The sequence below is a fragment of the Pteronotus mesoamericanus genome, unplaced genomic scaffold (assembly GCF_021234165.1).
Source record: "Pteronotus mesoamericanus isolate MK-2021 breed Mesoamerican mustached bat unplaced genomic scaffold, CSHL_Meso_final scaffold_582, whole genome shotgun sequence".
Classification (NCBI taxonomy): Eukaryota; Metazoa; Chordata; class Mammalia; order Chiroptera; family Mormoopidae; genus Pteronotus; species Pteronotus mesoamericanus.
Window position 1 is genome coordinate 4,461,207 of NW_026555323.1, and position 239,114 is coordinate 4,700,320.

Consider the following 239,114-nt stretch of genomic DNA (forward strand, 5'->3'; position numbering starts at 1 on the left):
GAGGAGCGTGCTTGCGACATCCTTTAGGGCGTTTGTGGTTGACTGTAAAGTAACCTCTCTTTCTGTGGGGAACGGGGCTCCTGCTATGCCAGATGACTTTATACAAATGCAGCTAACCCTGCCACCGGTGTCGCTGTAACGGTAATGACTTACAGTAAAACAAAGACAGGATCTAGCCGGCAGGGGGCCTGGGCAGACTCGGCACACGTTGCTTGGCTTCTGAGAGATCGTCAGCGGTCTCGCCTTAGTTGTGGAAACCACCTTCACGTCCTCTAGAAGCGCCCTGCCCCCAATCAGAGGGCACAGAGCCAAGTTAGGACGTTAGGGCCGTGGGCCTTGGGGAGCCAAGCACCCCAAGACAGGCGGTGGGTTGGTCTTGACGGAGGTGAGCCTCTTGGCTCTGTGTAGTGTAGACAGACAGACGCCCAGGGGCTGGAGCCTGCCCTGGGCCGCGGCCCCTGGGCCCTGGGGCACAAGCACTGCTGAGGCGCTAAGAAAGAGGGCTGATCCTAAAGGTGTTTTCTCAGCCACCTTTTCTGTACCAACCTTTCAAAGGTAGAGGAAGAAGTAGGGCCTAGATTGATGGTTCAGCTGGCTGGTCAGCAGAATCGCCTATGGAGCTTAAAGCACGCCTCGCCGTTTCTGTGCCCTGCTGCACGTTTTGATTCGGGACTTCTGGGGTGAGAAACAGAAACCTGCATTTTAACCAAGGCTGGTCCTTCTGAAGAGCAGCCAGGAGGCTGCGTGCCCCGCCCCCCGCTTCTGTTCCCACCAGCAGTGCCAGAGCAGACAGGTGGGGAAATGCCACGACATAGGCCATGGACCCCAAAATAAACCCGTCACGATAGATACAGATAAAGCAGACGTTGAACAGATAATAAGAGAATAGTATGAGCAACTTAAGTCAATATAGTTGAAGGTATAAATAAAATATGTAAGTTTCTAGAGAAATACAACCTGACAAAATGAGCACAGGGAGAAATAGCTATCTCAATAGTCTTCTATAGAAAATAAAATGAAATCTGAAATGATAAAATTGGCCTCCTCCCACAAAAAAAATCTTTAGGCTCAGATGGCTGACCCAGTGAATTCTTCCAATATTTAAGGGGGCACTAACACAAATATTACACAAACTTTTCCAGAGACAAAAGGAAGGAACACTTCCACACTTGTTTTATAAGACAAGTATAACCTTGGTACTAAAAAATATGAAAAGAATATTAAGAGGAAAAAGAAAAAACCAAGACAAAGGCTAACTCATTCATGAACATAGGTATAAAATCCCTAAACCAAAGCAAACTGAATTCAGCAATAAGTAAAGAAGATAGTGCATAGTAAAGAGTTGGGTTTATTTCAGGAACTTGTGTTTGATTCGCTATTTGAAAATCAATGTTATTTACCATTTAAGAAGAATAAATGAATAGTCTTACCTTCAAAAACCTTAGATAAAATTCAACATCAATTCATTAAAAAAACATAATCTTATGGATAAGTAGGAACTTTCTTAATCTGATAAACAGCATCTTCAGAAGGCGTAAAGCCGGCACCATGGAATGCTATAATAGCAAAACATTGAAAGCTTCTTCCCGGGGATTGTCACTGAGACAGAGATGTCCACGATCTGCAAGGACGCCCATCATCCTGAATATAGTCAACACTGAATTTCTCAAACTAGCCAATATAATATTTCAAGAAATAAAAATTACAAAACTCAAAAGGAATAAATGAAAACTGTTATTACAAATGTAAATGCAAGCCCCCCACACACACATTGCGTGCGTGCGTGTGTGTATGTGTGTGTGTGTGTGTAATTTATGCAGAAATGCCAAGGAACTAGACTGGCCAAGACGATCTTAAAAAGAACAAAATGGGAGAACTTATTCTACTAAATATCAGGACTAACCATAAAGAGGCAGACAGCAAAGCAGGGTGAAATTGGCATAAGAATAGAAAAATAGAAGAAAAAAAGATTGTATAACGTCCTGAAACAAACTCATGCACCTATGGACAGTTGAGTAGCTTTAAGAATAAAAATTAAACTTGACCCCTCTTTAACACCATACCCAAAATAAATGCCAGTTTTTTTGCACCTCTAAATGTGAAAGGTAAAAATATATAAGCTTCAAAGGGAAACATAAGAGGACATCCTCATGACCTTAAGATAGGCAAAGACTTCTTAAGCAAACCAAAATTTAAAGCAGTATCCAAATGGAAAATATTAATGAGTCAGATTAAACGATAATAAAAACCTCTCTTTCTCAACAGATACCATTTAGGGAGTGAAAAGGCAAGCACAGAGTAGGAGGAAATATTTGCAACATTTACAACTGACAAAGGGCTCATATCCACAACGTGTAAAGAACTCCTACCAGAAAAAGAAGAAATACTGACAACCCAATTTTAAAAAATGAGCAAGGCACTTAGACACTATAGAAAACACTGTATCTAAATGTCCAGTATGGAAAGTCGCTCAACATTAGAAGGACAGCTGGTTCCAAATGGCTGTCACATGGGACAATTGGAAGTCACACAGTGCCGTAGGAGTGCAGGTATAGTCACTTTGAAAAAGGGTTTGTCATCCTTCCCTAAAGTTGGACGTATGCGCACACTACAACCCCGCAGCTCCACTCCCAGGTACAGGCCGATAGGCATGCACAGGAATGTTTCTATCAGTGATGTTCCGAGTAGCCTGAACCGGACACTTCCCAAACATGCCTTGACAGTAGCACAGAGCAGCAAAACCTGTGGGGTGTTTATACCATGAAATACCACAAAAATGAACACGCTGGGACTTGCGACAACGCGGCTTCTTCTTGCGATCTCGATGTTTTGCATAAGAATCGAATGCAAAATGAATACATACTTAATGACTTCAGCGCTGTTGCGGTGAAAGTCTAGGTAGCAGCTGCCGAGGGGAGAAGGAGGCGCTGCGCCTGGATAGGCCCGAGGGCCTTCGGGGCACGAGGAGCGTTCTGCTTCTTGACCCGGTGGTGTTTACACGAGTGTGTTCCGTTTGTGATAAATCACCAAACCGTACCCTTACGATTTGGGTGCTTTTCTGTATGCATATTATAATTTTTCAAAGTTAAAATAAAAAAGAAAAAGCTGACGACTGTGAAGTCCTTCCCTTTCTGAGATAGCTGGTGTTACTGACCACGGCCTTTTCTTTGTTCATAAAACCTTGTAATACCAAAAATGTCTTTAAAGGAGCCTGCGATCTCACTATTGGACAATCCCTACTGGCATTTAAAATAATAGTAATAATAGCAACACACGTGCAGAGATAGAACATTCAAATAATGCAAAAAAAATTGCATTATTTGTAAAAGTATATCAGATGCACAGTGCAATGCTCTTTCTGAAGTCTTTCTCCCAAAGGGAAGCTCTCTTTTTAAAAAGAAAAATAAAGATTTTATTTATTTTTAGAGAGAGAGGAAGGGAGGGAGAAAAAGTGGGAAAGAAACATCGGTGCCCTCAAGTGGGAAACCTGGTCGGCAACCCAGGCGCGTGCCCTGACCGGGAATCGAACCGCTGACCTTTTGGTTTGCAGGATGACGCCCAATCCATGAATCTGTGCTGAATGCGGGCTCCCCAGATGTCCCGATCGCAGCCTGTGGCTCCAGCAGAGAACCTAGAGAGGGAGGCTTCAGCAGCGCTCAGGGGGACGAGGCCAGCGCCGGGCTGTAAGGAGAATTTGTGAGTTTGGCTCATGGGTCTTTCATTGCTCTGGCTTGGTCAGGATCCACTGGGGTCCTGATGGAACAGGGGAGGACTGGCTATAGCAGCAAGGCCCAGATTTCCAGGCGAGGGGCTCCAAGAGTCCCACATTTCTTAGGTAAACTGTCTGTGGATGCTCTCTGCTGGATGGGTCTCATGAGAAGGTCCAGAAATGACCAAGACAGTGTATCTGCCTGGCAAAAGCCTTGCGGAATAGCAAAGCTACGCTGCTGTGACAATGGAACAGTCAGGTCATGCTAATGAAGGCAGCGAGCTGTGCGGGGGTAAGTGCTTTGGGTTCTCAGTACATAATCGTGTTACCTGTATATCCCTGCCTTTATCTATATAAACCCTGCTCCCGCGCGCCCAGGTGCGGGGAGAGTGAAGGCGTGTAAGCCCTGGGACTGTGAACCCACAGAGGGGGACGCTTTTAACTGACCTGCACTAAGGCTCCAGGTAGGCTGTTGATACCTCTGAGTCACCACCTTCTTCTGTCCCTTGCTTTTTTTTTTTTTTTAACCCTCACCTGAAGATTTGTGTATTGATTTTAAAGAGAGAGGGAGAGAGAGAAACATCAATCGGTTGTCTCCCGTAAGCTCCCCGACACGGGACTGAACCAGCAGCCTAGGCACGTGCCCTGAGTGGGGATGGAACGCACCTCCTTTTGGGGTACGTCGGGACGATGCCCCCACCAGCGGGGCTACCTGCCAGGGCCCTTGCTTTTCCTTAATGAATGTGTTGGAGAGAGCTTTCCACCTCCGCACGCACAGGCCGCCTTCAGCCCTGTGAGAGCTGCCCAGTCACTCTGAGAAATGTATCAAGCGCTTAACGAGCCTCCTGTGGTCAGCCCGCCGGCTCCCGCCATCGCTGCGGAGTCAGAGCCGCCCTCTGCCCGCTGACTCTGGGGAAGGCGGGGCCGCTGTCCCCGCCAGCAAGAGGATTTTACTGTATTTAGGAAAACAGTAGGCCGCTGCTGAGGATCACTGGAGGGGCGGATTTTTCAATGAGAAACTGTCACAGTTGGTCCCATCTGGGCACTCTCTTCCGCCTTTTGGCAAAGGACTCAGCCTCTGGGGACAGCAGCGGGAGCCTGGCCTGGAGGACTGGGGCCTCAGCGAAGCGGCCGACGTTCTCCCACTTGAAATCTGCACAGGCTCCCCCACGCCCTCTCCTCGAGGCCTGGCTCCGAGTCCCCACACTGCGAGCAAGCTGCTTCCTTGGGCCCTCTGCCTGCCCCTCCCCCGGCCCAGGGACAGCCCCACCTGCTGGCATCTCCAGGTGCTCAGCCCAGGCCTGTGAGCGAGTGACACAGTCTGGGCTGTCATCTCTGCTGAGTCCCCACACACCACCTGTTGCTTTAAAGGGGCCAGACTCTTTGTCCTCACAAATAAAACTTTCCACCAGGTGGCCCTCCAGCTCCTGTGAAGGAGAGGAGGGGAAAGCAGGACCAAACCCGTGGGTGTATAAAGGGACAGAGGGGGAGAGTAGGTGACAGAGAGGCAGGGAGATAATAGAATCTCAGCCGGGGCTGCTCTGGGAAGACACTTGTACCCAGGCAGCTCCCGGGTGCTGGCCATTAGTCTGGGATTTGGAACAAAACAGCTGGGGACACTGGCTCGGGGCTGGGCATTGCCTCACACGTCCTGGTCCCACTGGTCAGCGTGGGTGGTGGCAGGAATACAAGGAACTCACTCCTAGCGGGTCGCCCTACCACCTGGGTTCACCAACAGGTCCCCCGTACCTGGGGCTGGCCTTTCATGAACACCCATTCACCTAGTGTTTACAAATGAAGTCGGCAAGAACGAGCGCGGAGAGGTGTGGACTCGGAAGAATCGATGCCCTGCTCCCTGTGGCCTGGGGCCTTGCCGAGTTCCTCCTCACTGCTCGAAGCTTTTTTGTTATAAACGGGGAATGATTGTAAATAGCGCTTAGCTGTCAAGTGCAAGCGGAGGCGGGGATGCTGACGTGGCAGCCGATGGCAGGAAGGATGGCAGGAACATTAGCCCCTTCTCCCTCTCGGCGATGGCACTCAGCTGAGAGGATGAATGATAGCTGGTTTTTGGGTCCCCGACTCTCTTCAGTGGGCCATGCCCGCAACCTCACTGTGCCCGTCTCTAAGAGGAAAACAAAACCGGGAACAACTTACTAAACCAAGTCAAACTGTGGGCTTTGGGGCCAGGAGGGACATCCCAGAACACAGCGGTCAGCGTGGTCCCTCTGATCGGAGCGGCTCAGGCACATGCCTGGCCGCTGCCCACTGCAGGGCGAGAGCCTGAGGCCTCCGGCAGGAGCCAGCTCGGCCCCTGCGGGCGCCCGCGATGGGACCTGCTGAGCTGCTCTTACCGCGCAAGCCTGGCAGTCGGAGAGCACGTGCGTGACCGAGGGACTGCAGGCATTCACGCATGACCCGAGGGAGGGAGAAGAGCAGAGCGAACCAAACAGAGTGTGAGAGAGAGAGGGGGCGCTGGAGGGTGACAAGGAGGTGGGACGGCGCGGGTGGCATGCGAAGGAGCCAGCAGAGAGGGAGAGCCCCCGAGAGCCAGCAGGTCTCTGAGCAGAGTGGGCAGAAGGTCCCCTTCCCCCCGACTCCGGCCGCCGCCTGGCTTTCCTGTCTCCCCCACCCCGCCCACGCCACCGCCCCTCCGTCCCCACCAGTTTCCAGCCTCCTTCTGGGTTTCCCCCTCCACCCCTCTTTTTTATCCCTACCCCCACCCCCAGACCCTTGCCCCCTCCTTCTTCCTAGGGATGTAATCTGACCGCAGCTCCGTGGTTGGGGGCTCCTTCCGTCAGTCCATCGGAAGAGTCCCACGTAAGTTTGGCCTCTTGCCCATTTGACCTTCGCATTGGTTCCCGGAACCTTGTTTTCTCATAATAAAATATTTCCAGACTGAAAAGGGTGGGGCCCACCCATGCCTCCTGGAGCCAGCACCAGCGCCAGCCAAGTTCAAGGCTGGCCCCCTGCTGCTTCCCATGCACACACACCCCTTCGCACTCCCCAACGCACCCCGCTCCCCCCGCGGCAACCCCGATAGCCTTGGCCCATGAAGGAAGCCGTGGGAATGCTCCTGGACCGGCCGCGTCAGGTGGGCCTGGGATGGGAGCTTCCGTCTCTTAGGACCTGGGGAAGCCCATGGGGCGAGTCAGGCAGGAGGGTGGCAGGGCGCTGAGCCAGGAGGAGGGACCTGGACAAATAGAGGGGGTGCAGGCAGAGCCCCCACCCCCGCACTCTTGGGTAGCCTGCTGGATGGGCTGGGACCCCGGGGAGGGGGCAGGACCACCCCAGCCTCTTCCTCTGGCTGGGTCAGCAAAGGGAAGAAAAGGACACGGGGGTTAAGGGACACCATGCACCTGGCCTGGCCTCTAACGCAGTGGCTCTGAGCAGGCGCTCGGGGTCCACCCCGGCCTTCAGAGCTCGTTTGCAGCTTTGCAGAACCCGAGCACTTGAACTCCCACGTCCCACCCCATCTGCAGCGGGGGCCCGAGGATCCCCCGAGAGGAATAAAGCGAGGAAACCGCAAAATCATGTCCAAGGGAAAAAAGAGAGAAAAATGGATGGATTTTCCCCCCTTCTGTTCTTGGCAACAACTTCCAGAGGCTCCAGGGAGGGGGAACTCGATAACCATGTAACTTCACCCTTAGATAGCCCAGGCCTTGCCTGGCCTTTAGCCAAGTGCATGTTTGCAGAGTGGAACTGGAGAGTCATTTCTGCAAAGTCCATTTATCATTCAGCTTGGGGTGTGTGTCTGTCCCTGCGCCCCCTTTGTTTCCCCTTTATTTTTCTTCCTCCCTCTCTTCAATGCTTTTTCCCTCTTTTCCTCCCTCCAGTTTTCTCTGGCACTCCTTCCCTGCCCTCCCCGGGGTGGATGTTCGCGGGACTTAGATTGGATCTAATCGCACTGCATGATACCATCCTAGGACCACCCAAAGCTCCTTTTGTTCTCTCCTATTATTTTCCTCCCAATTCCTCATCTCCCACTCCCCAAGAGAGGCAGCCAGTCTACATATATAATGTATGTCTTTCTAGCCCACTTTCTGGCTTCGAAATACGGTGTAGCTTCGAGCTTTCATGACATAAAAATATTGTTAAATTATTTACACGTTAAAATTGACATTGCTTTTGCAACCACTTTTTTGAGACATAGGTGACGTACAATATATGACAAGCTGCCCATATTTAAAGTGTACCATTGGGGAAGTGTTGAAATGCGTACACTTGCAATCAGTAGAGTGAATACATTCAGCATCTCCAAAAGTTGCCTCCTGACCCTTGGTAATCCCTTTAGCTTGTTAACATTGCGAGTCGCAGTGATTGATTTGAGCATATTAAATAAATACCTTGTCCTACCCACACCCTTTGGTGCTCACTCGAGCTTCGTGAACTTCTGATACTAGCAGCCAAGGCTTGGAACAAATATAATCTAGTTATGGAGATCTGACTATAGTTCCTCTGCCCAGCTTTGTATTTCAAAGCTTAATTAATCTTGCTAGGAAAGTTTTGGGTGACATATATAAGAAAGGAGAGCTATTCTTTTAAACAGTTGGTGACTTGGTGAATATTTATTGAGGACCTGCTGGGTGTTCGGCAGTGCCCTGCATGAGGGGCCAGGCCCAATCACCAGCCACGGATCATTGTGGAGACAGCCTAGTATTATTCAAGCCACAGAGGTCTTCCTCACGCTTTCCCTTTCTACCTAGCATGAGAAGCTTTTTGACACGGGGGCCTTAACGGTTTGAAATCACACCTACACGAACCTGGTAAATGAAAATTATTCTAGGGAAGAATGGCCATAAATGCATCCAGAGAGTGAGACGGATTTCATGCTTTGTGACCTCTGACCGCCGACCAGATCTTAAGAGTCTTCAGAAATCTCTGATTTTATCCAGCTGTTTTCTTTATTCCTTTATCCAATAAACATAACCCAGTACCTGTAACACACCGGGGCTCTCCCAGGCCCCTGTTTCCATTTCCAAGGGGTGTCTGAATGGCTGGGCTAAAATCAAGTTCAAGTTTGAAAGGGAGATGGCCTACATTGGAACAGTTGCAAATCATCTCTCAGTGTGTGCGTCACGATGGCTATGTAAACACAGTTCTCTGCAGAGACAAGCACATATTATAATTATGTTGGCTAACAGTTTGGGTATTTTTTTTTTTTTTAGCGTTTCTGCTTACCTTCTGGGTCTTGGGATTCTGAGTTTTCCCTTATGGTGCCAAACACACGCAGGCGTAGATCCAAGCATCCACACTCGCTGCTCCCCACGCAGCAGCCTCACCCCTGAGCCTGGGCCAAGTCTAGGCGGAGGGGCCATGCCCAGGGGCCAACCAGCTGTCTGGCTGCTCTTGTGGATGTAGTCACTGGACATAGCTACTCGGATCAGCCTGCAGGTGGCTTCTGGATGTACTGAGCTCCCAACAGCCCCCTCCTGCACGCTACCGCCAAATGAATGTGTTCATATCAACCTCGAATCTCTCTTGGAATTCATCTTAGCCTGTGTTAGGAATCTGTATTTGTTAGCCCTCGCGGCGTAACAATTACCCCCAAACTTCGTGGCTTCAAAACCTCATTATGATTTATATTCTCTTGGGTTTTGTGGCTCATGGATTCAGCCAGGGCACCGTGGGGATGGCTTGTCTCTGCTCAGGATGGGTGGGGTAGACTGTGGGGCTGAACTCTTCTGAAGGCTAGGCAGAGGCTGGGAGACCTGCTTCTAAAGTGGTTCGTGCACCTGCTGGTTAGTTGGTCACAGCAAGTTGGTTTCCTTTCCGTGAGGGACCCTCCACATACAGGGTTTTCTTCAGGGCTGGTTACGTGTCCTTGTGCCGTGGCTACTGGTTTCTACTAAAGTAAATGACGAGAGAGCGGGAGAGAGAGAGAGAGAGCGAGAGAGAGAGAGAGAGAAAGCCTGAGTGCTTTTAATGTCCTAACTTTAGGAATCACAGACCTCAGTGCTGATAAAACCTATTCATCAGAAGCAAGTCAGTGAGTCCAGCACACTTTCTAAGTAGGGAAATTAGTTTCTACTTATGGAAAGGAAGAGGGTCATCATTAGCAGACATATTTTAAAAACCATCAAGTTTATAGACAGTTGCCCAATACCACACACCGAACACTCTAGCCTTACTCTACCGATGTGAGCCGTCACCATTCGCATTTACTGAGATCAAATACAAATGTGGTTCGGTTCTGGTCTTCAGCCTGCACTTTCACTCCGTTCTAGCCTAGTTTATCAGACCAGCTCCTTTCCTTGAACAACAACAACAACAAAAACCAAACCAAAACCAAAACCGAACCAAACAAAACAGACAAAAAACCAAAACCTAGGAGAGAAAGAGGCCTCTGGAACACCAATGGGCAATGCTGAGATCGGGGAAATCTGTAAGAGAAGGACGACGTACGTTGCGGAGTGACAGGAAATGTATTTTCTCAGTTGTCCTTTCGGGAGAGGTGTTGGCTGGTTGGGATGAAGCTTGGAGCTCGTGCCAACTGAGGCAAGCGACCCTCACACTCTTGTGCTCGTCCTGCTAATTCAGCAGCATTGAAGCTGCGGGCTCCTCCTTGTCTAGCCCCCTGTAGCAGGGGCATGAAGATGGAGTTGTCTTTTCAACAACAGGGACACTGGAAAGCCACGGACACTCAGCTCCGAGGCAGGCCATGACCTCAGGGCTATAGTCTCTGGGGAGGGGGTGTGAGTTAAGATGTCAGGAAAGAGCAGGCCTAGGGCTACCTCAGTAGAAACCCCGACAGAAGAAGCGATAGCTCGCCAAAGAAAACCAGTGCGTGGGGGGATTGTAACTTGGACGTGATCTGCGATTTCACTGCAAGAGCCTGACTGGGAGAGCAGGGATTTCCAGGCCGTGGCTATTCCCAGAGGCAGGCAGGAGTGGCCTTGAGGCTACAGCACCCTTCACGGGGAAGAGGACCCTGCCAGCCGGCACCCTGGAAGGGGAGAGCTGCATGCAGACCCCACAGGGAGAGGTGGGTTGCCAAGATCCACCCAGGGGATTCGGGTGCTGGCGGAGTAACTGCATTTTGGGCCAGGCTCCAGGCTCAACAAGGAAAGGGTGAAATAAAAATCAGAAAGAGCAGGGCTTTGGAGCGAGCTGGTGCTTGCATTTCACACCAGCTCTGGTTCAGGAAGGCAGGACTGAGGCCGGACGCCCCCTGCTGGAGGGCATGTGACATGCCATGGGCTGCCTAGGAGGAGGGATGGGTGGCTCAAGGACCAAGTGCACGTAGCCTCCAGCAGGAGGTTGTCAGGTGGAATCCCCTCTCGTGCCCTCTCCCCTGTCCTCACCTCCCTCCCTGGCAAATGCTTAGTGATCTTCACAGCATGGTGCCTTCTACCTGCAAATGGGTCAAGTATGCACACGGGCCTAGGCACCTCACCCGCCAATCACCAGCCCAAGAAAGCCCTGAGTGTGGGGATCAAAGAGGATCAAGTTTGGCCTACAGGCCTTCAGTCCTCATTATACTGCCCCGTCTGTGCTGCGTTAGGGGCTATTTGCTTCCAGTCACAGCAACGGTGACAGTCGGAATGATGGCTAACAGCATCCGAACAGGACCCGCGGGCGTGAAGTATCTAAGAGAGGCATGGAGCCGACCCGCTGGGGTCCGTTCCGGCAACGTGGTGGGAGAGATCACAGCCCACCCGATGGGAGTTGTTGGCCAAGAGCAGGTGGACGAGCTGAAAAGCTGAGGAGCTTTGTCAACTGTGAGCACGAGGAATTGTTGGGACCCAGAGCCAACTGAGGCCAGCGGCCCTCACATCGCAGTCAGACCTCTGCTGCCACCTAGGGCTTCAGTCGGCCGGCGTATCCTGTTTCTCAGCTGCCCCTGAGCGCCCTCACCCCTCCACCTGAGAAATGGGTTTAAGCCCCGCCCTTCCAAAAAATTAAGGCAAGGCAGTTCGTGCGTGCTGCCACAAAATGAGATGAGAGCCCATCGGGATTTCTTTTGAAAGCATTTTTTTATGGTAGGAAAACACACATAACATAAAATGTGCTCTTTTCACCATTTTCTGTGTACAGCTCAATGGCATTACGTAAATTCGCTTCGCTGGGCAGGCATCGCCATCATCTCAGAAGTGTTTCACCTTCCCAACGTGAAACTCTGTCCCCGTTCCACACGAGCTCCCCGGCCCCTCCCCCGGCCCCTAGTAATCACCATCCTTCCCTCTGTCTCTGTGACAGATACCTCACGTAAGAGAAATCACTCTGCATTTGCCTTTTTGTGAGTGACTTATTTCACTTAACACAGTGTCTTCAGATATATCCCCAGAAGCGGGGTTGCTGGGTCGTGTGGTAGTTCTGTGTGTACTTTTTTTCAGGGTCCTCCGTACTATTTTCCATAGTGGCTGTGTCATTTCATATAGACCCTCCAACAGCGCACAGGCGTTCCCATTTCTCCCCGTCCTCACCAACACTTGTTATAGCTTGTCTTTTTGACGCTCGCCTTCCTAATAGGTGTGAGGTGGTATCTCATTGTAGTTTTGATGTACATTTCCCTGATGATTAGTGGTTGAGCACCTTTTCATGTACCTGTCAATCATTCATATACCTCCCTTTTTTTAAAAAAAAGTCTATTCATATCCTTTGCACATGTTTAAACTGGATTATTTGTGTCTGTGCCCATGTGTGTGTGTTTTCTAGTGAATTCTGTGAGTGCCCTATATTTTGGTATTCGCCACTTATCAGATGTGTCGATTGAAAATATTGTCTCCCACTCAGTAGGCTGCCTTTGGATTTTGTTGACTGTGCAGCTTTTGCTGTGCAGGAGCTTTTAGGTTTGATATTGTCCCACTTGCTCATTTTGCTTTGTGGCTTGTATTTCGGTGTCATATCCAATAAAATAATTGCCAAGGCCAATGTCGAGGAGCTTTTTCTCCTGCGTTTTCTTCTAGAAGTTTATGGTTTGAGGTCTCACATTTATGTCTTTAATCCATCTCAAGTTGATTTTTGTGTGTGCGAGTTCTGTAAGATAGGGGTCCAGTTTTATTATTTTGCATGTGGTTACCCAGTTTTCTCCCTATCATTTTTGAAGCAATGGTCCTGTCCCCTTCAGTATTTTGGTTCCCTGGTCAAATATTAGTTGACCATATAGGCATGGGTTTGTTTCTGGGCTCTCAGTTCTGTTCCATTGGTCTGTGTGTCTGTTTTCATGCCATGCCCTACTGTTCTGATCACTATAGCTTTGTAGTGTAGTTTGAAGTCAGAAAATGTGATGCTTCCATCTTTGTTCTTCTTTCTCAAGATTGCTTAGACTATTTGGGTTTCTTTTGTGGTTCCATATGAATTTTAGGGTTTTTTTCTATTTCTGTGAAAAACCCCAATGAACTAGTGATAGGGATTGCATTGAGTCAATAGATCACTTTGAGAGGGAAGCTTAAACTTTTAGTGGTGACCAATGATGAGACACAAAGAGAATTCAAACTCCTCTGAGCCAGATTAAGACCTCTACTTAGCGGGCCTGTGTCTTAGCCCCACACGCCCACTTTTACCTTCTGCATTTTATTGTTGAAACTGAAAGTCTGCAACCTACATGCTCTGACTCTATTACCTCTTCTCAGGCTTTCTGTTAGGTTCTGGCAAGAGAACAGGTGGCAAGGGAAGGAGATACGGGTCCAGGACAGCAGGTGTTGGAAGTGGCTGGTGCGACAGTTGGCATGGGGGCCCGGTCAAGGTCATACCTCGGGTGGATCCAGAACCAACTACACAGTAGCTGCAACAGTGCAGCGACAGGCACAGGCTCCTGGGGCGAAAATGCGCCCCAGGGACAGGGCAACATAGAGTCACTGAACTTACTCTTTTAGCCCATCCCAACCTTCATAATCAATTCCCTGTGTTCAATTCTCTCTGCTGGAAATGCTTACAGGGGTGGGCAAAAGTAGGTTTAAATCGCCAGCCATCGTGACCTAAACGATAACTCGAAAGTTAGGATATGGAATAATAACAAGACAAATAATACAAATAATACAATAATTCATAAATGAAGAATCATAGAAGAATCAACTCTGTTTCGCGGGCTCACACCTGTCGACCTACTTTGGCCCGCCCCTGTAAAATGGTATCGGCTGTCCTGGCTGGACCCTGACAAAGCATCGTTTCATGCAATTTCATATAGAAGAACACTATGCCTTAAAAATGTTTGGTTTGTACCCCTTCAGACTTTTCTCTGTGATCTTTATTGTACAACTTATTTAATATTGCGTGTTCACATAAGTATTATCATTGAATATTCACTATTTTGCAACTTGATTTTTTTAAAAACAATTGACCGCTAGCCTTGGAGGTCTCCCCATGTTGTTATAAATAGGGGAGTGCTACATTTCTTTTCATCGATGCCTGGCGTTCTGTTCGCCATTTATCTCATGATGGGCCTTCGGGTCTTTGCAAGTCTTTTTGCTCTGCATGGTGGGCTGTGGCGACCATTCTTGTACCTGTGCCAGTGTCTCTCCATGGCAGCAAACCAGCGGGGGAATTACAGAGTTGCTGGGTGTGCGCATTTTCAACTTTGCTACAGTTTGCCTAATTGCCCTTCCAAAAGACTGTGCCAATTTATACTCCACCCACGTACAGAAGGGTGTCCTCTCTAAGTTCTGCTATTCCTAAGCTCTTTCATTTTGTCCAGCTTAGGGGGCGAAATGCTATCTTGCTGTCGCTTGAGTTTGCATGCCCCTGCGGACCAACGCATCTGTTAAGTCAGTGAGTACCTCAGGCTGGCTCTGATGGCAGAAGTAATTGCTCTTGGGAGGCGGTGTGGCTGCTACTCCCTGGCTCTCCGCGGCAGGCCTTTGAGGTGGTGCTTTTGCCAACAAAGCTGCACCAAAAAGCTCACCATGATTTCTTGGGCCACCAGAAGGTGCTGCTGAGCCTTCATTTGGCTGAGGCTGCCGTCAAGCAGGAGGGAAGAAGCCCCAAGCTTACCCGTGAGCGGAGGTGTGTGGAGGTTTCCAGCAGCTGCAGGTGCCTTGCAGAGGCCAGCCCCTGTGGAGGACAGGGAAGGCTTCCACCAGCCTTACTGCTGGGGACACACGGAGCAGCTAATTTGCAGTAGTGAGGGTGGTGGGCTTGATGGGGAATCAGTGACACGGTCCCCTCCCTGAGCTATCTAAACGTCATGGAAGCTGGACAGTGTTCACCGCTTGATTCCTTCTGATGTGTAATTCTGTGATGAGCGCTGAGAGCCCGCAAGCAGCGTCCCGTACGAGTGGTGTGACCTCTTTGCTTTGAGAAAACAGAAAGCAGGCAGGACAGGGGAGGGAGGGGAGAGACCCAAGAACAGTTATGCTTCCCTCCCTCCCTCCCTCCCTGCCTCCCTCTCATCCCTCCCTTTCTACTTTCCTTCCATCCCCAGAAAGGTATAGGAATCACCTTTCCTGAAGACCTCAGTGATAGTCTGGTGCGGGGGTGGGGGGGGAATGAAGTCGTTCTGATGCTGGAAGACTTGGATTTTCTAGTTCAGGCTTTGCCATTTTGTGCCCCAGTTTCGTAACCAGTAGGACCCGGCTGATATTCCTGCCTGCCTGCCTTCAAGGGCTCCTGCTGCTGCTAGTGAGCAGCTCCGGGCTGGAAGTCAGGGCCACAAAGTCTAGCTCTTGTTCTAACGGTAGCTCGCTGGGTAACACAACAAGCTCCTTGAGCTCTCCCTCAGTTTCTCAGGCTGTAAGAGGCACGCCGGTTCCACTGGCTTCTGCGAGGATAAAGATGACAGGAGGTGTGAAGGGTTTGCACAAATACTGCTGTACTGGATGTAGCCATCGATCAGGTGCAAACACAGGTGTGCAGGCAAGTGCCCGGCTGCAAACAACCGAAACTTGTTTTACATTAGATGCAGAGAATATACTTTTATGGATGAAACGGTTGGCCAGGACGCTGTCCCGCCTTCTTGTGCAGCTGGGCAGCAGGCTCAGAGGATTTCAAAAACGAGTATAAGCTCTGAAGATCAGTCCGCCCGGTGTTCTCCTAAGGTGTTTTCCCAAGTGTCCTCCCGGGTCCTCCGGGATCGCGCGCCACCTGGTGTCGGGTTCCCGCCTCTGCGCAGAAACCACGTGTAAGAAAGTGCTTACAACCTAACTACGCACCCTGGTTTTGACCCGTTCTAGCCAATAGGGAAGGGGGAGGCGGGGCAGGGGAAAGCAGAAGCCCAATCACCTTCTGCTCTTCGAGGAGAAGGCGGGGCTTGGGATTTACCACGTTGGGTTTGTCCGCAGCGCTAATTACTTTTTCCAAAGGCAGGAGGAGGGTTTCACTCCGGCTGGCGCCGCCGCCTCGCGCGCTCTCCCTCCGCCGCGACTGTCCGGGGGGCTGCTCCTCCCAAGTACCATGTGTGACGGCGCCCTGCTGCCTCCTCTCGTCCTGCCTTTGCTGCTGCTGCTAGTTTGGGGACTGGACCCGGGCACAGGTAGCGCTCCCTCTCCCACCGTCCTTCTTCGCCGGTGCCTCTCGCGACCACCTTGCTGCTGCCCTCCCGAGGCATCCTCGGTCAGCCCGCGCAGCCGGGCTCCGGCGGCGGACGGCTGACAGCGCCCGGGGCCGAGGAGGCGCAGGCCGCAGCCGCGGGACGGGGCTCCGAGCCGGGCGGCCGCCCGGGGGAGCTTCCCCGGGTGGTCGGGCCCGGGCGGCGGCGCTGGCGGGCACGGAGGTGCCGGGACGAGGGAAGGGACGAGAGCGCCCGCTCGGGGCCGCGTTGTCCCGGTGCTGGCGCGGCGTGCCCAGCGCTGGACCTGCGCGCGGCGGGCGGCCGGCGGGAGGGCGGGCGGCCGGGCGGGCCCCGCCGCGCTGACGCGTCTCCTCTCTCCCCTCAGCTGTCGGCGACGCTGCGGCCGACGTGGAAGTGGTGCTCCCGCGGCGGGTGCGCCCCGACGACGTGCACCTGCCGTCGCTGCCCGGTGTCCCCGGGCCCCGAAGACGGCGGCGCCCTCGCGCGCCCCCCGCGCGCCCCCCGCCCGGCGAGCGCGCTCTGCTGCTGCACCTGCCGGCCTTCGGGCGCGACCTCTACCTGCAGCTGCGCCGCGACCTGCGCTTCCTGTCCCGCGGCTTCGAGGTGGAGGAGACAGGCGCGTCTGGGCGCCGCGGACGCCCCGCTGAGCTGTGCTTCTACTCGGGCAGTGTGCTCGGCCACCCAGGCTCCCTGGTCTCGATCAGCACCTGCGGCGCCGCCGGCGGCCTGGTACTGCCCGCGCCCCCTCCGGGTCTGCATGTCGGTCTGTCGCGGCGCATGGGGTGGTCCCCGAGGAGGGCTGGGAAGGGAGTGTGGGCACCTCGGTGGGAACGTCAGCCTTCAGGGCTGCTCTACCTGGGGAGTGCAGGTTTAGCCACCATACCTGTCAGGCGCCCAGGCTGAGAGGCGCGCTTCGCCCAGGGGAGAGAATACAGTATTTGCACCTGCACAGATGTGTAGGTGTGCATGTCTTGGAGAACACCTGTGTGTATATCTCACCTCTTCTTGGGTGTGGGGATGGGGTGGTGGGCATTCGACTTCCTTCTGCCCTTTTGAGCTTTTCTGTACCTGAAAAGGGGCTTTTGAAGGGTGCCCCTGACAGGCCACTAACCTGCCCCGATTAGTTGAACTGTGAGAATCAGGAGGGGGTGGGTGTTCGCATTCTTGTCCCCTTTCACTACATGTAGGCATTTGTGTGGCACCCACCCTGCGCCAGGCCTGAGGGGTGCTTACCTTGGTGCTAGGACTCTCTCTGTCCCCAGGAGCTCCCTCGCTATGGCAGTAGCTCTTCCTCTGTCCCCGAGACCCTGCCCTGCCGCATTTGAGGCATCTGTGACAGGTGCTTCAGGGGACAGGGGACGTTCATGTGCCCCCCTGCGCTGGCTGTGTTCACAGTGATCACTCGGATACACTGATGCCCAGCCAAAGGCTTCTCAGCTTCCCCGTGGTGCCTGGAGGAGCCCACATGGCTAGCAGATGGGCCTCCTCCGGCAAAGCCTGGTATAGGCTCCGGGCACGGAACGCACCCTTGTTTCTCTATCATCTGTCAGGATCTGCTGCCGGGGAAGCAGTTTCTGCTGTTCTTTTGTGCCTGCCTTTCCCAGGCACAAGACACTTCTTCCCCACCCTCCGCCTGACCTGGTGGCGCCATCTAGCATCCCCTAGCCCTTGCCCACATAGGCTGCCACAAGCCGCCTAGAGTCTGCAACAACGCCAGAAAGCCTGAGGGTGCAAGCTTTCACGGGAGACTTCTTCTTCTGAGCAGCGTAGGGGTCATGTCCTGGGCCTGGCCTTCACCAGTGTCCCTTTCAGGACTTTCCTGCGTCCCGATCAGACTGTGGTCTCCTTTTGCTCAGCGGGGAGACATTGGTTTCGTGGGTTCCGCGAGGATAATGGACCGCAGAGGGGGCAGAGAATGTGGGCTGTGGGCGAAGAGGCTTAAGTCGGAGTGAGAAAGGCTCAGATCACTGTAGGACTCGGGTCAAGGCTGTATCATGTTCTGGGAGGGACTGGAAGGCCCACATCATTTTTGCTGTTTTTGCCAAAGTGTTTAAAGTCTAGGTCACATCACTGTACTGTACATGGAAACATCTGAATCCCATTTGCTGCGGTTTAGTGAGTTTCTGTAGAGGTCAGAGTTTATACTTCTTGGTGTAAAGTTTCCAGCGAGCAGCTATCTGTGAAGGGGCCGGGGGTGGAAGTCTGGATAACATTGATTTAAATCCCCGCAGAGTGAGTGCTGGGCCCACTCACAGATGGCATGTGAGCAGGGAGGGTTCACGTCAGTCCTCCAGGCTCCGGGGGCTGCCCTTCCCTTCGGCACCATGTGAGGGCGCTGTGCTTTAGATAAAGGAACGCGGCCAAGAGGCTGAGTTTGGCTGTGCCAGCTGCGGGTGGACCTCTAAGACTAGAGATTCTAAATTCCTGCTGGAGCAGACACCTCTGTTGTTTAGTGTACCTTGTTCGCCCCGCTCGTGTGCGCCAGGTGCCGGACCCTCCTACGCAAGCACACTGGCTGAAGGCAGGAGGGAAGACACAGCCTGGTGACTTGGAGGGGACCTCGTAGGTGCAAGGTGGACCTGGAATGTACAGAGTACAGGAAGGACAGCAAAGTAGGCTAACCCAGTTTGCATCGCAGTCAACGCTGCTTTCATTCTTGATTCTCAGATGTGCTTGAGACAGTTCAGGTGGGTGGGCGTGTGTCAGTCACTCTTGTCAATGGCGGAAGCTCTGTGAGGTGGAGATGCCGGGGGCGGGTGTGTGTGTGTGTGTGTGTGTGTGTGTGTGTGGCGTGTGTCAGGGCAGGCTTGGCTACAGACCTGAGAGAGAGGCAATGTCATGTAGATAACTTTTGGTGGCCATATATGACGGCATCGCAAAGCCTCCTTGTAGCTAGAGAATCATGCAGAACAAACTTAGCCTGTAAAAGGCCAAATGGTAACTATTTCAGTCTTCAAGAGCCATCTGGTCTCTGTTGCCACTTCTCAACACTGCCCTTTTAGTGAGACAGCGGCCACAGACAGTAAATAAACAGAGACGTGAATGTGTTCAATAAAACTTTATTCTGATGTTGAGTATCAGTGAAACCCTGCCATGTCAAACATCCCCACAATGGCTCGGCGGAGCGTGTCGGGTGCAGGGGCTGGGAACGCAGGCTCTGCTCCCCACTGCAGCGACTCCACCGTGCCATGGGGCTCCAGGGATGTTTAAAGGAGGTGCGTGCTTAGAGCAGACCCTCACTTCATTGTTTCGGGGTGCGAAGAGTAAATCTCACACTCCATTTGCCCCGCATCCACTGCGTTTGCTGATGGGCCCAGGCATGAGCCCGCGGCGTTTCCTCCTTCTGTGTCTTATTTTGGAAATCTTGGCAAGCGGCGCTTTTTGTACCTACAGAGGACGCGGGCTCACGTCTTGTTTCCTGTTTATGCTGCTTCCTTTTATTTACATTTCAGAGAGTCCTTAGCTCTCCTGCAAGGTTTGGGAAGAGTGTCTGTAACTGTATAATTTCAAAGCAGTGACGTGCGGCCGTGTGAGCGTGGTATTTCCTGCCCCAAATAATTGCCGTAAGCCGGGACCGGCCGCCTCCTGAGAACAGGACCAGATCGTGGAATGCCAGCAGAACTGGAATCAGGTGGAGCTTCTCCCGAACTGGCAGCGGAGATGGAACTCCAAGGAGCGGAACGAGTGGCCGTCTCTAAACTGACTCTCTGTGCTGCTTGTCTGAAGAGATCGAATGAAGGGACTGTTCCCATCCCAGTGGAGGGCGGGGCCCACCAGCAGGTGTGGTCAGCTGAGCAGTGGCTCTTCTGCCTCCAGTGAATACCCCCGGACTCTGGGGAGGTCACATATCGGATCTGTCTACCCCTTTTCAGCCAAGGCCGTGCCCGCCAGGGGCGTGCTGTGTGAGATGTTGGGACCAGACCGGACCCCCAGGAGCTCTGGGCTGCGGGAGGCACAGCAGCTATGCCCATTTTGCAGGCCATCCTGGAGGGACAGAATGAAGCTCAGGGATGCTCCTAGCACGCCTTCTCTGCAGTCACAGTCAAGCCCATGCTTGCTTAGAGTCCCCTCATCCAGGCTGGCCATTGGGGTCGACCTGGTGGCCCAGCCCACCCGGCTCTGGCTGGTCACTTCGACTGTAGTGCAGGCATTTGTGCAGCAGTAGTTTTGCTTTTAGATTCATGGTTCTGATAGCTCCCTCCCAGGGAGTGCACTTGGGAGCTTTTGCCGGTGCTCACTCCCATTCCATGTGGAGCAAGTGTGGTCCAAATAAGAATAGCAGGGCACTGAGGTCAGCCAGCCGGTGAGCAGGTCTGGGATGCTGCCACTTGTCCCTTTAGAAGGGAATTTCCAGACTCTTGATTGATTATAACGTTGACCGCTTTTTTAATCTTTTTTAAGAGAAGAGAAGGGAGGGAGAAAGAGAGGGAGAGAACATCAGTGAGTGGTTGCCTCTTGTGCACCACCTACTGGAGACCTGGCCTGCAACCCAGGCATGTGCCCTGACTGGGAATTGAACCAGCGACCCTTTGGTTCACAGGCCGGCACTCAATCCACTGAGCCACACCAGCCAGGGCACCATTGACTGCTTTTTAATGCAACATCACTTTATCACATACAGCAGAGCAGGGGTTAGTCTTGGCAAAAATCATACGGCGTGGAGACCATTTGGAAGGGAGCAAAGAGACCAAACTACGTTGTCATACATCATCATATTGATACAGGTGTCGGGAAGGTGCGTAGTCCCAAGTGACTCATCAGTTAATGTTACTCATCATGTGCAGCGTAAATATATTTGGAAAGCGCAAAGCACATTTTCAAGCTTTGTAAAAAGGAACAATTGAGCGGAGGTTAAAGAAAGGAAGAAGGCGGCAAAGGACAGTTGTGAAATTTGCCGGCACGGAGGAGCACAAGGGAAGAACTTGGATCAGAGAATTCTAAGGCATCCAGCCTTCTCTGGAAAGACGTTCACACGGCCTCACGGTGACATTCTGTCAGGCTGCCCGTGACCGTCACCTAGGATACATAACGAGGTTTCCTCATTTGAACTTCTGCTTCGTTGGCAACATTTTTTTTTTTTAAAGAAGTTTGAGATGGGATGATGAACTGAAGACATGTTAGACTGATTGCATTCTTGGAGCCTATTTCCTGAACTCTGAAATGCTGCAGCTGCCTGACCTTGGACATGTCCGACGGGAGAGGTTTTTGCAGCCAGCGTATTGGAGGGAACCACGCAGAGCCACCGGTTAACCTTTCCCTGTGCACGCTTCTGCACAGGGACGCACGGTCACGCTCTCGTTCCTTAGGAAATGAGACTGCACAGCCGTTCGGGGCGGTGATCCTTGAGCAAGTCGCTCCGCTCCTTGGAGCCTCCCCACCTGCAGCCCTATGCGGGGTGGGGGGCGATGTGAATAACATCGGCCTTACATGGCTGTTGATGGACTGAAATAAAGGAAGTCTGTGAAATCATTAAATGAGAGCTGGCACGTTAAGGCATTGAAAAGACATCTCTTCTCTTGCCCCCCAGGTCTTTCCCAGACGTGCCAGTTATAAATCAACCAGTCAGTCAGCACTGTTGACTGAATGACCAGATCCTTGTCACACACCTGCCATGTGCAGAACAGTCTGGTAGGCTCCCATGAAGCCTCAAAGAGAAGTAAATGCAGGCCCTGCCTTGGGAACGGCGGGGGCGGGGGGGGCAGTCCAGATTTGCACGGGAGCAAAGGTGCAGTGGAGCCTGCAGGGCAGTGGGGGGGGGGGGTGTGACAGAAGGTCTTGGGTGCTGAGAGGGAGGGTGACAGGGGAGGCACCTTGGTCAGGTCCTTCCTGAGAGAAGGGCCCGTGAGTGGGCTGTGGGATAGCGGTGGGAGGTGAGCAGAAGGGACAGGTGGCAGATTAGGCGAGGCGGGGCCCAGGTGCCAGCCCGAGGCATTGAGAGCTTATCCTGTAGTCGAGGTTCCCTACCTACCGGGCACTGGCATTGGCATGGCCGGAGGGGAGTCATTGCACAGTGACAGGCCCCACTCCGGCCTGAGAGCTGGGATTTCTAGCAGGTTCCCAGGGGCTGCATTTGGAGGGTCCCTGACCTCGAGGCAACGAGGAGCCTGTCTGGCTATGGCCTGGGGTGTCTCTGGTTCCTGGAGGAGAAGAGCATTTGGAGGCTCAAGGTGGGGGTCCCTCCAAACAAGACCTAAAGCAACCCCCCGCGAGGGGCTAGACTGTGTTAGTAGGATTTCTCACCAAGGTGAGATTCTCCCATAATTGCATTCCATTAGAAGGACCTGCTACCTGGCCTTTCACACCCTTGCTTGTGACTGCAAACACTAGGCCGCTGGCTTTGAAAGTGCTAGACCCAAGGGGGCCTTTGGCCTCTGGCACCCTGAGCATTTCAGGAAGCCAGGCCCCTTGTCAGAGGTGAGCGCCTGCCTCCCCCAGGGCGCATGGGGCTCCTCGGGCCGAACCCACTTCTTCAGTCTCTCCGGAGTATCGGGAGTGAACGCAGTCAAGTTGTAACTTCAAGGGAGAGGGCGAAGGCCGCGCTTCCCTGCAGACCACACGGTGCCACTTTAAGAGTTTTATTAGGGTAGTAAAATCTCTGAGTTGTTGTTGGCAGACGTTCTAATGAATTGGAAACCTTGAAATCTGCTTAGAGCAGTAAGCATGGTCTCACCCTGTGTTTGAGGACTAAGCGTTGCCTGCGATCTCATTGGATGAGCTGATCACTTTCAGAGAGGCTTGGTGCGACGCATCCTTTTGAAAGGGGGAGGGGCCTGTATGGCTTGGCTTGAGTGAACTCTATACTAGGACCGCAGGGGTCGCTGTGTTGCGGGGACGGCAGCATCGCTGTCCCACGGGGACCTGTTAGAAGGGCACGCGCCTCCAGGTCATTTTGATGCGCGCTGGAGTTTGAGGACCCCTGGTTTAGGATGTCGCAGCTTTTAGAAGACAGTGGTGGGAAAGAAAAAGAACGGGTGTTTGTAACAGCCTAGGACTGATCCACCTGGTCTCCTGAATCTGCTAGCGAAGGCTGCCTTGACCATCGATCCGTGGTGTGGGGCATGGGTGTCCAGCCCAGCGTGCGAACACCGGTCCTCCTCCAGCCCTCGGGTTCCTTGTGGGGGGTTTACCTTGTCCTGTTGACCCCTACTCAGGAGGGGAAGTAACAGCAGGTATCCTGGGGAAGGAGCATTGGTTCCAAGTGAGGGGAATAATTCTCTGCGTCACGTGTACATATGTGTGTGTATATACATATACATGTGTATACATATATATATATATTTTAGAGTCAATATCCATTCCATGAAAGTGACTGACTACAAATCCTAGTTCTTAAATTTTTCATTCAATGGACAAATCACGTTCTATCTGTCAGCTAGCACGTTTTTGCAATCTCTTTTAAGGGGGCTTTGGATAATATTTGGCCCCCACTTAAAATTTGGTGATGAACCACTTTTAAACCCTCTCAACTGTGTTTAGAAACTTAACGTACTCACTTTCATGTTCACGTTCTTCCTTTGATTAAAAAAACACACTCTTTGCGAGTATATAAGTGATTCTTATAAACCGAATAAGTTAGTCTTATAAACGCGGGGAGTCTTTTATGTTCTCTTATACATTCTAGTGCTGCTTGTAAACCTAGGGAGGTTTGAAAATCACAAGTCTAAATCAGCGATGCACTTGAAATTAGAATTACAGATCTCTCCCATTGGATACTTTGCCAGCATCTCTTAAAGGCTGCAAGTTCTGGGAAAGCCATGCACGAATCCCTTAACACAAAACGAGTGACTGCGCAGGTTCTGACCGCCCCCATCCTCTGTTTACTTCTAAGTGTCCCCAGGGAGATGTCCACTTCTCATTAAGGATATAATTGTCATTCAGTCCCAACATGTTTGGGGTTGCCCCTTCACGTTAGACTTCTAGGAGGTGACTTAAAAAATCATTGTAAAAATCAGGATTGTTTTTACTAATCAATACATCTTTGAAAGCACAGCTGGAAAGTGCGGCTGGTGCATGTGTCGCTGTCCCCCTCTGTGCCTTGTGCCCGCCTCCCCCGTGCAGCTGCCAGTGGGGTGCTGCAAGCCACACCAAAGCGCCTTCCTGGGCTCGGTGCCTGGGGGCAGCCCGCACAGAAAAAGCCCAGATGTGGGAACCAGGCCATAGCCAGGTGGCCGTGCTGCCCGCGGGCCACCGGGGTCGTGGGAGGGTGGAGGGAAGGTGACCGACATCCCGTCTTCCTTCTTCCGGGCAGGTCGGCCTCATCCAGCTCGGGCGGGAGCAGGTGCTCATCCAGCCCCTCAACAGCTCCCAGGGCTCGCTCAGCGGACGGCAACACCTGGTCAGGCGCAAATGGTCCTTGACACCCAGCCCCGCCGCCGAGGCCCAGGCACCCGGGCAGCTCTGCCAGGTCCTAACAGGTGAGTCCAGAAAGCAGCACCACTGACTCACGGCGCATGCCCACCCGGCCCGACCGCACGTCCCCAGGACCCCCCCACGGGTGTGTCCCCAAACGCACATGACACCACATGAGCAGGAACTGCACCCCACCTCCCGCGGTTCAAAAGCTTTTTCTTAATTCCCTCCGTGGTCCCCGCCGCCTTCTTTCCATGTGGATTAGTGTCAGCCCCTCGCGTGGTGCAGCCCTTTGAGAAAAGGTATTTCTGGAAGGAGCTCAGGATCTCGGTAACGCAGTTTTTCTCAATCTTACGGAACAAGAGCGAGCTGAGGCCCGAAAACCTCGATGGCTCATGGTCAATAGGCCCCAGGTTGCTGCAGGGCTCGGGTGAAAATTCGTCTCCTTGGCACACTGGCCAGAGCTCGGTTTTCTAAGACAGCAGTCCTCCGTCCTGGCGGCAAGAATTAGAGTCACCCTGCGGTCCCATGAAGCAGCAGTTCTCCAAGGGTGGCCCCGGGGCCACCTGTCCTCAGTACAGCCCCCTCCCCCCATCAGAAACTAGGGGGGCAGGTTCCGTGCCCAGTGTCTTCCCAGGCTGTCCCAGTAAATCTGACCATGCTGAGGTGTGGGAACCACAGTTTTAAAAAATGCCATCCACTGGCCTGTCCCCTAGTGTCCTGGTCCCGGTTGGTCAGGGCTGGGACTGGTACGTCAGCGTTTTTAAAGGCGATTTGAAGGAAGAAGCATGTTGGGATGAGAGCCCAGCGTCCTTACATTCTGTGACGATAGGAGCAGCCTGTGGGTTCTCCGTTAGGTGCTTAGGGACATTTCACGGTGCCTCGTCACTGGCAGTCCGCGAGTGTCCCCTGTGAAGACGGACATCCCGCTGCTCACAGGGGGCGTTTCCTGCCTGGAGACCGTGGGACCCCGTGGCTGACCTTTGGGAGCTGTGCTTTCGTAGTTTCAAGACTTATATAAAAAACAGAGCGTGTCTCCGTTTCGTATGCCACAGCCCTCGGACGTAAATCAATGGTGTGGATCTCTTTTAGGACAACTTCGCTAGGTGGAAAGGAGCCTTTGCAGCTCAGCTCAGCTCAGCTCTTCTGTGCAGTTTTGTTGCTGTCCAGGGAGTCGCCCCCCTGAGCCTCGCGTGCGTCCATCAGGGAGGCGCGCGAGGTGGTTTTGCTGGATCGAGACCCTTTCTGCAGCCCCCAGAAGTGGTAGGCGAAGAGAACCTGCCACCGCGCACAGGGTTTTGCTCTGTTCCTTCCCGTCACCATACAGAAACAGGGAGGATAGTCCATGGCATAAAATTACTAGTGGCTAAAACACAGGTATGTTTTAACCTCACGCCCCCCCCCCCCCCCCCCGCCCCAGTTAAATCAGTGCCCGCGAGCTGCCAGTCAGCGGTCAGAAAGCAGGGTGCGCGCGGGTGACGTCACGGAATGTTTGTCCCGTCGCCAGCTGCCCTTCGCGTTGGGGGTGTGGTGGCAAGGACAGCTGACAAGATGATAAACTGTGCTTGTGTTTTCATTTCTGTCCCTGGGGTGGGTGTCGAAGCACCCGTCCGATAGAATGTTTAGCCTATGACGAAAGAAATGAAACTATAACAAAAGCAGGGTGGGAGGATGTGATAGAAACGAAATGAAAACAAGAGCCGTCCTGCAAAGAGGCCGAGACACATTTCTGGGGTTGCTTAGACAATAACCTCCCCTTCCCTGCCCCCAAATCTATGCGCTTTGCTGTGTGGGAGCAACGGGCATTTTTAAGGTGGTGCTCACTCAGGCTCTGTCTTGGGTAGGAACACAGTGACACTGGGGAAAGGTATATATTTTGCTTCTGGTCCTTCTTACTTTACAAGATGAACTTTGTGAGCTCTGTTGCTGTGTTGAGGATAATGGGCATCTTAATAGGTTTAGCGCATAAGCATCAAACACTGGGAGTTTAGAAAGTGGGAAAATTAATTTACGGGGACACCAGCAAAAGGCTTTTTTTTTTTAATTCTCACCTGAGGACATTTTTTCATTGCTTTTTGTGGGGCGGGGGGACAAAGAGAGGGCGGGGGAGAGACACAGAGAGAGAGATAGGCATTGATGTGAGAAACAGCAATTGGTTACTTTTTTGGACGCGTCCTAACCAGGCATCAAACCCACAACCTGGGTCTGTGCTCTGACTGGGAATCGAACTGGGAACCTTTTGGTCTATGGCATGATGCTCCAACGAACTGAGCCACACCGGCCAGGGTGCAAAAAACACTTTTGAGGTTTCCTGGAAAGATTAATCAGAGTAACCCAAGCTTCCCCATGGGAACATGTTCTTTATGGCTAGGCATGGTGGCTGTAGGTGTCATCGTGCCTTGTCCTTAAGCTCGTGTTACCCCAACCCAGGAGGTGGCCTGGGAGTAGCCAGCTGGCTCATGCCGCTGAGCAGGAATCTGATGACTCTCCCTCCTCCATGAAGCACTCAGTTTCCCTGTGAGCTGGGCCAGGTAGGGCGCCAGGCTCTCTAGCGGGTAGAGGTACCACCACAGAGAAGGCCACCTGGAGGGAACCTCTCTGCCTTCCCTTGGGTACAACGGACCTTGCATTTCTAGCAGCCTTTGGGGCTCCCAGAGAGGGGACAGGCTGATCCTATTTCTGTTATAGCTCCTTATTTTTAGGAGCTTATAAACTGATTCATAAAATATCACTCCAGTTTGGAAGGTTGGAACTTGGCATGAAAATATGGCGTCTGTGTGAGTCTTTTTTTTTTTTCTTTTGGTGAGAGCATGAGTTTTTGAAGGTTTTCTGGCCATTCTCAACAGCTAAAGTGGCACTTGGGATATTTTGAAATGTTTTTCAATTTTTAAGTGGTTGTTTTTACTTTAAAACTTTCTGTCTGTTTTCTGCGGTTATTTTAATTTCTCCTCTCGGGTTCTGTTTAGAATCTTCCACTAGCCTCTCTAGCAACAGTTTGAAACTACCTCCACTGCCGTGGTAGACGTGACAGGTCCTGGTAGAGGTAGTTGGTAAAATAATAAAATGGATTTGCCACGAGGCACTTTCCAAACAGGACTCCTACACGTCGTGAGTGGTGGAGGGCTTGTTCGAACACATCCAGCAAAGGGACCGCGAAGCATCACTGTCTACTTGGTAGTTCAAGTTCCGTGATGACTGTTTTTTTTTTTTAAATAACTGCAGTTATTCTGTAATAGTATATGGCTCATTTATAGCCTTAAAAAGTTCATTTTTAGTTAGTATTTAGAAGTTACCATGATTCTACAGAAATTGCATATTGCTAACTTATGCACAAATTTACCTGTGTAATCATATGTGGGTATGTGTGCATATACTCTGTAGTAAATAATTGGTTGCGGCCTGTGTTTTAAGATGCATTTGGTTGGAAATGACAGAAATCAGATAGGCTTAAACGCTGGCAGCCTCACCGCCATGGGTGTGGCTGGGGCTGGCTTCTTGGCAGTTCTTTCTCTATGTGACAGCTTTTTCCTCTGCAGGCTCCTCTCTGGTGACCAGGAAGAGGCCGCGGGGCCAAGGAGGTGACCTCTGTTTAATCAAGGGTCGAGGAGGGGCGGCCTGGATTGCGGCTCTCACTCCTTTCTGCCCGTCCCTGGTTTGTCTCAGTGTCTGGAGGCAGGATCTGCAGGGCACAGGTCTCAGGAGCTATCGCTCTGCTTTTATTCCTAGTCCCCCCTCCCTGCGAGCCCCCACGCCGTTGGTGAAGAGCTGGGGGAGTGGATCAGAGGGCCTTCAATCCGGCTCTCATCCATCATTACAGCCCACGTGGTTGTAAGACATGGGCTGGCTCCCTCTAAGTTCCATAAAGTTTCTCCTCGGAGCCTGGGCAGCTCCTTACCCCGCTGCGCCCCAGGGGTAAAAGTGGCTGCTGGGTTTTGCTCATATAGAAGAGGCTCAGTCCCCCCTGGCGTTGGTTCCTCTGAACTTCTTGGAGATCTCAGCTTTTCAGTGGATTGAAAAATGAAAAAGCTTTTGTGGTTTATTCGGTTTGTCTTGTGTCGGCGGTCGTGTTGGTCTCCCATGGGCTTCAACGTCTGGACTGGAAGCGAAACCCCCAAAGCATTTGTGTTTCTCCATGTTAGTATTTCAAGTATTTATTCACGGCTAAAAATAAGAAACCCTGAAATTAGACAGCACCATTTTAAGGACTATTACTCCCGGAGGAAGTAGAGTCACCCTAGAGGCTGTCTCTGGCTCCCAGAGTGACCCCAGAAGAGGCCCTTGACATTCCTGCGCCTTTGCACTGGTCCACTGCAGCGGCTGGAATGAGGTGCCACGGCTTACATGGCTTAAACGACACTTGTTTCTTCACAGTTCTAGAGGCTGGAAGTCCAAGCTCCAGGTGTTGGAAGTTCAAGGCCAAGGTGTTGGCAGGGTTGATTTCTTCTGAGGCCTCTCTCCTTGGCTTGTCGGTGGCTACCTTGTCTCGGTGACCTCATGGTTATGCCCTGCACACATCTGTCCCCTAATCTCCTGTCCTTACATGAACACCAGTCAGACTGGATTATGACCCCCGGCTAAGGACCTCATGGTTATTTCATTAGCGCAGGAAATAGCTGTCGCCAAACAGGGTCCCACGCAAAGGTGCTGCTGCCGATGAGGGCACACCTTTAACCACACCCACATTTGGATATGTAACATGTCCAGTATCCAGTTCTAAATGTTCCCCTGCTTCCAAAATAATCTTTTCTAGCCAGGTGGCAGTGCACTGCAATAGTTAAGAGTTCACGTTCAGACCAGCTGGGACTGACATCCGGACGTCACCACCTGCAGGCTTGAGGGACTCCTCTGTGTCTCAGTTTCTTTCTTGGTAACAATGGTGATGATTGCATGTACTTTATAGAATTATTAAGATGGTTATATAAGTTAATATGTGTAAAGCGCTTACAACAACGTGTGGCACAAAATATTGTATCGTAAGCCCTCACGTAACATGGTTGATGGGTTCTGTTACTTTAAGCGAAATGATGTATAATGAAACCAATTTTACCGCAGGCTCAGTGACATAAACAGTTACGTTTCTCTGATATTTGATTAGTGTTAGAACACAAGGATATTAACATTGAATGAAAGGATGATATTCAAGCATCCTTTCTTGATGCTGTATATCGTTAACTATTATTATTATACCTAGAAACAATTGGATTTTTATAATTTTTTTTATCATATGGCTTTTTTCCATCTTTCACAAATATTCTGTATATTGGAATTTGGAGACGGTGGCCTATGGGGGGGTTCCCATTGGTTCTTCATTTTTCACAGTTGCAATATCTCTGCTGAGATTTCCTGTCTTGTTCCTTCATGGAGCGTCCCGCGGCGACGCTCTCCAGGCTTTCTGCCCGAGTGTAAGCCTCTCTGACCAGCTCTGCCGCTGCCCCGTGCTGTTCCTTTTTTCCAAGTGCCGACTCGCCCGCCCAGCCCGCCCGTCTTCCTGCGCTGGCTCACCGTGTGTGCGAGCTGCCCCCCACAGCAGCAGCAGACGTCGGGGTGACGTGGGGTACTGCAGGGAGGGCACCGGCGAAGGGTCCTGCAGGTGGCTGGGCTGGGAGCCGGCGGCGGGGTGGTGGCGACCCCTGACCACCTACCCTTGCTAACAGTTTAAGACAGCTTGTCACCTTCTAAAAATGCCTGTGTATTCAGTTGCAAAAAATTCTTCCTGCATCAGCAGTCCATCGGTGCCATATTCCTCCCTGCCCTCCCCTGTCCTTCCTTCCTTTTGAAATGGAGTCATTCAGCAAACGGAGCCGCCTCAAAGGGACGCCCTCTTCCCTGGGGGGTCCCACCTGTGCTCCTGTGGATCGCCCGCCCTGCTCCCCCGGCCCCCCAGAGACTCTGTTTTCTGAACTGATCACTGGAGACTCAGGAAAAAGGGAAAAGCCAGGCCTGGGCGCAGCATTTGAGTGAATCTTTATGTAAATATTAATTACAGTCTCTACGCCTTTAAGCTTTTGAAACTTGGCGTGTGTGTGTGTGTGTGTGTGCGTGCATGCGCGCGCTTTAAATTGGCTTGAGTAGATTTTATTTTTGGGTCTCCATTTAAACCCTGTAATACGCTGTGGTCAAAGGCAGTAACGAGGTCACCGGGCTGATGTGTGTGCCGCTGACGGTGCCGGGCCCAGCCCTGGTCCCTGGGCCTCCTGCCGCGAACAAGAGCGTAGGTTCCGGCCCTCACGGAGCTGCCATTGCAGTGGGCTATTGCTGACACTTGCTTTGAAAGCTCTGATTAACAGTCTTATTCGGGATGTGCCCTGGGGAAGAGGGTCCCCAGTCACCACATCACCCTTCCCCCTGTGACCATCTAGGGGACGGGCAGGTGGGAAGGTCTTTCTGATTCCCAGTGGCGTTTGCTGGGCCTGTGGAGGGGGAAGAAAGAGGGGGTGAGGACCAGGCCACCAGATGGACAGCCGTGACTTTGCAACATGCCGCAGGGGCACCCAGCCACGAGGTGGGGTGTCCTCAGTGGCCCAGAGTTCGGGGGGCCCTGCTTCTCTCACTGCCTGCCCGCCTGCTCGCCCCCGCCTGCTTCCTGGGCCCCTTTCACCGTTCTCTGCTTTCCCTTCACGTGGGCACCTGACGGCTCCGTGAGGCTGAGGTGTCCCCGCTGACCCCGGCCCTGGTTCCTGCCCAGAGGGGCTGTGCTCTCTCTACGCCGTCTCCTGACACCAGCGCTTTCCAAGGCGCTGCTGCGGTCACCGCTGCTCTGTCCTTACCTCACTGCCTGGGGGTCCGTCTGCCTTTTCACCCTGGAGCTGGCCCCGCCTCGCTGTCTGGAGCCCCTCGTCTTCCGCGTCTGGAATCTCTACTTGCGTCCAGCACTTTGTGTTTCTGAACTGGATCGTTGTCTGGCCCAATGTTCTCACCCCATTCCATCTACTCACCCAGACTCAAAATTAACTGTTTGTTCTCCCTTCATGGTTCCCTTTACATGCGTCCCCCCATATTTTTTGTCAGCTTCTCATTTTGATATAACTGCAAGAGCTTTGGTACACTCCTTACCCAAATCCATCCATTGCTAACGTTTCCCCCGCGTGCTCCATAGTTAGCTTTCTCTGCCTCCCTCTGCCCTCCTCTCTCTCCCCTCTTCTTCACCCTCTCCTCCCTCTCCCTACCACTCACACTTTTTTTTTTCTGAACCCCCTGAGAGCAATTTGCAACCATCATACTCCTTTATCTATAAATACTTTTATTTACATTTCCTAAGAACTCTAACTAACCCTCCGTTATTTATCAAACTCAGAATAGGAAACGTGGACGCAGCCCTATTATCTAATACATCATTTGTATTTAAATTTTGTCCGTGGTCCTAGCGATGTCCTTCATAGCTTAGTTTGCGTGATGCAGAAGCCAGTCAAGAATCGCCCTGCACTTAGCTGTCACGGCTCCCTTCTCCTCTAGTCTGGGTCAGTTACTTAGTATTTGTCTTTCCCAACCTTCACATTCCTTCAAAAATACAAGTGCAGTCTGCTTCTTTTGCAGGTCTTTAAATTTGGTTTTGTCTGAGGTCTTTGCATGATTGGACTTCGCTGACACGTTTTCGGCAGGAACAGCGCGGAAGCTGGGCGTGCTTCTCAGGACATCTCAGTAGCTGCGGTACACGCTCCATCTGTCTGTTGTTGGGGATGTCGACTTGTATTACTTGGTTCAGTGTGTGTTCCTGGGTTGATCTGCTATAAAGCTATTACCTTTCCACATGTAATTAGCAAGTAAATTGTGGGATCTTGGTGACAAGGGAAATACCCTGTTCTTCATCAAACTCTCTCTCACTAGATTTAGCGCCTCCTCATTCTTGGCAGACTCAGTTATTATTGTGATGGTTTCAAAGTGGCTTTTCTAACTCCATCATTTCCTCCACTTTTTTTTTAAAGTTTTTTTTTTTTTGGAGAGATGGGAAGGGAGGGAGAATGAGGGAGAGAAACATCGCTGTGAGAGAGAATCATCCGTCCGTTGTCTCTCGCATGCCCCCAACAGGGAGCAGACCTGCAACCCAGGCATGTGCTCTGACCGGGAATCGAACCGGCGGCCTTTGGCTTTTCAGAAGGACGCCCAACTGAGACAACGCCAGTCAGGGCAATTTCCTCCACGTTTCAAATCCGTGTTCTCCTGCAAGAAGGGAATGTCCCCTTCTCCCCCATTTATTTATTTATATCTGTGTAGACTTGTAGGTTCTTATTGCACCCCATGGATGTGGATGAGTATGTATGTATGTATTTCCTCAGATGGTCTCAGATTGGGCCATTGTAAGGGTGATTTATACTATCAGACGTGGGTATTGGATTTCCGAAAGGCTTTTGCAGCATCGTGGAGACAAGCAAGCGACTGCTCTCCCTAGATCTATTGCCGTGGTACATGATATAAATAGATTTCCTAATATTACACCAACCTTGAACTCCTGCTATAAATCTCCTTTGGTTGTAATGTATTATTTCCTTAAAGGGATATTACATTCTACTTGCTAATGTTTTATGTAGGCTTTTTGCACCCATATTCATACATCATGTTGCTCTATAATTTTCTAGTTTCCGTGTGAGCAATCACTCTTAGTTTAGCTAGCGAAGTTGTACTAGTTTTAAAAAAAATTATGGAAGTTTTCCTTTGTTTTCAGTGCTCTGGAATAATTTATGAATCATTGAGGTCATCTGGTCCATGAAAGTTTGGTGGAATCCCCTTTGGGACCATCTCAGCCTGGTGTTTTTCTTGTGCCTGTAACTCTTTTTATAACTTCTTCTGTTGTTTCTTCTCTAAAACTTGGCCTGTTTAAGTTTTGTATTGCCAATGGGATCAATTTTGGTAAATTGTATATTCCTAGTAAATTCATTAAGTTTTCAAATTGAAAAAGTTCCCCTCTTACTTGATATATTAAATAATTATTATTTAACGTGGTTCAAACTAGATTGCAAATTTCTAGACCATTGGTATATTAAAGATATACCGTGGCTTAAGGAACTGTATCAAATGACCTTTTCATGTCTTTTTACTGCTCTTGAAATCCATCTTGTGTTTTGAGGGCCAACTTACATGCCACCTCTTCCAGGAAGTCCCCCCTGATTACCTCACTTAGTTTTCTAGAACCTTGAGGCACTTTGTCTACATTCTGAGTATTACACATATCTCTGTGTGCCATTCGTTGTCTTAGCTGTGTCTCATGTACGCTGACTGGAAGGCAAGACTCATGTATTTCTTTCCTATTGCCACTGTAAGAAATTACCACAAACTTAGTGGCTTAAAGCAACAGAAGTGTATTCTCTTACAGTTCTGGAAGTGGGCAGTCTGAAATCAGCTTCACCGGGCTAACGTCAAGATGTCAGCAGGCCTTCATTCCTTCCACAGGCGCTAGGGGAGAACCCACTTCCTTGACTCTTCCAGCTTCCAGAGGCCGCCCATGCTCCTTTGTTCTCAGCCTCTTCCTCCATCTGCAAGGCCAGCAAAGGGCCGTGGAGGCCGCGTGCATCATGGCGACAGTTTCCTCGGTCGTCTGCGCTCTCAGCCTCCCTCATATGAGAACACGTGTGATTACATTAGGCCTAACTGGATTATCTGGGATAATCTCCCCGTCTTGGGATCCTTAACTTAATCACATCTGCAAAGCCCCTTTTATTGTGTAAGTTCACACAGTCATACGTCCAGGGGATTAGGACCCGGACATCTTTGGGGGGCCTCTCGCGTTCATAAACCTCCTTCCCGGGCATCCTATTTCAGAAACGTTTCTGCCATCAGCCTAAGCCTACCCAGTCCCTGTGTAACAATTCCGTGTTCTTCCCCTTTCGCAGAGAGCTGTCTTTGGGACACACTCTCTGAGAGAACCCAGAAAACTCAGGACAGGGCAGGCTCTCAACGTTGTCCTCGTACACGGGTGCTCTCCTCGAATCTTCCCATCGCTTGATTGAGAAAGAAACTCTGAAACTCAGCACAGAGAGACAAAAAGGAAAGGAAAGGACACCCGGCCATGTGCCTGCGTGGTGTGTGTGCCCGAGGGCCTTTCCCACTGCCGTTCCCCCGAGCAGCGGCACTGGAAGACAAGTGTGTTGTCTTTTCCCAGTTCTCTCCTGTGCTCTTATGCAACGCATGCCCGCCCCCCTGGAGTAGCTCAAAGCAGAGGCGGCCTCCAGCTTAAATAGGAAAATCTGCCTCGAGCTGCAGACGGATCAAGAATGCACAGTTTATTATTTAAAGTGCACGCTGGCTTGGGACTGTCCAGGTGGCTCAAGGAAGCTCCTGGCAGCCGGTCCGGCCCTGAGGCGGGAGGAGGGACTGTGGTCCCCAGAAGGCACGGGCCGGGTGGCCGAGGTGCTGCCTTGGAGTTCCAGGGGCGGTGGGGGTGGAGCGGCGGCCGCTGCCAGTTCCCGCAGAAGTGTCTGATTTTTGAATCAGCAGCGGTTGAGCTCCTCCAAGGGGGAGAGCTGGAGGGGACACGGGCCTGAGCTCAGGAGCATGCTAGGCCTCCCTCCCAGCAGGAGGCCCCGAGCCAGAAAGTCGGACACAGAGAGGGAAGGGGGGCAGACCCCCCGTTTGGAGTGACTGTTTGGTCTTTTTCAGAAACGACTTTAGGGTCGTGTGGGTTTTTTGTTGGGTTTTTTTTTTTTTTTTTTTTTTGCCCCCTCTGCAGAAAGGCTTGGCTTTCTCAGTCCACTCGTTTCTCATGGAAAAGCCCAGCAAAAAAAAAAAAAAAAAGTCTCATCAGGACATCTGCTGCCCAGTTTTCTTGGGCGTTCTCCAGCCACGAATGCAGTGGCTTCATTTTGCAGAGCCTTCTTCCAGAGCAACGGGCAATTTCTTGTGCACGGCCAGACAGGGAATTCGCTCGCTGGGACCGGCGTTGGGTTGCACAGACTGCCTTCGGGCTGAAGGAGCGTGTACCTTTCTCAATCCATTAGCAAGTCATAGATCAAATTCCCTGTCACTGGGCTTGGACAGAGCTGGACAGTGCGCCATGGCGGGAAAGCCCAGTAAAGCTGGGAGTGTGCCCGCCCAGCTGAGCAGAAAATAGCGGGCGTCGCTGGTGGGTGGTCAGCTGTGGCAGGGGCACGGAATGGGACCTGGGACCAGCTGTAAAGGACCAGAGCCCCCAGGTGGGGACACAGAGAGACCACGCCCACGTCTGCCGCGGGTGATGATGCTGCAGCCGTGCTCAGGGACACTCAGAGCTTCGGGAGGGGAAAAGAGGCTTTTCTGCTCTCCCAGGAGGCAAGTGTCATTTAGAGACAGAACTTAAGGCCAGGGCCCATGCGCGGCCTTCTGAGCCCTCGCAAAGATAACCAGCGTGCTTTATATCAACATGTAAAGAACTACACCTTTCTCCTGGAAGATAAACTGTAAGCCATCCCTGCCAAGGCCAGTGGCTGCTTCTCTGACTCTTCTCCGGGGGCTTCTGATTTCCTTGCGCTGCCCCTGACCTCGCGACGTTGGCGCGGGGGTGGCCGTGGGCAGGGCTGGCCGAGCTGGCAGGCCTTGCGCCTGCTCCATCCTGGAGGGTATCATCTGAGTCACAGCTGGATGGCTTGTTCCCATGCGTGGAGCAGTTAATCATTTTTTTGATGGAGCGTGTTCGGAGCCGCGTTGGGGCCGAGGCCCTCAATTAATTTCTGTCAGGGGCCTCGTTGGCTTGCCTCTGAGTTTGCAAAACGGCCTCCTTCAGTATAAATAATGTGTTTCTTGGTGGCGAGGGTTGTCTTGGCCGTCACAGCGGTGTCAGCGGCTGCCCCCAGATCTACCCTGCTGCCCCTGCCTGATGTCCTTCCCCGCGGAGGGTCTTTGGGCTCCTGCTCATCCCATATGAAGATGGAGGTTTTTCACATGAAAGTCTGCAAAGGAATAGCCCAGTTATTATTATTTTTTATCGTCACCCAAGGACATTCCTTTGCTGCTTTTTTTTTGAGAGAGAAGAAGGGAGAGGGAGAAACATTGATTGGTTGCCTCCTGTACGTGCCCGGACTGAGGATCGAACCCTCAACCTAGGGATGTGCCCTGATTGGGAATCGAACCCAGGCCCTTTTGGCACACAGGATGATGCTCTAAGCCACTGGGCCGCCCGGCCAGGACAGCACAGTTGTGCTTTTCTCCAGCTGTAAATGACATGCACAGCCTTACAAAGCATCCTGGAAGTCCCTTCGAGAGCCCCTCTGAAGATGCTCCCTGTGCCTTCCCTGTCTCTCTGTGTCCACGTCACCTGGTGAGGACCAGGCCCTCCCTGGACACTGCGGGTAGGAGGGAGGGCCCGTGGAGAAGAGTTCCCAGAAATGGCTGAGCCACGCAGACTGCAGGCTCACTGACCCCAGGAGTGCCGGGCTGGGGCCGCGGGCTCTGAGTGGATGGGGCGGGGGCTTTGGGAGTGTCCCTGGGGAGGGAGGCCTGAGCTGGGTCCGACTACTGCTGGGCTTCCGCGGGGTCGGAGGGTAGGCCACGGCAGAGCAGGGGAGGCCGGTCGTGCTGTCTGTCTCTTTGTACACTGTCAGCGTGCCTGGCTCCTTCTAGGGCTGGAAGCCCCACTACTGGGGAGTATGGAGAGGGCTACCTACCAGCCAGGGCAGAGGGTGCAGAGAAGCACACGTCCTACGTGACCGTGACCGTGACCGAGCATAGCTCCTCCGGACCGCCGTCTCCTCCCGTGTTTGTGGTGAGGGCTCCGTCCCGGGCTGACCACGGGCTTGGTCACTGGCCGAGGCCACGAGCAGCATTGGAAGGAGGGACATGCATAGGATCGTGCGGTTAGAAACAGCTTTCTTTGGGACATCTCCGTTACGGTCCGTCACAGTGCTCCCCAGCAAAATGCCCTGCTTCTCTTTGGAGCCAGATTTGGGGACACGGTGACGTAGCAAGAAACCAAAACAAGGATTCATGGCCCTGGGTCTCGTGTGGCTTCCTGCCTTATCCGACCGGGCGTCCAGTGTCCAAGGTGCATGCCTATGCAGATGGTACTTGTCCCTGCGTCCCCTGGGGTGGCCTTTCCTATCGCCGGGTCAGGCACCCTGGGGTCGTCCGCAGGGATCATCCAGCAGAGAAAGCAAGTGGGAGGGGAAGCCGAGCAAACCTGGCTGGCCAGCCAGGGATTCTGTTTTCCTTTCCCATGACTTTTTGGGGTTTTTTTTCACGACTCTGACACGAACCGTATAGACTTCTTGATGAAATTCCAGGTTCAACCGTGTTAAAGAGCAGTTCCTTGGAGTTCTGATAGGCCAGGAACTACCTAAAAGGGAAAGCATGTAGAAACAGCAAAAAAAGAAGGAAACCGTCGACGTTGCAGTGAGAATATAACTCGTACCGCCAGTGTGAGTGCCGCGGGCATTGTCTTTAGGTGGCCCATGGCCGATGGCACTTGGCCACTCCCTTTTGTCTTTGGGGTTCGGAGACACACAACTGTCATCCTCTGCTTCTCCACTGGTTTGTGACAAGCATCTCTAGCAGCCTGGGCTCCAGGCAACGGAACATCATTTCTGGCTGCCAGATAAAATAAAATGCTTCATAATAACCTTCTGACAAGGTTCTACTCTAAAACATTTTGTGGGGGGTGTGCGCGTGAGAGAGAGTTGTCTTTGTGTGTGGGGGAAAGACTGGAGATTGTTCTCTTCCAGCAGTGTAATGTTTTCGGTAATAGATGTCACTGAACAGTTGTTTAAAAAGTGCGATTTTTGCCAAGCGAACCAGATTTTAAATTAAGTACATGAGCTTACCATTTTAAGGAAATTTGGAGGGAATCCCATAAAGGGGAGAAGTTTTTGGCAGGAGATGTACCAGCCTCTCAGCATGTACTTTTGGGTGGCTTCTTTTTTCTTTTTTTCTTTCCTTTTTTTTTCTCCCCCCCATAAAGTGTAATTGTCTAGATCAGATCTGCGGTGTTTTGGGGGGGGCTGTCAGTGAGGCAGCACTTCCGCGGTGGGCACGACTATTTCTCAGGTGAGGCCGTCGTAGGTGTGCACGGTGGGGGGCCAGGCTTAACCGGGAGCCCAGGCGGCAGCCCCGTGAGCAGAGGGTCCGCGGGAGCTCGCACTGCCACACTGTCCGCAGGACACACAGGACATCAGCCACACACCCGCGCCAGGCACATCATACCCAGTGTCTCCTGTTAGCCTTTCTGAAATGCTGGGCTCTTTGCGTTGACACGGATCCCACATCAGCTGAATAAACGTGAAACAACATTGTGGGACCAGAGGCAGGGGGGGACCCTGTATTGCTCTGGCTTCTCTCTCTCTCTTAAACTAAGCAAAATTAAAAAAAAAAAAAAAAGAAAAAGGAAAAAGGAATTTATTGGCTTATGTGAAAAGCCTTCCCGGTAATACGATCTTTAGCCTTGGCGGAGCCCGGGATCTTTGGTCGTGTGGTGAAACATCCTTGCTTTCTTTTGCCATCTCTTGCCTCTGTTGCCCTCCATGTTGAATTTGTTCTCAGGCAGGTCGTCCTTGACAGTAGCACAAGTGGCCCCCAGAAGCTGCATCTTAGGTCCTCAGGAACTCCGTGACTTCAGACTCCACCCAGATGTCCTGTACGGTGCTGCCTGGGACACAGGCCCACCCAGGGACCAGTCACGCCGTGCGAGCAGCAGAGCCCTTTGTTCTGTCCACATACCGTGGTCAGCACCCAGCAGCAGCGTGGTCCCAGGCGACAGAGCCACGCCGTTGTCAGGATGGGGCAAAGCTGCGCTTGCCCCCGTAGGTAGCAGAGATCATCTTGTTAATCTCCACCCCACCCCCACGGTGGCCTTTGCCCAGGGGTGTCTGTAAGATGCTGCTGAGTCTCCGGCACTGTCTGCTCTTAGCCTTCTTCTCCATTCTCCTGAGAGCAGTGGAGGGAGGAAGTCATGTGCGAGCCGCGGGCGGCACTTAGGTGAGGGGCCTTTCTGAGCGTGATGCTTCGGGCCTGTGTTCTTATAGGATGCCCAGGCGCGTAAGGCCAGAATGGCTCAGGGAATACAGGTGGGTGTTTGGGAAGCATAGCAGGGCCTGTGAGTTTCAATACTTAGCTCAGCAGGAGAGAAACCCCACAAATGGTTGCCTTGTGTATCAGTTACTATTGCTGTGTAACAAATTACTCCCAAGCTCGGTGGCTTGAAACTGCCACAGGAATGTTCATGATTCTGTGCGTCAGGAACTTAGACGGGACCTGGAGGAATTAGCTTGTCTCTGCTCCACGGTTCCTGAGCCTCCCCTGGAAAGACGTGAAGTTGGGGAAAGAGGGATGTGGAAGCCCCTTCCCTCGCCTGCCTGGCACTGGGAGGGACGACCTGAAGGTAGAAGTGCCAGTTGCAGCTCTACGCGTGGTCTCTGTGGCTGGGCCCCCTCTCACGGCAGCTCAGGGCTCCAAGTGCAAGAGCTCCGGGAACCGCAGAAGCTGCCCCACCTTTTAGGACCGGCCTCCAAAATCGCAGAGCACCACTTCCCCTGCTCGGTGTTCGTTGAAGCAGTCACAAGCCCACTCTGATTCTAGGGGAGGGGCGATAGACCCCGTTTTACAATGTCAAAGGATTTAGAAGCCTTATTCAGAGCCACCACAAGCCTAAGGGTAGGTGACGCCCTGATGGCGAGGGTCCCATTCCACTCCCCAGGGGGTCAAAGACAACACCAGGGGAGGCTTACCCACCCGCTTCTCTCTCTTTAGAAACTTTTGGGTCCATCAACCACTCGTGGTTGTCTTGGAGCAGATCTTTGTATTGTAAGTGCGTATTGTCACACCGAATATACTTAATCTATTAACCGATTATAGCTTTGTAGAGGTAAAATTAACACACCAACGTGGACATATTTAAAATCGACAATTTGATGCGTTTTAATGTGTAAATACCCCAATGGCGCCCCACTGTAATCAAGGTAATCAACGTGTCTATCACCCCCTAAGTTTCCTTGTGCCTCTTGGTGACCTGTCCTCTGTCCCTCTCTGCGTTTCCCCTCCTTAGGGAACCACTGACCTGCTTTGTCACTAGATTGGTGGGCATTTTTTAGAGTTTTATGTGTATGGAATCATATAGTATACAGTATGTACTCTTACTGGTCTGGCTCCTTTTGCTCTTGGTAATTATTTTGAGATTCATCCGTGTTCTTGTGTGTATCATAGTTCATTCCTTCTTATAGCTGCGTAGTGTTCTGTTGCACAGATAATCAATCCAGTTTGTTGGTCCGTTCACCTGTTAATTGACATTTGCGTTGTTTCCTGTTTCGGGCTATAACAAATAAAGCTACTATGAATAAAAATGTTGTGTACAAGTCTTTTTCTGGACCTTTGTAAACAAATTTGTGGATAAACGTGGAGTGGGGGGAGCGTAAAGTGTGCGTTTACCTTTTTAAGAACGGTGTTACAAAGTGCTTTTGTTTTTCTATTTTAGATCCTTTGAATTTCCATGATTTTAGGATCAGCTTTTCAATTTCTGTAAAGGAACCAGGTGGCATTTTGATAGAGGTTGCATTGACCCTGTCGATCAGCTTGGAAAGCTTTGCCATCTTAGCAATTTTGAATCTTCTGGTCCATGAACATGGGTGATTTAACATTTATTTAGGTCTTCTTTAATTTCTTTCAACAGTGTTTTGCAGTTTTCAGAGTATAAGATTTTCACTTCTATTTGTAAGCATTTTATTCTTTCTGATGCTCTTGTAAATGGAGTTGCTTCTTCAGCTCATTTGTGGTTTGTTCATTGTTACGCTTTAGAAATACAATTGATTTTGTTTATTGATCTTGCACCCTTCAATCGTGCTGAACTCATTTATTAATTCAAATGGCTCACAGTGGATTCCTTAGAGATTTTTATGTATGAAGTCATGCCATCTGTGAATAGTTTTATTTCTTCCTTTCCAATCTGGATGCCTTTTATTTCTTTTTCTTGCCCAATTGCCCTGGCTGGATCACAGTGTTGAAGAGAAATGGCAAGAAAGGACATCCTTTTCTTGTTCGTGATTTTAGGAAAAAAACATTCAATATTTCACCAGTCAGGATGATGTTAGTTTGTTTTTCGTAGATGCTGTTTTCAGTTTGAGGACATTTCATTTCTTTATTCTGAGTTTGTCAAGTTTTTTTTTTTTTTAATCAAGAACTGTTAATTCTGTCAAATGTGTTGCTAATATGACATTAGCGGTTGATGTTTTTTTCTTTCAGCCCTTGGAGTATGTCGCCCCACTGTCTCTGGCCTTCATTGTTTCTGATGAGAAGTCCGCTATTGATCTTACTGGAATCCCTTTGCATGTGATGAGTCATATTCCTTTGGCTGCTTTCAAGATTTTCTTTTTCTTTGACTTTCAGCATTTGCACTGCGATATGTCTGGGTGTGGGTCTCTTTGTGTTTATTATACTTGGAGTTTGTTAAGCTGCTTGGATGTGTGGATTGATGTTTTTCATTATACTTGGGAAGTTTTCAGCCCTTATTTAAAAAAAAAAATTCTTTTTCTCTTCTCTCTGTCCTCTACTTCAAACATTCACATTACATGCATGTTAGTGTGCTTAGTGGTGTCTCACATTTCTCTGAGTCTATTAGTTTCCCCCTGTTCTTTAGCTTGCATAATCTCTATCATTCTTAAGTTTGTTGAGTCTTTCTTCTAGTTTAAATCTGCTTTACAGCCCTTGTAGTGAAGTTTTCTGTTTGGTTATTGTACCTTTCTAATCCAGAATTTTAATTTGGTTCTTTTAAAATATTTTTACCTACTTATTGCTCTTCTCTATTTGATGACACACTGTCATGATAGCTTTCTTTCCTTCTTTAAGCCTTGTTTTCTTTAATTCTTTAAACATTTTTATTGTGGGTACTTTGAAGCCTTCGCCTGTTAAATATGACCTCTGGGCTTTCTCACAGGCAGTTTGTATTGCCTGCCTTTTTTTCTTAGGCATGGGCCACATTTTCCCACTTCACTGTATGTCTCATACTATTTTGTTGAAAAGTGGACTTTTGCAGTAATGCTTGTAGGAACTCAGGATACTGCTTCCCCACCCCCTCTTGAGGGATTCTTTTTGTCATTGTTTGTTTATTTCTTTAGTGACTCAGATCAATTATTTTTTTAATCCTCACCTGAGGATATTTTTATTGATTTTTAAGGAGAGAGAGGGAGAGAGGCATCAATGTGAGAGAGAAACATCAATCGATTGTCTCTTGCATGTGCCCCATCTGGGGATCGAACCTGCAACCTTTTGGTGTGTGGGAGTGCTCCAAGCAACCTCCCTGGCCAGGGCCAGACTATTTATATGGTGATGGCTTTTTCCTCCTTGCAGAATGAGGCCTTGGGTGTTGCTCCTTGGAAGGAGTAGCACTGGGCACGGGTGCAGTCACCCTCGGGGGATAGTGGTTAAGCAGAGCTGGTTTTAATTGTCCTTTCCCTTATCCCCCTGTGAAGCTGTCTGCATCATTTGGTGTAACATCCAGGTGCTAGGCTCCACTACCTGTTGGGACATACGTTGTTCCACCCTGCGATCCAACTAAGTTCAATTAGGGCGGTTTTTGTGACGTGACGTTTGGGGTGTGTTCTGACCCCACAGGCCTCTCCTTAGCTGTCATTGTTCCTGGTGGCCTCTGGCAATCTGGCTGGCTTACTATTGAGCTGAGTTTATTGCTGTTAATGGAGAGGCGAGGCTAGAGGCGCTGCCAGCCTCCGATTTGCTTCCATTGCGTCCCCATGTCCCCATTGTTTTCCAGAGTGGCCCGAGGCTTGCTCTTTCCCACACTCTTGTTTCAAAGAAACCTAGTTCCCAAGGAGAGAGCATAAGAGCTCTTTGTTCATCTGGGCTGCCTCTGTCCCTGGGGACACCCTCTCAGCCACCCCAGGGGGCGACAGGCAGGGTCAGTAGTCTCTGGTCTTTTTATCTTGCCTCTCCTGGCATGGAATAGCTTCCCTCTGAGCAAGCTGACATGAAGGTGGTTGGTGGCCCAGTGTTCTCCTGGGATACAGCCTCCTTCCTCTGCCTGAGAGCTGGGGGAGCCTCAAGTTTTTGGAGGTTCCTCATCAGGAATTTACATTCTACACTTGGACTTGGAGGGGATGAGAAATGCTGGTGGCCTGCCCCCTCCCCCCTCCCCCCTCCCACGGTGAAGTACACGTTCTTTGATTGGCAGCTGCAGGGAAGGGGAGCCCTGTCTTTGGTCACATCCTGCTGGAGTGGAGCTTCCACCAAGGAGAGCTGGGATGGAAGGGGAGGAGCCGTGGCTCTTGTTCTTCCTACCATACTTTAGCAGATTTTCTCGGATGACTGTTTCTTCATTTGCTATATGCCCTTAGGAAAATTTCCAGAGACCTTCCATGGCTGTCATTTTTAATTATCTTCACCACTGAGCTCCTCACATTCTCACCCAGCAGTAGAACGTTAATAGCTCTTTCTAGCAGTGGATGGACTGAAAGAGGAAAATGGCAAGGTTAGAAACCACCGTTGTCACGAACTTGGCTCTTCTCGGCTGGGGCAGGAGCTCCTAAGCGTCAGAAACCCGAGGACAGCTTGCCCGTGGCAGTTCGGTCATGAAGGTGATGATTCAACGTGGGCAGCCTTGAAGCATGTTTTCTGGAAGGACAATCTGTGATCTAAGATTCCTTGAAGATTTCTCAAAGCAAGAAAAGCCCACTGTTGCCCTTGACGGGGAGAGCAGGCTTTTACTCCCGGCACCCTGAGAGGGCGCCTTCCAGAAGGAGAACTCACTGGCGTGGGTCCCAGAGCTGGGAAGCAGCTTGGTTGTGGGAGTGAGCCGCTGGCCTCTAGATTCCCCTGGCTGGACTCAGGCAGCGCCCAGGCGAAGAGTGGGCTGAGCAGTGGCTCACGCGGTGGGTTCCTGGGGCCGCCGGTGCCCTGCCCTGGGCTCCTGCTGAGGACGGTAGGCAGGTGTGATCGCAGATCTAAGGCAAGTGCAGCAGCAGCCCCAGACCTCTGTGCTGACTGGCGACTCAGCCTGGTCACTGCCGCTCAGAGTGCTGCTGGGAGCGATCAGGACTCCACGGTGGCAGAATTTGTTCTGGAAGATTGGTTGCTGGGCCGGTGACGTTACATCGATCTGCCCTTAAAGGCTCCTCGAGCAGAAAATCAACGCAGCGGGGAGGGTTTCCAGGCATGCAGGTGACGTGAATCAAATCAGACAATGAAATGGACCCTGTCCCTCATGGAGGGGGGTGTCCTCTCGCAGCAGGATGGCCCTGGGGCCACGCGGCGTGCGCCAGTCTTGTGCGGTGGATCGTCGGCTTGGGTGTGCCAGGGTGAGAGCAGGCGTGACGTGGGCCTGGCTCAGGAGGGGCGGGCAAAAAACACGTGTGGAAAGGACATGATGGCGGGACAGGCAGGACATGAAGGGCTACCTGTCTCTAAAAGACAGGGCAGAACAGCACCGTAGGGAGGGAGCACGGGGCTGCTGGGAATGTCCCGCGGCCGCCCTGAGGCGTCTGGGCTCCCAGCCCGTGGTCAGTGTCCGGAGTTGCCCTGCGGGAGCGCCACCTCCCAGGGGCTGACCGCTAACGGCTGGTGGGCGCGCGGGTCACTGAGCCTCTCGTAAAGGCTCCGCAGAGCCCAGGACAGTCCGGACGGGTTTGCTACAGGCGTCCACGCAGTGGCAGCAGGTTCCAATAAATGGCCCCCGAGGTGATGGCACACTGGGAGTTAGAGGCCATGGGCGTGCTCGCTCGTTACTCTCTGGGCGACGAGGGAGTGGAGGGCGTGGAGGGCGTGATGAAGCGTGTTTGTCGCGTGGCCTCGGGTGTGGCACCGCACCTGGCAGGGGTCCATCCCCTGAAAACCCACACGGCGATAGGAAAAGAGAAACGTACATCTAGGAAAGGAGAGGAACCAGGTGATCTAACGTCAGAATTGGGGAGGACAGACAACTGAGTGTAAAGGACAGCGGGCCTGGATCGATAAGGACAGTCCGTGGCCTTTTCAGACTGACCGAATCCCGTCCGTCCGGAAAAGGGCAAGATGGACTACGTCCCCACCTCCACGTGCTTATCCTCAGCTCTGAGATGCAGAGCATTTGTTACACTTAGAAAACTGGTCTCCCATCCCGCCTGGTTTCACACTGCCATAGTCTCATGCCCATTCCACAGCCAACTCCAGGGCAGCCCTGTGGTACGGGGTGTGCCGCTGGCATTGCCCTGTGGACAGGAGCAGGCCCTTCGAGCCAGATCCAAGGGTTTCATCAGCTGAGGACATACGGTACCTGTCCCCCGGAGGTACGGTCCCAGCACAGCCTGGGCGAGCTGGGCGGGCAGATGCCACGTGGACGTCACATGTGTGCACCTGCCCGCCAGCGGCAGATGTGAGATGGGGCGGGCACTGGTGCCACTGGGGGAGGCCCATTCTCTCCAGGTCTTGGTGCTGCTTTAGGTAGATCCCCCCTGCGCCCCCCCCGGAGGGAAAGACGTGCAGGGAAAGACACCTTTGAAGAGGATTTTTTTGCAGGAACCAGAGTAAAATTTTAGGAAACGGCTGTCCTAAATAGGGTGCAAGAAGATTGGGCTTTGGAGAAGCAAAAGCCGAAGGACTCCAGGATGAGATGTAAAAACAGTAAGATTAACATAACAGGGATCTGGTGAGCCCTGGCTGGCGTGGCTCAGTGGACTGAGTGCCAGCCTGAGAACCAAAGGGTCGCCGGTTCAATTCCCTGTCAGGGCATATGCCTGGTTGTGGGCCAGGTCCCCAGTAGGGGGCGTGCGAGAAGCAACCACACATCCCTGTTTCTCTCCCTCTCTTTTTCCCTCTCACCCCCTTTCTCTAAAAAAATAAAATAAAATAAAGTCTTTAAAAAAAAGAAAAGCTCATAAATCGAGTTGGCTAGAGCAGAATTGAAATCCACGCAGGAGGCAGTCCTGAACCCAGGTGACGTCACAGTTGAATTCGTGATGTGGAAAATAAACGTGAGATGCTTCCTTAGAGGCAAAGGAAAGGAAGAAGAGAGTGGTGAGGAGTAAAGTGATAGAAATGGGCTATAGAAAATAGAAATCCAATTTAAGAACCTCTGGAGAAGGAACCCCTCCCCCCACATTAGAATAGGGGCATTGATCAAAGATTTATAATGAATGAGGACTTTCCGGAACATTAAAAAAAAAAAAAATCTCAGTTTACAGGATAAAAGGCTTACTGTGTTCTGGTCAAAATTAATACCCATAGACCCACAGTTATTTATTCTGGCAAAATTTGTGAATTACAAGAGTAGTGAAAAAAGTTATGCTAGAATTCGAGCAGACAAAACAGGTTACTTAAAAGAAACGCAAAGCTAGCAGGTCTCAGAGTTGTCGATGATACTGAGTCCCGGAAGGCAGGGGACCAGGGATGAGAAATGGTTGCGCTCAAAGAAACTGACATTGAGACAAACTGTTCAAGTGTGAAAGCAACTGGAAGTGTCCTTAGCTATGAAAGACCTGAGAAACTATACGCCCTGCTTGCCTTTCTTCGGGGAAGAATTTCTTTAAGACATACTTACAGTCGATTCTGAGCAGATGCAAAATTGAGAGATTAGATACAGGGAAGTTATGCTATCAAGAGTGGATCACGGAAACTGGTCTAACACAGAGTTCATTTAAGCTCAGTCGATGCCCATATAATGCTACCAATGGAATGCAGTCGTTGAAAAAATTAAGGGGAGGTCAAAGACCTAAATGTGAGAGCTAAAACTCTTGCACTCGTAGAAGAAAAGACAGGTATACATCTTTGTGACCTTGGATTAGGCAACGATTCCTTGGATACGACACCAGAAACACAAAAACCAAAAATAAATCTGTAAACTGGGTTTCATCAGCATTCAAAACTTCTGTGCATTTGGTTTTGTGTTGAAGCACCGAAGTAGAAAAGGTTGCGTTCTTAGTCCGTAGAACGGCCTGCCCTCCGTGCAAAGGTGGAGGAATTTCTGAGCTGTCTGAAGTTCCTTGTACTTCCTTGTCAAAGATGAAAGGCCATCTGTCAAAAGAAACAATACCTAGGGTCCCCATGGGGATTCCAGGTGCAGGAGACAAGTCAATTTCTTTTCAGGCTTTTGTTTGTCCTGTCTTGCTCTGGTTGAAACATGAGCAGGTTAATTAATTTCTTCCCCCAAGCTGTGTGTTTGGGGAATGTCTTTTTTTTTTCCCCCATCGGTTTAGAAGATCAAACTGTCAAGCTCCAGTAGGCTAGACTAATTGTTCAGCAACAGATTTCACTGAAAAGTGGCAGGGGAAAATGACGGATAATTCCAAGCGTTTGCATGTGTTTTCGTCCTATTTGTCCGATGCATCTCGATGCGCCTCAGCGGCCACCCTCCCGTCCAGGAATTGCCACGCTGTGCTGACCATGGGGTTATGCACATTCCACGTGTGCAAAGGTGACCTGAACCATCCACACTTCGGGGTTTGGTTTGTTTGTTTTGTTTTTTTTTTTTGAGAGTTTGTTTATTTATTTTTAGAGCGAGGGGAAGGGAGGGAGACAGAGAGGGAGAGAAACATCAATGTGAGAGAGAAACAGTGACTGGTTGCCTCCCACATGCACCCCGCCTGAGGACCAAACCTGCAACTCACGCATGTACTGGGACCCAGACTCGAACCCTCAACCCTTCGCTTTGCGGGGTGCTCAACCCACTGAGCCACACCGGTCAGGGCCCCTCTATATACTTCTCCAGGGAGGGGAGGAGACGGGTGACTCTTATCCCTCCCCCAATTCATATGTGGAAGCTCTAACCCCCAGCACCTCGGAATGTGACAGTATTTGGCAACAGAGTCTTTAAAGAGGTGATTCAGTGACATGAAGCCACTAAGATGGGCCCTAAGTCGATAGGACTGGTGGCCTTAGAAGAAGAAGAAACTAGCCCACGGACGAGGACTGAGGGAAGGCCTGTGAAGGTACAGAGGAAGAAGGCGGCTACCTCTCGGGAAGGGAAGAGTCCAGGACAGAGGCCTCGGAAGAAGCCCATCCAGCGCCACCTCCCTCCCAGACAGCCTGCCCCCAGAACTGCGAGGAAATAAATGTCTGTTGTTTAAGCCACCCAGTTCGGGGGACTTTGCAGTGCCAGCGCCCTGGCAGACTAACAAGAGTGTCTTTTACCAGCCCGCTTACTACGGGCTAGAAGTTGAGACAAAGGTTTTAGATTGATGTGAAACGAACCAGAAAGTGCAGCACCCTGCCCTCCCCTCGGGGCGCCCTGTGACTGTTAGGTTTTTACACGCCTCCCGCGGGGGGGGGGGGGGGGAGGGGCACCCAGCGCAGGGCCAGCCACAGAGCCTGGGCGTGACTGTGGGCGACTGTCGTGTCTCCTCAGTGGGTGTATTAGAAGTCTTGTCCTGCGTACAGAACCTGGATTTCCGTTCGCAGCGATGGCTGGACGGGGAGGGCAGGAGAAGCCGCGCGGTGGCAGTCCTCTCTGCACCTGGGTTTCCTCCGCAGACGCCCGGGTTTTTTCCTGTCAGGGAAATCGGCTCCCTGTTCCGGCACTTTCCGTCAACACCCCTGTTTCTCCCCTCCCCAGGCTTCTCCAGCGTCTGCACAGTTCTTCACCTCCTGCGTCATCGCCCCTCCCTCATCTTGTTTTGGACCCTCTGCCCCATAGGGCTCTCACTAGGACCCCCAGAGAACCCTCTTGTGTTCAGTCCAGTCCCCGCTTGACCTGGCCCGGGGCTGCAGTAGAGGTGCTGAGGAGCCGTGGTCCCAAGACATTACTTTCTCTTTGATGCTCTGCTCTCTCCCTGGGCCCCGCCTCCTCCGGCCCCCTCCTGCCCCGACGAGGGTTCCCTCTGTTCTATGGGTCCTGCAGTTTCCAGGGACCACCGGTTCCTGATGCCTGTCTCCAGTCTTGCCTTTGTTCCTGAGCTCCAAGTTCACACATCCAGCAGCCAACTTGACCTTGCCACTTGGGTACTTCAGAAGCGCCCCGAATCTTAATTAGGCCAAAACTCATAGTGCCTTTTTTTTTTTTGTTTTTTTTTGAAATATCTGGTCCTTTCTAGTGGTCTCTAATTCAGTGGTTAGCACAGCCATTAAAATCAGGAATTATCCTTGGTGGCCTTTCTTCTCTACTCACCCCCAAAATCCCAATATTGTTGCTTTCTCCAAAGTTCCTCCTGAATCTGTTGGCTTCCTTTCACCCGCATTTACCTCCCTTGTTCTGGTGTGGTCCCCATTCACCTGAGCTGCTATAGTAACTCATCTAACCAGGGACACTAACCAAGAAGTGTCCCTGCTTCTGTGCCAGCTCCTGGAATCTGTCCTACCCCCAGAAGCCAGGGGGACACATTCAAAACACAAGCCCTCGAGGGCTTCCCAGGGCTCCTGGGATAGAGAAGAAAACCCTCAGCATATTCCGCATGACCCTCCAGGGTGGCCCCTGCCTGTTGCTCAGAGCTTATTGCCAGCCGCAGTCTCTCTTGCTCCTGCCTTCCTGCAGCTTCTGGGCCGTGCCTCGCTTGCCCTGCCCTCGGGGGGCTGCTCCCGCCGCCTGGACTGCTCCCAGCTCCTCTCCCTGCCCCCACTGCTGAACGGGAACGTATCCTTCCCAGCTCGGCCCATGAGTCACTTCCTCTCGGAACCCAGTCTAAATGAAAATCCCTCCTTTCTGTCCTCACAGAACATGACCAGTTCTTTCTTGCAAGTATTTGTTACATTTACAAATTCATCTGTTCACGTGGTTGACGTCTAGCCCTTCTAGGTGGCCACCTACGTCGCGGCAGTGCCTATAGCACACGGTCGTTCTCGGTCAACGTTTGTGGGCTGTGTGACTCTCTTTCCACCTCACCCACAGGCAGCGGGGCGGGGCAGCTTGGGACCGAGGTGGCCCAGTCTGTGGGAGGGAAGGTCAGGTGGGGCCAGCCCAGCTTTGCTGCCCCCGGTCCTGCTGCGTCCCAGGGCAGGGTGTGGGTCACAGCTGCTGCCTAGTGCAGGCACTTTCGGACTCCAAAGCTGACCCAGTTCTTTGGGATCTTAACCAGAAAAAAAAAAAAAAAAACCCTCTTATTTTTCACCTTTCTTTGTAAGGAATTTACATGCAAAAGATGCCTTTTATAAAAATGACTTGGCCTGGCCTTGGGAGAAATTATTTAAAGAATTCATCCTTGGAGAGCAAAACTTTTTTTTTTTTTCCTTTTCAAAAAAAAGAAAATAGAAGGCCATTATTTTTCAAGGACGCAGGGTTTATGCAGCTGCCGAAGTGCTCACCTGGCTGGGAGCGGCTTCGTACACGTGGAAGCATCCTTTCCAGCGGAAGTGCTGATTTTCTGCAAACGGACTCTTCTCTTTGGCCGAAGAAAGAAAAGTCACCAGAAAATAATTTTGGAGGGCCTGAGAATTTTGTTGGCAAGCGTGGTGTTTGTAGGTCTTATGTGTGTGCGTGCGCGTGGACTGTAAAACCTGGAAACCCCCCGCTGACTCAGTGGTGGTTTGCGTTTCTTCCCCGACGTCGACTCAGAACCTGTAAGACCCCCAGGTCCTTGGATGTGGCAGCAACAGGCGGTAGAGGAATCTACGGCTTGCATTGCTTTCTGTATTTCCTCCATGGGGCACCCTGTTGACTGGCTTGTGTTAAATGGTGACTCAGAATGCAGGGCAGGGTTCCTGTCTGTGGCATTGTTCTGCCGCGTGGAAGTGCATATCCAGTATCGTAATACGTCCCTGGGGAAAAGACAAGCCCTTAGTTCCAGAACTGGCAAAAATCTTTGAGGCATGAGAGAAATACAGAACGTCGTGGAAGGACTGAGCTTCTCGTTTTAGGCTCTATCAGATTGTGTCTAGCCAGGGTTTCCATGCTGGGTGTTTCTAACGGAGGGAATTGGTTACATCGGTGTCAAAAGTCTGGGTGAACAAAAGGGGGAGCTGAGGTATCCCAGGAAACAGCTGTCCCCTGGGGGCTGGGGAGAAAAAAGGGAAGAGGCGCATGTCCAGGGCCAGAGAGCTTGGGGCAGGGGTCTGTGGGGTTGGGGCTTGGACCTTTGAGGGGGCATCACACCCCCAAGGGGTACAGCCAGAGCGGTGCCTTTGTGGATGTACCCCTGAGGGGGCAGGGAGGTTGGGCTGGGAGTCCCCCAAGAGCCAGAGGCTGGAGCCGTAGTTGTTCAGTTCTGGAATAGTGCCACCCGGGTCTGAAAACACAGGAACCCCCTTCTTCCCATCTCCTGCCTTCCTATCCCTCTCTAGTGCCTGCTGTTGGCAGAGCTGAACAGGACGCCTGCGGGCAAGGGAGTCTGGGAAATGTAGTTCACCGGCTCCCGATCCCCAGAGCCTGTGCAGGAGACAGGGCTGGGAGACAAAGGCCAATAACCAGGGCCCAGGGGGTGGAGACCCTTGTGTTCAGTGGCACCTTGTAGGAGGGACATCCAGATCAGGCCCAGGTGACAATCCGGAGTTCCCGGTTCCCAGCCTGAAGGTGTTTTCATTCCACCCAGGGCTGCTTATTGAAGGAAAGTTCATGGATAAAGACAGCGGGGCACTTGGACGGATAGTCGAAACCGTGCGTTGTTACTGCTTTTCATGTGGTGACAGCGGTGGCTTTGGTGCCCTGAAAAAGGGTTGGCGTGGCTGCGGTGGGTCTGTCCCCTAAGGAGGGGGACTCACGATCTGTTTTTCATCTTCATGAACGTTTGATTTCCATCCTTGCACCTGATGGGAAAGATCACTAATGCTGGGTGGTTTAAAGAGCTGATTTCGTGCACCGTCTTGTTTTATGTTCTGTCATGTTTCTGATGATTAAAGGAGTCCCCCGCCTCGGGAATGTTGGGCGGCCTGCTGGGATGTTGAGCAAGAGTTACAGGCGACTCCCCCGCTCCTCTTGAAAATGTTAGTTTTATATAATTTGGTGTTGCGTGATGGAGGATGGTCTTAGAGAAATTCTTGCATGCCCTCTGCCCAGGGAGAAATAGCAACGGCAACAAGTTGGATGGGGAAAGCCCAGGCAACAGGTTTTGAGCAGGTGGATAATGTGACTTCTCAGAATTCCGTAGGATTTATACCAGCACCCACGTTCACTATTTGGATCTGGGATCATACGAAACTTAAAAATTAGTATCTCGGCCCTAATAGTTAACAGCAATGATAGTAGTGCAATGCTAGGGATAGATCACTACCAGTGTAATTTGGGTGTGAGGTTATCTGCCTGACCCTGTGTTGCAGGCTGACCGTGCATCTCTTGGTTATTCCCCACGTCCACCCTAAGTGCGTGAAATAATTGTCACCTTGTTCTACACACAAGGAAATGCGTCCGTGGTCACCCTGGAAGTCTGTGGGTAGAGTCTAAGCAGAGCCAGGTTTCTGCCAAACAGCTCTGCCACCTCCTTTGTTGGAGGAAGCAACCTGTGAGGATTTCAAATCAGGCCATTCATGTTAAGTTCCCTCAAAATTAATCTAGTTATTAATTAGAGATTGCAAAGAATTTTTTAAAAATTCATTCAACTAAGGGTAATTCTTTTTGTTCAAAAAGATTTTATTTGTTTATTTTTAGAGACAGGGGAAGGGAAAGAGAGAGGGAAAGAAACATCAATGTGTGGCTATCTGTTGCACACCCCCTACTGGGGATCTGGCCTGCAACCCAGGCATGTACCCTGACTGGGAATTGAACCCGTGACCCTTTGGTTTACAGTCCAGCTCTCAATCCACTGAGCCACACCAGCCAGAGCTCAGCCAAGGGTAATTCTGCAGTCTCTCTTATGCACCAGGTAGAGCTAGACGCTGTGGTGGGTCCCGAGGCTGGCATTTGGGTTTTAAGCTCACAGACTCAGCCCAGAAGGCAAGTGTGGACCCATGGTAGACCACAAAGCAGACAGTCATGTCTACAGAGCTTGGAAAAGACCTGGGGAGCAGGGGAATTTGCGGGGGGTACTCCAAACTCCCGAGGTTGGCTGGCTGGATCTCCCCCTAGCAATGGGCGGCCTGGAGTCGGGGGTGGGTCTCAGGCGCTTGGAGTGGACCCAGAGCTCCAGTCTCCGGCTTAGTGAGCTCTGGGAGGCTTTGCCTTTCCCCCAGTGACTTCTGATTTGTAGGTTTCTAGGTTCGAGTTAGTTTTGATGTGGCGGATGCAGAGCGGGCAAGCGCCTCCAGGGTCCAGCAAGTCCAGAGCGGTGGGTCCATAGAGGCTTGGTGCCTCGGGCTCCCGTGTAAGTAAACGGGACTCGCGAGCACATCTGCCACAGCGCGTTGAGCACGCTCCCGCGTGCATCCCCAAGCAGGCCCCGTGTGCAGTCTTAGTTGGTATTTTAACTGTGGATGCTGGTGTTGCTTTTCCCCGAGGAATGGTATTTTTCCTCCTGTTGGAGGAGAGTGACAAAATGAACAATCTAGCATGTTTACCTTTAAGAGAAAATTGGCCCCAATTTCAGGAAACTCAGAAGCCAATTCTAAGGCAGAACAGACAGGGTGAGACCGCCAGGGCTGGATCCGCAGTCGGCTGGGCGAGCGGCCGGGAGCACGGTGTTCACAGACGTCTCTGTGCCTCGGTTTGCCCACCTGCAGGCGTGGATGACAACGGTCGTGACTCCTGGGCCCCAGGCTTCCCATCCCTCCACGGACTCTGTGCCCTTGAAGGGACACGTTTTCTCTCCTGTGATGTTCTGTCCTACCTGCTGCCTCTGCTGTGAGGATGGGCAGGCGTGAGCCTTCCGACGCCTGGGCTCCCTCAAGCTCTTGCTTCCGCTGCGCCAGCGGCTTGTCCAGGGAGCGAGCGCAGGCTCCCCGGGCCGGTGGCCGTCCCGCCACGTAGTGGCCCATGGAGACTGGCCGTTCTCCGGGGTGGGGGCGCTCCGTGGGGGACGCCCCTCCGTAAGTTGCAACGCTGAGGTCTGCACTCACGCCCCCCTTATTTTCTAGAAAAGAAGAAGCCGAGGAAGGGCAGGCCCTCCCGGGACTGGCGGGCGCGGAGGAATGCCATCCGGCTCACCAACGAGCACACGGTGGAGACCCTGGTGGTGGCCGACGCCGACATGGTGCAGTACCACGGGGCCGAGGCCGCGCAGAGGTTCATCCTCACCGTCATGAACATGGTGAGTCCGCGGGCGGGGCTGGCCCGAGCCGCCTGGTCACCTCCGGGCTGAGCGCCCTGGCCTTGGACCTGTCTTCTCCTCAGGGAAGGAGCAGGGGTGGGGGGTGGCAGCACCTGCAGCCTTGTGACCCCCCGGGCCTCGAGAACGGTGTGGGGCTACTGGGTGTCCGCGTGGTAGGGGGCCTGCCCGCTGACCTGCGACGGCGGTGCCGCGTTTTACTGCCTGGGTCCGCCCTGTCGGTGGGCCCTGCCGCCACCCCTTCGCAGGAGCCACCTCCCGGGACCCTGGCCGTGCGCGGGACCCCTCCTGCGGGCGTCACACCTGAGTGCGCCCTGTCCCTGCTCCAAAGGGTCCCATCCCGGAGGAGGATTCGAAATCAAACTTGAGCGTAAAACAGGGCTTGCCGAGTGCAGCGATGAGGCCTGGTGGGGAGTGGGGGGCTCGTATAAGGGGAGTCACGCAGTGTTTGTCCTTCGGCGACTGGCCCCCGTCCCTGAGTGCGATGCCTTCAAGGCTCATCCACGCCGTAGCAGCTGCCGGGCTCTCCCTTCTGTTGTGTATGTAGACCACACTGTGTGCATTCCTTTGTCCACCGGCGAGCGCTGCGGGGCTTCCATCTTTCGGCTGCTGTGGACAGCGCTGCCCAGCCGAATGCGTGGGTCCCCGCTTTGATGTTCTTTCAGGCATATACCCAGAAGTGGGTTTGCTTTTGTTAACTTTTAACGGTGCGTGGCCCTGGTTTCTGAGCAGGATTGCTGCTTCTGTGCCAAAACCCAGGTCCCCTGGTGGCTGGGTCACAGTGGGTTGCAGTCCCCTTGTCTGCCCAGCGGAAACCTGGGCGCCGGGCTGGGGGGCCTGGCTCCGCACCAGCCCCTTCCATCTGTGGATCATCTCATCCCAGTCTTCCATTTATTTTTACTTGTCCAGGGCACAAGTGCCGGGAATACACCTTCGTGACGACAGCTGAAGCAGTGATAAGGCAAAGCTCCTGTTCTGATGTTTCTTTTGTAATGTCTTCTCCGGGGCGGTGCAGGGAGGGGAGTCGGACCGGGGAACACAGCCCCCCATCCCTCCACGGGCGGTCGGGGTGAAGGCCAGGGGCTGAGTGGTTGCAATGCCCTCGGCTTGACTGCGACGCTCCCCGTTCCTCTTCAGCCACCTGTACTAGGACGTTGGGGGCTCTGGGTCCCGCCGCCCGGTCCAGGCAAACCCGGGGCCAACCGCACTCAGCCGGGGTTGAGGGGCCTCCTGACGAGGCTTACCTCGCAAGGGCAAGCCACTGCGGCCACGAGCCAGTGGCATGTGTGTCCTGACACTTAGCCCTCCAGTCACCTGTCCCCACGGTTTTGGCCAGAAAGCCAATGAACACAGAGTCACCCGAGCTGCTCACCCAGACTCACCCCCGGGAACCATTTCCATTGCTCTCGCCACCGCCGCCGCGGGTCGCTACTCAGCAAGTTTAAAAACAGGCCGCACTCACACCTTACGCCTTGTTTTAAATGAGACTGCCCACCACCTCCAAGTTCAATCCCTCGAACGCTGTTTGGGGAAATCCGAAGGATTCCGCCCTGCCTGTGGCTGTTGGAGGGTTTCCGTTAGTAGGTAAGACCCTCCCTAAGGCAGGAGGGTGGGCAGGCAGTGCGGCCGGGGCAAGGGGTGCTCTCTCATTCGACAATGCCCCCGGGGGCAGCGGGCAGTGGGGCGAGCCCGGCCGGCCCTTCTCTGCCCCCCAGGTCCGGAGGGAAGTCTGCTGGGCTGGGTGCCGCCGTCATACCAACGCATTTCTCTCCAGGCTGCGGGAAGCAGCGTCATGTGCACCGACATTCAGGCCACCACCTCCCCTCACCCCCCCACGTGGGTCTCTGTGGGCCGAGGCAGCTCGTCCACGTGTGCCGCTCTGACCCCCGAGCCTAAACCCAGAGAGGCCCCTGTCCCCAAGGCAAGCCAGGGAGCTGGTGAAGCCTTGGTGAGTGACTGTGTCCCAAACTGGGAGAATAAGGACTTCATCACCCAGAGGAGCTAAAGCCCCTGTGACTTCCCTTGTGGCTGATGGGGGATCCCTCTCTTGTGTGGCTCTCAGCCAGGGGACTGGGGTCTGCTTCTCCCGGGCTCCCTTCCCTTTTCCGCCTCCATGCTGACTCCTGCCACCCGAGCCACCGTTTCCCAGACACTCACGCTCCTCTCGGACTCACGGTCTCCCCACGAAGGTCCTTCTCCCCGCTTCCCATAGAGCCAGCTGCTTGCCGACCCCTCTGGGAAGCCCAGCCTGTTTTCTCTATCAGGGCAGTCTGCTTTTTCCTTGCTGGTCCTGATCTTAATTTATAATTCCATATCTGTTTGCTCTGTAAAAGCCAGCTTGTTGCAGTACTTTATATGCTATTGAATTTTAAGTGGGTATAAATTCAAATTAGAGTGTAATAACTTTAGGATGTTAAATGTGATCCCCATAGTAACCACAAAGAAAACAGCTATATAATACACACAAAAGGAAATGGGAAGGGGATGAAAAAGTTTCATTATAAAAAAATCAACCAAACACAAAAAAGTCAGTAATATAGGAATGAGGGTCCAAAAAATAAAAAACAACCAAAACCCATTAAAACCCAGCCCTACAGAGTATATAGGAAACAAATAGCAAAATGCAGAATTAAGAATTAAGTTCCCCCCATCGGTAATTGCCTTACGTGTGAATGGATTGAACTCTCCAATCAAAAGACGGATTGGCAGAATGGATTACAAACAAACAAATAGGACCCAAGGATACGGTGTCTGTAAGAGACTCGCCTCATATCCAAAGACAGAAATGACTTGGAGGCAAAAGGATGGAAAACGATATCCCGTGTCAGTAGTAACCATGGGAGAACAGGAGTGGCCGTACTACCAAATAGGCGTTACTCAGAAAAAGTTATGAGACAAAGAAGAATATTGTATGTAAATAAAAGGTTCAATACAGCAAAAGATATAACAGTTATAAGTATGTACACACCCAATAACAGACCATCAAAATACGGGAAGCAAAAATTGATGGAACTGAAGGGACAAATACATAGTTCTTGTAATAACGGAGACTTCACCCGCCGACTCTCAGTGGTGAATTGGACAACTACACAGAAGACAAGCAAGGAAACGGGATTTGGACAGCACTGGAAACCAACGAGATCTAACAGACGCGCAGAACACTCTGCCCTGTGACAACAAAATACGCCTTGTTTTCAAGTGAACATGGTAACAGGATACACCATGTTAGGCTACAAATTAATTTTCAACAGATTTAAAAGATATGCAAAGTATCTTCCCTGACCACAGGGGGATTAAGTGAGAAATCAGTAACAGCAAGAAAACTGGAAAATTCACAAATAGGTGGAAATTAAACAACACACGCTTAAACAACCAATGGGTCAAGGGATAAGTCCCAGGGAAAACGAGGAAATACGTGGTAGTGAATAAAAATGAACACACAACATACACAAACTGATAGGACCCAGCAAAAGCAGTGCTCAGAGAGAAATGTGTAGCTGTGAATGCAGAACTCACATTAAAGAAGAAGAAAGATTTCAAATCAACATTCTAACTTCACACCTGAAGGAACCAGAAGAACAAACTAAACTCAAAGCTAGCAGAAGGAAAGACATAAAGATTACCACAGAGATAAATAAAATAAAGAATAGAAAAAGAGGAGCAAAATTCCGACAACATTTTTCCTTGCAGAAACAGAGAACTCCACCCTCGAATGTTCATGGAATCCCAAACTTCATGCCCCGAAGAGCCAAGAAAAACCTTGAGAAAGAACAAAATTGGAGGACTCACCACTTTTTGATTTCAAAATTTACTACAAAGTTGTAGTAACCAAAACAGTGTGGTAGCGGCGTTAAGACAAACATATGGAGCAGTGGAATAGAGCAGAGATCCCAGAAATAAACCCTGACATATATGGTCAAGTGATTTTCGGCAAGGGTGCCAAGGCCACTCAAAGGGGAAGTGACCGTCTTTTCAACAAATGGCACTGGAAAAACTGAATGTCCACAAGCAAAAAAAAAATGAAGTTGGAAACTTGCCTAACACCATATACAAAACTTAACTCAAAATAGATCAAAGACCTGAACATACGAGCTAAAGCTATAAAACTCTTAGAAGAAAAAATAGGGTCCACTTCATGACATCGGGTTTGGCAGTGATTTCTTGGATAGGACACAGACAACAAAAATAGAACTAGACAAATTGGAATTAATCAGATTTTAAAACTTTTGTGCATAAAACGCCACAACCAGCAGAGTTAAAGGGGGGGAATACACTTGCAAACTACATGTCTGGTAATATCCAGAAGATATAGAGAACTCCTAAAGCTCAACAACAAGTAAACCCGATTTAAAAATGGATTTGAATAGCCATTTCCCCAAAGACGATATACAAACGGCCAATAATGTTTCATGTTACTAATCATTGGGGAAATGCAAGTCAAAACCACAGTGTGATATCACTTACACTCACTAGGATATTAATGTTTTAAAAAAGGAAAAACCAATGTTGGCGAAGATGTGCAAATTTTATAAACTGCTACAAAGATCCAGGTGAGGGCAAGTGACTAAGGCATTCTGGGGTACGCCATCCATTAAGGGGCCCGCTCGTGGGGGTCCCTCTGGCATTTGGGAGGCACCGGAAGAGGCGGTTCCTGGTGGGTGATGGGAAGGGTGGGGGTCGGGCGAGAGGCTCCTGTCCAGCGTCACAGGCAGGTGCACCAGGGCGCCAGGCGTGGGCTTCCCCGCATGCGCATTGCGCAGCTGCTGCCAGAGTTGAAGCAGGGATGGTGCGCGCACTGATTTCTGTTTCAGAAGATCCCTCCGCGTGGCTCTCATCCCGGGAAGCGGAATCCTGCTCGGGAATCCGTGTCCCCAGCAAACCACTAACCTGCCCAAGGACGTGGAGAGAGGTGCTGAGACAGCACATTTTGATGATTTTCCAAACGTCTTGGCGTGTCTGTTTCCATACATAACTTGATTTTCCTGTGGTTGGGGGTGGGGAGTGAGGGTGACACAGGAGCAGGGATCTTTTCAAGGGCTGGTCGTCGACGGGGACAGGTGGTGCTGACGCTCCGGGCCTGGGCCCGGCCAGCTCGGTTGGAAAATGGGGCCCCTCGACAGAGCTGTGGTTGTTTCTAGCTTCCTTAACAACCAGGGTGGAGTGAAACTGTGAGACGTTCCAGGCGAGCCCGGCGTGGAGGGAACATGACATCAGTTTTACTCAATTACCATGCGGAACAGACAGGCGGCCTCTCTCTGGTGACCAGAGAAAGCGGCCTCCACGGGAAGCCTCTGGGGGGCCTTGTTAAACACAGGTGGCCGGGCCCACCCCCAGGGCCTCTGATCGCTTGGGCCTGGCGTGGGTTCTGGAATGCGCATGGCTAAATCCCCAGGCAATGTGGGGCTGCTGCCCCTGCGGAGCATCCCGTCCTGTGCAGGGGGGCGCGGGCGGGGGGGCGCTGAATGGGCGCTCCCTGTGACTCCAGAGCGGCATTCGCAGTCCCCATCTGCCCCTGGGGAGGGTCTGAGTCCCGCAGGTAGGCTGCGCTCTTGCGAAAGCCCCTTCTGGCCTGTGGACGGCCTCTCCCCGGGTGGCCCGGTCCCCTGCTCCTCCTCTGCTCCCTGCCTGCCCCTCCCTGACCGTGTCCCCTAAGTCGCCCAGCCAGGAGAGCCGCAGCGTGCTGCTGGCAGTGGGTCTACCCAGCCCGGCCCCCGGGCTGCCAAGGAAATGTGACAGCTGCAGCCCGGGCTCTGAACACCTGCCAGGGCGCAGCCGGAGCTGGACGCCGGAGACCGAATTTCCAGACGATTGGCCGCGCTGTTCCCTGCCCAACCAGGTGTCTCCCTCAACATCAGATGGCCGTTGCCTCCCAGACTTCTCCTGAGCGTGAATTTCCATGGGAAAAATAAAGAGGCAGGGAGACTCGGTTACATGGCTCTGAGGCCGGCGGCTTCGTGTGCCGTGGCTGTGGTCCGATTTTCGTCTGGCTGACCTGGCGGGCGCTGGGCTCCCAGGGAGGTCCCGCCGGCGCCCGCCCTGCGCTCTGGGAGCCTGGCCCAGCTCGCGTCAGGTGAGGCGGCCCTAGAGCGGTGGCCGGGCTCCCGGACCTGCTCTCCTGGACGTGAGCACCCCGCTTACCCGTCCAGGGGACGTGCCTTGCCACAGGCTTCACACAGCGCTGTTTAGAGCATGCTTTTTTTTTCCCCCTCCCCTGATTGATGAAAACGTATTTGGTAAAATACACCCGCAATTTACATCTTAGTCATTTTTAAGTGTGCAGTTCACCAAATCCATTTTTAGAACTTTGTCATCTTGCAAAACACTCTACCCATTAATAGCAGCTCCCTATCCCTCCCAGTCCCTGGAGCATGATGCTTTTTCTCCCCATTCATTACACTTTTTTTTTTTTTTTTTTTTCCTTCTGGTGCCTTTGCTCCAGGGAAGCTACTGAGCCTTTCAAGGCGAGTAGATGGAGTATGCAGAGCCGGGACCAGCCCAGCTTGGGAAAAACAGGAAATTTCAAGAAGGGGAGTTTGTTCTTATACTTTGCCCTTCCTGGGACATGCATCATTCTATGTGGGTTCTTTATACTTCTCCGTGGCATGTCAGAATGCCACAGACAACTGCTTGCCTGAGTTCTTGAACGCTCTAACATTCCGCAATGTCTCTGGCCCCTGTCGGCAAGACAGGCAGGGGTCAGAGGGCACCGAAACCTCGTGCGCCTCAACTTTTCTGCCCCCGAACTTCAGGGTTTCATTCTTCCTAATGTTCCTGTTTTGAATTGAGGTTTTCCCGTCTGGGCCCAATCCTCATGCTGAATATTTCTGCAAAAATTTGAATTACGGCCATTGGGTGGTTCTCAAAATATCAAAACAAGGGAAAAGTTATATGGCTTTTTTGTTGTTGTTGTTTCCCCTTCTTCACCCAGGTTTAGGGATAGGTGATTAAGACATGACCTCAGAGTTGGCCCAGTATAAAAAATGACTGCTATTTTGTTATGGAGGAAAGGAAATTTGGGGGAGAGAAAAGTAAAAACAGAATAACTGAATGTGTTCTGTTTTTCCTTGTGGGAAAGAGTATTATATTACACAAAGTTTTGGGGTTTTTTGTTTTTTGTTTTTTTTGCTTTAATAGTAGTTTCAGAGAATGACATCAAGCAGTGATAACAGCTGATTCCTTTGTCACACAGATGCTCAAACACTGCATGTGCCTGCTTCGGACATGTGTGCTAGGTGCTGTGTCCAGTGCCCCGTGGCCTGAGCGAACTGTGGCCCCCCCAGCTGCTGTGGTCATGATTTTATGTTGCTGCGGTGTGCGGATGGTCACGGCATGGACTGGAGGAAGGTGTAATGCCCCTTCTGGAATGTTCTCTCTCAGGTTCTGTCTACCAGGAAAGAGAGAGTCGAATATTCAAAGCAAAGTGAAATAAGTCAGAGAAAAACAACTAGTGTATGGTATCACTTGTATGGGGAATCTAAAAAAAACTGAATTCCTAGAGGCAGAGAACAGATCGGCAGTTCTCAAGGGTGGGGGCGAGGACCAGGCAAAACGAGTGAAGGGGGTCAAAAATCCCAAGCTTCCAGTCATCAAATCCGTAAGGCCCGCAGATGTAACGTATGGCAGAGCAACTGTAGTTAATGATACGGTAACATGTATTTGGCAGTTACTTACAATGCAGATCTTAAAAGCTCTTATCCCAAGGGAAAAGGGGAATGCCTATGTGAGCTGAACTTATCGTGCATGTCACATTCTACATATAGCGAGTCACCCTGTTGTACACCTAGAACGAACACAGAGTTTTAAGTCAATTGTGTCTCATAAAACTGAAAAAAAAAAAAAAAAAAAAAAGACAACCAACAGCAAAACCCACAGGACATAATGAAAGAACTAAATGTATTTATGAGGTTCCCAGTCCTGTTCCCGCCCTCCTTACACCACCAGCTTTTTCATTTCCCCCGCTGTCCCCTCCCCCATCCCTGCTCCCGCACCTCCTGCTTTTTGCATATTATGGAAAGGGGACTCAGGAGGGTCACAGTGGCCTGGAGGGTCACAGTCGAGCTTTTTCCTAACCACGTCAGTTATTTGACATTTCCTCTGTCTTCCCTGGGAAACAGCTTTCCTTTGGCTTCTTGATATTGAAGTCCTTTTAAGGAGAAGTGCAAAATTAAGACCGACGTACCTTTTTCTATTACTCTTAACTTTACCTCACTGATGGCCTTTGGCTGGAAGGAGGACACCAGAGCATGTGGCCTGTTCGGCTGGACGAGTCCGGGTCTGAACCGGGGTCACCCCTGGCCAGCGGTGGGTCCTGAGCAGGCGTGTTGTCTCCGTGAGCCGCGGTGCCGGGACGCCTGCCGTGGGGAGCTGTGCTGAGGGTTACAGGGGGCGCAGGCTGGCACCTGGCCGGCGGCCCGGGCACGTGACGGTCCCCTCCAACCCCCTCATGAAAGCCCAGGGCCATCTAACACCCGTTTCTTTTTTCTTTTTTCCAAGATAACCTGTTCTACACGTTATTTTTAACATGCTGATTTCCAGCTTAGCTTTATGTATATACATCTGAATGCAAACGTGTGTGAGTGATTGCAGAGTTTTCTAGCGTATGCATGTTTCTTTGTGGTGGTTCATATGTATGGGAGGTTTTCGGTCTCAGAAGACATTTTAAATAAAATCCGGATTATATTTTTCACATATATACATTTTTTCCTCCAACAAGTCTTTACCTATATCATATAATTAGCTTTTCTTTAATTTTTTTTTTTTTTGTACTGGAGGAGCACAGCTATTTTTTAAACAGTTTTTCATTAATATAATTTTAGATGAATAGAGTTTATATTTTATGATTTATTTATAAGTAAACGAATTCATGTTTTGTTCATTTCTATTTAATGCTTTAGAGTTATAGAAAAATTGAACAGATAGACAGTTCTTACAGTTTCACCTACTATTAACATCTTACGTTAGTATCTTTGTTATAATAGATCGATAGTGATACGTTATTAACTAAAACCCATAGCTTTTTCAGATTCCCACAGTTTTCACCTGACATCTCTTCTCTGTTCCAGGAATCCCATCTAGGATACCACTGTATTTTTAAAAATTTTTAAATGTATATCTTTACTTCTTTTTTCCTCTCTCGGTAGGTATACAATATGTTTCAGCACCAGAGCCTGGGAATTAAAGTTAACATTCAAGTCACCAAGCTTGTCTTGCTGCGGCAGCGCCCTGTAAGTCCCCACCCTGCACGCGGAACGGGGACTGGCCTTGAACCTCCTAGTTGCCCTTGGCTGCTGAGGAGGAGCCCGGGGGGTTGTCTGTCTTCCCCACCCTCCCTGGCTTTGCAGGTGGCATCCTGGTCCAGGGACGGGGATGTCCGGTGCCAAGAGGACAGGTCCCATCACTGGGAGCTTAGGGTGCGTGCAGCCTGCTCAGAGTGTCCAGGGCACCCCGAGCCGTGGGCCCGTCGGCCTCCCCCGGTGCGCTGCGCACGTGCACCGCCGGATGACAGTGGGGTCTTCGGAACCGAGGCTTCCCTCTGGAGCGCTGCCTGAGCTCCGGCAAAAATTTGCATGCGCTGGAGCCTCGTTTTCTGGTCTTTTGATGGAGAGCCTTCCCACGGGACTGTGCTAGCTGCAGCGTCAAGCAACGAACTTGACAGTGAAGGACTGATGCTCTTTGGGGCGCCCTGTGTTCAGTTTGCCAATAAGAAGAACACTTTTCTTTGATAACAGAGTCTTCATTTGAACTTATGAGTAGTTCCGTGATGCCTGCCAGCGCTAGGTCTGTATTTGGGGAAGCGCATCATTGAACCATGATGGCCTCGCACGCGGCCGCCTCCCCCGCCACGCTGTAGTCTGAGCACAAACTCTGCCTTCCCCAGGCCTTTGCTTCTCTAAGTGCCCCCCTCCCCCCTGATTTCTTCCAGGCCAAGTTGTCCATCGGGCACCACGGGGAGCGGTCCCTGGAGAGCTTCTGTCACTGGCAGAATGAGGAATACGGAGGCGCACGGTACCTTGGCAACAACCAGGTCCCGGGAGGGAAGGACGACACGCCCCCCGTGGACGCCGCGGTGTTTGTGACCAGGTAAAGCGGGCCTCTGAAGGCGTGGGAGGGGGAAGCCGTTCCCCGGGGCACAGGAAAGAGGACATTTTGCCAGGGACTCAGGCTTGGGAATCAGACGTGTGCGAGCCTTGGCTTAGCCATCAGCACCAAGGGGAGAAATGATAGTACCTGCCTCTGAGGTGGGAAGTCCACCGAGCGTGGGAAGTACTTTTCAGAGCAAGGGCACAGTGAGTGAGAACAGCGTTGCTATTATCATCCATTTAAAAGGACTGAAATCTAGGAGTGTTGAAACTTCCAAGAAAATCCAGTATTCATAATAGCTAAATGCGGAAGCCCCCCAAGTTCCCGCAGTGGCTGAGTGGATGCACAAAATGCGGTCACATGCGCCGTGGACTGTTACTCTGCGTTAAAAGGCCGGGGAATCCTGACACTTTGCTTCACCACGGATGGACCTTGAGGACATGGTGCTGAGCGAAACCCGCCAGTCACAGCAAGACAAGTCATGGGGGATTCCACTTCTGTAAGATGCCTGGCGTATTCACATCCATAGCGACAGGAAGTCCAGCGATGGTGGCCAGAGGCCGGGGGCTGGAGGGGATGGGGAGCTGTGTTAGGGACAGAGTTTCAGTTTTGCAGGACGAAAGGCGCTCTGAGCTCTGGGTGCACAGCAGTGTACTGGGCACTTAAAAATGATGAACGCGGTACATTCTGTGTTAGTCAGAAAATGACCTTTTCTAACTAAGCACGTGGCTGAGGATGCTGATGGCACGTGGGTGGCTCTGAGGGTGAGTACGGGGTGGTCAGAAAACCAGGGTCTCTGCAGCTGCCAGCGGGGTCCCTGCCAAGGCCTCCTGGGTCGCCCTATGACCCCGGCCACCAGCCCAGGCACCGGCGTCTTCTTTCTTCACGTGGCGCTGCCGCCTCACAAGCGACCTGGGCAAACCCGATCCCCCTCACCTGCTTCTGTGGAGCTGCCGCACCCGCCGGATCGGTGCCCGTCGCTCCCCGGGCATCCTCGTGGACGCACGCTGCACGGACGACCGCCCACAAGCACGGGGAGGCAGCGTCAGGGCGGGGGCTGCGAGCCAACTTGGCCAAGAATCATTGTTTAATAATTAGAGCTTGAGAGCTGCAATTCCCTGGGTTGGGATAATAATGGGCTGATGTTTTCACACGGAAATTGGGTGTGAGGCAGCTGCTGCTCTGGAGAAGCCGTTGCTTCCTCCCCGAGGGATTCAAGCCGAGGGCCCCGGGGGCCGGCGCCCCTCTCGGGACAGACCCTCACCCGTGCGAGGGCTTCTTTTCTTTTGCTTCCCTGCCCCCACCCTCACGGGCTGTGGCGGAGCCCGAGGGATCGTGTTCTCCTGGACGCCCACCAACCCTGCAGATGGCCAGCCGCGGAGATGCGAACATGACCTCATGTCCAGCCCAGGCTGCCGGGCTAGGGGCGGTGGAAGCAGAATTTCCAGCAGCTGCGGCCACGTCCAGGGCTAGCAAGGGCCTCTGCGTGGACCAGGGACTCGGGGGCTCTGGCAGCTCGCATGGCTCAACCTGAGACTCTGTATCTCCCTCAGGAAGCCAGCAAGTGGGACTTCCCCCAGACCCTGTCCTGGGCCCTTGGGAGACGCCAGGAGCGAACACGCAGGGCAGGACCCCAGGGGACAACTCCAGCCCACTGTTTGCTAAGCCCCTTCCACGCTACTCCCTCCAGCCCCCGGGAGCGGCCTGCCTTCAGCCCTTCTGACCAAGGGGGCCTTATGCAGGCCGTACTCACGGCCAGGGCTCGGTGCCTACCTGCGGGCCATGTCATACGTTCTGCCAGGTTTCTAGACATGAAGGAGAGACGAGGCCACCTCCTCAGGGAGCTTACAGGGCGCGTTCAATGAAGGAGCCAGTATTTATTAAGCCCTAACTGTATACCAGGCAATAGGCCATGCCCAGGACTAGCCACATAACTTGCGGGATTCATGCAGAACGAAAACGCAGGACCCCATATTCGAAAGTTTTTAAGAATTTCAAGATGGCGACGGCAGAACATTAAGCCAGGTTGGGGGCCGGGGCTTCTGAGTGGGGTCCCGTGTGACCACGTGGGTCACACACGCATGAAGTCGGCCTCTCACATACGTCCGCACTGTCTTCTTTCTCTTGGGGAGCGAATGGTGGCATCTGAACGGACTTACAGGCTGGAGACCTGCATGGGGATCCTCTTTCTATGTTTTCATTCCCTGAGTGGACTCCGCGGCCTCCGTCGTGAGCTTGCTGTGGGCGCTGGAGTCCCCGGGGGTGACGCTGCCCCCGCAGGCACATGGCTTCCTTTTTATTCTCTGAGAAAGACCCTTGAACAGGATTGAGCGAGAAGATGCAAGCGGTGGCCGACTCTTTCAAGCCAGGCCTCCCACGGCGCTTGGTCCGCCGCGAGCCCACCGCGCCTCCTCCCCCTTCCTCCGGAAAAGGAGCAGGTGGCATCGCAGGGTCCCTGGCCTGAGACCAGCCGCCGCCCTTCCGCGAGGCCGTGGCGTGGGAGAGCGGGGCCCCGCCAGGCTGCAGAGCGGGCTTCTCCAACGCGGCACAGCCGACACCGCCTCCTGCCGTCTGTGGGACCAATGGCCGCACCCCTTTGGTCCTTTTACCCGGGCGAGGCAGCAGGACACGGCTTTCAACACATCCAGATGCTCACTCTGGGGAACCGTGAGCAAAGTTTTGGCCAGTGTGGCCTGTGTGTGTGTGTGTGTGTGTGTGTGTGTGTGTGTGTGTGTGTGTGTCCGTCCTCCGAAACATTCAAATAGGGTGTCAGATCAAGAATACGGGGTTTGGGGTCAGGTACAGGACCAGGGAACCTATTTTTATCCCTAATTTGGTTTTGCTCCCTCTCTGTGCTTCCTCCTCGCCACCCTCTGACCTGTTAATGGCCTTCGAAAAGGTCGCCCCAAAAAACCAGGTCACGAGGCGTTCTTCTTCATCTCAGGGCTCGGCCCGTGGGGGTTCCTTTGGTGTGGGAGTAGTAATGAAAAGGGCAGGGTCTGGAAGGCTTATTTTTCCCTTTGTGAAAAGAGTTTAAAAATGGATTCCTAAAAATATATGCTGTTAACGGAAAAATGAGAAACCCGCCTTAAGCAAAACCTCTGGGAGTTACGGACAGGACCGGCCCCAGCACCCCCTCGCCGCCTCCCTGCCCAGTTTTGGGGCGTCACCTTCTCAGCTGCCACGCACGCCCCGGCCGCTGGCGCTGCCCTCTCCTCTGGGTGGCAGGCTGCCCAGGGCCCCTGGTAGGACTTCGGTGGCCCGAGGCAGTGGGCCTGGACCCGGGAGTCTGTGCACCAGAACCTCAAAGGGACTCTTTCAAACCCGCTGTTCTGGGAGCAGTGGGTGGAGTGGGCGGGTGGAGTCTCCGACAGGTGAGTCTGAAGCAGAGCCCGGGCTGGCAGCCGGCCAGGAGCTTCTCTGAGAGACGTCCAGTGCGGGCCACGCAGCAGAACGTGCTGCGGATTGGAGTCAGGGGAAGGAGAGGTGACTACAAGAGCGTTGCGTTAGGAGAGTCACTCTTTGCCTTCACGTCGATGTTCCCCGTGTGGATGGTGCGTCTGAACACTTGCTCTGAGAATAGTTTCTGACAGAGGGGAGGAGCCGGGGACGTGAATGTGGGACAGGGCAGCCCCCCCAGGACCTGCCACTTGCTTTCTCCACTTTGCTTAGAGCCAGCCTTGTCAGGCTAGACCTATCGTCCATGCCAAAGGATTTTTAAACCGTGAACCAAGAAGACGTGGCTTCAGAGCACATCTTTTTAAGCGAGGAGCTGCGCCTGAGTGTGTTCAGACTATTACAGAAGAGGGGGTGCTTTCTCTGGGTCCCCCATGGGCCCCCGTGAGGAGGGGAGCCTGGGGCCCAGCCACTGCTCCCCAACTTGGGCCCAGACAGCGTGCCTGTCGGCTCCTGCCTGCGGGAACTTGTGGAAGGAATCGCGGGCAAGCTCTGGCTCTGGAAAGGAAGGGCGCAGAGTCCTCCTGACACCAGTGAGTGGCCAGAGGCCAGATTGAGTCCCTTGTACCTGCAGAGCGAGGCTGGGCCAGGCTTTGAGCATCTCTGCTCTCTCATTCCTCTCATTCTGCTCTCTCTGGTATGTCCACAGCCACCTACCTGGGGGATCCTCGGGGAGCTTTAAAGAAAATAATGGTTAGAAATTTTTTTTTTTGTCTTCTTTTTCCAGCATCTAAATTCAGTTGCTGCCCGAGGAGAGCAGCTTGGGGGAGTCACTGTAGGTTGATGATAGTGACTAGTAGTTGTTTCTGATCCGTGACTTGGCAAACACCTCCTTCCAAAATGTTTTCAGCTGTTGGAAGGAGTCCCTCCAGCAACCGAGTGTGACGTATGGAAGAGTTTAGCTATAAAAGGAGGGTCTTGCGTGGAGTAACTGGGCGCTCCGTTTGGAAATGTGGATGGGTTACTCTGGGCATGCGCAGCTGGTTGTTAGTCGTCGTCTTCGTAACCCGTTTCAACGAAAGCAATACCGTTGCTATGAGCAGAAGGACTAATGAAGATCAAGGGCCAGCATTTTCTCCTCCCACTCTTGGGGATACTGCATACCCCTGACTATTTTTTTTTCTTTTTAGGACAGATTTCTGCGTACACAAAGATGAGCCGTGCGACACTGTTGGTGAGTTCCGGGTTAAGATCATCATCTAAGGGGCTGATAGATACCTTTTGCATTTTCTGTTGTTTCTTTCCTTGTAAGTTGATTCTTTGACTTTATTCTTTTCTTGAAAGGTTTTGAGGTGGCTTATGGCAAACGGCATCTAGACAAAGGGTTCATGAGGCAGGTACGGAGTGTGAAACCAGGGGAGAAGCCACCAGGCTACCCCAAGGGGACCGCAGTTGGGGCACATTTGGTTCTGAGCCTCGTAGTCACCAGTGCAGGAGGGGGGCCCCACTGAGCGATGTGGTTGTCCTGCGGCAGAAGCGTACTGGTGCGTTCTCAAGCCCGTGAATGGTTTTTACGCAGTGTCCCCAGTGACAAGGGACTACAGTCGTGAGACGGGCCTCCACCAGCCTCGGCACCAGGCTCGCTGCGTCCTGGTCAATAGTAACACCGACTGCTGGAGAGACACCTTTTCCTTCTTCCCCTTGCCCCCTTGTCTACCCCCACCACGTCCCCTCCCTCTGCCATTGCCGCTCTCCCCGCTCCCCGGTCGTGTCTGGTTTGCTCTTGACCTCTCATAGGCTTCCAGCTGCAACCATTCTCGCAGCGTAGGATCGACTGCTTGGTTAACGGGGAGCAGGAGAGGGTGTCCGGTTTTGTCTGCCGCAGCCCAACCCTTTCCTCCCCAAGAGGTCGCAAGACCGCACGACCAAGAGCAAAACTGTGAATCTGACGTGCTTAGAATTGTAGGAAAATTGAGGGAAAACAGCAGAGGCCTGAAGAGTATGCATTACTGCGGGCCTCAAATGTTCAAAGCCCAGCTTCCCATAGGTTCATGTCGAGCCCCTCCCAGGCTCTGCCACAACAAGACGGCCACCTCGGGTTCAGCTTCGTAATCCATGACACGGTCACTTCGGACGAGGTGACTTATCAGGCCCTTCAGCGTCTGGCATAGTGACAGCTGACAGGTCACATTTTAGATGTTACAAAATGATTTTTTTCTATGTTGTACTTCATCAGTCCTCCAAGCACACCTGAGAGCTAGGTGTCAGAAAAGAGCCACCCAGTGTGTGATTCCTATTTGGGGGCTGCCTCCGTGACTCAGGGACAAGACAAACGTAGTGTGACATGGGCCCCAATAGGGGGACAGCTGACCCACGCCTGCGTGTGGCTGGGGCCACGGATGACTAGTGTCTGTTGATCTCTCTCCACTGGCAGAGCTGCCCAGGCAGGGTCTATCCAGAGCAGCCCCTTCCCAGGGTCCACAAGACAGCTTGGACAGGCACCAGGCGGCTGCTCAGAAAGGGCCTCTGCTCCACAGCCCCCAACTCCTGAGTTTGTCTCCGTGGAGGCACTTGTTACCTTCAGAAGACTCTGCACTGCACAGAGCAGAGCTTGGCTTTACCCATGTGTTGCATCCCTCAGCATCTGGCAGGGGGCTTGAAAGGCTTAGTCGCTCCTGCTGATTGAATGAATGAATGAGTGAATGCGTGAATGAGTGAGTGCATGAATGAGTGAGTGAATGATGAATGAGTGCATGAGTGAGTGAGTGCATGAATGAATGAGTGAATGCATGAATGAATGAGTGAATGAATGAGTGAATGCATGAAAGAATGAGTGAGTGCATGAATGAATGAAGATGAAGGAACTCCAGTGTTTGGAACAACATGCATCTGCTTACACAGCTTTCTGTCACATCGTTCAGACCTGGCTATTCTTTATTTTCTTTTGAACACTAAAAGTTTCATCTCTGCCCTTAGTCGCGATGAGGGACGTAGTTCAGCCCACAGGAGAATCTCCCATGAGTCCCATTTTCCCCCCTCAGGATTTCCTGGTGTCCTGTCTCTCCATGGGGCTGTTTGCATCTTCCAGTTCTTACATGACTTTTCCTATTTGTACTGCATGCGGCTCCTTTCCCTTTTCCCACGGTATTCCAGGGTTTCAGGCCTTGAAAATGACTAGCTTTTTTTCTTTTTCTTTTTTTTGGAAAAGCCAATTCCACTTAATACTTCCTCCTCAAAGTTCCCACTGCTTTTCTCTTTTTCGGTTTCATCATATTCTGACATTTTCTATTGTCTTCTGTCTCCCGGACCCCATGGTTACAAAATCAAACAGGACCCAACAGCTGCGCATGGGCTGTGGCGGGGGCCCTGCCCCCCTTGGCTGAGCAGCTGATCGCACGGAAGGGTTCCCAGAGCAACAGGGTGAGGGGATGGGGTCGGGGGGAGCCCTTGGGGCCGGCCTACGGGCTGGTTGCAGCGTTTCCTTTGCCATCGAGTTCCAATCGCCAAGACAAACATACGTTCTGAGATCAAGTGGAAACCCCGAGAGGTTTTCATCTTGGAAAAAGAAATCAAGAAGTGCCGGGCCAAGGAGCCCTCTCCCCCGCACCCAGATCCGCGCAGCCTGCGTGTGCGTGTCGGAGGGGCTTGAGGACGCAGGGGTAATGGCCAGGCACCGAGGCGCAGGCAGGAGCAGGGCCCTGGAGGCCCCTGGCGCTGCTGCTCCCCAGGTGCGACCTGGGGCTTGTTACTGCCACCCGGCATCCACGGCGGCGTGGTGGCGGCCCCACGCGCCTGCGATAGTGTCAGGCTTAAGTGTGCGAACAAACAAACGTAACGCGTTTGGCACAGCGCCTGCCCGCCCTGGGAGATGGTGGCTGGGATTTTTATTAGCCGCTTCTAGAAGCTGACCAGCCGCATGTGTTCTTAGTTTCACAAGGCACCTGACACTTCTAATCCACTGGCAGTCCTTGCCCACTGTGCCTTCAGAATGAAGTTGGCCCTGGAGCAACGCTAGGTGGGCTTAGGGTGCTGACCCCCAAGGTACCACTGGAAGTCAGAGTGTAACTTTTGACTTTGGGGGACTCATTCCAGGACCCTCATGGATTCCAAGATCCAAGTTCCTTGTCTAAAGTGGCATAGAGTGACGCAACCTCTGCATCTGTGGATTCCCACCCACAGGCCGAAAATACTGAGGGCCAACCGTGTATTTACAGTCTCCTTTGAGTGGCCACGCAGCCCACACCTGTGATGTTCAAAGCGCAACTGTATAATCTTAATCAGGCCGCTTTTAACCACACAGCTCCCCTTCCAGTCCAGGCCTCTGTCCCCACCACCTGCTGGTGGCCTTCTGAACGGCTCACTCTTATGTGACTTTTAAAACATCAGTCAAATCATGGGAGTTTCTTGCTCAGAGTCCTCCGGTGGCTTTGGAGAAAACCTGCAGAGCCCGCAGCCCATGGCTCTCCCACCTGCACCGACCGCCTCTGTTCCCCCCGGGCCAGGCCTGCCCCTGTGTCAGGGCCTTGCGCTTGCTGTCGCGGGCCTGGCATGCTCTCCCTCAACCTCTCTCTCTGTCCTCACTCTCCCCTGCCCTTCAGGTCTCTGTTCAAATAGCCTTTCCTCACAGAGGCAGAAGTGGCCTCTCCGCCCCTCTCGGCCGTCAGTGCCCAACGTGACGTGTGTGTCTGTACCGTTGGCCTCGGCCGCATGAAGGCACTTCTTCGTGTTCACGTCCCCTTTCGATTCCTACACTAGCACACGCATCCGGTACTTGAGGAATGTCTATCGTGCGACCGAATGAACACATGAAAGCAGATCTGTTGAGCAAGACATTTGTAGTGGTGTTTGGAGAGATTAAGGACCCAGGTCCTACCCCTGGGGAGTTTTCATTTTGATTTGTGACGCCGATTTACCCTCTTAAAAATAGATGGCCAGCGTCACTTCGCAACGTGTTAATCTTCCGTACTTGTTAACACCATTTTGTCTGAGCAGCGGGTGAAGGAGCTTCGGTTCAACCCCCATTTGTTGGATATTTAGATACCCCACTTTTAGGAGACAATGGTAGGCAGCGGGCCTGGGAGTTGACGCCTAAGGTGGCTTTTCCACCCGTGAGACCTCACGCCGCTGAATGGATACGCACTGCCTGCAGCGTAGGTCCTAAGTTGCGAATAAAATGGCGTCTGTGCACAGACCTGCAGTGAGCACGGGACGGGGTAAAGCCGGGGCGTTCCATCCCGCAGAGACCGGAAGCCCCTTCTGTGTTCTCCCACCCCGGGTGACGGCGCTCAGGTGCGCAGCGGGAGGAGGGGCCCCGGCTGGGGACTCTGAGTTCCGACCGTTGCTGACGTTTCCCAGAACAAGGAGGTCGGGGGGGCCCAGGCTGTGGGGCCTCTGTGCCCCACCATGGCCCCACGGGCTTTTGATTCAGAAAAGAGCGGGCTCATTGGGAGACTGGGTCAACTCTGCCCCTGGCGTGACGCTGGTCTGAGAATACCAGCCTTTGTTCCATGTCTGGCACCATTTCCATCTCCCCCAGGCGTCCACACCCAGGCCTTGAACCTCACCCCTGCCTTTCGGGGGACAACCCAGGCTGGAGCCGGGGGTGAGGCAGCACGGACTCCGCCTGACTCCCCTGACTCCGCCCTGCAGACGGGTCCCGCCCGGAGAGACCAGCTTCCTATGCCACTCTGAGGGGCTGTGCTGGCTCTTTTGAGGGAAGTTTTGTCTTCTGAGATTGGAGATAAAATCTGGAACTGCCTTCTGGACTGGCGGCCCCAGCCCAGCCTGACTTTTCTGCCTATTGTATCCTGACCATAAATTGTTTTGTTACTTCAGCGGAGGGAAAGCGGTTCTTGACTCTTAAGACAATCCTCAGCGGGTGGGGCAAAGGTTCCCTTGATTCATTTTTGTGACTCGATTAAGTTGTAGAGTAAGTAACGTTTAGAAGTAAAAAAAGAAGGTTCAGGAATTAGAGGTGAAGACTAAGAAAGGAGAACGAGAGTAAGCATTTTTCTGTGTCTGTGCTCAGCCCAATTTGGGCTGAAAAAGAAGGAAAAAAATGACGAGGAATGACTACACACCCTTGAAGTCTCCTGGGGGATTACTGTAAGATTACATAATACAGCCCCGGGTGAATCCAAGGCCAGAAAACGTACACTCAAGAGCACAAAAGAAAGCAGCACACAAAAGAAGACCGTTTTGGATAAGATTCAGCGAGCTCAGGGAAGCCCGGCACCTGACCAGCCCAGCAAAGGGTCCAAACCCCTCCTGCCCCGAGAAAGCCAAAGGCATGCTGGGAAATTACTCGTGGTGTGACCTCTGTTCTGGGGAAGGCCATTTAATCCCAACTCAGGGATCAGCTGATGAAACAGGTAGGAAAATATGACTGGATTGCAGACGGTCCGCGGAGAAGGAAGCAAGGTCTCCTGTCAGTAGCGGTGAGGTCTTCTTCTCGGTCCCTGCCCAGCCAGGAGACGAGGGGTGCCGGCCGCGCCTGTGAGCAGGCAACCCACGTCCGCGCAATTCCAGTGGCGGGTGGATGAAGCCAGGAGCCGGGGCACACCGGGAGAGACCTCTGATGCACTGGGAAGGACCCAAGAGTTAGACGTAGGGGTCATTGCCAGCAGGCATTACACTGCTGCCTGCATGAAACTCTCCATGGGGTTGTCTGATGATAAGTAATTGTGCCTTGGGGATTTTGTTGCCTTTGATCAATGGCATGAGTTCAGAATTGAAAGCAACGCGAGCCGTAACAGAACACAGCGCTGCAAGTAATGAGGCATGCATCGCTAGATACGAAGCCACTTCGCTGACCCCAGTGGAACTATTTATCTGTTTATCTTGAGGCTGCTTTGGATTCTTTCGGCCCCGGGGTGGGTGGGCTCCGGCATCTGTATTCCGACGGGGAGGGTTTCCAACTGCTAATCCCTCTTGGTGCCAACAGCGCTCTCGGCGCCGGGGGGAAGGGTGGCTGCCTTCCAAGACTTACCTTGTCCATGCTGCTGCCCTCTCCCCGCAGACCATTCCTATTCCCAGGCTGCTGGGAGACCAAGGGATGGCCTCTTGATTGGGTCGCCAGGCAGAGCCAGGGCACCTGTGCCCCATGGTGTGCAGGAAAAACAAGGGGTTGCACTTCTTTTGCTAAGATATGTTCCCATGCAGGGGTGCGTTTGTGTATGCGTATTTTTTAAATTTTTTTTGTAATTGCCTCTGTTCCAGGTGTTACTGGTACCCGTGAGGTATCTTCTTTTAAACTCTAGTACTTCTTAAGCTTCTGCTGAATGGCTAAACACGACAGAAATGTTACATATCAGAGTCTTCTGTGCTAACTCGGTGGCCAGACCTGAGACAGACATTAAGAAGGTGCCCCTGGCCCTGGCTGGTGTGGCTCGGTTGGAGTGTCGTTCTGTAACTGAGAGGTTGTGGGTTCGATCCCTGGTCCGGGTACGGGTGTGGGTGGCCTGTCTGGATGCGTCCAATCCCTAGTTCGGGCTGGTACGGGAGGCATTAAGTCAGTGCTACTGTCTCACGTCGGTATTTCTCGCCTTTCCTCTGCCTCGTAAAGCAATTACAAAAAAGTCCCCAGATGAGAATTTAAAAAAAAAAAAAAAAAAAAAAGGAGGAGGAGGTGCCTCTAGACAGTCAGGCAATCTGTCTTTGGGGGCTTTTGGGCCAGAATACCGTTGCTCCATTCAGACCATCCTGATACAAGCAGGTCTCCTCCATATTCAGTCTCCTCTTGAGCCATAGTTGGCCCGCAGGTCCCTCCTGCTGGTGGGTTTGGAATTGACCCCTGTCCTGGCCTGGACTGCCTCTCCAACGCCATACCAATTGCTGAAGAGCGTTACCAGAATCTGCTACTGGTTAGGGGACCCTCCACCCCAGGGACTTGGCGGGCCGTTGTAAGGACACGGAGATCCCTGAGAGGGAATTGGTGAGACACACACCGCTGATACCTGTCCACTCCTCCTGCAGTTGAGACTGAGGGCTTTTCTCAGTTAATTCTGCCTGGTTCTCCTTAAACAGGCAACTCTGGTTATGCTTGTGCCGGCTTGATCAGGAAGCTTCTAGAGAGAACTTGAACATGGGCAGGGCTGTTGGAGGTGGGAGCAGAGGGCATTGAAGGCCTTGGCGTTGATTGACGCGCCTGCCGGCCTATCTGCCTTCATCTGGTGAGGGAGGCCAACATGGTTGTGTTTTCTCTGAGCTGGTTACTGCAGGTGACTGCGTACAGCAGTTTCATGCTGGTTGGGTGGCCACCGGGAGCCTCTCATCTCAGCCGTGCGTGCACCTGTTCGCTGGAAGCCAGCACGTCCCCCTGTCAAACCCAGTGTCCTGGCCGCTCTTCAACGGCAGACCTTTGCATTTGCTCAGGTGGAGGGGGCTTCGTGCCTGGCTCTCCGGAGGCGCTGCTGCTCTGGTGGGGACCCAGTGCTGTCGTGGCCTGTGTGGCCTCTGGTGGCTGCCTCTGGACATGGCATGGCCCTGTGTGGTCAACACAGAGTGGGCGGTGTGGACTGCAGACAAGGAGATTGGGGCTCATTCACTTGAGTGGGGCCCGCCTCCCTGTGGTTCTCAATCCAGGGAGCGTCCGGTCACAAACACTAGGTTGCCGCCTCATGTAATGTTGTTATTTTTGCAGATCAAGACCATTGACGACAGGCGATTTCAGATGATTCAAACCTCGTACAGTTGACCCTTGAACACTGTGGAGTTGAGCGGTACCAACACCCCCAGCAGAGGAAAATCTGCATGAAACTTTTGACCCCTCCCCCCCCCAAACTCAATACAGGGTGGGCAAAAGTAGGTTTGCAATTGTTTCTATGCAAAATAATACAATAATTAATAATAACACAAGAATAAACTGTGTTTCACGTACTCACAACTGTAAACCTACTTTGGCCCAGCCCTTGGTGTGCCGTTTGCAGCCCGAGGTTGGTCGAATCTGCGGACGCAGAACCTCACGATGTGGAGGGTCGGCTCTATAGTTACTGAAAAAGTCTGTGTATAAGTGGACCCGTGCTGTGCAAACCCATGATGCTCAAAGGGCCAACTGTGTTTCTTGGTACCAGCCCTGTAGCAGGTACCATGCTGCCACCCTGCGTACACCTCCTCCCTGCTTGCCTCACGCCTGCAGGGTGAGACCCCAGCTTGGATTTTTTCCTCCACGGCCTTTTAGCAGCGGCTCCTCACCCATCTCTCCAGGCTCGCCCTTGGCCGACAGCCCCCCGCTCTTGCCTCTCCGGCAGGCCATTCCCCAGTCGGCAAGCGCAGCATCGCGGTGCAGCCTTTCTTCCGAATCCCGTCCCACTTCCTCGTCCCGCGAGCTCTGTTGCTCTGAAGGTTTTCCCCTGACGTGGGGATGGGAATAGTACAGGCTCGGGCTTACAGTGGAGTGCTGGTCCCTCCAACAACACCTGTCTCCACGTTTCCAGTTTCTGGGATTCAGCCCCCTCTTTTTCTGGCTGGCTCCGGCTTGTCTTTGGCAATGTGGCCCCGAGGACCCTGTCCTCCCGTGTCATTGAGCCTCCCTGCTGGGCTGATACCGCCCCCCGCAAGTGGCGCCCGGGGCACAGCAGCCATTGGGTTTGTTTCAGAACCTGCTCTGAGGCTGTCAAGGTCCCATCTGTCCCCTTTGGGTCCTAGCCTGGGCCATGCCCTGGCCCTTGATTGCTTTAATGAGGTCCCATGCAGTTTCTGCCATGATAAAGGAATAATTCTTTCCATTCCTCCCCAACCATTAAAAAAGGGATTTTTAGGCCCCTGTGTAACATCTTTGCTCTGTCTCTCCGAAGGCTTTTGCCGAGACAGTTAGCTGCGTTTCCAACAACGGAGCGATAGTGGCCGCGCGCCTCAAGGCAAATGGAAGAGCATTGATTTCTTGTGGAATTCGGGCTATAAAGGACACGTTCCCCATGGGAATGCAGTTGGCATTAGGTTTTCCCTACAAGGGAGTAAAAGGGATGACTTGGTTCCAACAGGGCCGCCTTGCAGCCCCCACCCCAGCCGGGGCCTGGGAATTCCGGGGACCCTGAATCCAAGTGGCACTTCAGTAGTTACGCGTGTGGGATTCTTGAGGTCGCCTGCCCAGCCTCGCAGCGTCCTTTGCTGTTCCCCACAAACCTGCAGGGGCGGGGGAGGGGTGGGGGCCCTGTCCTTGACAAAGAGTGGAAATGCCGAGAGCCCTGGGGCCTGTTCCCTGGGGCCGTTCTTGGGAAGTCAGTGCCTGAGGCCACCAGTGCCACCGGACAAAGAGCCTTCTGTGTCCCTCTGTGGCTGCTTCAGAAAGTGGAAGCTCAGGCGAAGGTTAAGGCAGATCAGAGGGGGACCCCCGGAACACAGTGCCCTTTCCCTGCCTTTGCGCTTGAGGCGAAGAGTGGGCACGTTGTAAGAAAGGCGAAGTTTCCACCTCCTCACAATGGCGAGCATTTTCTCTCTCAGATCAGATCCCATTGCGTCCCCGCCTGGGGCCTGGGGAGGGCTGAGTAACTGGTGGCACAGCCGCCATGTGTGCCTGTCCACCAGTTCTGCGCCCTTCTCACCCCCCGCGACAGGGGGAGACGTGGCCACCCACGGGAACCTCCTCCTTGGGGGGCCGCCCCTCTCAGGGACGCTCGCGCAGCCCTCCTCTGTGCTGTGTCGTTGCTGAGTAGTACCCCGGGGCTGTGGCATCCTGCATGTGTGGGTCCCTTGGGACAGAAGTCCCCCTGTGCTTGTGGCTGTCTGTGTTTGGGGCTGCTGCCTGCCCCGCGTCTGCCGTGTTCTTGACCTGTAGGGAAGGCGGGGTCCAGCCGTTGGCCCCGTGAGCGCAGCTTAGGGCCCGCACAGGCGTTCAGCCCTGGGAGGGAAGCGGGGCCACGTCCGCGCGCAGAAGCGCAAACTGGTTACCTGGGGGCCGCATCCAGCCTCACATAGGCTCTGTTTCGTTTTTCTTCCTAGTTTTACAAAACTCACCCCAAAACCCCCACCAAAAAATTGCAAGAAGCAAACCAGTGTGCTTTCCCTTCCCTGACTCTTTCTCTGGCCGTTCTGGGTGGATCTGGCCACATCCCTGGGTGGCAGCGATCCGCTGGAGATCAATAGCGTTGCCTGCTTTTGACAGTTCCCAGTTTGTCACCGTTCCCACCCTGCCCTATTGTCTCTCTTCTCTGATGCTAAGCAGCAAGTGCCATCTGTCCCCCATTCTGTGCTGTTGCATTCTTTCTGGTGCATTTAAAAAGAAAACTCAAATATTACTTTATGCATGTCTTTATTAAAAAAAAACGAGGAGATGAAAAATAAGGTAAGAAGATTTAGTGTTTCAAGGGGGAAAAAATGTGGAAGAGTATATTTCTTCGTAGAATTAAATCCCTGAAAGCACCCCTTTGGGATTAAAATGCCACCAAAACGTGTCTGTGTGGAAAGAACACAATTCAAAAAACCACTGGAGGGGAGTTCGTCTCACCTGTTGGCTACCTGCCTGGTCTTCACCCGTGTTTGAGTTTCTGGCCTTTTCTCAGTGGCAGCCACAGGGGCGTCATGGGCAGAATGAATGGTTCTCAGTGTGGGGGACTGTCTGGTGTGCTTCAGCGCCTTTGTCCCCCCTGGCCTCTGCCCAGGGGTGACTGACCCCTCGGTCATTACTGCAGCCAAGGAATATCTCCGAATCTTCCCTCGGTGGACTGCCCTCCAGGGCTTACCCCCTAGAAGGGGTAGAACGTGGATGCCCGTGCTATGGAATGGCCGTGGGCAGCAGCGGGGGGACCCCCGCCCACGCGCCGGGCGTGGGGAGGGCTCGGAGGCTGCCCAGGTGCGCCAGTCGCCCGAGCCCCGCGCCCTCCTGGCACGGCGCCGAAGCCCGTCCAGTCTGCCTCCTCGGGCGGCAGGGCTCCAGGCTTCTCAGAGGATCCAGCAGAACAAAGCCACGCTTGTTCTTATCACACCTTTCTGTTCAGACGTGCCACGATCCCTTTGATCCAAGTGAGCTGGCAGGAGCGTCTGGCTTGCCTGCCAGCGCGGGATTAAGAGCGCTCCAAAGCCGGACGGATGCCCAGACTGAAGCAGAGAACTGTCTGCCCAAAGGGGCTCCTCCTCGGTGGTTACCTGCCCTCTCTGTTTCCTTCCGGCATCTGCTTTGGCGTTTGTAGCCCAGTTTACGTTGTCCTGTGTGAATGAAACTGCAGTAGCTGCAAGGGAAAGGTCACAGTGGAAACTGCTGGATTGATTTAAGTGCTGAGATCCAACTGCCATCAAAACACTTTGGAGGCTAAGGCACAAGTTAGTTTAATAGGACAGTTTGGGGCGCACACAAACCCACTTGGCTGACTGGGTCCCGGCCTGTGTAAGGTTAGCAACCACGCCTGCGTGGTGGGCCCAGAGCATCTCCAAGGCTCTCAGATGGCACCTGCACGGTGCTTCTGGGGGACCCCAAGCCACCAGCAAAGGTGCCACCTCGGGGGCCGAAGGAGTTCGTGGGCCAGGCCAGCCTGGAACACAGAAGTCAAGGAAGGTGGGGCCCTACTTCCGCCGTCAGAGCTGACCGAAGTCTGGACCACTGTCCCGCAAGCCTGCACGGAGACGCGTTCTCCACCTCTGTTAGGATCAAATTCCAGAAGGACTTGGATGTCCTGAGAGTGACGTGAAGGTTTGAACTCATACGGGATCTTTAGCAAATCGTTCTGACTGACCCGGCGTAGGACTGATTTTAAAAAAAAGTAAAAGTTGATATATTATATTACGGGGGAGATGTAAGCGCGTTGGAATGTCTGTTATCTGAGAGCAATATTTCTCTTATCTTAAAAGGACAATAAGAAATGTAGGAGAAAAATGTAGAGTGGCTGATCATTCAGAATGACTTTATTCATGTAGAGTTTGTACAAACCCTTGCAGACTATCATGTTATGTGTCTAATTGTGTGTGCTGTTCATTGCTATAGCCAAATACTCTCTCTCTTCTCTCCTTTCAAGTACACACATACACGCACACTGCATTCAGGAACTTGAGTCACTACTGTAAGAACCAGAGTAGAGTTCATTGGTTTCTCTGGGCAAAAACCAATTCCAGCATATTTTTCTGTATAGCAAGAAGCTGTTTGTGTTACTTCCATTGAGAAGATTTGTAAACATCTCATAGGGCACTATTTTAAGAAAAACACAAGCGTTTGCCCATCAAATTGGTATTGAATTGGAGATCAAGAAGCTGATGCTCAGTTCCTCAAAAAATTAATAAGAAGCTTATGCTCAGTTCCTCAGAAAATTAAAATTACTACGTGACCCAGCGGTTCCACTCCTGGGTATAGACCCAAGAGAATGGAATACATATGTCCTCACAAAAACGTATACAGGAACGTGCATAGCAGTGGTATTTGTAAATAGCCCAAGAGTGCAAACTCCCCCACGGGTTACGCAAATGGAGGTGTATCCAGGCAATGGGATGTTGTCCGGCACTAAGAAATGCTCATGCAGGCTACAGAGGGGTGAGTCTTGAAAACATTACGCAAAGAGACAGAAGCCAGGCATAAAAGGTCACATATTGTATGAATCCATCTAGATAAAATGTCCAGAACAGGGAGACCAGAGAGCGTAAGGGGGTCAGTGGTTGCCTCGAGCTGGGCGGAGAAGGGGTGGCGAGTGAATTGTAACGAGTACAGAGTTTCTTTGGAGGGTGATAAAAATGTTCTGAAGTCAGAAATGGCGACGGTTGTACAACTTTGTGACTATAGCAAAAACGGCTGAATCGCATACGTGACGGTACGTGAAGTATATCTCAGTACATAGAAGGCCAGGTAAAGCAAATAGGAGAAAAAGTCATCCAATATTGATTCTAGAGGAAGGCAGAGAGCTGATCAGATCGCTGTTCTGGCCACGAAATGTCTCGTGTCTCCCTTGCGGTCAGTCTGAGCCTGGCTGAGGCTTCCCCTGTGCCGAGGCCTGGCGTTGATACACGTCTGCTGTTGACGATGAAGAGCTGTTCAAGGGCAAGCTTTGGGGTCATCAATTTCACGCTTCAGGTTCCAGAAATTAGTCAGAGTCGTTCTGAAGGAGTATTTCCTTCTGATTCGCATTTTTGTGACGTCTAATGCTGTTGAGCATCTTTTCACCCTTACGGGTTGTCTTTTGTGTCGTCTTTGAAAAAACGTCTTTTCAGATCCTTTGCCCGTTTTTATTTATTTACTTAATCTTCCCCCAAGGACTTCTAAAAAACTGATTTTAGAGCGGAAGGGACACACACACACACAGAAACATCAATGTGAGGAAGAAACATCCATCAGCCGCCTCCTGTGTGCGCCCCAACCGGGGGTGAAACCCACAACTTTTTGGCGCGTGGGGTGACCCTCCAACCAGCTGAGCCCCCGCCAGCGCCCTTGCCCATTTTTAAATTCACATATTTTCTTTTTCTCATTGAGTTAGTTGTAAGCATTCTTTACGTGTTCTAAATATAAGTCTCTTATCAGAGAAATAATTCACAAATGTTTTCTGCCAGCGTGGGGTTGTCTTTTCACTTACTCGCCGCATACGTGAAAGCGTAAAAGTTTTTAACTAACATCAAGTCCAGCTTATCGGTCTTCCCTCGTCACTTGTACTTTTGGTGGCATACCTAAGAAATCATTGCTTAACCCGAGGCCACCCAAGTTTACTCCTGTTTTCTTCTAAGAGTTTACTCATTTTAGCGCATATACTTAGGTCTGTGATCCACTGTGAGTGAATTTTTGTGTGTGGCTTGAGGTAGGGGCCTAAATTCATTTTCTTGCATGTGGGCATCCGGTTGGTCCAGCACCATGTATTGAAAAAATGATTCTTTTCCCCCAGTGAGGGGTGTTGGCCTCTGCAGGCGTCTGGGTGAAGCATCCAGGTGAAGCATCCAGGTAGCCTGGAGACAGCAGCAAGGTTTCAGGGCAGGTACCAGCATCTGAAAAGGGTGTTCCTTGAGTCTGTCTTTGCAGGGAGTCAGTCCAGAGTCCAGGTGGAAGCTGGGTCTGGGGAGGGAGTCCAGAGACGGCGTGAAGAGACCCAGCGTGGTCCCCAACATGGTACCGGTGCACTCTGCCCTTGCCCCAAGTGCATCCAAAGAGAGTGGCCCTTGAGACCACCAACGACATACCTTCCAAGCCCTGCATTGTGGTTACTCTTCTGTCTTCAGCTTCCCAGGCATCAGGTTAATGAGAGCATTTAGAGACTCAGCAGCTAAAGCTGCCACTTAATTGCGGAGTTGTTATCTGCTTCTTGGCAGGGTTTTTTGCTTGCCAAATACTTTTTGTTTAGCTTTTAAAAATTTGGACTTGGTTGAAATAACTGTAGTGATAGATAATATTTGTTCAGGGTTTACTATGTGAAAAGCGCTTTCCTTGCATTATTCATTTAATCCGCAGCCCCATGAGGTAGGTATTAGTCTCATCTTACAAATGAGAGATTATGTCATTGCCGCAGTCACCCAGGTGGTAAGTGGCAGAGCGGGATTCAGACGCAAAGCCGAGTTCAGAGCCGCCTCGTTCCCCACCTGCAGGATCTGCTGGCCCAGGGAGAAATCCACCCCACCCCCAGTTTACCTCCCGAAGAAGGGCCCAGGGAAACAGCGGCTCCAGAGTCAGCTCTGCTCTGAGAAGCACAGTCCTGGTCCTCCCAGAACAAGTCAGGCTGCGCCCTTGACCTGCTCCAAATAACTCCAGATCTGAGCCAGTGCTCGGAGGAGGGGGTCTCTCGTGGAGACCACCGGCCACCCACCCTGTCGGTACTCCATGTGCCTCTGACATGTGAGTCTTTGAGCAGGAGGATGGAGGGACAGTGGAAGTCCCTTTCGGGGGCTCCATTCGCCCTCAGCTTGAGCAGCCCAGGAGCCATGTGGACCATCCTTCTTACGTCTCTGGGGCGGGGGAGGGAGGTGGCTACCTAGCTTCCTTGGTCATTTCCACTATATCAGCCAAAAGTCTCTGGCTATGAGAGGTCTTTTACTATTTTTTTTAAAAAAAATCCTCACCCAAGGTTATATTTTTATTGATTTGAGAGAGAGAGAGAGAAACATCAGTGTGAGAGAGAAGCATTGATCGGTTGCCTCCCATATGTGCCCTGACCGGGGATCGAACCCCTAACTGTCTGGTGTACAGGACGACTCTCCAATCAACGGAGCCACCCGGCCAGGGTGAGAAGTCTTTTTGCAGCCGCTCAACCAAGGTCGGCGATGAGCAGTGTGGGTCCCCAGAGGCCTTCGAGTCCTCGCTGGCTGTGCGAAGGCTCCAGGTGGAGTTGCCTCTGCCGGAGGAGCTCAGGGGATGGCGGAGGAGGCTCTCCTAGCCTGAATCAAGGCTAGGGGTCAGAGTCTTGCCCTCATGGCAGCGGCATTGTCACAGGGCTGGAGCTATCAAAGGAATGCCAGATATTTGGGCTGGAGTCCACTTGGTGGATGTTCCAGACGAGATCCAGACATGAAATCTGAAAGGGAATCCAGGAAGAGAGTCAGTTCATCTCACGAGCAGCTAATCCTCCCCGTCAACCTCGTGCTTGGCTTCAGGAAACTTGCCCCACCACCTTCTTGCCGCCTTCACGGGTCCATCCGGAGCACTAGGGCCCCCGCATTCCAAGCACCACAGAGCAGGCTGTCCTTGGCTGTCCCCACAGTCTGCCCAGCATAGTACAGGGGTCAGGCACCAGCAGTTAGCCTTCCGGGGTTAGCGTTTTCAGATGGAAGATCTTATATAGAGAGGGTTGGAGTTAATATTTATTTCGTGATCCTGCAGTGAGATGCTAAGGTCCGTGGGACGGTAGAATGGAGTGGGGTAGTTCCACCCCCCAGGAGCCAGTCGTCTCTGCAGGGCAGTAATGAGCCTGTCATGAGACAGTGTCACAGCAAACCCTCACTTCTCCGTGTCATTGTTCCAGTGGGAATCGAGGTCCAGCTTGGAGGAAGTCCACAGCGTGTTTGGCATTGGGGTAACTAGTTAAGGGAGCTAATCCAGGTGCCATTAAGAAACAATTTTAACCCTGGCTGGTGTGGCTCAGTGGGTTGGACCATTGCCCTTTAACCAAAAGGTTGCAGGTTCTAGTCCTGGTTGGAAAACATACCTAGGTTGCGGGTTTGATCCCTGGTCCAAGGCGCGTACGGGAGACAACCAGTTCAATACTTCTCTCTCTCTCTTACTCCCTCCCTTCCTCCCTTCCTTCCCCTCTCTCTAAAAGCAATTAAAAAATATCCTTGGATAAGGATTTAAAAAAAAAAATTTAGCATGTTATGTAGGGGGCAGGCTGGGCAGATGAACTTAGAACATTCCGTGGTTTCTAGTTCTGGGAAAAGTGGACACTGGTCAGGGCAGCTGCGTGGTTAAGAAATGGCTAGAAAAATGTTTGTGAAATTTCATACTCTCTCAGAAGAAAGCCTTGAAAGGTAGATCCCTTTTAGAGGGGTCCTCCCAGCCTCTTCTCTAGGTTTTGTTGGGCAGTTGACATCAGACCAAGATGGAGAATGATTCAGGGGAAAGCGAGGGTCTGCTTTCTTCCCTTGTTGGTGGGCGCTGGCTCGTGTGGGGTGTCCTCAGAGGGTGTGTGTTGTGGGCGGGGACGAAGCAGGAAGGCTCGGTTGACCTCAGACTTGAAGCCGTCAAAATGGTTGTTGACATCAAGTTTCTGAACAGCAGTGGCCATCTGTCCCTGTCCTTCAAGAGGAGAGCAAAATCAACAAATGGCCTTTGTATCCTGTTTTTACTCTTATTAACTCAAACATAGATCCATGCTTTCGAAATACTCATCGGCAGGAAACGAAGACCATGGGCTCCTAACACCAGTGGGTGCTGTTCTGCATGAAGTCCACCTCTATTCCATTTGCAGATCCCAATTAAAACAAACAGACAAACAAACAAAAACAACAACTCCAGCGTACAGTAGAGGTCCTAGAGTTACGGGCAGCCCCGGGGTGGGGGTCTTGTCAAAACAGAAGAGAGTGGTTTCCTTTTAAAGTTCACATATATACTTTAACACTCAGCGTTATAGATTTGTAACTCGCGCATATGCATGACCGTGTCCATACGCATATTCCGCAGCTGTTTTATTCTTTCACTTACCTGCTCTTTCCACCAGTGTCCAATATAATACTTAGTGCCGTCCTTACTTCCAGGGGCTTTCTCAGTCAAGTGCACGCGTCCAGCTGACAGGCTCCACTGGTCCCCCTTTGCAGCACTTTGGCTGCTCTTTTCAAAGTCATGTTGTCAGTGAACAATGGCAGTTAGACCCTTACTCGTTTATCCCATGAGTCAGTCCGTTGAGATCTGGCCCGTTCTACAAAACGTTGTTGGTTATCACCTTCTGCGGAATGCTTGGCTGATCCCCGAGGGCTGAAGGATCATGTTCCCAGGATCTTTTGGTCTGACTTGGCTATGCAGAAAGGGTTTTTTTTTCCCCCCTGGGCAATGTCCTTGATTATATTCTGGGATTCCTGTGTTTAGTGTTTTTGGACTTTTCCGAGGTTATGGACCCCATTGGAAATTTGATGAAAGCTATAAACCTTTTATGCAAGAAACATACATGCACATGGCAAACGTTGCACCGTTTCAAGGGTTAAAGACATCTGTGTTAGAGTCTTGTTAGTTTATGTTTTAATAGAAAACTCCCTGGACAGTAGTTGGCAGACTCCTTGTAGAGTCCCTGGAATACGTCATGCGCAGGCCTGGCCGTGTGTCTGTCTCCCGTGCCTGCCTTCCGTTCCCGGAGGCAGAGGCCTCCCCACCTCAGCGGCGGCCAGAGTCGTCCGCGGCCAGACCGCCCGCTGCAGCACCTTCGCCTTCCTGGTTGCAGCGTGAACCTGGGGAGCGGCTTGACCCTCTTGGTATCAGTAAATGAAGGCGATAGAACAGCATGTCTTCAGAGCGTGGTAGTTGTGTGTGCAACCATGTGTGTGTACCCATGTGTGGACACTGGATGCATGCAACCTGCACTCATCTGTGCGCGTGTGTGTCTGGGGCCGCAGACATTCCTGACAGCGAGGCCAGGCGGAGGCACAGGCTGGCTCTCCGTGGGGCATCGCCACCCCTCAGTGCCTGCACACCTTTCAGCCCTTCTAGACGAGCCAGACTCCCCCAAAATGGCTTTGACACCAGGTGGTACTCTCTTTGACAGCAGCTAAGGGAAAGCATCTTTCATCCTAATAGCCTTGCGAGGTTTGAGCAGCCTACGGGCCGTGAACTGCTCTGTCCTGGTGATTTTGTTTCGCAGCGTTCTGATCACCTGTGAGGTGAAGGGTCTTTTACACCTTAGTTTTGGCATAGGAATTGGAAATAACTTGGTCATATCTGTTGTTGGTCTTTAACTTTGTATCTGATGCCTTTTGTCACGCAGATGTTTCCATGGGCATTTAGCTCCTTGCCTCAGTCTCTCCTTTTATGATTTCTGCTTCCTAGGCCTTGTTTAAATTTTTTTTCTTTACTATTCTAAAATTATAATAACATTCCCTTGACACACAATGCATGGAAACCTTTAGCGCAGGGCCTGGTACACACATGGCAAGTGTCTGGGGGAACGGGAGTGTCCGCCCTCGTCATTTACGCCTCCCTGTCCAGTCACCTTCTTAAGCAGCAGAGGGTGGTGTGTGTGATGAAGTCGGCAGCGCTGGGGACCAGCATCCACACCGGGGCAACGTGGAAACCTGTGAAACTGCTTAATAGATGCAACATGTTCATTCTCTGCTCTTGGCGTTTTCAAGATAGACAGTGGCTTGCCCACGATTTGTGTCGCTGGGGACAGGGTCGCTGCTAGGACCTGAATGTCTGTGTCCCCTCAGATTCGTACGGCGATCGGATCCCCAGTGTGATTAGGAGGTGGGGCCCTTGGGAGGTGATTAGGTCAGGAGGGTGGAGCCCTCAGTGGGGTCGGCGCCCTTACGCAGGGGACACCAGCGGATCCCCTCGCCTTCTCTGCCTGATGAGGTCCCCACCTAATGAACGAGCCGCACCCACCAGCACAGGGCAGTGAAATGACTTCGTCCCAAAGACACAGCTCGCACTTCCAGCGACAGCTCCCGGGAGCGGGGCATCCTCTCTGGCGGCCGCCCTTCCTGCCCCCCATGGCCTGGGCTTGGTGCCTGACCTCAGGGGGCTGCTCTCAACAACAGCGCTTCCCCGGAGGCGAGCTTTTGTTCTTTTGTTGTGTTTGTGTTTAAATGAAAGGGAGTGCCCTTACTCTTGCAGCTGTCAGCAGGGGCGGAGCCCTGCCCAGGAGCGGGGACTTGTCGCAGGGGGACCTTCGGTCAGGAACGCTGAGTCAGCATCCGCAGGACAGCCAGCTTCCCCGGTTGGGACTGCTTCCTTAGTGGGAGGGGCTGTTGTGTCCTGCCAGGGGACTCTTTGTGGACTTTGGCTCTGGAGCTGGTTGGTGCCCAGAGCTGCCCTGAGGCCTGGCCTGACCCCCGCCAACCCTTACGCACAGCCCAAGAGCCAGGCCCATCCTTGGGGGGCCTAGAACCAAGCACAGATCAAAAGGACCCTCGGTCCTGCCGTGGACCCTCAGCCTGAGTCTCCCTTAAATTTGACATTTCATCCCCAAGAGAATAGCTTTGCTCAGTTAAGCATTTAGCAAGAAATGTGGTTTCTTAATTATTCTAAGAAAGCTTTTCTCTTTCTTTGCTCAGTTGGCAAGTATTTCTACGCATGGCCTTGTGTGTTATTCTTCCTGCAGAAACAGCTGTTAGTAGGAGAGGGAGTAGGTCCATGAGGCAAGGGTGTCGCAGGCAACTTTGAAGAACATTCTATCGCAGGCGTCCTTGGGGTACAGTGCAGGTGAATTAGAGACGCCATCCCTATGGTCCAAGGAATACAGGTGATACAAGTAAGGTGTGGTGCTACAGGTAAAAGCAGGCCTTGAGTCATTAATACTACTCTGACTAATCAATACCACTTAGAATAATTAGCTGATTAATACCACTAGGACTTCAGCTACGCATGGCCCTGAATATTCCTAAGACAAACGCTTTATTTCTGGCCCGTTGCCCCAGCACAATTCATTGAAAAGACTCTTATCTTAGGCAAGTACCACGCTGCTCTGGTTCCTCCAGCTTTGCCTAAGTTTCAAAATCGAGCATGGGAGCCCTTACCTTCCCACTTTGACCATTTATTTTACTGCTGTATTTAACCTGGAGTGAGTGGCTGCATTTCGTCAGTGCTCTGCCCCGTAAATCGGTGTGAGGCACAGGCGCCTCTGAGTTGCAGCGGCAGCTTCTGCGGGGCTCTCGGTTGGGGGTTGGGGGTGGGGCATCTAAGGCTGTTCTTGGAGCCGTTGCCCCCCACTCTCTGTGGCGCAGGGATGGAGACCTTGCTGGCTCGTCTTCTTCCCACTGCGACTGAGCCCAAGGGGCCCAGAAACACGGAAGCAGGGAAACTGAGGCTAGATCTGGGAGGGGTTACTCACGGGTGCCCCCGGAGACGGTGGCCCTGAGCTGAGGCAGAAAGCTGGGGACGGCCAAGGCCAGGTCAGGACGGCAGCACTTCTAAGTCCCAAGCAGCGAGACACGCCACTGTGGCCACCTCTCTGGCCAGAGCCTTGCGATCAGTGTTCTTTCCTGATACGTTAGAAGCTGTGCCTTTCCGTCTACATATTTGAGGGTCTGTTTTCTCCTGGTAGAACCCTTAGGGTCAGTGACCCAGGGTGCACGGGGTGGTCTCTGGGGACCCCAGACTTCAGAGAGAGCATGCAGAGGAGGGCGGACCCCCATGCATCAGATAAGTCAGATTAACACAGAGCTAGGAAACAGAAGCAGCTCGGGAATAAAAGCAGAAGTTCCCTATTGCAACTGATAAGGACGTCGGTGTGCCTGTTAATAGGACGTAGTTTTGTAGGATATAATTGCATTTTACCGCTCACGGATCACTCTGCATGTGTGAACTGGGCCACTTGCTAAAATTTATTTCTAGCTCCAAAGCCAGCACCCTGGTGCTTTCGGGGTCATTGGCGGACGCAGGCCGAGAAGACAGACGAGTCACCCAACAGGCATGTTCTCAGACGAGGTTGAACAAGGCAGCGCTCTCCCTGGTTTCAGCTCTCCTGTTCTGTCTCGTGCCATGATTTTCATGGTTTTGTGCTTTTTTTTTTTTTTGAAGATTTTGCTGTTTAGAACGGCCTCGGAGGATGACGCTGAACTGCTGTCTTGTATTCCAAAGCACAGAAAGGCTGCCCTGTGCCTTGCGGGGGGAAAAAAATATGTGCTAGATAAGCTCCCTTCTGGCAAGAGTTCTAGTGTTGTTGACCATGAGTTTAATGTTGATCAGCAACCTATATCAAATAAGGTGTCTTTACACAGAAACACACACAAAACAAGGTTATGTGTTGACAATTGAGAAAAACTTGACTTGTAGGAACCTAACCCTGTATTTCCTTTAGGAGCAATGGTCCTGTATTTGTGAATTCAGGGGTCACGGTGACTTTTAAAAATATAACTACCGTGAATAATGAGACTTGACTGTAGTTATTTTTCATTTGCCACACCCTTGACTCCAAGACGTTTGCTTTTAAATGTGGTTCACAAATTTAAATCCCACCTCCATCCACTCAGCGATGTTTACAAGAGCATAAGGACTTGCAAATGTGCCTGCATATGGGACTTAACCTCAACATCGCAACCTCTGGGGTTCCCAGGGAATTACTTTCTTGAAATCGGCATGGGGTCTCCCAGTGATAACCATGATGGTGCTGGTACCTGGGGCAGTTGGTGGAAGGAACTTGAGCCCAAGAAGGTCTGAGAAACGGGCAGCAAGGCCAACAGCTGCAAACAGGTTACACATGACTATTTGGGGGATAAACCAGAGTTTATACTATTGTGTGTTGTTTACTTCTTAAATCTAGAATCCCGTGGTCCGGTCTGAGTTTAAGGATCACGTACTTACACTATGCAGTGTTCTACTGAAAAAGAAAATAATTAAGCCTACTTACCCTATCTCCTCACCAAAATCATGCTCCTTCCAACAGCCAGAAGAGAACAGGAAAGGAGAGTGTGCAGACGGGGGTGACGTGGCGGGGGAGACAGCTGGGCGGCCCTGCGGGACGCGGCCCGCTGTTCTGGAGGAGTTACATACTCTTCTCCTCAGAAACCCTCTCCCCAGCCCTCATTCTGGTCCTCGGCATCTCAGACTTTCCAAGGTGTTCTGCTTCCCGCCTCTGTGCCCGGGTGTAGCAGAGATGGAGTTAGGACGCAAGCACACACTTGATTGTATTGACTGTGAACTTCCTTCACACTGAGATCAAAATCCGGAGGTTTTCTTTTTTTCTTTTTTTTTTTCTTTTCTTTTTTGTTTGGTGTCCCTCCTCTGCCCCTGCTCTAGGTTTCCTGGGATAAATGAAATATAACGAATAACTTTAATTTTCCTAGCAAGTACATATTCATAATATTAGGTTTCAGCTAAACAAAAGAAAGGAGACAAAGGAGAACATTAAAGAGATCTATTGTGACTTCACCGTGTCTTAGAGGGAACCGCTGTTAGTATTGCTGTGCCTCTCCCTTGAATCTTTTTATCTTCAGGATTAAGAACATTTGGACTTAACACCAAGGCACCTTTGCTCTATCCCACCCACCTCTCTGTATAAACACACATTAAGATTTAGGGAAATCTCCTAAGTCCTCAAGGATGATTCAGTGTTGCTGGTTATCAGCACCGTGGGAGGAAGGCCCGGGGTTCGCCTGGGGGAGCATGAGTGATGGAGGAGGGGAGCCCCGCGTTCACATCCGCATCTGGCCTGGTTACTGAGCCTCCACCTTCCTGTCTGTAAAATGGGGCCATGATACTTGCCCGCAAGGGAGGGTCAAACGCGAAGGCCACGCTTGCCCATGGGCAGGACCCTCATCCATGCTCCTCGCCTTCCGCAAGCATGTGCGATTGATGGTTTTAGCAGTTCGGAAATGAGTTCTACTACTGCGATTTCTTCCGTGGAGGATTTTAAATCATGGGAGACGGAATCCACTGGCAGCGCCACTCTGGGGTCTGAGAGGTCCTCGCCATCCGCCCGAGGGAGGACCCTGCAGTTCCCCAGCCCGAGCACCGCGATTCAGACAACTTGAGTTGGCAGGTTTCACGTTTTCATAAAAGAAATCAATGTCGAGAAAACCGGTGTTTCCTCTCTTCTTGACAAGCTCCGGGACGGGGGTCGCGTGGGCGTTTGCAGGTTGGTGCCTTTGCGGCCGGAGGTGGGGGGGGTCTCCCTGAGCCGCCAGCTCGCCCTCCGGTCCAGACGGCTGTTCCTTTCCAGGAAACCTGGAACAGTGGTGGCCTTTGTTTCCCACCGAAGCCCATGGTTTCATTGCCATTTATTCCCTGCAGCTCTTGCTTTTACAGCAACCTGGGATTTTCTCCAGACTTTGTTGTGGGAGTTCTGCGCATTTCCACACCATCGCTCATAAACGCCCTCGTCTTCTGTGTGTGCCCGGGTCTGGGGCGCCTTTCCCTTCTCTTTTCCACGCTCTGCCTGGCCTGGCTTTACGACCAGGTTGTTCACGATCAGAGTGAACCACTAAAAGAGCACCGGACCTTGATCCACCGTTGTGTGAGAGCATTTTTTGGTAAATACACTGATCCTTTGTTTCTAGCTTTCAAAAAGTCATCTGTGGAAAAATTAAAATGCAATTATTGGAAGGCTCTTCGCGTGGCTGTTTCCCCAGCATCGCATGTTACCTAATCAGAGTGGAAACTCGGAGCTGCCTGCCCTCGGCGCTGAGTGGGGCTGAGGCTGGGGACGCGTTTGCCTGGCGTTTCAAGTCTGCTGGGTCAGGAGACGCTCTCGGGACAGCAGGCTCAGCCCCGCTGGCCTTAGCTGTCCCCTCTACCCCCGCACCAGACGACTTCTGGGCGTGCTCATCAGATTGTTTGCAACTGATTTATTGGCCCAGGAGCCCTGGCCGGGGCTTGGGAGGGCGCCGCTGGGTGTGTGCAGGAGGGAACTCGCGTACCAGCAGGGCTGCGTGGGAGCATTCCACCGGCTGCCGGCTGGACTTTTCGCAACAACCCACAAAGCATTTTTTAAACAAAACCAGAACGATGACCTTGAAGGCACCGAGGCGCCCAGTCGCGTCCTTTCTCCGTGTCATGTCTCGGCTCCCAGTCGTCTGCTTGGCTGGGCTAGGATGTCCACGTGCAAAACAGCATCTTGAGGCCAAAAAAAAAAACCCACAGTTTTTTCCTCTTTCTTTAGAAAAGTTCTTCGCCCTTGGCCGAGCATTTGGCTGGTTTCTAAATGAAAATAGACACGGTGCGGTGCCCAGCCCGGGGTGCCCAGTGTGAGCGAGGACCCCAAGTCACATCTTTGTGGTGCAGCGCAGGGGGTGGCACCCTAGTGAGCTCCGCCTGCACCTCTCAAAGGGGATCCGGTGGAAGAAGGCCTTGTTTGTGGCCGAGCCACCCCTGTTTGAAATTGATGCCAACAGAGGTGTTGGTTTAGCGTTTTGGGAGCAGGGAGGAAGGCTTATTTTAATTAGTTCTTTCCCCCGTCCCATCCTCCTCTGCTAGTTCCTTCCCTGCAAAACTCCTGTGCCTGCGAGGTCACCTTCAGGTCCTAAGGCGCCTTGTGCGCGTTAGTGCAGGCAGCCCTCAGACCGGGGCTGCGTGCAGCTTGGCAGGGACACAGCGCCTCCCCGGCACAGGGCCGGGGCTGGCAGAGCCGCTGCCTGCTGCACACACCTTGTGGCCTTGCAGTGGGCGGAGAGCTGAGCCTCCCCAGGTGTGTGACCTGCTAGCTCCCCTTTCCCAGCACCCTCCACCCCACATCCTGCAACCACGGGCTCCTTCCTTTCACAGGCTTTATTGGGGACTTATCAGATGCCACCACAGCGGGGGTACAGATGTTTCCAGTCCTCACGATTCCACACCCTGGGAGGGCTTGGGGCTCGCGGGCTCCTGCTTTGGTTGAGAGAAGCCAAAGGGGAATCCTGGGTGGTGGGGGCTGTCCGCCCTGCGTGCGGAGATAGCGGAAGCTAAGAGGAAGCGTGGGGCACCGCCACCGGCGGGGGCAGCCCTGCAGCGTCGGCAGGAGACATGGCCGGCGCACAGCCAACTGCCCGGCATTCCTCAGACGTGTCCCGTCAGTCCAAGGCCCCTGTATTTCTGACACATGTCCCTCTGCCAGACGAGCCCATCTCCCCAGTAAAACTCCCACGTGTCCCGTAGAGGCTAGCGGCCTTCCAGCCTCTGGGCTCAGCCCTGGCTCACGCGCCCCACCCCCCTATGTCTGCATCCTTCCTGCCTGTGCTGGTTCGCTCCCATCTCGGGGAGGGTCCCCAAGTCAAGTGTGTGCCGAGGTGGGCCAGTGGGGCCACGGGCTCGCCCTCAGTAATGACTTCCAGGCCTGCGCTCGGCAGCCTCCTCTCCCTCCCTCTGGATCCCAGCTTCCTTCTGTCTCTCCCGAAACGTTTTCTGGAGCTTCGTCCACAGCCTGTCCCTGGCCCGCTCGCTGCGGTCAGCCCCAGCCCAGATCCAGGCTCACACCAGCAGCATCGACCTCACAGGGCCAGGGCTGGCGTGAGGGGAGGAGGTGCCCAGGGTACAGAATTTAAGGAAGCACGGCCTCCCTCTGGGCGACACGCCAGCGCAGGGCCAGCTCTTGAGAGGGCGCCTCTCCTTAAGCTCTGCACGCTGGCTGCCTGGCCTTGCTGACCTCTGGTCCCAGCCTGGGACCTGAAGCTAGACAGCCTCCCAGCCCAGCTAGTCCAGGTGACTCTGAGACAAAGTTGCCTTTCCTTCCTGAATCTCAGTTTCACACTGGTAATGAGGACTAAATTAGATACTTTGTGTAAACTGTTCAGCCTGTTGCCTGATGTCCGGGTGGTGATTATTATAAGGCTTGTAGAAAAAGCAGCACACGCCAGGCGGTCGGTCTGTCTGTCAGCGCTGGACCAGCAGGGCCAGCCCCGGGCCCATCGTCCTCCCAGTTTGCCCCGCCCACGGCCGTGCGTGATGGGTGGCCGCGTGCACCTGCCCGGCAAGGTCGGGGCCCCGTGTTCTGAAGAGGATGTGTTTTGTGTCTCTGCTGCAGGAATTGCTTACTTAGGAGGCGTGTGCAGTGCTAAGAGGAAATGTGTGCTTGCCGAAGACAATGGTCTCAATCTGGCCTTTACCATCGCCCATGAGCTGGGCCACAAGTAAGTATCGGACTCCGTACTGTTCTGCCTGCCTCATTGCCTTTCTGAACACGTACCTTTGCGCTTGCGTTCTCTAAATGCTAACCTGGCGCTGTGGCAGGCCTCTGCCCCTTCCCCGCGCGGGCCTGGGCCCGGGAGCCCGGGTCCCGGCCCCTCAGGGGACCCGAGATGTCCCAGGACAGACAGGCTTTGAGAGCTGACACGTGAACCTGGTGTTCGGGTCCGCTCCGAAAGCTGACGCGGGACTGGCAAGAGGTTTCTCTCAGTGTCTTCGAGTTGTGTTTCCTGGATCAGCGTGATCTTGGACTCACTCTCAACCTCTCACTCACATAATAGGATGTGTCTCTCTTCCTATGATTGACTTCCTATTTTTTTTTTCCAGCAACGTCCAGCTTTCCGAAGGTAGGACAGCAGTGTCTTAGCCTTAAAGCGCCAACAGCGACTGCCTCCTGGCACTTGGCAGTCCCTCCCTCCAAGGGGAAGTAACCGCAGGCCCTGTGGGCCCGGGGCAGGGCTGGGGGTGTGTGTGTCCGAGGCAGCCTCCTGGTTTTTCAGATGAGGAAGCAGAAGGTCAGAGGGGTTGAGCTCCTGGCCCAAGGTCGAGGCCACTGCAGGAAGCCTCAGGTGGCAGAAAGTCAGCTGACTCTAAAACTGCGGCCCAAGGGCTGGCTCTTTCTCCCAGAGCGGCTCTTGGCTTCACGTTTCTCTGAAGGGGAAAAGTGTGACCCAAATGCTTAGGAACTTAAAAAAATAAATAAATGGAGGAGGCCAGAGTGTGCAAAACAATGGGAAAATTTGTTTTGGCTTGAACAGAACAAAAGGACATGTGACTCTAGTTCTTGGGGGGGGAAATATATGGTAAAGGTTTTCTGTTGACCTACCTAGTAAGATGCTTGGGACCCAAAGTGGAAACTCCAGCTTCCTGCAAGAGTAAAACCAGTGTGTGAGGAAAACAGTTTTCCTCCTGTATTAACCCTTTCTGTGGCTTTGCTTATTTTATTTTGGGGGCTTGCTTTGATTATCGGGTCTGGTTTTGATTTCTTTCAGTCCTGTAGGCAGATCGGTAATTGACTTCTCTGCACCTGCTGGTCATCACGATGTGGGTACAGTGACTGCAAACGGTTTTCCGCATATTTCCTGGAAACTCAGGAGGAACGACAGGTCATTGGCCAGGAGAAATAGGAGCCGTTGTCTCTCTACACAGTTATTTCATCTTGACGGAATTTTTTTAAAAAAGTTGATGACAGCACTTTTAGTTTCTTGTCTCTACTACCAGAACGTAATTTGAAAATGAATTACAGTCAAATTAGTGTATTCTTACCTCTGATTTGTTCGAAACAACCCCGTGCCTAAGAGTGGGCGCTCAAAGGAAAGCATCAATCGATAGGGCTTTGGCAAACACCTTCTGACTGTCGCCTGACGCACCCAGAACCTCGTCGGTCCCCAGAATCGGCTTCCTAATGGCTGTGAGCGTGCAGAGTTGTCAAAACATTTCCCAGTGTGCAGCTTGTTGGGCGCTTTGAAAAGACAGCCTGCCCTGCATTGTCCCGGGGCCAGCTTCAGCCCCAGGGCACACACAGGAGTGCTGGGTGCCCCCGCGTGCGCTCGCACGCGTGCTGCACAGAGGCCTTTTCTCCGCGGACACTGAGAAACAGAGGGCCATTTTCTGCCTGATGACCTGTGCCATTGTGTGGGATCAAAGCCCGTCGGCGTGGCCCAGGGGGTCTGCAAGGATGAATGGTTAGATTCAGTCAGACTGTAGTAGCCTTTAGCTACAGTCTGTTTAGGATTTCTTAGAGGACCCTTTATAGCCCACTATTGAACTCTAATTACCTACAAAAACAAACACCTTATTGTTAATCAAAGCCAATAAACCCTGCTAGCATTCGGCCCTGCCCCTTGCTGGGTGGCTACAGTTTCCCAGGGAAGTCTGCTGTCTCTGATCATCCGGGAGCCTTGGGAAGCAGAGCCCCCACAGATGAAGCCCCCGTCCCCGCATCGTGCCGGTCCGCTGGGCTCAGGTCAGCGGGCAAGGCTGATCCAGGCCGACCTTCACTCCCAGGGAAGCCCCTGGCCAGGCTGCCTCTCAGACGCGGCGCTTAGAAGCTGTTGCGTGTTTTGGCATGGAGTGGCACGGTTCACTGCACGCTCCTTCAGTACCTGTGAACTAAGATAGGACAAAAGGCTGTTCTCAGCGGACCTGAGACGCCGGTCCATGCTCGCCGAGAAAATTTGTGGATGGAAGTTTTAGAAAATGGAAAAGTGTACCCTCTGTGTACCCATAGAAAATCCCCAGAGGCCCACCCACTGGTCCCTCTCCGTTTAATGCTGATAAAGTGCCACATCTCTTTGAAGGCTGGGTGTGCGTGCCTTCGCACGTGGGCCTGCGTATGGGGGGCCTTTGTGTTACTTACCCAGTACTTCACATACGAGGATCAGTGCGCGCCTTTACCCTTAGATCCAAGTGTCAGGCAGAGAATTCCCTTCCTGAGTGAGGGACACCTTGCATTAATCAATGGGAGCTGCATAAACGAACAATATTTTCCTTCCACTTTGGCTGTCAGGAAACACAAAGCAAAGTCTCAGGTTCCTTTTCAGCGGTTGACTCATCTGAGTGCTGGAATGCTATTTTTCTCCCTCTTTCTAGTGTCTCTGTGTGTGCATGGTTTTGTTTTAAGTATCGTAGTTCAAAAATAATTTATTTGGTGCTGTCCCCAGGCCCCCATCCAGCGTGCAATCCAATCGATGCTAAATTATAAATTAAATGAAAAGTACTTGCCTTGATAATGTAACTAATGCTGCATAGGATAGGAAGTAGTAACACACTCATTTATTGAGCACCTGCCGCGTTAGCTGCTATGCCTCATGCTATTGAATCAGTCCTGTCCAGCAGGTATTAGTTCGCCTTTGCTTTCTAGACTAGGAAACGAGTCTTACTTTCTAAAAAATGTCTACTTCCTCCCTAAAATAGTTTGGAATCACTTACATGATTATGAACCCAGGCAACATGGCCATTAAAATAAGGATCCAAATGACAAGAGACAGGTAATAGGGAAGAGAGCTTGTTACATATCCCCCAAACCAAGATATTAATACCTGCAGTTTGCTGCCTGCCACGGCAGAAAGGACACTAAATGGTGTAGCACAGTCAGCAGAAGAAAGTAAATGTGTCATCAGGAGGGGCTTTTAGGAAACTGGGGTCCATAGGTGAGATTGACGGCCTTCTGATGACAGGCAGCCTTCTGATGACTGGCAGCCTTCTGATGACAGGCAGCCTTCTGATGACTGGCAGCCTTCTGTTGACTGACAGCCTCCTGATGACAGGCAGCCTTCTGTTGACTGACATCCTTCTGTTGACTGACAGGCTTCTGATGACTGGCAGCCTTCTGATGACTGGCAGCCTTCTGATGACAGGCAGCCTTGTGTTGACTGACAGCCTTCTGATGACTGGCAGCCTTCTGATGACTGGCAGCCTTCTGATGACAGGCAGCCTTCTGATGACTGACAGCCTTCTGTTGACTGACAGCCTTCTGTTGACTGGCAGCCTCCTGATGACAGGCAGCCTTCTGATGACTGACATCTTTCTGTTGACTGACAGCCTCCTGATGACAGGCAGCCTTCTGTTGACTGACATCCTTCTGTTGACTGGCAGCCTTCTGATGACTGGCAGCCTTCTGATGACTGACATCCTTCTGTTGACTGACAGCCTTCTGATGACTGGCAGCCTTCTGTTGACTGACAGCCTTCTGATGACTGACAGCCTTCTGTTGACAGGCAGCTTCTGATGACTGACAGCCTTCTGTTGACAGGCAGCTTCTGATGACTGGCAGCCTTCTGTTGACTGACATCCTTCTGTTGACTGACAGCCTTCTGATGACTGGCAGCCTTCTGTTGACTGACAGCCTTCTGATGACTGACAGCCTTCTGTTGACAGGCAGCTTCTGATGACTGACAGCCTTCTGTTGACAGGCAGCTTCTGATGACTGGCAGCCTTCTGATGACTGGCAGCCTTCTGATGACAGGCATCCTTCTGTTGACTGACAGCCTTCTGTTGACTGGCAGCCTTCTGATGACTGGCAGCCTTCTGATGACTGACAGCCTTCTGATGACTGGCAGCCTTCTGTTGACAGGCAGCCTTCTGATGACTGGCAGCCTTCTGATGACTGACAGCCTTCTGATGACTGGCAGCCTTCCGATGACTGGCAGCCTTCCGATGACTGACAGCCTTCCGATGACTGACAGCCTTCCGTTGACTGACAGCCTTCCGATGACTGACAGCCTTCTGTTGACAGGCAGCCTTCTGATGACTGACAGCCTCTGATGACAGACAGCCTTCTGATGACTGAGAGCCTCTGATGACAGACAGCCTTCTGATGACTGAGAGCCTCTGATGACTGGCAGTCTTCCGTTGACTGACAGCCTTCCGATGACTGACAGCCTTCTGTTGACAGGCAGCCTTCTGATGACTGACAGCCTCTGATGACAGACAGCCTTCTGATGACTGAGAGCCTTCTGATGACAGACAGCCATCTCATAATTACCCTTCTTTAAAGTAGGGCTGAAAACGCTGGAGCCCCAGCTTTAGACAGGGACTGGAGGGTGTGCAGTTCCAGGTGGGGGGCGTGGGTGGAACTGGGAGGGGGCTGCCCTGTGTTCCTGCCTGGAGGAGGAGTGGCCTGCAAGCCGCAGCCATCTGACAATGGCTTTGCGGTTTGCATGGCCTTGGGTGCTGTCTTGCCCATGAAAGACTGCCAGGTAGGCAGCTGCACATGACCTCGGTTTACCTAGTGGTAGAAACGTGGCCGTGTGCGAGTTTGGGAAGGCAGCCGTCTCCTTGTCGTGGTGGCCCCACTGCAAATGCAGGTGTTTCAGCCTGCGCCCTCCTGTGCCTTTCGTATTCCTTGGGGACCTTGAAAGAGGGGTAGCTGCTGCGCATGCGAAGATGGCTGTGATGGCCCTCATGCTTTCAAGGCTTAACTGCTTGGCCATGGGAAACACTGTCCCCTGAGAAGGGGAGAAGCTCTTGTCCATGCCAGCTGTCCCCAAGGAAAGGCAAAAACCAAGTCAAGCTACACCCTCACCGATCGAGGGCTGGGGGACTGTAGTGACTGCAATGAAATATTACTATGACTAGGTGTGATACATCTGCTAGAATTTTGGAATATATTGTTTGCTGTGATTTGGCAGGTTCGGTGTCCAAGAGAGGAAGTGAGGGGTTCGACAGCATCCCGGTTAGAACGCCTCTGCTCAGGGGGGCATCAGTCAGATAAGGTGCGAGGCAGCCGGAGAGTCGCTTGGTGGTAAGGGCCCTCCTGGCGCAGCTGGAGGCCAGCAAGGCACAGACCTGCCTCTCAGCCAGAGGCGGGGGCCCAGGGACCCCCAGAGCGCTGGGCACGGAGCGTGCTGCTCCGTCAGGCGAGACAGAGAGCTCCCGGGAAATGTCAAAACCCCGGGCTTTTTGGGTGGGATGAGGAGCAGGGGCCACCCACTCAGAAAAAAAGAGAGAGTTTTTTTTTTTTTTTACTGTGTGGAAACAAAGAGCCTTCCCTGGCAGAAAATGAACCTCGGCTTCTGTTGGATTTAAGAGGCTCCGTCCGATCAGCGTGAGCCGGATCGATGCCTGTCTGGAGAGTCAGTCCAAACCACGGGACCCCTGGACCCCAGTAAATCTCCAAAAGGCCCTCCACACGGGCCTGAAGCCCTGCCCCGAATCCGGCTCTCGCCCCCTGTGCTTGGGTGCACGTTTCCCCCACCTGATCTTCCTGGGGTTTTTCCTGCCTTCCATCTACCGTTTCTTGGATCTTTCCCTTCTGAAATTAACCTCTACTCTGGTCCGCTGGCTCGGACCGTGGCCCCTGAAAACCTCTCTCTGCAGGGAAGCTTCGTGGCCTAATGTAGCTTGGTGCAGGGGCAGCTGGGCAGTGCTGTCCCAGAGGGGCACCTGAGGCCTTTAGGAAGTGCCAGGGCCAGGCCCCCCCTCCCTCGAGCAGATCACGCTCATAGGGGTGGGCGAGCTTAGAGGTTCTCCCGGGCAGCCCACCGCAGCCAGGTGGCAGGCCCGCGGGCACGTGAGGTCGCAGAGGCTTCCGTGTCGATTTCGGGCCTCATCCGCGTCTGTTGCCCATCATCCCCCCCTCGGGGCCTCCCTCTGGGAGGAGCCGCAAACCGGGCAGGATGTGGTCCGGCACTCCAGGCCCTTGCTCGCCTCTCCCCCGCGATCACCCTCAATTCCAGCCCCTGGTCACCTGCCTAAAGCTGGCGAGACAGGGGAAGAAACGCACAGCCATCCTGGAAGCTGTCACCCGAGGCAGACTTAGCCCTGTTACTCTCGTGTGACGTCTCCCAGGAGACCTCTGTGAGGGCACAGAACACAGCATACAGTGACCTGGGGGTGAGATGAATGGGACAGGCAAAGGGAAGGGACAGAGGAGGAGAAGCAGGTGGGGCCCAGGCACTGAGTGCACAAGTGCCCAGAATGAAGAGCAGTGCTGGGCAGGGCTTTAGACGCACAGACGGCCTCACGGGGGCTGGGTTTGGTGACACAGCGGCCGCATGTGTGCTGCAGATGTGCAGCGAGGCATGCATGTCGGTGGACTTGGTGGCAGCCGCGTGTAGTGCACAGCTGGATTCTCAGAGCTGCACAAACGGTCACAGCCCCCTGGAAGTGAGCCCCCCCCCCCCCGCCCGTTTGGAAGCACTGTCCTGGCTGGTGTTACTGGGAGGAGGGCGGAAGCACACATGGAGCAGGGACTTTATCCTACGGGGACAGAGGGCAGTGGATGCCACCACCTGCTCTGAAGTCACAAATGGGATCCACAGCTCCACGCAGGTCCAACAAGGACGCCGTCAAAAGCCAGCTCCTGGCACTCGGAATGTGACACGGTGCAGAGAGGAGTTCGGGGCCAGGGACGCTGGAAGGGTGTCCCGTTGATGTGTGCCCGAGGACGTGCTCGCCTGGTGTGCGGCACAGAATGTGGGCCGAGTCGTGGCTGATGGGCGGAGGGCGAACAGGTGTCCGGGGAGCAGAGGGAGAAGGCAAGGAAAGCTCTCCTCGGGGAGCATCCTCACAGCTGCAGCCAACGCAATTCAAAGGGAAAAGAATTGTCTCAATCCCAGGACAGGAAGCAAGGGAAGCCATCGTGCAGATGGGTGACAAGGGGCAGTGCTTGTCTGGGATCTGCATGAAGAACGAGTCGGGGGAGATGCGTGGGGCACGCAGGCCGCGTGTGAGCGGGCAGCCACCGCTCCTGCCCGGGCCCTTTGCCCTGTGCCCACTTGGCAGGTGGGCGCCTTTATAAGGAAGGTGCAGCAGAGGGGGATTCCTGGAAATGTACCTGTTTAGAAATCCTGCGAGCAGGTCATTCTAGTTGGAATTAGGGTAGTTGTGTGTATCACAGACGGTGAGTCTTTCTTGCAGCCCAGAAAGACGGGGCACCCTCCCCCAGCAGGTCTGCGGGCAGGTGCGGGTCTGGTTCTGCAGCCGGCAAGTCCCACCCTGGATTTTCAGACGGGCTCCTCTCTGGCTCCCCGGGTCGTTCCTTCCGTTTTTACTCAGCTCTCACGGCCTTCACCAGCCAGACTTCAGGGCAATCAGGCGTGCTGGAGGTGCTCAGGGCGCTGTGGTTTCACGCCGAGGTGCTTGGAGCGATTCCTGAGTACAGTTTCTCAGTGTTTGGTCCCTGGATCAAGGTCCGCATGTGAGTGTCCCCAGAGCACAGCTGTCTTATCCAGATCCCAGCCCCGTACAAAACCTTCAGGCCTCATTTCCTTTTATCGTCATTTTTGAAGTTTGCTGCTGAAAATTGCAGGGTCGTTCACATGGCTTCACAAGCCCGGTCTTGTCTGCCCCGCCTTCTGCCCCGGCCACATCCCTCCTCCTCCCGTCTTCGCTGAGTCGTGCTGACTCTGGTGGCCGCCGGGGAGGCCCCCGGGGATCTGCGAGGCCAGCCTGTGCCCAGCACAGCTCTCTCCCTGCCAATCACAGGCTTTACAACAGCCCCTCCCTTCCGCTCCCCTTCTCCCCCGATGCCACACACCAGCAAAAGCAGAATATCCTTCTGTGCCCTCCCAGGCTGGGAATTTTTGAATGGGAAGTGCAGCGTCCAGATCAGCAGGAACGTTGTAACCAGTGGCCCTACTTCAATGGCCTTTGTGCTCTAAGCAGGAATTAGCAGGACTTGCAGGGAGATTACCAGGATATCCTTTGGAGTCTTACCCCGGACGCGGACTCAGAGGTGAGGTGAGGACACTCTAGTTGCCTGGCAAGCCCAGAGCCGCTGTCCTGAGGGGAACCTTGACCGCAGCCTTCCCAGCTCTGCCTAGGCCAGGCGACCACCAGCAGAGGGTCAGCCTTTCGAGCGCCGCCTGCGTCCTGGGCAGCCGGGCCGACCCCTAGTGGCTGGACATTATCTCCGTGACGGGAAACCCAGCCGGATCTGCGGCGTCCGCTGCCTCCCAAGCTTCCTTACGGTAACGACGGAAGTTACAAAGCTCAGCTCGTGTTCAGTACTTCCAGCCCACGAATCACTTGCGTTCCTTCCTTCAAGTGAAGTGGGCTGAGACGGTGTTGGAAGAGACGGGATGCAAGCTGAGTTCGGCGGAAGAACCAAATTCTGAAGTCCCCTTAGAACTGCCTTACTTTACCGACCGTCCTGGGAAGTCGCCGAGAGCCAGTGTCCTCATGAGCTTGCCGCGGCTTCCGGAACTTCACCTCAGGGGCGTTGCTCCTGGTGTTCAGAGCTGGAGGGGACGTCTGAAGGCATCTCAGCCTCCTCCTGCAGATGGCGAGTCCGAGTGGCCGGGCGGAGACCCAGTCCCGGGCCCCAGGCCAAGGTGCAGGGTCCGTTAAACAAGTGGGCCAGGCTCAGGCCGAGGCCTCCATGCGCGGCTCTCCTGGTGACCGGCTTTGCTTCCCTTTGCTTGGGAAGACATCGTCTGCTTACATGGTGCTCCACTATGGACTGAACGTGTGTGTCCCCTCAGAATTCATTGGTTGAAATCTAGCCCCCATTTGTGATAGTATCTGAAGGGGGGCCGTAGGGAGATGATTAGCCGATGAGGGGGGAGCCCTCGTGAATGGGATTAGCGCCCTTAGAAGAAGAGATGGGAGAGCTATCTTTCTTTACCTCACGTGAGGACACGGCGAGACGGCAGCTGTCCCGCAGCCCAGGAGAGGGCCCCCACCAGCCCTGGCCATCCTGGCACCCTGCCCTTGGACTTCTGATTTCCAGCACTGTGAGAAATAAGTTTCTCTTGTTGACCAGCTGACTCGTTCATGGCATTTTTTTAACGGCAGCCTGAGCTGGCTAAGACACGTCCCCACTCCCTCAAGGTGTTCGGTTTCCTGCCTGAGATCCCTGTTCATCTGCTGCCCACTGCTGATGGAAAACTTTAAACCAAAAACCCAAGCGTGGCTGCCCTCTCCTGAGAGCCTGGGAAATGTGCCACCAGCCCGCTCAGCGGCCAGCTCTAGGGACGAGCCCTCCTCATCCTCGTCTGTCCTCAGGCACAGAGGGCGTGCTCTCACACTGCACAAAGGCGGCGGTTTTGCCAGGCAGCAGCCACAGACAGGACCCACAGAAAGGCTCGAGGGGTCTCGGGGAGCCGCGAAGTCAGACGCTGTGCCTGACGCCAGAACAGGCACCATTGTGGCCAGGGACCCGTGTGAGGATCTGGCCCTTAGGGAAAAAAATATATAAATAATAGAGGAGTGCAGAACAAGGGGGTTTCTAATTTTCCTAGCAAGTCCCTGGATGTGTCAGAAAGACATTGTCTTGCTAATCAGAACCGCACTTTTGCAGCGATGACAAGGGGCAGGTGCTAAGCTTGGCGCTTTGCTGATGCTCATGTCTGATTGTGATCGGGAGCAGAGGGAGAAGGGAAAGAAGGAGGGTTGGTCATCTTTGGGCTGAGCCAGGGAGACGCCTGGGGTTGTCGAGGTCCCCGGAGGTGCTGGTGCTGTGCAGGGGGATGGGCAGCCAGCGGGAGGCTCAGGGCCCCACGGTGCTGGGACATGCCACCCGGGGGGCTGAACCTGGGCCCACGCCGTGGCCCCGGCTTCCTCAGCTTACAGCCGGGCAGACTGTTGAAGAGAAGGAGGGGGCAGAGCCTTTACAAGTGGAACTTGGTGACAGTGTCTCCCACGCTGAGGATGCGGTGGTGGGTCCCCTGGGACCGCTGCCATGGGGCAGCTTTAAGACACACCGAGGACCCAACGACAGGGCCCCTGCCCTTGACCGAGAGTCCTGTGCAGGTCGGTTTCTGGTCAAAGGAGCCTTCCAGCCAGGGACACGAGCTCACGGGGTCCATGACACCTGATGATCCTGTAGGTGACTGAGTAGGCTCTGCGTCAGGGAGCACCGGTTTGTGCGGCATGTGCCCTGGGATCCCCAAGGGGTGGCACAGACAGGAGCGGCCCTGAAGAACGAGGTGGCCAACTGGCCCGGCACACGTAGGACTTGGCTCGCTCAGCAGAACAGGCTTCTGGAAACATCTCTCCTGCGCCCATCCCAGCCTGACCTGTCCCGACTGACCTGGCGATTGTCACCTACAACTGCCCCATCAGAATCGGGCAGAGAGGGTGTCTCCAGGGGCAGCGTGGAGGGACACGGCAAAACCACATCTAGTGCCTTGCTGCTCCCACTGTGGTCTGAGGTCGTTCGCCTCAGCAGGGAGCCGGTTAGAAGCGCGGGGTCCGAGCCCAGCCAGTGACTCCTGCAGACGTCGGAACTGGGGAAGAGCGGCGGAGCACGCCGGGGGGCAGCCCTTCCGGCCGACCGCCTCGCCGCGCGGCGTGTGCAGCTGTGGGTGCGTGTGGAGAGTGTGTGTGAGTATGTATGTGTGTGAATACGTATGTGAGTATGTATATGTGTTCGTATGAGTGTGTGTGTGTGTGTGCACGTGTGTGTATGTAGGTATGCGTACGTACTAGGCAGACCACAGGGACATTGTGAGTTCCGTGCCAGACCACCGCAGTAAAGTGAGTGGTGATCTGTTTGCTGGTGGAGGGTCTTGCCTTCAGTTGTAAAACAGGCAACATAAGCGGAATTAAATGAGGTATGACGCTGTGTGTGTGTGTGTGTGTGTGTGCGCGCGCGTGAAACTTGGTGGGGATGGAAGGAAAACTTTTGTTTCATTCCGGAGTTTGTTCCACGAGGGAGTCTTTAGAGTAGCTTTCTTGCTCTGATTTTGGAGTTTTTTTAAAATTGATTTTTAGAGAGAGATTTGTTGTTCCACTTACTGATGCCCTCACTGGTTGATTCTTGCACGTGCCTTGCCTGGGGCTGCCGGTGCAGCCTTGGTGTATTGGGACCCCACTGTAACCAGCTGAGCTCTTGGCAGCGCCCGTGCCCTGATTTTGGAATCTCTTCTGTGGTCTCTTGTTGGTCGCCCATGCTTTATTCACCGGCAGCAGCTCCACGGGACCTTTGGCTGGCTTACAGTTTGATGGTAGGTTTCACTCAGCTTCCTTTATAGTTTGAAGACTAAATTCCTGTGTAGATACGGTTGGTACAGCAGCTCCCATCCTTCCTGTTAAAAGAGGCCGCATTCTAACCCTGACCGGTGTGGCTCAGTGGATTTGGCGTCATCCTGCAAAGCAAAAGGTCGCCAGCTCTGTCCCCATTTGGGGCACATGCCTGGGTTGCGGGTTTGGTCCCTGGTAGGAGAGCGCACAAGAGACAGCTGATCGATGTTTCTCTCTCACATCGATGTTTCTCTCCTTTTCGTCTTCCCTCCCCTTCTCTCTATAAATAAATGAATAATATTTTTTTTAAAAAAGAGAGACCCCGCTCTAGTCTAAATGGTTAACTTGACACAGCATACCATGTGGTACGTTTTTGGCTCACGCCAGCACGTCGACGCATGGGCACTGACAGATCTGTCTGAGAACACGCCGGCCAGCCCAAACTCCGCATGGCGGGGAAACGGGGCTTTTCCGTGTAGGCCCTGGAAGGAAGCGGCAGGAAACCGGAACACTGAACCAAAAACGTGAAAGGCTCCTTACAGCCCCAGAAGCCGTGGTCTTTGCCACCCCAGAAGGGCTGACTGAAATACTTGGCAAAAGCTCCGAAATGAGGGCGTTCCCGCCTCACCTCCTATTCAGGTTTTCCTTCCAGTTTGAGGCGGAAGCTGGTTTGCGAGGGACTGTGCTCTCCCTAAGGGTAGCTTGTCCCTGTCCTTCCTCCCAGGGACCCACCTGCCTGGGGACAGCCTGTCCCATGGCAGCTGCCCCATTGGTAGCACCACAGAGTCAGCAGGTCAGCCTCTCGGTTGACTTTTGGATCCAACGTGATAGGAACTGTTTTCTCTTCCCACATTGGACGTAATGTTGCCCAAGGTCTAGAAGACCAGTGCAGCCCCCAAGTGCTGGGTGGAACCCGCTGGGATCTGAGGGGGTGGAAGGACCCTGGTCACTTCCTGCTGCCACACGAATTGGCTCCATGTCCCCAGAAGCTGCTCCGCCCATGGGAGCCTGGAGACCGCCTGGCCTTGGTCTCCAGTAGTGTTTGATCCCGTCCTGGTTGTGCATGTCGCAACCCTGATAAGGGATGACAAAATTCATTTCCTTCTAGGGCCCCAAAAGAGGGAAGCCTTGGCCATGAAAAGTCTTCACACGCCGGTGGCATTGAGAAGCATGGGTCTGTGTTGGGGCTGGAGGGTGGGGAACGGAAGGAAGATGAGTGAAAGTTTGCAAAGCAACAGGCGAGGACAGCACTTATTAGGACAATGTTGTCACTCCCAGAGCGAGAATCAGTGCTGATAGGACAGGAGGAAGGCTGAGCACCAAGTGACAGCAGATGACCAGCGTGTCGAGGTGACCGGGCCTCGGAGGGGTTGAACCCTGAGGTGTAGAGATTTCTTCCTGCCCTGCGCACACTTCTCACCAAAACCTGCAGGTCAGCCATGGATCTGTGCCTCGGGCTCTTTTTATGCCTAGGAACCAGAATGGTGGTTCTTTTCCCTGAAAAAGTACAGTTTTCCTAAGGAAAAACCTATAGTGTGTCTAATACGCGTGCCCTCTGCTGGCTTCCATGCAGTGAAATCGCTGTGGCATCCTACCTGGGGGAACAGTCTCTGGTCCTGCGAGTGGCCAAAGATGGGGACCGTCAGCCGTGCCTTTGGCAGCGCACAGTTCAGACCAGTTAGTCTCTGCTCTGTCAGCGTTGCCAGATGTGACACTAACCTCTTCTGTAGACACCACTTAAAAGCAGACATTGAACTCAAAGCCCATATCAAAATTATTTTTAAAAAAGAAACAGAGGTAGCAGGCCCCTGAGTACCACTGACATTTCCAGCTTCTCTTTTTTTCTCCAAATGTTCAAGCGGCCCGCCAAGCCGGGTCGCATGTGGCCACAGGTGGGAGCGGGGAGGACTCGTGGGCAGCCGCTGCCGCTGGCTTGGGCTTTGGCGACCCCGGCCCACGGGCTTCCTCTTCTCCACTAGAACGCAACACTGGGAGGCGTTCCGCCTGGAACACCTTCTCCTTTCACGTCTCAAATGGGATCCTGCAGAGGACACCCTCTTTTCCTGTTTTAATAACCTGTTATCAACTACAAAGTTGCTGCTAGTAAAAAATATCAATTAGCGCTTAGGCAATACTTTTGGCATCGCTTGAAGCCGCATTCCGCCCCCTTTCACACGACAGCTGCTCCGAGCCAGGATTCGGAGGGGGCTTGAGGACGCGTCTTGTATACACAGTCATTACGGCAGCCAGAAGAATATATTTTTATCCTGTAAATTGAATGCCAGTTAAGCAGTAGTGATTACTGCAAGAAGCCTATAATTTATCCCAGGGGAAGTGAAGATTTCTTTTCAAGATAAAAAGTATTGCTTAAGAAGCGCCTCCGAAAAAAATAAGTAAAGAAAGGGAAAAAGAAATACCAGTAACAAAGCCACCCAGTGTCTCGACTGCGTGGAAATTTCACAACGGAACCCATGGTATCCAAGAAATGGCGAGTCTACATGTACTACTGTACATGTACAGGTACTACTTCATGGAGTGTCACACAAACTAGCATTTAATAACTAGCATTTAATAAGAGAAATAGGGTGGTTCCTATTTCTGCAATTTTTTCCTTAGACTGTTCACCAGGGTAGACGTTATAGATAGCACGTGGCCTTGAACTCCGCACGGGTCCAGAAGCGCCTTCCCTGGATTCACCCCCGAAATTGGGGATCTGGGTACAAATAAAAAACAGTCAGTCGGAATTCTGACCAAGAAGTGGTTGTCCTGAACCTCCGTTGCTTGGCTCTGAAGCTTGACGAGAACTCCTGGTTTCTGTCATCAACTTGGATTTCCTGAGAGAGGAGGAAAGAGGGAGGAGTGAGTGAGCCGGAGTGTTCGAACTGTGCGGCATCCTGGAAGCCAAGAGAGGCGCCCCCTCAGCTCAGAGGCTCGCCTGGGAGCCCCTGCTAAACACGGGCCCGGCCCTCCCCGAGTAATTCCAATCTACTTGGTCTGAGGTGGGCCCAGCCTCCCAGGTGATTTTTTCCTGCAGCCAAGGTGGGAGGCTTACTGGTGTTAAACAAGAACCTTAAAGACGGGAAGTTGTCCTGGAAGGAAGGGTTTCCTGAGCCGCATGCTACCCAGAAAAGGACCCAGCCCCGGGACACGTGGTCTAACCCACCAGCGGCAGGGCTCGTGAAAACAAACGCCTCTGTTGTCCTGAGATCCATGGACAGGACCCTTTCGTAGAAGTTTCTAGAAGCAAGCTGTTGTTTTGAGAGAACGGCATTGGTCTACACGTAAAGCGTGGAGCCGAGGGGAAAGGGGAAGCGAGGACAGTTCCGGGGTCCAAGCACAGTCCATGAGGGAGGAGCGTTGGCTGCTTTCAGACTGGCCGCGGGCAACAGCACGGCAAGTCCCTGCCTAAGCAGGAGGCCGTGGCACCTGGTGGCCGGCGCTCTCTGCAGGGGATCCTGGAGGGAGCCCCGTGGAAGCCCCTTCAGAGTCCCGGCAAACAGCCGGGCATGGAAGCAGGCTGCTGCCGGCTTCTGCTGGCTGCTGTTAACCCAGTAACTTCATTCTCTCTTTCTGTCTCCTTTCCACCCTCCAGCCTGCCAGTCATTCAAACGAGGGCACCTCATACTTTTTCCTTGGCACTAGTAAAACCATCAGTGGGGCTCTGGACTGCGGGGGCGGGGCGGCGGGGCACTGCCCAGACCAGCGGCAGCAGCATCCCTTGGCAACTTGGTGGAAATGCAAATTTTCACCCCACTCCCCACCTCTCTGACCCTCTGAATCACAAATGCTGGGTGGGGCCCGCGGTCTGAGTTTCCTGAGGCCCAAGGGAAAGCAGGCAGCGAGGGGGCTTCTCCTGTGCATTTGGATTTCCCTGGGAGCTTTAAGGAATCCAGATTTACCTCATAGGCATTTCATTTGCTGGTGTGGTCTCTAAATATTTTGACAGTTGATTATTCATTTCTTTTATGTTTAAAGTAAGTGAAGGACGATGTGCATTCTCCAAGTGCGGGAAGCACAGAGCTTGACTTAGAAGCCCTGCGTCCAATGCTCTTAGTTTGTCCCCGGTGTCACTGGGGAAAGTGAATTAGAGACGAGATTCTCTACATCTCTGTGATGTTGTTATTGTTGTTCTTTTGTCTTTGTTTTTTGTGTTCAAGATTTCTTTTCTATTGCCTTTCTTTGGCAGTAGGAAAAGTTCATTGAGTTTTCTCATAGCTTTATAAATTTAATATTGCCGTGAAAATTATTGAGAATAAAATTAGGATCGTGTGTAACTTTGTCATTAAAAAAAAAAAAAAGAATCTAGATGCTCCAGTCACGCCTCATGCCAGTGAAATCAGAACCTCTGGTGATGAGAGCCAGGCACCAGAAGTTTCTAGACCTCTCCAGGAGATCACATTGTGTGGTCATGTTTGAGAACCAGTGCTTTACAGAAATTGGACTAAATCCATTTAAGAGTCTAGAATTTGCCTTTGTAATTCTGTCCTATCTCCCTGGTGTCGACTTTCATTAGGCAGGACTCAACCTGCCACAGAGCCAGGAAGGGGTGACAGAGTCCCCATTGTTCCCGGGGGGGGGGGGGGGGGGGGGGTGTGGCTGCCTGCTTCTGCCTGACTGTGTACTCAGGAGAGAGGGCTCACAGGATGCTCTCAGACGCCGCCTCCCCGCTCCCCCGCCCCTGCCTAAATAACAGGCCAACAGACCACAGACCCATGGCGGTAAACTCTTGTTAGCAAAATTCGTAGTTGCAGTTAAACTGGTGTTACGTTGTTCCACCTAATCTGTTAATGTATGAACACTTACCAGCGCCTGCTGTGTGGTTAGTGCTGGGCCGTCCCGCGGGAAAGGTCTGGGCTGTGCACAAGGACAAGCGAAGCCTGGTGCCTGGGAGCTCCGGCAGGAGGGAGCCACCTCAGCCAAAGAGGGGCGAGGCTGCCGCAAGGGCGGAAGTGACCTGCGACCTGAGGATTTCAGGGCGGTGGGGACCGTACAAAGAGGACATCCGGGTTGGGGCTGGCAAAGGCCTAGAGCGCAGCCTGCGGGGTAGTGAGGTCTTGTGGCTGCGGGGTAGGGGCTTGCACCGGCCTTGGGCCTGGCCAGCGGCTTGCATTTCATAAGGCCAGGAGGTAGGATGGAGTGCAAATGCCGCCCCCACGCCCCCAACCCACCTACCCTCAGCCCCCTGGGCAAGGTGGAAGAGGCAGAGCCTAAATAATTAGACCATAAAGCCCTCCTGGTGTGTGGTCATTAGGGGCAGGAAGCAGCCTGTCCTTGGGGTTTCTGCTGCCTGGAGCCTCCTGTGCCCTTTGATGTCCCTGAGGGGTCTTTGAACTCTGGGAGCAGCAGGTTCTCTCCTACATCAGCTCCCTCCTGCAGATCAGCTCCCGCCTGCTCCGCAGGCCTTTGAAGGGAGGGAGGTGCTGGGGGCCCGCTCACCAAAGCCCAGTAAAACAGCAGCTCCCGGAAGAATTGGCGGCCAGACTGCCTCCGAGGGGGGCCGCGGGGCTTCGGAAACTGCTCGGTGTTCCCCCCACATTAATCCCTTTATTTAGAGCAATCCGAAACGGAAAGGACTTTTACTGGAACCTGACAGACCAACATCATACACCAAAAGGAAAATTCTCAAAATACCTGAGGTCAACAACCTCTCCCCCCCCCCCCCACTGTAAGGTGAGAAAGGAAGGCTTGTTGCCTCCATGAATTGTATCTACCTGGTCAGAGGCAGTTCCTTCTTAACCCCTTCCAGCCCTCCCCCCCCCCCCCCGCCCCCGCATCAGCATGGTCCTCTCGGGGGCTGTCACTCGCCTTGGGGGACCATGTCCGGATGCCCTCTGTGTGGCCATCAGTCTAAATTTCTTTGGCATGTCTCCCGGGAGTGAGCTTCAAAGGCCCCGTCACCCCATAGAATGTTTTCCCAGGTCAGAAATCAACAAAGCTTTGTGGATTTTTTTTTTTTTTGGTAGAAATTGTATACACCGTTTGACTTCACGTCTATCCAAGTAATGACAGGGACGGAGGACATCCCCCGCTTCCCTCATTGGCTTGGCAGCCTCTGAGGGCCCCGAGTTTGCGGTCCAGGGGCTATCGCGTCCCTGAACTTGGATGTGAGCTTGCCAGCGGCGAGGCCCCCGTCCCTCCACAGCCCACTGCCTGCCAGGCACCTCGGTGTCCGCAGCCCTTTCCTCCCTCCGCTCCTGTAGTGTGTGAACTCCGTGCACGCAGGGGCCTGGCCTGCGCCACAGCTGGGGGAGGGCCTGGTCGCCGGAGGCCCTTGAGAGGCACTTGTGGAATGAATGAGTGAATGAATGAAGGATGTTAAGTACAGCTGGCCCTTTGACAGCACGGGTTTGAACCGCCTGGATCCGCTCAAACACGCGGACTCCTTTCCGTGCGAATGTTGAGAACGTTGCTGGGGACGTGTGACAAGTTGAAAAACTCACAGATGAACCTTGTGATTTTCTTCCTCACATTTTCTTTTCCCTAGTGTACTTTCTTTTCTTTTTTAAGTTTTTTTCTTTTTAGAGACTGCGGAAGGGAGGGAGAAAAGGAGGGAGAGCAACAGCAATGTGTGGTTGCCTCTCATGCGCCCCCTACTGGGGACCCGGCCCGCAACCCAGGCATGTGCCCTGAGTGGGAATTGAACCAGTGACCCTTTGTTTTGCAGACCCTTTGTTGCACTCAGTCCACTGAGCCACACCAGCCAGGGTTCCCTAGCTCACTAGATTGTATGTATACAGCACATGATACATACAACATATGGAGTGTGTGTTAGTCAACTGCTTACGTTATTGGTAAGGCTTCTGGTCAACAGTACGCTGTTAGTAGTTATATTTGAGGGGAGTCAAAGTTAGGCGTGATTTTCAATCGCATCGGGGGTCAGGGCCCCTGGACCCAGGACCAGGGGGTCATGTCACAAGCCCAGCCATGACTGCTTGGAGGAGAGGGGACCTGATTCACGTTCCTGACATCAAAGTCCCAACGCTTCTGAGGGGCAGGCAAGCGGCTGAGAGCCCAGCAACACTGGAGCTTCCAGAAGGGCCGATGTACTGAGCCCCCAACACGTAGGGTCTGTGGAGAAGCCGGGAAGGGGCTGAGCATTGTGGGAATTCTCCCAGAACTCCCTGCGTGGTGTGTTTTGGATTTCCTGAGGCAAATACAGAAGCAACGTGTTGCCTGTTTCAAGGTCCAAGCAACTCAAGCCCCTACGTTGCGATTGTGTCTGATGTCTCTGGGCCCCATGTGACGTGGGGCCTGCCCGGGTCCTTGACGCCACCGTCACTTAAAGTTACAATTACTGCGTGTGTGTAAACTGCTCATTTTTGTTAAATATCACGTTGCTAGAAGTAATAGATGCCCTGGGACGTAAACCCACAATAACAGGAGTCCTTCAGTCAAGTAGTCCTTAATTTAAACTAAAAATAGCCTGAACAGTCGTTTGTGGGAACCTCAAATGTCAAGGCTCCCTGCCCCAGTTCTGGTTCATCAAACTGCAAATTGATGAGGCACTTAGGGAGCCTTTGAACATTTCAAACCAGCTCAAGTGTGATCCGTAGCAGAGGCGAGCTCCAGAAACCCACAACTCCCGCGCTCGGCTGAGCTTGCTGACCAGAGCGTTCCTTTGGGGAGACTTCAGGGGGCCGTCAGAGCGAAAATCTAACATAACACCCCGTGCCGGCAGACAGTGGTCGATGGCGCAATCAGCTTTTCTGAACTATGTTTGAAACGCAGTTTTGTCCCCTGAGGGGATCCAGTTCTCTGGCCAGCAGTCTGGCGTGTGGGCGAAGGAGCCTCTTTTATTTCAGACCCAACTTGACCACTGCAGAAAACATGGACGCGGTCACTGTGCCGAGACTCAGATCTCCTCCCATTCCAGTTTTCCAAACAGCCTCTGTGTTTGGAGGGCCTGTCTGGTGGCCGCTCAGGAGACCCCCAACTCCCGGGGTGACGGGCGGTAGCTGTACCAGCGCTAAGCCAGAAGAACAATTGATTCAGGTGTTGGTTCTCACAGGATCGAATTTTCCAAGGTTGTCCACAGAGCAGTTGCACTGGTCCCCGAGCTGTACTGGCACCTTGTTGTTAGAGATGCAGTGGAGCCGCTTTTTTCATGTGACATTTTATTTCTGTAACCTCTACACCTTTAATTCATCGAAATCCGTCACAATTTTCAGAGCTACCTGTGTGAGAACTCTATCCCTAGTTTTATCCAAAGATGTCAAATCAAACCCTAAATCAAATTGAAGGTGACTTTAGATACATCCTCTGCTACGTGCAATTGAAAAACCAGTTAGCTTCTTGAAGAGTTACCAGGAAACAAAGATAGGACGGACTGATAGATAAATGGATGGCTAATTAGAGCTATAGACAGATAATAAGCAGGGAAAAGAAAAAGTAAAAACCTGAGTAATGGCCCTGGAAAATGACTCATCTTGTTCGGCAAAGTAACCATTGGAGGTTCATCTCAGTTGCTGCTCTTGGCCCGATTTAGCTGTTGGTTTCTCGGTTCTTCATTGAACCCCAGTTGGACGGACGCCCGGCCCGTGGGCAGCAGGACAGTCGCGACCCCAACCCGAGATGGTTTTTGGCGCCACTCCGTTGGGCAGGCCGCCGCCGCACTGCACCAGCGTGCCTGTTAGGGGTACGGATTCCCCAGCTTGCGGGGCATGCAGCAGAAAATCCACTTGACCCGAATTGACAGCGTGCTTGTTCAGTGGCAGCCTCGGGTGGAGAACCAGGGGACCAGGCTGCCCGGAGGGCACCTCGTGAGCTGAAGGGGCTCATGGGAGATCTGGAGGGGAGTTTGGGAGACGGGTCTCGACTGAGGAGAGAGGTGCCATCCTCCCTAAAGCCTTTCTGACGGGGGAAGACGCGGTCAGTTGACCAGGTACCAAAAATTGGTTCAAGTGAGGACACATAGAGTATACTTAGGTGCCTTAAATGGTATGTTTTCATTTACACCATGACAATGTTGGTTATTTTTTTCCCCCCACGAATGTTTTGATGGCCGGTGAAAGCCTTTTCTGGGAGGGTGGGTTGTCTGTCCTTTGGACTTCTTGTCACTGTCCTCACGCAGACCACAGTTCTGAGGTAGAGTGATGAACCCCACTTTGGTTTTGCTTTTTTTTTTTTTAGATTGCATAGAATAAATATAAGAAGACCCTTGTGAACAGTCTGGGATTTTTATTTTTATTTTTTTTTAAGATTTTATTCTTAGAAAGGGAAGGAGAAAAAGAGGGAGAGGGACATGGGCCATTGTGTACCATGGACCAGCGCACACCATTGCCTTCTAGCCCATTACCTGGCACTGGGGAAACTTCTAGAATCTATTTTTGAAGGAATGACAGCGCATTCCCCGCCCCCTCTCCTCATGGGCTGTTCACAAAGAGTGGGCATCCTTAGGCACATTGAGTCTCTCCCCTTGGAATCACAGGCCATCTGGCCTCGTGTGTGTTCTGTGTCTCCGTGTACCCAGTGACGGCATGTGTGTAAGGTACACGGATAATCAATCACATGGCGTGTGGTCGTTCCCCCTGTCTCGGCAGGCATCCCGGCGTGTTAGGTACCTCTGAGCAGGGAAGGCGACAGGTGCGATCTTGGTGGACGCAGGTATGATGATGGGAAAGACTGGAAGGCCTCATTTTTTCATGCATTTGACGATTTGCACCATGATATTCTGTGAGTCAGAGTTTTGGATGGTTCCTACTAGCTCTTCACATAGTGACCTTTCTTTCAGGCTCCAAAACGCTTAGGTCTTTAGCAGTGGGGTATTTTAGTGTCGAAAAGCAAGTCTAGCCATCAGGAACTGTAGTATCCCAATTAGTATAATTTGCTCACTCATGTATGTGTTATTTAGCAATGGCATTCGGGCCTTTTGGCTCTACGTTCATCCATTCAGCGAGCATCTCATCGCCCTCTTTGTTTCTCTGCACGCTTGGGTCCCTAGGGCGGCAGGGGACAGCAGCAGGCGCCACCCTGTGTCCCCCTCTGTACATAGGACTTGAGCTCAGAAGCCTGCAGCCTCAGGGTCGCTCTCTCCTTTCCTTCCCGCGGCAGCTTGGGGATGAACCACGACGACGACCACGCGTCCTGCGCCGGCAGGTCCCACATCATGTCGGGGGAGTGGGTGAAGGGCCGGAACCCCAGCGACCTCTCCTGGTCCTCCTGCAGTCGAGACGACCTTGAAAACTTCCTCAAGTAAGTGCTCGAATCCCTCTGTACCTTCCGTGCCACGGAAAGCGAAATGCTTCCAGGGGGCACCACGGCGGGGTCTCAGCACGGGTGCGGAGCGGAGGTGGGTCTCTTGGAGACTCCTTAGCTGGCCTAGCGCGGCGGCCGGTGCAGAATCTCCTGTTTCCCACCCCAGCATGAGCCTCGGGTGTGATGGGGGGCACCCCACTGTATTCGTCGATGCTTGCCGGTGGATCCAACTGTCAACACAGCGAGCATGTCCTGACGCCAGCGTCATTCCTCTGCAGCACCCTGACCGCGCGGGGCACCTTAGGGGCACCTGCGGCTGCTGGAGGGCGGACCTGCCCCCAGGGCTCAGGGATGCGCATTTGCCGGGAGGAGGGCTCGCGCACCTCCCTCCCGCTTGGGGGCGGGATGGGTTCACCTCCTGGACACTCACTTCCCAGAATGCATCTGCGCGTTCTCGGGTTCCTCAGGAAGAACCGACCATCTGATTTCGGACCCTCGTCAAACAGAGTCCCACGTGAGTCCCTTAGCATCAGGACCTCGGGGCTGGCCTTACCGGCTGACCGCAGACCCTGGTCGCTTCCCCGCTTGGCTGTAGTCTGTACACCCCATGGAGACGGAAGGACCTCAGTGGGTCTCGCCGGCCGTGGAGCCCTACAGCCCAATGACATGTTCAGGTACCCAGGGAATCTGGGATCAAAGGCAGCGCTCCGGCCTCTGTCCTCGCCCTGGGTCTTCTTTTGTGGTGTTCCCTGCAGACCGCGGAATCCAGCGGTTCACAAGGCTTAACAATGGACTCATTCATTTTAACAGTCTGTTTCCCACCGAGTCCTCAATGCCACAGAACCTGAATGAAATGTTATAGCCACCGGCATGATTTTGTTTTACGCAGAGGGCCCAGGAAACAAGGCAGGGCGTGCGTGTTCATTTGTTCACACGCATAGTGCTGGCCCCACTGCCTTTGTTGAGGTGTCTGTGTGTGTCAGTCCGGGAGGGGTGACCCCGTGTGTACATATGTGCACGCAACTCTTTCCTGCCAGAGTCTTAGCAGGGCGCCGGCTTTTGTTTCTTCCACCATCTGCCTTGTCTTGGAAATTAAAAAACAAAAGCTACAGCCTCACGGCCCCTGTTCAGCTTTTTGGAGGCGTTCTCAGCGTCTCCGAACACCCCCACCCGGGTTGCAATCCTGAAGTCCTTTGCTGAGTGCGCCCCCGGCCACCTGAGAGGGGTGGCAGAGGTGTCCCACGGCAGGAGGGACACCTGGTCCAGCCGGCTGCCTCAGCCTGACAGGCCCTCCAAGAGAGTCTGCGGAGTTGGAATGAAGCACTTTGTTTTTATGTAAAATAAAGCACAACAACTCCTAACTCTTAAGAAAGGAAATGTCTTTTCTTTATTCTTAGTAACTTTTGCTCAAAGCCATATTCTAAGAAAGTATCAGAGGAATCTATTACGGAAGCGCTTTCATCCAAGGAAACGCTGACTCCCCGAGAAAAAAAGTACACGAGCCTTGTGGGTGTTTTTATTCCCAGGCCTTTTCCAGTTGCCAAGCTCTCGTTGCCTTGGGGGTCAGGACACCCACCCGGCCACGTGGAAAAAGCAAAAAGTGAAAAAAAGCAGCGTGCGGTGCCTGCCTCACTCTCCCATAAGTAATCGGGAGGTACACCCTCCTTGGTGACTGGAAATCAAAATAACGACTGAGGGCGCGCATTTGCAAGCCGCCTGGCCTCTTGGCTGTTTCAGGTCGAAAGTTAGCACCTGCCTGCTGGTCACGGACCCCAGGAGCCAGCACGCGGTGCGCCTCCCTCACAAGCTGCCCGGCATGCACTACAGCGCCAACGAGCAGTGCCAGATCCTGTTCGGCACCAACGCCACCTTCTGCAGAAACATGGAGGTGAGCAGGCCCCGGGCGGGGCGGGCGGCGGGGAGAGCTCTGGAAGGAGCGTTGGCTTCTGCTGGAGGACACCAGTGTTCACAGTGGACACACACATGAGACATGCCCATGGGTATGCACTCACATACATACATGCACTCACATACACGGATATGCTTATGTATCTACCCCCATGGGCGTTTGCTCAGGTGCACGCTTAGGGAGCTGGGTGCACACACACTCACCCACGCCCAGCCGGAAAGGGCTGGGCTGGAGGCCAAGCTCAGGTGGATCTGTTGCTGAGGGAGACAAGAAACCCCAAAGGGGAGGAAGGTGACCAGGTATTTTATTTTCCTCCATTAGCATATTTTTGTTGGACAGGGACAGTGAGAGGCCGGCAAGTAATGATCAGTCCAGCGATCGAATATATAAGTTCAAAATACAAATAGATGTCCACTGAGATCTTCCCGTTTTGTACATGGTAGTGAAAGTGGACATTTATTTCTGTAGCTCACCGGGAACCATCAAACATCTCCCTGCCTGCCTTTTCCTTGAGTTTCCGCACTACTAAAGTAAAACGGGCATTTTCCGCCTCTTAGTTTTACATTATGACAGTTACGTGGATAATAACTGTAAATCGACCCCTAAATAACACAAGGAAGTTATAGCTCGTAAGTCATCAAAGGAAGTACATTGCTTACCCCGTGATTTCTTAAGCACGTGTAGGCATGGGTTGTAAATGCATATTCGTCATTTATAGTCCGGTTTCACTAAGAAGCTGATGTGCCTTATATTCGTGAAGGTTCGTGACATACTCCGTCTAGATGTTGGTCTCCTTGATGCCCCATTACTGTCGCATGTCTCCAAATGGACGGCACCGTCCCATTCTTTGTACTAATAATCACACCAATGACATCTCATGGCGTCTCCAGTTATCTCAGAGAGAACAGTGAGGCCAGCTTCTCAATAAAATGCTCCAAGTCACTTGTGGTCCCCTTTAATAGGAAAGAAAAAAAAAATACTGCTTACTAGACGCCATGAACAAGAAAGGAAAACACTCCCAGCCCAGAGGTTTAGCGGAATGGATATCGTGAAGGCATTACAACTCCAAAAATCTGGAGGAATTTCTTAAAAACCACACTCAGGCCTGGCAATTAGGAATGCTGTCTGTGTTCCCAAGTCCTGGGCTCCCCCAAAGACAGTTGCCGATGAGAAGTTCACTGGCAAGGTGCTCAGCTTGCCTTGCTCTGCAGAGCCGTCGGCGGGGAGCTTGGAAAAGTACCTCAACATTAATGAGGCAGCTGGGGCATGTGCGAATCTTTTGTCTTAAAAATTTCTAGAACTTTAAGCCTATTACGGCAAAGAAAATCATAAGGAACTGTAACAGAGGTGGGACCCCGCCAAAGAAAGAAAACCGCAAAACACACATGTACTGACGAGTTGAAGCAGCTCTTTTTCTGGAATACAAATCATAAAGGCTCAGAAGGAAAGAAACTGGACAGATTGTGTTTGGAGGAAAATTTCGTGGGCAGCATTTTCGTCTTGCTGCTGCATTTTGTCAGGGACAAAAGCGTGTTCCCAGTAGAAGGCAAGGACCCGTTGTCTCAGGGGACATATCTTTGTTATTGTACAAACTAACTCAGGTCTGTCGGCTGATTTCAGAGGACTTGTGAACGGGGACAGGGAAGGCGTTACCTCTTTATTTTTCTCGAACCTGTAACTGAAATGAGTATTTCCTTCACGTATGAACGTAGGCCTAAGCCACAGCTGCGTTCACAGCTCCTGTGTCACATGATTGGGCATCACTGATTTTTTTTTTATACTACATGGCAGTTGTAGCCGACATCTCAAAACATCATTTACACTCACCGCTACTTCAAAATTTCTTAGGCTCTAGCAGGGTGGCTCAGTTGGTTGGAGCACTGCCCCATAGACCAAAACGTTGAAGGTTCGGTTCCCAGTTGGGGCGTGTACAAGAGGCAACTGGTTGATGTTTCTCTCCCTCTCTCCCTTCCTTCCCTTCTCTCTAAAATCACTAAGCAGGTTCTCAGGTGAGGATTTAAAAAAAAAAATGCAAAGTTATAGTCCTTAGTAGACCCAGGGCCAGATCTTGTTATGCAATGAGTTGACAAAGAAATGCACATTACTATCGACATATTATGTCTTTGTTGTTATTTTTGTATTTTGAATTATATTTGAATTTAATTGTTTTCTCGGTAATCTTATATACTTTATCATTATGCATTGGCAAGTATTATGCTGAGACAGGGGTTCAGGGCCTCCCTCAGTGTCTCTTAGCACAAGGCCGGGTGCGGGGCACCTGGCGGTGGTGGGCCAGCACCTGCCCGCTGCAGGAGGGGTCGGCTTGGGTGAGTTATTCCTCTTCTGTAGGTGGAATTACGAGCGCAGAACCTCCTTCCCCTGGACTTCCGCGAACATTCTCCTTTTGGCATTCACCGCTTGGGGCCATTTTAAGACCAATCCATGTGAAAAGGCATTTCCTCGCTCAAAGCTACAGGGTAAATACATTTGGGAAAACGTTACTGCAGTTGACTTGGGAGCAGCCTGGCTTCAGATATTAACCAGGTTCCTGCTTTTCCAAACATCTGCCCACCAGAGAACCAAGCAAAGTTAGAATACAGTCCATTCTCATTTCTCGGGCCCCAGGGAGCCCCACACCGCCACCGCCGCGTCTTTCATGTCTGCAGAATGCTGGTATTGTAAGGCTCAAAGCTGTCCATGGAAATAAGACTACCAAAAAAAAAAATTGGCATCAGAGAGCTGGCATTTGTTGCAGAAGTTATTGGCAAATAGAGCTGTCTCCTCTTTCAGCCAATGGTAATGTGATGTTTTTAATTCAATAAAGCGTTTCAAGAAAGTCCAAACCTAAACGTTATAAACAGTGGGTAGTAAATATTTATTAGAAAGGGGAAACGAACTTTACGCAATTAGCCCAATCCATCTTTTTTATGACTACGAGTTCCTCCTGTCCTTGTCAGCGGTCGCTGCAGAGCAGGGGCGCCCTTTCACGAGACGTTAAAGCTGTCGAAGCGCAGACGTCCTGCCAGGTGAAACAGAGGGCGGGAAGGCCGAAAGTAGGCAGTGTCCGCTGAAAGCAAGCATCTGGCGTCACTCCTGGAGACAGAAGCAAGAAGCGTGGAGTCGGGCAACATTCTGGCGAAGGCTACAGCACTGCCACAAAGCCCTCGCCCCTTCTCCCCGCGACAGTGACATTAATCTCTCCCCTCCCCCATCACCCTGGTTCCTGGAGATTCTCGGTGGAAAGGTGCTAGTAATGGCCCTTCCCACTTCCACGCTTGTGCCTCCTCGGTGATGCGTCCCGCCCCCATTGCTCCGAAGCCCACGCGTGTCTGGGGAGGGAGGCCATGCTGGGAAGGGATGGGCACCGGCCTTGTCAGTTGACTTGAATGCCATTGTGCCCATGGCCATGGCATTGCCAGGGGACTGAGATGTGCGTATTATGCTGTTTTCTTGAGGACAGATGCTGGAAGCCCATTGTTTCAGGACAAGAGTGAATAGGATGGTCACAGGCCTTTGAGGGTCTTATGCCTCTTTTCTGCCTAATGTTCATTTAATTCTTTTGCTCTTTTCCATTTAATTCTCTTGGCCTTTCCGTGTAGCCTGGAGGCAGGCACCGGCCGTAGGGCTCAGCCGTGGCAAAGTTGGGCTCTCAAGTCAGGCTGCCCAGCGGGGGGGCGTGTCCTGCCTCTTGAGCACGTGAAGGGCCTCAGTCTGCTAATCTGCAAAATGGGAGAAGTCATTCTCCTTACACATCGTGGGATTGTAAGGAAGGTTCAGGAACAAATGAGCAAGAGCACTTAGCACTTAGCAAAGGCGCTCAGCAAAGGGCAGTTCGTATTGTTTTCCCACAGTCTCATTACCTGCAGCCAGGGGGAGAAGAGACGCCTTGAGCTGGTCCTTCCTCTCTGCGGCCTTCTCTGTGCTGCCCTCTATCCCTCCTGGTCCTCTGGGCGCCTGGATTCCCCAGGAACTGCATCCCACGTCCCGTATCTCTCCCGACACCCAGTCCCCAGGCTGGGACGCCTCCTCCAGTCCTCTCCCAAGTCCCACGGAGGTGTCCACGGGCATCTTTTTTTTTTTTTTTTAATTAATTGTTCAGTTTTATTCTTCAATTACAGTTGACATTCAATATTATTTTGTATTACTTTCAGGTGTACAGCGTAGTGGCTAGACAATCACGTACTTTACAAAGTGGTCCCCCCGCTGTTTCCAGGACCCCCCTGGCACCATATGTATTTATGACGGTCTCATTGGCTCTATTCCCTATGCTGTACTGTGCGTCCCTGTGGCTATTTTGTGACTTCTCATTTGTACTTCTTAATGTCTTCATGCCCGAGGGCATCCTAATCTATAAAGATCCCCTGGGGTGTCTAGGAAGCTTAGTGTATCAGAATTCCTCCTGGAACAGCAATGTTCTTTCCCCCAAATTGGGTGTTTCCCACCATGGGAGGTCATTGGGACCCCCTCCAGGGACCGGGAGAAGTCCTCGTGCCCCAGGCCCCATCTTGCCTGTTACAGTCTCATGGGTTTCAGGTATTTCTTTGTACACAGCTTCCCCAGGGTAGTCCCGCTCAGCTCACTTTGGGGACTGCTCCTTTAAACGAAGCCTGCCCCTTTCACGCCCGCGTACCTGGCCAGAGGGGGCGGCCGGCCGGCGGGGAGCCTCGCCCTGCCCCTCAGACAGACGGGCCGTGCGGTAGGACACTGGGGTGGACGCCAGGCTGAGAGCCGCCCTGCCCGCCTCAGCCTCAGCTTCCTGCCCAGCAGCTGCAGCCTCTCTCAAGACTGTTGGACTTTGGCAGCAGATGGCCCCAATTTTCCAGAAGTGTTTGAACGTTTACAGTAGACTGCGTCCTCAGAGAGCCCTCCAGCTCTCGGCACGTTGTGTGTGAGCCTTCAGTTCCCGCTCCCCCTTGCCAGCTGAATGCCCGGGTGCCCTGCCCTGCCTGCGTTCAGACACAGCCACCCCCGCGTGGCCCCGGCTGGCCTCGGGATGCTCTCTGCAACCTTCAGGAACATGGCAGGAACAACCAGGCCCAGGACTCTTGGAACCTTCCAGAAGTGGGGCTGGCATGCTGGCCCGGGGACAGGCTTCACACTGCAGCAGGATGTGTGGAAAATTTGGATTAGTCACTTTTCGTCCAGCTCTCTTCACATTTTATTTTATCTTCCTTCTGGCCTGTGTTATCAGCAACGCAACTCTGAGGGATTGTACCTAAGCATCCCCTTCAGCGTCTTTGTGAGTCAGAGCGCGTCCGCAGATGCTCATCGGGTGCCCCGTGAGGAGGGGCATCAAAGTGACCGCGGGAGGACTCAGAAGGGACACGGCCAGTTGAAGGAGAAACACACGGTACAGCCTCGAATGCGTGAACTGCGGTGTCTTTCTTCGGAGGAACTCCAAGCTTCCGCACAGTCCCACAGTGTGTCAGGGAAGGGGGCGTGGCGCGGGCTTATTTGTTACACAGCATCTTGAGGAACTTGGCGGCAAAATACACTTGACGTGACCTTCACTTGCGAGGTATTAAATGGAGCCAGCGAGGTAGCAGGTGCTGGACCCAGGGAGCTGTTTCATGATCCTTGCTCTTTGCACGGGGCCAATGGTTCGCCGCCGCCACGTCAGGACTTCTCCTAGGGCGGCAGTTGGGAGACGCTGGGCATCCCCGCTGCTGATTTGGCTTGAGCCACTGCACCCTTATCTGTCCCCACACTGTTTTAATGGGCTTTCTAACTTAAGCCAAAGGTTATACTGCCCAATGATGCTGCAGGCAGAGAGCACAGGGCGTTCAAGTCCACTGCAACTCTGAGGCCATGGGCCCAGCGGACTCAGGTCGCAAGATCACCAGAGGGGGAGCGGAAAGGGGAACTGGGGACCGGCAGAGGCAGCATGAGCAGTGGGGAAGGGTGTGCCTTCTGGGGTCGGGGGAGGCCCCAGCTCTGCAGCTCCGGCAGGGGACTTAATTGTGTGTCTTCATCTGCAGAATGTTCGTAGCGATAGTTGCTCTCCCACAAGGTTGGTGTGAGTGATAATGAGACAATTCTGTCCTTTCGTACGTTCGGTCTTTCGTTCATCCATTTAGTGAGTCTTTTTTGGGCACGTACGATGTGCTGCCTCACGTGTGCTCATGCGATGAGGAGGTGACATAGAGCAGCTACCCGCCAGGGATTCAGGATCGAAATTCATAGTAGACATGACGAGTCTACTTCAGTGGTGATGATTTCACGTCCACTATGATGCTTACTTCCAGGACCGAGCTCTCTAAGGGCAGCAGGTCCTGCTCACTGTCCTCCTTGTGCCTCCAGTCCAGCGTGGTGCAGCTGGCAAGGAGGTGGCCCTGATGCCGGCACCGGTGGGGCCTCGAGGCGGAAGCAGCAGCCTCCACGGGGGTGCAAAGCACCCGTGGGGTGTGGGTGGTCAGGCGGCCGGGAGGCAAGGGTGCTGGGGAAGCAGCAGGGCGAGGAGAAGGGCAGGAGCTGAATAAAGAGAGGGCTGCGATGCCGTGTGTTTAACTAGGTCCCTAGGGAGCGAAGGGTGGTTTAAGCCAAGATCTGTGACTTCAGAAGATTTTGCAGACATGTTGAGCGTGATCAGTATTGCGACCCAAGGGCGTGCAAGTAGCGATTGCAGTTGTCCGGGTGACAGGGCGGGAGGACCTAACGAAGCGGGGGCGCTGAGGGAGAAGAGAAAGGGTGCACTCAGGAAAAGCCACAGCACGGTCGTGTTTTTAAATTCGTCGAACCAGGACTTCATAAATGCGCCTGCGGGCGCTAAATAATTTCAGCAAAGACCATCTCCACTGCGGACGTTTGGTTATCAGTGTGATTCTTCAGAATTAACTTTTGTTTTCTGAATAAGCCATATACACACAAAGTATAAAACCCAGATTAAGCCACTCACATATTTCATTTTTTTCATGCAGGTATTAGCATACTACCATACTGTTGCGCATCTTGACTTTTTTTTCCTCTTAACATTGTGTCTTATTATTTAGTTACCTCTGTACCTAGTGTTGCCTGTGCATTTTTTTGACTACAGATTGTTGTTTTTTTAAAAACTTTTTTAGACATAAGAGTTACAAAAGTAGTATAGAATATATACACCCTTCAAACAGCTTTTCCCTCTGTTAACATCTTACAGAATCCTAAAGCCATTGTGGAAGCCAGGAAATTAACATTGGCACAATGAACATTCAGGTGTTACCAGTTTTCCCACTAAGGTCCTTTTTCTGTACCAGGATCCTGTGTTGCATTTAGTTGTCAAATCTTCATCTCCTCCAGTCGGTGGCGGCTCCTCAGCCTGTCTTGTCTTTCACGACCTTGGCACTTGAGGTGTACTGGTCAATAACTTTGTCGCCGGGGTCTGTCCAGCATTTTCTCTTGACCAGGCGGAGGTTCCACATCATCGGGAAGAAGAGCACAGAAATGATGTGGTGAACACGCCTCATTCCTGGTGATACGAACCTCGGTCACCTGGCGATGGTGGTGGCGCCAGTCTTAATGGATTCTCCGTTGTCGCTGTCATTTTTCCTTTTGTCATCAATGAGTTTATCTATGGCCATGTCCCTGCCTTGGTGCCGTTGACATCTGGGGTGGATGAGTCTTTGTTGTGGGTTGTCTCGTGCCCTGAGGATGTTTATCATCATCATTGACCTCTCCCCACTATAAGTCAGGAGTCTCATCTGAAGGTCCAACTGGGGAAAGATTGGCTTCTAAACTCACGCAGTGGCTTTGGGCAGCACTTAGTTCCTTGTGGGTTGTTGGACCAAGGACCTCAATCTTCTTGCCAGCAAGTTGGTTGGAGGCGGTTCTTTTCAACATGGCAGCTTCTGAGGCGAGCCAAGAAGGCAGTAGCATCTGCTAGGAAGGCAGGAATCAATCTTTTATAGCCTCCTCATGTACAGGACATGAAATCATTTTTTCTGCATCCTGCAGATAAAAGCAAAACAGTAGTTTAACCCCAAATTCAAGGGGAGGGTGTTACACAAGGGCATAAATTAAAGGAGACAGGGATCATTGGAGCCACGTTAGAAAGCCACATTTTGCCACCCAGTGGGGAAATCTCTTTATTCCACATGGTGCATGCTCTGTATTTACTATTCTCAAGTCTTGCCTCTGTCCTATCCTTTCTACTCTCTCCTTCTTGGACTATGAGTGGCACCTACCAGTGTATTTCTCACTCTGTTTTCCGTCTGTGTTTTGTGACCCACCTTTATTTGGATCTTCCTCCTTGTTTTCTCTCCAGCTACATTCTGTGTGATTTCTTCAGATCTGCTTTTTAATCACCCAGCCTCTCTTCTAGCAGTGTCAAAATCCACTGATTTGGGAAACAATTCCATATTTAATTTTTAAAAGTTCTTTCTAGTTTCCTTTCCAAATGTCCTTGGTCATATTTAATAGTGTCTTGTTGCTAGCTTGTTCACATGACCTCATCTTCTGGTTCTCTAAACATTTTATAGATTGTTATTGTATATTCTGAAACTGATCATTCCGTTTTCTCAACACCTGGGGGATTTAAATCTTTTTATGTGTTTTTATGCCAACTGTCCCTCATGTTTTCTCATTTAATTGTGAGTTCACATTTTACTGAATATACATGTGGGATTCTGAGGGTCCAAAGAGTGGTCGTTGCTCTCCTTGAGGGAGAATTTATATCTGGAGTCAACCAATTCTTCTAGAACGGGTAAGCCCCCGGGTGTCTCAGGTAAAGTCCGTGACCTTGCTGCCAGTCAAAGGGGAGACAAATTTCCTGAAGAGCAGTGTCAGGATCAGCTCCGGCTCTCGGGGGAGCTCCCCCTTGCACATGTTCACCGCAGATCAGAACATGCTTGTCTGTGGGTATAAATACACATGAACCTTGAACCGGACGCGGGTAGGGGCGCCAACCACCCATGCGGTCAAAAATACACCGATAACTGAAGTCAGCACTTCAGATTCCCAGCCACAGACTGGAAATACAGGTGACTCCCGAACAATGTTGGGGTGAACTGCGTGGGCCCGTTTACGTGCAGGATTTTTAATCCGCCTATCACTGGATATGTGCGGGTTCATGCCCACATAGTTTAAGGCTCAACTTTACATATCCCGTGTTTACTTCCTTGCCTACTGCCTCTACTGCCGGTGAACTCAGCAGTCGGAATGATGTTTTAGCTGTTTCCGTGTCGGAAGGTCAACCCTGCCTCCCCCAGAGCACGCGTGTGTGCAGCTGCTCCTGCGCCCGACCCAGCAGCCTGATGGGATGAATGCACTTCCGCCTCCAGCTCCCTCCTGTCCGCTGCCTCCACCAGCCGCTGTGACTGTTTTCTTAGGGATCAATACGTTACCTTTCCAAGCTCTTCTGCCGCAGCCTATTTGATTAACCTGCTATGTTTGGCTCCTCCCCCAGCTAGAAAAGATAAAGAACTTGGTGTGTCGGTAGACACGCTGCTCCCGCTCCCACCCCAGTCCCTCGTCATCCGTGTCATTTCTGCCTTGTCTGAGTTTATAGTATAATTTATTCTGTCCTCCCGCTTCAGGCCCCATTGATTTCAATCTGTGCTCATTCTGGTCCTTTTGCCATGAGCTTTTCATTTATCTCATAGGTGACTGAAGCCTTTTCTCCAAAAAGAGAGAGAAAAAAAGGAGGGAATCAACTCTTTGCATGTACAGAATGTTTTTCTGTTACCTAAATTCCTGAGCGGCAGTTGAGGTGACACAAGCGTTTCGGGGCACACTTTCTTTCCTGCGTCCCTCTAAGTGTAGCTCTGCCAACTCTGGCAGCCAGCGCCACCGTGGAGAAACCCGCCTGTAGCCTGATGCCCCTTCCCATCACCAGGAGCTCGGTCTCTTGCCTGGCTGCCCCAGGTATCGTTTGCTTTGCCTGTGAAATCCAGCAGCTGTATCAGGCCTGGCCTCCACGTTCATCCTTTTTTGCCATTTTTCCGGGAGCAGGGCTTTGCTTTGGAACGGGAGACAGATCTTTTTTCATTCCAGGATGTGGTCTTGAGTTTATAGTCAAACCCCTTCTCTGTTACCTTGCTTCAGGGCTCTCCTTTATGGGGGTCCTGTCCTCTAACCCAACGTGGAGCCCTTGCCCTTTATAGACATCTGCCTCCTCATTGGAAAAGTGGAAAAAATAAAAAAAGCCCCATCCTGCCTGCCTCCCACATATACTTATGTCTGATCTCGTTTGTGTGTCTTCCATATCTGTCATTTCCTCTTAATTGTTTTTGGAATTACATTTACTTTTTCTCAGCCATCAACTCCATCTGTTCACCTCCCTGTGTGTTGAGTGGTGTCTTCTTCATTCCGTTTTCAGTGATGTCTTCACTGGCCATCTGATTTTGTTTTCTCGGACATGTCTCGACCAAGTTCTGATAGGTCAAATGTTATCTCCTTTGACCTGTCCATCTTTTCCCAGAGTTCTTGTGTATCTGCAAATGCAAGGAAAAAAAGATGCAGTTACTGTGTTTTTAAAAAAATCAATCCACACACACTTGCACACTATTTTTAGCCATTCTATGACCACATTCTGGTGAGTGTCCTCCACCTGTTTTCTACCCCCCGTTCTTTCTCCCTTTCTTGTTTGTGCTATCTTAGTATAGATCTTGTGCTGATTATTTTCTACTATTGTTTACCCCTGAGTTATTTCTGGACCAGCTAATTTTATAGGATGTTCATGTTGGAGAGAGCCAGGGCCATTCCCAGGCTAGTAGGCATTCTCCTTACGAGAGAAGTGTGTGTGCACCTCACTACAGAGACTCCTCACCGCACGGAGTCTCTCTCCTGCTCTGAGATGTGACCTCTGACCCATACGGTTTATCCCTGAAATTTCCTTTTAAAATCCTGATATTCCTGATTTTACCTTGTGACATGTCAGATCCAGAGTCTCCCATCACCAGTCTAAGCAAGCATTTCTCTTTCTTTTTTTTTTTGTTATATTCTCCTCCCCTTCCTTCCTTCCGTCTTTTCTTCCTTCCTTCCTTCCCTCCCTCCCTCCTTTCTTTCTCTCCCCCCACTTTCTTTAAGTAAACAGTTTTATTGAAGTATCATACGCATACAAGAATTGTGCACCGATCATAAGTGTAGAGCTTGCTTTGTTTTCCTAAAGTGAACACACCCGTGTAACCACCACATGGGGCCAAAACCAGGCTACGAACTGTGGTGCAGGGACTGACTGCACAAGCCTGAGCCTCTGACCTAGATAAGGGCCCCCGACCTCTGCCAACACCTGTCTCCTCACTGGAAAAGTAGGAAAAGGAGCTAAAGCCCATCCCCCCTGCCGCCCATGGCTGAGGTGAGCCTCAGGGGGTCAGATGTCAGAGCGCTCTGTCACGTATAAAGCATGACACAAATGCCAACTACCCATCTAAAAGGTCCCAAAGCCGCAAGCATTAGGAGTCACCGCGCTTGTCCAGCAGTGAGAGGGAAAGGCAGAAGGGCGAGCTCTGGGCATGGGCACAGAGCCGTGCTGGTGGCTGAGCCTGGGTCACCGGCTGTAGCTCTCGAGCCACCTTGTCTGCTCATTCCCCTTGTCTCTGTTTCCTTTCCAAACAACAAGGCAACCTCTCTCCTCACTCCCACCACTGTTGTTTTCCCTTGTTTTTGAACTTCATATAAAGAGAATCATAGAGCATCCCCTTGTTCTCAGAGATCACAATTTATCTGCTCTGCTGCTGATGGGCACTTGGGTGGTTTTCGACTTTGGGACTGATACAGATACTCTTTCTGTGAACATTCTTGACAGTGTTTTTGGTGAACGTACCCACACACTCCTATTGGATGCATACCTAGGAGTGAAATTGCTGGTCTATTAGAACGTGCATGTCTTCAGCTTTAGTAAATATTGCCAAAGGTTTTTCCAAAGTTTTTGAACCAAGTTAGAATCTCATCATTGGTGTGATGTCTTATCACACCATGTCCTTGCCAACACTTGGAATTCTCCATCTCTCATTTAGCCATTCTTCCTGGTGGGTACGTAGAGGTATCTAGTGATGATTTTAATTTGCTTTTCCATGGTGACTGACGAAACTGGTCCCCTGTACCTATGGTTACTGGCCATCTTACATGTTTAGATATCCTTTTCTGTGAGGTATCTATTGAAGTCTCTTACCCATTTTTCTACTGGATCTTTTTCTTAATTAGTCTGTAGGAGTTTTCTTAAAAAATATATTTTGGATACAGATTTTTTGTTGGTTCTATGTGTTACAGATCTCTCTCATCAACTGTAAATATCTTCTCTCACTTTCTTAACAATTGTCTTTTGAGAAACCGAACTTCTTAATTTTAATGTTGCATAATTCATTAACGCTTTCCTCTATAGTTCGTACATTTTGTATTCTGTTTAAGAAATCTTGCCTGACCTCATTCTTTTTTTTTGTTTGTTTGATGAATAGAACAGTTATATGGGAAAGCACTGTCTATAAAATGCATAATAAACAGTTTACGCCACCTTCCTCCTCTCTCTCCTGAAGGGCCAGTTATGTCCCCTAATCCCGAGCCCTCCTACCCCATAAATTCGCCTCCCGGGTCAGCCCTGTCCCTGGAGCATGTGCCGACACACTGACACCACACCCTCAGCGGGCTCTTGGGTCGCAGTGCACGGAGTCAAACATTTAATGAGGTGCAGTCCGTCTTTATGGGACCAGCTGGTGCTGCGCTCTAGCCTCTTATCTTTTTACCATTCTAATGGGGATGTGGGGGCTCTTCTGAACCCAAACGCGCAATATTCTGCTTGAATCATCAACTTCTTTCGGGGCGGAGAGCAGCTCCAACGTACTTGAAAGATGAGAAGGAGCTGCGGGCTTTTCTTAGCTCTTTGTCAGAGCCTCTCCAGCTCTGCCTTCCTGCCCTTTTTTGGCTGAATTTTTGTCCCGTCAACTTGTAGACATTTTTTGACACTAGGCAGCAGGGTTGACAGCACATACCTTCCGTGCAGATGCTGGAGCTGACTTGGAATAGCAGGGCTCAAAACGGAGCACGGCACGCCTCGGGCGAGCCCCGCTGTGACCAGAGCTGTGCCCAGGGACCCGGGGCCCCCACCCAGCCCGAAGTACCCCCACCCCCAGGTCCCCCGGCCGCGCCTGGGAGGGTGACGTTTCCCCACTCCATCTCGGGCTGTTGCGCCCTGGATTGGGTTTGGCATCATGGAAACACTGTGCCTTTAAAAGCGCCTTAAGTACATATGGTCTCAATTTTCAGGCCACGAGGCGAGGATTTGGGTGCAAGTAGTTTATCTGGGAGGTGACCCCAGGAAGCGCTGTGAGGGGGCCGGGGAAGTGGAGGGGCGAGGAGAGGCGGGAGAGGTGCACACATGGGCAGGCGCCCACGTGGATCACAGGGCCCCTCCACCGGGACTCCCTGGGACACGTGTGGGGCTTGCCCTGGAGCCACCGCACTCGCGCCCCCGTCCCTTGTGGTCCAGGGCTGCTCCGTGGTCGGGCAACCTCCCGCAGGGGGATTCGGGAAGCAGCACGCCATGTGTCTGCCCGGAGCCCTGCAAGGGAGACCGAGGCAGGTGGAGGACGCTGGCTGTGTCTGCGTCAATCGTTTTCCTAAACGGTCTCCTTCTGAGCACTTCGTCCACGTCCAGGTTTCCTCTTAATACCAACGGGAGTCTGTATTTTTAAATGCCCATTTTTGCTTTAGTGGAGTTACTTTGATTGTGTATATGTGCATGTTAAGAAACTCTATAGGTGAGAATGTCCAGGCGAAATTCTCTTGGCGTGGCTCAGTTTGGAGGGTCCTCTCATACACTGAAAAGCCGCGGGTTCAGTTCCCCATCCATTTCCCATCCCAAGCCCAAGCTAGTCCCTGGGCCCCCGGCGGCCCCCCCCCCAAGACCTGCAGGCGGTGTTCTGGCAGTCACGCCCCCTCCCTTGTCAGCAGCATCTGATGTGCGCTGGACTGTGGTGCCTGGTGGAAGGAGACGCCTCCTGCAAGACCAAGCTGGACCCTCCCCTGGATGGGACCGAGTGCGGGGCAGACAAGGTAAGCCCCGCCGCCCACCACTCCCGCCTCCACGTCCCCACAGGCCATCCGCACTGGTCCCAGGAGCCCCGGGAGAGATGCCCGCCGGAAGCCCACTCTGGGCAGAGGGCCACTTACATTGTCTCGTTATCGTCTAATAAGATACAAGAATCATTTCGCTCTTATTTTCGTTACATCAACTCCTTTTGTCACATAAGCGGCTTTACATGAAGACTTTTATATCCGTAGACCACAAATGGAAAGACAGGATCGCCTGCCGTTGTAAAATGGATTTAAGGAGTACAGTTATCCTGTTCTAGCTAGAGGTTCAGAGAGCGAGCCTGCGGCCAGACCGTCAGTGACAGGAGAGATGGATAAGGGTTAGAGCGGGCTGGGGGGCGGGAGTGTCGGGGGCCAGCCACTCCCCTTAGCCTTACGGCAGGGAGCGAGGGAGATGCCGTGGTCGGGAGCCACTAAGCCCCCCGACTCTGAAGTTCAGAGCCGCGGAGCCAGGAGACATGCTCTCCAGAGTGAGGGGCCCTCCCATTCCATCACGTTTGCAGAAGCTCAGGCCTCTTGACGAGCCACGAAGACGAATCCTTTGGGGGGCATTGAGGCAACCCCAGCGGAGCACATTGCACATGGAAGTTTAGGGCGAAACCCCGACCCCAGAGGGATATTGGTGTCAGGTCGACGGAGGAAGGAATGCCCCCAACATTAGCCCGCACGCATTCCCCGAAATAGCCTCCTTTGACGCGAGCTGCACAGAGCGTCCTGGGGTAGGGGTGGGGGGCCCCGGGTGCCTCCTCACGCGGAAGGAATCGCTGTGTTTCAGTGGTGCCGGGCGGGGGAGTGCGTGAGCAAGACGCCCATCCCGGAGCACGTGGACGGAGACTGGAGCGCCTGGGGCGCCTGGAGCATGTGCAGCCGTACCTGCGGGACAGGAGCCCGCTTCCGGCAGCGGAAGTGCGACAACCCCCCGTAAGTGCCCCCGAGCAGGCCTCTCCAGGGCGCCTGGACCGGGCTCTCGACCGGCCGCTCTCCCTGCGGGACACAGGGTTCGTTCCCCTCAAAGAGACGTCGAGCGTAAGGAAACCGAAATGCAGCCACGGGGCCGGGCGCAGGGGAGTCGCGTCTGTCCCACGGCGTCTCTCTGTGCGACCGCGGGCGGGCGCAGGGAGCCCTGGCAGGAGGGGGCCCTCGCGTCCTCGCCCGAGGCTCCCAGAAAGGTTTCCAGAGACAGCTGGACGGCAGACCCTCCTGGCCGGCCTCGCGGACTTCCTTAGTCGGGGGTCATTCCAGGGAAGCCTGTCGGCCTTCAGGAGAAAGGGGCCAACCTTCAAATTGGCCGTTAGCTGATTTGGGAGCAGGCGGGCTGCCGATGAGTCACCAAGCAGCTGTGGGGTCAGCTGTTTCGTGCATCCACCTAGTTTTAAGCTGTCCTCGTAGAAGTATTAGACCGAAAATAGTTTCTGAGGCTTCGTTTGATCGGCTGGAGCGACCCCGTGACCCTCTTGCTCGCCTTTGCCCGTTGGTTTCAGAAAGCTCGGGGCTGGTCAGTTAGGGTCCCTTCATCGCCCAGGTTTTCTTTTCTTCCCCCGAAATTTCCCATTTTTTTTTTAACATTTCTTTAAATGGCCTGTTTGATGTCTCCTGTGCCCTCAACTGCATCACATTAATTTTGTAATTGAGCAAGTTATAAATTATGACTAAATAGGAATGCTTTATATCCACAATTAAGTCATGTTGATGAATAATTAGCGAATCCCTCTTGTGTTTAAAAAGCCCCGCTGCCCTGGCTACGTCCCAGGCCAGATACATCTCAAGCTCTGGGGCGGGCGGGGCCCAGGAATCGGATGCTTTAAATCTCTCTAGGTCATTCCGCGGGCCAACGCTGAGAACCTCCAGATTAAAGAGAAATTTATGCTCACCGTTCCGTCAATGCCACGAACGCCTTTTTTATTTTTCTTCCCCTGGTAGTGCTCTCAGAATAGGTTTCACATATTTTGTCTTATTAAAACATTTTCCCGACCCCCACCAGAGTGCCCGACCCGTAGGAGGCATTCAATCATCGAGGAATGACGTCTTAATTAAAAGCATTGATGGTGCGGTAGGATCCTCCAGAGAAACCGACCCAATAGGAGATAGACAGGTGGATGTGCCGAGGAGGAGGAATTAGCTCCCGCGATCACGGAGGCCGTGAGGTCCCTTGACCTGCCGTCTACACGCTGCGGACTCAGCACAGCCGCTGGTCTCATTCAGTCAGAGTGCAAGGGCTGAGGGCCAGGGGCGGAGAAGAGGAGAGATGTCCCAGCCCAAGGCGGGTGGGGACAGACTCCTGGGCCTTTTGTCTGTTCAGGCCCTGCGTGGGTTGTATGATGTCCACAGCACAGGGGAGGACAGTGCTTTTGCACGTGCACTGGTTCCACTGCTAGTCTCGTCCAGAAACACCCTCCCAGACGCACCCAAAAATAATGTGTAACCTGGGCACCCTGTGGCCAGTCAGGCTGACCCAAAAGTAACCATCACAGCAGGGTAAACGGTTAGATACCCTGTGGAGCTAAATGGTGAGAGATTAATAGAGAGTGGTTTCAGTTTCACGTGACTGTGTCAAAGGTCTGGGAAGAAGCTCTGGGTTTGGAATCATGGCACTGAGATCGAGGCCTGGCATGGCTGGCTGGTCGTGGTCACGTGACCTCAAGGAAGACCCTTCTCTGGGCCTCGGTGTCCCCCACAAGAGGGAGCTGGCGTAGTACAGTGGGAAGAGCCAGGCTCTGAAGACAGAACAGACAAGGCTTCAAGTCCCAGCGCCTCTCCTTATGGCAGGTGACAGCTCTTACCTGTCTCTCCGTGGGAGTAGTTCCTGGGGTTGCGTAGAAAGTACGTGGTCTGTATTTAACCTGCCCCCTCTCCCTATCAGCACTAGCGCGAGAATCGGGGGGAGACCGCCAGCCCTGGCCCTGGCAGGGCTCCGCGGAGGCTGATTGAGGTGGAAAGGCTTTGCTAAGCGCAGTGCACCCTTGACAAAGGCTGTGGCTGCCGCAGGTGCTCCGTGTCCTCGATGGCAGGTAGCATCCCCTGGCCGAGGGCCCGTCTCCTTTGGCATGTTACACACGTCATGTCACGTCAGATGACTCCCTTGTCCCGTCAGACGCACCGCACTAGCCTCCCTGCTCGCCCTCCCCGCCTCCCCCCAGCCTGGCTCTCCACCCAAAGCTGGAGCCTCCACTTACGCATAAATTCCATTGTGTCTCTTCCTGCTCCCGCCCTGACCGTCATTTCCCACTGCACTTAGAATAAAACCCACACTCCGGACCACGGCGTCTGTGTTCGTTCGCTGCAGCTGCCATAATAAATGACCAGAGCGCGGTGTCTTAGGACAGCAGGTGTTTAACCTCTCGTCCTGGAAACCGGTGTTTAACCGGTCGTTCTGGAAACCGGAAGCCTGAGGTCAGAGTGGCGCCAGGACTGATTCCTTCTCTGAACTCAGAAGGAGAATCTATTCCGTGCGTCCCTCCCACTGCCCAGCGCCTGGCGGCTGCTGGCGTGCTTTGGCATCTGTGCCTGGCAGACTCACCACTCCGATCTCGTCCTCCATTTCTGGGTGTCTTCTCTGCGTGTCTTCTCTTCTGAGGACACATGTCATTGGACCTAGAGGATCACATCTCATAATTAAGAGTTCCCTCATTATATCAACCCAGACCCTTTTTCCAATGAGGGTCCCATTGGTAGGCTCTGGGTGGGCTGGCCTTTGGGTGGAAGGGCCACCATTCAACCCGCTTAGCCCCGAATCCTCCTTTCTAATCTCAGATACATACTCCAGCCTCCTCTCCCTCCCCAAACTCACCTTGGCTGCACGTTGGGTCTCAAGTTAAAAGTCTCCCACTGTCCTCTTTCCCCAGCCACCTTGCATCAGCCAGGCTGCGTGCCTGGCACTCCCAACGCCCTTTCTAACGTCATATGTGTATTAGAACGATTTGTAATTACTCTTCTGCATTTGCTCACTGGTGTCCACCTTGTTCCCCCACACCGGCTACTGCGCCCCGCGAAGGCCACACCTGTTTGGGCTCCATCCTACCATCTCTGCATCCAGCAGAGCAGCCTCCCGTGATGCGTGCCGACCGCCGTACTGCCTGCAGGCACGCTTGCTGAGAGGGAGCATTTCCAGTGCCCGAAGCCGCACACCTAATGTTGTTTTCTCCCTGACTCACTGGGGTTACTGAACGTTATTCTGCCCAGGCAGTGTGCCAGGTCGGCCTTGTACCATCGTGCCTCGCTGAGGCCCAAATACTGTGACCAGCCAGGGAGTGGGGTCCAGGCCCCCCTGCACGTGAGGGTCACTTTCGCGGGTGCCCGCCCTGCACCAGTGAGACGGTAGCTCCCGGCTGGGGTGCTCAGTGCCCTCTCAAGGCAAGTTCTGAGCTCTAACGCGGTCTGGCTGATCCCGAGTGAGAGGAGCAATATGGTTTGCTCCTGTAATAATTTACACCTTGGTAATCTGTCCGATCTTTTGCTGTAACAGTGTAGCTCCACTTCCTGCGCGGACGAGCGCTGGCAGGCTCTTTTCCCTGGTAGTGTTCTTCCAGGTTTCTCACCTTCACGGAACCACCGCCGGTGAATGGGAAGGGTAGGGCCGGCCCTGACCGGGGCGGGGCGGGTGGGTGGGGGAAGGTTCGGCCCACCGCAGTGCTGCAGAGCTGCAGGGTGCAGGCCGTGTCTTAGGAAGTCCAGGCAGCCGCTGGCAGCCGCTTTTGCAGAAGGACCTGACGGGGCGATTGTTACAAAACACAGCTGATCGCGGCTCTGGAGCCAAGCTCTGACCCAACAACATTGTCTCCCCAGCTCAGTCCTTAAATCACCAGGCTCGCTGCCTTGAGATTTCCCAAGGATGTCCAAATCTCACTGCTATGTACATCTCGGGCTTGGAATGCTCCCGCTGGCCCGCGCCCCTCCCCCTTCACTTTATTCCTGGCCCCTTTCCCGTCTTCTGCAGCTGGTTTATTCACTGTCCAAAAATACTGGCAAGAGGAGTCCCCCCCACCCTTTTTTTTTTCTCTGGTCTTGGTCTTTACAGCTATTGGAATTTTTATTTCTCGCCAGCTGACATCAAGGCCTTGGGGACCATCCGGGGTTTGAATCCAGCTTCCTAGGCTCGTGCTTTCCTTCCATAATTCATGCTGCTGCTGGTGGGAGTTTCCGCCCGAGGACGGCAAGGCGGAAAGGTCATGTCTAATTCGGGTGCTGGTACCCCACTGTGTTCGGGGGAGAGCAGGGGGAGAGGGGCGGAAAGGCTCAGATGCTCGCGTGTGACAAGTCAGCCCTGGGGGAGCCCCAGAAGGGAGGGAGGCTGAAGGTGGCCTGGAGCCAGGACTGCATCGGGGTCACGGGTAGCGTCACCCCACGAGCAGCCCGCTTCCTGAGGCTCGGTGGGAGGACTGCAGGGGGGAGTGAAGCTGTACGCCTGTAATTGCTTTCGCTCCCACAGTGAAAAACCCCTGCATGTGTGCTTCCCGCATGCCAGGGGCCCGGTGCTTGCCTGGATGGTTTTTAGATATCCTGGTCTTCTGCGCTGGAATCTAAGTTACTTGGATACCTCTCTGAGGAGGCCTTAGAACGAGGGTGTCTGCTGCCCTTCAGGGGTGTTAGCAGCCCCGTTCGGCTCCTGAAACCCCAAGACTGCGCCCTGCTCGCTCCTTGGAGCCCCGGGTTCGAGGGCAGGGGTCGGGACTGTGGTCTCTGTGCCACGCTCCCCAGGTCTCTGCAGGGTGGGCTGACCTGAGCCACGGCTGGGACATTCTCCTCCGATCTGTCCTCACTGAACAGAGCTGAGCAAAGAGGTAGAACGTGCCCCTCGGCTGGCGTCTTCCTCATCCTCCCACCTCTGTTCTACACGGACACCCTCTCGCAAGATCTGCTGCCGCGGGACCCTGTCTCTGCCAGCCCTTGCTGTCTCTGCACGCCCGTGCTGGGGTCTGCCCCGAACTGGGGGGGCCCGCCCTGGCAGGAGGCAGCCCTGCCCTGAAGGGCATTGGGGAGGAACTCGACTTTCTCTCCGCGCTTCCAGGTTCTCACTAAAGCCCCTCTGCCTTCTCTTTGCCTTAAGGTTTTTGGTCTGGTTTTGTTTGTTTGTTTGTTTTTAGATTTTATTTATTTATTTTTAGAGAGAGGAGAAGGGTGGGCGAAAGAGAGGGAGAGAAACATCAATGTGTGGCTGTCTCTTGCACGCCCCCTCCTGGGGGGCCGGGCCCGCCACCCAGGCATGTGCCCTGCCTGGGAATCGAACCAGCAACCCTTTGGTTCTCAGGCTGGTGCTCAGTCCACTGAGCCACACCAGCCAGGGCAGCCTCAATTTCAAACATCTTCATTACAGTATAACATACAGAAAAGGGCTGCTGTCCTAGAGTGTGGCTCCCTGCTCAGGGCGGCTCGTCAGAGCTGAGCGCGTGTGGGCACCTGTGCAGGTGCCTGGTGTGCACGTGTGTGACCAAAGGAGGCCCCAGCGTTGCACTGCGGCCGTACCATTGCCACCGCCCTGAGCCATGTGCATGTCCACTTTGCTCCCCCTCCTCACCAGCGCTCGGTGTTATCCGCCTTCTCCATTCTGGCCATTCTTGTGGATGTGGAGTTGTAGCTCGCTGAGGTTCTTACTTGCATTTCTTTGCTAAGCCACGAGGCTGAGCATCTGTGTGTGTCTGTCTTTGCCTTTGGATAGTCTTTCTTGGGAAGTGCCTGTTCCCATCTTTGTATCTCATCGTCTACTTTATGCATGTTTTGTAAGTCCTATTAGGGCACAAAGAGAAGCTGGGCGTTGATGTTGGAGAAGCGCCTTGGGGCGCCCCTCTCCCCACCGGGGACAGTGTCGGGGGGCCAGCCTCGAGAGCGGCCTGCGCCTGCTGCATCGGGAGCGCTTACGTATCGCAACGTACTTACCTTACCTCCAAGCTCCCCTGAGGGACGCAGTCGGGAACCCCTTCCGGTTCTTAGTGCAGACCTGGGGCCGTCACGGTTACAAAGAGCAGGCAGAACGAAAGGCCTATGGGCACGGTATCGCGTGGTCACCATTATTAATGCGACAGCGCCTCTGTCCCACAGCTTCTCACCCACGTCCTCCAGTGACTGTACCGCATTTCAGGGTGAGGCTTCAGTTTGGGCGCACCTCCCCTTCCAGGCCTTTGGAGGACAAGGTCCCTGTTGCCCGCCCTGCCGGCCACGGGGCCGAGGCATAGGAAACAGCCCCTGCTGCGCTGGGATTGGCCAGAGTTAACCCCAGCTCACCAGCCGGGCCGTTTCTCAGAGACCACAGCTTTTCAACGAGACTCCCCATTTTAAACTTGTTACCGCAGACAGCTTTTGCCAATACAGTTGTTGTCTAGGCAGATGTCTTCCCTGACATCACTCTCTCCTTTGGCCATCTTAAGATTAATTCTAATAGTATAATTCCACTCACTCTAACTACTGCTTATTAACGCCCAGCCCGTGTAAGGCTCTCTGGTGAGGGCTGCCGAGGAAGAGAGAGGAGCCCAGGCGGGTCTTGCACAAGGGTGGTGGTGAGCAGCGGGGCCTGGAGAGGCTCCAGGTAGGAAGGAAAAATGGGCTTCGAGGTGAGGTGGCCTTTAGGAGAGGCAGAGAGTCGGGGGGTGAGGGGGACGGGCGGGGAGATGGGGCAGTGAGCTCAAGGGGGCTGAAAAGAGACTGGCCTGGGGGAGAAGGTTGGGCGTGGAGAAGAAACTGGGTAAACAGAGTCAGGAGGGAAGCCCCCTAGGGCACGTGCAGAATCCCACAGGCTTGCTTTCTACCGTACCCAGGAGTCCTGTCGCGTCTAATCTCTCCACCCCCCCGCTGTGAGGCTCGGTGGTACTTGGTGGATGAGCGTCGGTCAGACATAAATCTGGAAAAATCAGTCGATGAGGATGGGTGTGACAGACGCTAAAATAGAGCTCAATGACAAGAGGGAAAGATAATTATGTGTTCTGCGCAAAACTCAGTTCACCCCCTAACGTGTGTAGGAAACAGCCTGCTTTATTGTTCTGGAAACCAACCTGGTGTGTGTTTCTGAGCTCCACGCTAGTCCATGTGGGGTCCTAATCACTTTAGGAGTTTTGCCCCCGCTGCCCTGGGTCTGCGTTGGAGTCTAGTGAGGATGCAGCTGTGCCATCAGGTATCTTCATCTCCCGGAGTAGCCATAACAGACTACCTCTAACTGGGTGACAGAAACTTATCCTCTCCAAGTTGCGGAGGCTGGAAGTCCAAGATCAAGGTGTCGGCAGGGCTGGTTCTCTCTGGGGCTGTGAGGGAGGACTTGGTCCCCAGCTGTCTCCCAGCTGCCGGTGGAGTGCTGGCCATCCTTGCTGTTCCTTAGTGTTGCTGTTTCTTAACTTGGAGATCAAACGGAGACGCCCCCCACTCCTGCCTGGGACCCCGAGTGTGTATGATCTCTCAAGGCTGCCTTCACTCTCAAGCGAGGGATGAGGTGTGCACGAGGTGGACAAAGAGGTAGAAGGGGAACCTTTCCTCCCATTGCAGGTGTTTTCTCCAACACATTTACTAGATCTGGCAGACTGTGGCTCGTGGGCCAAATCTGGCCCACTACCTTGCTTTGTAAATAAAGTTTTATTGGCACATCCACCTGTTGACATATGGTCCATAGCTGCTTTTGCACTATAGTGGCAGTGTTGGGTAGCTGCAGCTGACACCGTGTGGCTTACAAAACCTAAAAGAGTCACTATCTGGCCTTTTGCAGAAGGATTGTGCGGAGCTGTTGTAGATTTTTTGACACAAAACCTTCCACACCTCTGCCACTCCCTTCTGTCCTCTCTCCCCCCTAACGCAGCCACCTCAGCGGCGCTTCACTACCTGGCAATGAAAAATGGCAAAGGGAGGAAAAGAAATAGTTGATCCTAGAATGACATGGGTTCAAACTGCGTGCTTTAACTTACACGTGGAGGCGTTTTCAATAAGCAAATAGTTGGCCTCCTGGGTCCTTGAGTTGCACGTCTGTGGATTCAGCCACCCATGTGTTTTCGATGCATGGTTAGGAGTCTGCAGATGCGGAGGGTCCACCTACATTAAACGTGGATTTCCGACTGTGCAGGGGGTTGGCACCCCGAAGCACCCGCGTTGTACAGTGGTCAACCAATCAAAATGGCTCATGTGTCAAAAATGTCTTCCTGCCAACAGGTGGGTGCAGTTTGTGAAAGGTCTTGGAGCAGAACAGCTGTGATTTGTGTTCTCTCTCGTGTGCTGAATTTCAGTAAAATGCGCAGGGGAAGCACTCGTGCCCCTCTCTGATGGTCTTAATATCATGGAGATAAAGGGAACTGTAGAGGTTGCACCTGCCAGGGTCCTGCGAGGACCGTCCCCCAGGGCCTCATGGGAGAGCTGGGCAGAGGCCCACCTCCTGCCCCTCTGTGATGCCCCTCATGCGTGGACTTGGCCAGAGAGCACAGCTGGGCCTCCAGAACAGCTTAGGCCCCCGGTCTAAGCAGAGAGTGTCCGAGACTCAAGCCCACCTCACTAACTACGCGTGGTCTCCCACTTGCCCAGGTAAAGACGCCAGAGCAGAAATCTGACTGGTCTCGCCCCAAAGCCCGCAAACAAGTGAATGAATCATTCTGATTCTTTTCTTTACAAAGTAGATGTGAGCTACTTATTTACTCGTCCTGAAACTCAGGAGTGTACCCAGGAGCCCCTTAAAGGTCTTCATTTTATAGAAGACCAAAGAAAACAAAAACCACACGTGCCAATTTCCCTTGGGGTTTTCTCCTTACAGATGGCCAAGTTTTAAGTTCAGATGAAAGACACAGTTTGTGGATCTTGCTGAACTGATACTCACCATATTGCATTTCCAGATGACCTTGATTTACAGTTTCTGGATGCATTTTCCTGACGGCTCACTTAAACATGCCGTCAGCGTGGGGCTGGGGCTGCTGAGATGTGATGTGTAAGAACAGAGGGCGGTGCTTTGGAAACCTTGCCCAGCCCCTCCCCCTCCTGGCCAGGAGGCAAAAACTGGACGCCCCGTCTGGTTAACACGCACCATTCCCTTCCCTGTAGCCCCGGGCCCGGAGGCGCGCATTGCCTGGGCGCCAGCGTGGAGCACGCCGTCTGCGAGAACCTGCCCTGCCCCAAGGGCCTGCCCAGCTTCCGGGACCAGCAGTGCCAGACGCACGACCGGCTGAGCAGCAAGAAGAAGGGCCTGCTGACAGCGGTGGTGGTTGACGGTAAAGGAATATGGCGCGTCCTTTTCCTCCATCCCTTCCCACAAACATAAACACCTCCTAGGAAAGCCCGGAAGGCACCGCCCACCCCACAATCCACCCAGCAGGACGCTCCCGTCCTCCCGCCCCAGCCAGCCTTGGACCCACTTCACGAGCAGCGGGGTTGAACTTGGATGACCCAGCTCTGTGAGATTTCCCAAAAGCAGCTGCGAGGCAGGCGGCGGCCCAGATTCCTCCGGCACCCAAGGCGGGGGTGCTGGCAGGCCGCCGCTCACTGCCATGTGCGGAGGGGCCCCGGGCCAACTCTGAGGCAAAGGCGGCCCTGCAGGGCGGGACAGTGGGCTTGTGCGTCTGCTGTTTCCCTTCCCAGCGCCGACGCTTCCTTGCGTTTCTTTCTCGGTTCATTTTGGGTCGGCGCTTACTCTTTGCCTGAAGTGTTTGGGGAAACGTTCTGAGGACAGTACACAGCTTGGCGGAGGAGATAATGAGTATGGGTCACGTTTTCTCTCAAAGAGCTTATTCCCAAATTAAGGGACTCTGATCACTGGGCTATTGCAAGCCCTTCCAGTGGCTGAGAACACTCTGGGCGGTATACCCTGTCTGTAGGATTTGTGATGGCTGTTTATCATCAATAGGGACCCCAGAGGATCTCCTTCAGGGTTTTTTAACACTGACAGTGCTGTTCCTCTTCAGGAAACCAGACTGTGGTCTGATGATGACTATGTGGTCCCATTTACGAAGCACACATGTGCCAGGTCGGTACACATCATCCCATTTAACACGCAGAAACGAGCCGTGCAGGAGACGGAGGTTATAGGTTACGTCATGTGTCTGAGCCCCCCACAGCTGGCGAAAAGCAGAGAGGAGGGCCGGCCCCAGTTCCGGGACTGACTCAGAAAAGAACCAGCTATCACCTGGCCTCCAGCGCACACGGCAGACAGAAAGCATGACTCCACGCTGCTGAGTGAGGGAGCTTTCCTACGAGCTGTAGCAGCGGGCCCAGTTTTTACGCCGCCGCTGAAGTCTTCTGCAGGAAAACGGGGTTCCTGTGCCAGGGCTTAAGTTTCTAGCCCCGTGATCCTAAGGCCCTCTGAAATTGACGCCGTCCGGTCGGCTGTTACAAGGTCAGGTGGGCGTAGCTGGGCAGGGTCCCAGGCCCAGACATCGCAGGGAATAATGGTCTCAGACCTGCAGCCGTGAACCCAACCACCCGACCCATCCGCTTCGAGCTGACTTGTCAAGTGTCGCGGGGTGTTCTCAGTCCCCGCGGGTGATACCGGCCCACTCAGCCATGGACTCATTTTAAAGCATCATGGAGCTCCCCAGACGTTTTTTCTTCTTTTTAAAAATGGCCACCACCTTCGGGAGCTGTGTGATGGTCGCTGCATTGTCCCCTACCCAACAGACTTCAAAAGCGGAGCCCTTGTGACCTGGGCTTTCCCCGCCGACGAGGGAGAGGGGAGCACGTGAAGCTGGAGGCCGAGGTTCTCACCTGCCCCTCCCTGCTGACTGCCTGACCATTTGTCAGACGCGAGTAGACACAAGAGGCTTCCAGAAGTCTCAGGCCTGCTTGGAGCCTGAGTGCGAGAGCACCGGCAGCAGCTGCCTTGTTTCCAGACCTTCAGCCACCCCTAGGCTGGCCGAGAAAGGCTCTGAGGTCCTCAGTCGGGTCCTCTCCCCCTCCCGGGAGCACGAGGAGGTCAGGGCCGAGAGGGACCCGCCCCAATTTTCATTTCCACTCCACTGTGTGCACGGAGGTTTTGTTATTCTTTCCTTCGTCTCTTGCTTCAGTTTTCAGTTCTCCTGCCTCATTTCTTCAATGCAGAAATCTCACTTCAATGTCTGTTTTTCCACCAATTTCTCCAAGTCCAGATTAAACTTCTGTTTTGCTTCTAACCACCGTTGGATGGCTGACCGGCTTGGTTCCCTTATCATCACAGCGGCGGGGACGGATGTCTGCCCAGATCCCCCTCCACGCGGCCTCCCAGCGCGGCTATTTGGGGAAGTTCATCACATCCAGAGTGTGTTCACCCACTCGCTTTTGGGGGTATTTTTTTTTCCTTCCAAAGCAAGAAGTAGGAATAGCCAGAGGGCCCCCGCCTGTGACCTGAAAAGGCAGCTTGTATGTGAGCAGGACAACCAACCTCCAGGAAGCAGTTTACCTTTGAAGGCGGGAACCCCAAGTGCAGGGCTTTGCAAGGGACACGTGCCCTTCTCGCATATCCGGCTTCCTTGCCTTCTCACATAGCAACAGAAGGCGGCACTTTTAAAAGGTGCATTTCACAAGGATAAAGACTAAACAATACATAGCCAATTCAGAGAGCAGGGGGAGACTACAGACTGCAGGCGCTCCTCTCCAGACTCGCTTTACAAAAGGCCCAGGTCTCGCTCAGCCGCGACAGGGGCAGCTCGTGCGGCCGGGCCCCTCTCCTGAATCCCATTACGACTGCCCTATTCATAGCATTGCTATCGCTGCGGAATTCTTTGGCGGGTGACGCACAGTTCAAGAAAGGAGAAGCAATGTTTTTTTCTTTTTTCTCTTATTGAAAAAAAAGGAAATTCTTGCAGAGGTAGATTTTCCAAGGGAGGACTCGGGACCACAAATCCATCCCACCTCCAACAGAAGACAAAGACTCTCCTTAGAAAATATTTCTACGTGGAAAAGCCTTTAGACAGAAACCCATTGGGATGGCCCATTGCCAAACCCACCCCATTTCTGCTTTCCCCGTGGAATCTCATTTAAGTGGAAACCTGCCTGAGTTCAGGCCTCCCTGGCCAGGCCAGCAGGCCACGTGCCCACTAAAGTGTCGGAGGGCTTGGCACAGGCCACGTCTGGACGTGAAAGTACATTCCCAGCTCCTTCTCCCCAGCACGGCCGAACCCCCTCCGGGTCGGAGCCTCCCCGGGGACAGGGAGGGTATGATGGCGAGCACTGTCTGACTCCAACTCAGCCAAACTGGCTGGAGTTGCTTAGCTAACAAGAGGGAAGTTGTTGCAGAGATACAGGGCGTCGCACCGGTCCCAGGGGCTGGGGGGAGGGTCTGAGGCCAGGGCCTGCGAAGGCACAGGGAGCCGCTCGCCCTGTCCAGCACAGCTCGCGTGTGTGACTCATTCCTTCCTGCCCTCGCTGCAGAGTGGCTCGCTCCCAGCTTGTCCACACGTACACGAACAGCTCACAGGGCCTTCCATGCAAGTCCTCGTCCCTCATCCGCATCCTTCGCGTCCAGATGCGGTTCAGAATTCAGAGCATTTTGTGTGTTAGACGGGGAGCAACAGTGCAGCAACCATGTATTACTTCATACGCTCAGCGGGGTCCCAGGCAGCAACCCGCAGCCAGACGCGTGGACCCCTCTCCCGGGACACCTGTGACCAACAGTCTCCACGTAGGTACTGAGCACTACCAACGGCCCCCCGGCAGCCGAGGCTGGCTTTGCTGGCAAATGTGTTTGCCACAAGCGGAAGAAAATGCTTGCCATTCTCAGAGCTTCGGTGATTCCTGAGTTGTGGATAAGATTCTCTGCACTTCTTTGGGATCCACCAGCCATGAGTAGACCAACCTCTTTACCAGAATTTCAATGCCGAATTTTCAGGAGAGAGACTGTGATGCAGAGACGGTCAGGTGGTCACTGCTCGGCCAATCAACTGAGACCTGATTATGAAGTCACAATGAGGAAGGAGACTCTGTTTGGTCCAGCTATGGTCAGGTGGCCACTGGTGGTCCAATCAGCTGAAACCTAATTATAATATCATGAGGAGGAAAGAGACTCTGATTGGTGTAGCTGTAGTCAGGTGGCCACTTCTGGTCCAATCAACTGAGGCCTGGCTATTGGATCTTGCTAAGCAGCTTTGGGGACGGGGTGAGCAGGCTCTTCCGCATGTGTCCCCCACAGAAGGCCAGGCAGGGCTTGGTAAGCGCTTGGGATGGCCTCAAAGTTACACAGTGCCCTCGCCTTAGTAAGATTTTGTAAGTACTGGCAAGGAGAGAACAGTGAGTGTGCTAAGGAGCCACGAGCATCCTCCTCACCGGGGGAAATCCTCCAAGTGTCTGCCATGCAGATTGAGCGCGTGGCTCGCAAGCCCCTTCATCTGTCGCCCCTTCCGTGTCTGTGGCTTGCCCAGCATCAGCCCTGGCAGCAGGTGGGCCAGTGAGAAGCAGGGACCCACCCCTGAGAGTCCAGCCTCACTTTCTTCTGGGAAAGAGGGGTGCTGCAGACTCCTTCCCCTGGAGGGTGCGGTTGTATTACTTATAAGACTTGACCTTATTACTAAGGCCGCAAGAGTATCAACTCTGCCCGTAGCTGAGCCTCAGGATGCCGTGTTATTTACTCGGGTCTTATATCCTGGAGATCAGTCGCCCACCCCAGGCGTCCGGGAGGGACATCGAGAATTTTGAGACTTATCCCGAGTCCATTTGGAAGATGGTGCGGTACCTTCCTGGAGACGGGGCGTGCCCTGAGTTCTGAGCAGAGCGCTCCGAAAAAGGAGATGGTCAAGCAGAGGGAGTTCCAGCTGAGCAGAGGGGAGAAGCGCCACCTCTGGCCTCTGTCCTGGAGCCTGGGCGTCCTCAGACTGTCCGAACTGTGGAGGCCAGTGTCTGCAGGTGGGAGAGCCGAGCGCCGGCTGAGTGGAGCGGGCCTGCCCGCCCAAAGCCACGACCACAATCCCTCTGCAAAGGCTGGGCCCCCAGATGGGGAGAGTCCCCGATTCTCTGAAGTGCGCACCAAAAAGCACAGATAAGCAATCTTCATCCCTTCCAAGCCTGCTCTTTCTAACCTAGCTCAAAAGAGCCTTTAATTTTCCTACCTAAAACCCTTTTTTGCTTAAATCAGAGCCTATGCTCAGAAGCCAAAAAAATCCACGAAACTGGAGGTTTGTTTTCAGCAACACCATTTGCCCCTTGGTATTTTTCGCCCCCGGGGTTCTCCGTTCAAAGAGAAAACAGGCACGATGGAAACAAAATCGGGATGGAGTGACAAGGCCGGGGTCTGGCCCCGCCCATCAGGGACTGGTGAGCTCACCTGTAAAACCAGACAATGACACCGTTCACCGGAAATGCATAGACACCACTTGGCATGCTGCCTGGCCCGTGGTGGATAATCATTGTTAGTTACAATTTTGTCATCATCCGCGTTACTGCTTAACGAATCGCCTCAAAGCTCAGGCACTCTCGAGGATTGAGGCAACACTTCAGTTTCAAGGCTATTATCTGCAGTTTTCAGGCCGCTGTGGCCAGGGGACCCTTCCCCGTAACCTTCGGACACTGCTCTCTTGCGTTTTAGGACAAGACATCCCGCTGAGAGCGCTGATCACAGCTCCGTGGGAGAGGAGCCCCGGAAAGCTGCTCAGCACAGCAGCATTTAGTGACCGTCACTCTCTCACAAAAGCCCCGGCGCTGGGGCAGGCGGCTTATCTGCCCTGGCGAGGAGTCTCTATCTGGGGTGGCCAGGTCCCCTGAGGTCACATCAGCTCCAGAAGGCTTTCTCCACCCCTGCCCTCGCTCACCCGGCGCCACCAGGAGGACCCACTTGGGAGCCCCGTGGGGGGACACAGCGTCCGGCAGAGGCAGCACTCAGGCGCGGGTGTCCCTCTCTCTGGGGGTCCTGAGCAAAATGACCACCTGTGGGCTGCATGGCCCACACTGCCCTTCTCACGTGAGCGCTCGCCCTGTTCTTCTCCTCAGATAAGCCGTGTGAGCTGTACTGCTCGCCCCTGGGGAAGGAGTCCCCGCTGCTGGTGGCTGACAGGGTCCTGGATGGCACGCCCTGCGGGCCCTACGAGACCGACCTCTGCGTGCACGGCAGGTGCCAGGTGACGTGTATTCTTTGTGTCCTTGGTGGGGCTTTGAAGAGGAGGCTCCCTCCCCTCAGAGGGGTCGGGCGGGGGCCTTGGGAGACCTGGGACCCCCCCCGCAGGCCCATCTGCAGGCCACCAGGGGTCAAGGCGGCTGCAAGAAGAGCGGCCACCTAGTACATAAATGGTCAAAGATGCTTCCGTAACTTCAGGCATCAGGACAAAGGGACGAGCAGGTTGAATGCCAAGGTGAGTTTGGAAGGTGTACGTGAATATATGTTTTGGGACAAACACTGCTCTGGTTCGCTGCAAAAGGTTTGGAACTAAGCAGATTCCTTCGCAAAGGGCACCCAGGGAAATGAATGTGCCTGGCTTTTGGGTACCTCTCCGCCCACTGGGTTACAGTCCCCAAACCCATCTGGATGTGGGAGGTCTGTGACTCGTTAGACCAACGATAAATGCCATTTAAGAAGACAAAAAGGAAGAGAAGGGAGAGGGAAGCCCACCTTGCACCCGCATTCAGTTGGCCTGAGCTGGGGGCCCGCGTGTAGCCGGGTCCTCCTGTCCTGATGTCTGGTATAGAGGTGACCCTGCTCCGGTTTGGCCGTCAGCACGGGTGCCCTTCAGCAGCAGGGATGGGGAGGAAGGGGGGAGTCAGGAGGCTGCGTATCTCCCGCGCCTAGAGGCGTGGCTCAGGTGACGCCACCTGGATCGTGCGTGGCCCATGTGCCTTATTTCCTGATGACTCGGCGCTATCTGAGCCGGTCAGGTGAGAGCCCCAGAAAGCCCCTCCCCTCTACCTCAGACACATGGCTGTCATCGTCCTTGTGGCTCAGCTCTCTCGGTGGTGTCCTCAGCAGGAGGGCCCCCCAGAGCTGGAGGACACAGCGGGCCCCCGATTCCTGAAAGGCAGGTGGGTGTCAGGATTGACGTGCACGTGGCGTAGAAAGGAGAGCCAGGTCTGCCCTCCTGTTTCTGCTAGTCCTTGCATGGCCTCCATTGGCCTGTACGAGACTAAGCAAGGGGTCCGCAGATTTCACCGGGAAAAGAGAAGCACTGTCCAGGAGTCATGTGGCTACAGATGTGTCACCTCTGGAACTTGACATCCATCTCTAATGCTCAGTTTCAGCGAAATATTAAAAACACTTCAACAGTCGTAAATTCCAGGGGCCAGGGGTAGAGAAGCTGACATCTCCCCTTAATTGTGCCACAATCCTGTCCCCAAGCCGGGAGCCCACTCGCCCCCTGAAGGCAACAGATCTGCGTCCTTCTGCCTGTGTGCGTCCCCCTGCCTGGCCAACGGCATAGGCGGCAAGATTTTGGTGAGTGAGTGGAAGAAAGAAAGACAGGAAGACAGAGGCCCAGAAACAACTTCTAGGACGATCCTCACGGCCAACGATTCCAAACTTCATGGATTTTTTTTCTCTGCAAAGTCCAAACTCGTCCCAGACTGGGATTTCCCAGGAAAGCTCGACAACATCCAGGCGCAGCTGGCACTGCCTGGCTTGGTTATCAAATGCGGATGCGTGAGGGTGATAGACGCTTGGTGCCCGGGAGCCTTGGCCTGGCCTCAGCCCCGGGAAGGCAGCAGTGCCAGGGTGACACGCTGGACCCTTGGGGCTGCCACCTCGTGTGCACAGCGGCCTTCTCATTAGTCACTGAAATGAGTAACTGCTGATGGTCCTCTGCAAACCTGGTTGCAAGGCAAGAGCAGGATTTGTTTTTCCTTCAGTGATACACCTGCAGGGGTCATCTGGAAGCCCAGTGACAGGCGTCCCTCTAGTGACAATTTCCCAAGTAAAGGCGCTTGCACCCTTTAGAGCAGCACCAGCTGGCCACCGCCAGCACCTGCAGCGTTCCTGCCAACGCGGAGGCCTTTCTAAGAATCCTGATGTGTCCTTGCCAGCGGGGCCATGTTAAGGGGCTAGGGGTGCCGGGGGGCCCCTTCTGTGCCCCGCTTGTCATTGCAGCCTTTTTGGTTAGGCACCTCCCCTCTCCCACGACAGCAGCGCCCCAGTCCTGTGGTTATGCAACAGGGAAGAGATGCCACTCAAGGCATTTTAATGGCCTTTAGTCTGTGGTCATGGGGCACCATTGAGCCGGAGCCTGCACTGCTTGTGTGCGTGGGAACACTTGCCCGCCCAGGTGTCGCTCCATCGGCACCCGCCGGCCTGGCGCAAATGCCTCCATCACTGTCACCATCGTTCGTCTGCTGACCCCTGTCCTGAGCGTAGCACTAGCCAAGCACGACCCCTCAAGGCAGGGGCACGCGAGCCCGGAGGGGACAATGGCACCTTTCACGCTGCTCTGCTGTGGGCGGAGCGGCTCCCTTGGGGCCGTCCTGCTGATGGGGAGGCCCCCACCTGCCAGTTCTCAAAAGGACCACTTCCTTTGCAGGCAGGCACCCCTGGGACCTGCTACCTCCAGGCAGCCCACCCGTCCCCGCAGGATAGGAGGGCCACCGTCCGGGTAGGTGGTGGCAGCACCTGCCTGCCAGTGCCTCATGAGATTAAAACGTTGCAAAACAACTCACTCACTGGAGGAAGCTGAAATGCCATCTGTAACCCTCCCAACAGCACTCATTCTCCCGAGAGAAACGATCATGGTTAACTGCGGCCCCGCTGTTACGTCCATCCTCCCAGAAAGCCCAATTCATAAAGACATAGTTAATGAATGTTTATAATAAGAGTGAGCATGCTTAAATAAGATGATAGGAAATTAAATGCAAATGCAGTATTTATCTTAAGGATATTCTGTGAAGGGGCAGGGCAAGGAAAATTGGTTAAAGAGAAGAATAAATAGTAAAAGTAATTTAAAAAGGGTTCATCTCAGAGGTTTACCCGTACCTATCCATTGGCGTAATCTAATTATAATGGATAAAAAGTAGAAATTACCCACATTTCACATTAGGCAGCACTTACGGAAATATTTCCCTGGTTTACTTACTAGCTTCTCCTTCGGTTCCTTCAGCTATAAATTTTGCTATTTTGGGGTCGCAGAAGGAATTCTGGGAAATTTGGGAACACCGTGACAGGCTGGTAGGGACTGGAAGGCACAGGAGGCTCCACAGAGCAGACCGATTCAAACCATAACACAAAACATGGAAACACCGTTTTACTCTGTTTTTACAAGGCCTGAGTTAGGTTTCATTTCAGTGAGTCACAAATTACTTAACATGCTGAAATGAAACTTAACAGCGCTCATAAAAGTGAGAGCGAGCAGGGGGGAAGAAATACAAACATTGTCTCTTTTTCAGCAAGTCCCTATAAATCAGGAGCCCCATCACTCATGATTCCTACCATTGGCCTCCGGAAAGAGAGAAATCAAGTTAATACGCCTCTCCGGCCCAGCTCGCCTCCCAGCTGCTGACCTGCCGGGGGCGCGTCACATCGATGGACAGGCCCAAATGTACATGGAGCCAGACATGCTTGGCTTTCCTCTAAGACCTGGGCCACTTAGGGACCAACTCGGTCCAATGAGGGCCGCACTTCCTTGGGACCCAGACCTGTGTGCCTATCCCATGCTTGATGGACACCGATCCAAAATGAAACACCTTCAAGGTCTGCAACCTTCTTTGGTGGTGGGACTGCGTCTGATTATCTGTGTTCTCCCAGGAGCTGGCTCGGAGGGGAGCTTTCGGTTGCAGGCTGAAAGCAGAAGCAAGACGAGTGGATACATGGGACGCGGGGTCACCTGCTCTTACGACTGAAGTGCTTTGGCATCTGAAGCCCATTTCAGTGCAGTTTCCATAGTCCAGAGTCTCTGGGCCTCCCCTCTGTGTGCGGTGGTCAGTTAGGCAAGCGGAATAATCACTGGTGGGATTTAGGAGGAATATAAGAGGCTCTGGCCTCAGAGCCCCTGTGTAGAGAAGGGATACCAAGCTTGCCGGCCAATGGACTGGGCATGTGGTGCCTGGTGGTGCCTGTATTTCAACAACGCTCTCCTGGTGGCTGCTTGTCTGCGCATCGTAGCCCTGCCACCGACATCTCTGAAGCGTGTGACTGTCGGGGCCAAAGCTTTATTGATAGCAGGCCTTGAAGTTTAAAGACAGCCCCTGTACCCTTTTCATTTAATTAACCCTCCCCACCAACTTACAGACCAGGCCAGCAGACTGAGCCACGCGTCTGCACCTCTTCCATCCCTGGACACACAGCAGAGACACACAGTGAAGGGAAGGAGCGGTTCGCCTTGGGCAAAGGCAAGACGCCACCTCTTTCTGGGAGACGGGAGTGGATGGGAGTTGCGTGGAAGGAACAGAACAGCAGAGACCAGAGCTGGAACCCAGGAGAAAAGCCGCGTGCTCAAGGGAGTCCAGGATTTGGGGACGGAGGCTGGGAGTGAGGGGTCACCTGAAAATAATGAGACCAGTTGGGGGTTCGTGCAACACGGCTGGCCATGCCCAGCTCTGCCCTTGCAGCTTGACAGGCTGTGTTACCTTCAGACAAATTAGCAGGGGCTTCTGTCCAAGGTCGCGTGACAGACTGTTCAAGGACAATTGGAGCAGGTGTCTGACCTCAGTGCTTCAACACGGCACTCCCCCTCCTGGGTTTGGGGGTAGTCTCCAGCTTCCCACCCAGCTGTCCTATGCGGAAGCCCACCACGCGACACCCTCACCCTCCGATTCAGCTCCCTCGTTTGGCCTCTCTGTGTGCCCCCTGCCCCCAAATGCGTGGTCAACCAGAGAGGATCCGCTCTTTGAAGAAAACCAGAAGCGGGAATGAGAAAGACCAAGAAAAACAAACAGCAAAACTCACCCTGGCAGAAAATTGAGATAATTACAGAATTCCACAGAATTATAGAATTCTCCAGCCAAATCATCAACCAAGCATGCAAGCAAAATAAAGTAATTTTGAGATACAGAAGAACTCAGAAATGTTATTTTCCAGGCAGCCATTCCGGAGATGTTACGTGGGATTTAACAATACAAGGGCGAAGGCGAAGTCAAGACCGGGAAAGGCCAGGGTTGCAGGAAGGGGCGGAGCCAACTGTGAGTCCAGAAAACTTGGAGAGGAAGGCTGTGCCGCTGGTCGGCGCTGCTCCCCTGCAGGCCTCGGTCCAAATTAAAACATGAAGTCAATGGGGACCCTCCAATGGGACGGGGAGAATGAGGCAGTCATTGGAAGGTAGCTGTTAAGTTGAAGAAAGTAAGTGCTTTGCTTCCCAGCCGGAGGCGACGGGGGTGGGGGGTGGGGAGGTGAAAAGACCATCAAAACCTGTCTGAGAAAATCCCAGTTCAAATACAAGAGCAGTAAACTGCACCATGGCAGTGGGGAGGGGGTAGTTACTATCAGGCCGGGGCCGGCTGGATAAGAGGGCATCGCTGTTACGCGTTTGCTGAACACGTATTACGGAATTTTGTGAGATGGTGGCCGCCCCGGGTGGTGAGTGGGTGCGCCTGTTCTCTGCCCGTGACCTCTGCCTTGGGTGCCTCCAGAAGGGCTGGTGTGTCAGGCCTCAGTGTGGCTTCTGGGGGCGCTTTTGCCTTCCCAGACCCACCTTCTGTATAACAAATACTAAAGAATGTATTTGACCACTATGTGGGTATAATGACAAACATAACACACGCTGGATTCTGATCATTTTTTTCTTCTTTTGTTTTTAAAATACATTCATGTATTTTCTTGGGCCTCTGAACGCATCATGGGCCCCCAGCCCCGGGCCTGCCCGGGTCTCCTATGAGGAGAAGTGGGCCCTTTGGGACGTCCTTGTTCAAAGCCCCTTTGAGCCTTAAACATGGAATAACCCGGCTCTCTGGTCATTTAGAAAATCGGCTGCGATGGCATCATCGGATCAGCGGCCAAGGAGGACCGGTGTGGGGTCTGCAGCGGGGACGGCAAGACTTGCCGCGTGGTAAAGGGCGACTTCAGCCACTCTCGGGGGACAGGTGAGCACAAGGCCCCACGGCTGCCTGCCGTAGCCACAGGACAAGCGGTGTGTCCTGTGGTTTCCTTTCTCCTTTGTCCCAAAGACCCCTGGTCGTGTGCCTTCTCTGCACTTCCTGTATAAGGGCTGGTTGACCATAGGGTGACCTGGAGCCTCAGTCTCCTGATTCCTGAAAGGCAGAGAAGGGCTCTGTACCCACCATGATCCAGGCGCTTATGGGCGAAGCCATGCCTGCCCTGCAGCTCCTGGCGACCATTAAGGTGATGTCGCAGCGGCCCCTTCTGACCTCGTAGCCCCTTGGCCGCTGAGTCCCTTCAGATTTTCATTAAAATGAATTAAAATTAAACAGACTTTAAAAGCGAAGCCCGCAGCCCCAGGAGCCGCCACGCACGGGCCCTTGCCACCTGTAGCTGGTGGCCCCCACGTTGGCGAGTGCAGAGAGGACATTGTCACTGTCACGGGAAGTCCTGGGCAATGCTGCTCTGAACGCTCGTGGTTTCAGCTCCTTGTTCTCACTCCTCCGATGTGATGTTCTCTTTGGGCCCCAGTGTGAGACTTTGACCTTGCCCTCTACAGCCGTGCCAGCCGGGGCAGTTAGGAACGAGACCTCTGCTATCAGTAAGGGCTTCCCAATGACCTAAAAATGTATTTTAAAAAGAGACACAGGAACCCTTCCCTGACATTGCACATCGGCCTGAGCTCCGATGCACAAGACTGGCTGCAGCGGCTCCATTCCGTGGACGGCCCGCGGGGCACCGTCATCCCACGCCGGCTCCCAGGGCGCCATGTGGGTCCACCACGCACCTTTGCAGACCTCCGCTGTTTGCGACAGAGCAGCGACCTTATGGGAGAACCCAGAGTGGGGCTGAAAGATCGTCCCCTTTTCCAGCATCTCGTCCAGTCGGTGTGTCTAATCCTGGCACAGGCAGACCCACCCCTCCCGGTCTCCTGGGCATGGCCGTCCCCACCCTGGCTTGCGGCCCCGTGTGCTTTCTCCTAGCTTCTGGGGCACGAAAGCCTTGGCAGACCTTCAGAGAACCATAAGCCCACACTGGCCCCCCTCGCCTGTAAAAGCTGTCACCCTCAGCAGCTGCCAAATGTCACACCTTTGTTTTAACATCGAAAGCTGTTATGTTCCAAATGCTCACGTTTGGGGTCTGTGAGCCCAAGCTCATGCGTCAGAGGTGATTCTGTGTCTTAAAGGTGGGAGTGGTATTCCCTGCCACGTGCATGAACCCCGTGCATGAACCCCTGCCAAACACCACGTGGTCACCGTGGTGTGACGCTCTTCCCTGCACATGCGCAGAGAGATTGGCACATGCCCCCCGCCCCCCGTGTCTCTTCTTCCAGTAACCAGCACGACTACGTTAGAAGCATGCGGTACGCAGAGTTAACACTCTGCTGTCCCTGCGTTGGTCCCAGTCCAGGAAGGGCACTGCCCAGCGAACAGCCGGAGTCCATGTGTGAGGCAGAGGCCGCTCAGCGGGGGTTTTGGGCTCCCCTGAGCCCTAACACACAGAGATGGACTGTCAGTGGGGGCGCGGGCAGGATATTTCAGGCTGAAGGAAGAACCCGGCCCAGAAGGGGCGTCAAGCCCCCGGGGCCTTGTAACATCGTCAAGCCCCCGGGGCCTTGTAACATCTAGGGGCCCCAGGAGGGGCCGGCCAGCCCAGCTAGGAGTGCCGCTTTCATCTCTGCCCAGCTCCAAAGGAGGGCTGTCTTATCGCCCTGAAGGGCGAATATCAAAGAGAAATACCATCCCAGCAAGATAAAAAGCACTCAAACGCAGGCCTTTTGCCCAGTTCTGTGAAATCCTGACCCTGGCCTGAACTCTTCTGGGTCCTTTTACCTCAATACTTGAGCAGGCCCAGACGGGGACAGTGGCCACGCCTCCAGGATGCCATCCTCTATTGTCCTTGAGAGGGCCCGGGGCAGCGCCTGGGGACGTGCGTCCTGAGCGTGGGTTATTTATTATTACCGTCCGGCCCGGTGCCTCCCGACTTTGAGCAGGTAAGCTCCTTGGCCCCTCGTCCACGGGAGGAAATGACTTAAAGCAGCTATCACGCTGCTCAAGCCTCTGGTTGAGTGGAAACAGCTTAGTGTTTTGAATTTAGCATCTTAAAATTCTTGATATGATGCGTTCACGTCATCCATTAAATTGTCACTTTCACATTATTATCTCTAGCACTAGAAAGGTGACCGGTGTCCACAGACACCCAGGACAGACCTGGATTGAGGTCCCCACCGGGAACTCAGCACGGTGACCCAGGAGTTCTGCGCCCCTTTGTGTTTTGTTCTTGAAGAGAACCTTCTTGAACAGTCTCTTCTTAGAAGGGAAGGTGGCAAGTCCCAGCCCATTTGAATGTAGATAGATCTGTATGTCACATATGTGTTCTAGTTGCCTTTAGAGCTCCTGCAACATGCCAGGTATGAGGGTCCCTTGGGGAGATGGACCATTATGAGGACGATGACATGAAATGACACTTTACTTCACCGTGATTAAGAACCGCATTACCAGCTCCTGAAATGTGCATGTAAACCAATTGCAATGTTGTTTCTTTTCCTCAGTCAAGAATAATCTCTGTACCAAGGTGTCCACATGTGTGATGGCAAAGGCTGTTCCCAAGTGCTTCTCATGTAAGATGTGTGGATGTCACGTGTGGTCGCAGCGGTGGAACGCCTGGTGTGGGGCCTCGCCTTGCTCACGCGCCTGAGCGTTTCCTGGGCAGATCGGGGGGATGAGCCGGGCCGCGTGGAGCCACGTGTGAACACGAGGGCCATTTATTGCCTGCATAGAATTGAGGTTGAGGACCGATTGCCGAAAAGAAAAACTAGAGAATAAAACCATTTTTAAAGCTGTAAAAGATCAAGAGGAGCGCCCTGATGGGAGCCCTGGCGGAAACATGTCACCGTGCCAGGGCCACGCCCTTGTCCTCCTCAGCCATACCTGGCACTTTGCCAGGAGATGTGGGACGTGCCAGGGACTTTAGCCGTAGATGGCACTTCCCTGCATCAGGCGGTTCCCAGGTTACCAGGCTGGCTTTTCCGAAGGGCAGAGGGCACTTGTAACACCCTCCTGGTTTTCATGCTGAAGCTCAAGGTCACGGCCTGGCTTTGGCCCATTGGCACCGACCTTACCTTCTGAGAGGCTGGACAAGAGCAGTATTAGCCCATCCTCACGGGCATCCCAAGCAGTGAGCTCTCTAATTAGACCCAGACAACCTTTGGGGAAAACAAAGACAATAATATTCTCATAAAGACCTTTGGTGAAAGGGCAAAGATACAAACTTATACAAAAACCTCCCCAAAGATTTTCTGACTTAATATGAAAAAGATCTTTGATTTTTATACACACACACACACACACACACACACCCCTACATATGTATTTTTTTTTTATACAACCTGGGGGGAAAGTCCAGCCTCAGTTGCCATAGCCAGGGTTTTACCAGAGTTCTGTCATGGCACCTTACCAGCAAAATGGTTTGCTTCCAAACATAGTTAAGGCTACTGAAAACACCAGGGAAAAACGTGGCCCCCAGATCACCTCAAAGCAAGTCTTCCTGGGAAATTCAAACAAAAATCCTTTCACAGGAAAATGTGCTCCTAGCTTGGTAGTGTCCGAGTTCAGAAGAGTGGGGACCAGTTTAAGATCAACGTCACTTTGAAGGTTGTTCTAACGACTGGTTTTGAAGGCAAAAATGGCATGCTCCGCTAGAGCCATGGCGAAGGCGTCGGACTTAGCTCTGCTTCCTCTTGAAACCAAATGGTATCCCTCTCACTGGATTTCTCCTGTGTAATGGCAGAGACTAGAGTGGAATGTTATTCCAAAGATCGAGTCTCATTACCTCACCCAAATCTTGACTCTATCTCATGAATTCTTAGCATAATTCTTCTGTTCAGTTACAGCTCATGCCCAGTCAACATGGTGGCGTCTGGTTTCTGCCCTGGGGACATCTGGTCTGAGGGATGACAAAGCGCTTTTGGACTTGGTGGTGGGACTCTTTCCCTTCCCAGTTGCTCTTTGCACCAGCCTTGGGGTGGCCTTTGGGCTCCCAGTCCGAATAGGGGCCGCAGGAAAGAGGGCAGTGAGTTAGACATGGCGACCGAGGACCTGTCTTTCACATCAGGGGCTTCCTCTGTCATTGGTTCCCTCCATATCATGATTGGAGAAGCTCGCCTTACAGAGAAAGGCTGGCAGAGCCCATGCACAGCCATGATGCCCCGTCCCGTTACTCCAAGGTCAAGTGCGGATGAGCCGAACCCGAGTCTTGCATCTGCCCCGAGCTGTACGCCACTTGTCAACCTCTGCGCCTAAGGGTGCGTGAGAACAGAGAGGAAACCAGTGGCTTTCCAGTGTTGTTCCATGTGCCAAAGTTCAGCTTAAAAACAGGAGTGGCAACCATGTGTTGGTTGCAACTGCACCTTGATGAGGAGCATGGAAAATTAGCTAATCTGGACCTTGGTGGATACCTCTCTTAGCTCAGATTCTGCAGCCTGGTGACGCAAAATACGCGCAGGGACAGAAATGCCCAAGGCGCCGTGGAGGCCGGAAACGGCACATGCGCGGGGCAGTGGTCTTGTCAGAAGGCTGGTCTCTGAGCTCCTGCTGTCATCCCACGGGGACTCAGGGACATTGAAAAGGAACCTCCAATAGATGAGTATGTCCAGAGTGAACCCCAGACTCCCCTGGAGGTGTTGCTCACACAGACTTCCGGCCGTCTCAGTGTGCGGGGCTGCGGTACCACCAACTGGGTAAACCACAGACACTGTCTCTTGGGGGAGACGGAGGTCAGGGTGTCGGCAGGGTCGGTTCCCTCTGAAGGGTCTGCCCCAGGCCTCTCTCCCGGCTTCTGGTGCTTTGCTGGCTGCCTTTGGTGCTCCTCGGCTTGGAGATGCGTCATCCCGATCTCTGCTTCGTGTTCCCGTGGTGTTGTCCCCTGTGTGCTGTGTCTGGACTCCCCCGTTTTATAAGGACAGCTGGCCTACTGGATGAGGGGCCCATCTTATTCCAATATGGCCTTAACCAGTTACATCTGCGGTGACCCTATTTCCGAATAAGGTCACATTCTGAGGACTGGGGGTTAGGACTTCTGCAAATGAATTTGTAGAGGGGCGGGGATACAGTTCAATACCTAAGTCATGGAAACGGCGCTCTATGGAATTTCGGCAGCCAGGAGATTCTGGCCCCCATACAAGAGCATTCCTGTGAGTTGACCCTTGACCTGTCATAGCTGTGCCGGCGCACAGACTCTGAAACCACTACCGGGAGATGAGGGAGAGGGGACTTCGGTGGGAGATGGGGCCAGTTGGGGTTCAACTGTGTTTTTTGTTATTACAGGTTATATCGAAGCGGCGATCATTCCCGCTGGAGCTCGGAGGATCCGCGTGGTAGAGGACAAACCTGCCCACAGCTTTCTGGGTAACGCAAAAATGACTTTGACTGCCCCACACGTACGCCTTAAGCACTGATGTGGACGATCAGGCCGGCTGTTTGGCTCAGTGTCATTCTCCTGGGCCATTTCTTTTAGGTTCATGTCGTAGGTGCGATGATATGAGGAATCAGAGTGGGCCAGCGGGTGCTGTCATATTTGGACAGGGTGTAGTCACCCCCAAGGAGGGGGAGCATGAAGGGCAGGAACCACCAGCTTTGGACAGGAAGGTGCCTGTGAGGGCTTGGAGCAGCGTACAGCCCCCAAAGCAACGCCAGGAGAGCTCAGAGCGACCTGCGCCTGGCCCGCTCGGGCGCACCTCCCAACCCGCAGGGGGCACCTGTAGGCTGTTAGTGGCTCAGGGGGAGGACTCCTTAGCGGGAGAAAGGGCAACAGCCCTACATCTAATGGAAACCCAAAGAGCACCGATTTTCACTAAGCACCGTGTACCCTGCATTCCTAATGTTCACCTCCATTCACTTCCGACCCTGAAGTTTCTCTGTAGAGGAATTGGCTTCCATTCCAGAGCCATGCATAGAGCCTAAGAGGACTTGTTCATTTGAACCCCTTCTTAGCCAATTAGAGCCTCTGAGCGCGTCCGAAGGTCAACTCCCAGCATGCACATCGGCCCCTGAAAAAGCCGTCCTGGCGCGTGAGCACCACGTTGACGTGTGTGTTCTCGCTGCTGCTGCCTGTGCGCTTAGCTCCCCAGGATGGACGTGGTGTGACCCGCGTCCTCCCCCCGAGCCTTACCCCTGTGGTCCTGTCCTGGGTTAGATTTCAAACTGGCAGTGGCTGGTGGCCTACCCAGGTAACCCTCTCTTGAGCTTCCTCATATTCTTACCTCTAAGTCTTTGTTCCAAGGTGCTCTCGGAGGTTTTTTTCTTAAAAGAGGTAAGACAGGATCTCTCTCTGGCTTCATACTGAAGAATGAAATTACTTGGGCCAAAATGGGGACTCACGAAATGCTTTTATCACTGATCTTTTAAGAATTCCTCCTTTGTCCCCATTCCTGCCTTCGTAGGCTACACAAAATGCCCTGAGTCTCCGAGACGGTGTCCGGCTGAGAAAGTCCCTAACGAGACAGACACAGATCAGTCCTCTGCTGGGCAAGTCTACAGTGTCCACTGCCATCCTATCAGCTAAGGGCTGAGAGCCACGTGGAAACTCTGAGATAATGACCCTCACATACCTGCCCTGGGGAAAGGCCGGAGTGGGGACAGGAGCTCCTGTTTCTAGGTGACCGCCCCCGGGCTCACCAGGAAACAGTCCTCTGAGTGTCCCCACTGTGTCCCAGCGGCGCGGCCCCCTCCGCCGCAGCCCTCGCAGCGGCCGCCCACTCCGCCTCCCCGAGGCCAGCGCGTCCACACGGGTCTGCGTCAGCCCCGCGGCTTTGCCTGCCTCCCTGGTGTGGACATCATGCCCGTCTAGCCCGCGTCCTCAGCAGCTGTCCCAGCTGTCCCTCTACAAATAGAACAATGTCTGTGTATGGTTTCTAAAACAAGCGACGGCCTTCGCACTCTCTCAGAGAGCCCGCCCCCTCCCCTCCTGCCCACCTAAGGAAATTGGTCCGCTTTGCCAGCATTGGCTTCGGAAGCCCTGTCCCCTCGCGTCACCCCCGAAAGTCACCTTTTTCAGCTGGCTGATTGGCCCGCCCCGACCTGCAAATGATGCTTCTGCTCCCCAGAGACAGTGGGCCTCCAAGGGAGGCTGGCATTCCCTCGGACCCTTATCTTATTCTTAAAAAAAAAAATCATAACCCCAGTATCCCAGGAGCTACTGGCTCCTCGGCTCTCCCCTAAAGCACCAGCAGGCGCCCCTGCAAGTTAGTCCCTGGGCTTCCAGTCCTGGCTTCGGAGACTCCCCAGCACGTTCCTCCCCTGACCCCAGCCCCGGGTGTCTGGCAAAAGGGGAGCATGACCTCCACCTCTCTGTGGCAGCGCAAGAAGGACAGAAGGCTGTCGGAGTCCTTCGACTGCTCAACTTGTAACTCCGACATGAAATGAGCTTTTCAGCTGGAACCCACGTTGGGGCCAACGGAGAACCAGAGCGCGGCTGCTGCCCAGGGGAGCTGTCTGTGCCGACGGTCCAGGAGCCTGAGGGCCACACAGGCGCTCACGCTGATGACAGTCGCTTGCAGTCACTGAGCCCTGCCGGCTCTGCTTTGCACACCTGACTCCAGTTCCCCAACATGTACTGCTGTGCCTATTTTTCCAAGGGGGAGCTGGGACTCCCGGGGTTCGGTAGCGCCCCCAAGCCCCTCGTCTCATCTGGGTCGGCTGTAATTCATGGAACCTCCCAGACTCGCTCTGACGTGCTCCGTCGTAGCCAGAGATGCACAGACGGGGACAGTCTTTCATCTGAGAACACGTGTTCGACCTGCCTGTTGCTACTGCTTCCTGTACGGACTGTGGAGGGGCACGCCTGTCCATGGAGGAGGTGGTCCAATGCCTCAGGACGACTTCTCAGCTTCCCAGAAGCACAGGGCTTCCATGGCGGGGGGAGGAGCCTGCCTGGGTCCCCTTGTCTTACTCGCTAGTCGCAGTCCCAGTCCTTCAGGGCCTGGTGTGTCGCACCAGGGCAAACCCGGAGGCGGTCCACGCTTGTCAAGTGTCTCCAGTTAGTTCCAGCAAGCCTCGTTTCCACGCAGGGCCGGGTGCTTTTGAGTTACGCTCCCATTTGCCGGGAGCAGTTCCTGAAGAATTTCACCCCACCTACCTCCAGCCCACACCGCCTGGCTTTCTGCTCGAAACCACCTGGAACAGGAAATGCCTCTGCAGTTCGCCTCCCCAGCTAGGGACCGAGCTGGCAGGGCTCCGAGGGGAAATGAAGGAGCGGGCGCGGCGCCAGGCGGGTTGAGTGTGGGTCAGGTCTTCCAGTGGAATACGAGATGGGGAGACAAAAAGGGCCCGCTTCTGCGCAGCGCCGTGCGGGGGGAGGCTCGGCGGACGGGTCGGCCCTCCCGCGTGGCCTCCGACCAGCTCTCACGCGGAGTGTGCGCCCCCATCGCGGGGAGCCCCTGCCTTGCTCCCCAGGATGGCTCACAGTCTTCCCCTGCCGTGCCCGGAAGTCCAGGGATAACGTGTAATATCCACAGGGAGAACAAAAAGCCCGGGATGGAAACACGCTGGTCATGGGCCCTCACGTTCCGGGCCCACTGAGGAGGTTTGTCTGCCGTCGTCGCCAGGACAAGGGACAGCAGGTACCCACCCTCGTCTCTGGGGAAGCCTCACTCGCCATTGAGAGCCTTCTCACGGCTCCTAGGCATGCTACACAGAAGCAAGCACTGCTACGTTTCAGACCGTAGTGGGGAACATCCGGCCTCTGACCCAGGCAGAGCCAGAAGGTGAAGGTGTCCTCCCCAGCCCGTCAGAGCTTCAGGCGTCGCAGATGGAATCGAGTTCCCCCGGGATCCCCTTTGCTCTTAACCCACAGTCGGCCTGCTCAGTCAAGCGCTTGTCATTCTCTTACTCGTCCCCGTTGCCTTTCTAGGCCTGCAAATCGCCCTTGCACATACACACTAATCTCAGAGTGCTTGCGAAGGGAAGTTGCGTGTGCCCACTGGTGCCCAGATTGAGAGGGATGGGAACTTGGGGGGCCCAAACTGGTTTAATGTGGAGGGCATTCTCTAGGAAAAGAGCTCAGTGGCGTGGAGAGGGCCCTGGAAAGGCGGGGCCTTGGGAGGACCCGTGGCCCGCGATGGGCCCGAAGCCCGTTCCTCACCGCACTCGCCCGGGGGTGAGCCGACCTGGAGGTGATGCGCATTCTCGCTGTCTGGGGCTGACGTGGCCCCACAGGGGGGTTTCTCACTGGACTCCCCGCTGAATCTTTGTGTCCACTGCGAAGCACGATCTTGATGTGTCCGCGAAATCTCTGAGGCTGAAGGCACGCCCTCTTGAAGGACCGTCAGGCATTAATTCCGACTTCAGCGGGGAGTTCTGATTTCTCGGCCTGGGCCACTGCAGCCTGCAGAGTTTGGATCTTGCCGAGTAAATACTCTCACCAAAGTCCTTGGCTTGAAGCAATCACCATGCTTCTTAGAGCCGCTGGGCTTTTAACTGACTCCGGAGTTTCTTCCCCCTGCAAAATGTATGAAGGATTGTCAGTGCAATCAAACGATCCTGAGAAAGGGGCGCCGGCCCTCAGATGGGGGGCCGAGGGGCAGTTGACAGAGCTGCGTTGGCAGAGCCTGGAAGCTTGCAGCCTCTGTGGACGTGGCCAGAAGCAGGGCCTGGACGCGCGAAGCATATTCATTCTGAGGCCACGAGAGCTTCTCCCCGCTGCACACCTTCCCCCCAGCGCGGGATTTCAGCAACCCAGCAGCTCCAGACCAGGACCTCGAAGCAAAGCCGGGCGCCGTCGGAACTCGGGGGAATGTCATAAATCTAGGCTTCCGCCCCTGGAGAGCTCGTCACCAGCGCTCCACTGTCTGGCCTTGTTCTGGGATAGCCGGCTGGCCACAGCCTGCCTCTCTCACTTCCCCCGCCTTCTTCCCGGCCACACTCACTCCTCCATGGTGCCCCCAACGCCCCCTGCAGACCTGCCCCTGGAAGGTAACTAAGGAGACCTCCAAAAACCCACTGGTGAGCACTCAGATAAAAGGAACTATGGCCTGCATGGAAAACCCAATTTTTGCTTATGGCCAGTCAGCATCACATTGATTCTGTCTCTTCCGACACGGTTTGTTGAAAGCACAGTAAGCGGACAATGTGCAAATGTGAGGCCCATGGAGCTGGTGTGTGGGAGCCTCCGCCACACTGGGCCCACCGCATCTGTGGGTTTCCCAGACTCTAATATTTAATAGACTAATGCTTATTTCTTTTTTAAAAAATTACCTTATTTTCCAAGTACAGTCGGCATTCAACATTCTATTAGTTTCAGGTGTACAACACAGCAATGGGACCTTTATGTACCTTACAAAGTGACCCCCCCCCCCCCGATCAGTCTAGCGCCCACCTGACACATGGTTATTACAATATTATTGACCCTCTGTGCTGTACTTCACATCCCTGTGACTGATTTTATAAATGGCAACTTTTACTTCTTGAGAATAACCCTTATTTCTTGAAGGAACATCCAGTTGATTAACGTAGGCATCTCGAATCCATAAGAGATATTGGAGTTAGGCCACTTCCTTAAATAGAAGCCCCCGGGAGGTAACTGTAAAACGAATCCATGACTTTTGCTAAAACCACAAAACCCGTTTGGTAGCCTTGGACCCACTAAAATAGAATTCGTTCGTAGGGCAGAGAGCTCTCTAAGTTCAGTGAAAGGGACTAGACCCGCTGCCCCTCCCTCCCTGGACCCTCGCTGGGGGTTGATATTGGAGCCAGGCGGCTGAGATGGGTTCACAGCAGCTGTCCTTGGGTCCTTTGGGTCTTAAGTCATTCGGGCTTCTGCTCTCAGTACCCAGAAAGCTCACCTTCTCCCCCTTCTTGTCCCCCCAAGGAGAGGGAGGCCTCTGACCCCGACTCAGCGCCCCCAGATTCCCTGCAAGACAAACTGTGTCCTCTTGATGCCGTGGTATTGCGTTTTCTCTCTAGCTCTCAAGGACTCCAGCAAGAGGTCCATCAACAGCGACTGGAAGATAGAGCTGCCCGGCGAGTTCCAGATCGCAGGCACGACCGTGCGCTACGTGCGCAGGGGCCTGTGGGAGAAGATTTCTGCCAAGGGACCAACCAAAATACCGCTGCACTTGATGGTAACTTGCTGTGCTTTTGCGTTTGTCTTGAGGCCGGGAGCTTTGAGGGGTCCCCACCCTTCCCTGGTGACTTCTCCTCTGGGGCCTCGGGTGGCGGGAAGAGGCGCCTGGTTTCTGGGGGTTGAACGGGCCACCTGCAGCCCAAGCCTCTCCCCTGATCTCTCCGTCTCTCATCCCTTGGCGGCTCGCAGCCTCGCCCGGGCTCCACCCTGGCAGGGCTCCAGTCTGCTCTCATCAGGCACCACCTCCAGGGAGGAACCGCCTGGCCACGTGGCAGCCGGGGAGACTGGGCCTCGTGAGGAGACGAGCCCCACTCGGAGGCCGTGTTGGCATATCAGACGGCACAGATCCGCCCCCACAGCGCGTCTCTTCGCGTTGGAAATTACCTGTTGGAAATGAGCTGTTGACTCCGTTTCCTTCCAGACCCACATCACTCAGAGTTTCCAGACTCAGCCTGCAGCAGGCATTCGGGGGCTGGGAGGGAGAACCAGGTTCTAGGGAAATACTTACACGCCGGGTGGTCTCGAGAAACCTGTGTAGGCAGGTGAGGCCTGGGCGCCCGGCCTGACTGACAGGGAGGACCCGGGCCGGCCACGGACACGTCAGCCTGTGCATCTCTTTAAGAATAGCGCCGATCTCCGGGGAGAGGCATGCTGCCGTGTGCTCCTCAGGGTCCGGGCGTCCTCCCGCCGATCTCTGAGAGCTCACAGCGAGGGGTCCCAGGTCTCCCTCCGAAGAACCAGCTTTGCAGCAGCTCGCGCATCTCTGATGAAAGCACAGTTTGTCCTCAGTCTCTGCCTGGAAGTCCTTTCCCCCATTGATTTGTGGCCCCTGGCAACCTGCAGCCATTGGAGGTTTGGTGACACCCAGAGGATCCCCTGGCCACCTCTCAGGGCCACCCAATGCAGCGTCACCCGCGATGGGGACAAAGCCAGGCGGCTTCCATGCACGACATAAACTGGAAGTCAGTCCTTGCAGCCCACAGCCCACCTAATCCGCAGGTAGAGCCTTGCAAGGTGGTTCCCAGGACCCAAGGACCTGTACCCAAGCCATGTCTCTGTGATGGGACTGTGTCCTGGTCAGTCACTAGAGCCAGCTCTCTGCTCCTGATTTAAAAGCGGTATATGCAGAGGGGCTAACAGAGGAAGCAAAGGACAAGAGGAGACCCATACCAAGACGTCGCCGGGTAGCCCCTGCATTCGCTTTCTCTAGCAGACGCCAAGACAGGTCTATTTCCCATCTTTTCTAGAAGCCCTCACGCACCAAGCAGATCGCCAGCCCATTAAAGCAGGCACAGGGTCTGCAGGACCCTGGTAAACAAAACTCAGAGGAAGCTGCCGCTGCACCGGGCCGAGTCCCTGCCCTCTTTAATGTCAGTTGTTTTTCTGTCTTGAAATATAATTGTTACTTCAAGGTTTTACACTGAGAAAGGAGAGGCACCCCTCAGGCTGTAAACAGAAGTCATGGTCCCCAGACTGGGCGGCGCGCGGCGCTCTGCAAGGCCCAGCGCACCCAGGGAGGCACGGGGACTTGCGTCGGAAACCAGCCGTGCAGATGCACACAGATTCTCCACGGCTGCAGCACCGCGTGAAATGGGTTTCATAGGGATTCTCCATTCACCAGTCTTATTCCCATACTGAGATAATAAAGATCTCTTTTAAGGAGGTTTTTTTTTTAAACAAAACAAAACTGGAGGCCTATTTCCAAATGCATTGCTGCAAGTCTGTTTCTCGGAGAAGTGGGTGTTTCTGCACTTCGGGCGGCGCTCAGCGCGCCCCCTGTCCCCTGCCCCCCACTCAAGCCCCCGGAGGGCGGGGAGACCCCCGGGAGGGAAGACGGCTCCTGCCCCTGTCACTTCCCACCTGGCCTTCCCCACGTCGAGGCAGGTGCACCCTGCGCCGTTGGCTCCTGCGGGCCCTTCTCCCGGGCCTCCCGGCCTGGAAGTGGACTTGCTGGCTGCTTAGTCCCAGGATGACCCACCCATTCGAAGCCGAGCCTGAGGACCCGTCCCTCACAGCCAGGCTTCCACACAGGGGCTTGCTCTGCACCCTTCATTTGCACCATTTGCATACAGGTCAAGCCAGGAGAGCATCTCTGGCCTCGTAGCACTTGTCACACACATCACCAGGCAAGGTGGGGGCTGCTCCGTCGGCTCACTCACCGGGGTGGCAGACCCCACTGTCCCCACGCTGCAAGGTGGCAGCTCCCCACCTTGGCCCCGCAGCTGTAAGCCCCGAGCCAGGCCTCGGCCGCCTGCGGGCTCCTCATCCTCCTTGCCGCTTTACATGGGGAAGGCTCCTGTCTCCTTGCACTTTGAAGGTTCCCCCGTGGTAGGCTGTGTTTGCCTTCTAACCTGCCTTACGCACAGCGATAATGTTCATTTTCAAAGACGTAGAACAACCCTCCTTGCTCAGAAGATGCCCTTTTAGGTAAAAGCAGTCTATTTGTGTCTTCCTTGCCGGCAGGAGCAGCTTCATGAGTGAGGTTGGGGAAAGGGATGCTTTTCTCTCCGTGGGATGTGCCGCTGGAACCCACAAACTTGCTCATCCCCAAATTCCCCATCAGCATCGGCCCTCCCTCTGGTAGGAAGGAGCAGAACTCTGCTGGGGGTTTACATGCACTCCGCCCGGTGGACCCCGGCGCTGAAGTAAAGCAGCACCCCACGGTTGGGCCCACGGTGAAGCCCAGTACCCGCTGGCAGGCAGGCCGCGCAGCGCGTGCGCCTGGCATAGGCAGCAACCCGGGGCTTCCTCAGGATTTCACAGCGGCCTTTCCTCTTGCTGCCTATCCAGGTGTTGTTATTCCATGACCAGAACTATGGAATTCATTACGAATACACCATTCCTGTCAACTACACTGCTGAAAATCAAAGTGAGCCGGAAAGACCCCAGGACTCTCTGTTCATCTGGACGCACAGCGGCTGGGAAGGGTGCAGCGTGCAGTGCGGGGGAGGTGAGTGGCGGGCTCGCGGGCTCGCGGGCTCGCGGGGGTGGGGTTTTGCTGGAGGAAGGAGACGTGACCTCAGGGTGCTCTGGGGCCAGTGCACGGAGCATGGGACAGGCTGGCCAGCTAACCAGTGTTTCCATGGGAACTGAACCACGTCCTACTGCAGAGCTCTATGGATAACGCTTAGACAGAGTCTCCTACACATGGGAGCCGTCCCACACAGCTACCCTGCCTGCCGCACGGGGCCCTCCCACGCCGACCTGTGAGTCGGGGTTTGGCCAAAGTCCCGCCGCATCACAGATGCGGCGAGGGACCCTGCTGCCCCTGGGTGGAGGGGCACTGAAGAGGTCTCTGCTCCCCAGCACCCTTTCCTCTTTGCCACAGTGACCCCACTCCAGGATACAATGGGAAGAGAAAGCCCTACGAGTCCAGGGACCCATTCAGGGCATGAGCCCTGGCCTCACGATTTGCTGCCGTTGGTCAGCAGATGACTTCCCTCCCTCTAACTGCATTTCCTGGGCAGTCAGCCCTTTGTTGCTCCTTAGTACAATGTACTTTGTCACCCTGCTGGACGGGACGCACAGTGGGGTCACGGGAGGTGGGACACAGATTTTGATGGGCACAGTTCAGACGGAAGGTCGGCCCGGACTCTGGAATGCCAACCCTGAGAGTGGGAAGGCAGGGTGACGCTGAACGTGGCCCGCTGTACCCAGCCTCCGGGGTGACGTCAGCCCCATTGTTTTTTAATCCTCCCCAGGGACATTTTTTTCATTGCTTTTTAGAGAGAGGGGAAGGCAGAGAGAGAGAAACATTGATGCGAGAGAGAAGCTTCAACTGGTAGACTTTAAACATCAAATGAACCGATAAAGAGATTGGTACTTGTTGGTAGAAACCGAAGACCCAGAGGAGAACCTGGGCCTCTGTGAGTCCCTGGCTACCCAAGGACACAGCCGATGGGAGGGGCTGCCTCTTTCTGATCCTAGTCTAGACTTTTTCTCCTGCCCCTGTGCCCTTACCACGCCTTACGCATTCTCATCACTAAGCCTCAGCGCGCCTTCTCGGGCCACGTGACCAGCTGCTCAGAAGGTGCACCCGAACGCTCCTTCAGAAGCGTGAGTGAATGCCCTTTTGAGGCGCGGGCCGCCGCAGCCTCTCAGCTTCCTGGGGTTTGGTTTCCAGGGGAACGCAGGACCATCGTGTCCTGCACGCGGATTGTGAACAAGACCACGACGCTGGTGAACGACAGCGACTGCCCCCCAGCGAGCCGTCCAGAGCCCCAGGTCCGGAGGTGCAACTCACACCCATGCCAGTCACGGTAAGGGGCTGGGCTCTCACCCGGGGACCCTCCGGAGTGGGGGCAGCAACGCCCATGCGTGGGGGGCGGGGCACGCAGCCACGACCACGGTACCGCTCCGCGCCACCTCGCCTCCTTGGCGCCAAGGGATTTGTGCTCGCACGAAGCACCGAATTCCCGCCTGCCGAGCCAGGATTCCGATGGAAATGCACGCTTCTTGCCCGACGTGTCTGCTAGGAGGCCGTTCAGGACATCTCGCCGAGAAAAAAATAGCCATCGCCATCCACGGTCAACGGGCGCGTGTGAGAGGGAAATCGGTGTGAGCGCGTGAGAGCGCGCCCGGGGGCGAGTGCGCGCAGGTCAGCGTGTGTGGCGCGCCCAGCTCGGTAGCTGGAATGAACGCCAGTGAGTACAGAACTTGGGTCTCGTGGCTCGGGATCCGTCAGGCCGTCTGTTCCCAGCGCCGGCGTTCAGCCTTGTGGCGCGCGTGCTCTGGCACGGATTGCCTCGGGCAGCCCGCAGAGGGGAGCTGTGTGAGACGTGGTCATCGGTCGGGGGCCTTCTTTGCAGTCACATGTAGGCAGGACTTTGCATAGGTCTGTGACTCTGTCCTGTTGTGTAGCATCACCCTGGCCTCCCGTTCTGCTTGGTTTTGGCTTTGTGCTTCTGTGACTCAGATGGAGGTATGTTTGCCTTTTGTAAAGAGACCGGACTTTTGACATGGCCATTTTGGAGGGTTTTTTTGTTTTGGGGGGTTTTTGTTTTAGCTCAACTTCTGCCTGGTACCAAAGTTTCACACAATGTTTGGTTTTTGCACCAATCCCCCCGGGCTTTGTTAAACTTGTAAAATGGGTGTGATGGGGAAGGAAGGAAGGAAGGAGAGGAGAGGAGGAAGGTGAGGTTTGTTGTATTGATCTGACATGTTCCTCAGCAAATTGAGAATAAAACTCTACCCGAGTGCTGAAGGGCACAAGGAACAGCTCATTTTGGGGGGGTTTTCTGAGCATGTTGGGTATGACAGCCACCTCACACCAGTCAGTCAGTCACAAAGGATTTGCCGCTGTGAAGACTGAAAGATCTGTTAGGCCGCTGTCTCTTCTCTTGAAAGCAGTGACAGCCTGGCTCTCGGACATGGTGAGAAAGTAGGCCAAGCGACTCTAGGAAAGGAGAGGTCAGCATGGGTTCAAGGGCATGACTGAGAGAGAGATCACAGGAATTGATTCAGGTATCATATTTTAGCCCTGCCAGGTGTGGCTCAGTGGGTGGGGCACCGTTCTACAGAGCGGGAGGTCACTGGTTTGATTCCCAGTCAGGGCACATGCCTGGGCTGCGGGTACAGTCCCACCGCAGAGTGGAGATGAAAAAAAACATCTGCGGACCTGAAGACAGACGAAGAGAAATTATCCAGTCTGGAAAATGGGAAGAAGAGATTGCTGACAATGAGAGAGGCTTGGTGACCTGTGGGTCACTACCAACCATTCTAACATAAGTGTCATTGGAGCCACAGAGGAAGAGAAAGTAGATGGAACAGAAAGTGATCATTGAAGAAACAATGACCAAAAGTGTCCTGGGCTCAATGGAAGATGGGAGAGAGGTCATCGGGTCACCTCTGGAGTATTTCCGCTGGCACCCAGACGAATTCAAAACTCCATCACAAAGCCCTCTGACCATTTGACCAAGCAGGCCAGTGTGGCACCTTTACGACTTTGCCACCGACACATCTTCCAGGAGGGGACTTTGCTGCCCTAGGAAACTAACCAGAAAATCGCACGAAATAAGTTGCATACATAAGCCTGAGTTAACAAAGGTGCGTACTCTGTAAATCAGCACTGCGGCGCTGCTCTAGGCTTGGATGAAGTGTGTGTGTTTGGTTCCAGAACGCTCACAGAGCGTTCTGACAGACTCCAGTCTTGCCGTCTCATTGCATTTGAACACAAGTTCAAGCCAAACACACTTCAGACTGAAAGTAACTTCAGAAGCACATTCTTCGTGTCTCCTTAAAACAAGGATCAGCAGACTTTATAAAGGCCTAGATAGTACATCTTTTTGGCTTAGCAGGCCACATGTGGTCTCTGATGTCTCGTTTTCTCTGTTTTGTTTTATAACCCCTTTAAAAGATGTAAAAACCGTTCTTAGTCCCTGGGCTGCGCAACAACAACCTCCAGGCCGGCCCTGGCCCTTGAGCAACGGCTCGCGGCGACCCTGCTGTGGGTTATTTATGGCTCTCCTTCTGCCCGCCGAGATGTTGGGACCGCGGCTCTGAGGGCACTGCCTCCCGGAACATACTCTCTTATTATACATGTTGTTACATGGAGGTCCTTTTTATGGCCCAGTTGTTCAGTCCTCTTTTTCAAAGCATCCAGCGCAGCCCTGAGCACACAGTCCCACATCAGCAGTCTCTTTCATTGCACGTGGGTTTCCTGAGCGCCTTTCCCGGGCCCTGTTCTAGGTACCCGGGCCCTGTTCTAGGTACCCGGGCATCTAGCGGTGAGAAAGACAAGGTCTTCGTGCTCATGTAACCGGATAAGTGTTAGGTTTCTCCCTCCCCACCACTCTCCTTTGTGCCCCACCGCATAAAATCCCGTAGATCAGACTTCAAGGATGAGTGGGACTGGCCAAAACGGAGGAGAAAATAAAATCGATAAAAAGAGGAGACAGCACCTGAGACCGGCCTCAGAGTCTCGAAGAGAAACGCCAGGCTCCCTGCTCCAGGCTGGTGGAGTTTGTTGGGTGGTTTATTTTGAGCCATCTGACTTTGAACTGTTTCTCTTTCTCCTTGGCTTTAATTTTTTCATATACGCTTTTATTTTTTTAATTGCGGTCAGCGTTCCCCATTGCTGTAGTTGCAGGCTGTCAGCACGGCGGTTAGACGTTTCTGTGGCTCACAGAGCGATCCCCTGACGTGACTCAGGAAAACAAAGGCCCGTCAGACAGTAGTTATTGCTCGGCCGAGGAAATGGGGGAACCGATGGATTTTTAAAACTCTCCCAGATCCTGGTTTTATTTATTTACACACACACACACACACACACACACATACACACACACACACGTATACGTGCACAACATACACCACCCCGCTGGTGCCAGCTGTGCTCGAGAAGCCAAGCTGCGCGTCCTGTTGCATCTGGCAGCGTGACGGAGCCTGTCTGTGGTGGTGTTATTCTCTGACCTTTAAAACGGGAGATGGTTACCTCTTTCCCTTCTGTTTTCCTTGACTTCCCCTGATCTCCCTTTAATTTGCTTCAGCCCCCTTTTCCCGTCCAGTTCCCGGCAGTGCCCCTTCCCGCCCCCGTTGCACCCCATTTGCACCTCTTTATTCTAATCCTGCCCCCGGCTCTGCGGATTCTTCTCCCGGACCCCGCCGTAACCATATGGAATCTGGAATCCAACACACTGAGCAGATGGCCCCGCTCCAGCATCTCGCGCACCAACACAAACACATCGGCAAACCTGGCCCCGGCATTGGCAGGAGCGGCAGAAATCACAGGTCGGCTCAGCTGTTATGACTGCGGCCAGCAGCCCTCACCTTGCTGACCACAGTCTGCAAGCAGGAGCTCCCCGCCCCCACCGCATCGTCCGGCATCTAAAGTGCCACCCTGTGTGCCAGCCTGTAAGACCCCGTCCCAGGCAGTCCCGGCTCAGAGCGCCGGGGAGTGACAGGGACCTGGGCTCGTACTGGGACACGGATCTCTGCCTGAGCCGAGGTAATATTTTTGCAGCCTTTTAGAGCTTATTGGCCACTCGAAAAGTTAATTCCAAGCTATTAGATATTTCCCTGTAGTATTTATGACTTGAACTTCTTCCAGGCAGTACATACTGTACTGTAGATTGAATTAGGGTGATTCAGAAAAGAATATTAAATATCGCCCTGGCAGTCACATTGGATAGTCATCTGTAAGGAAGTGCACTTGGATTTTAAATTTGTCCTCTTTGCTCAAATATCTTAACCAGGTTTGCCTTGTTGGGGTTAACACTGAATGGAATCCCTTCTGTTTTTATGAAAGCATGCCTGTGTGTGTGTGTGTGTGTGTGTGTGTGTGTGTGTGTGTACAATCATGACTTAGGAATAAAGCCTAGAACATGTCGATCTTTACCAAAATCTGAAAAGATGTTATTTAATCCATTTCTAGGTAGTCTGAAACTTAAGGCTCTTCTTTCGGGCTCTGCTGTAAAGTAGGACAGGAAAAGTTCATTGTGAGTCCTCTGTCTACCATGCCCTGCATGTAGGAGGCTGCGGGGGGCTGCCCTTGGCCTCCCCCGCCCCACAGAGTGCAGGACAGGAGCCTGGGATGCAGGACCGCTCACGGGTGGGAGGGGCAAAGCCGGGAGTGGTACCTCCCTGCGGGCCCCCGTGAGAGTCCAGCGGTCCTCAGAGTGGCTTCCCTCCCTCAGGCTTGGCCTCTCTCCCGACATGTAGACATGTGGCCACAGGTCTGGGCGGAGGGGCACCCCACCAGCCATGTGCAATACAGAAGAAGTGCCCGAGGAAAAAAATGGCGAAGAGCACCCTTGGCCTATTACGTACCTTCTTGATGGTATGTCAATGGCGAGGAGAAATTTAGTTGAATTCCAGGATTTTTTTCTGACACTACCCAAATCTCAGAACCCCACTTCTATGTAAACAGTACAGTTTTGAAGCCTTTACCTATTGGTCTAAATTACAGAACATTCCAGAAGGACAAAGAAAAAAAGCATTTCGGAGTGGTCTTGAATTTTAAAATTCTATTTTCTTCTTTTCCTCCCTACTTAAAACCCTTTGATTATGTGAACATCTCTCCCTTTGATCATTATAGAATATGAGAAAATTCCCAGATACTGTTTTTCACAGGTAACATTTTTTACAGGTAACAAAATTCTCCCGTTGAGAAATACTTTGCATGTAGACCCTGAGGCCCATTAAGAGGTCCTGCTCTCTTCCTGAATTTGCTCAGTAATAAAATATAAAGAACATTGAGCACTTGATGTTTGCATTTGACTTTTATGTCACAATCACAGGAAAGGAAATGGAAATGGAAAGGTTAAAACTCAGTCTGAGGAACCAAAACAGAAACAAGAGGATCACAGTGATCTCTGAGAAATGAAGGGGAAATATGTCTTCTCTTGGTTCTGGAAAAAAAAAAACACCAAACCTAGGAGGGAAGGCTCTGCCGTGAGGATGAACAGTGACGGATGCCTCACTTGTAGAATTTCTAGGGACATTTCAGAAGTGAGTTTGGCGGAAGCCTCCCAAAGTAGTCACTTCCCCTTGGAGGCTCATGAAGTTCCCTGCTGGCTGGCTCTCTTACGGGAATGAACGAGCCACGGGCAAGAGTGATTTGTCCTAGGGAAGGAGTGTTCTTTCCTTCTCACAGGTGCATCTGTATATACCAAGGCATTGAAAGTAAAAGGGTGAAAAGATACACCATCCAAACAGAAAAGTGAAAGTACCTATATGAATAGCCGACAAAATAGATTTTAAAACAAAATAAAGGTTGCTAGAGATTAAAAGGAACATTTCATAATGACACAACAGCCATCCATCAAAGATATAACAACTATAAACATATATGGACCTAATAACAGAGCCCTAAAATACACAGAGCAAAATCTGACAGCATGAAAAGAAAAACAGTAGAAACTTTAACACTCAACTTTCAGTAATGGGTTTTGCAAACTAGAAAGAAGAGCAGCAGGGAAATGCAAGGCTTGAACAATACTATAAACCGACGAGACCTAACATATCTGTGAAGCACTCCTCCCAACAAGCAGCAAGTGCACATAAAACATTCTCCAGGATGGACCATATTCTAGGCCATTATTTAAACCTCAGCAAATGTTCAAGGGTCAACATAATGCCAAATATATTCTCTGATCATGATGGAATAAAATTAGAAGTCAACGGTGGAAATTTTGGCAGGTTCCCTCCCACCTGGAGCTCCGGCATCTCAGGGCAGCAGAAGCTCCGCACAGTCGGGGGCCTTGGCTGGAATGTTTTAAGGGTCCCCTCTCAAACCAGCGTCCTGGGTCTCATTTCAGTGGCCGCCCTTATGGCCTCTGCTCTCCCACTACAAAAATGCCATCTTCCTCCCTGAGCCTCCGATTGCGCTTCTCAGGTCAGAGAATTTGACGGGCGCAGTGAGGCACCCCGCCATCAGCCCTGTCCGAACTGACCACGGCCTCCCTTGTCCTCCATGCCTTTCCTCCAAAGGGCCAACTAGTGGCCCGTGTGCCCCGCATAGTCGCCATTCCCCCGAACACGCTGGCGGGAGAGGCTGAAGGTCCTTCTCCCCTCGCCGACTGTCACTCTGTGGCTTCACAAAAACGCCACCCGCTGGCAACACATTGAAGGGGCCACCACCCTGCCAGGGGGACTGTTCAGATGACCTATGCCACCACTGGAAAAATCCACTCAGTCGACCTCTTCCTCCCGTTAAGAGTCAGTTAAGTGAGGTGGGAGGCAGGAGACCATGCAGGGGGCTCGTGACAGGGCCGCAAATGGGACTCCTGCCCAGCAGTCTGCCACGTGCTCTGGAGCCTTGGCGATGGCATGGGAATGCAAAGAGGTGACCAGGCACCACCGACTTCTAACGCTCCTCACGCCTTGTCTTTATGTGAAGCGAAATGCTAGGTTCTAGAAACATGGGCATTGAGGTTCTTTGACTCCCAAGCAACAGGTGCTGAATCTAAAAATGTACCAGAAAGATAAGCGTATACAGAAAGGATATGGAGTAGCTCCCAAAACTGAAGAGACCCTGGACAGCAAATCGAGGGGAAGATCTTGGTGCCAGCCCCGATGGACAGACTTCGCAGGTTCCCGGAGAAGCTCTGACCGGCCTGGCTTGGCTCACACGCTGTGCTGAAAACCGAGGTATTCCTCCCAGGAGAAGGAAGACAACAGCGGGCCAGCGAGAACAGCAGACACCTTGGACACATAGAGATGCGCTGATGTCATGAGCAAACCGAGACCAAGAAAGACCATCCACAGGCGCTGTCCAGCCAGGTTGAGAGCCGGCCAGTCTATGAGCAGGAGGGCTACTGTCCTGGAAAATTCCTGGATGCTGGTAAGAAAGGCAACCCGAAGGGAATGTTGCTCTTGGACATGAACTTTCAGCATCAGCAGCTGTGTGCCTTTCAAGGCATGAGAGGTTTTTTTTTTTCCTCCAAACTTTTCGTGACTGGGTGTGGTACAACCTGTGGCCAAACCCAGGCTTCTCCTGGTTCTTTGCACCCCCACATTGTCCCCACATGAGTGCCACTTCCTGGGGTGTTACCCGATCAGGTGTCCTGCCAGAAAAGAAATGTCGCTGGGTCCAGTGATGTCATCAGCTGCAGGTGAAGCTCTAGTCACTTGTCCTGCTTCCCCACCGAGAATTCAGGTTGTTCCTATAAATCCCTGAGAAACTTTTTTTTTTTCTTTGGCTCTCAAAGAGCTATTTGGAAGTGAGTATTGTAAAAGCAGAGAATCTTAACACTGAGGTCTTGCGTTCTTGATAAGATATAAATTGGGCAGGTCGCGGAAATCCTAAGGGGATGGGAGCGGGCCAGTCCATTCCTGCTCGTCAGCAGGAAGGAGGGAAGGGAGAGGGGCTGGGACATCGCTCTATCGCCCCACTTTACAGGTGGAGAAGTTGAGACAGCTGTTAAGTACCTTACCCAAGGTCAAGCCTGTAGCAAGTAGAACTCAAACCAAGGTTTTCCTACTTTAAACCTGACATGCCTCTTGCTTCACCATTCTTATATTAATACCAGTACCCACTGCTTCTACCACAGCATGAAAAAGGCCGCTTTGTGATGAGGGCGCCTCAGTAGATATTCAAAGGCTGGACAAGGGGAGTCGGCAGGTGGCGTTGGTAACGGACTTCAGCTCGGGGGGGACTGAGGGGAAGCTGCGGCGGCCCCCCTTCTCTGGACGTGAAACACGCAGCCAGAGGCCTGAAGCTGTAAAAGTCAACAGTAGACACATGTCACTAATGCTAGAGTTGGTCAGTTTTCTGGCTTGTTGTAAGTGGCTTGTTATCTGGACCCGTGCTAGGAAAGAAATTAGAATTCAGGAATTCAGCCGCCTAAGACAAGGGCTTCCGACACGAAGCTGGTTTCCCAGGAGGCCCGTGTGTGTGCGCAGAGTGTTGGGGGGCAGGACACTGCCCTCCGCCCTGCTGCTTCCCCTCCCCCGCCGGCCCCCGCCGCTAGCCGATGTCGGGCTCAGAGGCCAGGGAGAGGCTCCTGCTCTCTCTCCCAGACCCTGCCGAGCAGTGCCACAGGTTACAGGGACAGGACAGGGGACAGGTCGTCTGTGGCGCGGGCCCAAGATTCTCTGGGTGAGACGCTACATCTGCCCATTTGGGGATCAGACCCATCACCTCTGACACCTCCGGCGTGTCCATTGTGGCCAAAACAATGACTTCACCTGGGCCAAACGCCAGGTGTAGAAAGGCCCCTGTCACTCTTTGTCATTCCTTTGTGTATCGTTCCCCTTCTTTTTCTTGTTCTCTTCCCCACAAGGGCCAGGGCCTTATCAACGCCCCATTCGGCAGATATTTGTAGAGCACCTACTAGGTGCCAAGTGGACTCTCTCTCCAGAGCCCAGCAGCGCCCAGAGCTTCAGGTGGTTAGTAAGTCGTCTGAACCGATGGGTGGGTTATTTAGCCCTGGCGGAGGGGAAGTGCCTCCCAGAGCCCCTCAGCTCCATGTCCGTGGCTCTGTGTTCAAGTGAGGGTTCACGCTCGCGCCGTGGGCGCTCGCCCGCTGGGTGCCAGTGTCCGGCCCGGCCAGGTGCTCCATTACAAAAGGGTGGAAGTCAGAGGCTGCGATGGGACCCTGGTGTGTGGTTCGGTTGCCCCATTAAGTCATTCACCTTCCCTCCGTTCAGTCTGGTGGCCTCTTCTGTGCCGTGTCCTGTCCATAGCCCACCTTGACCTGACCTTGACCTGACTCTTTGACTCAGCCGTGACCCCTCCCAGTTGCTCTTCCCTTCGCACTCAGCGTCAGTTCCTGCGGAAACCTCTTCCTTCCTTCACCCAGTCATGCTTTGCCATGGCCTTGATTTAAATCGATGTCTCGTAAAGTTGGGAATGAAAGATCGTTATGTCCTTATTATGTAAAGGTACTGAGGCACACAAGGTGTTAGGCATGGTAGCCAGTCAGAGAAAGAGCGAAATGCCCTTCATGGTACCCAGGGGTGGCCATCCTGGGGGTCAGTGAGCAGGGACTCAGTCGAGGAAGTCACGGATCGGGTCCCAGCACCACCCCTGGGCAAAGGCAAACTCTTGGGCAAGTTCCCTGATCTCGCCATCGATGAATTGGGAAATTAGAACCTCTCCCGTAGAAGTCTTGAGAAGATTCGGTGAAGTAATGCCTATAAATTCCTCCGGCCCGAGTAAGCCCTTGATGAACACCAGCCAAAACCTTCATCCCCACTCAGCTACAAAACTATATTAACGGTAAACATCAGCCAGCTGTTGGGCCCCAGCATTTTATGGGTTATCCATCATTCCATAAGACGCTCCACACACGCACACACATGCGCGCGTGCGTGCGCGGTTTTAATTCAGTGTGTAACTACATAATTTAAATAGCCTAGGCTGCTATTTGCCAGGCAGTAAAATGTTGGGGAGCAGTCCCGGTGTGTGCTGAGCGTCCCCCGCTCAGCAGAACAAGTTTGTATGCTTTACACGTGCTCCCGGGTGGAGTGATACAGCAGTCGAGTCTCTAGTGGGTTCATTGCCAACTCCCCAAATGTTTCTGAGCTCTGTGTTTGGGAACGTTGGCTAATATTATCAGCGGGGTTGGGGTAGGACTCGGGGAGGAAAAAGGGTTGTGAAAGGGTCTCAGTGTCATTTAAACCCCAAGCTTAGGCTCCGGGCTGGCTGTGTGACTAGAAGCGTCGCAGGTGTGGGTGCCCAGGTGGCCCGTTCCCGGCCAGGCTGGAAGGACGCTGGGGAGCTAGAGTAATGAACTCGCGTCGGGTGGGGATGGATGTGGAATGCTGGAGCCTGCCCACGCTTCTGCCTGCGGACCTGTGCTTGGACTTACATTCCACTGGAGGGAGAAGCGTGGTGAAGCAGAAATTAGCACCGTGGAGGCCATGAGTGCGCTCTGGCCCCCACCGAGCACACGGCGTGTGTTTTGGGTTGTGTATTTTTCCTTCCATGACTCTTAGTCCACTTGGAGAGCGCTTTATACCTGTCTTGAGAGCAGGGAGGGGAAAAAGTGCAGCCTCATCTGCCTGGTTAATCATCACGAAGGACAAAGGGGGACCCAAGGCCCAGCCTCTCTCAGACTGCGAGTCAGAAACAAGACATGGGCCTCAGTGGCTGCTTTCGGGGCCTGTGCGGGGGTTCTGTTGGCCCAGCACCCCGGGGTCCTTTCACTGACAGATTGGCAAGGCCACTCCCAGAGCTTCTGATCCAGGAGAGCGTGGGAGGGATGTGAGAATGTGCATTTCTCTAATGATGCTGGTCCAGGCTCCACGCCGAGAGCCACCGCATATAGTAACAAAGGATACCTGGCCTTCTCACGCAAGCAGGACAACGAGGTTCATTGGATCCGGTCCCGTGGGTCAGATCCCACAGCAGATGCAGAAATGCTCCCGTTGAAAGAGTGTGTGGCTAACCCAGGCGGGCAAGGTCGTCGGTTATGGCATCTTCTCCAGCCTGGAGGACTAGAAGGCCCAGAGCCCAGACCTCTGAGAGGCCCGGGCAGCAGTGGCCCAGGTGTATACGCAAAACACGCCTCTCAGAAGACCAAGGATGCCGCCTGTGGGTCCATCACTCCGACCTTAATGGTTACACACCAGGAGGAGGGAGTCGTTGGCGTGAACGTGACGGAAGCCTGGAAGGACCGCACCACTTTCAGTCCTCCACAGTCGGGAGGGGACGCCCACATCCCTCTGCTTTCAGGAAACAGAAAAAACGAAGGTCACAGTGGAGTTAGTCTAATCCTATAGCTGAAGAAAGTATTGGCATAGCTTAGCAGGAGAGGGGGGATTCTGGAAGATTTGATTTTTGCCTCCACGATCATGGACAGGCCCAACAAGACATAAGAGAGGAGATAGCCCTGACTAATGTGGCTCCGTGGGCGGGGCGTCATCCCACAAAGCAAAAGGTTGCTGGTTCGATTCCGGGTCAGGGCATGTGCCTGGGTTGGGGGTTCATTCCCTGGATGGGGTGTGTGAGAGAAAACCGATCGATGTTTCTCTCTCACATCAACGCTTCTCTCCCTCTTTTTCTCCCTCCCACCCCCTTTCTCTAAAAATAAATAAAATATGAAAAAAAAAAAAGAAAGAGGAGACAAAGGCAGGACAAGGGTGCTACCTGGCGGCTCTGGACAAGTCAGACGCGAAGGCATAAGGGCACCAGGGAAGGGGCACGTGTCACGGGCAAGAGCAGACGGTCTGGGACCTCAGCAGACAGCGGGGGCCGGCCCGCAGGGCCCAGCAAGCGGAGCGCCGCTTACCAGGGTTCAACCAGGACGGCTTTTTGTGGTTTAGCAAAGTAGCCTTCGAAGTCAGAAAACCTGGGAAGGGTAAGGCCATCGTGCTGCTTCAGCCACGGCTGCTTTTCGGCAAGGAGAACGGGGCTAGGAGAGGGGATGGGTGGGCGAAGCACACAGCACGGCAGCCAGGACGGCACCAGGGAGGCTGAGCACGAGCCCCCGGAAGCAGCGGGTGTGTGTCCAAGGCCAAGAACGAAGGCTCGGCTGCTGGGTTCCCATCCCAGCTCCACAGTGGCCACAGAGGATTCAGCCAGGTGATGCGGCCTCCGTAAAGCAGGAGACACATAGCACCTACCTTAGAATTCTGTCATGAGAATACGAGTTAATAGAACTAAGTGGTTGAGGACCATCCCTGGCACACAGTAAGTGCCAAATATGTTATTTTTATGATCTTATCATGATGTTTTTAGAAGTGTCCAATGCCCCCATTCCAGGGGGAAATTCAGTCCCGGGTGTTACAGAACTCTACAGTGTCACCTCCAAGGCTCCGATGATCGCTCTATGACATCATGGCTGATGAGAGAAGGGCCAGAAGTCTCGGGGTGGGTCCTAATTTCCCACATGGGTAAACGGGCAGGTCCCCTCACATAACTGGAGGGCAAGTCGTGGTTTAGACAGATGGCTTGGGAGTGGATTTTTGAAGAGCAGGCTGCGTGCGTGCCGTGAGTGAGGCAGAGTTTAATGAGGACGTTGTACTGTGTGCCTGACAGAGCGATCGGGGTGGTAGGCCGGCTCAGCTGGACAGCAGTCGGAGGACCCATCACCACGGAGGGACAGCTAGATCCAGGTCTCCTCCGTCCGTGTCCAGGGCGGCCCCTGAGGGTCTGTGGAGTTGGTCACCCTCCGGGCCTGGCTCCATGTGGAGGCTGGCCAGTCAGGAAATGCCACAGAAACCCATGGTGCTTACGTGGTAGCACCATGCACTCTGCGCTCTGTCCCCACCCCACCCCTCATGGTTTCAATGAGTGACACACAGACTCCTGGTCTCAGTCGTGACAAGGCCGTGAGTGGTGTCCTTACAGAACAGCAGCCCAGGAAAGAAAATTGCGAAGTTGAGGATTTTATATCTAGCAGAACTGTCCTTCCAGGATCAAGGCTTTAGAAAAATATTTTTAAATATGCAAGAGTTTAGGAAGCTCTGCTCATGAGCTCTTTATGAGGAATATTCTTGAGCAGAACTCAGCACACTTTTCTACAAAGGGAAGATATTAGATATTGTAGCTCTGCAAACTCTGTGATGTGCATCATAACCACTTTATCATTGTAGTACAAAGTAGCTATAGACAATATATAAACAGAAGGGCTCTGTTCCAATAAAACTTTACTTACAAAACAAGTGTCAGGAAGGATGAGGTCCTCAGGCCATGGTTTTCGAGCCCTTTATGATAGGATGCTCTTCGTCTCACCAAGAGATGACTTGGGGACACTTAGGTAAAAGGGCTGATGGTGAACATTGTAACATGTTTAACTGTAGCACTAAAATGAAGGCAAAGATGGAGATAGAAAGATGTAACAATAAAGCTATAATAGCTATGAATATTTATGCCCCAAATAACACAGCAAGCACCTAATGTAAATCCGAAACCACAGGTGATAAAAGGAGATGTAGATAGAAATTTAATGGGTTTAGGAGACATCAACACATCTCTCTCCATGTAAGACAGATCCAGTGGCAGGTGGAAAGTAAGGAAGGATTTAAAAGACCTAAACAACATAATAAGGGAAGTCATGCATATCAAACACTACACCCCGATAATAGATAATGCACATTTGTCTCAAGTGCCCATAGAACATTCACAAAATCTGATCCTGTATTTGGTCACAAAGAAAATATCCGTAGCTTCCATGGAACAGAAATAGGACAAGCAATCCCCTCTGATCCAAAGCAATAAAATTGGAAATTAATAACAATATCTTTTAAGTATTACAAAATGTCCCCTCTACCTGGACATAGAAATACACATTTGGCAGTAACTCAAACGTGGAAGACCGAAGCGTTTCCACTGACATTAAATTGAACTTTTTAAGCTGTTCCCTTATTTGCTCACGTAACAAGATTTAACTGAGCACCAACTATGCACAGATGTGGTGTACAGTTGAGGCTAACCTCAGACAAAGAGGATCCTCTCTGTTTTTCAGAGATTCTTTTCGGTGGGAAAGACTGACAGAGGAAGAAGGCTCCAGCCCTTTGGGAAGAGACTGTGTCTGGGGACACGGGAAAAATGTCCTAGAATTTGTGTGCAGGTGTGTCGCAGACCAGGAAGCAGTGGCTGTACTGCGTCATACCTGGGTTGGGTGGAGAGCGTGGGGAGAGCCCTCCCCCGCCCCCCCACCTCTCACTCTCTGTGTGACCCTGAGCAGGTCACCTCACAGGAGCCCCAGGAATCAAAGGGAAACCAGGGCACATGCTGTCTGCCCGTAGAAAGGTCCAGTTAGTGTTGTTATTTTATTTTGTTTATTTTAAATTATTTTATCTTATTTTTTAAAGATTTTATTTATTTATCTTTGGAGAGAGGGGAAGGGAGGGAGAGAAACATGAATGCGTGAGAGGTACATGCATCTGTTGCCTCTCGTGCGCCCCCAACTAGGGACCCAGCCTGCAGCCCAGGCCATGTGCCCTGGCTGGGAGTTGAACTGGCGACCTTTCTCTTCGCAGGCCGGCGCTCCGTCCACTGAGCCACGCCAGCCAGGGCTTGTGTTGGTCTTATTGCTCTTTTACTTGAAGCTGGTCAGGTTGTAACTGGAACACGTGTTAGTCAAGGCCGAATGCCAACAAAACCTTGACCAGTTGGGAGTGTTCAAAGCAGGAGGTGAGGGACGGGGTGAGTGGCTGGACCCTGCTGCCGCATGCAGAAGAGTCCAAAGGCTGTGTCCACTGGAGGATGAAAGAGAGTCCCACAGGATTCCCAGGGCCCTCTTGCCCCAGTGCCTTTACCTCCTTAAACCGCCGTCCTCGAGGGAACAGGCATCCGACAGGCTGGCGGAGCCAGCGGCGCCGGTCATGGGGCACCAAGCTCCCATCACGCACAGATCCGAGCAGCCCCTTCTGCTCTTCTGAATGCCTCACTCATCACCCTGGATCCAGAACTGCAGTTCCTTCCCTTTGGAAACCGCCCAAAACATGGACAAAATTGGCCACTACCCAAACGTCCAAGAGCTACGCGCGCTTGTTGAGTCATTTGGCTCAATCTATACAATGGGGTATCGTGCAAGCTTTAAAAAAGGACTCCTGAGGAAAGATTTTTGATCGCGTAGGAATTGCTTCTGCTGCAAGAGTGAAATGAGCAAAATGGAGAATGATTTATGTATAGCATGACATTTAAGGTTAAGGCAAATGTGTTTAGGAAAAAAAGACCAGGTTTGTGTGTGTTCTTTGCGTCCCTTATTTTATATTTTTGTGTACCCTCTCAGATTTTCTACAACGTCCATGAATTATATTTATGCTTTCTACCAAGGAAACAAAAAAAATATATATATGGCTATAGAAGAAATTGCTAAAATGACTGAATGTATAGACAGAGATCTCCATGGAGACCGGCACAAAGATTATATCCGTAAGCTTCAGATCGCTTCTCAATCTTCTTCATTGACAACTGTGGAATTCAGTTAAGTTTAACAAATATCTGTTGGGTCCCCCAGCAAGCACAAGGCTTTTTCCAGAAACTGTTCTTCGCAAGAGCTAGGTATAAAGCAAGGACTTAGACAAGGGTTGTCCATAACACAATGTGACCAGGCCTTCGGGGATGGAGAGAGAGAAGCACTGAGCGACCCCAAATGTTTCACCCAAGAACAGGGCAGTGTCAACAATTCTCCAAATAAAATGTTTCTTTAGTTCAGCTAAAAGTAAAAATTGACCGCATGCGACACTTGGAGGAGGTGGGAAAAATGTTCACAAGGTGCAATGCAGCAAGATGTAGAAAGAAGTTTCTTTTCTCAGGTTCTCGAAGGCAGAGTTGGGGGGTGGCCAGTGTGTCCCTTTGGTGGGAAGCCCTTCGAGCCCAATTAGAAGGAAACGTCTTCGCTCAACAGATACACAGGAACGTGTTTTTAAAATCCGAGAGAAGACGCGGTGTTCTAGCGAAGAGAGATGATTCCGACATGAGAGTTGTTGAATCTCTGAAATCGGAAAAGCGTATATAGGGAGATTCGGCGCCATGGACTGAGGAAAGCCAGAAATAAGAGGACTCTCTTTCCTTTCTGCTTGGAAGACGCGTGGACATGGTTTCTGTAGCTCATTAGCTATCAAAATTATTAACAAATTATTATTTTCAATGGAAAGTGGTTATGGTATTCATTATTTCCCCTCATGCCAAGGCTGCATGTGATTTACTCCGAACGTGAATCAGCCAGAGCAGTCCAACATTTCTAAATAGGTTTGGACCAGGTTCACTGACTTCGGCCCAGCAAGCCACTCAGGGCTGAGTGGCCAAAGGTTCCCGCTGCTTAATTTATTGGGAACTTAACTGAGTCTAATTAGTGTCTCTCATTCGCTGGCCCGAGGAACATCTGCCCAGCATCTGCCGTGACACCATGTGGTTGGGATGTTGGAATCGTTCTGGGAAGTGAACAAAAGGGCATGAATATTTTATTGGGGATGTATCCCACAGTAACTTTTTATAGGACTCTCCTCACGGTTTTATTAGCCAGCAGCGTTAATACGTGGTGTCCCTAGGATGTACTCAGAACACGCTGCCTCGGCGAGACCCACCTGTGAGGCGGAGGTGGGCGGTCCGGGGCAGATGCAGCCAAGCCGAGGTATTGGGGGCACCCATCCTGGACTGTTCTGTGACGTGCCTGCTACAAAAGGCTCCGCCGATCCAGAAGGAGACACCGGATGATAGCAGGCTGGCCCGATAAGATCGATCGCTGGCACACAATGTGAGGGACAAATGACTAGGCGCCACGCATCCTGTTTCACAGATGGAAAAACGGAACCTGGGGAACGTTTTGCAAACAAAGCCCAAGAGACGTAACCTGGGAGCCCAGAGGAGAACCGAGACACTTGCTTCCTGGGAGGCTCTTGCTGTCGCAAGGTGAGGGCAGCCTTCAGGAATCAGCGTCACTCAGATGATTTGGAGAATCGTACAAGTGCCAGCAGGGGGCGCACATCTGGGACTTACAGACGAGCTTCTGGGGCAACGGCACTCACGAGCGGCCCATGGAGAGCAACCAGGGAGGTGTGCCCAGCAGAGGCAACAGGGCCAGCGTCTCATCTCCGGGTCAGGGAATAGCAACACTTGGGGACGGAGGAACCCCTTTACCTCCATCCCTTCCATTGTTCACTTTCCTTCCTCCAGAGGCTTAGTTTTATTTGCCTGCACATAGTCCTGAAAATATCAGCAATCCGTGGTGGAATTGTGGACGAGAGATGAGGCTGGGTCTTGAGGGCCGGGCCCGGGATATGAAAGACCCCAGGCACTAGGGAGCCACTGAAGGTTTTGGAGTAAGGGAGTCGCATGGCTGAAGCTGTGGCCAGGCACACAGATTACTTAGAAGGAAAAAATATCCCGTGTGGGCAGCCCGTTAGTGGATGGGTACAATACCTCAGGCAAGGGTGGCCATAGAAATGAGGAAGAGGGCAGATTTTGAGCTCCCTTGTGGGGCAGGCCTCCCTCCAGATCTGACCCAGCGTGGCTGGTCTCTGGGAAAGGAGGGGCCGCTGGACGGGGCGGTGGGGGAAAACAAACGGATTGAGACCACGACCCACCCAGAACCAGAGGTGAGGCGGGACTCCCTGCTGCCTTCTGGGCTGTTCAGCTCCCGGGGTGGAGAGTCAGGGGTCCCCAGCATCGGAGGGCCTGTGGAAGCCTCAGCTTCGGTAAGGCCTGCCCACAAAATTACATCAATAAAGGAGAGCCTTGGGGGCAAAAGCACCAAGACTGACCCAAGGAGAGGGCGGGGAAACACTTGCGGAAAAGGGAAGAAGAGATCGCAGACAGGCAAGAAGGCAGGGAGGCAAGGGCTGCCCGCAGCTGAGAAGCAAGGAGGAGGCGGGCAAACGTCAGGCAGAGTGGCTGTCGAAGTCACAGCCGTCGTGGGAACTATGTCACCTGTTGTGACAAGTGATGCACCAAAGGCCCTTTTGTCATCGTTTTAGTTTGTGCAGGAAAGTAGGTCCCGCAGGACGCCAGCTGCTAGGCAGGATTCGGGCCTATGTCCCTAGGTCCCTCCGGCCGGGGTGTCCATCACCCCTGGGAAATTTTTTTCCCAAGTTCACAAGGTACGTGACCCCTGCACCAGCCACCCCCTGCAAGGCCTCCACTTCGAAGGCAGCAGCCACTGATGCAGCAGCAGGGAATTCGAAACAGACAGGCAGAGAGTCACCTGGGCGGTGGTTTTCAGGGCTTTGCTGGCTCCTGTCTGCTCTGGGGGCGTTAGGGCACCTTTAGCGGGACGGGTTCAAGGGGCAAATGTGCGGCTCGCCATTAAAGGCAGTCCTGGGTCAGGGAGCCCGGAGAACAGCGACCTCGCCTGCGCCTGAGGCTGTGCGCAGAAGCCTCCAGGCGGGCGAGCTCCGGGGGGCACAGTCGGCCAGCTCTTCCAGCCCGTCGCCCTGAGCCCTCCACGACAGCCGGGCCTAGCCTTTCCTCTCCTCACCGCTTCCAGAAGGTGCAAGCCGGCTCACTCCGGCTCTGCAGAAGTCCTTCAGGAACATTCCTGGGGAGTCTTGTAAAATTCTGAGCATCTCTCAGCCAGTGTGGGTCAGCGGTGCGGGCGGGGCGTCAGGGAGGTCTGCTGCCGTGTTTTCTCCTTGAATAATTCTGGGGGCTCCGCGGCCGGGCAGCAGGGCAGGGGCTTCTGCTGGTGTTGGTGAGGCCTCTGGGTGATCTCGGCAGACCCCCGGGGTCAGGACTGGGGTGGGGTTCGTCTGGGCCTGGTAGCACTCTCGCTGGGGTCTTGGGAGAACTGTGCCACGCTGTTAATCTGGACGAGTCTTTGTTTTTCTCTTTGTTTTAGGAGAGAGTGTTTGGGATTAATCTATTAAGGCAACCAAAAAACAAGTGTGTGTGTGTGTGTGTGTGTGTGTGTGTGTGGAGGATCTTGGGGACCAAAATGAAGGGAACACAACAACGGAGGTGCCCATGTGGCTAGCAGTTGTGCAGCGCGACCCCTTTAGTTGGCGGTTAGAAGAAAATCCGCATGTGGCCACTTGGGTTTAGGTTCAGAACTTCCGCAGCTGTCGCCCCAGAATATTCAGGTGTGAAGTCCCAGGGCGCAGGCCATGGGGCTGAATTCGACAGCAGGCTGGGCTTCGCCCTCAGAGGTGTCTTAAGATTTTAGAGTTCATTTCCAGCATTGTCCAATCAGGAGATCGCGATTAGACTCTGGGTTTTCAGCTTTACTTTTAAGAAGGAAAGCCGTGGAAACCTTGGACCCACGTGGCAACAGCGGGCTGGAGCCGCCGGCGGCCTGTGAGCCTGGGCGCCGCGTTCTCTGCTGCCCACAGCGAAGGTCGCCCTTGGAGGTGTGAGTCAGTGACTAGTCCAGGACCCCTGGCTCCGATGTGTGCACTTGTCTTGTAAAATGTTTCACATGTGCAGAAAAGTACCAAGATCGACCAATAAACACTCACGCCTGCACCTCCCAGTTTTAACAAACGTTCATTCAAGGTTGCTGTATGTGCTACTGATCTTCTCCGTAACAGTGTAGGACAGACGCGGCGAGAGCCCTCATGGACCCCTCCCCAGTGCCTTCTCTTTCCCCCACCCCTGTTGGTGACTCCAAAGAGCAGGGACGGGTGGCCTGAATTAGCCAAGTGTTAATGGCAGCTTCCTGGAGAATTAGTTTTATTGCTTTAAAGAAGAGCTGCTAACTTAAGCTTGGCTAGTAAAGGTTGTTCTTGAGGTTTTTAAGGGACACAGTAAAAAAAAAAACAAACCCACCAGGCTTAAATTATAACTGTAATAGACATTGTTTATGGAACTGTAGTTTCCTTCCCAATTAATGGATGCGGAATGAGTGGCATTTTGCTCTGATGCCCCATCGGTGCCTCCTCTGTCCCCACGGCCCTCACCTTTACCTGGGCAGCCGGCCACGTCCACTGATCGTCTGGCTGGTTCTGTTTGCTCTTGAAGATCGTGGTATATTCTGCATCTCTTGTGCGTTGATTTACTGCCTGTCCCCGTTAGAGTGGTGGGGCTCAGGGAGCCGGGCGGTGTTTTGCTCGCTGCCTCATTGTCAGAACCTAGAGTGCTGCCCGGCGCTTGGGAAGCTGTCCGCAAACACTCCATGTGGGGCCGGGCGAGTGAGCTCATCGGCTGGAGCAGGAGAGGAGGCGGAGGCCGGCACGATGGGTGCCCATGCGTAGGACGCTGCCGGCGGGAAGACGCCACAGGCGTGTCTAAACAGTGGGGTGCTGGCATGATCAGATTTGGTTTCTGTTGGAACTTGGGTCTGTCCTGACCCATGAGGTCGCCCTGAATGCTCCTCAGAAATAACCACCCGATGACCCAGTTTGTCGAGTGAGGGGTGAGGAGTATTTGAGGTTCGTACACAGTAGAAGAGACTTTTCAGTGACCCCAGACGGGCATTCAAAGTGTCATTTGTGGCCTGAGGAACTGTGATACCCAAACTTCTCAGCTTCTTTTCCACGCCCTGAAGCCAGCACGGACTCAGATAGAAGTGGGACCATTGAAATATTAGGCAGGCGGGTGACGTTTTAGTTGATCGCTTTCAAACCAATGGCTAGCAGCTCAGGCCTCCCACGGCCACAAGCTGCTTCCTCAAGAATGGCAGCCCCATTCTTGATTGATAGATAGATAGATAGATAGATAGATAGATAGATAGATAGATAGATACAGAGGCCACCCGGGAGGGCCCTCCACTCCCAGCATCAGGGGTATTCAAGCTGGCACCATGGCATTCTTTGTCAAAGGCTGTAGCAGTCAGTGTTTGCTGCAGTGACAAACAGCCCCGCGATCTCAGTGCTCACTGTTGGAGCAGCCCCTACAACTGGGACCCACTGTCCTCGCAGCAGAGGACAGGAAACGGGGGGAGGCAGAGGTGAACCACATAATCACACTCAGAGCTTCTGAGGGGACATGGCCAGCTTCCTGTCCACTCAGACCGCATCGCACAGCAGGTGGTGTGTGCCATCCCTCCGCAAAGGGAGTGGCCGATGGGAGACACTAACTCAGTCTGCTGTGGGCGTGTTGTGTGCACCAGGATTTCTATACTGAGTGGGCCGCTGGACCCAGCTTGCTCTCTCTGCCCTGATACGCGGGACTTGTCTCCCGTGTCGATTGCATAGCTCCCTGCGTCTGCCTCCCTCCCTCCCTCCCTCGTACTGTGGGGAGGGCCCTGTGGGCAAGCAGCCTCTCCTTCCAGTCATTCTCTCCCTGTCGTTCCTTCCCCCGGGCAGGTGGGTGGCAGGCCTCTGGAGCCCCTGCTCGGCGACCTGTGAGAAGGGCATCCAGCAGCGGGAGGTGACCTGCGTGTACCAGCTGCAGAACGGCACCCACGTCGCCACGCGGCCCCTTTACTGCCAGGGCCCCCGGCCAGCGCCGGTGCAGAGCTGCGAGGGCCAGGACTGCCTGTCCATCTGGGAGGCGTCGGAGTGGTCCCAGGTGGGTGCCGACACCACCGCCAGGGCCGCAGGCCCCCCCCCCCGCCCGCCAGCGGGGTCCCTCTCCCTGCATCACGGCTGTGACACACCCTCACGCCTCCCTGTCCGCGCCCGCCCCCAGATCAACTCAAGGCTGCGCTCTAGCTCACATCCTCTTAAATCCCATCCGAGGCAACACAGAGCCAAAACACACAGATCATGTGTTGCTATTAATGTATATGTGTTTAATAATATACACCACAGTACTTTCAGAGTCTGTTTCCTAGGAAAATTCTCATGTAAATATAAAGGGATGGATAGGTGGATAGATAGATCGATCGATCGATCGATAGATACAAAGGCCTCCCTTTAATGTCCATCCTTTGGACCTATTTGAGCTGCAGTGCGCTGAGACTGGGAAGGACATTTGAAAAGCTCTCCTTCAACTCTGAGGCCGTCTTTGCCGATGGCGAGAGACGCACAGATGCTGGGAGGGACAGCTTTTACTGTGCTCGTCCGCGCTATAAATCTCATGCCGTAACTATTTTGGAAGGAGGTCGCTTAAGCCTGCCGTTTTTAATTTTGAAGACTGGCCGTGCAAATATCACTTGATCTTTGGTAATAACATCCTTCAAGGCTTTGCATCGACTCTGCGTTAATGATTTTGATTGTTTGGCCATAAAACGAAAGGAAAAAAAAAAGAGCTGAATCAAGGGCCAGGCTCCCCCAGGCCCTCCTTCACAGGCGTTCTAGGAAAGGCAGAAAGGGCTAAGTCCAAGATGCTCTTCAGTGTGGAAAATATTTTTGGAGTTCCTTTTTATTGCCAAACAGTTGGAATTATTTTGAATAAAAAAGCACTCAGCCCATTCTTAATGAATGAAAAGTCTGCCCGTGGCTGTTCTGAACCGAAGTTTACTTGTCAGACAGATCTTGACATGTACCCGTTTAAAGACCTGCGGGTTTGATCTACTCTTTGTGATATTTTAAGCAAAAAACAGAGTTTAAAATTTCTGTTTGATTTACAAAAAAATTTATATGTGCTTAGATTTGTAAGTTTCGTGTTCAAGGGGATGCTTGTTGGAGGGGGAGGGGCAGGTAAGCAGCGCCGCCCCTCCCCCACCTCCCATGGGCCTGAGGGCCTTAATCACCTGCCTCTCGATTCAAACAAGATTTATGCTTTCATCAGATCAAACCCATCAATTTTCCATTCAGTCTCTTTTTATGGGGGGAAAAAAATGCCTCTTTACCAAAATAACCAAACCTGACATTATCAACTGCCATTGTGGGATTCAAGGACACCATATTGGAAAGAATGAGACCATTGGAACATGATTGGTAGAAATATCTCTGCCCCTGTCTCTCTATGTGCCTGGTCATGCCTGACCCTGATCCTGAAATAGCATCCACACGAGGCAGCCTAACGCGGGCTCGGCCCAGGCTTGAGCAGCCGGCGTCTTCCCAGACACTTACCTTGGAATCGGATTTCCCCCCATGACACGCTCCAAAACTGGTGTTTCTACCACTCAGCCACACGCTCGAGCCCCTCTATCTCCTGGAGACACCGGGGTCTCCGCTTCTCATGGGGACATTCTTGTCACCCGGCCAGCCTTCATCCAGCCGGCAGGATGGATGACACCAGCTCCTCCCTGTGCTGTTAGGATGAGGCACAGATGTCCAGAGGGGAGACGAAGGGAGTGACTCTGTTCCCGTCCCCGGCTCCCAGGCCCCCTCCCCAGATCAGGCGCCAAGAGAGAAGCTGCACGTTGTTCCCCTCGGCCCCTCCTGAGGCAGCCCCAGCCTGCAAAGGCCCCGGCTTCCAGCCCACAGGCTGCCGGTCCAGAGGGCCACGCCCGGGGTCGGCCAAGAGACAGGCGGGCTGGTCAGAGCTTGAAGTTCACGGGAAGGGGATGAGGGACGCAGACTAGAGCCAGACAAGGCAGAAGCGGTGAGTAGGCCCCGCGTGGGAGGCAGAGCCAGTGGCGTGGGCGCTGGTGTCACGGAGGAGCCGATGACAGTCAGGGAGCATTGCCGCTCAGAAAAGTGGGGGCAACCCTTCAGCACCGTGACGCACGGCTCCCTGCCCTCTGGGCCCCAAACCGTCCTGGCGGGGCAGCCCTGTGGGCCATCCCTGCCTTCGACTGACCCCTCGTGTCCTCTGAATCCAGCCCCTCGCCCCAGTCGCGGGATCAAATAACTGCGCTGTCCGAGCCCGTCCGCAGGGGGCGCCGCAGTCAGTGCTGAAGCACGTGCATTTCTGCTAAAACGGGCCGGCCTAAATTAGAAAAAATCCCTCCCGGGACCTTCCGACAGAGAGCTAAATTGAAAGCCTAGGAAAAAACACAGCTAGATAACATTTGGGGATGAATGTTAATAACAGAGCTATAAAGAAGAGCATTTGTCCTTCCTAGGCATTTTTGCAGAAGTCAGCTTTGTTGTAGCTGGAAACCATCACCGCTGTTGTCTCCCCGATTTCAGGTCAATCAAACAAGCATGAAAAAGGAAGCTGTTGAGTTGCCGGCGCTCCATGCAGTGCCCGTGCGGCTCGGGAGGGCTCCCCAGGGCGGTTCTGGGCCCGGCTGTTGGGAGGAAACCGCCGGCTTCCTCCCCACAGCCTGGGAAGTGAGTCGCACACCCAGCCCCGTGCCCATAGGTCCCCCGTGCTTACACCCTGCTGCCCCCTGCTCTCACCGCTCCTTGGTGCACCATGCTGCCCGAGGGGGTGGGGCCATGGCTGGCCCCTTCGCACGCTGCCCCTGTCTCCCAGGAAGGAAAGCACCGCAGGGAGCGTTGCTCTGTGTCTGCATTAAAACCGCCCTTGCAGCTCCCTGCGCGGGCCTGCGGCCACCCTCCGTGAGAGCCACGCCTGGCTTCACTGTCTCTTCCTTTTCCACCCTGACCTGGGGGCTTCACCCCCGGCTGGGGCAGGCAGAGCCTGGCAACCCGGAGGCCAGGTGGGAAGAGCCAGGGGCCTCACTCTCCTCGCCTGGCTCCGCCTGAGGCCTCCTGTTCCCGCTCCACCCGAGGGTCTGTCAGCGTCTGTCCTTTGAACTCATCCGCTGCCCTGTTGTTGGGCCTAAACTCCACTCCCCTAGCTTGACCTCCTGGCTGCTCTGAGTTCTTCCCATGCCTGAGGCCTGGGACCCGCCCCCATTGCCTGCCACGTGGCTGGAGTCCCAGCTGAAACCCAGTGCCACAGACTCCGGGAGTCCAGGAGGTGCTGGGGACAGAACATGGCGCGCGCGTCCTCGGTCCTCAGCACCGGGTCGGGCCCAGGGAGGGGTGTGGAGGGCCTTGAACTGGCCGGGACCGGAGCCAGTGTCCACGTGGTGCTTTGCAGTGCTCCGCCGACTGCGGGAAGGGGACGCAGAGGCGGACCGTGACCTGCACCAACTCTCAGGGGAAGTGCGACGCGTCCACCAGGCCGAAGGCCGAGGAGGCGTGCGAGGACTACTCCGGCTGCTACGAGTGGAGAACTGGGGACTGGTCCAAGGTGAGTCCTGCGCCCGCACTCCCGCCCGGCCGGGGCCACGCTGGGGCGCGGGGCCGGGCCTCGGCTGTCCCCGTGGGCCTCCTTCCACGGAGGCGGTCCCCATGGAACCAGGCAGATCCACTCTCTTTCCAACTCTGCACCCACCGGCGACCGCACGCCGTGTGCAATTTGAAAGGGACGGAATGTCCCCCGAGGCACAAAGCGGGGGCTCAGATGCCAGTCTGCTGCCCCGCGAAGCGTGCCGGCTGTGCCCCAGTGTCCTGCAGGCGTTTGGCCGCCCGGCTGTCACAAAAGCCTCGGAAGCGGGAGAGGGGGGGAGCCTTGGCCTGGCCAGATACTGACCGCCGGGGGCTTGTGGGCAGACGGCCCTCCGCAGTTGCTGGGGTCTCAGGCGAGGGGCACAGGGGTGGGAGCAAGGACGGCCGTCCTCCAGGGCCAGCCCTTGCCCCTGGGGACACGGCGGGTCAGGCTGCATCATGAGTGGGAAGGATCGTTGGTGCTGACACTGTGTTTCACTCATTCACCTGATGTTTCTGACGGGCGCCCGTTGATGGGGAACTGAGGTGAGTGCCGTTGTCCCGGGCGAGAAGCAAACAGCAGGTTCTCCAGGCAGCCTCTTCCCCCCAAACTGTAAGATGCCGCACGAAATTTTCTAGTGTCTGATTTCCTAGTGACAGTTTCCCACGAGAGCCCATGAGCCCGGCGTGTTCACTCACAGCCGCGGTGACAGGGACTCCCGTTTGCTCCTCTTGGTGTCTCTCCCCGCCGGTGGCCTGTGAGTCACGTGCTTCTTTCTGTGTGGCCTGCGCCCTCTCCGGAGCGCTTTGGGATGGGTTGCTGACGTTGAAAAATGGGGAAATGTCACCTGAAAGTTCGGACTGTGGCTTCTTTGCACAAATCTGCCTGGCATCCTCACGTGCTGTCCTTGGTGGCCTGGGGCCCCGCGGGGGCCAGCACTGCGCCCCAGGCCACGTTCTCTGTCCCCCAGGCCCCTCGCAGCAGCCCCACGGCGCCATGTCTGCCTGCCTGGCTCAGGCCAGCACTCGCTTTGTGCCTGGGCTTTACAGAGGAAGGGACGGTGTGCCTGTTAGAAAGCAAAACTCATCGGAATCTTGTCTTTGCAGAAAGGCCAACCCCCACCCCCACCCCTGACACACACACAGGTGAGGATCCAAACTCCTCCAAACCCCGGGGATGCATAAAAGCCCGATTTCTCAGGTTCCAGGGGGCTGGCTATGCTGCAAGGCAGCACCTGGATGACAGTGAATTCGAGGAAGACCAAAAACACCTTCTCCTTTGCTCCCAGCTCAGAAAATGCAACCGAAGCAACAGAACTGAGGCCAACAGTCCAGGTTCTCCAAAAAATCAAACCTAGGAATGTAATAAAGCTCAGGACCGAGCTGCCAGGATGAATCGCACATTGGGGGAGAGGCTTCCCATGAAGGCTCTTGCAAAGGAAATAAGCCATTAGAGCCGGGAGTCCTGCCTGGGATAGAGGCGCGAGGAGGCCGGTCTGCAGCCCCGGTTCGCCGTCTGGCGGCGCTCAGCCTCTCTGGCCCTCAGTCTGTTTCTCTCTGAAATGGGAGCCGTGAAACACCGACCCTTGCTTGTTTCGGAGATGCTCAGAGCTGTCAACGTGCTGGTGTACATGACGCCGCACTTGGACAACCAAGCCTCAAGTATTTCACTCATTGGCCACACGGTTGGGAGACACAGTCCCCAGGACAGACCTGTTCTGTTCTAACTCACTCTCATTAGCCAGGGCTGCCCGGTCTCTTCCAGAATCATGCCAAGAAATGTTGTCTCGTGTCCAAGCCTATCCAGACCCAGCCCGAGAAAGGGCCCCCATGTGTCCCCGCGGCCCAGGAGGTGGAGGTTGGCGTCAGCAGCTTAGGTTCCTGTCAGAGAACATCCGTGAAAGTTCTGTGGCGGAAGCATCTCAAGGCTTGATGGTTGCGTGGTGCCTGACAGGTCCCTGAGGACATGGCGGGGAACCTGCCCAGCACAGGGACAGGCTGAGTGACATTGTTCGGGCGGCAGACGTCCAGGTGCGGACTGGAATAAAGCTGCCCTTGTAGTTAGGGACTCGGCAGAGGTCACAGACTGCGAAAATGCAGCCTGACCCTTGAAGGGCGATTGCCATGGTCACAGGTGGCCCCGGCAGGAAGCAGGGGTGAGGTGGGGCTGGTTCAGGTCTGGCAGCGCCTGGCACTGCGTCCCCTTGGCTCCGGACCCCTGCACCCCCCAGCGCCCGGCCCCTCCAGCCAGCCTCGTTTTCCCAGGGAACAGAAGCTCAGCAGCTCTGATGGGGCGTGAGGGCTTTTGAAACTGTCCTGATGGGAGAGTTAAGTTACCAAAGTGGAGAGGCAGCGAGAGTGGCCCCCGGAGTCTCCCGGCCTCCAGGCTGGCCAGCCAGCAGCCAGGGCTCCTGGGGTGACCAGCCCAGGTCGCTGGGGGTCCCCTCGGCTTCCTGGTTCCCTGGCTACAGCGTCCCCACCAGAATGTGCCAAGTCCGTGGGCTGCCAATCGGGGGGGATGAAGGGAAACGCAAAGCCAAGGCGGAGGACAGGAGGGAAGAGCAGCTCGAAAGGGAGCGTGAGTTGAAGCGGGGGAGGGTGCGGGCATGCCGGGGGGCAGCGTGTGCGTGTGCCCGAGATGGCATTTCCAGTGTCAGGGCTGGAGCAGAGACGGTGGGGATTTTCATTATTGCTCAAACCTGCTATTTCAGGTTTCAACAGCTTCCAAGGTCTGTGTGGCTCATGCCAAGTTGGGGGGAAATCTGTCAAAAATGCTTTTGACATTTCGCCAGCCAAGTGCCTTTTAGGCACAAACAGCAAATAGAGTTACTGTAGGGGTATTCTTTCCCCCGTATCTGTCCATCTCTCTCTGTCTCTGCTCCTCCCTCCCGGTCCCCACCCCCCACCCTCCTTCTTTGCTGGCCAGACCTGCCCGAGCAGACCGGCCCCTCTGAGGATGGCTCAGGGACAACATGGGGGGTGACGCTGGGCGGTGCGGGTCCATCCTCACCCCGGTCACCCTAACCCAGTCTCCCGCTCCCCCACCCCCGGGCCTCGAGCGGCCCCGCCTGGGCCCCGCTCCATAGGAACCAGAGCTCATGCCTGTCTGTAACATTCCTGCAGCGTTTTCTTCCTCCCGAGACTTTTACAACCTCCGTTAGCTAATTCTCCAAACATCCCTTTGGGATCTGGCGTTATTTATAGTCCTGATTTTACAGGCGGGAGAGGGGAGGAGAAGGGAGTTCTCGCCCCGGTGGAGCCTGTCATTAGGGCCGGGCCTCCGCGCGGTGACAGAGGCCGTCCGAGCCCCTCCCGGCTGGGGGCGGTGTGGCCATGGCGGGCTGGGGGCCTCCCGGAGGGCAGGCCAGGGTGGGCAGCCCGTCCCCAGGGGAAGAGCAGCACAGGTGCCCCGAGCCACCCGCTCTGCCTCGCAGCGAGCCGTCCTTGCACGTGGCGCATGCTCCTGCAGCACCTACTGCACGCGCAGCGCTGCTTGGCCGCGGCAGCAGCTGGCACAAGGTGGAAGGGAATGGAGCCCCGCTGCCCGGCTCGCGGTCAGCGTGCACAGAGCGGGCCCTGGGGCTGTTACCATCATTTTATTGTTACAACTATTCCCAGGAAGCCAGGCCCGTAACCCTTGCAGAATATCTCGCGTCCCCTGGGCCAGAGGCAAAGAAGGTCTTTTCCCCTTTTGGAAGAAAACGCTTGCCCACCGAGAGGGAAATCTCTTTCGCTGTCACTCCGTGATCTGTATCTCTAGCCTCTGAGTAAATCCAGATCAAACGTTTCTCTTCCCTTTGTTGCCATGAACCTGTTGCTCTCCGTGCACCCAAATTCTTTTTCATTTTATGATTGCTTTGCCTATGGAGCTGCCACCCCACGAGTCTTTGATGTCCCCTCTGAGTCGGGGACGGGACCCTGGGTTGTCAGCAGGTCACCAAGCCTCGTCCGTCTGTGCTGCGTAGCGGCAGGCACGTGCAGGGCGGGGGCTGGAGGGGGCTGCACTTCCTCCAGGTCGTCAGACAGGCAGCCTTTGGGGTGGATTTATGGCCCACTCCCTTTTTGTCTCCGTTTCCTGTGTCTCGGGGACCCCATTAAATGTCAGTATAATGAGCCATTTGAAAAAGCCACCCAGCAGGGAAAGAGTGCTTCAAACAAGACCAGACACTTGTTTTTTGTTGTTTTTTTTTTCTTTTTTTAAATAGATCTGTTTGCTTGGATTTTACAAGCCTGACAAAGGGCTTCCCCGCGGTGCTTGGGGCTAATCCGATGCTTTTGGGAGACACGTGGTCTCTTCAGGGTTTAATTAAGGCTGAGGTGGGGTGGGGTGGGGTGGGGGGCGGACAGAGATGGAATTTGCTGTCTGTGCCTCTCTCGTCCTTAATGCGGCTCACTCAGGTGCCCCGGGCAAGGCTGTTGACAAGCACCCCTGTCTGGAATCGAGTTTGTCTTCAGGGCCACGCCAGCCTGTGACTGTGCTCCTGAGCTCACCTGGCCGGGCTGCCGGGTCCCTGCAGGGAGCCAGGCCAAGACGGGCATCCACACCTGCCCGCAGAGGCCTGGGGATGGGCCCGGCCACCTGGGAGCGCTCGGCTGTGGGCCAGGGGACTTCGCTGCAGCTTCCCAGATGGCAGGGACTCCCTGGGCAGCCCGCTCTGCTCGTGGCCCTGTGCCCGCGGTAATAACTGTAGCGCTGCTTGGGTGGGTCCCTCCGCCCCAGTCTCCCTGCGAGCCACCTGGTCTGAGCTGCCTCCAATCCCGGAGAGCACTCTGCAGGGAAGGTTTTATTATTCCCAAGCCGCAAACTCTGAAACGGAGGCTCAGATAGGTTAAGTAACTTGCCCAAGGTCACACAGCTCAGTAAACGGGGATGCTGCCTGCTAACAGGCCAGGCCTGCCCCACCCCCCGCCCCGTTCCCTCTTTGTTGGTGAAACTTTTGGACTAGGATGGTGTGGTTACGCACGGCTTTTAGGCCAGGGCAGGTGGGCACCCCTCGACTCAAACGGAATGCAGCCAGCGTGAAAAGTGGCAGCTACGTCAAAGGCTCATTGGTGGAGTTTTCCACTTTCATTATTTATTTACTTTTTTAATCCCCACCTGAGGATTAGCTTATTGATTTGCAGGGGAGAGGGAAAGAGAGAAACGTCGATCAGTCGCCTCCTGCACACTCCCCAAACAGCAGTCAAACCCGAAACCCAGGTATATGCCCTGACCAGGAATCAAACCCACACGTTTTTGTGCACGAGACGATGCTCCAGCCAACTGAGCCACCTGGCCAGGGCGTTCACTTCTAGTTTAAATTACATCGGTAATTCTGTCTTACTGCAGAAAACACAGGCGAGACCGTAAGTCCCACAGACCAGATAATAGTGAATCTTTTCATGGTTCGATGTGCATGGTGGATGTTTTTCGCAGTTGGCCCTGCACACTCCTATATAGGTACGCACTCAAGCAGTGAGCAAAAACGAAATGGTTCCTGTGCTTGCCACTTGGTAGCCCGTGTGCCTTCTCACCTGCGCCCCGAGGCATCCTCTGTGGGGCTGGCTCAGACAGCCCCAGGCTCACGTGCACCCACGCAAGGTTCTCAAAAGTTGTTCCCTGTGAGGGTGCGGGCCACCCCCAGCCCAGGGCTGGGTGCACAGCAGCCGCTAGGACTCCGGCTGAAATCCAGCAAAACCGAAACCAAGCTTCAAACCTCTAGGGGGGCAGAGTCTGCAGGGTCCAGGGTGCCCCCCAGCCATTGAGAGGCAGCCCGCAGCCTCTTACCTGGCCTGGCCCTGCCGTGCCCAGAGGTCCTGCAGAGACGTGAGAACAGACACTTGGCGTCTCCGTGGAAGAACTTCAGAGACACTTTCTGTGATCTCGTGGAGCAGTTCTTTTTTCCAGACTGGAAAATTAAAAGCCAGCGGCCGATGCTAGGAAAGACAACGAATAAGTAAGCGGCAGAGCCGGGCAATGACCTGGTTTTGGGGTTTGTGGCCTCCCGTAAAGGCACCATCCAGGAAGGCCTCTAATTTATACAGGAAGATGGAGCAGGCAGGTGGGGTCCTGTTCCTCCTCTGCCACTCACTAATTCCATGACCTTGGGCAAGACGCCGACCCCTGCTGAGCTTGGCGGCCGATCGTCGGCCTCAGGATCGTTGTGGAATGTTCCACGCTATTGTGGAGTCTTCCCAGGGAGCCCCCAGAACAGGTGAACACGCACCCTGTGCAGGCATGCGGCCCCTCCCGTGCCCCCCGCCCAAAGCAGCATGGGAAACGAGACTAAGAACCTTCCAAGGGGAAACTAGTCCTCAAGGCCACCCCCACCAAACACCTGAGTTTTACGATGCTCATCGATCATTTCCGGGCAGAGACCTTGTCAATTTTGCACTTGGTTTTAATAGACCCACAGGATCGAGGCCTTGCCTGGATTTTTTTTTTTTTTTTTTTTACATACATAACAACGACACCTGCAAAAGACATCGAAGCCCTTGCTGGCGTTCCCGGCCAGGAAGTGACTCAGCCAGGCCGGCTGCCCGGCTGGCAAGGCCTGGGGACCCTGTAGCAGGGGGCTCCATGGGAGCGAGACGGGCATCCCGCATCCCGAAGGCGGTGTTGTCGTCAGCCTACGCAGCCTCCTGGGGACCAGGAAACCCGACCCCCACATTCCTCCAGGAAGGACCATGCAGGTGCCTCACTCTTCCCCCTGCCGTGAGCCGTCCCGGGGCCAACGGTCCACGACGAGATCGGACGAGAGCAGGGAGGTTGGCATTGCCTCTGTGTGTCCCGTGCCTCCCTAAGCGGGTCTTGTTAGTACCAGGTGGCCACAGAATAAGCGTGGTAATCCCGCTTCCTCAGCCAGTAGGTTTTTATTTTTTAATTTAATGACCAATTTAGATATAAAAGTCTTTAATAGCATACGTGGACTAGTCAAACGCCTACTTAAAATGTGTACCTTATTCATTTAGTTATATGGTGGTATTAGAAGTACTACTTTTTTCTGTCCCAAGCACGTTACGAAGTTGAAACAGATAAAACTGCTGCTGGTGCAGGGTCAGAAGCGGTGGAGTATCCGCACTGCTCTAAGGTGCGACCAAGCACTGTCTGCCGGTGTCGTCATCTCCCCACTTCCTGCGTCACCTGATCGTCTTGCCAGCGCAGGCCGAGTCACGGCCAGCTGTGGTCACTGAGTGCTGCCTTCTCTTCAATATGGCTGTGCTGCTCTCTTTGGCTATTCACGCATGGGCTGTGGCATAGCTTTGCACTGTGTTGGCATAACTTTATTCTGTGTCGGCATAACTTTGCACTGCATTGGCATAGCTTTGCTCTGCATCGGCCTAACTTTGCACTGCGTTGGCATAACTTTGCACTGCATTGGCATAACTTTGCTCCATGTTGACACAACTTTGCACCGTGTTGGCATAACTTTGCGCCACGTTAGCGTAACTTTGCTCCGCATTGGTATAACTTTGTGCTGTGTTGGCATAACTTTGCACTGCATTGGCATAACTTTGCACTGCATTGACATAACTTTGCTCCACGTTGGCACAACTTTGCACTGCATTGGTATAACTTTGCACTGCATTAATGTAACTTTGCTCTGCATTGGCATAACTTTGCACTGTGTTAGCATAACTTTGCTCCGTGTTGGTATAACTTTGCACTGAGTTGGCATAACTTTGTTCCGCATTGGCATAACTTTGTTCCATGTTGGCACAACTTTGCACCGTGTTGGCATAACTTTGCGCCACGTTAGCGTAACTTTGCTCCGCGTTGGTATAACTTTGCACTGAGTTGTCATAACTTTGCGCCGTGTTGGCATAACTATGCACTGCATTGGCGTAACTTTGCTCCGCGTTGGCACAACTCTGCACTGCATTGGCCTGACTTTGCTCCATGTGCCCAGGACTTTGCACCGCATTAGGGCCCTTACCCACTTCCTTCGCTCACCCTGTCAGCCTGGCCACCCCGTCTCCAGGTATATCCATTTACCAGATCACTGTTGTATATCCACTTACCATATTGCTTATCCCATTGCCCCTCATTTGTGGCTATGAAGTCCTGCCTCTAGGAAAAGATGGTTCAATTGCTTTGCTTCCTTTTTTTTCCCTCATGGTAATCCTGCTACAAAATACTGCAGGGCATCCCTTATTCCTGCCCCTAAGCTGTCACTTCCCCAAGAATAGTTGTGAGCGAGAACCTTGGTGCCCCCGCTTATATTCGAGCACACCGGTCACCTGTATATAAACGCAGCCATTAAGACTGCAGCTGAGTGCCCATTCTTACTTAATTGCACATATATGTATATAAACACTCCAGTACTTCATCATAAGAAAAGCGAGCTCCTCCCTGTCTACACGGGATACTGGGGGGAAGTCCAGGGAAGGTCAGAGGTTCTCAGCTCTGGCTGCACATTGCACTCGCCTGCAGACCTTTGCAAACCACAGATGCCCGGTGCCCCTCCTGAGATACTGGTTGATTGGTCTGGGACATCAGGACCTATAAAAGCTCACCAGGTAATTCCACGCAGCAGATTCCAGCTTGCAACCAGCCCCCTCCCAGCCCCGACCCCAACCCCCAGGCAGAAGTCGCCTTGCTCTGGCCCCTGCCCCATGTTCAAGATCTCCCGTAGGTGGGGACTTCCTCCTGTGACCTCATCCCTCCTCCTGAGCAGCCCGCGAACTTCCATGTGCTCCAGTGCTGACTCCCCAGATCGGCGGTGGGGCCCAGGACTCTGCATTTGGAATTCAGATGAATTTTCAAGGCCGTGAGCAGCCCTTGACAGGTTTACCCAGAAGGTGGGATGTGGAGCAGGGCACAAAGCCGAGGCCTAGTCTACCCAGGAGAGAACTCCGGCTGCTCTGAACAGTCCAGGGTCCGCAGAGGGCGCCGCAGGAGGCTTTCCCGCCTCTTTTGTGACTCGAAAAGGCCAGGGTCCCTTCAGAGCACCATGATCTCCGGATCCCTTTATCCTTCTACCATGAAGAAAATAAATGATCCTGCTTGTCCGACTAGAAAGCAGAGGAATTCACCTCGCTCACAAAAGCCTCTTTGGGAGCAGACGGCACCCACTGGGCGCAGATGAGAACAGCTTGGCCTCGCATTGAGCTTGTGCCTGGTGACTCCTCACAGATGCCCAGGGAAGGCCCTTTCTCCAGCACAGGGCAGGGTCGGGCCCAGGTGTGGCATTCCCAGGACAGGCCCGTCCCCTTCTCTCCCCTCCAAGCTGCCTGTATTAACTCGAGCTGAGGCTCTGCATCCATGGCCTTTGCTTTATTAATACTTCGCAGAATGTGCTCAGAACCCCTTAACTCACGGGTTGTGTGGGTGCCATCGGAGGCCAGAGGGAGCAAGTGTTCACAGGGACCCGGCTGTCCAAAGAGGCCGGCTTAATGGAGAGATGGCTCCCAGGACTCCAGGAAGAGTGAGCAAGGGCCAGGGAGCCCGGAGGGCAGCATCGAGGTGTCATATAGCTGGATACATGTCGCGAGTGCACAGAAGTAGGGGAAGAGGAACAGGAGAAGATAGGCCTGCAGGTCTTACCGAGTCCGCTCCTGGGAAAGTGGGATGTCTGCTGAACTCCACTGGCCTGGTTTGAGCAAACCTGGGGCTGCAGATGCTGGAGTCGCCAGGAGCTTAGAATGTCATGTCTGAATTAAAGCTGGTAGCCATAGTAGGAGCCCGTGAGTCTGCAATGCAAGTAAGGCTGCACTTCTTCATTGTCTGTAACTTGACTTAATTCTGAGTCCCCACCCTCCAGCCTCGTGGGAAGTTCAGTCCCTGTCATCTCTGGGCTCCGCTCTGCAGCACAAAGTGCTGGGGAGACCCCTGTGGTCGTCGGGCCCTGTCCCTCCTTGGTGCCCACAAGCCACCCTGCCCAATGTCTCAAGAATTTCAAAGCCCAGCTCTCTGCTTAGAACAGGGGCGAGGAGCGGGAGGTGAGATACTACCAGCGTAAATTAGTATTTCAGCAATTATCTTGTGTTAGACAACGTGAGCTGCTGTAACAAAATACTATAGACTGGGGGGCTTAAACAGCAGACATTTATTTCTCACAGTTCTCGAGGGTGAGAAGTTCAAGATCAAGGTCCTCAGTGAGAGCTCTCTTCATGGCTTGCAGATGGCCACCTTCTCCTTGTGTTTTCACGTGGTGGAAAGAGAGAGTTCTGATCTTGCTTCCTTTTCTTATAAGGGCACTAATCTCCTCCTGGGAGCCCCACCCTCATGGCCTCATCTAAACGTAATTACCTCCCAAAGGCTCAGCCTCCACCTACCATCCCATGGAGGGTTAGGGTTTCTTGTGACAGTTGGGAGGACACAAACATCTTAAAACAACCTTCCTTCAGGCAGCTGGTGCACAGCCAAGACCTCTCATTCCGCAGTCATGTCAAGCACCTGTGACACACAGGGGCCGGGCCCAGGGGCCACCAGCCCCCAGCCCCCGGCTCAGGCTGTCCCTGTCTCCGGCAGTGCTCGTCAACCTGCGGGAAGGGGCTGCAGTCGCGCGTGGTTCAGTGCATGCACAAGGTCACCGGGCGGCACGGCAGCGAGTGCCCCGCACTCTCGAAGCCGGCAGCCTACAGACAGTGCCACCAGGAGGTCTGCAACGACAAGATCAACGTGAACACCATCACCTCCCCCCGCCTCGGTGAGTGCCTCTGCCGGCCCCGGCATCAGGGGCGGCTGTGCAAGTCCCCCCTGGCGGTGGGAGTCTCTGAGCCAGAAAGCCCCCTCCTTGGGTGTCGTTCGAGCCCTGGAGAGGCCGACGTTGGTCAGTTCTGTAGAAGATCTGAAGTTTCGGAGATGGAATTCCATTCCTTGTCATGGAAAAGAGGTCTGCTAACGGCAGTCCCCAACACAGCGCCTTGAACGTCCCATTAACCCCTCTGACAACAAATGAGGGACACGGGAGAACATTCTTCAAGTATTTTAGGATTCCCGGGCATGGGACGGGGGTGAGGGGCAACGGGAGGCACTTTCTTCGGGAAATGAAGGAGCAGGGGGTGTCATTCATGAGTCCCGGGTGATGGACGCATGGGACGCTCTTTAAGCCAAGCTTGAGAAAGAAGCAAGCAGAGTGTTGGCAGGTCCCGCCTGTCGCTCAGCAGGGAGCTCCTGTGTAGGCAGCTTGGCCCCGAGTGCCCCAAACCTGGCCTTTTGCAGGCCGTGCACTTAACAGTGAAGTGACGAAGCCTTCGGACAGGGTTTCGGGAATATTCGCCCCGCCCCAAGCTCTTTTCCCTAATGGTGGGATGCCCCCGGAATGAAGAGGGTTTCTAAGTGGCTTCATTGGCGGGGGGGCCTTTGAGCTTGACGAGGTGCACCCTCAACTGTTGCATGCACGAGCCCCTCCCCACCTTGCTGTCCCCCAGAGACCTCCCTCGGCCAGGACCTGCTCTCTGCACAACCAAGACCTGAAAGCAATTCAGGCCACTTGCTTGTGCTATGACCTGGTGCTTTTGTGGGCCCTTTGATCTTCAGCGCCCTGTGCCCTCGGGGTTCATAAATGCCAACAGCGATGACCTCTCCTGCCGTCAAATAACAGTAAGCGCCACTTAGCTTAGAAGCAGGGTGGGCAGTGCCCTTCTGCCCCGAGGAGGCAGCCATACCACCAAACTCGGCCAAGTTGGACACAGGGGTGTGTCTGTCCCCTGCAAAAGCAGCATGCACAGTGGCCCTGGCAAGGGACGCAGTTCCTCAGTCCGTGCCAGGCTCCGGGGTGCACCAGTAACGGCAGCCCAGCATGCGTGAGGCCACGGGCCCCCCTGTGTATGCATTTTGATGTCCCCATGCCATCTGTAACCCCCGGGCTTTCTGTCTCCACTGTCCCCGTAGCTGCTCTGACCTACAAATGCACGCGGGACCAGTGGACCGTGTACTGTCGGGTCATCAGAGAAAAGAACCTCTGCCAGGACATGCGGTGGTACCAGCGCTGCTGCCAGACGTGCAGGGACTTCTATGCCAACAAGATGCGCCGGCCACCGCCACCGCCATCACCAAGCTCATGACACGCGCTCCCGCGGTCCCGCGACGCTCCAACGCGAGGTCTGAGTCCTGACGACGGGGCTAGCTGAAAGCTCACCCACCCGAGAGCACACCTGTCCTGCAGCCAGGACCCCCCAAAGCACAGCGCCGCCCACCCCCAGGCTGTCCCAAGAACCCAACCCCCGTTGAACTTGAGTGTGGACTTGACGTTTGCCGTTTGTGCTTTTATACTTAATATATTGTTAACAGCCACTGGATGGCTTTCTGCAGTAAGGAAAGAAACAGGCATGACTCCCAGGATGCTCACAGCTTCTAAGGTTGTGTGTACCTCAAACGAGTCGCCTCTGACAGTTGTCAACAGAGACGGCGTTGGGTGCCTCTGTCTCAGCCTCCTTCTGACGTTTGAATTCCCGGTGCTTGATGGACCACGGGGTGGGGGGGTGGGGAGAGGGGAGATATGCAAAACGAGACGTGTGACATTAAAACAGGCTTTATTCTGAAAGCCAGCGACACCCTGGGCGGAAGGACGGAGGTCAGCGAGCCGCTGCTGATGGCTTGTCCGGAGAGGGCCAGGCTGCGGGAGCCGCGTGACCGCACGGAACGTCGCCTGTCTGCTCAGAGCTGAGGAGTGCTCCTTAGATCCGGGCCTTCCCTTGGACGTCTTCCTCCGAGAGCTGGTATCTGCTTCCGCCAACAAGGAGGCCACAGGGCCAAGCGGCTCTGCATCGCCCGTGTGGGGCAGGATATGCCAGAAGGGCGTGGGTTTGGGGAGGCCTCTAATGGGCAGATCTCGGCTGTGCATCACATAGGGGAATGGGAGAGCCTCTTTTTTGGAAGGTGCTGTGAAACAGGACACGTGCTGATTTCGGCTACGGGGTTGCCTCCCGGCATACAGGGGAGCTCGGGACCGCTTTGCCTGGGCGTTTGGGGCTCCCCCGCTGCCTTCAGGGGACCCCTGCTCTAGCCAGTGCTGCATAAAGCTTTGCACCTTGTAGATGGCTTCCATCGACCTTGGCCGTCTCGCCGACGTTGTGAACCTGTGAAGATGCACGCTCAGGCCTGGCTGCTTCGTCCCTCCCCGGGCAGAGCTCCCGCGGGGTCCGCTTGGCCTGGCATCCAGGATCGTGGGGGCAGGGAGGGGCCCGGCCAGCGTCGCTGCGTGACCGGCAGGCCTTCCTTGTCGTAGCTCGGGCCTTGTCATGCTGTCCTGACTGACCCATCTCCCAGAGGGGCAAGAAGGACACTGAAAAGAGCATGAAGAAAGTCTTCCCCTCCTTCAGTCCCTTTGTGCGCCCCTCAAGATGGAGCTGTGCCCTCCCTGGAGCCCAGGGAAATGATGGCAGTTGCCTCTTTGGGAATACAGATGACAGGGCCCTGCCTGCTCCGGGCACTAGCAGGAAGGGACCCTGGACGCCAGGAGGTCAGTTTTGCTGAGCAACTTGGTGGGTGTTTGATGGGTGCTAATGTTCCAGGACGTTGCCAGGGAAACCCACCTTCTCCATTATTCCAAAAGGATCGTCTCCAGCTGCTTCTTCACTTATTGGTGCTGTGTGTACGTATCTGTGTTTGTGTTTTCCATTGTCACAACGTTAGGGTCCGCCGAAATCACAATGACAGAAACCAAACTGTCTGCCGTCTGGAGCCTGCGCCACGGGCTGTGTGGGTTTTGGAGTTTCACCTCCCCAGGGGCGAGACGCGGCCGGGAGGGCGGGGCCTTGACGCAGCCGCACTCGCCTCAGTCAGAGTGCGGAGGAACCTGCGGTGCTTGGAGAGGAGCCGGGGAAGCCGGGGCGGGGCTGCCCAAGCCCTGTGCCATCCCTGTCCCCCGCCAGCTGTCGTCCCAGGACCTACATGAAGGGCTGTCCCCCATCAGCTCGGGCTCAGCCACCAGCAGACACCCCAAAGCCCCATTTCCACACAAACCAGAGATCTTGGGTAGCTAGGGCTTAGTATTTTCTCTGCCCCGAATGTTCTGTATTTCATCACAGAAGGACAGAGCCGGGGGAGCCAGCTAAAGAAGCCAGGGCCGCGGGGCCGCTCCAGCTGCGCAGGCACGCGCCGTGCGCCTAGGCGCGCCTAGGCGCGCCCTCCCCCAGTGCCCCAGAGTGTGCTCCTTGCTCACGTGGCTGTGCCAACGGGACACCCCTAGTAAGGGCCTCGCAGCCTCAGGACGCAAACGACTGATTCGGTGATTATTGAACGCCCGACAGGTTCCTGGCTCCTTCAGCTCACGCGGGCGCGGGCGCTCTGAAATCCACCAGCCCGCCTTCCGCTCACGGCGCAAGCGGTGGTCGGTCTCATCGAGGCTGCCCTGCGACGGCAACAGTAGCGTTTCCTTATTGTTAACAAGGCCCTGTACTGTCCCTTGAGTACTGTACCTTTCTGATTGCACAAGTGTGTTGCTAACTACAGAGTCTTACGATCTCATGGTGCTATTTTCGTTGGTGCAGATGAAACCCGCCTGGTTGGCCGTGGCTTGATATTGTCAGAACACAGGGAAAGACCTCAATGGCAATAGTATCGTTGCTTTGTTCTCTTCCGAGTCCACTGTATATAGTTCCCATTAGTTAACTTACACTACGTACTGTACCCGTGGTATTTTTGTTTGACTTTCTGGTGCTGGTTTTGAAAGAAAGAAAAAAATAAAAAGAACCGAAGACAAACATTGGACACCACTGTAAATGAAAAATTAATCATTTCATTGGAAGCGAGCTGAATGCGTCTAATAAAATGTTTTTTCCATAACAATTGTGAGCTGTCTTGTGAAGTAAAAGACAAAAGCCAGCCCTGGAGGGCCCAGGGAGGGAGGCTGAGTCCCTTCCTCTGCTGCGGCCACAGAGCCCGTCTGGGGCGCAGACGGGGTCAGAGGTCGCTGGTAAAGGCATTGCGGGGGGGGGCGGCGGGAGCTGCACTCCCGCAAGCAAGTGCTAACAATCCCTCCAGACCTGGGCCTCCTCCCTGTGTGGTTGCAATATCCTGGGCAGGGACGGGAAGGCAACAGCCTGTGCGTATGACCCCGAGCCGCCGAGGCTCCACGCGGGGGGCAGGGACTCCTGGGCCAGGGGGCTGGGGGGTGCCTCAGCCAGAGCCTAGGCCCCTGTTGTGCCAGAATGGGTGGGTGCTGCCTACAACCTCGTCTCGCCAACCTTCAGCCCCCACCCAACCCGGCTGACAGCCCCGAGAGCTTGCCTGTTCCGGAAGGTGTGCGGAAGGTATGCGCCGGGGTCTTGGCCCTGCCAACCGTGCAGGCTGGAGACGGGAATGGGCGCCACAGCGTCATAGCCGGGGCCGCGGCAGCCCGTTGGACCCTGTCTGGGCCAGGCCGGGAGCGAACAGGGAGGTCACTGCCCCCGCTCCGGGGGGCTGGGGGCTGCCCCCTGCTCGTGGTGTCAAGGAGAAAAAGCTCCCCGCCCAGGAACTTGGAGCCATGTTAGATGAGGGTCTCTGGTTCACGCTGGAGCAGCACCTGGAAACGTCATGAAAGGCCACTTTAATGGGGGAGGAACTGCTCACAGCCCCCCAGTTTACCAGGAAATGCACCGTTTGTGTTTGCATGCAAGACCCATCAGCCTCCTGCCCCTGGGAACTGTGAGAGCCTTCTCTTCCTGTCTCCGAGAGTAGTTCCGATCTCTCTGGGTTGGGTTGGGGTAACTTCTAACACCCCCGATACTGCGTTGCTGCTTTATAAGCTGCCCGGTTCCCGGGTGGCCCTCGGGGGTTTCATCTCGGGAGGTGACGTTGCCGATCTCTCAGCCAGACATGGGTGAGCAGGCTTCCCTCAGGGACCAAGCCCCTCCTGGAAACCAGCGAGAACACAGCCCCGCGGGACAGAGCAGCCCACTGTCCTGGACAGCAGAGGATGAGTGGCTGAGAGCTCCAGGGGCTCCCGGTGGGTCTGCCGATCGGCCCTCGGACCCGGGCTGGAAGGGTTAGGGTCAGAATCGTGTCCAGTGCTGCGCTCTGCTCTGCGGGGTGTTTGGCAAAAGTGGACGCAGATCAACCTGTATCTGCGTCCCTCTCATCTGTCTGATGGAGGAAGTAGCGGTCCAGCCCTCACATCTTCCGTTGACCCCCCTCGTTTCCCTCCACGCCGCCTCCACCTCCTACCTTTCAGGGCTCTCCAGACCGTTCCGCAGGCTTCTGTCCTCAAACAGCACAAATGCTGTCCTTGGTTGGTCTCCAGCGACCATGAGGGTCTCAAAGACATTTGAGTGTCCTGTCTTCCAGCTCTCAGCAGCCCTCTCGTTTGGGGCGGCCTCTTCTGATGTTTAATCCTCCTCTTTCTTGGGTCTCCTTTCTCCGCGAGCCTTCCACGTGACAGGTGCCCCACCGCCACGCCCTACGCCGCCTTCTCTCTCCACTTCCTCCCTGGGTCGTATCGCCCAGACCTGGGACTTAAACCACGCACGTTCCGCTGTCTCCCAAATCACCATGTTGGTCTTTGATCTCCATATTCATACATGTCTTCTCCACGTGCCCAGTCAGCCGCACAGGAAGCTCTGGGATGGGGATGGCCCTTCAGAATCACCCCTGATCTGAGATGTGGTCAGGCAAGCTCGCCTCTGCTCCCCGGGGCATCTGCTGGGGCGGCTTTAACTACGAGCAGAGGCCGATGTCAGCCTTAGGGACCTCAGCTAGGACTGTCGTCCGGAACAACGGCAAAGCCCTTTCCCATGGTCTGCCTGACTCCGCGGACACCTGCTGGCAGGGTTTCAGGGGCAGATACTCTGAGAGCCAGGCAGGGACCCTCACGAGAGCTCTGTCCGTCACATGACAGACAGCTCAAAAGTTATACAGCAGCACAACTACCAGCCTCTAGTAGGGCAGACAGTTACAAAAATGTCACTCAAGTGCAAGGGGAGGGGGCAGAGAGTCCACCTCTTGCTAGGGGAGTGGCAAGTCCCTTGAATAGCAGTGAGAAGAGAAATATCGTTGTGGTCGCATCCTAGAGAAGTCCCACGCCCCCGCGTGCGAAATTCACTCACCTTTCCCGCCCGCCCAAAGTCTCGTCTCATTTCCGCGTTGTGTCCAGGCTCAGTCCGGGGTGTGTTGTCTAAGTCAGGAGGGCCCCCGTCTGCGCGGTTCCCTGCGTATAGTTCTTGCGCAGTTTCTCTTGACCGGAAGACCAGTGAGCTCCAAAGAGGCATGATCTCCTCCCATCACCCAAGAGAAGGTGGCGGGACAGGCAGAGGAGACACTTTCTATTTCAAAAGTGAGGGGTGGGTAGCATGGGACCGTCACCCCCACCGCAGCCCTCTAAGTGGGTTTCATGTTAACGTTTTTCCTTGCGTATTGTCTGCTTTCCCATCTGGAAAGTAAGCTCCACTGGGGCAGAAGGCATGTTTCTCCTGCGTGTCCCTGGGTCCCCGGGGCCCAGCTCAGGCACGCACCGAGCGACCACATCGCACCTTTCCTGGTTTACTATTTTCATTGTTCAGATTATTTTCAGATCAGTTCAGGGTTGTACCAGAAAATGTTTATGCTGAATAATAAAAGTCTACTCTAAATGCAATGATTTTTTTTTTTTGCATAGACCTTAAATGATACAAATATTTGGACACCTCGCTGTAAGTCAATGAAAACAAGATGTCTGCAGTTTTTCCAGTTCTTCCCCTCGTCCGCCGCCCCTTGCCAACAGAGACAGGTGTTTGTTTCCAGGTGGTTGCCATGGTGATCTAGAAACTGTTTGCTCTCCTTTTCATGTTATCTTTGGAACAGGAGATTGACAGATTCACAGGCAGAGGAAATCTGGTTCGGTGAGGATCCTCACGAAGCTTGATCTGGGCGCCACCGTCTGGTGTTTCCGTAATAAAAATTGAACCACTGAGCGTATGGAGTTGTCAGGACGAGTCCGTGTGCCTGGCTGGCTTCCGGCGTGGCACAGGTGCCCACGGCGGGACCTCCCTGACCAAGGACGACGCCCATCACCCCACTGGGCACCGTGAGCTTGCCCTCCCCTTGGCTTTGAAGCCCTGCTCAGAAAACACGCCCTTTCAGATTCTGAGCAGCTTCCACGTTGCAGAGACCGGCCTTCAAAGATGACCAAGAAATTCGAAGAATTTCCTCCTGGGATTTCTTCAGGGAATGCTGGGATTTCCCTGGGAAAAGACTAGGTACTCTAGGCTGGGGGGCGGGGGAGGGCGGTTCTGTTCCGCTGTGGGAATAATGTAAGGGATCCTTGGATCAAAGGGTCCCGTAGTAGGTGGAGCCCAGTGCAGCCAAAGCCGAACCACCGTGTAGCAGAGCAGTGAGGCTGAGGGGTCTGCCTCCTTCCAGGGCTGCCTCGGGACGTGCCTGGTGTCCGAGGGTCACCGCGGTCCGACACCCAGAGGTCGTGCACACAGGCCTGCAGGTTGACCTCGGGAGGCTGGGGGCGACGAGGCTGTCCCTGCAGCTTCCGACAGGCTCCTTCCGGGTTCGTTCCTGTTCTCTCCTCCTTCTCTCTGCTCGCTTTTCATCTTGCTCTCTCACTCGGTCTCCGTCTCGTGTCTGTATTCATGTATCCCTTCCTCCTTTCCTGCATCCCTCTCTCCTCTTTTCTTCCTCCCTTTCCGCTTTCTGCATATTTTTTTTTGTCCTCTGTCCAATTTCAGATGATTTTCCACTTCTGACATTGGTTCCTTTGTAGACGCAGAAACTTCCACTGAGCGCCCACTCATAGGTCTCAGAGGATGGCGGGCCTTCAGGGGGCCAAACACCCTTTAAAGATCCACTCACTGGGGTCCTTGCAAACCGACTGTTCTTTAGAAGCTGTCGCAGTCTCTGGGTGCCCACTTCCAGCCAAACCCCATGTACGCCAATCATGCATTCGACACTCCGTCCGCTAACGATGTTTTGTCTCCAGCCATTGGCTTTCTCGCCCCTGAGGTTAGCTCTGACATGCCAGTTGGTAGTTATGAAACAGCAATTCTGGAAGTCTCGTCCCAGGGTTGCTGTGTAGGAACACATCATTAAAATAGTATGTTGCAAAGTCAACATGCGATTATGATTATTGACCTGTCACATACGGAAAGACTGGGAAGCCCTAGTGGAAGCCAAATGCCGCTTTATTAAAGCGGGACACAGTGAAGGGAGAGGAGGGTTGCAGAGTTGCAGATGTTGAGGCTGGTTTGGTTTGATGTGTTAATGATTTTTGCCAGTATTGCTTTTCACAAAGCCACTCTATAATACATCCACATGTTACCTTATGTTTCATTTTTCCGTCTATTTCTAACTACCATGCATGACATATGCAACGCATACGGTGAAGTGTAACCATAGGATTGACTTGGAACACACGAACGTGGTTTATATGATGTCCCCTGAGCAATTTCAGGAGGATCCCTGCGTTCTTTGGCGCACGGCCATGTCCCTCTATTAGGACGGGGGCTCCCAAGGCAGCCCCAACACTCATCTGAATGTGTAAGCTGTGGTATATGCCACTTATTTATATCACGACTTGTATTAAATGACCGTTTTACAGAGCACGTCAGGAAACAGGGCAGAAGGAAGGATCAACGAGGCCCAGTCGCCGTCCTCAGAGAATCGTAGCAGCGTGTGGCTGTGCCCTTCTCTGAGCAAACAGTGGCTCTGCCCAAATGTGGAAAAATATTTCAGTCAGCTCGGACTAATAGGGTTGTTGGCTCTGGGATCAGGGTAAACAAACCCCTGCCCAGGGGGAAATTGGATCCACAGCCTCTCGAGGGCTCTAACGCAGCAAAGCCGAGTATTCTGTGTTTGAGTCCCTGCCACACAACCAGCCTCAGATGAGTTCTGTGCCTTCGCATCGATCACAAATGTCACCTCGTCATGGCTTCAGCTGTGCTTTGCAAGCGCATCAATGGCTCAGACCACGCGGAATAGTCCCGCGTGGTTTTCTCTGTCCAGACCCAGCCGCCCGGCCACGTGGACAGACATACAGGTCTCGGCCTGCACACAGCCAGGGTAGATGTAAGCTGGGCTCTTACACAGCTATTTTGGGATATTGAAGGAGATAAATCTAGGAGTGACATCTATTTGTAAAGGAACAGGAAATCTTGAAACAAAGTCAAGTATATAGGAAAAGGAGCCAAGAAGAAAACTCAGAATTGATAAAGTCATTAAGATGAAAAAACCCAAATGCTGGCTAAACTCCAGAGATAAAGGAATCAAACTGAAGATTCATGAATTGGAGGTAGGACTGGAGAATTTTACCCAAAGGCAATATGGAGAAGCAAAGGAATTCAAAGAAAAAAAAGAAAGAGTCGTTAAGGAAGAGTGAAGTTTGAGTGAAAGGTACCAACTTTTGTCTAATAGGAGCTCCAGCAGAAATGGCAGGCATGATGGAGGAGCCATACTGGAAGAGACAAGGCCTAAGGATGCCCCCAAATTGAAGAAGAACAGGAGTCCTTATATCAAAAGTCCCTGCAAATCGTGAACAGAACGAATCAAAATAAATCCACATCTCACCCATCATCGCGAAAGACGTCAGGATGAAGAGGGAACCCCCGAAGCAACCGAAGAGGAAAGACAGCCCCGAAGAAATGGCCGCGAACTGACAGCAGGTGCCAGACAGACATGGAGACATTTCGTGCGGGGCCGAGAGCAGCCACGCCCGCTCCTGTTTGGGTCGCCGGTCAGCGTCCCGTGGAACGTGCGGTGGGAAGCCCCATGTCATCCCTCGTTAGCCCCACACGTGACAGGGGTTCTCCCCAGGCTTACCCATCACGATGAGTGGCCCTGCCGCCTCCCATTCTTACAAAAGCCAGAAACCAGAGACTCAGCCCATAGACAGGACATCTCCAAGTCCTGTCACTTCTTATCTTTTAAGTCCTCTGTAGGAGCTCCTAGGAAGCCTTGCTACCTCTGGCTGTCACACCAATACCAAAGTGACCCTTTGAAGCCCACCCTTTCCACTTCCCAGCCCACCCCTAGGCCTGCCTCTCCATCCCCCGCCATGCCTGCCTGTGGACCCCCAGCTTCTAAGCCAGGAGTCTGCAAACTGCGACCCACCAGCCAGTTCCTTCCCGCTGTCCGTTGTTATAAGTAACGTTTTGTTGGAACGAGCAGCGGCTGTCTGTTTATATACCATCTCTGGCTGCTTGTGTAGTCAGACGGAGCCCCTCCTGGGGCAGGCCAGTTCCTAGGCCAGCCTGAGAGCGTGCTTTGCACCTACAAACCCACCAAGCCCAAGCCCACACCCCCGCCGCCTCGTTTACCAGGCTCACACACGCTGGGCAGCTCTTCCCCGCTCCCCCGCCTCACCGCGGGCCAGATACCAAGACCCCATGGCCCAAAGCCCACCGAAGGTATTCAAACTAACCCACCCTAGGCCTGCGGACCCTGCCTTGCCCGTTCCTTCCCATGTGAACACAGTAACGGCTTTAGCCCACATCCACACCACTCCTGCCAGCTCTCTCTGCCTCCTGACCGCTCGGATGTGAGTCACAAACTACCTTCTCATTGGCCATCATCTCTTGTTGGCCTTGCTCAGCCTCAAATAGTCCATTAACACGCCATGTTTTACACCAGGGCGTAAAGAGGGAGGCGGTCCGGACCTGCGGGAAGATTCAGACAGGCCCCACAGGTGGACCTTCGGGGGCCTGTTTCCCTGCTCAGGCAGGTCCCGTGGGAGGGAGTTAGAGGAATCGAGGGGTTGTGCGTAAGCAGGTGGTCAGCGGCCAACTCCCACCCTGCCAGGCTCCGTCGGCCCACCCGCTGGCCCGGGATCTGCATTACTTTCTTTTCAAGTCGGGAAGTGAGCCCAAGTCTTCCTGGCTCTCCTTCGAATGGGAAAACACCAATGAACATAACACTATTGATTCCTATCTTGTTGTCACGCAAGCGTCCCAGGGTCTTTTGGACCTTCAGCCCACCCACCCTGGACCCCAGCCTTATATAAGGCTGCAAGGCACAATGGCCTTGTCAGAGCTGAAAAGGGTCCCCCAGAGCCTGATGGCAGGCTGGCTGCGAGGTCTAGGTCCTGAGGCAGATTTATGGGTGAAACCACTTCAGAATGAGGTCCTGTTTGGCTTTGAGTCACGGAGAGTAGTCCAGAGCCATCCATCAGTCTACACACAGAGCTGGGCACGGCCGCTCTCAGCAACAGGAAGTCTGCAGCCGGGCGTGCTCTTGTCTGTAGGCTGCCTGGTGCAGCCCATGCAAACCTCACAGAGAGGACGCTCGGAGGAGACGGAAGGGCTCGGCAGGCAGCGGAGGGGAAGGGGCAAGCTGGGCAGAAGAGACAGCCTGTGAAGGGAACAGAGATGGACGGAAAGCTGCTGGAACACAGGGTGCAGCCTTGTGGGAGAGATGAGGGCTGACGCCAGAGACGCAAGGCCCCGTCTGTTTACGGTTGTGCACCCCCAGGGCCCAGCCCTGGGCCTGGTGCGGATGAAGAGCTCAGTCCAGATCTCTGGTGGCCGCGGTCAGGCACACATGACCTTTGAATGCCAGGCCAACAGCATTTTGCCTTCTGATTGGAGCAGGCTAGCTGGCCTCCAGGCAGAAAAGGACAGCTAATTAGACTCCGTTGCTTCTGCGGGACCATGCCAGGGGAGCCGGGGGCTGTTTCTGGGCTAAGCTGGTGAAGCCATGCTCCTAAAATAAATAGCTCGTACTATTTGTCCCTCAAGGACAAAATATGCTTCGTGGAGCCTGTCTCATTATTCCTGGCAACATACATGTGCAAAGCATTAGCCAGCAGACTTCCCCTCCCGGCTGGTTTGGAGACTAAAGAGTCTTTGCCAAGGTCATGCAGCACATCGGGTGAAACTGCAGCTGCCATGACCCTTGGCCCCTGTCCTAACTGTACGCTCATTTTTTCTCTCTGCTTCGGCTAAGAGCCAGGGTCGAGCCACCAAGCCACGGGCTGAGGCCTTGCCGGACGGCTGGCCCTGGGCAGGGATCCTCTGCTCCAGGGCAGCCGAGACTGGCTGCCTCCCATGGCTGCAGGCTGCTCCCAGCGCCGGTTGTGATTCTGTCCCCTGGTGGCTGTCAACTCTCTCCTTTGGGGACCAGGTGGGATTACAGCCTCTGAGGGGAGAGGAGATGGCTCACGTGTATTGAAAAACAGCAGGGAGACGTGGAAGCTGGACCCGGATGGACTGGGCCTGGGAAATGTGGGGGCTCCCTTTACCCAGCAGACCAGGAGACGCCCGCATCTTTTATGACATCCCTAACGCCTTCCATTTCAGAAGGTCAGCGCAATATCGCTGTGGACAGAACAATAAACCTTAAAGAGACCTGGGTTAAGAGGCGGGTCTAGCTTCTTACCAGCCACGTTTTTATTAAATGGTGATCACGTGCAAGTTTGGTTTGATATCAGGATAATAGATCCCATGTGTCTAAGACAACACCTGAGCAAAATTGTCAAACCAAGTGGCAAAAGCAGTTACGTGTCTCTTAAACCCATCACTCACTCTATGGATCTTAAGGGCATCGATGACTATAGGATTTTGCAGGGCAGAGCTGTTGCTGTGCCATGGGCCTCGCTCCAGGCCTGCCGGTGGGGACAGGGGGACGGTGCCTCCCGTATCTTGTCTTATAAGGACGCTAATCCTATTGGACCAGGCCCCCACCCCATGACCTCATTTAACCTTAGTCACCTCCCCATAGGCCCTGTCTCCGAATACAGTCACATTGTGGCTTAGGGCTTCAACATACGGATGAGAGGAGCCCAATTCGGTCCATAGCAGGTTGCGTGGGTGCTTTCATGGCTGAACAGGGCACAAGGCAGAGGTAGCTGCTCCAGGATCAGCCTGCCTTTCCAGGGTGTGTTCAAATGTGTGGGCTGTGGGAGAGAGCCCGTACAGGGGGCTCGGGTCCTGCCTGAGAAGACTGTTGTGCGGGGACCGCCACAAGAGGCCAGCTGTGACCTGCCAGTATCCCAAGAGCTGAAGACGGAGCCCCAGCCACGGGGAAGAAAGCAAGTCTCCCACGTCCACCTTACAGGTAAGAGATCCCAGCAGGTAACAGGGTGATGGGCGTGTATCTCGGGACAACCTACAGAAGTGCTTTAGGAGCAAGGCCAGCCTTAAGTGCCCACAGGGAAGGCCCAAAGAGCACATGTACTCAGTAGCTACATCAGGACCAGGCAGGAAGGGCCTTTCTGGCTCCCCTTCCCTGCTCACCCTCTCCAGGCCCGCAGGAGAAGAAGGCAGTGGTGGGGAGAACCCCAATGGGCTGCTCGTGGCCCCCGTGCCCCAGGCGGGCTTCCAGCCCCGCCAAAGAAGGGGGAGGAGTCTCAACTTCGAATAAGTTCACAGTTTGGATCACGTAATGGAGCGAGATGTTGCTGAACTGAGGCCACATTTTGCAGCTGACACTGACCGGGGAAAGAGATCAGGGAATTGCTTTTATTGCTTAGGAGAGACCAGAAAATTCATGGGCCAAAGTTTTCATCCAGGGCCGGGAGAAGACCCGGCCCCGCAGAGTGGACTTACAGGGACAGTGACGAGGACAATAAAATGGCTCATGAGTCCCCGCACCCTGGAGTTTTTTGTGTGCTCAGCACCGCAGGTATGTGGTCTTCTCATCTTAAAATATACAGCTATTTACATTCATGCCTATGCATTTGGTCCAAAGAGATGGTGACCGGTGGTATTCCTGCTCATGGTAATAATAGTAGCTGGACCCACGACAAGGTAGAGCACCTCGGCATTAATGCAGCTCCAGGCTTGCCTCGTGTCTTGCTCCCCCAAAGCTGACTCTCACACCGAAGTCAGTTTCCAGTCCTCTGGGGCTCGGAGGAACAAAGTCCCCAACTGCAAGTTAATCGGGCCCCTCGCTCCAGCCGAACACAGCTTTTGAATTTTATGTGGAAATCTTAAACCTCCCCTTCTCGTGGAGTCTCCATTTAGAGCTTTGAAAACACAAGATGGGCCGTATATGATTTCTCCCCAGACACACGCTGAATACTAATCACTCTATTCCAGAAAGCTCAGCAGCTGGGCAGCTCGCTGGCCCCTGGGATCACTAATGGAATTGGACTAATACCAAGGACTGGTTACCCCAATACGTCATCCTCTCATGAATATCATTGAATGAGCTTTGTTTCACGAAACCTTAAACCTTCAACTTCCAGCTCACTTCAGTCTTTCCTCAGCCCTCTGGACCATGACCGATGGTGACACCACGCCACAAAGAAGTTATATGTGGCTCCAACTCTAATTCACGATTGATTAGCTCTTGAACAATGGCCCCGAATAATGTGGTGTTAATGGCCCGCCCTGGTGGTCTCCTCCTACCAGAAACCCATTACTGAGTCTACCCTGTGTTTTACGGCATCCCTATGGGAGCCCAATATTTGCTCAAGGGGACAACCGCTTTATTTAACGGTTGCTAGGTCTGTGCAGTTGGCCGGGCGAGTACGGACAACGCAGAGTTCACTGCCCCCGCCTTCTAGAGACGAGTCAGAACATCTGATGTGTTTGGAAAGTCCTTTTCTCCTCCCGTGCCTTTTGTTCCCCCAGTGCAGGAAATCCATGCCGTCACACTTGGGATGAAGGCTGGGGGAGAAGGTGGCCCGTGAACCGTGACCTTGGGAGGCGGCTGAGGTCGACGGTTGCACAGGCAGGGAGTGACACTCTCACAGGCCCCGGGGGAGGAAACGGGGGGCTGCCTGGCGCAGCGGGGAAAGGAGATGCGCCGGGGAAGAGGAATGAGCAGGAAGGCAGCAGAGGCCGGTGGCAAAGGAATGGGAATCCGCGTGAAGGAACAGAGCACCGGCGAAGGTAACTCCGTAGTGACTGTAAGAGACAATTGCTATGGAATGAACGCTTGTAACTAACTCTCCAGAATCCGCACGTTGAAGCCCTCACCCCGCCACTGGGGCTTCTGGAGGTAATTAGGGGTGGTCACAAGAGGTCATGGTGAGGGGTGGGTGTGTGTGTGTGTGTGTCACACACAAATACATATACATGCACAGATACACACACACACACACACACAAATATACACATGTATATACTCGTCACGATGTGAGAACATAGCAAGAAGGTGGCCATTGGCAAGCCAGGAAGAGGGCCCCCCGTCCAGACTCAGCCATCCCTGCACCTCGATCTTGGGCCATAGACAGTAGGAAAACCATGAGCTTTGGCATCACAGAGCCACAGCTTGAAATCCAAGGCTTGCCACTCCCCACTTGTGTGATTTTTGAAGGACAGCCCAAGGCAAGGCAGGCTCAGCCAGGCTGGACCCACAGCGACGTCACAGCGCCCCCTGCTGGCCAGTCGCCCTCACTCCACGCCTCTGGTCTAGCTGCTTGCAGAGAAAGTAATCCACCTAAAACGTGGATACAATGTTCCTGAGCTTCAAAGTACTTTTTAAAATTCTTTTTGAACCTATGATATGCATTCAGTCAAAATAGCCAGAAGCAATATTCAGTATCTTTACGTGTGTTTATTGGTAATTTCTGTGTCTTTTTTTGGAGAAATGTCTACTCAAATTCTGTGTCAATTTTTAAGTAGGTTGTCTTTTTGAACTGTATGTATTCTTTGTATATTCTGGATGTGAGACACATCCGATTTCCAAATATTTTCTAAATTGATTTACAAATGATTTCCAAATATTTTCTTCTTCTGCCACGTGGGTTGTCTTTTGCTGTCATGAGAATGTTATTTCATGTACAACGCTTTCACTTTTGATGACATCCAGTTTGTCTCTTTTTTCTTTGATTGCTTGTGCTTTTCATGCTATACCCAAGAAGACTTTGCCTCATCCAACGTCACAAATTTTCAAACCTATGTTTTCTTCCAAGAATTTTCAAGTTTTAGCTCTTAGATTTAGTTTTTTTATTCCTCTTGAGTTAATGGTTTAATATGACATGCAACAGGGATGTACATTTATTTTTATAATATGGATATTCAGTTGTCCCAGCACCATTTGTAGAAAAGACTATTTTTATGGCATGGAAGGGTCTTGACACCCTTGTCAAAAGTCAATTGTACTTAATGCGAGGATTTTTCTGGGCTATCAGTTTTATTCCATTGTTCTATGTGTCTATTCTTATGGCAATTTTGATTACTGTAGCTTTGTAGGAAGTTTCGAAATTGGAAATTGTGAGTCCTCTAATTTTGTCCTTGCATTTCAAAATTGCTTTGGTTCTTTGGGGTCCCTTGAATTTCTGTATGAATTATAAGATCAGCTTGTCCATATCTGCAATAAAAACACAGTTGGAATTTTGAGAAGTGTTAAATGGAACCTGTAAATCAATTTGGAGAGAATTGCCATCTTAATATTAATTTTTCATGAACATGGGTTATCATTCCAGTTATTTAGGTCCTTTTAAATTCTGTAGATTTCAGTGTACAAGTCTGGCGCTTCTTATGTTGAATTTCTTCCTAAGTATTTTATTCTAAGTGTAATTATTTCTTAATTTTATTTTCAGAATGTTCATTGCTGTATATGAACTATCCATTTCATATATAGAAATATAAGTGTCTTTTATATATTGATCTTGTCTTATAGAACCTTGCTTAACTCATTTGTTAGTTCTAATAGTTTCATATAGATTTGGGAGGGGGTGATTTTCTGCATATAAGATTATGTCATCTGCAAATAGAGATGGTTTTACTTCTTTGTTTCCAATCTAACTGACTTTTATTTTATTTTCTTGCCTAACTGCCCTAGTCAGAACCTCCACTGCAGTGTTGACTAGACATGGCAAGAGCAAATAGACATCCTTGTCTTGTTCCAGATATTAAGAGGTTAGGTAGGGAGTTTCCATCGATGCCATTGGTCAGGCTGAGAAAGCTCCCTTTTATTCCTAGTTTGTTGAATGTGTTTATCATGACAGGGCATTGGATTTCGTGAGGTGCTGCTTCTGTGCCTGCTGAGATGATCCTGTTTTTCTGTCCATTCTATTAATACGGGGTGTTGCAACGATTGATTTTCACGGGCTGAACCAACCTTCTATTTGCTGATTTCTGGGACAATCTCGGGGTATTATGATGTGTAATCCCTTCTGTGAGCTGCTGGGTTCAGTTTGCTAATGTTTCGTTGAGAACTTTTGCATCTAGATTCTTAAGTGTCATTGGTTTGTAGTTTTCTTGTCTTACGCTGTCTTTGTCCGGTGTTGGTATCAGGGTACTAGTGACCTCACAGAACAATCTGAGAAGGGTTCCCTCCTCTTTTTCTGGTAGAGCCTGTGACACACCAGTTATGTTCTTAATTCTTTAAATGTTGGATATAATTCCCCCGCGAAGCCCTCTGGCCTTGGATTTTGTTGTTGGGGTCGCTACCCCTGCTGCATGTAGACAGCATTCTGGGTGCAGGTGGAGTGGGCAAGTCCCAACATTTGCCCTCTTAACAGTGGGGCACAGCGGTGGCTGTCGGAGCACATCGCAAGGAAGCGAGAGCGTGATTCACTTGAAAGTATGAATCACCCGTTCATCAATGGGCCACTCATCACCCAAATTGATGCTGGGCTCATTGCGAAACTACCTGTGACACAGGCCAAGGCCTCGGATCAGGCAATGCAAAAAGGAAAGTGTGGGGGACTTGGGAAGATGATCGCAGGTCTCCCATCTGACCTTCTCCGGGGCATCACCAGCCACACCCCAACCAGCCTTTAAAGGGGCAGAGGGGGATGGCGGGAAACTCAGCAGTTTCGAGTTAAGTTTAAGAGTTGACATGTACCCAAACGTCCCGAAATAGATCCCAGTGTGAGTATGACTTTAATGTTTATCAAAGATAGAATTTCAACTCAGCAGGAAAAGGAGGAGCTACTTAGTCAATGCTTCTGGCATCGTTGGCCCTCCAGCTGGAAGATTATCAAGCTGGACCCGATCTCGCACCGTATGCAAAACAATTTATGTATTTATATTCCAAAACAGTGAAAGATTTAAATGTTTTTAAAAAAGTAATACAATTGAAATCTTACAAGAAAATATAGGAGATTACATCTACATGAAAAATTCCCTGCCAAAGCAGGCAACCTCAAAGCTATAAAAGAAAAGTAAACACCCCTGACTATATAAAAACTTTAAATTTTTGAATGGCAAAGGCACAACAGATTTGATATATAAGTATCAACTTTGGAAAAAGAGATTTGCCATGCTGATAAGAGAAAAAGGCAAAGGGTCCATGTCCACTGACTTGCAGCATATGAAATTGCTGTTTTCATTGGCCAAAAGAGTAAAATATCAATAATTTTATACGGTTCAACATAATATAGTATTGGGGAAAAAAGGGAAATGACCAAATGAAAAAATTGGCGGAAAAGAAGGCAGTTACTTACTCCAATTACCATCCCCCTCTACCCTTATCCTTCTCATTAATAGACTCCTGATTTCACTTAGGGTATCAACTCAAAAATTAAATTTGTAAGCCTCCCTTGCAGCTAGGTGAAGCCATGTGACTTAGTTCTGACTCAATATATACAAGCAGAGATATTATGTGTAACGTCCAGGAAGTCTCCTTAACGGGGGGGAGTGTGCCCTCTTTGGTGCCTGACTTTCTCCTGCTCCTTGGAATGAGGATGTGATGTCTGGAAGTCTGGCAGCCATACTGGAACATGGGGGCTGGGGATAACATAAATAGCCTCTGCAATTTGTGGGTTTTCTGCTATATACCTAATCCAGTTAACGCAACACAGCAGCAATTCACAGAGGAACAGATCTAAATGATCAGCACAAAAAAAGGTCTTCAAACCTATTAGCAGTTACAAAAATGTAAAGTTAAAAAACAGTGTATTCATTTTATACCTAGAAGTCTGATAAAAAAAAATAAAACAAGTATTACTATGTGTTGCAGGGAAAAGCTGTGTTCTAAAGATTGTTGCTGAAATGTGAGTTGTCATGGCATTTTTTAAAGCAACCTGGCAACATCTAGTAAAATTAAATTTACGTATATTCTTCAACCCAGCAAACCCATTCCTGGGCATCTAACTCAGAGTAATAATTTGTGAAATTGATTTTAATACCATTTCCTGTAACCTAACATATCTAGTACCATTTTAGCATGTCACTCACATAAAAATTATAAATAAGGTCTGTGCCCGCCTGACCCCAGGGACTGGGAAGGAGATGCCGTGTGGCAGTGTTAAGTTGGGTCCTTTGAACCTCCCAGCACAATTCCCAGGCATGCGCAAGAAAGCCAAGCTGAGCTCAAATGCTGGTGTGGGAGAGGAAGCAAGGTGATTGGAAAGTGGGGGATGGGCGAGTACTGAGGATTTTTGCTCCCTAGAGGGACAAAGGGATGGTGTTAAGATGTGCCCAGGAACACTTTAAACACCCTGGGGGGCTCTTCAGGGAAACCCACACTGTAGCATGAGTTCCCATGAAGGAGCTGACACAGCAGCCCCAGGCGCCAAGCAGGAAGCGGAGGTCCAGGCAGGAGTCAGCCCACGATGACCTGGGAGCTCGGGCCAGGTGCTCAGCTTCCCGTGTGGGCGCTCACCTGGTCTGAAGGGCGGTGGCTCTTGCTGACATGGCCTAGGACAGTTTGCCCAGTTCATCAAGCTCCTCTTTGCGGGCACCTGCCCACACCCTGGCCTGGGGGACAATCCAAAGCTGCTGACGAACTGGCTGCAAACTCACCTGAGAAACCTGTCCTCAGATCAGAGCAGATCAACGCCTCAAAAGAACCCTCCCAGAGCTCGTCCAGCAACCTAAGTTAGGGTAGGAATGTACTTTTAATCCAAATCGACGTTTATGGGGTTATGGTTCCCCCTTGGCAACCATGTTAGCCCACCTTCCTTGAGCGCTTGCTGAAGGCCAGGTACCTGCCCAGCGCCAAGCAGGTAGCAGCACCCCCTTTAACCCTCACAACAGCGGCGTCCGTCTCAGGTCCTGTTCTGTAGATGAGAAAACCGAGGCCACAGAATTTTCCAATAGGTCCTACGGGATGGCGCTGGATCCAACGTTGGACGTCTGAATTCAGCGCCTGTGGCTCTAGTTACACTACCTCCTCCTAACAAGACTAAACGTGCACAGCAGAGGCACTGTTGAAAGTGCACATGCACGTAAGTAAAGCAAATAACCTCTAGAACATTCTTTACGACCCTCGGATAGATGTGGGGTGCTGCTATGGGGTATTTGTCCTTGACCGTGTTTTCTAGAGATTTTCAAAACAGTGCCCCGTATTCATAAACATCCTTCTACAAGATTATTTGAAATGAGTGTGTTTCATGCCAAACATGAGCTCAGTGAATGCAACTGAATCCCCCACTTCAAGACACTGGGCAGCTTCCATTTCTCACCATTAACAGCAGTGTCGCAGCAAATCTTTTTACATGTCCTAATTATTTCCTTGGTAAATTCCTAAACATGGGAGACAGAATCAAAGAATATGCACATTTTAAAAGTTTTGCTACGTAGAGCTACAAACATCCCACTTGACACCCCACCAGCAGGGCCTCTTTCCCCACTTGCCGCCTCAAGCCACATTTCATCTCTTGTGGCTTTAGTGCCTTTCGCTCTCAAATAAGGATTTTGATCATTTGTTGTATTCGTTGCCTTTATTTTGCTCAAGTTACTGTTTGGCTTTTAAATTTTTATTTCCTTTTTTGGATTGAAGTTGTAAACGTTTGTGCTTTAGTGTGTGAGTTCATCCATCACTTTTAAGATTAAGGAGTCCACTGCCCTCCGACATTTGATAAAATTAAGTTTTTGGTCCGTGTTGTTGTGGTTCAGTGTTTCCACATGGTGGACATTTTTATCGTCATGGGCGGGGCGGAGCAAACTCTACTGGCGGACCCCTCGCCCACCAGAGGAAGGTACCCTTCTCCGCCAGGGGTCTCGGCCCGTGACACGCCCTCTACTGGGAATCCGCCCCTTCGTTCCAGACTATTGACGTACAAAGCAGGGCCAAAGGTTCAGCTAAAGGATGGGAGCGAGGCGTTCAAGTGAATTGCAGTCGGTGGCAGGTAGGAGGGCGGGGAGCAGGGCAGGTCCCACAGCTGGGGCCCCGCCCCCAGGCCCCTGCTCCGCCCCCAGGCCCCTGCTCCGCCCCCGACCCAGGCGCCTCGCCCTCCCGGCCTCGCTCTCCGCGCCGGTACTGGCCTATCAGGACAGCCAGACTTGTTCCAGTGCCCACCCACCGCTCATTTCATTGGCTGTCTTTCAGCGAGACAGCCAATGAAAGGTCGTGGTCCCGCCCCCTGAGGTCCGCGGCGACTCGCAGCCTGTGGGCATGCGCAGTAGTGTCTGTAGCGCCGGCGGCGCGGCGGATCCTGGGAGCTGAGGTACGGGGGCTTGCTCGGGGACTGGGCGGGGGTGGGGGGGTCTTGGTCCTGGTTGGTGGGGCTACACGGACCCCTTGCGACGCGGTGGCTTTGCCCCGCTGGTAGGCTCGGGGGACAGGCCACCCTCCTACAGCTGGAGGGGCGGCGACCGTCCGGGGCTGGCCAGAGGTGGTTAGGGTTGGAGGTCAGAGGTCGAGTCTTGCAGTATTTGGGGCCCCGCCTGTCTAAGCGCGGAGGCGAGCCGCTCCCGGTTTTTATTGACACGGGAGGGACTTTGAGGGAAACCGAGGCCTGGGAGCCTCCGGGGCTTCTGCGGAGTCAGAGTTCGGTCGGGTAGGCGCGGCCCCAGCATCGGGCCGCCACAGGTGATCCTGGGGCGGTGGGCGGGGGCGGCGACCTCCGCGGGCGGGGGGCGTGGTGGGCTGTCACGCTGGGGCCACGGGCTGTCCCGGAATGGGTCGCTCTTCTGTGGCTCCCCGGGGATCGGATGACAACTCTGAGGCTGTCATTCTCCGTGTTTGAGGTTTCATTTCTGGACGCGTTGGAACGCTCTGGAGGGGGCAGGGGACATTGTGGCTGTTGCCGTGGCTGGAAGTGAAAATAAAAATCAGACACGGGGTGAAATGAAGGCAAAAGGGCGTCTGAGAAACGGAGTGAATTTCTGAGGTTGGCAGGAATTTTCCCCTAACTTGCCTTACAGAGTGTGTAACGTAGGCAGTTTCAGAATCAGAGTAATTCTTAGTTCTTCTAAGCCAGTGGCCTTCGTGACGGCTCGTTGAAATGCGTAAAGTTGTACAAGAATAGGTCGCACAACGGTTTTGAGTTACGATTCTCAGTGCAAGATCCCAGCCGCCTCTTTACTACTCGGCGACCACAAAGATGAGTTGGTTTTCTCTCCATTTGTGGTTTTGCGGACTCACGAGGGTGGAGGAGGACTAAGGCACGAAGAAGAGGGGTTCTTGTGTTTTCCGCGCAAAATACGCAATTAGGAGGGGGAAAAACGGTGTTTTTACCTGCCTCTCTCTCCCCCTCCGTTTCAGCATAAACGCATTGTTTTGCACTGCTGGTATTTTGTTGAGTATTTACAATGATTCCGGAAAGGACTAACCTCGGATAAGACGCTTTTCTATACTGTGGTCAGAGGAGGGACGGTAACTTGTTCGGCATTAACCGTGGGGTTTGGTTTCCAGTAAAGAAAATGAGGCAGAATGGAGTGCTAAGCAAGACCTTCCAAGGCCCGGCCGTGGTCTGTAGGACGCCGAGCAGCCAAGTTTACGTGTTTGAAAATGGCGGTGGGGACGCAGGGGACTCCTCGGAGGAAGAGCCCCCGCGCGGGGCTCTGCGGCCGCGGGGCAAGGAGCGCCGGAAGCAGGGCGCGCAGCCCCCTCCCCAGCCTGGAGCCGGCGCCGTGGTGCTGCTACAGCGGGAGCTGGCGCGGGAGGACAGCCTCAACAAGCTCGCTCTTCAGTACGGCTGCAAAGTAAGACATCCCGCGGGGGAAGGGGCCGCCTGCCCCGGCCTCCGGCTGCTGGTGGGAGCCCTCGCTGCCCCCTGCTGACCCCGGCACGTGTGTGGGAGAGGCCTCCTGAAGCGGCGGGACTCCCCTGTTTCGCCTGAGAGGGAAGGCAGGTGGAAGTACTTTCAGCTCTAAGCCCGGGGTCGGAGCGAGGGCTGGTTAGGAATCTGAGGGGATGGGGCTTTCCCCTTCCTGCAAAATGTTTCTACTCGTCCTTGTCCCTTCAAATTTTATTTACGACCCAGTGGGGCCAGCCCAGGCTGGTGCGGCTCAGTAGATTGAGTGCCAGCCTGGAATTGGAAGGTTGCTTCCCTGTCAGGGCACATGCCTGGGTTGTGGGCCAGGTCCCCGTTTGGGAGTTTGCGAGAGGCAGCTGATCCATGTTTCCCTCTATCTGCCTCCCTTCCCCTCTCTCTAAAAATAAATAAAGTGTTTTTAAAAAAAAAGAAGAAGACCTAGTGGGGCCAGAGATGCCAGGCAGAGTTTATCCAAGATTTCCTTGGCATGCTTGCGTTTTTGGCTGCTTCTCATTTTCTGAGCCTTTCTTGCCGGTTGTAACTTATTTGATTTGTAAAGTTTTGTCTTCTCTCTTTTGGGACTGCATGATCTAGCTTTTGTATGCTGTGTATATAACCCTGTTTCTCTTTAATTATGTTTTTAGCATTCAGAGTGATTAACAGTGGCAAAGTAAGTAGGAAAGTATTTACAGAATTGCTGCATTTTTCTCCTGATTTGAAACTGTTTGTTTCGCTTTGCTGACGCTGTGCTACAGTTTTCTGTGGCTTTCTCTAAGGCTACCTGAGCAACTTACTGATGTTTTAAACATCTTTTCCTCCTTCAACTGTCACTAACAGAGTTCAAATGATTAAGCACACGTGTGGGGTGTGGGGTGATTCCCAAGGAAATAACCAGGCCGGCAATGACAGTGATCATTGAATTGTCCTGAAATCTACACACCTGACTCTTCCAATCGGCCTCTGGGGCATCCTGTATGGTTTATAGAACATGAGCTGAAAAACGAACCCTGCCCCACTCAGAGCTGAATAGACACACTGCCCTTCTTGGAATGGTGATGTTGAGTGAATCTGTGAAGACTATATGTTGCTGCCAATAAGTGATGAGTTTTCCCGTTGAAAATAAATAAATTTGATGTTAGTTTGGTAGACACAAAGACAAAATGGTCTCAAGCACTTACGCTTCAGTTTCAGGGCATAAATGAAAAATGGCCCTCGCCCCAATTTAATTAGATGATTGAAAACAGTTGCTAACTAATTAAGGCGGTGGAGGGGACTTGGATGAGGCTCTGTCTAAAGGTCTGTTGGCTGTATTTACAGTCCCTAAGTGGACCTGGATGTTCAAACCGTGGAGCCCACCTCTGACACTTTGAAACGTTAGCTTGAGGAAGGTTTTATCCTTGACTTACGTCTGCCCCGTCCTCAGTCTTAAGGTTGATTACGGGAGGCGTTCGTCATGAACCTCGTTACATTATGAAACTCCAAGTGGTGTTCCTCTCTCCTCGAGTGCTCATATTGGAATAGAAAGTTTCAGCCCGTAGTTTCCAACTTGATTCGTGATTTCCCACATGCTTCTAATTATAAGTATGGCAAAACGCTCAAAGTGAATTAACTCTAGGTCACTTTTATTTAAAAAGTAAACTTGTGTGCCATGCAGCACTTGTGCAAAAGAAAATGTGATAGAATCATGAAGGCACACCTCTTAAAACATTATCACTGGTCAACTCCGTTCTGGTGTCTGTCCAGCTGCCTAGGGCTCTGGGCTTGCTGAATGCCCGTGGTCACTGCAGCCGCTGAACTGGGTCCCGCCGTGGGAGGGAGGGCAGCCCGACGGGGCGCTGTTGCCTCGAAAGTTAAAAGCAGCAGACAGGGCAACAGTCTTCTTGCTACCATGGTGGTTCAGAGTTGTAAATCTAGAGGCAATTTTAATGATGAAGCCCTAACATTAAAGCCAAAACACAACGTTCTTTAGCCTCATTTTACGTGTAGGTGCTGCTTCCTGGTGTTCATCATGTTCTAGCACCGGGTGGGCTCGGCCTGTCATCCAGAAGGGCTCAGAGCTGCTTTTCGGACGTTGGTTTTGAGGAGACGTGTGTGTTTCGTGATGTCTGTCTTGATGCTTCCCTAGGTTGCAGATATCAAGAAAGCCAACAACTTCATCCTAGAACAAGACATGTATGCTTTGAAATCTATTAAGATTCCAGTGAAAAACCACGGGATCTTAACAGAGACCCACAAAGAACTCAGGCCCCTCCTGAGCCCCTCCTCAGAGACCAGAGTGACCCTCGAGCAGCCGGACGAAGATGGAGCGGCCATAAGCGCCAGCGCCCTGTCCAGCCCGTTGACAGATTTCTTCAGGGGCATCGACCAGAATATCGAGCATGTGGTGCAGTCAGAAATCTTTATAAAGGAAGGGTACTGCGTGGAGCCCCCCGATCAGCCTCTGCTTCCGGCCCCTCCGAAGTCGCCGACCGACGGAGCCGACTGCGGAATTCCGTGGTGGAACGCTGTTTGCATCATGCTGCTCGTTGGGATTGTTTTACCAGTGTTCTATGTGGTCTATTTTAAGATGCAAGCTACTGGGGAGATTCCTAGTACCTTGAACACAACCGCTGTCCCCAATGGCTCGATGGCAGTGAGTGCCAGCCCAAGGCAGGCCCCCAAATCAGCACTTCCGGTGCCATCCACCGCCTCTCTGGACAGACAGCTCAGGCCGACCGCCTGGGCAGGGAACTAGCAGCCGCCGTCGCTAGAGGCCCAGGCCAGCTGTAGCGACGGGGCCCCTGACGCACTGCAGCTGGCACTGGCCACCTCCTAGGGGGCTGCGTCTGCTTTCCTGTGGGAGTGGACACATTTCGGAAGCCCCAGTGTGGTCTCATGTAACACCCTCGTCGTGTGAGCGATGCCCTGTCCTCGCCTCATCCGCGGCTGCTGAGCCGAGCCACCAACGTCCTTGGCCTCCTGTCTCCCGAAAGGCGTGCAGGAGAAGTGTTTACACGGGACGTGGCCGCCTTTGTTGAGGGCGTGAGTGTCTTCACAACAGCATGTGCAGCCCCCAGACTGGATGTGCTGGGGAGCAGGGCGCTGGCCTTGGCCCGCGGACCTGCGGGGCCCGGCTTTGGTCGCCTGGCTGTCGGCGGAGGTCCCTGCCTGCCCTGGAGGGTGACTGGCTCTGACCAGTGGCGTTCTCTGTCTCCCTGGGGAAAGGTGCTACCCAGTCATGGTGAATGTCACCCGCTTCCTCTCTGCCTTACCCGTTAGCCTTTTTGAGGCAATGATACTTGTAAAATAACTTTTAACAGCCCTAAATTCTAATTGCTGTGATACTGAGTGAACAGTAGTTCTGTTTGTCATACTTTGAGAGCTGCTCAGTCCGAAGCTCAGGTGTGTTCAAAGCTGCTGCCCTGGCAGAGCATCTGGGGGCTGGTGCCCAGTGTCGCCTGCCTGTGGAGCACCCCCTCGCCCCCGCCCCGCAGCATTCACTGACTCGATTCCCCGCGTCAGCTTTCCTGGAGGACGTTCTGCGGGCCAGCGTCTGGAGCTGAGTACAGAGAATGCGTGCCAGTCCCTGAAGTCCCTCCGTGTGACGCATAAGGCCACACGGTCTCAGGCCCAGCATTGCCAGGAGCAGCAGCCCCGCGCACACCTGGAAGCGACGTGCAGTCGGGGCAGGCATGCGTCCTGGTGCTTCCCCGACGCTGTTCGGAGTCCCGGAGCCACAGGAAGAGCCTAGGGCGTAGAGTGTTTCTTTGGGTGAACAACACTCTATGTACAATGTGACACATAATGTTAAAAGCCCAAACACTTAAGGGAGGGCGTAGAGGTGACCCTGCTGTGAAAAGCCACGGAATGAGGGCCTGAAGCCTGTCCACCTGAGGTTCGCCCACCTTCTCCCGTTCAGGCGACAGTGGTGCCCCGGGCCGGGGGTTGGGGGCAGCCTGCTTTGGCAGGAGGCTGGTGGCTCTGCCTCGGAGGCCTCTCCCCAGGGGGCTAAACACGCACCGCACCTGAGCTCGGGCCTGGTTGGTGGCGGCTGACACGCGAGGCCCCAGCGGTAGGCTGAGGAGGGCTCACCACGAGGTGGCGGTGGGCCGGGAAGGGCGCCCAAGATGAGCTGCCGGGCCCCCCCTCAGTTTTGTGAAAAGCGATCTGCCCCGGGTTCAGTGAGTAAATATGAATTGTCTTCAGAATTAAGCGTGTGCTCTTCAAGACAAAATGGTCTTCTGGGTGAAATGAACTTGGGAACCTTTGCTACAAAAAACGTGTTAATCTTGGGATTGCTTTTCCAGCCAGACGCTCGCTCGCTGTTCACCCCAAGGGCCACCTGGTTCCCTTTGTCACCACTGACTTCACCGGGTGGGGCCCAGAGTCCTGTGGGGAAATGACTTTTGCCCGGCAAAGAATGAGTAACTGTGTCCTGTACTTTTTTCAAGTGGAATAAAGTTATTTCTTCTGTGAAGGAAAATTGATTCTTTTTTTTTTTTTATCTTGGGGGCTGGTAATTCACCAAAATGTGGGGCGGAGTGTCAGAGAAGATGGAGGGGACCGTGTGCAGGGCTTGTGCCCAAAGTGAAGGTCGCCCACCTTCTCGCTGAGAAGTCTGCATAAGGTGCTCTAAATGGTTTCATTCCGCGTGCCCGCTAGAGGCTACGAAGCTCGTTTTCTACGTATCTTCCTACGTTTTTAGTGTCTTTGGGGTGTTCATGTTTCAAAGAAGCGATTAAATCTGTTCAGTCCTTTTGGGTGCTCACCATTGAGCGGTGGGGCTGGGGAGCCTGTGGTGTCAGGCAAGGGACATCCCTCACTTTTCTCCCGGAGCCGAGGCTGCATGACCTCAGAGCAGAAGCCTAGGGGGTTACACAGGGCGGGGCTGCCCCCCGAGGCCACGCCCCTGCCCCGTGAGGCCACGCCCCTGCCCCGTGAGGCCACGCCTCTGCCCCGCTTGCCCGCGTCACTCTTCCAGCTGCCTCTGCCTTAACTGTGAAGAGGGGGCTTGAGGGAGGGAGGGCCACCCTGTGAAGACAGCCCTCAGAGAAGACCTGAACGTTTTTCTGTTTCCCCCAGGTTTTTGTGCTATAGTGGGCATACAGCACTGTGTAAGTTTAAAGTGTACAGTGTAATGATTTAACTCAGAAATGTGAAACGATCACCACGTTAACTTCAGTTAACATCTGTATTCTCACACATACAAAAAAGAAAGTGCTTTGTCCTTCTGATGAGAACTCAAGATGTGCTCTTGAGTTTAACGTACGTCACGCAGCAGCGTTAACTGCAGTCCTCACGTACCTTACAGCCCCGGTACTTCCCGGCCTTGTACCGGGAAGGGGGTACTGTTCACCCACCTTCTTCCATTGTCCCCTCCCCCCGCCTCTGGTGACCACAAATCTGATCTCTTTTTTCTAAGAGTTTCGCTGCTGATTTTTGTTTGTTTGTTTTTTAAAGACTCCACACATAAGTGAGACCGCACAGTATTTGGCTTTCTTTGACTGGCTTATTTCACTTAATATAACACCCTCAAATGGTAGGACTTCCTTTTTTATGACAGTATTTCAGTGTGTGTGTGTGTAACAACTTCTATATCCATTTGTTCTCCGTGTCCTGGCTGTTGTAAATAAAGCTGCTATGACCACAGGGTGCAGATAGCTTCTCGACATAGCGTTTTCCTCTCCTCTGAATATGTTCCCTGATGTGGCATCGCTGGATCATAGGCTCGTTCTATTTTTAACGTTTCGAAAAGCACCCCCGTACTGTCTTCCATAGCAGCGGCACGATTTACAGTCCCTTTTCCCCACATCCTCGCCAGCACTTGTCTCTTGTCTTTTTGATGGTAGCCATTCTGACCGGTGGGAGGCGCGCAATCACTGAGGTTTTGGGTTGCATGATGCGGGCTGTTGAGCGCCTTCTCATGTACTTTTTGGTGGTTCACATAACTTCTTTGGGAAGATGTTCAGGCCCTTTGCCCATTTTTAAATTGGATTTTTTTTTTCCTATTGAGTTGTATAAGTTCTTTATACATTTTGGATATTAACCCCTTATTAAATACCAGGGTTGCAAATACTGTTTCCCATCCCATAGGTTGTCTTTACATTTTGTTGATGGATCACTTGGTTGGCAAGAGTCTATTTAGTTTGACGTCGTTCCACTTGTTCATTTTGGATATGCTGGCTTGTGTTTAGGGGTTACACCCAGAAATCATGGCCGAGGCTCACTTCCTACCATATGATTTCTCTTAGTTATGGAATCTAGCAAACAAGATAAGCTAGCAAACCAAACAGAAACAGACTCACAGGTGGAGAACAGACTGACAGCTGCCAGAGGGGAGGGGCTTGTAGTCTAAAAGGGGGAGGGATTAAGTGGAAAAAAGAAAAAAAAATGACTCAGACACAGACAATGGGGAAGTGGTGGCCAGAGGGGAAGGGGGTGGAGGGAGGTGGGAGAGCGGCCGGGGCGTGGCGGGCGGGGGACCTGACCTGGGGCAGCGCGCACAGAACGCTGTACGGAGGGTGTGTTGTAGAACGGTGCCCCTGAGACCTGTGTGATTTTATTAACCAGGGTCACCCCAATAAAGTCAATAAAAATAAAGATAATTTTTTTTTTTAAAAACCTACTCCTATGTCTTCTTCTAGGAGTTTGATGCTTACATTCAAGACTTTAAATCCATTTGGAGTTAATTTTTGTGAGTGGTGTAGGAAAGGGATCTACTTTTATCATTTTATATGTGAATATCTAGTTTTCCCAGCACTGTTTTTTGAAGAGGCTGTCTTCTCTCCGCTGAGGACCGGCTCCCTTGCCAAATATTACTTGACTGTATAGGCATGTGTTTGTTTCTGGGCTCTCGATTCTGTTCCGTTGGCTTGTGTCTGTTTTATGCCATTATCACACTGCTCTGATTGCTGTAGCTTTACAATACTATATATAGCTTTGTAATACTGTAGCTTATAGTATTCCAGCTTTTTGATTACTACAGCTTTATAATATACTTTGAAATCAGGAAGTTTGATGTCCCTTGCCTTGTACTCATTTGTTAGGATCGCCTAGGATTCAAAGTCTTTTGCACTTGCCTAGAAGTTAGCGTTGCTTTCTTCTGCTTCTGTTTGGAAAAAAAAAAACCATTGGAATCTTGAGAGCAATAGTGTGATTCTGTAGATGACTTTGAGGAGTGTGGGAACTGTAACACTTTTAAGTCTCCCCGTCCATGAACACGGGACCACCTCTCCATGTGGCCCTGTCTTCGGGGTCTTCCACCCGTTCCATGTCATTTTCAGCATAGAGACCCTTCACCATCCTGGTCCAATTTATCCCTAAATATTTTATTGTTTTTGATGCTACTGTAAATGGAATCATTCTCTTTATTTTCCCCTCCCCCAGATAATTCACTGTTAGGATATGCATATACTGATTATTGTCTGTTAATTTTGTATCCTGGGTCTTCATTGAATTTATTGATTAGATCTAACAGCTTATTGGCGGAGTCTTTAGGATTTTGTATATATAAAGTAGTCATGTTCAAATAGAGGCAACTGTACTTCTTTTTCAATTCTGATGCATTTCTTTCTTTCCCTCGCCTGCGTGCCCTTGGCCGGGACTTCCGATGCCGCAGTGAGTCGGGGCAGCGGCGGGGGCCCTGTCCTTGCGCTGACCTCTGAGGGCCAGTTTCCAGACTTTCGCCATCACGCAGGGCGTCACCTGTGGGCTTGTCACGTGTGGCCTTTCTTATGTTGAGGTGCATTCCTTCTAAACCCAATTGGGTGAAGAGTTTTTATCACGAACAGATGTTGAATTTTGTCACATTCCCTTTCTGCTTCTATTGAGATGATCGTAGGATTCTTAACATTCATTTTATTAAGGAGGTGCATCACATCGATTGATTCGGGGATGTTGAACCGTCCTTGCATCCCTGGAATAAACCCCACTTGCTCGCGGTGAATGGTCCTTCTCATGTGCTGCTGACTTTGATTGCTAGTATTTTATTGGGGATTTCACACCGATGTTCATCAGGGATAATTGGCCTGTGGTTTCCTTACGTTGTCTTTTTCTGGCTCTGGTACCAGGGTCACGCTCGCCTTGTAAAATGAGTTGGGGAGTGTTCTGGCTTTGATTTTAGGAACAGTTGGAAAAGGATTGGTGTTTATTCTTTAAGGGTTTGGTAAAACTTACTAGTGAGGATATCTGATCTGGGCTTGCTTTGTTTAGACAGTTTGATTATTGCTTTAGTCTTGTTAGTAATTGGTCTGTTGAGACTTTTTCGTTTGTTCCTGAATGAAGTCTTGGGAGGTTGTTTCTAAGAACTCTTCTGTTTCCTCTAGGCTGTGCCGGTTTTGGCATATAGTTGTCCGTAAAAGCCTCTTACGGTCCTTTGTATATGTTTTCAGTTGTAATGACTCCTTTTTTCATTTACAGTTCTGTTGAGTTGGGTCTTCTCTCTTTTGCCTCGGTTGGTCTACCTAAAGAGTTGTCGATCTGATTTATTTTCACAAAGAACCAGCTTAGTTTTGTTCATGTTTCTATTCTGTTCTCTAGTTCATACATCTACTCTGATCTTCATTATTCCCTTGCTTCTGCTAACTTTGGCTCAGTCTGTTCTTCATTTTTTAAATTCTTAAGATGTAGAGTCAGGCTGTTTCTCGTGCCTCGCGGGGTGAAGTGGGGCCATCGCCCCGCGCCCTTCCCGGCCTCTCACCGGGCGCCCTCCGCCCCGAGCTTCCCTCCGGGGGCCTGTGCCTCTTTCCACATGCTTCCTGCTGTGTCTTGAGTTCCCTTTGGAGTCTCCTTCGAGCCGCTGGTTTTCAGGAGCATGTTGCTCAGTCTCCATGTGGTGGTGCTTTTCCCAGCTCTGCTCCTCGGGGACCGCTGGTCCCGTCCTGCTGTGGCTGGAAAGCAGCTGGCGGGAGCTCAGTCTTAAATCCGCCGGGCCCCTGGGGCCTGCCTGGTGGTCTGTCTGGGCGCAGGCTTCGTGTGTGCTTAGAGGGGTGCGTGCCGTGGTGGTGTTGGATGGGATGTTTACGTCTAGAGCCCCATTTGGTCTAAAGTACAGTCACGTTCAACATTTCTGTGTTGATTTTCTGTCTGGAATTTTGTTGGCAGTGCGGTATCAAAGCCCCTCCATAGTGTAACGTTGCGTGTGTCTCCCTTTGGGTCTCTCAGTATTTGCTTAATGTATCACAGTTACCTGATGTTGGGTGCATACAGATGTATGATCGTTAGTATCTTTTTAATGAATTGACCCCCTTATTCTGTAATTACGTCTTTGGCTTAAAGTCAGTTGTGTCTGACCTTACACAGCTACCACGCTCTTTGGAGTCCGCCCGTGTGGGGTGTCGTTCTCTGCCCCTCACTTTGAACCCAGGTGTGTCCTTAGCGCTGAGGTGTCTCTTGTAGCACCCAGCGGGGTCCTGTTTTTTTAAGTCCATCCAGCCAGTCCATGCCTTTTGTTTGGAGAATTCAACCCATTGGCATTTGGTGAGGATTTATGATGCCACCTTATTGTTGTCTGGCTGTTTGTAGTTGTTTTTCCTTCGCCCTTTCGTGTTGCCTGCCTTTGTAAATTGGCCTGCGTGGTGTGCCTTGTTTCCCTCTCCTTACTCTGTGTGCGTCTACTGTATATTTTTGCTTTGGGGTTCCCAGGAGGTTGACATAAAGCATCTTATAGATACAACAGTGTATTTTATGGTGATAATTTAGTATGATCACATATTTGAAACTACCCTTTTACTCTCCCCAGTTTCACAGTTTTTGACACCATGTACAATTTTTAATAGTTGATCTGGCAAGAATTATTTTGAATTCCTGGTCTCCGTTCCTCTGCGCCCAGTGGTGGGAGGTCCCCCACCTTCAGTGGAGGTGCGTTGCCGGGTCCTTTGTGACCCCTCTCGCCTTGTGGAGGTATCTGCGCGTTGGAAGGAGTCGTGCCCTCTTCCAACTTCATGGGATACTTTTGGGAAGGGGAGACTCTCCCCTGCGGCTGGGTCCGCGCTGTGACCTCATATCCAAGGGTGCAGGGCGTGTGGCAGTGCTGGGTCCCAGGGGCTGGGGTGCCTCTGGTTCAGCGCCCTGGCATCCACCTTGGCAACAGCTGCACGTCCCCGCGCGCGTGCGTGGGTCTGTCCGGGTGCGGGGCCCTGGGGCTCCGAAGCCCTGTGTCCAGGACCAGGCGCTGGGGGCGGGCGGCAGCAGCGGTGGCTGGAGCTGGCCGCGGGGCGGCCCTGTCGCTTGCAGACACAGCCGTGGCGCGGCAGGCAGGTGGCCGGGGCCGGCTCCGGGCTCCCCGGCACGAGTGGAGGAGGTGGGGGCCCCTGTGCTCTCTGTGGCCTCAGGCCCTGCCGGGGTGTCAGTCCTGCCCTGCAGGGCGGGGCGGGGGGTGCAGACCCTCGGCTGCAGGGAAGCCCGACTGCTCTGGCCGGGGCTTCCAGAATATGCCATTCTGACCTCAGACAGGTGGCTTTCAGCTTTTCCCTGTGGAGGCCTGGTGCGTGGCTTTCATCACGTTGCGGTGCGTTCCTCCTGTAGGCAGTCTGCTGAGCGTTTCTGTCAGGAGGGAATGTTGTCTCTTGTCAAAGGCTCTTTCTGCATTTCTGGGATGATCACGTGATTCTGGTCTTTCGTTCTGTTCGGGCAGCGTTGCACAGTGACTGCTGAAACATCCTCGTATCCCCGGGGTAGATCTCACGTGCGGTGAATGCTTCTGAGGTGCCTTAGAATTTGCCTTGCTCATTTCTTGAGAATGTTTGCATCTGTGTTCGTGAAGGATCTTGGTCTGTAATTTTCTTTCTTACGTTGTCCTTGTCTGGCTTTGGTGCCAGGGTAATTGATACTAGCCTCGTAAAATGAGTTTTGGATTGTCCCCCCCTTTATCTATTTTTTTGTTTGTTTGAAAATGTTGGGGAAGGACTGTTAATCGTTCTAAATATTTGATGGAATTCGCCTGTGAAACCATCTGGCCCCGGGCTTTTTTGTGCTGGGAGGTTTCTGATTATTTATTCATTCTCCATGCTCAGTATTGTCTGCTCAGTTTTCTGTTTCTTCACAACTCAGTCGTGGTAGGTTTTATGTTTCTAGGAATTTACCCATTTACTCTGGGTTTTCACATTTGTTGATATTCGTTTCATAGCAATGCCTTGTGGTGCTGCATGTGTCTGTGGTTATCAATTGCAATGTCTTTTTCATTGTAGTTCTGACTTTTTCTTGTGTAGTTTGACTTCTCA

General features: G+C 53.1%; 2 protein-coding genes across 3 annotated transcripts; both read left to right on the forward strand.

The window, feature by feature from the left end:
• Window positions 1-16,036: 16,036 nt before the first annotated feature.
• Window positions 16,037-206,263, forward strand: ADAMTS17 (ADAM metallopeptidase with thrombospondin type 1 motif 17). The gene is made up of 23 exons (XM_054561974.1): window positions 16,037-16,115; window positions 16,519-16,883; window positions 24,403-24,568; window positions 54,240-54,412; window positions 63,571-63,654; window positions 64,353-64,510; window positions 69,097-69,140; window positions 94,870-94,975; window positions 116,490-116,630; window positions 118,371-118,521; window positions 132,403-132,504; window positions 133,319-133,464; window positions 142,537-142,703; window positions 148,381-148,508; window positions 154,254-154,374; window positions 159,715-159,795; window positions 165,349-165,506; window positions 168,299-168,458; window positions 169,632-169,767; window positions 190,583-190,787; window positions 194,103-194,255; window positions 204,726-204,903; window positions 206,091-206,263. Exons 1-23 carry the CDS (start codon window positions 16,037-16,039, stop codon window positions 206,261-206,263), a joined length of 3,375 nt encoding a protein of 1,124 aa, XP_054417949.1.
• Window positions 206,264-226,355: 20,092 nt separating this feature from the next.
• LYSMD4 (LysM domain containing 4) lies at window positions 226,356-232,378 on the forward strand. Of its 2 annotated transcripts, none has more exons than XM_054561897.1 (3): window positions 226,356-226,383; window positions 227,574-227,863; window positions 230,042-232,378. In XM_054561897.1, the coding sequence occupies exons 2-3, from the start codon at window positions 227,582-227,584 to the stop codon at window positions 230,648-230,650; spliced, it is 891 nt and encodes a 296-aa protein (XP_054417872.1). In that variant the 5' UTR covers window positions 226,356-226,383; window positions 227,574-227,581; the 3' UTR covers window positions 230,651-232,378. The 2 variants fall into 2 exon arrangements, with proteins under 2 accessions (XP_054417872.1, XP_054417873.1); XM_054561898.1 differs by lacking the exon at window positions 226,356-226,383 and adding an exon at window positions 226,600-226,748.
• The last annotated feature ends 6,736 nt before the right edge of the window (window positions 232,379-239,114 follow it).

What these genes read in the sequence shown, in the direction of transcription:
- ADAMTS17 (XM_054561974.1), top strand. Translation starts at nt 16,037, where the DNA reads ATGTGTGACGGCGCCCTGCTGCCTCCTCTCGTCCTGCCTTTGCTGCTG. An exon ending in TCACACCCATGCCAGTCACG is followed by an intron (nt 169,768 to 190,582) that starts GTAAGGGGCTGG and finishes TCCCCCGGGCAG; the next exon opens with GTGGGTGGCAGGCCTCTGGA. An exon ending in CATCACCTCCCCCCGCCTCG is followed by an intron (nt 204,904 to 206,090) that starts GTGAGTGCCTCT and finishes CTGTCCCCGTAG; the next exon opens with CTGCTCTGACCTACAAATGC.
- LYSMD4 (XM_054561897.1), top strand. Translation starts at nt 227,582, where the DNA reads ATGAGGCAGAATGGAGTGCTAAGCAAGACCTTCCAAGGCCCGGCCGTG. An exon ending in CTCTTCAGTACGGCTGCAAA is followed by an intron (nt 227,864 to 230,041) that starts GTAAGACATCCC and finishes ATGCTTCCCTAG; the next exon opens with GTTGCAGATATCAAGAAAGC.